Here is a 288,358-nt window from a genome sequence, read left to right as displayed (position 1 = left end):
AACAAAAATATTGGTGAGTTATAGGTTTAACCTATATATTTATCAAATCGTAATAATAGACCACAAGATTTCATATTTCAATATACATCTCATACATAGAGATAAAAATCATTCATATGGTGAACACTTGGTAACCGACATTAACAAGATGCATATAAGAATATCCCCATCATTCCAGGACATCCATCGGACATGATATAAAAACTCGAAGTACTAAAGCATCGGGTACTTTGGATGGGGTTTGTTAGGCCCAATAGATCTATCTTTATGATTCACGTCAATTAGGGGTGCACTAATTCTCAAAATTAGTGATGTTCCCTAATTCTTAGGCTACCAAGCAAAAAGGGGCATATTCGGCTTCGATCATTCAACCATAGTTTCATGTACTTGTGTCTATTTTGTAAAACATTTATAAAGCTGTATGTATTCTCATCCCAAAAATATTAGATTTTAAAAATGGGACTATAACTCACTTTCACAGATTTTTACTTCGTCGGGAAGTAAGACTTGGCCACTGGTCGATTCACGAACCTATAACAAATATGTACATATATATCAAAGTATGTTCAAAATACATTTACAATATTTTTAATACGTTTTACTGTTTTAAGTTTATTTAGTCAGCTGTCCTCGTTAGTAATCTACAACTAGTTGTCCAAAGTTAGATGTACAGATATAAATTGATATATATTATCTTGAATCAATCCACGACCCAGTGTATACACGTCTCAGGCTAGATCACAACTCAAAGTATATATATTTTTGGAATCAACCTCAACCATGTATAGCTAACTCCAACATTACTGCATATAGAGTGTCTATGGTTGTTCCAAATAATATATATACATGGGTCGATATGATATGTCAAAACATTTTCATACGTGTCTATGGTATCCAAAGATTACATAATATATTAGAATACTTGTAATACAATATGAGTTAGCTAGGATATGATTAATATAGATTTGTTACCAATTTTCAAAAAAAAAAAAAAAAAACAACAAGAAAAATTATCCAATCTTGTTTTACCCATAACTTCTTCGTTTTAAATCCGTTTTGAGTGAATCAAGTTGCTATGGTTTCATATTGAACTTAAGTTTATGAATATAAACAGAAAAAGTATAAGTTTATAGTCAGAAATATAGGTTACAACTCATTTTTGTAAAGGTAGTCATTTCAGTCGAAAGAACGACGTCTAGATGACCATTTTGAAAAATATATTTCCCCTTTGAGTTTAACCATGATTTTTGGATATAGTTTCATGTTCATAAGAAAAATCATTTTCCCAGAAAAACAACTTTTAAATCAAAGTTTATCATAATTTTTAATTAACTAACCCAAAACAGCCCGCGGTGTTACTACGACGGCGTATATCCGGTTTTACGGTGTTTTTCGTGTTTTTCAGGTTTTAAATCATTAAGTTAGCATATCATATAGATATATAAAATGTATCTAGTTGATTTTAAAAGTCAAGTTAGAAGTATTAACTTTTGTTTGCGAACAAGTTTAGAATTAACTAAACTATGTTTTAGTGATTACAAGTTAAACCTTTGAATAAGGTAGCTTTATATATATGAATCGAATGATGTTATGAACATTATTAATACCTCAGGTTTTGTGGATAAACCTACTGGAAATGAAAAAAATAGATCTAGCTTCAAAGGATCCTTGGATGGCTTGAAAGTTCTTGAAGCAAAATCATGACATGAAAACAAGTTCAAGTAAAATTTCCACTCGAAATAAGATTGTTAAAGTTATAGAAATTGAATCAAAGTTTGAATATGAGTATTACCTTATATTAGAAAGATATCTTACTGTAAATAAGAAAGATTTCTTGAGATTGGATGATCACTCAAAGTGGATTTGCAAGATTGGAAGTAAGCTAGCAAACTTGGAAGTGTTGTTGGTGTGTTTTTGAGTAGTTGTTTTATAACTTGGTTTATGTATGGATTTATGAACTAGATTGAGCTAGATTTTGATGAAGATGATGAAGAACACTTAGAAAAATGGAAGAACACTTGAGAAAGAGTAGTTTGATACATGTAAGTTGCAAAATGAAAGTGTTTATTGACTTCCTCTTTCACGTGAATATGCATGCATCATATAGGCTCCATTAGTTTGTTATTTTGTGAGATATTTCATACTAGATGTTAAATGATGGTTCCCACATGGTTAGGTAACTCACATGGGCTACTAAGAGCTAATAATTGGAGTGTATATATCAATAGTACATTCATATAGAAGCTGTGTATTGTACGAGTACAAATACGAGTGCATACGAGTAGAATTGTTGATGAAAATGAATGAGAATGTATTTGTAAGCATTTTTGTTAAGTAGAAGTACTTTGATAAGTGTCTTGAAGTCTTTCAAAAGTGTATAAATACATATTAAAACATTACATGTAAATCCATTTTAACTGAGTCATTAAGTCATCGTTAGTCGTTACATGTAAATGTTGTTTTGAAACCTTTAAGTTAACGATCTTGTTAAATGTTGTTAACCCATTGTTTATTATATCAAATGAGATGTTAAATTATTATATTATCATGATAATATGATGTATTAATATATCTTAATATGATGTATATATATACAATTAAACATTGTTACAACGATAATCGTTACATATATGTCTCGTTTCGAAATCCATAAGTTAGTAGTCTTGTTTTTACATATGTAGTTCATTGTTAATATACTTAATGATATATTTACTTATCATAATATCATGTTAACTATATATATATATATATATATATATATATATATATATATATATATGTCATCATATAGTTTTTATAAATATTAACGTTCGTGAATCACCGGTCAACTTGGGTGGTCAATTGTCTATATGAAACATATTTCAATTAATCAAGTCTTAACAAGTTTGATTGCTTAAAATGTTGGAAACACTTAATCATGTAAATAACAATTTCATTTAACATATATAAACGTGGAAAAGTTCGGGTCACTACAGTGCCTACCCGTTAAATAAATTTCGTCCCGAAATTTTAAGCAATTGGAGGTGTTGACGTATCTTCTGGAAATAAGTACGGGTATTTCTTCTTCATCTGATCTTCTCGTTCCCAGGTGAACTCGGGTCCTCTACGAGCATTCCATCGAACCTTAACAATTGGAATCTTGTTTTGCTTAAGTTTTTTAACCTTACGATCCATTATTTCGACGGGTTCTTTGGTGAATTGAAGTTTTTCGTTGATTTGGATTTCATCTAACGGAATAGTGAGATCTTCTTTAGCAAAACATTTCTTCAAATTCGAGACCTGGAAAGTGTTATGTGCAGCCGCGAGTTGTTGAGGTAACTCAAGTCGGTAAGCTACTGGTCTGACACGATCAATAATCTTGAATGGTCCAATATACCTTGGATTTAATTTCCCTCGTTTACCAAATCGAACAATGCCTTTCCAAGGTGCAACTTTAAGCATGACCATCTCTCTAATTTCAATTTCAAATTCTATATCTTTTCTTTTAATGTCAGCGTAGCTCTTTTGTCGACTTTGGTCGGTTTTCAACCGTTGTTGAATTTGGATGATCTTCTCTGTAGTTTCTTGTATTATCTCCGGACCCGTAATCTGTCTATCCCCCACTTCACTCCAACAAATCGGAGACCTGCACTTTCTACCATAAAGTGCTTCAAATGGCACCATCTCAATGCTTGAATGGTAGCTGTTGTTGTAGGAGAATTCTGCTAACGGTAGATGTCGATCCCAACTGTTTCCAAAATCAATAACACATGCTCGTAGCATGTCTTCAAGCGTTTGTATCATCCTTTAGCTCTGTATATCAGTTAGTGGATGATAGGCAGTACTCATGTCTAGATGAGTTCCTAATGCATGATGTAATGTCTACCAGAATCTTGAAATAAATCTGCCATCCCTATCAGAGATAATAGAGATTGGTATTCCATGTCCGGAGACGACTTCCTTCAAATACAGTCGTGCTAACTTCTCCATCTTGCTATCTTTTCTTATTGGCTGGAAGTGTGCTGATTTGGTAAGACGATCAACTATTACCCAAATAGTATCAAAACCACTTGCAGTCCTTGGCAATTTAGTGATGAAATCTATGGTAATGTTTTCCCATTTCCATTCTGGGATTTCGGGTTGTTGAAGTAGATCTGATGGTTTCTGATGCTCTGCTTTGACCTTAGAACACGTCAAACATTCTCCTATGTATTTAGCAACATCGGCTTTCATACCCGGCCACCAAAATTTTTTCTTGAGATCCTTGTACATTTTCCCCGTTCCAGGATGTATTGAGTATCTGGTTTTATGAGCTTCTCTAAGTATCATTTCTCTCATATCTCCAAATTTTGGTACCCAAATTCTTTCAGCCCTATACCGGGTTCCGTCTTCCCGAATATTAAGATGCTTCTCCGATCCTTTGGGTATTTCATCCTTTAAATTGCCTTCTTTTAAAACTCCTTGTTGCGCCTCCTTTATTTGAGTAGTAAGGTTATTGTGAATCATTATATTCATAGATTTCACTCGAATAGGTTCTCTGTCCTTTCTGCTCAAGGCGTCGGTTACCACATTTGCCTTCCCCGGGTGGTAACGAATCTCAAAGTCGTAATCATTCAACAATTTAATCCACCTGCGCTGTCTCATGTTCAGCTGTTTCTGATTAAATATGTGTTGAAGACTTTTGTGGTCGGTATATATAATACTTTTGACCCCATATAAGTAGTGCCTCCAAGTCTTTAATGCAAAAACAACCGCGTCTAATTCCAAATCATGCGTCATATAATTCTGCTCGTGAATCTTCAATTGTCTAGACGCATAAGCAATTACTTTCGTTCGTTGCATTAATACACAACCGAGACCTTGCTTTGAGGCATCACAATATATCACAAAATCATCATTCCCTTCAGGTAATGACAATATAGGTGCCGTAGTTAACTTTTTCTTCAATAATTGAAACGCTTTCTCTTGTTCATCTTTCCATTCAAATTTCTTCCCTTTATGCGTTAATGCAGTCAAGGATTTTGCTATTCTGGAAAAGTCTTAGATGAACCTTCTGTAGTAACGAGCTAGTCCTAAAAATTGGCGTATATGCTTCGGAGTTTTTGGGGTTTCCCATTTTTCAACGGTTTCAATCTTTGCTGGATCCACCTAAATACCTTCTTTGTTCACTATGTGACCGAGGAATTGAACTTCTTCCAACCAAAATGCACACTTTGAAAACTTAGCTTACAGTTTCTCTTTCCTTAACAACTCTAGTACTTTTTTCAAATGTTCTTCGTGCTCTTGGTCATTCTTTGAGTAAATAAGTATGTCATCGATGAAAACAATGACAAACTTGTCAAGGTATGGTCCACACACTCGGTTCATGAGGTCCATGAACACAGCTGGTGCGTTAGTCAACCCAAATAGCATAACCATAAACTCGTAATGACCGTAACGCGTCCAAAAAGTAGTCTTTGGAATATCATCCTCCTTCCCCCGCATTTGATGATATCCAGAACGTAAATCAATCTTCGAATAAATCGATGAGCCTTGTAGTTAATCAAATAAGTCGTCGATTCTTGGTAGTGGGTAGCGGTTCTTGATGGTAAGTTTGTTCAACTCTCGATAGTCGATAAACAACCTAAATGTACCATACTTCTTCATAACAAACAAAATAGGAGCTCCCCACGGTGATGTGCTTGGTCAACAAAACTACGCTTTAAAAGTTCTTGAAACTGACTTTGTAATTCTTTCATTTCGCTGGGTGCGAGTCTGTATAGAGCACGACAGGAACATCATTGATGTTCTTTTCTTCAGAATTGAGTTTCTCGATGTGTGCTAGCACAGCATAGCGACCTTTTCTTATTAGTTTTTGTGCCTTCAGGTTACTAATAAGATTTAACTTCGTGTTGCTCTTTTCTCCGTACACCATTAAGGGTTTTCCTTTTTCTCGTATAATGCGAATTGCATTTTTATAACAAACAATCTCTGCTTTCACATCTTTCAACCAGTCCATACCGATTATCACATCAAAACTCTCTAACTCTACTGGTATCAAATCAATCTTAAATGTTTCGCGATTATCTGCCGAAACATTATCTACTGGTATCAAATCAATCTTAAACCAATTTAATTTCTCGATTCCGACATATATTATCTGCCGAAATTAATTTTCCGTTTGCTAATTCGAGTGAAAAATTATTATCCAAAGGCGTCAATGGACAACTTAATTTAGCACAAAAATCTCTACTCATATAACTTCTATCCGCACCCGAATCAAATAAAACATAAGCAGATTTATTGTCAATAAGAAACGTACCCATAACAAGCTCCGGGTCTTCCTGTGCTTCTACCGTATTAATATTGAAAACTCTTCCACGGCCCTGCCCATTAGTATTCCCCTGATTCAGGCAATTTTTAATAATGTGGCCTAGTTTTCCATATTTATAACAGACTACGTTGGCAGTACTTGCTCCGACACTACTTGTTCCGACATTACTACTTCCGCCATTATTTGTTCCTTTAGTTCTGTAATACATTGGTCCGTAGACCTCACACTTTGTCTCGCTATGACCATTTCTCTTACACCTGTTGCAAAATGTTGTGCAGAACCCCGGGTGATTCTCTTCACACCTTTGGCATGGTTGTTTCTGATTATTGTTGTTGTTGCGGTTGTTATTGTTATTGGGACGATTATTGTAATTGTTGTTGTTGGGACGTTTGTTGTAGTTGTTGTTGTTGTTATTATTGTTGTTGTTGTTGGGATTGCGATTGTTGTTGTTGCGATTTATGTTACGGTTGTTGGAATAGTTGTTGCGATTGTGGTTGTAATTGTTGTTGTTGTTGTACTGGTGACTCTTATCACTGTTTTCCTCCCACTTCCTCTTGAGTTGTTTCATGTTAGCTTCTTCGGCCGCCTGCTCTTTAATTCTTCCCTCAATCTGATTTATGAGTTTATGAGCCATTCGACTTGCCTTTTGTATGGAAGCGGGCTCGTGTGAACTCACATTTTCTTGAATCCTATCTAGTAATCCTTTTACAAATGCGTAGATCTTCTCTTCTTCATCTTCGAACGTTCCCGGACACAATAGGCACAACTCTGTGAATCGTCGTTCATACGTGGTAATGTTGAACCCTTGTGTTTGTAACTCTCTAAGCTCTGCCTTGAGCTTATTAACCTCGTTTCTAGGACGGTACTGCTCATTCATCAAGTGTTTAAATGCTGACCACGGTAGTGCGTAAACAACATTTTGTCCTACCTGTTCAAGATAGGTGTTCCACCACGTTAATGCAGTACCTATGAAGGTATGCGTGGCGTACTTAACCTTGTCCTCTTCAGTACACTTACTTATGGCAAACACCGATTCGACCTTCTCGGTCCACCGTTTTAACCCAATTGGACCCTCGGTTCCATCGAATTCCAGAGGTTTGCAGGCAGTAAATTCTTTGTAGGAGCATCCTACATGATTTCTTGTGGAATTAGTACCACTGCTAGATCCAGAGTTATTGTTATTTTGCATCGCAGCCTGCACTGTGGCTATGTTCGCAGTAAGGAAAATACGGAAGTCTTTCTCACTCATGTTCAAGTTCTGACGAGTCGCCGGTGCCATTTCCTTCAAAAATAGCCAAAAGAATTGAGTTAATCATATAGAATTTAAGAGTAGTCAATAGTATTTCATAGTATAATATGAACTTATTTATAAAAGCTTTTTCTTCATATTAGCATTTTATAGTTTTAATTCGGGTAGTACCTACCCGTTAAGTTCATACTTAGCAGCTACTATACAATTCAACTACTACGATTCTTTATGAAAAAAATTATTACAATAATATTTCGCGTTCAAACTTTATACAATATTTTACAAACTTACAATACTGCTATTATACATATAGGATGAAATATAGCACATAATAACTTTGCTACTTGACAGTTATAAAGGCAATTCTAGTTAATACGCAAGTTGTTCAGCAAAAGAAATAAAGACACGTAATTCATAAGCCCAGAAACAAGTCATGCATTCTGGTTTTACTAAAATGACTTCCCATCCTTGGTCTTGTGGAAAGTAACTGTTATGACCATTGGCTAAGCAGCATGTTCTAATGTCGTCAAAAGGACGAGGGTTTCGTAATGTCCAACAGCCCCGTAATAATCTAAAAACCTTGTTTCTTATCTCAACTACCGAGTCCGTCACTTGTGGGAATGGTTTATTTAAAAGTTGCAACCCAATGTTCTTTTTCTCAACTTGATGAGAAGCGAACATTATTAACCCGTAAGCATAACATGCTTCTTTATGTTGCATGTTAGAAGCTCTTTCTAACTCACGAAATCCTATGTTGGGATATGTTGAGTCAAAATAGGTTCTTAACCCGTAGCGTAAAATTGCATTTGGGTTCCCCACATTTAACGCTTTAAAGAAAACACGGCATAACTTACGGTCTCCCCAATGTGATATACCCCACCTATCAAAGGAAAGCCTTTTATAAACTAAGGCATTTCTGGAAAGTCTTTCAAATGTTTGACAAGTTAATTTCGCTATAACTAAATGTGCTGATGAATTCTAACCGACTCTAGACAAGATTTCCTCAATCATATCCTCTGGTAGGTCTTCTAAAATATTCGGTTGTCTACCCTTAACGTCCATTTTGTTTTTATACTGTAAAATAGACAAGGATTAGATTCGTAAAAAAAATAATTAACAAACAATACAAGCAATTTTTACATAGAACATAAAAGTACAAGCACACTACAATACATATGATACACAACATGATTACAACCCTCTAATCTGAATCACTGGTTTCTTCTTCTTCCGACTTGGTTTGTTTTTCTAATTTTCTAGGGATATATGGTGTTCCTCTAATACGAGCCGTCGTTTTCCACAATGGTTTAGAAAAACCTGGTGGTTTATGTGATGACCCGAAATTTTTTGATCAAATTTAAACTTTAATTTTTATATGTTTCAGACACGATAAGCAAAATCTGTAATGTTGAGTCTTGAAAGTTTTAAAATCTATATTCATGTCATCAATTACTCTTCGACTATACTCAACGATTCACGAACATTTATGTGTATACTGATATGTATATATAATATATACTTATTAATTGAAAACGTTAACAAAGTATTTGATATATAAAAGTATTTATTTCAATATGTTTATCGAGGGAATTAGAAGATAATATCAAATGATTGATTTATCAGATAAATTGAATTATGATTATGAGTCTCTATTATGAGGCCCACATTGATTTGAGAAATCCTTTCCTTTTTAACCATATTCGGAAAATGATAAAGTGATTTTACAAATAAGAACAAAGTGTCAATTAACGGGAACTAGACAAGGGTTAGTGGAGATTCCCGTTTGATTTTCAATTTATGCTTTACAATAATTGTCTCGTGACTTTTGATAAGACAAACTATTAAACTTATATATTAATTAACGTGGAAGTAAGATTATAGAATATAGATAACTTAGAAGATGGATATCGACAAGTTAAGTTAATTAAAGTTTTACATTAAAATGATTTTATACGTTTACCTAACCTTTAGACTTTATATCACGTTGCATCAACAAACGTTAAAAACTTGAAACCTATGAAAAGTATATTTAATCTTACTTCTCAAAAATATTTTACGATATAACAACTTCTACTAATATAATCTTTTTAAAATGATTCTTTAATATACTTAGTTTTGGAAAACAAAGTTTTCATATTTTCTTAATATTGTTTCAAACGTAAAAAAACAATTTTTAAAGAACTTTATTAGTGAAATGTCTTATAAGATAAATTGTTCATAGGTTTTAAGGAACTAATTAAAGCTTTATATCATAAATTACACATATATATATATATATATATATATATATATATATATATTGTTTCAAAAACGTAAAATGTGATACGACATAATATTTTCTATTACTTAAACGTTTTGAACTTTGAAATATAATTAGATAGATATTTCAATTATATATAAGATATACAAAATTATATTCTTAAGTAAGAATATATATATATATATATATATATATATATATATATATATATATATATATATATATATATATATATATATATATATATATATATATATATATATATATATTACAAACGCGTTAATGTATAAATTAAATATAAAATGTTTCAATATTATTAAACATATTTTAGTAAACAACGAGAATTTGATTTAAAGAATCAAATGACCAAAACACTCAAATGAATAAGTTACACATTGAGTTGGATTATTTTTCATTGATTTGAGTCTTGTCATATATAAAGGCACACGTCGCGAAACGTAAAATGCTAGTTTTATTAATGTACGAAATGTCGTTCAAGAAACCGGAATCGGGACATTAGTCGTGTGACAACGTACAAGTTTTTAGAACTAATTTTACAAATTAACTATGCACGTAAATATAATATAATATTTAATTAATTATATAAATTAATAATAATATATATAAATATTATATAAACTGTCGGCAGCCCACGAGAAGAATGAAAGACAGCTGGAAACAGGAGCTCCGTGAGTGCGGAGCTTTGTGTCTATATACCTCCGCAAGTGTGGAGGAAGCTGGGACAGAAATGAATATAAAGCTCTATCGAATTCGCGTTCATTTTTCACAATTCATTTCACATACTCTGTAATCATTATCAATATTATTTATATTTATATTATTATTATTATTATTATTATTATTATTAATTAGTATTAAGATTATAATTATAAATCTTAATTTTAGTATTATTATTATTATTAGTATTATACATAAAATATTACGACGAGGTTCTGCTCGCGTGTTTTCGAAATGGGTTTATGAGCGGGATAGAGCTAAAGAAATTATGAGTTATAGCTATGGAGGTTATGGGTATTGTTCGGGGGTTTTGCTCATGAGTCAAACTTGTTTTTATCATCTCCGTTGCGTCTACGTATCTTTCTTGCAATATTGATTCTCAATATTGATACGTGAGTACTCATAACTTAACTTTTACATACTAATAGTGTATCTCTGACTAGTGCTCTAGTATATAGAATTATGCATGTTTGTACTTTAATATTGCCTTTAGTTTGGTTATGTTGAATCCTGAATTAGTTATATATGCGGTTGAGATAAGGTATAAGATATGCATTTCATTGGAAAGCTAGCAAAAAATTAAGAACTTTTCCTTTAAATATCGAATGGTTTCGATGAACAGATTTGAAGTTATAGTCAATCGAATTTTAGTATTATTATTAAAAATGATTATTATTATCGTCTTTATTATCGTCGTTCTAGTTTTATCTTATTATTATTATTATTATTATTATTATTATTATTATTATTATTATTATTATTATTATTATTATTATTATTATTATTATTATTATTATTATTATTATTATTATTATATTATTATTATTATTATTATTATTATTATTATTATTATTATTATTATTATTATTATTATATTATTATTATTATTATTATTATTATTATTATTATTATTATCTTTATAAATAAAAGGATTTATCATTAAAAATTGTTATTTTTATTATTATTACTATCGTTATTATCGTTAAAGTTATAATTAGTATTATTATTATTATCTAATTATTATTATTATTATTATTACCATTATTATTATTATCATTATTAATATATATATATATATATATATATATATCATTATTTAAAAATGGTTATTGTTATTGTTATTATTATTATTATATTATCATTAAAATAATTATTAGTATTATTGTTAATAATGTCATAGTAATTATCATTATTAGTATTATTGTAATTAAAAATAATATTAGTAACACCTAATTATTTTGATTACTATTATTATCATTATTATGAACACGATATAAAAGATAATTAAAAACTATTAAACGAAATGATTAGGAAATAATGAGTAAGAGTATCTTGATGAAATTAAAATATTATAAGATATTGATTTAGATAAAGTTATCGTTCTTATTATTTTTATCATTACTATTATTATTAAAAGTATCGTTAGTATTAAAATTATCCTTTTTAACAAAAATTATCATTTTAATAGAAATGTCTTTTTTATTATAAAATATCATTATTATTATCATTTTAAATAGAATTATTATTTTAAAGATATTATTAAAAAGTATCGTAAATATTAATGTTATCATAATTAGAAATATCATTTTATCATAATGTCATTTTTAGCAATTATAAATATTGATATTTTATCAATAGAATAATAATAATTATTATTACAAAATAATACAATTTTTACTTACTATTATTATAGATATTATTTTATCAAATAAATATGTGATACAAACATATTTTACTACGTATAATAAACTTACTTTAATAATACCTATCATATTATCTTTATGATATTAAATGAACTCTATAAATTTTATTACTTAATTTATATAAAAGTATATTTTATTATATAAATTTTAATATAAAATTTTTATTTATTAATAAAAGAATTATTTTATTTACTCTAATAAATCTTTTAAAAATATTTAAAAATATAAAACGAGGATATTTAAACTAAATATTAATCATGTATAGATTTTGGAAATCATTTTGAGTCAAATTGACTTTTGTTGACCTTTGCATATTAGTCTCGAGCATTAGGATTGTGGTACACTATGACTTGACCTAATTTGTTAGACAAATATTGAACAACATATAAATATATATATACTTAATTTAGGTTCGTGAATCCGAGGCCAACCTTGCATTTGTTCAATGACGTTATATGTATTTTTACTATGAAATACAGTATGGTGAGTTTCATTTGCCTTTTTACCCTTTATATTTTTGGGCTGAGAATACATGCGCAATTTTTATAAATGTTTTACGAAATAGACACAAGTAATTGAAACTACATTATATGGGTGAATGATCGAAGCCCCTTTTGCTTGGTAACCTAAGAATTAGTAAACCGATCTACTAATTGACACGAATCCTAAAAATAGATCTATTGGGCCTAACGAACCCCATCCATGGTTGCGGATGCTTTAGTACTTCGATGTTGTTTTTATCATGTCCGAAGGATTTCCCGGAATGATAGGGGATATTTTTATATGCATCTTGTTAATGTTGGTTACCAGGTGTTCACCATTTGAATGATTTTTGTCTCTATGCATGGGACGTATATTTATGAGAACTAGAAATGAAATTCTTGTGGTCTATTAAAATGATGGAAATGAATGATTATGATAAACTAATAAACTCACCAACCTTTTGGTTGACACTTTAAAGCATGTTTATTCTCAAGTATTTAAAGAAATCTTCAACTGTGCATTAGCTCATTTTAAAGACATTACTTGGAGTCTTTCATGGCATACATTTCAAAAGACGTTGCATTCGAGTCATTGAGTTCATCAAGATTATTATTAAGTCAATTATAGTTTGGATAGTGGATATTATGAAAGGGTATGCATGTCTGTCAATTTTCGATGTAAAGAAAGTTTATCTTTTAAAAACGAATGCAATTTTTGTAAAATGTATCATATAGAGGTCAAATACCTCGCGATGTAATCATATGTTATTGTATTCGTTCTTATGGATTAGAATGGGTCTTTATAGTTTAGAGGTTCCCGGGTTATTGTTACAATTTAGAAAATACGGACGTTGCCGATACATATAAAGTTCATCGGGGTCGGAATCAGGTTTCTCTATTTTTATACCTTTTCCCTTATTATTTTCTTTTGCTATATTAAATTGGGTCCAGGTAATTTCTATAACATCATCAGAATCCTCATCGGGATCCGATTCATCGAAAAATTAGTAATCTTCCCAATATTTTGCTTCCTCGGTGGAAACACCATTGACCATTTTTAACTTTGGTCCGTTGGTTGATGATTTTCTTTTATTTAATCGATTTACTGTAGGTTTCAACATTTCTTCCTCCGAAACCTCTTTTTCTTCCGGTTCTTCCTCTTCCGGTTCCTCCTCTTCCGGTTCCTCTTCTTCCGGTTCCTCCTCTTCCGGTTCCTCCTCTTCCGGTTCCTCTTCTTTGGGAATTTGTGAATCTTCCCAAAATATATTCGACTCTTCATTATTATTAGGTGAGTCGATGGGATTTGTACTAGTGGTAGACATCTATCACACAATATCAAACACATTAAGAGGTTAATATATCACATAATATTTACATGTTAATAATATATAGTTTCCAACAAAAGTGTTAAGCAATCGTTTTTTAAAGAAACACGGTCGAAGTCCAGACTCACTAATGTATCCTAACAAACTCGATAAGACACACTAATGCAAATTTCTGGTTCTCTAAGACCAACGCTCGGATACCAACTGAAATATCCCGTTCATATTGATTATAAACGTTCCATGTTAATTGATTTCGTTGCGAGGTTTTGACTTCTATATGAGACATTCTTCAAAGACTGCATTCGTTTTTAAAACAAACCATAAACTTTATTTTATCGACAAGGTTAAAAAGTCACCACCTAGATTATCCAGAAATGATAATCTAAAAATATCACACTTATATACTACCAACACATATTGGTTTACAATATTAATATGTTATAACAAAGTAATCTCGAATGCAGTTTTAAACAATATAATACAAGTATGCTGACACCAAAAATGTTGGTGAGTTATAGGTTTAACCTATATAATTATCAAATCGTAATAATAGAGCACAAGATTTCATATTTCAATATACATCCCATACATAGAGATAAAAATCATTCATATGGTGAACACCTGGTAACCAACATTAACAAGATGCATATAAGAATATCCCCATCATTCCGGGACATCCATCGAACATGATATAAAAACTCGAAGTACTAAAGCATCCGGTACTTTGGATGGGGTTTGTTAGGCCCAATAGATCTATCTTTAGGATTCGTGTCAATTAGGGGTGCACTAATTCTCAAAATTAGTGATGTTCCCTAATTCTTAGGCTACCAAGCAAAAAGGGGCATATTCGGCTTCGATCATTCAACCATAGAAAGTAGTTTCATGTACTTGTGTCTATTTTGTAAAACATTTATAAAGCTGCATGTATTCTCATCCCAAAAATATTAGATTTTAAAAGTGGGACTATAACTCACTTTCACAGATTTTTACTTCATCGGGAAGTAAGACTTGGCCACTGGTCGATTCACGAACCTATAACAAATATGTACATATATATCAAAGTATGTTCAAAATACATTTACAATATTTTTAATACGTTTTACTGTTTTAAGTTTATTAAGTCAGCTGTTCTCGTTAGTAATCTACAACTAAAATTGATATATATTATCTTGAATCAATCCACGACCCAGTGTATACACGTCTCAGGCTAGATCATAACTCAAAGTATATATATTTTTGGAATCAACCTCAACCCTGTATAGCTAACTCCAACATTACTGCATAAAGAGTGTCTATGTTTGTTCCAAATAATATATATACATGGGTCGATATGATATGTCAAAACATTTGCATACGTGTCTATGGTATCCCAAGATTACATAATATATTAGAATACATGTAATAAAATATGAGTTAGCTAGGATATGATTAATATAGATTTGTTACCAATTTTCACGTAGCTACAACAAGAAAAATTATCCAATCTTGTTTTACCCATAACTTCTTCGTTTTAAATCCGTTTTGAGTGAATCAAGTTGCTATGGTTTCATATTGAACTTAAGTTTATGAATCTAAACATAAAAAGTATAAGTTTATAGTCAGAAATACAGGTTACAATTCGTTTTTGTAAAGGTAGTCATTTCAGTCGAAAGAACGACGTCTAGATGACCATTTTGAAAAACATACTTTCACTTTGAGTTTAACCATGATTTTTGGATATAGTTTCATGTTCATAAGAAAACTTATTTTCTAGAACAACTTTTAAATCAAAGTTTGTCATAGTTTTTAATTAACTAACCTAAAACAGCCCGCGGTGTTACTACGACGGCGTATATTCGGTTTTATGGTGTTTTTCGTGTTTTTCAGGTTTTAAATCATTAAGTTAGCATATCATATAGATATAGAATATGTGTCTAGTTGATTTAAAAAGTCAAGTTAGAAGGATTAACTTTTGTTTGCGAACAAGTTTAGAATTAACTAAACTATGTTCTAGTGATTACAAGTTTAAACCTTCGAATAAGGTAGCTTTATATATATATGAAACGAATGATGTTATGAACATCATTACTACCTCAGGTTTTGTGGATAAACCTACTGGAAATGAGAAAAATAGATCTTGCTTCAAAGAATCCTTGGATGGCTTGAAAGTTCTTGAAGCAAAATCATGACACGAAAACAAGTTCAAGTAAGATTTCCACTCGAAATAAGATTGTTAAAGTTATAGAAATTGAATCAAAGTTTGAATATGAGTATTACCTTATATTAGAAAGATATCTTACTGTAAATAAGAAAGATTTCTTGAGGTTGGATGATCACTCAAAGTGAATTTGCAAGATTGGAAGTAAGCTAGTAAACTTGGAAGTGTTGTTGGTGTGTTTTTGAGTAGTTGTTTTATAACTTGGTTTATGTATGGATTGAAGGTATTTCATATGCCCGTGTAATGACCCGGATTTTTTCGCTAAAATATAGAATATTAATATTTAGATAATTAATGTTTCCAACATGTTAAGCAATCAAACTCATTAAGATTTGGTTATTTGAAATAAATTTTATACAAATGTTTGGCCACCCAGTTTGTCTGACGATTCACGAACGTCATAACTCGAAATAATTATATAATGATGTATATATGGATATATATATATATACTTATGATTTGATAAAATGATATTTAAGTATCTCGTTACATATAATAACAATTGGTTATATACATAAAATGAGATTACTAACTTAAAGACTTCAAGACTATATACATATATATAACGATTAACGTTGTAGTAACTTCTAAATTAAAATGTATGTATATGTATTGTATTAAAATGTATTAATACACTTTTGAAGGACTTAAACATATATACTAACATACTTATACTCAACAAAGATAGCTATACTCAATTTTCTCATTCAATTTTATCAAGAATTCTACTCGTATTCATTCGGTATTTATACCCGTATCATACCCAGCTTCTATACGTATTCACTATTGGTATATACACAGTAAATCAACATACTAATCAACCTAAAATCTACCCTAGATATGAGATAAACTCAAATTGGAAGTTAGCTTGACTAATTACATAAGATTACAAGCTTGGAATTTGTTTTTATCCCCCCATTTTCACGCCATATATAGCCATCACCATTTCATTTCTAGTTCAAAATTTTTACTTCCAATTATTCTCTAAATCACACACTTGAAAGCCTTAAGGAACCTACTTCAAGTCAGCAAAATAATCATCTATTACAAGCCTTAAAACAACACTTAATCATCATAAGAAAGTTTGATCAAGAACATATCAAGATAACCTTCCAAGTGTACAAGTTTACTTCCAATCTTTCAATCCAACTCCACAACTCTTTAGAATTCATAATCCTACTTTCATATCAGTAGCTTCTCATCTAATAATCAAGGTAAGAATCATATATAAACTTTGGTTCAATTTATATACTCATAACTATATTAAATCAAGATAGATTTCTTACTTGAAACTTTTATTGATTCCATGATTCTACTTCAAGAATTTCAAGCCATCAAAGCTACCTTTGAGCTAAAGATTATTTACTATCTTTTCCAGTAGCTTTACCCTAGTAAGTTGAGGTAATAGCTTTGTTCAAAATCTCGTTCGATTCATATTCATATAGCTATCTTATTTTGAGTTATAACTAATAACAACAAGAACATAGTTTAGATTATTTCTAAACTTGTTTGCAAATAAACTTAATCTTTCTAACTTGACTTTTAAAATACTTCAACACATGTATTATGACTATATGTCAAGCTAACATAAGGATATACTTCCAAGTTTGCTAGCTTACTTCCAATCTTGTTAAGTGATCATCCAACCTCAAGAAATCTTTCTTATTTATAGTAAGATATCTTTCTAATACAAGGTAATACTCATATTCAAAATTTAATTCAATTTCTATAACTATAACAATCTTATTTCGAGTGGAAATCTTACTTGAACTTGTTTTTGTGTCATGATTCTGCTTCAAGAACTTTCAAGCCATCCAAGGATCCTTTGAAGCTAGATCTATTTTTCTCATTTCCAGTAGGTTTATCTACAAAACTTGAGGTAGTAATAATATTTATAACATCATTCGATTCATATATATAAAACTACCTTATTCAAAGGTTTAAACTTGAAATCACTAGAACATAGTTTAGTTAATTCTAAACTTGTTCGCAAACAAAAGTTAATCCTTCTAACTTGACTTTTAAAATAAACTAGACATATGTTCTATATCTATATGATATGCTAACTTAATGATTTAAAACCTGAAAACACGAAAAATACCGTAACACTGGATATACGCCGTCGTAGTAACACCGCGGGCTGTTTTGGGTTAGTTAATTAAAAACTATGATAAACTTTGATTTAAAAGTTGTTCTTCTGGGAAAATGATTTTTCTTATGAACATGAAACTATATCCAAAAATCATGATTAAACTCAAAATGGAAGTATGTTTTCCAAAATGGTCATCCAGACGTCGTTCTTTCGACTAAAATGACTACCTTTACAAAAATGACTTGTAACCAGTATTTCCGACTATAAACTTATACTTTTTCTGTATATATTCATAAACTTAAGTTCAATATGAAACCATAGCAATTGGATTCACTCAAAACGGATTTAAAACGAAGAAGTTATGGGTAAAACAAGATTGAATATTTTTACTTGTTGTAGCTACGTGAAAATTGGTAACAAATCTATATTAATCATATCCTAGCTAACTTATATTGTATAATACATATATTCTAATATATTATGTAATCTTGGAATACCATAGACATGTATGCAAATGTTTTGACATATCATATCGACCCATCTATATATATTATTTGGAACAACCATAGACACTCTATATGCAGTAATGTTGGAGTTAGCTATATAGGGTTGAGGTTGATTCTAAAAAATATATATACTTTGAGTTGTGATCTAGCCTGAGACATGTATACACTGGGTCGTGGATTGGGTCAAGATAATATATATCAATTTATTTCTGTACATCTAACTATGGATAACTAGTTACAGGTTACTAACGAGGACAGCTGACTTAATAAACTTAAAACATTAAAATGTATTAAAAATCTTGTAAATATATTTTGAACATACTTTGATATATATGTACATATTTATTATAGGTTCGTGAATCGACCAGTGGCCAAGTCTTACTTCCCGACGAAGTAAAAAATCTATGAAAGTGAGTTATAGTCCCACTTTTAAAATCTAATATTTTGGGATGAGAATACAGGCAATTTTATAAATGTTTTACGAAATAGACACAAGTAAATGAAACTACATTATATGGGTGAATGATCGAAGCCGAATATGCCCCTTTTTAGCTTGGTAGCCTAAGAATTTGGGAACAGACCCCCAAATTAACGCGAATCCTAAAGATAGATCTATCGGGCCCAACAAGCCCCATTCTGGAATTTGGAATGCTTTAGTACTTCGATTTTATCATGTCCGATGGGTGTCCCGGAATGATGGGGATATTCTATATGCATCTTGTTAATGTCAATTACCAGGTGTTCACCATATGAATGATTTTTATCTCTATGTATGGGATGTATTGAAATATGAAATCTTGTGGTCTATTATTATGATTTGATAATATATAGGTTAAACCTATAACTCACCAACATTTTTGTTGACGTTTTAAGCATGTTTATTCTCAGGTGATTATTAAGAGCTTCCGCTGTTGAATACTAAAATAAGGACAAGATTTGGAGTCCATGCTTGTATGATATTATGTAAAAACTGCATTCAAGAAACTTATTTTAATGTAATATATTCTTATTGTAAACCATTATGTAATGGTCGTGTGTAAACGGTATATTTTAGATTATCATTATTTGATAATCTACGTAATGCTTTTTAAACCTTTATCGATAAAATAAAGGTTATGGTTGTTTTAAAAAATGAATGCAGTCTTTGAAAAACGTCTCATATAGAGGTCAAAACCTCACGACGAAATCAATTAATATGGAACGTTTATAATCAATATGAACGGGACCTTTCATTCCTATTGCAAAAGAATTTCCTGAGGTGCTTCCGGACGAATTACCGAGACTACCTCCACACCGATCCGTTGAATTTCAAATAGATCTTGTACCAGGAGCCGCACCAATAGCTCGTGCTCCATATAGACTTGCGCCCACCGAAATGAAAGAATTACAAAGTCCGCTACAAGAATTATTAGAACGTGGTTTTATTCGACCGAGTACGTCACCTTGGGGAGCTCCAATTTTGTTCGTTAAAAAGAAAGATAGGTCTTTTCGCATGTGTATCGATTACCGTGAGCTGAACAAAGTAACCATCAAAAACCGATACCCTTTACCCCGAATCGACGACCTATTTGATCAACTCCAAGGTTCGAGCGTATACTCTAAAATCGACTTAAGGTTGGGTTATCATCAACTGAGGGTTAAAGAAGCCGATATACCAAAAACAGCCTTCAGAACTCATTATGGCCATTACGAATTCATGGTTATGCCATTCGGTCTAACCAATGCACCCGCAGTTTTCATGGATCTCATGCACCGAGTATGTAGTCCATATTTAGATAAGTTTGTTATTGTCTTTATTGATGACATTCTTATCTATTTGAAGAATAACCAAGAACACGAACAACACTTGAGACTTGTGTTAGAGTTGTTAAGAAAAGAACAACTTTATGCAAAATTTTCTAAGTGCGCTTTTTGGTTAAATGAAGTACAATTTTTTGGCCACGTAGTCAGTAGTAATGGAATCAAAGTTGATCCCGCCAAGATCGAAGCCATCAAAAATTGGGAAACCCCGAAAACTCCAACGCAAATACGTCAATTTTTGGGTTTAGCCAGTTATTATAGGAGATTTATTCAAGATTTCTCCCGAGTAGCCAAACCTTTAACTGCCTTGACACATAAGGGGAAGAAGTATGAATGGACTTCCGAACAAGTGGGTGCCTTCCAATTGTTGAAAAAGAAGTTGACTTCGGCACCTATTTTATCGTTACCTGACAGAATGGAAGATTTTGTTATATACTGCGACGCATCAAGAATGGGTTTTGGGTGTGTTCTTATGCAACGGAAGAAGGTGATTGCATATGCTTCTCGACAACTCAAAATTCATGAACAAAACTACACCACACACGATCTGGAATTGGGTGCCATTGTTTTTGCATTAAAGATGTGGAGACATTATCTATATGGGGTCAAGTTTATCGTATACACCGACCACAAAAGTCTCCAGCATATTTTAAATCAAAAGCAACTAAATATGAGGCAGCGTAGGTGGGTTGAGCTGCTAAATGATTATGATTGTGAAATCTGTTACCACCCGGGGAAATCAAATGTGGTAGTCGATGCCTTGAGTCGAAAGGAAAGAGAACCTATTCGAGTAAAAGCTATGAACATGATTATTCATACTAATCTAACTACTCGAATAAAAGAGGCACAACAGGAGGTTTCGAAGGAAGGAATTTTTGGAAGGGAAATACCCAAAGGATTAGGAAAACAGCTTAATATTTGGGAAGACGGAACCAGGTATTTGGCTGAAATAATTTGGGTACCAAAGAATGGAGATTTGAGGAAAGTGGCACTAGATGAAGCACATAAAACCAGATATTCAATACATCCAGGAGCGGGAAAAATGTACCAAGACCTCAAGAGAAACTTTTGGTGGCCAGGAATGAAGGCCAATATAGCCACATATGTAGGGGCATGTTTGACTTGTTCTAAAGTCAAAGCTGAGCATCAAAAACCATCGGGTCTACTCCAACAACCTGAAATCCCAGAATGGAAATGGGAAAACATTACCATGGATTTCATTGTTAAATTACCAAGAACCGCAGGTGGTTATGATATGATTTGGGTAATAGTCGATCGTCTTACTAAGTCAGCACACTTTTTGCCAATAAAAGAAGAGGATGTTATAGAGAAATTAGCACGATTATACCTGAAAGAAGTTGTTTCTAGACATGGTATACCAATCTCTATTATCTCTGATCGTGATAGCAGATTTACTTCCAGATTCTGGCAGGCATTACACGAAGCGTTGGAAACTCGTCTAGATTTAAGTACTGCCTATCATCCATAAACTGATGGGTAGAGTGAAAGGATGATTCAGACAATCGAAGACATGCTACGAGCATGTGCTATTGATTTTAGAAGCAGTCGGGATCGACATCTACCGTTAGCTGAGTTTTCCTACAACAACAGCTATCATTCTAGTATTGAGGCGGCACCATTCGAGGCACTTTATGGTAGGAAGTGCAGGTCTCCAATTTGTTGGAGTGATGTGGGGGATAAATAGATTGCAGGTTCGGAAATTATCCAAGAAACCACCGATAAAATTATTCAAATTCAGCAACGATTGAAAACAGCCCGGAGTCGACAAAAGAGCTATGCAGATGTTAGGAGAAAACCTTTAGAGTTTGAGGAGGGTGACATGGTTATGCTTAAGGTATCACCTTGGAAAGGTGTTATTCATTTTTGAAAGCGGGGGAAATTGAACCCAAGATACATTGGGCCATTCAAGATTGAAAAACGTATTGGGCCGGTGACCTATCGACTTGAGCTACCTCCACAATTAGAAAAGATTAACAACACCTTTCATGTTTCAAACTTGAAGAAATGCCTAGCTACTGAAGATCTCATTATTCTTTTAGACAAGATTAAAATTGACGAGAAACTAAATTTCGTCGAAGAACCCTTCGAAATTATGGATTGTAAGGTCAAACGACTCAAACAAATTAAGATACCAATCGTTAAGGTTCGATGGAATACTCGTAGAGGACCTGAATTTACTTGGGAATGAGAAGACCAAATGAAGCTGAAGTACCCACATTTGTTTCCCGATGTCGCACGTTAACTAGGTACTATTCTAAATTTCGGGACGAAATTTAATTTAACGGGTGTGTAATGTAACGACCCGAATTTTTCCGCTAAAATATAGAAGATTAATATTTACATAATTAATGTTTCCAACATGTTAAGCAATCAAACTCATTAAGATTTGGTTATTTGAAATGAATTTTATACAAATGTTTGGCCACCCAGTTTGTCTGACGATTCACGAACGTCATAACTCGAAATAATTATATAATGATGTATATATGGATATATATATATACTTATGATTTGATAAAATGATATTTAAGTATCTCATTACATATAATAACAATTGGTTATATACATAAAGTGAGATTACTAACTTAAAGACTTCAAGACTATATACATATATATAACGATTAATGTTGTAGTAACTTCTAAATTAAAATGTATGTATATGTATTGTATTAATATGTATTAATACACTTTTGAAGGACTTAAACATATATACTAACATACTTATACTCAACAAAGATAGCTATACTCAATTTTCTCATTCAATTTTATCAAGAATTCTACTCGTATTCATTCGGTATTTATACCCGTATCATACCCAGCTTCTATACGTATTCACTATTGGTATATACACATCAAATCAACATACTAATCAACCTAAAATCTTCCCTAGATATGAGGTAAACTCAAATTGGAAGTTAGCTTGACTAATTACACAAGATTACAAGCTTGGAATTTGTTTTTGTCCCCCCATTTTCACGCCATATATGGCCATCCCCATTTCATTTCTAGTTCAAAATTTTTACTTCCAATTATTCTCTAACTCACACACTTGAAAGCCTTAAGGAACCTACTTCAACTCAGCAAAATAATCATCAATTACAAGCCTTAAAACAACACTTAATCATCATAAGAAAGTTTGATCAAGAACATATCAAGATAACCTTCCAAGTGTACAAGTTTACTTCCAATCTTTCAATCCAACTCCACAACTCTTTAGAATCCATAATCCTACTTTCATATCAGTAGCTTCTCATCTAATACTCAAGGTAAGAATCATATATAAACTTTGGTTCAATTTATATACTCATAACTATATTAAATCAAGATAGATTTCTTACTTGAAACTTTTGTTGATTCCATGATTCTACTTCAAGAATTTCAAGCCATCAAAGCTACCTTTGAGCTAAAGATTATTTACTATCTTTTCCAGTAGCTTTACCCTAGTAATTTGAGGTAATAGCTTTGTTCAAAATCTCGTTCGATTCATATTCATATAGATATCTTATTTTGAGTTATAACTAATAACAACAAGAACATAGTTTAGATTATTTCTAAACTTGTTTGCAAATAAACTTAATCCTTCTAACTTGACTTTTAAAATACTTCAACACATGTATTATGACAATATGTCAAGCTAACATAAGGATATAAAACTTGTAAACATGAAGAACACCTTAAAATCGAATATACGACGTCTTAGTCGAACGGGGACTGTTTTGGGTTTAATTTTAAAAACCTATCTTAAACTTTGAATTAAAAGATTTCCTTTGGTGAAAAATCTTATTTTATATGGATATGAAATATATCCAAAATCCATGGTTAAACTCTAAGTGGAATTATGTTTTTCAAAAGGGTCATCAAGATGTCGTTCTTACGACGGATATGACTATCTTCTATTATTTGACACCTAAGATGTATTTTCGACTATAAACCTATACTTTTTCTGTTAAGATTAATAATACTGAGTTCGATACGAAACCATGACAATTCGAATCACTCAAAACGGATTTGTAACGAAGAAATTATGGGTAAAACAAAATTGGATATTTTTCTTAATTTTTAGCTACGGGCATGATTCATAAAAATGGATGCTAACCTTATCCTAGCTAACTTACCTTGTATCCTACATGTATTTATACATGTCTTGTTCCCGAACTTATGGAAACACAATTTATAATAGTCGTGATTAAGTTCTACGACAATATATTATAGTCTTAATAAAGATCGTAAGGCACCATATATATATATATATATATATATATATATATATATATATATATATATATATATATATATATATATATATATATATGACTTGATCACCATGGATCCGTATACAGCGTTTTGACATATCATTTTGATTTTTTCTATATATATTATTGGAACGAACTATATGACACCATTGGCAGTAATTTCGAGTTAGCTGTGGGTCGAAGTGGATTCCAAAATATTATATACATTGAGTTGTGATCGAGCCTGAGACATGTATACAATGGGTCGCGGATTGCTTCAGACAATATACATATTATGTGTCTTACTATATTAAGACAATATATTATAGTGTTAGTAAATTCTAACACAATATACACATTTATAATTATATATATATTTATACTGTTGGACTATCGGACTATTGGATTACGAACGTTGGACTACTAACAATGGACAATTAAAATTATCACAAGTATCATAAGTATGGAATATTAATTATACATATATATATCTTGACACAAGAATATTATTACTAGGTTTGTGAATTTGTCAAAAGGCCAAGTCTTATCACCATCTATTCGGAAATCATCACAAGTGAGTTATAGTCCCATTTTTACTATCTAAATTATTTTGGGATGAGAATACATGCACATTTATAAATATTTTACAAAATAAGCACAAGTTCATGAAACTACATTCTATGACTATTTTGTTATACCGAATATCTGTACTTATTATTATTATGCTTGGTAACCTAAGAATTAGTGAAAAACACTAATTGACGTGAATCCTAAAGGTAGATCTACTGGCACCAACCACCCCCATTTTCGAATAGTGGAAATGCTTTAGTACTTCGAAGGGTTCTTGTCATACATTTGAATAGTGGAATGTATGATGCCAGATATCTTAAGCACTCTATGTTAAGGTCGGTTGCCATGCGACTCATCGTATGAATGATTTTTGCAGTTGTAATGATCCTGCGCATTTAATTAAATGAAATCTTGTGGCTTATTAAATATTATGATTATTATATAGAAATTAAACCTATGAATCACCGACATTTTTGTTGATGTTTTAAGTATGTTATTTCTCAGGTGAATATTAAAAATGCTTCCGCTATCGTATGCCATCCCAAGGTCAAGATTTGGAGTCGGCATAATTGTTTATATTGTTTAAACTTGCATTCGGAGTGTTTGTTGTAATATATTTGATCATGTTGTAATGGGTTGTGTAAAAACTTATTTATTTGAGTAGATTGTCTTTGATAGACAATCTAAATTATGTCATTAAGACCCTTATTCAATAATAAATGTTATGGTTGTTTTTAAAAACGAATGCAAGATTTGAAAAACGTCTCATATAGAGGTCAAAACCTCGCAAAAAAACCAATTAATATGAAACGTTTATAATTAATATGAACGGGGCATATATGCCCGAGAGACATATTAAATCAATGTGGCTAACCAATAACAAGCTTACCGACACTTTATATGTATTTATCTTAACAATTGGATCGTTAAATAAATACGCGACACTTGGATTTTAGAAAATGGGTTTTCTAAAATATAATCACTTGAGATAAATTACTTGGATAATTTATATATGATATGGATTTAATTATTTATGGGTTTAAATAATTATGTTGTGTTATATTTTATAAATTGGCTTATAAAATGTAAGTAAGTTAACAAATGCATGTTTTATATAACAAGTTTTATATATAATTACAAGGTATTTTATAACAAGTTTTATAAAATATAAATCTTGTTATGAAACCCCATGGTGGACATTTTTGGGGTCTCCAAGGCAACACACATGCTAGCTTTTGTTACTTTTAAGATTACACAACCCCTTATGAGCATGCATGTCTCTTAAAACCAAGTGATTGACTAAAGCATTCAACTTAGAAGTTCAAAATAGTTCTCTCTTGTTCTTGGGCTGTTTTTGGCAGAAATATTCACACACAAAAGAGGGTTTTTAGTTCTTGCTTTGGTAACATTATAGTGTCCTAAAATCCTAACTAAACAAAGGAAAGTGTTGGTGCACAAAAGGCTTGTGGGTATTACACACTTGAGGCTTCAAGTTAGAGGTTCTTATTCCATCATCATCATCATCATCATCTTGCTCATCCAAAACAGCCCTCAATTAATCTTGAGGAGGTATAATCTTACTTCCTTGTTATTATATGTAAGCATATGTTCATGACTTGATATCTACATGGGATTCAATTTAAATGGTTAAACATATAAACTTTTTTTCTTAATAATTATGCTTCCGCTTGCTATAACTCTCATAAAATTGCTTTGTGATTATATATACCTTAAGAACTTGTTGTTATGTTGAATCTCATCAATGGTATCTAGAGTTGAGGTCTATGCAGTATGTTTCTTATATGGTCTTTAAAACCCACCAACTTTGCATTCTATTAACATGCATGAAAGTAGAATGTAAAAATATTCGGGTTTAGGAGGGTTGGTTAAGTTGGCCAAAATCTAGGACACCCAAAATGGGTTTTGGGTTGCTTCATTTTGGTCATTTTGTTGATATATTAATGTTCACAATCAATGCCTTGACCTTATGTTTGAATGCATGCTTGTTTGGTTGTTTTGTTATTCATTAATTTGGTTTGTAATAATATTTATTCAATTGGTTTGTAATATTATTTGGGTTATGTAATTTATTTTATATTTGGTATGTAAAATAGATTAGGTTGTAATTTCATTTTTTAGAGAAAAATTTATTAGGATATATTTTGTAAAAAAGATGAAGATACAAGATGAAGACTTGAAAAAACACAAGAAGAAGCATTTGGATGCAAGATTAAGTGGGAGATTTAAAATCTCCTACTTTGTGTTATAACCCCTTAACCGGTGGCATTTGTTTTCGGCTAAACAAATTTCTACCAAATTGGCTTGATTGTGAACATATTTGTTTTGCATGCATGGTTGTTTATTGTGTTTGTATGTTTGGTTGCTACAAGTAAATCACAAGTTAACAACAAGCAAAATGACAATTTAATTGGTTAAATTAGACATTATTAACGACACGCAAAATGACAATTTAAAATGGTTAAATTGAAATGGCAAAAGGACATTAATAAATGGTTATTAAGAACACTAAAAGGATTATAATAATTGGTTATTGAAAAACATATAAAATGGTTTATATCAAGTAATTGGCTTAATTACAAGACATGAAAATGGTTTTTCATAAATGTCATACACTAAATGCATGTTGGTGTATGGCATAAAAGTTTTCTTAAACTAGAAATAATGAAAACTTTAAATCCCTTATTAACAAGGCAAACAAGTTAAACGCCATCCTTTTGTGTGACACTTAAACATATTAGGGAACTCATAATGGGATAAAGGTCACCTAACCGTTATGAGCAAACTAATATGATTAAGGTGAATTTCGCACACTTATGGGATAAAGGTCACTTAACCACTCGTATGTTAAATTTACACGTTTACACAAGTAGGACGACTTAATTTGGAAATCATGAACTTAGGGTCACCGAAGCATGAGGAACAAATAGGCGTTGATGGGATAAATATGCCATGCAAAAGGATTGCATGATCCCATAACTTAGAAGTTGCAAAAGGATTGCAATTGTCATATAATGACTACCTAGCTAAATCAAATGACGGGATAAAGGTCACCTAACCGAAATTTGGTTTACCGTTGGATTCTAAAATTTAATAAATATCAATTGGATTCAAAGGGTATTAATTGTTAAATTAAAATTGATACTAAAACAACTTTGTTAAATTTTGTAGATGGCCGCCAATAACAACAACATTCCAAATGCACCAATCAATTTTAACAACCTATCGTTGAGGTCAATCCTCGAAAAGGAAAAACTCAACCATACGAATTTCATGGATTGGTTTTGCAATCTAAGAATTGTCCTCAAACTTGAGGATAGGGCGTATGTGTTGGAAGACCCCATTCCCAATCAACCCGATGAGGATGATACGGAAGGCATGGCTTATTGGGATAAGTATTGCACCGATTCGGTGCAAGTCGCTTGCCTTATGCTTGGGACTATGATACCCGAACTCTAAAAGGACTTCGAGCATCATAGTGCATATGACATGATCACACAATTGAAGGAGATGTTCCTTTAACAAGCTCGTGTCGAGCGCTTCAAAATGGTTCGAGTGCTTCATGCATGTAGTATGGATGACTCCCAATCCGTTTCATCCTATGTCCTTAAGATGAAAAGCCTAATTGATCGAGCGAACTGTCTAAATTGCAACGTGTCTAATGAATTAGCCACGGACCTTATCCTTAATTCTTTGTCAAAAAGGTTTGACACATTCGTAATGAATTACAACATGAATGGTTGGGATAAGAGCATTGGCGAATTACATGCCATGCTTAAGACGGCCGAAGCAAGCATGGGTAAAAGGGCTTCACCCGTGCTTATGATCAATGAAGGCGGGTCCAAAAATAATAACACTTCTAAGCCAAAGGTGGCTAAGAGGAAAGGACCCGCCTACCAAGGCAAGGGCAAGGGAAAGGGGAAGATGGTTACCCCAACCAACAAGAACAAAAAGCAAAAGGTTGCCGGACAAGCAAACCCCAAGGAAGATCCATGCTTTGGTTGCGGTGAAATGGGTCACTGGAATCGCAACTGCCCGATCTACCTAAAGGAGTTAAAAGCAAAGAGGGATGCAGGGCAAACCTCAAGTAATGTATATATGGTATACATTGAGCTAAGTATTACTTCTTCTAATACATGGGTATTAGACACAGGATGTGGAACTCATATTTGCAATTCTTTACAGGGGTTCAAAAGAAGTAAACTCGATGCGGGAACAACAAGTCTCTTCATGGGAAATGGTGCAAAGGTGCACGTAGAAGCTCAAGGAGACTTTGTTTTGAAGCTACAATCTGGTTTGGAGCTTGTTTTGAAAAATGTTTTGTATGCTCCTGATTTGACTCGAAACATTATTTCTATTTCCTGTTTAAGACAATGTGGTTTTGATTTTAATTTTATTAATGATGATATCCATGTTTCTTTAGATAATGTGTTCTATTTTAAGGCTTCACCTTTGAATGGTATTTATGAATTGGTTCATGATGACACATCATACAATAGCTCAATGTTCCATGCAAACACCAAGAAACTCAAAAGGGATTTGAGTGATTCCTACTTATGGCATTGTCACCTTGGTCACATAAACAAGAACCGAATGCATACACTTCAAAAGAATGGATTTTTGAAATCAAATGAACTAGACTCGTTTGATGTATGTGAATCATGTTTACAAGGCAAAATGACTAAAGCCCCTTTTAAAGGGACCTATGAAAGGGCTAAAGACTTATTGGGATTAATTCATTCGGATGTATGTGGACTCTTTAAGCCCATGACTAGGAAAGGTGAAAATACTTCGTTACTTTCATTGATGACTTTAGTCATTTCGGATATGTCTACTTGTTAAGACATAAGGACGAAACTTTTGAGGCATTCAAAGAGTATCAAAACGAAGTACAAGATTAACTCAACAAGACAATCAAGGTACTTCGTACCGACAGAGGAGGTGAATACCTAAGCGATGCTTTCCAAGATCATCTTCAAGGTTGTGGGATTATCTCGCAACTTACTCCTCCTGGAACCCCCCAACTTAATGGAGTTTCCGAAAGGAGGAACCGAACCCTAATGGATATGGTTCAATCTATGATGCCAAGAAGCTCGTTACCTCTATCATCTTGGGGTTATTATCTATGCTCCGCGGCTCGTATTTTAAATATGGCCCCAACCAAGAAAGTGGAACGAACACCTCATGAGATGTGGTTTGGAAAACCTCCATCTCTATCATACTTAAAGGTATGGGGATGTGAAGCTTACCCAAAGCGTTAAGTCCCTAATAAGTTGAATGCTCGATCCACGAAGTGTATCTTCATAGGATATCCCAAGGATGATATGGGATACTATTTCTATGATCCATCAGAGTAAAATGTATTTGTTGCTCGGAAAGCTGAATTCCTTGAAACTAAGTTCCTAATGGAAGGTAATAGTGAAAGTAAGATAGATCTTGAAGAGGTTCAAGATCAAATAGATGATACACAATTGGTTGACACTAGCACTCAACATGAAAATGTTGAGAATGATCAAATGGATGATCAAAGTATACAAGACGTTCGCAGATCTGGTAGGATTAGTAATCCTCCTGAGAGATATAGGTTTCTCATGGATGGTTGCTATGTGGTTGATTTAGATGAACCAACAAACTACCAAGATGCTTTATCAAGGATTGATAAAGATAAATGGCAGGAAGCCATGAACGCTGAGATGCAATCCATGTATTACAACCAAGTTTGGGAACTTGATGCACAACCTACTTGCTCAAGGCTAGTTGATTGTAAATGGATTTTCAAAATGAAAACCGACATACATGGTAACTTGGATACATACAAAGCTAGACTTGTAGCAAAAGGTTTCACTCAAACTCAAGGGGTTGACTATGATGAAACTTTTTCACCTGTGGCAATGCTAAAGTGTATTAGGATATTATTTGCCATTGCTGCTCATTATGATTATGAAATATGGCAAATGGATGTCAAAACTGCTTTCCTAAATGGATATCTTGAGGAAGATGTCTATATGGTTCAGCCTGAAGGTTTTGTTAATCTGAAATATCCTAAAAAGGTATGCAACTTAAAGAAGTCAATCTACGAATTGAAACAAGCATCTAGAATGTGGAATCATCATTTCAATGAGGAGGCCAAGAAATTTGGCTTCATTAAAAATGGTGATGAAGCTTGTGTATACAAGAAAGATAGTGGGAGCACTATCATGTTCCTTATACTATATGTGGATGATATATTGTTATTTGGAAATGATATTCTGGCAATGCAAGGTGTTAAAACTTGGCTAAGTAAATGTTTCTCCATTAAGGATCTTGGAGAAGCACAATACGTTTTGGGGATTGGGATCTATCGAGATTGATCCAAGAAATTGATAGGTTTGAATCAAAGTGCATACATGGAAAAGATCTTGAAAAGGTTCAAGATGGAGAACTCTAAGAAAGGTTTGGTACCTATTCAAAGAGGAACCCTCCTCAGTTCATCTCAGTGCCCCACCACAAAAGATGAACATGAGAGAATGAAGAAAGTCCCATATGCGTCTGCCATTGGGTCAATCATGTATGCAATGATATGCACTAGACCTGATGTATCATGCGCTCTTAGCCTGATAAGTAGATACCAGAATAACTCTGGAAACAGTCATTGGATTGTGGTTAAAAGTATATTGAAATACCTTAGGAGGACTAAGGATATGATTCTAATATATGGGTTTGGTGAGGAGGAACTCGCAGTAAAAGGTTACGTGGACGCGAGTTTCCAAACTGATCGAGATGATTATCGATCACAATCCGGTTATGTCTTCACATTAAATGGAGGTGCCGTCTCCTGGAAGAGTTCAAAACAGGATGTTGTTGCTTTATCCACTACAGAGTCGGAGTACATTGCCGCCTCATAGGCAGCTCAGGAAGCTGCATGGATGAAGAAATTCATCGACGACTTAGGAGTAGTCCCTTCCATTCAGGACCCTCTTGAGATCTTTTGTGACAACGAGGGTGCGATTGCTCAAATCTAGGAACCTCGTGCTCACCAAAAGACCCGTCACATTGAGCGAAGATTCAACAACATAAGGGATGAAGTTGAAAAGGGAAAGATATGTATTCGCAAAGTTCACACAGATCTTAATATAGCGGATCCACTCACGAAGCTCTTACATGGTGCAATACATCAAGGGTATGTTAGTGCATTAGGGCTTCGATATTCTAGTGATTGGTTGTGATCTGTTTTATGTATTGTAACGGAATGAAGTGGTTCAAACTCATTAATATAATTATGGTGTTAATTTATTAATCTTGACTCATGTTCCCATTTTGCATATTTTATCCATGAATAAGTAATTATTCTAAATTCCGTAGTCGATCACATTTACGGAAACAAGTGTGAGGTTAGACTATTATGAACTTGAATTGGTATACATTCACAGGCTAAATGTGGGGCAAGGTTGCTACCAAGGTTCATAGATATTTGTGGGATACAAATATTGGAAGACCCGCCCTCAAGATTTACTAAAAGGAGCCTTAGTGGTTGATCACATGTAATCTTGAGTAAAGGCGAATATCATTGTATCCTCTGACTTGAGATACATATTGGGTTCAGATATTTACCAAGTATTGTGCCTTGATTCTTTCCTTCACTATTCTGAAATATGGTAGCTCATAAAGAAGAGCTCAGGTATAACACAAGGTATATATTTAGGACGTATGTAGTCAAGATGGAATTTGTCCCTCTTATTCGTTGAGAGTCAGATGTCTAAGGCGTGATAAAGTTAAATCCAGAAGAGAGTGATCACTTCGTGTCTCTTGGATTTAACATGACATCTAGGATGAAAGGATAAATGAAAGATTCACCGATTCATATTCGAGATGGGAACTCAAAAGGGATGATGTAATTGAATGGCATAAAGTCATAACATATTGGGGGTGATGGATGGTCGTTAGGTGGTATCCATTACTTGCATTAATTTCTTATGTTTCTCGTGCAAGTGGGAGATTGAAGGTATTTCATATGCCCGAGAGACATATTAAATCAATGTGGCTAATATGTTATGATCCAAGTCGGGTCATACCCAATAACAAGCTTACCGACACTTTATATGTATTTATCTTAACAATTGGATCGTTAAATAAATACGCGACACTTGGATTTTAGAAAATGGGTTTTCTAAAATATAATCAATGGAGATAAATTATTTGGATAATTTATATATGATATGGATTTAATTATTTATAGGTTTAAATAATTATGTTATGTTATATTTTATAAATTGGTTTATAAAATGTAAGTAACTTAATAAATGCATGTTTTATATAACAAGTTTTATATATAATTACAAGGTATTTTATAACAAGTTTTATAAAATATAAATCTTGTTATAAAACCCCATGTTGGACATTTTTGGGGTCTCCAAGGCAACACACATGCTAACTTTTGTTACTTTTAAGATTACACAACCCCTTATGTGTAGTGACCCGAACTTTTCTATGTTTATATATATTAAATGAAATTGGTATATTTACATGATTAAATATTTTCAACATGTTAAGCAATCAAACTTGTTAAGACTTGATTATTTGAAATGTGGTTCATATAGACAATTGACCACCCAAGTTGACCGGCGATTCACGAACGTTAAAAATTTGTAAAAACTACATGATGATATATATATATATATATATATATATATATATATATATATATATATATATATATATATATATATATATATATATATGATTAACATGAGATTATGATAAGTAAGTATCTCACTAAGTATATTAACAATGAGTGATATACATAAAAATGAGTTTATTGAATTAAGAAACTCGAAACGATATATATAACGATTATCGTTATAACAACGTCTTACTAAATACATACGAATCATATTAAGATATTGATACACTATGTTTAACATGATAAAATGATAATTAAATATATCATTAAATGTGTTAACAATGAACTACATATGTAAAAAAAGACTACTAACTTAAGAATTTCGAAACGAGGCATATATGTAACGATTATCATTGTAACGACATTTTAATGTATATATATCATACTAAGATATATTAATATATCATAATATCATGATAATGTAATAATTTAACATCTCTTTATATATAATAAACAATGGGTCTACAACATTTAATAAGATCGTTAACCTAAAGGTTTCAAAACAACATTTACATGTAACGACTAACGATGACTTAACGACTCAGTTAAAATGTATATACATGTAGTATTTTAATATGTATTCATACACTTTTGAAAGACTTCAAGACACTTATCAAAATACTTCTACTTAACAAAAATGCTTACAATTACATCCTCGTTCAGTTTCATCAGCAATTCTACTCGTATGCACCCGTATTCATACTCGTACAATACACAACTTTTAGATGTATGTACTATTGGTATATACACTCCAATGATCAGCTCTTAGCAGCCCATGTGAGTCACCTAACACATGTGGGAACCATCATTTGGCAACTAGCATGAAATATCTCATAAAATTACAAAAATATTAGTAATCATTCATGACTTATTTACATGTAAACAAAATTACACATCCTTTATATCTAATCCATATACCAACGACCAAAAACACCTACAAACACTTTCATTCTTCAATTTTCTTCATCTAAGTGATCTCTCTCAAGTTCTATCTTCAAGTTCTAAGTGTTCTTCATAAATTCTACAAGTTCTAATTTCATAAAATCAAGAATACTTCCAAGTTTACTAGCTCGCTTCCAATTTTGTAAAGTGATCATCCAACCTCAAGAAATCATTGTTGTTTATAGTAAGATATCATTCTAAATAAAGGTAATACTCATATACAAACTTTGATTCAATTCCTATAACTATAACTATCTTAATTCGAGTGATAATCTTACTTGAACTTGTTTTCGTGTCATGATTCTGCTTCAAGAAGTTTCAAGCCATCCAAAATCCTTTGAAGCTAGATCATTTATTGTAACTTCCAGTAGGTTTACCTAATAAAATTTAGGTAGTAATGATGTTCATAACATCATTCGATTCATATATATAAAACTACCTTATTCGAAGGTTTAAACTTGAAATCACTAGAACATAGTTTAGTTAATTCTAAACTTGTTCGCAAACAAAAGTTAATCCTTCTAAATTTACTTTTAAAATCAACTAAACACATGTTCTATATCTATATTATATGCTAACTTAATGATTTAAAACCGGAAAACACGAAAAACACCGTAAAACTGGATATACGCCGTCGTAGTAACACCGCGGGCTGTTTTGGGTTAGTTAATTAAAAACTATGATAAACTTTGAATTAAAAGTTGTTCTTCTGAGAAAATGATTTTTCTTATGAACATGAAACTATATCCAAAAATCATGGTTAAACTCAAAGTGAAAGTATGTTTTCCAAAATGGTCATCTAGACGTCGTTCTTTCGACTGAAATGACTACCTTTACAAAAACAACTTGTAACCTGTATTTCCGATAATAAACTTATACTTTTTCTATTTAGATTCATAAACTTAAGTTTAATATGAAACCATAGCAACTTAAAACACTCAAAACGGATTTAAAACGAAGAAGTTATGGGTAAAACAAGATTGGATAATTTTTCTTGTTGTAGCTACGTGAAAATTGGTAACAAATCTATATTAATCATATCCTAGCTAACTTATATTGTATTACATGTATTCTAATATATTATGTAATCTTGGGATACCATAGACACGTATGCAAATGTTTTGACATATCATATCGACCCATGTATATATATTATTTGGAACAACCATAGACACTCTATATGCAGTAATGTTGGAGTTGGCTATACAGGGTTGAGGTTGATTCCAAAAATATATATACTTTGAGTTGTGATCTAGCCTGAGACGTATATACACTGGGTCGTGGATTGATCCAAGATAATATATATCGATTTATTTCTGTACATCTAACTATGGACAACTAGTTGTAGGTTACTAACGAGGACAGCTGACTTAATAAACTTAAAATATTAAAACGTATTAAAAATGTTGTAAATATATTTTGAACATACTTTGATATATATATGTACATATTTGTTATAGGTTCGTGAATCGACCAGTGGCCAAGTCTTACTTCCCGAGAAGTAAAAATCTGTGAAAGTGAGTTATAGTCCCACTTTTAAAATCTATTATTTTTTTTGGGTTGAGAATACATGCGATTTTATAAATGTTTTACAAAATAGACACAAGTAATCGAAAATACGTTCTATGTTGGATTATCGAACCGAATATGCCCCTTTTTAGCTTGGTAGCCTAAGAATTAGGGAAATGGCCCCTAATTGACGTGAATCCTAAAGATAGATCTATTTGGCCCAACAAGCCTCATCCGAGTTACGAATGCTTTAGTACTTCAATTTATCATATCCGATGAGAGTCCCGGAATGATGGGGATATTCTAAATGCATCTTGTTAAGGTCGGTTACCAGGTGTTCAACATATGAATGATTTTTATCTCTATGCAGTTTGCGAAATGCCTGATATGAGATGTGTTATAAAAATGAAATCTTGTGGTCTATTATTATGATTTGATAGTATGTAGGTTAAACCTATAACTCACCAACAATTTTGTTGATGTTTTAAGCATGTTTATTCTCAGGTGATTATTAAGAGCTTCCGCTGTTGCATACTAAATTAAGGACAAGATTTGGAGTCCATGCTTGTATAATATTGTTTAAAAACTGTATTCGAAGACTTATGTTGATGTGTAATATTATTGTAAACCATTATGTAATGGTCGTGTGAAAAACGCTATATTTTAGATTATCATTATTTGATAATCGTCATAATATTTTAAAGGTTATGGTTTGTTCTAAAATCGAATGCAGTCTTTGAAAAACGTCTCATATAGAGGTCAAAACCACGCAACGAAATCAATTAATATGGAACGTTTATAATCAATACGAATGGGACATTTCAGTTGGTTTCCGATCGTTGGTCTTAGAGAACCAGAAATTTACATTAGTGTGTCTTATCGAGTTTGTTAGGATACATTAGTAAGTCTGGACTTCGACCGTGTTTTTTTTAAAAACGATTGCTTAACACTTTTGTTGGAAACTATATATCATTAACATGTAAATATTATGTGATATATTAACCTCATAATGTGTTTGATATTGTGTGATAGATGTCTACCACTAGTACAAATCCCATCGATTCACCTAATAATAATGAAGAGTCGGATATATTTTGGGAAGATTCACAAATTCCCGAAGAGGAACCGGAAGAAGAGGAACCGGAAGAGGAGGAACCGGAAGAGGAGAAACCGGAAGAAGAAGAGGTTCCGGAGGAAGAAATATTGATACCTATAGTAAATCGATTAAATAAAAGAAAATCCTCAACCAACGGACCAAAGTTAATAATGGTCAATGGTGTTTCCATCGAGGAAGCAAAATATTGGGAAGATTACCAATTTTCCGATGAATCGGATCCCAATGAGGATTTCGATGATGTTATAGAAATTACCTCGACCCAATTTTATAAAGTGAAAGAAAATAATAAGGGAAAAGGTATAAAAATAGAGAAATCCGATTCCAACCCCGATTTATATGTATCGGCAACATCTGTATTTCCTAAAATGTAACAATGACCCGAAAACCTCTAAACCACCAGGTTTTTCTAAACCATTGTGGAAAACGACGGCTCGTATTAGAGGAACACCATATATCCCTAGGAAATTAGCAAAATGAACCAAGTCCGAAGAAGAAGAAACGAGTGAGTCGGATTAAAGAGTTGTAATCATGTTGTGTAATATATGTAATATAGTGTGCTTGTGCTTTTATGATAAATGTAAAAAAATTGCTTGTATTGTTTGTTAATTATCTTTTATGAATCTAACCCTCGTCTATTTTTACAGTATAAAAACACAAAATGGACGTTAAGGGTAGACAATCGAATATTTTAGAAGACCTACCAGAGGATATGATTGATGAAATCTTGTCTAGAGTCGTTCAGAATTCATCAGCACAATTAGTTATGGCAAAATTAACTTGTCAAACATTTGAAAGACTTTCCAGAAATGCCTTAGTTTATAAAAGGCTTTCCTTTGATAGGTGGGGTATATCACATTGGGGAGACCGTAAGTTACGCCGTGTTTTCTTTAAAGCGTTAAATGCGGGGAACCCAAATGTAATTTTACACTACGGGTTAAGAACCTATTTTGACTCAACATATCCCAACATAGGATTTCGTGAATTAGAAAGAGCTTCTAACATGCAACATAAAGAAGCATGTTTTGCTTACGGGTTAGTGATGTTCGCTTCTTACCAAAGTGAGAAAAAGAATATCGGATTGCAACTTTTATTTAAAACTTTCCCACAAGTGACGGATTCAGTAGTTGGGGTGAGAAACAAGGTTTTAAGATTGTTACGGGGCTGCTGGACATTACAAAACCCTCGTCCTTTTGACGACATTACAACATGCTGTCTTGTCAACGGTCACAATGGTTATGTTCCACAAGACCAAGGATGGGAAGTAGTCTTAGTAAAACCAGAATGCATGACTTGTTTCTGTACGTATAAATTACGTGTCTTTATTGCCTTGGTTGAACGACTTGTGTATTAACTAGAATTGTCTTCGCAACTGTTTTGTATCAGAGTTTTTAAGTGCTATATTTCATGCTATATGTAAAATAGCGGTATTGTAAGTTTGCAAAATATTGTATAAAAGTTTGAATGTGAAATATTATTATAATCAGTTTTTCATATAGAATTGTAGTAGTTGAATTATATGTTAGCTACTAAGTATGAACTTAACGGGTAGGTATTACCCGAATTAAAACTTATAAAATGCTAATATGAAGAAGAAGCTTTTATAAATGAGTTCATATTATGCTACGGAATACTATTGACTACTCTTAATATTCTATATGATTAACTTAATTCTTTTGGCTATTTTTGAAGGAAATGGCACAGACTACTCGTCAGAACTTGAACATGAGTGAGGAAGACTTCCGTGCTTTTCTTGCAGTAAATATAGCCGTAGTACATGCTGCAATGCAAAACAACAATAACGTAGGGTCTAGCAGTGTAGTTAACTCCACAGGAAACCGTGTAAGATGCTCCTACAAGGCTTTCACTGCCTGTAAACTTCGGGAATTCGATGGAACTGAAGGACCAGTCGGACTGAAACGATGGACCGAAAAGGTCAAATCTGTGTTTGCTATAAGCAAATGTGCTGAGGAAGATAAGGTAAAGTATGCCACGCATACCTTCACAGGTACTGCGTTAACATGGTGGAATACCTATCTCGAACAAGTAGGACAAGATGCTGCTTACGCACTACCGTGGTCAGCATTCAAACACTTGATAAACGAGCAGTACCGTCCTAGAAACGAAGTCAAAAAGCTCAAGACAGAGCTTAGAGAATTACGAATGAAGGGATTCGATATCACCACATACGAACGACGATTCACCGAGTTGTGTTTATTGTGCCCAAGAGTGTTCGAAGATAAAGAAGAGTAGATCGATGCGTTTGTAAAGGGGTTACCAGAGAGAATTCAGGAGGATGTGAGTTCAAGCGCGCCCACTTCAATGCAAAAGGCAAGCCGAATGGCTCACAAACTTATAAACCAGATCGAGAGAAGGATTAAAGAGCAGGCGGCCGAGGAGGCCAAAATGAAACAAGTCAAGAGAAAGTGGAAAGAACCCAGTGACAAGAGTCACAATTTCAACAATAAACACCACAATCACAACCACAATCGCACCATTTATTGCAACAACAAACGCAACAAAAACCATTCCAACAATAACAACTACAACAATCAACCCAACAATAATACCACCCGCAACAACAAAAATCCCAACAACAATCTCAATAACAACACTGGTAATCAAAATCAGAAAATTCCATGTCTGAGGTGTGAAGGGTACCAGCCAACTACTTTTTGTCCAGCAACATGTACTAAATTTAATAGAAAGGGTCATGATACAACGAAGTGTGAAATTTATGGACCATCGGGTAAAGGAACAAGTTGAAGGTATTTCGTATGCCCGAGAGACATATTTAATTAATGTGGCTAATGTGTTATGATCCAAGTCGGGTCATACCCAATAACAAGCTTACCGACACCTTATAAGTATTTAATCATAACGAATGGATCGTTAAATAAATACGCGACACTTGGATTTCAGAAAATCGGTTTTCTGAAATATTATTACTTGAAATAAATTATTTGGATAATTTATATATATTTTAAGGATTTAATTATTTATAGGTTTAAATAATTAAATTATGTTGTATTTTATAAAAGGATTTATAAAAATGTGAAAGTGACATAAAAATGCATGGGTTTAATTCCTAGTTTTATAAAAAATTAATAAGGTTTTATAAACCTTATGGGAGGCCATTTTTTTGGGGTTTCCAAGGACCTCACCCATGCTTGGTTGTTGCTTTTGAACTTCACAATTCCTTAAGAGCATGTTTGACAATTTTCAAGACACACATGCATTGCAACTTCAAGTAAAATAACAAAAACTCTCTCTCAATATTCTGCACCATTTGCTGGCCGAATTTCACAGTAGAAACAAGAGTGTTCTTGAGCTTGTTTTGAAGCTTATATTCAAGTGTTATCAAATCCTAACCAAGCACTAAGTGTTGGTACATAGTTTGGGGTATTATCTCTTGAGGTCTCATTGTTTTGAGGCTCCATTTAGCATCATCTTTGAAGCTTACTGCTGCTGAATTTTCAGCAACATTCAAGAGACTTTCAAGCTTGTGTTTGAAGTGTTTAAGGGTTCTAAACATTAGCAAACTTAAAGGTATTGTTGGTGCATCAAAGGGTCGAAGTTTAAGACACTTGAAGGTTCAAGTTGGAGCTCATTTCATCATCTTAATCACCAAACTTTCTGCCCATTTATAGCAGCCCTCAAACCTTAGTTTGAGGAGGTATAACATCTTTCCTTCTCTTGTTAATATGTAAGCATAATGTTCACAACTTGATCCATGGGATTTAGCTTTAAATTGGTTTAAAGATGACAAGTTAAATTTGATAATTACACGCTTCCGTTTATAATGATTCTTAAAAGGTTTTAAGACTTATCAAACTTGTTAAATCCCAACAATGGTATCAGAGCCGAAGTTGTTGAAATATGCTTCGAATTGTTGTTTAAAACCCACTATATTTGCAATCTACTAACATGCATGAATGTAGATTGCAAAAACAAATGGGTTTGGGTGGGTATTAGGAAATGGCCGAATTCAAGAGGGCTTCAAAAGTGGGTTTTGGACTCTCTAATTTGGTCATACTTGGTTGCATGTTGAAGTTCACAATCTATGCCTTAACCTTGTGTTTGGTTGAATGTTTGAATGAATTGTATGATTCATATGGTTTGTAATATTATTCATTCATATGGCTTGTAATATTATTCATTTGGCATGTAATAATTCATTCATAAGGCTATGTAATTTATTTTATATTTGGTATGTAAAATAGATTAGGTTGTATTTTCATTTTCTAGATAAAATGTATTAGGATACATATTTTGTAAAAATGAAGATACAAGATGATGAAGACTTGAAGAACACAAGGAGCATATGAATGCAAGGTTAAGTGGGAGATTGTAATCTCCTACTTTGTATTATTACCCCTTAACCCGGTGACATTTGTTTTCGGCTAAACAAATGTCCACCAAAATGGCTAGATTGTGAACATACTTATTTTGCATGTGTGGTTGTTTGTATGTTTATGGATTGTATGTTTAATTGCAACAAATTTATCACACAAGTTAACAACAAACAAAACGACAATTTAATTGGTTAAATTAGACGCATTAAGTGCATGCAAAACGGCAATTTAAATGGTTAAATTGAAAAGGCAACTAAAGAACTTAATAAATGGTTATTAAGAACAAGAAAAGGATAACACATATAAAATGGTTTATATCAAGTAATTGGCTCAATTACAAGGTATGAAATTGGTTTTTCATAAGTACCATACACTAAATGCATGTTGGTGTATGGCATACAAGTTTTCTCAAACTAGAATTAACGAAAACTTAAAATCCCTTTTACAAACAAGGCAACAAGTTTAACGCCATCCTTTTGTGTGACACTTGAACATATTAGGGAACTCATGATGGGATAAAGGTCACCTAACCATCATGAACAAACTAATGTGGTTAAGGTGAATTTGACATGCTTGTGGGATAAAGGTCACCTAACCATTTGTATGTTAAATTCACATGTTTACACAAGTAGGACGACTTGATTTGGGAATCATGAACTTAGGGTCACCGAAGCATGAGGAACAAATAGGCGTTGATGGGATAATATGCCATGCAAAAGGATTGCATGATCCCATACTCTAGAAGCTGCAAATGGATTGCAATTGTCATATAAGACTACCTAGCTAAATCAAATTACAGGATAAAGGTCACCTAACCGGAATTTGGTTTACCGTTGGATTCTAGAATTTAATATATCAATTGGATTTAAAGGGTATTGAATATTGAATTGAAATTGATACTTAAACGAACTTTGTTAAATTTTATAGATGGCCGCCAATAACAACAACAACATCGCAAACGCACCAATGAACCTAAACAACCTATCATTAAGGTCTCTCTTAGAGAAAGACAAACTCAACCATACCAACTTTATGGATTGGTTCCGCAATCTTCGGATTGTCCTCAAACAAGAGGATAAAGCGTATGTACTTGAGGACCCCATTCCAGATCAACCGGATGAGAATGATGTGGAAGCAATGGCCTCTTACGATAAGTATTGCCACGACTCCCTTCAAGTCTCATTCTTAATGCTTGGGACTATGATACCCGAACTCCAAAAGGATTTCGAGCATCATAGTGCATACGACATGATAACGCAATTGAAGGAGATGTTCCTCCAACAAGCGTGTGTCGAGCGTTTCGAGACCGTTCGGGCGCTACATGCTTGTCGTATGGACGATACCCAATCGGTTTCATCTTATGTGCTTAAGATGAAGAGCCTTATTGATCGTGCTAACCGCCTTAACCTAAACATATCAAATGAGTTAGCCACCGATCTTATCCTTAACTCCCTATCAAAAAGGTTTGATCAATTTGTAATTAATTACAATATGAATGGGATGGATAAGAGCATAGGTGAGCTTCACGGTATGCTTAGAACAGCGGAAACTAGCATGGGTAAAAGGGCTTTACCCGTGTTAGCAATCGATCAAGGTGGATCCAAAGGTAACACCTCTAAGCCAAAGGTGGCCAAGAGAAAAGGAAGGGTCCATCAAGGCAAAGGGAAAGGGAAGATGGTTACCCCAACCATCAACAAGGCTAAGAAGCAAAAGGTAACCGAGAAGGCAAACCCCAAAGAAGACCCATGTTTCGGTTGCGGTGAGATGGGTCATTGGAAACGAAACTGTCCGGTCTATCTTAAGGAGTTGAAGGACAAGAGGGATGCAGGGCAAACCTCAGGTAATATATATATGGTATATATAGAGCTTAGTATTACTTCTTCTAATACATGGGTATTAGACACGGGATGTGGAACTCATATTTGCAATTCTTTGCAGGGGTTCAAAAGAAGTGATCATAAGGCGGGAACATCAAGTCTCTATATGGGCAATGGTGCAAAGGTGCATGTTAAAGCTCAAGGAGATTTTATTTTGAAGTTTCCAAGCGGATTGGAACTTATTTTAGAAAATGTTTTGTATACTTCGGATTTGTGTAGAAACATTATTTCTATTTCTCGCTTAAAACAATGTGGTTACGTTGTTAATTTTATTAATGATGATATTCATGTTTCTAAAGACAATGTATTCTATTTCAAGGCTTCGCCTTCAAATGGAATTTATGAATTGGTTCATGATGACGCATCATCGAGCTCTATATACCATACAAGCACCAAGAAACTCAAAAGGGATTTGAGTGATTCCTATTTATGGCATTGTCGCCTTGGCCATATAAACAAGAACTGAATGCATACACTTCAAAAGAATGGACTTTTGAAATCAACTGAAATGGATTCGTTTGATGTATGTGAATCTTGTTTACAAGGAAAGATGACTAAAGCACCTTTCAAAGGGACCTATGAAAGGGCTAAAGACTTATTGGGATTAATACATTCGGATGTGTGTGGACCCTTTAAGTCCATGACTAGGAATGGTGAAAGATACTTTGTTACTTTCATTGATGACTTTAGTCGTTTCGGATATGTCTACTTATTAAGACACAAGGACGAAACGTTTGAAGCATTCAAAGAATATCAAAACGAAGTACAAAATCAACTCAATAAGACAATTAAGGTACTTCGTACCGATAGAGGAGGTGAATACCTAAGCGATGCTTTCCAAGATCATCTTAGGAGTTGTGGGATCATCTCACAACTTACTCCACCCGGAACACCCCAACTTAATGGAGTTTTCGAAAGGAGGAACCGAACCCTAATGGATATGGTTCGATCTATGATGGCAAGAAGCTCGTTACCTCTATCATTTTGGGGTTATTGTCTAAGCTCCGCGGTTCGTATTTTAAATATGGCCCCAACCAAGAAAGTGGAACGAACTCCTCATGAGATGTGGTTTGGAAAACCTCCTTCTCTTTCATACTTGAAAGTATGGGGATGTGAAGCTTATCCTAAGCAATATGTAGCTAATAAGCTACATGCTCGATCCACAAAGTGTATCTTCATAGGATATCCCAAAGATGACATGGGGTATTACTTCTATGAACCATCCGAGCAAACGGTATTTATTGCTCGGAAAGCGGAATTCCTTGAAACCAAGTTCCTTATGGAAGGTGATGGTGAAAGGAAGATAGATCTTGTAGAGGTACAAGATCAAACCGATCATACACAATTGGTTGGCACTAGTACTCAACATGAGGATGTTGAAAATAATCAAGTGGATGATCAAGGTACACAAGACGTTCGAAGATCTAGTAGGATTAGTAATCCTCCCGAGAGATATGGGTTTCTCGTGGATGGTTGCTATACGGTTGATGTGGATGAACCGACAAACTACGAAGATGCTTTATCAAGGATTGATAAAGATAAATGGTAGGAAGCCATGAACGCCGAGATGCAATCCATGTATGAAAATCAAGTTTGGGAACTTGTTTTGCAACCTCCTAGCTCCAAGCTAGTTGATTGCAAATGGCTTTTCAAAATGAAACCGACATACATGGAAACTTGGATACATACAAAGCTAGACTTGTAGCAAAAGGTTTCACTCAAACTCAAAGGGTTGATTATGATGAAACTTTCTCGCCTGTGGCAATGCTAAAGTCTATTAGGATATTATTTGCCATTGCTGCTCACTATGACTATGAAATATGGCAAATGGATGTCAAAACCGCTTTCCTGAATGGATATCTTGAGGAAGATGTCTATATGGTACAGCCCGAAGGTTTTGTTGATCCGGAAAATCCTAAGAAGGTATGCAAGTTAAAGAAGTCAATCTACGGATTGAAAAAAGCATCTAGAATGTGGAATCATCATTTTAATGAAGAGGCAAAGAAATTTGGCTTCATTAAAAATGGTGATGAAGCTTGTGTATATAAGAAGGCTAGTGGGAGCTCCATAATGTTTCTTGTGCTATATGTGGATGATATATTATTATTTGGGAATGATATTACCACAATGCAAGAAGTCAAAACTTGGCTAAAGAGTTGCTTCTCCATTAAGGATCTTGGAGAAGCACAATACATATTGGGGATAGGGATCTATAGGAATAGATCCAAGAGATTGATAGGTTTGAGTCAAAGTACATACATTGATAAAATCTTGAAAAGGTTCAAGATGGAAAACTCTAAGAAAGGTTTGGTACCTATTCAAAGAGGAACCGTTCTCAGTTCATCTCAGTGTCCTACCACGAAAGATGAACAAGAGAGAATGAAGAAAGTCCCATACGCATCTGCTATTGGGTCTATCATGTATGAAATGATATGTACTAGACCGGATGTGTCATGCGCTCTAAGCTTGACAAGTAGATACCAGAACAACCCGGGAAACAGTCATTGGATTGCTGTTAAAAGTATATTGAAATACCTTAGGAGAACTAAGGATATGTTTCTAATATATGGGTCTGGTGAGGAGGAACTCGCTGTAAAAGGTTACGTGGACGCGAGTTTCCAAACTGATCGAGATGACTCTCGATCACAATTCGGTTATGTCTTCATGTTAAATGGTGGTGCAGTCTCTTGGAAGAGCTCAAAACAGGAAGTTGTTGCGTTATCCACTATAGAGTCGGAGTACATTGCCGCCTCATTGGCAGCTCAGGAAGCTGCATGGATGAAGAAATTCATAGACGACTTAGGAGTGGTCCCTTCCATTCAGGACCCTCTTGAGATCTTTTGTGACAACGAGGGTGCGATTGCTCAAATCAAGGAACCTCGTGCTCATCAAAAGACTCGTCACATTGAGCGGAGATTCAACTACATCAGGGATGAGGTTGAAAAGGGAAAGATATGTATTCACAAAGTTCACACAGATCAAAATGTTGCGGATCCACTCACGAAGCTTTTACATGGGCCAAAACATGAGGGACATGTTTGTGCATTAGGGCTTCGATATTCTAGTGATTGGAATTGATCTATTTTATGTATTGTAACGGAATGAATTAGTTCAAACTCATTAATATAATTATGGTATTAATTTAATTATGAGTCATGTTCCAATTTTGCATATTTTATCCATGAATAAACTATTATTCTAAATTCCGTAGTTGATCACATTTGTGGGAACAAGTGTGAGGTCTAGACTATTATGAACTTGGATTGGTTAACATTCAAATGGTGAATGTGAGGCAAGGTTGCAACCAAGGTTCATAGATATTTGTGGGATACAAATATTGGAAGACCCGCGCTCAAGATTTACTGTATGGAGCCTTTGTGGTTGATCACATGTAATCTTGAGTAAAGGCGAATATCATCGTATCCTCTGACCTGAGATACATATTGGGTCCTGATATTCACCGAGTATTATGCCTTGACTCTTTCCTTCGCTATTCTGAAATATGGTAGTACATAAGGAAGAGCTCAGGTATAATACAAAGTGTGTATCTAGGACGTATGTAGTCAAGATGGAATTTGTCCCTCTTATTCGTTGAGAGTAAGATGTCTAAGGCCTGATAAAGTTGAGTCTATAAGAGAGTGGTCACTCTGTATCTCTTGGATTTGACGTGACATCTAGGATGAAAGGATATAATGAAAGATTCACCTAATCATATTCGAGATGGGACTCGAAAGGGATGATGTTATTGAATGGCACAAAGTCATAACATATTGGGGGTGATGGACGGTCGTTAGGTGGTATCCGTCACTTGCATTAATTCTTATGTTTCTCGTGCAAGTGGGAGATTGAAGGTATTTCGTATGCCCGAGAGACATATTTAATTAATGTGGCTAATGTGTTATGATCCAAGTCGGGTCATACCCAATAACAAGCTTACCGACACCTTATAAGTATTTAATCATAACGAATGGATCGTTAAATAAATACGCGACACTTGGATTTCAGAAAATCGGTTTTCTGAAATATTATTACTTGAAATAAATTATTTGGATAATTTATATATATTTTAAGGATTTAATTATTTATAGGTTTAAATAATTAAATTGTGTTGTATTTTATAAAAGGATTTATAAAAATGTGAAAGTGACATAAAAATGCATGGGTTTAATTCCTAGTTTTATAAAAAATTAATAAGGTTTTATAAACCTTATGGGAGGCCGTTTTTTTGGGGTTTCCAAGGACCTCACCCATGCTTGGTTGTTGCTTTTGAACTTCACAATTCCTTAAGAGCATGTTTGACAATTTTCAAGACACACATGCATTGCAACTTCAAGTAAAATAACAAAAACTCTCTCTCAATATTCTGCACCATTTGCTGGCCGAATTTCACAGCAGAAACAAGAGTGTTCTTGAGCTTGTTTTGAAGCTTATATTCAAGTGTTATCAAATCCTAACCAAGAACTAAGTGTTGGTACATAGTTTGGGGTATTATCTCTTGAGGTCTCATTGTTTTGAGGCTCCATTTAGCATCATCTTTGAAGCTTACTGCTGCTGAATTTTCAGCAACATTCAAGAGACTTTCAAGCTTGTGTTTGAAGTGTTTAAGGGTTCTAAACATTTGCAAACTTAAAGGTATTATTGGTGCATCAAAGGGTCGAAGTTTAAGACACTTGAAGGTTCAAGTTGGAGCTCATTTCATCATCTTAATCACCAAAATTTCTGCCCATTTATAGCAGCCCTCAAACCTTAGTTTGAGGAGGTATAACATCTTTCCTTCTCTTGTTAATATGTAAGCATAATGTTCACAACTTGATCCATGGGATTTAGCTTTAAATTGGTTTAAAGATGACAAGTTAAATTTGATAATTACACGCTTCCGTTTATAATTATTCTTAAAAGGTTTTAAGACTTATCAAACTTGTTAAATCCCAACACAAGTAATGCCCACATTATTTGTTTTGGATGCGGGAAGAAGGGCCACTACAAAACTGCGTGTCCAAACCAGGGAAATAATAATGGGAAAAGCCGTGGGAGAGTTTTTAACATTAATGCGGAAGAAGCGCAGGAAGACTCGGAGCTTGTTACGGGTACGTTTCTTATCGATGAAAAACCTGCTTATGTTTTATTTGATTCGGGTGCGGATAGAAGTTATATGAGTAGAGATTTTTGTGCTAAATTAAGTGGTCCATTGACGCCTATGAATAATAAATTTTTACTCGAATTAGCAAACGGTAAATTAATTTCAGCAGATAAAATATGTCGGAATCGAGAAATTAAACTGGTTAACGAAACGTTTAAGATCGCTTTGATACCACTAGAGTTAGGGAGTTTTGATGTGATAATCGGCATGGACTGGTTGAAAAAGGAGAGAGCAGAAATCGTGTGTTACAAAAATACAATTCGCATTGTACGAGAAAAAGGAAAACCTATAATGATGTACGGAGAAAAGAGCAGCGCGAAGCTAAATCTTATTAGTAATTTGAAGGCGCAAAAACTAATAAGAAAAGGTTGCTATACCATTCTAGCACACATCGAAGAAGTCAAACCCGAAGAAAAGAACATTAATGATGTTCCCGCCGCAAAAGAATTTTCCGATGTATTTCTGAAAGAATTACCGGGACTACCTCCACATCGATCTGTTGAATTTCAAATAGATCTCGTACCAGGAGCTGCACCAATATCTCGTGCTCCATACAGACTCGCACCCAGTGAAATGAAAGAACTCCAATGTGACGCCCCGTACTAAATCATCATGTACGGACCATCAACAACAGGATCATTACAAGGTTAAGTACTATATGCGATTTCAAAAAGAGTTTGCATTCATTAATAAAAGGTGACGTCATAACTAACGTCAAATGTTTTACATCTCAAAAGCATGCTTCGCTAAGTAGAAGCAAATCATAAGTGTACGTGACCCCAAAGGTCGTTACATTACATAGTTCAAAAGTATAAATGTTTGAATGCAAAGATAAGTAGTTCATGCGTTGACAACTCTAAGTAGCGGGTGTCTACAGCACAACTAGTATGATAGCGGAAGCGACCTCAAGCACCTAAGAAATACATGCTTAAAAACGTCAACACAAAGGTTGGTGAGCTATAGTTTAAGCATAACAGTAATGTAAGTAGGCCACGAGATTTCAGTGCTATAAAGAGCGTTTCAAAACAGTAATCCAAATCAGTATGTTTAAGTATATGCTCAACCGTGGGCACTCGGTAACTAACTTAACGTTTAAATAATAATACCCCCTGAAAGTACACTTGGCGAGTGCGTATATTTATGAAGTATTAAACACTCGTTAAATGCTAGCGCTACTAGCCCGAGTGGGGATGTCAAACCCTATGTATCCATATCTAAGATTCGCGTTCACGGTTCAAAAACCAATGATTAAACGTTACCGAGCTAAAGGGAATGTTTATGCCGTTGTATAACCCACACATATATAAGTTTAAGTACTCGTGCCTAGTATGTAAAACATAAAATCCGCATGTAATCTCAGTTCCCAAAATAAGTTAAAGTAAAAAGGGAATGCTATAACTCACAATGATATGTAGTAGCGGTTAAGTTGAGTCGGGAAAGGTGTGCAAGTAAACGGTCCGAAATCCTCAACCTAAGTCAAATAGTACTAAGTCAGTAAGTTGTCTAAAAAGGTTCATATGTATGTAATTAAGGTCATAAGGGTCATCATCAATCATCATCAAACAAAAGGTAACAAGTAAGGTTCGTTCATGAACGAAGTTTAAAACAAAGGCTGACTTGGATCAGTCACCACGGCCCCTACACAAACCGAACAGATGTGGGACCAGTGGCCATGGCTCTGTATATGAGTCATTTAATTGTGGTAAAAATTTCAGAAGCTAACTCGTCTTCGTTTGACCGTGGCAACGGTATAAGTGCGAGTATGTCTGAAATTTCTGCACAACGTTAAAAGGACCTAGTGACGATCGGAGGGCCATAAATCCTAAACCGTAACTCGGATGAAGACGAGTCTTATATGAAAAATTATCTACTCAAAAAGTTCTATCTAAAAATCAAGGTTAGAACAGCCCAGGTCTACTGGTATGTTACAGAATCATCAGATCAGTAGCTTTTGGACAGAAACAGTAAGTTTAAAAGGGTTCCGGTGGTATTGGTGCTTGATGTTCATCATGGTTCTCATCCTTGATGCGTATAGCTTCAAGTGTACAACTTATGGATGTGTTTACATCATCTTAACCAAGTCTTGACCATCATAACACTAGTGCAAGTCTAAGACATGAAGCACAACTCACTTAAGAGTTGCATGTAGTTTGATGAACCAAAGTTACATCAAAGTCTTAGGTTTGACACTTACATGAACTATAAAAGTAACATTGAACTATAAACTTGAAAATAAACTAACTAATCAAGATCATAAGTAGTAGAACATAGTTCTTAGTTTGATCTTGAAGATCCAAGACTCAAAAGTCTTGATCTAAAGTTGTTAAGTTAAATCATAAGTACTAACACATGAGTCTTTACTTTAATGAAACCAAAAGTTACAAAACTTAGATTATCATCAAGTATAGTGTATGTAGGCTTTAAAGCTCTTGTTTATGATAAATTAAGTAGACCATAAGCTATAGAACTTAGATCCATTACAAGTATGTGAAGTTATAACTAGTAAGTTAAACTTCTATGTTCTTGAAAACTTATAAAGTTAACTTTAAGTTTCGAGAAGTATAAGATCAAAGTTAACTAGTAACATTTGACCAACAAACCAACAACATGAATATTAAGTGCATAATATGAAGTAGTAACTAAATAAACAAGAAAAATGTTCATGGTTGTTCATACTTTAAAGATTCAAACCAAGGTTTGATCTTTAGAAAGTAAACTTTAAAGTTTACTTCATGAACTTCAAGTATGAGTTACATCAACACATGAACTTGCAATCTTTTAAGAGAGTATATGTAGAACATAACTAGTAAGTTTATGTTCTTGTTGTGTTCTTGAAATTACAAGATAAAAGAAGAAAGAAACTAGTAAGTTTAATTCTTGAAAGCATGTAAGTAAACAACAACAACAAAGTAAGTAAGTAATAATAACAAACAAGTATTCAAGTAACAAAAGATGATGATGATTAATGGGAGTCTATGTTTTGGTTTTGATTAAAGAAAAGAAGGAAGAAAAGTTGTTCAAACACTTACAAGAAGAGAGAAATATGAGAGAAAATGAAATGCAAGTTTGAGAGTGTTTGAAGTTGTGAGAGAATGGGAGAAATCAAGTGATGAAAAATGAAACACAAACACCCCTAAAGGGTCCTCTATACCCATGGTTTTCTGCCCCAAATAGGGGAGTGAAATGTTTGTTGGTCCATGCATGGTAAAGCTCATAAAAGGTGGTTAAAAGAGGTGGTTACATGGGGATAACAAGTTAACTAGATTCTAATTATTTCAACTAACTAGTTAACTCCCTAAATGATACTTACACTTTGAAAGACATGGGTTAAGTAGTTCATTAATAATGTAGGGTGGGCTTGTAAGCCCAAAGTCAAGTGTCCATTAACTTAAAACAAGCCCAAGTTCCAATAATAACAAGTAAACCCAATTAAAGCCCAAGTAATTAACTAATAACCTTAGTTAATTAAAATGATTAATAAATCTTAATAATGAATGCAAATAATATCTAGAAATATTATTCGTGAAGTTTCATGTGTCACAAAGACGTTTCGGGCACTTAAAAGTCAAGTACGGGCAATCAAGGCAACATGTAAACGTAATAACATGCATTCGTTTAATCACACGTATTAATAATAATAATTATTAATAAATACACGTTGGAAAATCCAGGGTCGTTACATTACCCACCTGTTAAAGAAAATTTCGTCCCGAAATTTTAAGGAGTGACCAACAATGGTACCGTATTCGAATAAGAAGGAGCGTATCATAGTTCTGTGAGACCCGTGGGCTCAGAAGTAAGTTATCTACCTTGAAAGGTACTTCGGCGTATGAAAGTGAGAATAGGTATATGCCGTTACTTAAGCCTCTTGTCCTAAGAGGTCAACAAATTGATTTTATTTCTGATTAACAGGAGTATGTCATCTGAATGTATATCCACAAGAAGGAAAGATGGTGTTTTAGCCTTACAGGCATCTTCAGTAAGCTGGATGCGTGAAATGCATCATGAATGTTCCTAAGCTCATCTAAAACATTGAGCGTGTATGTCGTAATATAAGCTGACAGGTAGAATGGAAAACATAGTGATTACAACCATGCTATTTGATGTATGGATAACGTTAGCTACGGATTTTACTAATCCCTTGGTTTCGAAAGGAGGCCATAGGCATAGGAACTCAATTTTTAAGAACGTTTCATTTGAGTAAGTGAATCGAAATTTTAGCTGAAGGTGACCAACCGAACTTGCAGGCCATAATTATTCATAGTGTCTTCAGGACGGTCTGAACGAACAAGGAGGGACACTACCTAGTTTACCATACTACAGGTGAACCTATCCTTGGATGAAATGAAAACACGGTTCTGCAATGTAACTTCATCCTTTCAGTTACATGTTGAAGTTAGGATTAACGTTAACTAGAGTAACAAACAGTTGCAACCAATGAAGGAAGAAATATATAGAGTATCCACATAAGTGTCGTAAATGTTTTAAGCAGTCCCCTCCCATGGGGTAACAAGATTCATAGGCTCTCAAAGTTTCTTATGTTACATTTCCAAAAGAAAGTCGCACGAAAGGCGTGGTCTTGAACGAGAGTGAACTCTTCGAGTGGTTCGTTTTGAATTTATCCGAGTACTTAAGGGGATGCGCGAATGAGGAGATACGTGAACCCTTGGTCCTAACGAATGGCTTACTCCGAGTGAAAAGAATCTCCAAAAATGATTCTTGTGTCTCAACATACTGATTCATAGAGATGAAGTTTACGAGGGTGTTGTGATTCGCCGTGAAGTATTGAGAACAGTAATCCACCTAGTACCTTTCCTACGATAGGGTGACCAATGAGTGTACCTCAGAAAACTGATTTATCGGCTCGCATTTTTTTCATGTCTAACTTTAAAAGAACATTTTTATGGGTGCAAAGATTTTCTAACAAATTTTATAAAACCGCCATCCAAAGTGACTCGAGAATTTTTTTTTTTTAACAAAGGTCTTAATAGTAGGTTTCATTCCTAACGGAGGGCGAGAGAAAGTGTGATCCTTACATGGTGTAGTCTAATACGAAAGCCTTTAATAAAGTCCACCGAGGGAGTTTTGAAAACCAAAACCTTTAAACGTTTGTTGTGACCACATAAACGGACGAAGTTCCTAGTAAATTTAGAAGTAGGTACAACGTGTACCATTTTGCTCAAAACTATTTGACTTAAGTTGAATAGCTCAGTAAAGGAGCGGCTTTTAAATAATTTGAAGATATAACTTAGTATCAAAATAGGTAAGTATAAATTTATACATATATGATTTTATAAATCATTTAAGTGACCGAAAAGTTTTTTTTTTTTTTTAGTACCTTCATTGTCTGTAAATCTTGTGAGGACTGTACAAATAAACAACATGTAAAATTTTTTGATAAGTATAGTTTTTCGTATTTCAAAGGTTACGAATTGAAAAGATTTGAGTGAAAAGCTTGGAATCCTTGGGTGACCAGTTACTAGGTAATGAAAACTAATGATATAAATGCAGTTTTGGTAATTATCAGAATACAAGTCTTTGGGCCAAAAATATTTACGTGCGAAGCCGTTGCTAAAAAGTGAGGTACGAAGGATAGAGCACGAGGATGAGAAGTTAATCGCTTCTTGAATTTGCAAAATGCCAAACAGGTCGTGACTAATAATGAAGTCAGAGTACCGATGGTGTTAATGTTACTAAATGAGAGTTTCTTGGAATGAGTTAGGACTTAGAGTTATGTAAGGAAGAGCATTGTTCTAACTGGTGTGGTGAAATAAATCCATGGGGTGATGCAATAGTTTTGAATGGTTTATGTGGATGTCCGAAGGCCTTGCATGACGTGGTAGTCAGTGACTTTATCACATATACATGAATCTCTCGATTTCGACGGTTATAAAGCCTTTATGATGACTTGTATACGAATAACACGAAAAGTTTTATAAAATAAGCAACGAAAATTTTATAGAAATTGTTTATGGTGACAAGGTAAGAGAAGAAACGAAGTTCTTAGTAAATTAGGGTTATGTACAACACGTACCGTTCAAAGTATGATATCTTTTGAATAAAGGATTTGATTTGTAACAGTGAAAGTGAAGTTTCGTATGTACTTGTCAAAAATAGGTAATCATTTACTTTATTTTTTTTTATATAATGGGTATGATTTCGAAAATTTGTATGAATGACAAACAAAATAAGTTTATTTTTCTTATAAAGCTTTGAGAGGATAGCACAGTAAAATAATGTGTGTAAAATTTGGTAAACAAAATTTTCATATTTCGGGGGATACAAGTTGGAAAAGATTGATGAGAACCGAGTAAAAGACTTTTGAAAATTTGGAGTGATATTTGAGGTAATAAAAACCATTGAATTTATGTATGATTGACGACTATCAGCAGGGCATAAGTCCTTTGACTAAAAATGATTAAGTGTGAAGTTGTTGCTTATAAGTGAGATACAAATGGGAGAGTATGAGGATGAGAGTTAACCACTCATTGATTTTAGGAAAATTTCGAACGGGTATGACGGATATCGAGGTAAGAAGGATGATGTTGTGGTTATCACAGAATAAAGATTTCTCGTAATAAGCTAGGACTTAGAGTTGTGTAAGAATGAGTATCAAAATGAGATTCTTGGGAGGTCTTCAATATAGGCTTTGAATTGCTGAAGTGACGGAATACAATCTTCCTTAAGTATTGTTGTGCAAGTTTGTCCATTGTATCGGTTTCTTTCATGGCTAGAAAGTAAGCAGTTTTGGTGAGACGGTCAATAATAACCCAGATGATGTCCTAACCATCTTACCATCTTTGGTATTTTAGCGATGAATTCCTTCCCATTTCCATTGTGGGATTTCGAGTTGTTGTCATGTAACTAATAAGGTTCAGTTCTCGGGCTACATCTCTTCCCATAATAGTTTCACCATTCTTGCGAGGTATACGGATAAATTTTCCCTCATTATAAACAAATTCCACTTTCATCCTTGAAAGTCAGTTCGTGCTAACTATTTCCTCAAAGCTTCCTAGCTCGATGAGTATTAGGTTAATCTTAAAGTTCATCCCAAATCAGATCTTACTGTACTCCTCGTGAAAAACAAATTCTATCAATCTTCTCAAATAACATATGCCTGTACGTAGGTAACTATTCCTTTTCAACTATTACATTAAAACTCCCAAGTTTGGTTAATATGAGGTCATCTCCAAATGACCCACCTGTTAATCTTAAAGTACTACCTTAAATTATTCCCCTATCTTCCTCAGTTTACCATTTGCTTGCCCTATAGAATACTTAGCTCTCATGGTTGTTAATGGCTTATTAGTCGTAACACTAAGGTTCTTAGATATAAGGTTTCTATCGCTCCAATATTAAACAGCCTTAAGACAATAAATCGTTGTGATGAAACGTACCCTAACCAAAATCAGGATCCATGCGAGTTTCTATAACTGAGATAACGATTGCTCTACCACAAGTTAGTACAAAGTTTTTCCTATTTGGGAACTTTTTCCTTAAATGAGCAGGGTGTCAATCTCTAATACAAATTTTTCGGGTTATCAATTCTGCAATCAAGGCCCCTCTTGTACAGTATCTGAGTTACGTGGTTATTCCTTCCCTACCTTTAACAGGCTACAATGTGTACGCTCAAGTAATTCCTAACAAAATTTTCCCTGGATCACCCCATATTCCTCATGTAGTAACATTGAAACTTCTGCATGATTTACTTCAATATAATCACGCTGGCCTGGCGTCATTATATTATAATAAATCGTACGTTCATTCCAATATCAATCCATATGGTCAATGTAACGTGATCACTTCCAATTATACACAAATTTCATCTAACAGTGCTTTATCTGTGCCAACAAAATAGAATTGACATAACTAATCTCGCAGTTTCTCGATGTCGGTGCTTAGGTTCCGTAGACCATGTATTAATGCTTAAGTGTCCCGAAGTTTCTTCAAAGGTTCGGATTCAGGTAACGTTGTTAGGTTCCTTCTAAATATTCAATCTGGGTTTTGCGTCGGGTTGTACGTGTAGCAAGTAGTAATACGATGTGTTTGAGCATCAGTAGAAGGTACTATGACCTTGTGAAAGGAGATGTCCTCCCGACTTATCCAATGTCTAGGGGTGGTAGGGACTTAAGTGCAGAAGTGTCATTAGATCGTTGAGCAGTCGTGAAGAATGAAAGAGTTAAGTGACGGTCATGAGAGCGTACAGTGTATGTGTCAACTGAACAATCTTCTAGATTGCGTGAAGTAATGTTTCGATCTCTGGAACGGTGGAACAGTAGTAACAGGTGGATTGCACTACTAGTTCTTAGGGTTAGACGAGTGGGAAAGTAGTTCAGGAAAACATCTGAACCAGGAAGGATAAGTTCTCCAAGTCGGTATAACGGATAGTAGATAGGTAGCAAGAGCGTAATCAGGCATAACAACTACAGCGGCCTAGATCGTTTACAGCGGCACGTGGCATGGCAATAGTAACAGTATTATACCGAGGTAACATGCTAAAGGCAGATAGTAGCATGTAGTAATATAACACAGTAGTATGCAATCGAAAGCGAATAATAGCATGCAGTAGTGAAATCACATAGTAGCATACGGTATATAGCAGTAAAAGTAAGCAGCAGCATGCAGTAAGTTCAGCGGAAACAAGAAAACTAGCAAGTTGTAGATTAGTCCCATTAGTGAATCCTACTCGGGTCGGTCTTAGACTCACTAATGCAACCTAATTCCCTACAACCAATGCTCTGATACCAAATGTGACGCCCCGTACTAAATCATCATGTACGGACCATCAACAACAGGATCATTACAAGGTTAAGTACTATATGCGATTTCAAAAAGAGTTTGCATTCATTAATAAAAGGTGACGTCATAACTAACGTCAAATGTTTTACATCTCAAAAGCATGCTTCGCTAAGTAGAAGCAAATCATAAGTGTACGTGACCCCAAAGGTCGTTACATTACATAGTTCAAAAGTATAAATGTTTGAATTCAAAGATAAGTAGTTCATGCATTGACAACTCTAAGTAGCGGGTGTCTACAGCACAACTAGTATGATAGCGGAAGCGACCTCAAGCACCTGAGAAATACATGCTTAAAAATGTCAACACAAAGGTTGGTGAGCTATAGTTTAAGTATAACAGTAATGTAAGTAGGCCACTAGATTTCAGTGCTACAAAGAGCGTTTCAAAACAGTAATCCAAATCAGTATGTTTAAGTATATGCTCAACCGTGGGCACTCGGTAACTAACTTAACGTTTAAATAATAATACCCCCTGAAAGTACACTTAGCGAGTGCGTATGTTTACGAAATATTAAACACTCGTTAAATGCTAGCGCTACTAGCCCGAGTGGGGATGTCAAACCCTATGGATCCATATCTAAGATTCGCGTTCACGGTTCAAAAACCAATGATTAAACGTTACCGAGCTAAAGGGAATGTTTATGCCGTTGTATAACCCACACATATATAAGTTTAAGTACTCGTGCCTAGTATGTAAAACATAAAATCCGCATGTAATCTCAGTTCCCAAAATAAGTTAAAGTAAAAAGGGAATGCTATAACTCACAATGATATGTAGTAGCGGTTAAGTTGAGTCGGGAAAGGTGTGCAAGTAAACGGTCCGAAATTCTCAACCTAAGTCAAATAGTACTAAGTCAGTAAGTTGTCTAAAAAGGTTCATATGTATGTAATTAAGGTCATAAGGGTCATCATAAATCATCATCAAACAAAAGGTAACAAGTAAGGTTCGTTCATGAACGAAGTTTAAAACAAAGGCCGACTTGGATCAGTCACCACGGCCTCTACACAAACCAAACTGTGAGGACCCGTCCTTATCCCCCTGGACGAAGTCATCAACATTTGGTCCCATTGCGATGATCGACTCCAAGTAATGTCCTTAAAATGAGCAAATGCACAGCGGAAGACTTAATTCGTACCTGAGAATAAACATGCTTAAAAGTGTCAACCAAAAGGTTGGTGAGTTCATAGGTTTATCGTAACAATTATTTCAATATGTTAATAGACCACAAGATTTCATAATCATAAACATAATACACTCGCAAGTGTATGTAACGCATTCTAAGTGGTTGAGCACTTGGTAACCATACTTAACTATTAATCAACGTCGCATATTCCCTTTATTATGAAATCTTACTACACCGTACCAAGTGTAGTCACCGAAACGAAGTACTGTGCAACCGTTGAATACTGGTCGTCCAGTCCGGTTGGGGTTGTCAGGCCCGATAGATCTATCAACAGGATTCGCGTTTACAATACCCATGTAAATATTAGTTACCAAGATACAGGGAAGTATGCCAGTGGTACAACTCAACGTAGAATATATTTTTAAGTACTTGTGTGTATTTCGTAAACATTTATAAAAGCAGCGCATGTATTCTCAGCCCAAAAATATATATTGCAAAAGCAATTAAAAAGGGAGCAAATGAAACTCACTTTTGCCTTGAAGGTATTTAATTCGACTTGGTCTCCGATAGATATCACGAACCTAACCATATATATAATATATCAACATATTTTCTTTTTAAGTAATCGTTACATATATATATACTTTTAATACCTTTAATATTTTCTTAGTCTGTAGTTAGCAGTCCGATGTTAGTGGTCCACAATTAGTTGATTAAATAAAATAAATAAAGACCCCATCGTATTCGTATTGATCAGAATTAATCTCGACCCATGGTACCATGTTGTCAAATGACGTGTTGCGTACATAAAGTACCGTGTTGTCAAATGACGTGTTGCGTACAATCATGAGGTCTTATGATTAATCTTCTCGTGTTGTTTACGGGTGGTCCTAAAATATATAAAATCAAATCATGAGTAAATATATGTGAAATATCATATTAATTAGAAAAGATATGATTAATTTACTTTTTCTCCAAATATTTTTGTAGCTAAACTAGCTTCGGATACCCAATCTTGTTTTAGTCGTAGTTTCTTCATTACAACTCCGTTTTTGTTAGTTCAAATTGCCACTTCCTTGGATCGAGTCAAATTTTAAGAATATGAACTGAAAATACCTTAGTTTTTATTTGAAATCACAGGTTATAGATCAAACTTTGGTGAAACTTATGAAAGTGATCATTTTCCATCATAAAAACAACATTTAATGATCATTTTTCTAAAAATACTTACACTTTGAGTTAAACCATGAAATTTTTATGTGTTAACATATTCATAAGAAATATCATTTTTCCAGAACATGAACTTCCAATTCAAAGTTCAAGATGGTTTTTAATTATCCAACCCAAAATAGCCCCCGGTTACACTCCGACGACGTAGATTCAGTTTTAAGGTGTTCTTTGTAAAAACAAGTTGTATCTTGTTAAGTTAGCATATCATTATGATATATTACAGGTCTTGAAGTGTTTTAAATGTTAAGTTAGAAGGATCTATTTAGTTTGCGAACAAGTTTGAAATCATTCAAACTATGTTCTTGTTGTTAAAATTTTACAACACAAAATAAGATAGGTATATAAATATGAATCGAATAAGGTTATGAATAAGGTTACTACCTAAAGTTACTTGGACAAAGTTACTGTAAGAGAAAAGAAAAATCTTAGAATCAAAGAGTGGTGGAGTTAGATCAAAAGGTTAGAAGTAAACTTCTTCAAATGGGTGGTTATTTTGATATGTTTTTGAAAGAGTTTTCTTATGGTGTTTAAGGCTTGTAATTGAAGCTAAATGATGGAGAAAATGCTTGAAGATGATCAAGTATGAAGTTAGGAGTATTTTGAGGGAGAAATAAGGGTGTAGGTATGAGAAAATGGAGTGAAGAAATGGTGTTCATTCATAAAAACGTTTTTAGCTTATAAAGAAAGAAAAGGATTCCTAATTTTGTTTTCTTGCTAATAATTCATGCTACTTGACAAATCCTAGTTACCTCATATCTAGGGCAGTAATAATGTTGATTAGGATGTTGATTTGATGTGTATATACTAATAGTAAATACGTATAGAAGCTGGGTATGATACGGGTACATATACCCTAGATATACGTATAGAAATCTTGAGGAAACGGAACGAGAATTCAAATATAGCTATCTTTTGTGAATTTAATTATATTGTTTTATGTATTTAAGTCCTTAAAAAGTGATTAAATACATTATATATACGATACATATATAAGCATTATAGGTTATAAATATTTATGTCAAAGAACGTTACGTTTAGTTATCGTTTTGAAAATTTAAGTTAGTAGTTTCAAAGTATACTTATAACTCATTGTTATTAGTACATAATGAGATATTAAACCATCCTTAGATCATGTTAAATATATATAAATACATATATATACACAAACGTATAATTATTGTATGTTATATAGTTCGTGATATCATCGGTCAAATTGGACGGTCAAACGTTGTGTAAAACTCTTTTCAAAAACATAAGTCTCAACAATTTAGATTGCTTATCATGTTGGTAAGGTTTAATTTATGTAAATATTAATCTCATAAGTATAGAACGATCGGAAAAATCAGGGTCGTTACAGTACCTACCCGTTAAATAAATTTCGTCCCGAAATTTGATCGAGGTGGTCATGGCTAACAATAAAATGTTTTCATGACAATTATTAGTTGACAAATAGAGTTTTATCATTATCGATTAATGATTTGATTATGTGAAGCGTACGAGTGAAGCTGTCACAAAAGATTGAGATAGAGATTTAACTTTTGATGTAGTCATGGTGAATTTTTGGAAAAAATAAGGTTCGTCTTAACTTTTGACGTTGTCTCGATTGAATTCCAAAATTCAAGGGATTTAAAAGAAAATCTTGGAAATCTATAGGATTTGATTCTTCGGAATTTATGGAAAATTGGGATCCTTTTTAATTTAATGCGATTATCTGTCTTGATTGCTTTGTCTGGTATCTTCTCTATAAATGAACTTCATTCGTTCCATTATTTTCACCACTCCAATTCTTTCTTTCTCGATCCATACTTTCAAACGATTGTGAAAATGCTTAATCCAGTTCTGATTCTTGTCCTCATCCTTACTATCGCAACATTCATTCTCCTTTTCCAACTTCCACCAGAGGAATCTACTTTCTTCTACTTCGTCTTTGGGGTTATAGTATTTTTAATTCTCCCGTGTCTTTATGTTGCGATAAACATTGACATACACGGTTTGTAATTTATGCGTTGTTATCGAGCTTTATATTCTCCCTTATATTTTGAAGCTCTATGCTTTTGTTTTCTCTTCCCGACTTCAAGTCAAGCGAATAATGGTCCAGAATTCGTAGATATATAATTTCAAATGATTATAATGTTCTAAGCAGGAAGGAACGTGATAGCACGATTTGATTTTCAAATTTATCAAAATTACTGAAAATAGAACTATCAAGAATATATTCTTCTTGATATGTTCGGAGGTTATGTAGAATGAAAGAGTTATGTAACATGACACATGATGAAGTTATGATCTATGAATCATCACGTTCCATTAGGAACTCAGCATGACTTGCTGTAATATAATCACGTTGGCCAAGTGTCATTATATTATACTAACTCATGCTTCAATTCCCAACACTTCTCTACAATTCATTCATAATTCATACTCAGATTTTACAGAAGTTTCCAATATAATGAAATTCTGAAAACACGAAGAGGTAGATAATTCGAACAAGAATAAATATCCTCAGAAATATCGAAGATATTTATGATGATATTTTTGGAATTTCTAAGTCCGAAGATTGATGGAGAAAATTTTCCGCAAGATTTTAACGTGGGTACGGAGCAAGATATTATCTAAAGATTTCATCGAATTCAGATTTATCTGGGTTCTATGAATTTAGAGTATGTTACTTGTATTTCTCCTTGGTTTCCTTTATGGTTAGCTCAATCCATTTTTCAGTTCCAAATTTTCTGAGCTTTTCCAACATACCATTCTTATTGTCAAGTTTTTGGCCATTAAGACCATCTATAGCTTTCGCTGCTTCGTCAGCATTTTCAAAGTTAATGGATCTGGATCATCGGTTATCAAATCGAGGTATTTTCCGGAGAGTTGTGTTTTTAGATGATTAAACGCTGATGGTAATATGGTGGAATATAAAAGGTTCCCCAGTAACAATACAGAGTACACATATATATCAAGGTTATAATAAGGTTGTTTCGGATGAAAAGTCGGAGTTGACTTGCTGGATCTGTGACAAAATTTGCTACTTTGAAAGGGATTACCAAATTATTTTGGGTAATAATAACACTAAAGTAATTAGCACAACTACGTATTAATCGTTTACTCAGTTTTCGAGGGTTTTTCAGGTGCATAACTATATGCATCAATCTTTTCTTCTGTAGATGAAGTGCGGCTGGTTCATCCTCTCGATCGAGGTGTTTTCAAGAATCATGAAAGGTTTGAGCTCAGATTGTAATTGTCAAGATACAATTGAGGTTTAAGATGAAATCAAGTGGCAAACTTGAAGAATTGTTTAGTTTCACATGTTATAATCAATATTTTAATTTATTTTAATTGTCCAATGTTATTAGTCCACAGTCGATAGTCCACAGTTAACAGTCCAGTAATTCATATATATTTTATTATATTATATTCAAATTAATTAATACGTGTCGTGACCCGTATACGTCTCAGACTCGATCACAACTCAAAGTATATATATTATTATAGAATCAACCTCAACCCTGTATAGAGAACTCGATCATTACTGCATATAGAGTGTCTATGGTGATTCCAAATAATATATATAGATGCGTCGATATGATATGTCAAAACCTTGTATACGTGTCCCGATATTTAAAGTGCGTAAAATAAATACAGAAATTAAATGACGATAAATAAAATGCGTAAAGTAAATAACAGAAATTAAATGACGATAAATAAAATTGCGAGAATGTAAATTGCGATAATTAAATTGCGATAAATAAAGTGTAATCAGTTAGCTGGGAACAATTAGCTAGGAACAGTTAGCGTAGATTCTTAACAAAATTTCTCATAGTTAATTTGTTTGTTTCTAACAAATTTTATTTTGTCAAATGTTTTCTGTAACGACCCTGGATTTTCCAACATTTATTTATTAATAATTACTGTTATTAATACGCGTGTTTAAACGAATGTACGTTATTACATTTACATGTTGCCTTGATTGCCCGTGCTTGACTTTTAAGGGCCCGAAACGTCTTTGTGACACCCGGAACTTTCACGAATAATATTTTTAGAATATTATTTACATTCATGATTATTTATTATTAATCATTTTAATTAATCAAGGTTAGTGATTAATTACTTGGGCTTTAATTATTTAAATTGCATCTTTATTTAAACTTGGGCCTTTAATTAATGGACTTGGACTAGTAAGCCCACCCTACACTTAAATGGACTTGTAAGCCCATTCTAGTAAGCTAGTTTATGTTAAGTATAATCAAGGTTTATTAAGTTAATCAAGAGACAAAGTTGTCTCAATCATGCATGAGTCTTTTAACTTCTTTACCCTTCCTAGCTTACACATCCACCCAACACTTGAAAGAAGCTTGTTGACCCTCCCTTTTGAGCTAAAAAAAAACCGTCCACTCTCTTGAAGGGATGAGGAGTTCTTTTTTTTCAAACATTGCTATTTGTTACTTGTCATTCACTCTCATATACACATACATTCAACACATACAATTTCTCTCTTTTCTCTCTAGCATTTTTCTCTCAAGACTTAGTAAGCACAACACTTTTCTTTCTTCTTTTTTTTCTTCCAAAAACCGAAACCAAGCATCAATAATCATCATCATCTTTTGTTTATTACTTATACTTGTTTGTTGTATGTTACTTGTTTGTTGCAAGATCAAGTTTCTTTAGCTTGGATCTTCCTAAATCTTAGTTACTTCTTTTGATTTTGAAGAACTAAGAACAAGAACTCAAACTCACTAGTTTTTAGTTCCATATTTATGTAATTTCATGATTTAAGTTCATAAACTTCAAGATCTTTCTTTGTTTTCATGATTTGTAGACTTGAACTCTTAAGATTCAAAACTTAGTTGAATCTTCTCAAGCATGATACAAACATGAACAAATACTTAAAGATCTAGTTACTTACTTTATTTATGTTCACTTTAATTTCATGTTTTCAAGTTCATAAGTTTCAAAACTTTCTTATTGTTATATTGTTGACTTGAACTATTAAGATCTACACTTTGGTTTGATCTTCTCAAGTATGAAACAAATGTAAACATAAAACTTGTAGATCTAGTTATTTGTTTCACTTTTACTTAGTTAAATTTGTGATTTATGTTGTTGATCAAGTATTTACTAGTTAAAACTTGATTATTATACTTGAAACTTTGTAAGTTCAAGACATAGAAGTTTAACTTGCTAGTTACAACTTCACACACTTGTGTTGATTAACTTAAGTACTAGATCTATACATTTGAAACTAAGATCTTCAAGATCTACTAAGAACTAAGTTCTACAACCTAAGATCTTGTGTACTTAAGTTTATTTTCAAGTTTGTAGATTATTACTAGTTTTAAAGTTGATGTATGTGTTAGATCTAAGACCTTGATGAAACTTTGGTTCGTCAAACATCATACAACTCTTAAGTGAGTTGATCTACATGTCTTAGACTCACACTTGTGTTGCTAGTGTCAAAACTTAGTTAGTATTACTTTCATAGTTCATGTGTGTGTAGATCTAGGACTTGATGTAACTTTGGTTCATCAAATTAATGTCTTAGACTTGCACTAGGGTTATGATGGACAAATCTTGGTTAAGATGATGTAGACACATCCATGAGTTGTACACTTGAAGCTATATGCATCAAGGATGAGAGCCATGATGAACATCAAGCACCAAGACCACCGGAACTCTCCAAACTTCCTGCTTTCTGTCCCAAAGTTTCTGACCTACTGTTTCTGGACCATACCAGTAGGTCTGGGCTGATCCCATCTTGATTTTTGGATAGAAATTTTCTAGTAGATAACTTTTCATATAGGACTCGTCTTAATCCGAGTTACGGTTTAGGAATTATGGCCCTCCGATCGTTACTATGTCCTTTAACGTTGTGCAGAAATTTCTAACCTACTCGCACTTACACCGTCGCCACGGTCAAACCAAGACGAGTTTGCTTCTGTAAATTTTACCACACTTAAGGGACTCATAGACGGAGCCATGACCACTGGTCTCACCTTAATTCAGTAAGGGTAGAGGCCGTGGTGACTGACTGAAGTCAGACTTTGTTTTAAGCTACTTTCATAAACGAAACCTACCTTACGCCTTTTGTTTAATGATGAATGATGATGACCCTTAAGACCTTAATTACATACTTTTAAACCTATTAAGAAGATTTACTGACTTAGTACTATTTGACTTAGGTTGAGGACTTCGGACCATTTACTTGCACACCTTTCCCGACTACTACTTTACCACTACATATCATTGTGAGTTATAGCATTTCCTTTTTACTTTAACTTATTTTGGGAACTGAGAATACATGCGGATTTTATGTTTTACATACTAGGCACGAGTACTTAAACTTATATATGTGTGGGTTATACAACGGCATAAACATTCCCTTTAGCTCGGTAACGTTTAATCATTGGTTTTTGAACCATGAACGCGAATCTTAGATATGGATCCATAGGGTTTGACATCCCCACTCGGGCTAGTCGCGCTAGCATTTAATGAGTGTTTAATACTTCGAGGTTATACGCACTTTCCAAGTGCACTTTAAGGGGGTACATTAAACGTTAAGTTAGTTACCGGGTGCCCACGGTTAAGCATATACTTTTACATACTTTTGAACGTTCGTTGTAGCACTGAAATCTCGTGGCCTACTTACATTACTGTTATACTTAAACTATAGCTCACCAACCTTTGTGTTGACCTTTTTAAGCATGTATTTCTCAGGTGCTTGAAGTCGCTTCCGCTATCTTACTAGTCGTGCTGTAGAACCCGCTGCTTAGAGTTGTTATCGCATGACTACTTATCTTGCATTCAAACTTATTTACTTTTGAACTATGTTATGTAACGCGCCATTGGGGTCACGTACACTTATTTAATGCTTCTACTTAGTGAAGCATACTTTTGGATTGTAAAACATTTGACGTTTGTTATGACGTCACTTTTATTAATGAATGCAAACTCTGTTTTGAAAATGCATATAGTACTTAACCTTGTAATGATCCTGTTGATGATTATCCGTACATGATGATTTAGTACGGGGCGTCACATTTGGTATTAGAGCATTGGTTGTAGGGAATTAGGTTGCATTAGTGAGTCTAAGACCGACCCGAGTAGGATTCACTAATAGGACTAATCTACAACTTGCTAGTTTACTTGTTTCCGCTGAATTTACTGCATGCTACTGCTTACTTTTTCCGCTATATGCCGTATGCTACTACATGATTTCACTACTGCATGATGCTACTTTCTTTCGATTGCATGCTACCTTCATACGAATTACTGATATTGCCATGCTACTTATTGTCATACATGATTTAAACTGTTTGCCTATTATTTGCTTGCTTTATGACATACTGACATGGAAAATTTATTTTTCCTTGTTCAGATGTCGGATGTTCCACCTGCTGGCATTTCGGGCAGTACAGACTCGGACCCCGTCGCCCTACCTACTGCTACACCTACTGCTGCTACTGCCGATACACCAGCCCCGACACTCACTAGTGATCGCGGCGCTTCCACTTCCGGAGATGGTACTAGTGCACCTGCCCCAGTTTCTGCTCCTGGACCCTCGAGGTCACAGCCCCGCATTGGTGGTATTGAGATCCCCGCAGAGTTCGGGGAAGGGCCTTTTCGTAACCACATGCGCACGCCTTGCCGACGCACTCCCGACGGACGTTTAGTCGTGATTCCGCCAGGCAGACACCGACAGATGTTGGCCGCCTTCGGACGCTTTGGATTACCAGCTCAGCCACCAGTGTCACCACCACACGATTCGGATGACTCATCATCCGCCGATTCTTCATCATCAGACGACTCCAGCGATGATGAGGATCCTGCTGATAGACCTATTCAGGCACCCTCCACCCCGCCGAAGAAGCGGTACCATTCCGACGGCACCGTCATTCCAGGGGTGAATGGTGGTCGTGCTTTTACTGATTCTTTTGGCCATCGACGTAGAGTTACTGCTCGTAAACGAGTTGTGCCATACCCTGCCGACCCACAGATACGTAAGGTTCCCCGTTGCGTATTGACTATTCCTGGAACCGTACCACCTAGATTCAGATACGCACCACTTACATCTAGGGACGTACCGTCTACATCCGGAGCCGGACCATCTACATCAGCACCACCGGCACCACCCGCACCACCCGCCCTACCTGCACCGCCTGCCTCACTAGCTCCCTCTAACGAGGAACTGATGAGGGAGATTGAGACTCTCCGAGCTCGAGTCACTGAGTTCGAAGAGCAGTTGGCTCGAGGAGCAGTTCACCCACCTTCACCGTAGAACTTTGTATTTAGATTTCATGATGTAATCTAGTTATAGTTTCATGTATTTCATATGTATTGTACGAACTTATTCAGATGTATGAAACTTATTATCATTAACAAATGGAACTTTGCGTTATTTAATTCTTGCAAGATGTTCTATTTACATTGCTGTACGATGATTATGTGATGTTTGTACCTAGATGCATTATTTAATAACATGTGATGTTTTGATTCCATGATTGGTCACTATATAGTGTATTATTACTACTTGCATGCTGGATTTTGACTTGGGTCAAAATTTTTGTTTAGAATACCATGGCTAACGGAAGAACCACACCTACCGCCGCCCAGATTGAGGACATGATCAGCGAACGGGTCGCTGCAGCCCTAGCAGAAAGAAATCTCCAAGCTCCACCGCCACCACCACCAGTTATCCCACCCGTTCGAAATGGGTGTACATACAAGGAATTCCAGAGCTGCAAACCGCATAACTTCAGCGGCACCGAGGGACCAGTTGGTCTCACCAGATGGTTCGAAAAGTTGGAATCGGTATTCAGAGTTAGCAATTGTTCGGAAGCTAACAAAACGAAATTTGCATCTTACACGCTTTCTGATGGCGCGCTTACATGGTGGAATACCATGGCCCAAGCGCAAGGAATTGATGAGGCGTATGCTACGCCTTGGGAAGAATTTAAATGTGCTATGATCGAGGAATACTGTCCGAGAACCGAAATTCAGAAGATGGAAATCGAATTTATGCAGTTAAAGGCCGTAGGGAACGACCTTAACAGTTACAACCGTAGGTTTTTGGAGTTGGCTCTTATGTGTCCGACCATGGTCACCCCCGAATTTAAGCGCTTGGAAAAATACTTCTCGGGACTTCCTAAGTCCATCAAGGGTAATGTTACCTCATCCAAGCCACCAAGCGTTCCCGAAGCAATGCGCATGGCGCATACTCTCTTGAATCAAATCATCCTTGACGAGCCGGAGAAGGCTAAGTTTGAAACTGGTAGTGGCGAGAAGAGGAAATGGGACAACAACCACAACAACAACAGGGGTAAGAACTATGATCAAAACCCGGCGAAGCGACATGAAGGGTTCAGGTAAAACAACAACAACACCAACCCCAACAACAACAGCTCCAATCCGAAATACAAGGGAACTTTACCACAATGCAAGAGGTGTTATAAGCACCACACCGGGTATTGCAATGTTGTCTGTGAGAAATGCCAATGGACTGGGCATGTTGGTAAGGATTGTAAGGTTACTACTTTGAACGTGAAGCCAAACCACAACAACAATGGGCCTAGGAAATGTTATGAGTGTGGAAAGATGGGCCATTTCAGAAACGAGTGCCCAAACAAGCGTAAGGATGGCGGACCACCACGTGCTAGAGCCTTCAATGTTAATGCAAGGGACGCACGCGACAACCCCGACTTGGTGACAGGTATATTCAAAATCAACAATCTTTTAGCTTCTGTCCTATTTGATACTGGTGCCGATAGGAGCTATGTGTGTATACATTTTTGTGATAAGTTAGCTTGGTCGTTAGTTCCTTTAAAGGAAAGTATGCTTGTCGAGGTAGCCAACGGAAAACTTGAAAAAGTGGACCAAATTGGCCGAGGGGCTATTATCAACATAGCCGGTGTAGACTTTGAGATAGACTTGATACCCATTAAGTTGGGGAGTTTTGATGTTATTGTTGGTATGGACTGGTTAACTAAGATAAGAGCCGAGATTATTTGTGGAGACAAAGCTCTTCGTATACCCCAAGGAGACGGTGAGCCATTAACCATTTATGGCGAGAGATGTACCTCGCAACTGAACCTCATTAGTTGCGTGAAAGTGCAAAAGATAATGAAGAAGGGACGCTTTGCTGTCCTAGCACATGTGAAAGCGGTAGAAACTGAGGTGAAGAGCGTGAACGACGTTCGAATTGTGAACGAATTTTCCGATGTCTTTCCAGAGGAATTGCCTGGATTACCGCCACCGAGGGCAGTAGAATTTCTGAATGACTTAGTGCCAGGAGCTGCACCTGTAGCTCGCGCACCCTATAGACTTGCACCTTCCGAGATGCAAGAATTGCAAAGCCAACTACAAGAATTACTTGATCGAGGGTTTATTCAACCAAGTTTCTCGCCTTGGGGTGCACCTGTTTTGTTTGTGAAGAAGAAGGATGGATCCTTTCACATGTGTATCGACTACCGTGAGCTCAACAAATTGACTATCAAGAATCGGTATCCCCTTCCACGAATTGACGATCTTTTTGATCAACTACAAGGATCGAGCGTTTATTCAAAGATCGATTTGCGATCCGGCTATCACCAGTTGAGGGTGAAGGAATGTGACGTGATGAAAACTGCATTCAGAACCAACTATGGTCATTATGAGTTTTCTTGTGATGCCATTCGGTTTGACAAATGCACCTGCCGTGTTCATGGACCTCATGAATCGTGTCTGCAAGCCTTACTTGGACAAGTTTGTTATCGTCTTCATAGATGATATCCTCATCTACTCTAAGAGCGAAGAAGAACATGAGCAACACCTTCGGCTAGTGCTTGAACTCTTAAGACAAGAGCAACTTTACGCCAAATTCTCCAAGTGCGAATTTTGGTTGAAGGAAGTACAGTTTTTGGGTCATGTTGTGAGCGACCAGGGTATCAAAGTTGATCCCGCCAAGATTGAAGCCATCATCAAGTGGGAGACCCCCACTACTCCAACGCATATTCGCCAATTCCTAGGTCTCGCCGATTATTATCGAAGGTTTATCGAAGAATTTTCTCTGATTGCGCGTCCTTTGACCGCACTGACTCACAAGGGCAAGAAGTTCATTTGGGAACCCGCACACGAATCAGCATTCCAAACTTTGAAGAAGAAGTTAACCTCCGCACCTATCCTATCACTTCCTGAAGGCAGTGACGACTTTGTTGTTTATTGCGATGCATCGAAGAGTGGTTTTGGTTGTGTACTGATGCAACGATCAAAGGTTATTGCCTATGCCTCCCGCCAACTGAAGATTCACGAGCGGAACTACACTACACATGATCTTGAACTTGGAGCCGTTGTCTTTGCGCTCAAATTGTGGAGACACTATTTGTATGGAACTAAGAGCACTATCTTCACCGATCACAAGAGTCTCCAGCACATATTTGATCAGAAGCAATTGAATATGAGACAGCGTCGATGGATTGAGACGCTCAACGACTACGATTGTGAACTCCGTTATCACCCTGGCAAGGCTAATGTTGTAGCTGACGCTTTAAGCCGAAAGGAGAGGACGGCACCTCTTCGTGTTAGGGCTCTGAACATCACCATCCATTCGAACCTCAACAACCAGATCAGAGTAGCCCAAGTTGAGGCTCTCAAGGAGGAGAACATATCTCACGAGCATTTGAACATACTTGTCTCTCGATTCGAGGTTAGAGAGTCTGGACTCCGATGTTATGCCGGAAGAATTTGGGTACCTTATTATGGAGATCTACGAAACCTGATACTTGATGAAGCACACAAATCGAGATATTCGATTCACCCCGGTACGGGTAAGATGTACCACGACCTAAAAGAACAGTATTGGTGGCCGAATCTTAAGAAGGACGTTGCGACTTATGTTGGTAAGTGTTTGACTTGCTCGAAGGTTAAAGCCGAGCATCAGAGACCTTCTGGGTTACTTCAACAGCCGGAAATCCCACAATGGAAGTGGGAAAGGATCACAATGGATTTCATTACTAAGCTGCCGAAGACGGTGGGCGGATACGATACTATTTGGGTTATTGTTGACCGCCTTACTGAAATGTCCCGTTCTTATTGATTAAAAACGTTCCATATTAATTGATTTCGTTGCGAGGTTTTGACCTCTATATGAGACGTTTTTCAAAGACTGCATTCATTTTAAACAAACCATAACCTTTATTTCATCAATAAAGGTTTAAAAAGCTTTACGTAGATTATCAAATAATGATAATCTAAAATATCCTGTTTACACACGACCATTACATAATGGTTTACAATACAAATATGTTACAACAAAATAAGTTTCTTGAATGCAGTTTTTACACAATATCATACAAGCATGGACTCCAAATCTTGTCCTTATTTAAGTATGCGACAGCGGAAGCTCTTAATAATCACCTGAGAATAAACATGCTTAAAACGTCAACAAAAATGTTGGTGAGTTATAGGTTTAACCTATATATATCAATTCGTAACAATAGACCACAAGATTTCATATTTCAATACACATCCCATACATAGAGATAAAAATCATTCATATGGTGAACACCTGGTAACCGACAATAACAAGATGCATATATAAGAATATCCCCATCATTCCGGGACACCCTTCGGATATGATATAAATTTCGAAGTACTAAAGCATCCGGTACTTTGGATGGGGTTTGTTAGGCCCAATAGATCTATCTTTAGGATTCGCGTCAATTAGGGTGTCTGTTCCCTAATTCTTAGATTACCAGACTTAATAAAAAGGGGCATATTCGATTTCAATAATTCAACCATAGAATGTAGTTTCACGTACTTGTGTCTATTTTGTAAATCATTTATAAAACCTGCATGTATTCTCATCCCAAAAATATTAGATTTTAAAAGTGGGACTATAACTCACTTTCACAGATATTTACTTCGTCGGGAAGTAAGACTTGGCCACTGGTTGATTCACGAACCTATAACAATATATACATATATATCAAAGTATGTTCAAAATATATTTACAACACTTTTAATATATTTTGATGTTTTAAGTTTATTAAGTCAGCTGTCCTCGTTAGTAACCTACAAGTAGTTGTCCACAGTTAGATGTACAGAAATAAATCGATAAATATTATCTTGAATCAATCCACGACCCAGTGTATACGTATCTCAGTATTGATCACAACTCAAACTATATATATTTTGGAATCAACCTCAACCCTGTATAGCTAACTCCAACATTCACATATAGAGTGTCTATGGTTGTTCCGAAATATATATAGATGTGTCGACATGATAGGTCGAAACATTGTATACGTGTCTATGGTATCTCAAGATTACATAATATATAATACAAGTTGATTAAGTTATGGTTGGAATAGATTTGTTACCAATTTTCACGTAGCTAAAATGAGAAAAATTATCCAATCTTGTTTTACCCATAACTTCTTCATTTTAAATCCGTTTTGAGTGAATCAAATTGCTATGGTTTCATATTGAACTCTATTTTATGAATCTAAACAAAAAAAGTATAGGTTTCTAGTCGGAAAAATAAGTTACAAGTCGTTTTTGTAAAGGTAGTCATTTCAGTCGAAAGAACGACGTCTAGATGACCATTTTAGAAAACATACTTCCACTTTGAGTTTAACCATAATTTTTGGATATAGTTTCATGTTCATAATAAAAATCATTTTCTCAGAATAACAACTTTTAAATCAAAGTTTATCATAGTTTTTAATTAACTAACCCAAAACAGCCCGCGGTGTTACTACGACGGCGTAAATCCGGTTTTACGGTGTTTTTCGTGTTTCCAGGTTTTAAATCATTAAGTTAGCATATCATATAGATATAGAACATGTGTTTAGTTGATTTTAAAAGTCAAGTTAGAAGGATTAACTTTTGTTTGCGAACAAGTTTAGAATTAACTAAACTATGTTCTAGTGATTACAAGTTTAAACCTTCGAATAAGATAGCTTTATATGTATGAATCGAATGATGTTATGAACATCATTACTACCTTAAGTTCCTTGGATGAACCTACTGGAAAAGAGAAAAATGGATCTAGCTTCAATGGATCCTTGGATGGCTCAAAGTTCTTGAAGCAAAATCATGACACGAAAACAAGTTCAAGTAAGATCATCACTTGAAATAAGATTGTTATAGTTATAGAAATTGAACCAAAGTTTGAATATGATTATTACCTTGTATTAGAATGATAACCTACTGTAAGAAACAAAGATTTCTTGAGGTTGGATGATCACCTTACAAGATTGGAAGTGAGCTAGCAAACTTGAAAGTATTCTTGATTTTATGAAACTAGAACTTTTGGAATTTATGAAGAACACTTAGAACTTGAAGATAGAACTTGAGAGAGTTCAATTAGATGAAGAAAATTGAAGAATGAAAGTGTTTGTAGGTGTTTTTGGTCGTTGGTGTATGGATTAGATATAAAGGATATGTAATTTTGTTTTCATGTAAATAAGTCATGAATGATTACTCATATTTTTGTAATCTTATGAGATATTTCATGCTAGTTGCCAAATGATGGTTCCCACATGTGTTAGGTGACTCACATGGGCTGCTAAGAGCTGATCATTGGAGTGTATATACCAATAGTACATACATCTAAAAGCTGTGTATTGTACGAGTACGAATACGGGTGCATACGAGTAGAATTGTTGATGAAACTGAACGAGAATGTAATTGTAAGCATTTTTGTTAAGTAGAAGTATTTTGATAAGTGTATTGAAGTCTTTCAAAAGTGTATAAATACATATTAAAACACTACATGTATATACATTTTAACTGAGTCGTTAAGTCATCGTTAGTCGTTACATGTAAGTGTTGTTTTGAAACCTTTAGGTTAACGATCTTGTTAAATGTTGTTAACCCAATGTTTATAATAACAAAAGAGATTTTAAATTATTATATTATCATGATATTATGATGTACGAATATCTCTTAATATGATATATATACATTAAATGTCGTTACAACGATAAACGTTACATATATGTCTCGTTTCAAAATCATTAAGTTAGTAGTCTTGTTTTTACATATGTAGTTCATTGTTAATATAATTAATGATATGTTTACTTATCATAATATCATGTTAACTATATATATAACCATATATATGTCATCATATAGTTTTTTTTTACAAGTTTTAACGTTCGTGAATCACCGGGCAACTTGGGTGGTCAATTGTCTATATGAAACCTATTTCAATTAATCAAGTCTTAACAAGTTTGATTGCTTAACATGTTGGAAACATTTAATCATGTAAACATCAATCTCAATTAATATATATAAACATGGAAAAGTTCGGGTCACTACAGTACCTACCCGTTAAATAAATTTCGTCCCGAAATTTTAAGCTGTTGAAGGTGTTGACGAATCTTCTGGAAATAGATGCGGGTATTTCTTCTTCATCTGATCTTCACGCTCCCAGGTGAACTCGGGTCCTCTACGAGCATTCCATCGAACCTTAACAATTGGTATCTTGTTTTGCTTAAGTCTTTTAACCTCACGATCCATTATTTCGACGGGTTCTTCGATGAATTGGAGTTTTTCGTTGATTTGGATTTCATCTAACGGAATAGTGAGATCTTCTTTAGCAAAACATTTCTTCAAATTCGAGACGTGGAAAGTGTTATGTACAGCCGCGAGTTGTTGAGGTAACTCAAGTCGGTAAGCTACTGGTCCGACACGATCAATAATCTTGAATGGTCCAATATACCTTGGATTTAATTTCCCTCGTTTACCAAATCGAACAACGCCTTTCCAAGGTGAAACTTTAAGCATGACCATCTCTCCAATTTCAAATTCTATATCTTTTCTTTTAATGTCAGCGTAGCTCTTTTGTCGACTTTGGGCGGTTTTCAACCGTTGTTGAATTTGGATGATCTTCTCGGTAGTTTCTTGTATAATCTCCGGACCTGTAATCTGTCTATCCCCCACCTCACTCCAACAAATCGGAGACCTGCACTTTCTACCATAAAGTGCTTCAAACGGCGCCATCTCAATGCTTGAATGGTAGCTGTTGTTGTAGGAAAATTCTGCTAACGGTAGATGTCGATCCCAACTGTTTCCGAAATCAATAACACATGCTCGTAGCATGTCTTCAAGCGTTTGTATCGTCCTTTCGCTCTGCCCATCAGTTTGTGGATGATAGGCAGTACTCATGTCTAGACGAGTTCCTAATGCTTGCTGTAATGTCTGCCAGAATCTTGAAATAAATCTGCCATCCCTATCAGAGATAATAGAGATTGGTATTCCATGTCTGGAGACGACTTCCTTCAAATACAGTCGTGCTAACTTCTCCATCTTGTCATCTTCTCTTATTGGTAGGAAGTGTGCTGATTTGGTGAGACGATCAACTATTACCCAAATAGTATCAAAACCACTTGCAGTCCTTGGCAATTTAGTGATGAAATCCATGGTAATGTTTTCCCATTTCCATTCCGGGATTTCGGGTTGTTGAAGTAGACCTGATGGTTTCTGATGCTCAGCTTTGACCTTAGAACACGTCAAACATTCTCCTACGTATTTAGCAACATCGGCTTTCATACCCGGCCACCAAAAATGTTTCTTGAGATCCTTGTACATCTTCCCCGTTCCAGGATGTATTGAGTATCTGGTTTTATGAGCTTCTCTAAGTACCATTTCTCTCATATCTCCAAATTTTGGTACCCAAATCCTTTCAGCCCTATACCGGGTTCCGTCTTCCCGAATATTAAGATGCTTCTCCGATCCTTTGGGTATTTCATCCTTTAAATTTCCCTCTTTTAAAACTCCTTGTTGCGCCTCCTTTATTTGAGTAGTAATGTTATTATGAATCATTATATTCATAGATTTTACTCGAATGGGTTCTCTATCCTTCCTGCTCAAGGCATCGACTACCACATTTGCCTTCCCCGGGTGGTAACGAATCTCAAAATCGTAATCATTCAATAATTCAATCCACCTACGCTGCCTCATATTCAGTTGTTTCTGATTAAATATGTGTTGAAGACTTTTGTGGTCGGTATATATAATACTTTTGACCCCATATAAGTAGTGCCTCCAAGTCTTTAATGCAAAAACAACCGCGCCTAATTCCAAATCATGCGTCGTATAATTTTGTTCGTGAATCTTCAATTGTCTAGACGCATAAGCAATCACCTTCGTTCGTTGCATTAATACACAACCGAGACCTTGCTTTGATGCGTCACAATAAATCACAAAATCATCATTCCCTTCAGGTAATGACAATATAGGTGCCGTAGTTAGCTTTTTCTTCAATAACTGAAACGCTTTCTCTTGTTCATCATTCCATTCAAATTTCTTCCCTTTATGCGTTAATGCAGTCAAGGGTTTTGCTATTCTGGAAAAGTCTTGGATGAACCTTCTGTAGTAACCAGCTAGTCCTAAAAACTGGCGTATGTGTTTCGGAGTTTTCGGGGTTTCCCACTTTTCAATAGTTTCTATCTTTGCCGGATCCACCTTAATACCTTCTTTGTTCACTATGTGACCGAGGAATTGAACTTCTTCCAACCAAAATGCACACTTTGAAAACTTAGCGTACAATTCTTCCTTCCTCAATACTTCTAACACCTTTCTCAAATGTTCACCGTGTTCTTGGTCATTCTTTGAGTAAATAAGTATGTCATCAATGAAAACAATGACAAACTTGTCAAGGTATGGTCCACACACTCGGTTCATAAGGTCCATGAACACAGCTGGTGCATTAGTTAAACCAAACGGCATGACCATAAACTCGTAATGACCGTAACGTGTTCTGAAAGCAGTCTTTGGAATATCATCTTCTTTCACCCGCATTTGATGATACCCGGAACGTAAGTCAATCTTTGAATAAACAGACGAGCCTTGTAGTTGATCAAATAAGTCGTCGATTCTCGGTAGTGGGTAGCGGTTCTTGATGGTAAGTTTGTTCAACTCTCGGTAGTCGATACACAACCTGAATGTACCATCTTTCTTCTTGACAAACAAAACAGGAGCTCCCCACGGTGATGTGCTTGGTCGAATGAAACCACGCTCTAAAAGTTCTTGTAATTGGCTTTGCAGTTCTTTCATCTCGCTGGGTGCGAGTCTGTAAGGAGCACGAACTATTGGTGCAGCTCCTGGTACAAGATCTATTTGAAATTCAACGGATCGATGTGGGGGTAATCCCGGTAATTCTTTCGGAAATACATCGGGAAATTCTTTTGCAATGGGAACATCATTGATGCTCTTTTCTTCAGTTTGTACTTTCTCGACGTGTGCTAGAACAGCATAGCAACCTTTTCTTATTAGTTTTTGTGCCTTCAAATTACTAATAAGATGTAGCTTCGTGTTGCCCTTTTCTCCGTACACCATTAAGGGTTTTCCTTTCTCTCGTATAATGCGAATTGCATTTTTGTAACAAACGATCTCCGCTTTCACTTCTTTCAACCAGTCCATACCGATTATCACATCAAAACTCCCTAACTCTACTGGTATCAAATCAATCTTAAATGTTTCGCTAACCAGTTTAATTTCTCGATTCCGACATATATTATCTGCTGAAATTAATTTACCATTTGCTAATTCGAGTAAAAATTTACTATCCAAAGGCGTCAATGGACAACTTAATTTAGCACAAAAATCTCTACTCATATAGCTTCTATCCGCACCCGAATCAAATAAAACGTAAGCAGATTTATTGTCAATAAGAAACGTACCCGTAACAAGCTCCGGGTCTTCCTGTGCCTCTACCGCATTAATATTGAAAACTCTTCCACGGCCTTGTCCATTCGTGTTCTCCTGGTTCGGGCAATTTCTAATAATGTGGCCTGGTTTTCCACATTTATAACAAACTACATTGGCATAACTTGCTCCGACACTACTTGCTCCGCCATTACTCGTTCCGACACCATTTGTTCCTTTCGTTCTATTAACCCCTGGTCCGTAGACCTCACACTTCGCCGCGCTATGACCATTTCTTTTACACTTGTTGCAAAATTTGGTGCAGAACCCCGAGTGATTCTTTTCACACCTTTGGCATAGTTGCTTCTGATTGTTGTTGTTGTTGCGGTTATTATTGTTGTTGGGATGATTGTTGTAGTTGCTGTTGTTGTTGTTGTTGTTGTTGTTGGGCCGTTTGTTGTAGTTGCGATTGATGTTGCGATTGTTGGGATAATTGTTGCGATTATTGTTGTAATTGCTGTTGTTGTTGTTGTTGTATTGGTGATTCTTATCACCGTTTTCCTCCCACTTTCTTTTGACTTGCTTCACATTGGCCTCTTCAGCAGTCTGTTCTTTAATTCTTTCTTCAATCTGGTTCACTAGTTTGTGAGCCATTCTACATGCCTGTTGTATGGAGGCGGGCTCGTGTGAACTTATATCTTCTTGGATTCTTTCCGGTAATCCTTTCACAAACGCGTCGATCTTCTCTTCCTCATCTTCGAATGCTCCCGGACACAATAGGCACAATTCTGTGAATCGTCTTTCGTACGTGGTAATATCAAATCCTTGGGTTCGTAACCCTCTAAGTTCTGTCTTGAGCTTATTGACCTCGGTTCTGGGACGGTACTTCTCGTTCATCAAGTGCTTGAATGCTGACCACGGTAGTGCGTACGCATCATCTTGTCCCACTTGCTCTAGATAGGTATTCCACCATGTTAACGCAGAACCTGTGAAGGTATGCGTAGCGTACTTCACTTTGTCCTCTTCAGTACACTTACTTATGGCAAACACCGATTCAACCTTCTCGGTCCACCGTTTCAATCCGATCGGTCCTTCGGTTCCATCAAATTCCAAAGGTTTGCAGGCAGTGAATTCTTTGTAGGTGCATCCTACACGATTTCCTGTACTGCTAGATCCAAGGTTATTGTTGGTATGTAGCGCAGCCTGTACTGCGGCTATGTTTGAAGCTAGAAAAGTACGGAATTCCTCTTCATTCATATTCACGGTGTGTCGAGTAGTCGGTGCCATTTCCTTCAAAATAGTTAAATGGAACAAGTTAATCATACAGAATATTAAGAGTAGTTAATAGTATTTCGTAGCATAATATGAACTCATTTATAAAAGCTTTTTCTTCATATTAGCGTTTTATAAGTTTAAATTCGGGTAGTACCTACCCGTTAAGTTCATACTTAGTAGCTAATATACAATTCAACTACTACAATTCTATATGAAAAACTGATTATAATAATATTTCGCGTTCAAACTTTTATACAATATTTTACAAACTTACAATACCGCTTATTTTACATAAAGCATGAAATATAGCACACAATAACTTTGATACAAGATAGTTGTGAAGACAATTCTAGCTAGTACACAAGTCGTTCAGCAAAGGCAATAAAGACACGTAATTCATACGTCCAGAAACAAGTCATGCATTCTGGTTTTACTAGGACTACTTCCCATCCTTGGTCTTGTGCAACATAACCGTTATGGCCGTTGATAAGACAGCGTGTCGTAACGTCATCAAAGGGACGAGGGTTACGTAATGTCCAACAGTCCCGTAATAATCTAAAAACCTCATTTCTTACCCCAATTACCGACTCCGTCACTTGTGGAAACGTTTTGTTTAATAGTTGTAGCCCGATGTTCTTGTTCTCACTTTGGTGAGAAGCGAACATTACTAATCCGTAAGCATAACATGCTTCTTTATGTTGCATGTTAGCCGCTTTTTCTAAATCACGAAGTCCAATATTCGGATATATTGAGTCAAAATAATTTCTTAACCCGTTGCGTAAAATTGCATTTGGGTTCCCCGCAATATATGCGTCAAAGTAAACACATCGTAACTTATGGGTTTCCCAATGTGATATCCCCCATCTTTCAAACGAAAGTCTCTTATAAACCAAGACATTCTTGGAACGTTCTTCGAATGTCTTACAAACTGATCTCGCCTTAAATAGTTGTGCCGAAGAATTCTGGCCGACTCTAGACAAGATTTCATCAATCATGTCTCCGGGTAGGTCTCTTAAAATATTGGGTTGTCTATCCATTTTGTGTTTTTAAACTGTAAAATAGACAAGAGTTAGATTCATAAAAAAAAATACTTATTAATACAAGCAATTTTTACATATATCATAAAGCATAAGAACACTATATTCCATATATTACACCACACGAATACAACTATCTTATTCCGACTCGCTCGTTTCTTCTTCTTCGGTTTTGGTTCGTTTTGCCAAGTTTCTAGGGATATATGATGTTCCCCTAATACGAGCCGTCGTTGTCCACATTGGTTTAGAAAAACCTGGTGGTTTAGAGGTTCCCGGGTCATTGTTACAACTTAAGGACTTCGGGGGTTGACGATACATATAAAGTTCATCGGGGTTGGAATTAGATTTCTCTATTTTTATGCCCTTTCCCTTATTATTTTCTTTTGCCTTTTTAAATTCAGTTGGGGTAATTTCTATAACATCATCGGAATTCTCGTCGGAATTCGATTCATCGGAGAATTGGTAATCCTCCCAATATTTTGCTTCCTTGGCGGAAACACCATTGACCATAATTAACTTTGGTCGGTTGGTTGAGGATTTTCTTTTACTTAACCGTTTTATTATTTCCCCCACCGGTTCTATTTCTTCATCCGGTTCCGATTCTTCTTCCGGTTCCGATTCTTCTTCCGGTTCCGACTCTTCTTCCGGTTCCTCTTCGGGAACTTGTGAATCAGTCCACAAATCATTCCAATTTACATTTGACTCTTCATTATTATTAGGTGAGTCAATGGGACTTGTTCTAGAGGTAGACATCTATCACATAATATCAAACACGTTAAGAGATTAATATATCACATAATATTCATATGTTAAAAATATATAGTTTCCAACAAAAATGTTAAGCAATCATTTTTAAAGAAAACACGGTCGAAGTCCAGACTCACTAATGCATCCTAACAAACTCGATAAGACACACTAATGCAAATTTTCTGGTTCTCTAAGACCAACGCTCGGATACCAACTGAAATGTCCCGTTCTTATTGATTAAAAACGTTCCATATTAATTGATTTCGTTGCGAGGTTTTGACCTCTATATGAGACGTTTTTCAAAGACTGCATTCATTTTAAACAAACCATAACCTTTATTTCATCAATAAAGGTTTAAAAAGCTTTACGTAGATTATCAAATAATGATAATCTAAAATATCCTGTTTACACACGACCATTACATAATGGTTTACAATACAAATATGTTACAACAAAATAAGTTTCTTGAATGCAGTTTTTACACAATATCATACAAGCATGGACTCCAAATCTTGTCCTTATTTAAGTATGCGACAGCGGAAGCTCTTAATAATCACCTGAGAATAAACATGCTTAAAACGTCAACAAAAATGTTGGTGAGTTATAGGTTTAACCTATATATATCAATTCGTAACAATAGACCACAAGATTTCATATTTCAATACACATCCCATACATAGAGATAAAAATCATTCATATGGTGAACACCTGGTAACCGACAATAACAAGATGCATATATAAGAATATCCCCATCATTCCGGGACACCCTTCGGATATGATATAAATTTCGAAGTACTAAAGCATCCGGTACTTTGGATGGGGTTTGTTAGGCCCAATAGATCTATCTTTAGGATTCGCGTCAATTAGGGTGTCTGTTCCCTAATTCTTAGATTACCAGACTTAATAAAAAGGGGCATATTCGATTTCAATAATTCAACCATAGAATGTAGTTTCACGTACTTGTGTCTATTTTGTAAATCATTTATAAAACCTGCATGTATTCTCATCCCAAAAATATTAGATTTTAAAAGTGGGACTACAACTCACTTTCACAGATATTTACTTCGTCGGGAAGTAAGACTTGGCCACTGGTTGATTCACGAACCTATAACAATATATACATATATATCAAAGTATGTTCAAAATATATTTACAACACTTTTAATATATTTTGATGTTTTAAGTTTATTAAGTCAGCTGTCCTCGTTAGTAACCTACAAGTAGTTGTCCACAGTTAGATGTACAGAAATAAATCGATAAATATTATCTTGAATCAATCCACGACCCAGTGTATACGTATCTCAGTATTGATCACAACTCAAACTATATATATTTTGGAATCAACCTCAACCCTGTATAGCTAACTCCAACATTCACATATAGAGTGTCTATGGTTGTTCCGAAATATATATAGATGTGTCGACATGATAGGTCGAAACATTGTATACGTGTCTATGGTATCTCAAGATTACATAATATATAATACAAGTTGATTAAGTTATGGTTGGAATAGATTTGTTACCAATTTTCACGTAGCTAAAATGAGAAAAATTATCCAATCTTGTTTTACCCATAACTTCTTCATTTTAAATCCGTTTTGAGTGAATCAAATTGCTATGGTTTCATATTGAACTCTATTTTATGAATCTAAACAAAAAAGTATAGGTTTCTAGTCGGAAAAATAAGTTACAAGTCGTTTTTGTAAAGGTAGTCATTTCAGTCGAAAGAACGACGTCTAGATGACCATTTTAGAAAACATACTTCCACTTTGAGTTTAACCATAATTTTTGGATATAGTTTCATGTTCATAATAAAAATCATTTTCTCAGAATAACAACTTTTAAATCAAAGTTTATCATAGTTTTTAATTAACTAACCCAAAACAGCCCGCGGTGTTACTACGACGGCGTAAATCCGGTTTTACGGTGTTTTTCGTGTTTCCAGGTTTTAAATCATTAAGTTAGCATATCATATAGATATAGAACATGTGTTTAGTTGATTTTAAAAGTCAAGTTAGAAGGATTAACTTTTGTTTGCGAACAAGTTTAGAATTAACTAAACTATGTTCTAGTGATTACAAGTTTAAACCTTCGAATAAGATAGCTTTATATGTATGAATCGAATGATGTTATGAACATCATTACTACCTTAAGTTCCTTGGATGAACCTACTGGAAAAGAGAAAAATGGATCTAGCTTCAATGGATCCTTGGATGGCTCAAAGTTCTTGAAGCAAAATCATGACACGAAAACAAGTTCAAGTAAGATCATCACTTGAAATAAGATTGTTATAGTTATAGAAATTGAACCAAAGTTTGAATATGATTATTACCTTGTATTAGAATGATAACCTACTGTAAGAAACAAAGATTTCTTGAGGTTGGATGATCACCTTACAAGATTGGAAGTGAGCTAGCAAACTTGAAAGTATTCTTGATTTTATGAAACTAGAACTTTTGGAATTTATGAAGAACACTTAGAACTTGAAGATAGAACTTGAGAGAGTTCAATTAGATGAAGAAAATTGAAGAATGAAAGTGTTTGTAGGTGTTTTTGGTCGTTGGTGTATGGATTAGATATAAAGGATATGTAATTTTGTTTTCATGTAAATAAGTCATGAATGATTACTCATATTTTTGTAATCTTATGAGATATTTCATGCTAGTTGCCAAATGATGGTTCCCACATGTGTTAGGTGACTCACATGGGCTGCTAAGAGCTGATCATTGGAGTGTATATACCAATAGTACATACATCTAAAAGCTGTGTATTGTACGAGTACGAATACGGGTGCATACGAGTAGAATTGTTGATGAAACTGAACGAGAATGTAATTGTAAGCATTTTTGTTAAGTAGAAGTATTTTGATAAGTGTATTGAAGTCTTTCAAAAGTGTATAAATACATATTAAAACACTACATGTATATACATTTTAACTGAGTCGTTAAGTCATCGTTAGTCGTTACATGTAAGTGTTGTTTTGAAACCTTTAGGTTAACGATCTTGTTAAATGTTGTTAACCCAATGTTTATAATAACAAAAGAGATTTTAAATTATTATATTATCATGATATTATGATGTACGAATATCTCTTAATATGATATATATACATTAAATGTCGTTACAACGATAAACGTTACATATATGTCTCGTTTCAAAATCATTAAGTTAGTAGTCTTGTTTTTACATATGTAGTTCATTGTTAATATAATTAATGATATGTTTACTTATCATAATATCATGTTAACTATATATATAACCATATATATGTCATCCTATAGTTTTTTTTTACAAGTTTTAACGTTCGTGAATCACCGGTCAACTTGGGTGGTCAATTGTCTATATGAAACCTATTTCAATTAATCAAGTCTTAACAAGTTTGATTGCTTAACATGTTGGAAACATTTAATCATGTAAACATCAATCTCAATTAATATATATAAACATGGAAAAGTTCGGGTCACTACACTTACCAAATCTGCACACTTCCTAGCGATGAAGGAAACTGATACAATGGAAAGACTTGTTCAGTTATACATCAAAGAGGTTGTATCTCTTCATGGTGTACCTTTATCGATCATCTCCGATCGCGATCCCCGTTTTGCTTCTAGATTTTGGCGTTCTTTGCAAGAAGCCATGGGAACTCGTCTCGACATGAGTACTGCTTATCATCCTCAGACTGACGGGCAAAGTGAACGAACGATTCAGACCTTGGAGGACATGCTGCGTGCATGTGTCATTGATTTTGGAAAGGCCTGGGAAAGGCATTTGCCACTCGCCGAATTCTCGTACAACAACAGTTATCACTCAAGCATTAATGCTGCACCTTTTGAAGCATTGTATGGTCGTAAGTGCCGATCTCCTATTTGTTGGGCCGAAGTAGGCGAAAAGCAAATCACCGGACCCGAAGTAGTCCACGAAACCACGGAGAAGATTGCTCAGATCCAAGCTAGACTTAAGACTGCCCGTGATCGCCAAAAGAGTTATGCCGATCTTAAACGGAAAGACTTTGAATTTAATGTTGGTGATCGTGTAATGTTGAAGGTTGCACCTTGGAAAGGTGTGATCCGTTTTGGAAAACGTGGAAAGTTGAACCCACGATACATTGGTCCTTTCGAGATCTTGGAATGTGTTGGACCAGTTGCATACCGTTTGGATCTACCAGCACAATTGAGCTCAATTCATCCTACCTTCCATGTGTCAAACTTGAAGAAGTGTCTTGCTGCACCCGAACTCATCATACCATTGGAAGAACTTACTATTGATGACAAACTCCACTTTGTGGAGGAACCTGTTGAGATTATGGATCGTGAGATCAAAACTTTGAAACGCAACAAGATTCCGATTGTACGAGTACGATGGAATGCCAAACGAGGACCTGAGTTTACTTGGGAACGAGAGGATCAAATGATGCGGAAATATCCTCATCTTTTCCCGACTCCTCCATCTACTTCAGCTTAAATTTCGGGACGAAATTTTCTTTAACAGGTGGGTAATGTAACGACCCTGGATTTTCCAACATTTATTTATTAATAATTACTATTATTAATACGCGTGTTTAAACGAATGTACGTTATTACATTTACATGTTGCCTTGATTGCCCGTGCTTGACTTTTAAGGGCCCGAAACGTCTTTGTGACCCCGGAACTTTCACGAATAATATTTTTAGAATATTATTTACATTCATGATTATTTATTATTAATCATTTTAATTAATCAAGGTTAGTGATTAATTACTTGGGCTTTAATTATTTAAATTGCATCTTTATTTAAACTTGGGCCTTTAATTAATGGACTTGGACTAGTAAGCCCACCCTACACTTAAATGGACTTGTAAGCCCATTCTAGTAAGCTAGTTTATGTTAAGTATAATCAAGGTTTATTAAGTTAATCAAGAGACAAAGTTGTCTCAAGCATGCATGAGTCTTTTAACTTCTTTACCCTTCCTAGCTTACACATCCACCCAACACTTGAAAGAAGCTTGTTGACCCTCCCTTTTGAGCCAAAAAAAAAACCGTCCACTCTCTTGAAGGGATGAGGAGTTCTTTTTTTTCAAACATTGCTATTTGTTACTTGTCATTCACTCTCATTTACACATACATTCAACACATACAATTTCTCTCTTTTCTCTCTAGCATTTTTCTCTCAAGACTTAGTAAGAACAACACTTTTCTTTCTTCTTTTTTTTCTTCCAAAAACCGAAACCAAGCATCAATAATCATCATCATCTTTTGTTTATTACTTATACTTGTTTGTTGTATGTTACTTGTTTGTTGCAAGATCAAGTTTCTTTAGCTTGGATCTTCCTAAATCTTAGTTACTTCTTTTGATTTTGAAGAACTAAGAACAAGAACTCAAACTCACTAGTTTGTAGTTCCATATTTATGTAATTTCATGATTTAAGTTCATAAACTTCAAGATCTTTCTTTGTTTTCATGATTTGTAGACTTGAACTCTTAAGATTCAAAACTTAGTTGAATCTTCTCAAGCATGATACAAACATGAACAAATACTTAAAGATCTAGTTACTTACTTTATTTATGTTCACTTTAATTTCATGTTTTCAAGTTCATAAGTTTCAAAACTTTCTTATTGTTATATTGTTGAATTGAACTATTAAGATCTACACTTTGGTTTGATCTTCTCAAGTATGAAACAAATGTAAACATAAAACTTGTAGATCTAGTTATTTGTTTCACTTTTACTTAGTTAAATTTGTGATTTATGTTGTTGATCAAGTATTTACTAGTTAAAACTTGATTATTATACTTGAAACTTTGTAAGTTCAAGACATAGAAGTTTAACTTGCTAGTTACAACTTCACACACTTGTGTTGATTAACTTAAGTACTAGATCTATACATTTGAAACTAAGATCTTCAAGATCTACTAAGAACTAAGTTCTACAACCTAAGATCTTGTGTACTTAAGTTTATTTTCAAGTTTGTAGATTATTACTAGTTTTAAAGTTGATGTATGTGTTAGATCTAAGACCTTGATGAAACTTTGGTTCGTCAAACATCATACAACTCTTAAGTGAGTTGATCTACATGTCTTAGACTCACACTTGTGTTGCTAGTGTCAAAACTTAGTTAGTATTACTTTCATAGTTCATGTGTGTGTAGATCTAGGACTTGATGTAACTTTGGTTCATCAAATTAATGTCTTAGACTTGCACTAGGGTTATGATGGACAAATCTTGGTTAAGATGATGTAGACACATCCATGAGTTGTACACTTGAAGCTATATGCATCAAGGATGAGAGCCATGATGAACATCAAGCACCAAGACCACCGGAACTCTCCAAACTTCCTGCTTTCTGTCCCAAAGTTTCTGACCTACTGTTTCTGGACCAGACCAGTAGGTCTGGGCTGATCCCATCTTGATTTTTGTATAGAACTTTTCGATTAGATAACTTTTCATATAGGACTCATCTTAATCCGAGTTACGGTTTAGGAATTATGGCCCTCCGATCGTTACTATGTCCTTTAACGTTGTGCAGAAATTTCTGACCTACTCGCACTTAGACCGTCGCCACGGTCAAACCAAGACGAGTTTGCTTCTGTAAATTTTACCACACTTAAGGGACTCATATACGGAGCCATGACCACTGGTCTCACCTTAATTCAGTAAGGGTAGAGGCCGTGGTGACTGACTGAAGTCAGACTTTGTTTTAAGCTACTTTCATAAACGAAACCTACCTTACGCCTTTTGTTTAATGATGAATGATGATGACCCTTAAGACCTTAATTACATACTTTTAAACCTATTAAGACGATTTACTGACTTAGTACTATTTGACTTAGGTTGAGGACTTCGGACCATTTACTTGCACACCTTTCCCGACTACTACTTTACCGCTACATATCATTGTGAGTTATAGCATTCCCTTTTTACTTTAACTTATTTTGGGAACTGAGAATACATGCGGATTTTATGTTTTACATACTAGGCACGAGTACTTAAACTTATATATGTGTGGGTTATACAACGGCATAAACATTCCCTTTAGCTCGGTAACGTTTAATCATTGGTTTTTGAACCATGAACGCGAATCTTAGATATGGATCCATAGGGTTTGACATCCCCACTCGGGCTAGTCGCGCTAGCATTTAACGAGTGTTTAATACTTCGAGGTTATACGCACTTGCCAAGTGCACTTTAAGGGGGTACATTAAACGTTAAGTTAGTTACCGGGTGCCCACGGTTAAGCATATACTTTTACATACTTTTGAACGTTCGTTGTAGCACTGAAATCTCGTGGCCTACTTACATTACTGTTATACTTAAACTATAGCTCACCAACCTTTGTGTTGACCTTTTTAAGCATGTATTTCTCAGGTGCTTGAAGTCGCTTCCGCTATCTTACTAGTCGTGCTGTAGAACCCGCTGCTTAGAGTTGTTATCGCATGACTACTTATCTTGCATTCAAACTTATTTACTTTTGAACTATGTTATGTAACGGCCATTGGGGTTACGTACACTTATTTAATGCTTCTACTTAGTGAAGCATACTTTTGGATTGTAAAACATTTGACGTTTGTTATGACGTCACTTTTATTAATGAATGCAAACTCTGTTTTGAAAACGCATATAGTACTTAACCTTGTAATGATCCTGTTGATGATGATCCGTACATGATGATTTAGTACGGGGCGTCACATTTTCTTCATTATGCCACTTGTTGGATTCTGATAGGTCAAAATCTAAATATGAAATTGAATTTGAATGAAAATAGTTGTTCTTTGGTGAACGGATACGTATATATGTAGATTTAAGCAGTATTGTTAATGACTGCTGAATCTGAGTTGAAGAATGTACAGTGTAACTTATTAATGTGAAATCTAAATATTCCTCGGGTATTACCTACCCGTTAAAATATTTTTACCATTAACAGTTTGTACAAAAGAATCTTTAATTACAATCTTTATGAAAATATATATACATATATATTTTCTTCAGTTGTAATCATGGATTTAAGGAGTTAATATGATATTAATCTCATTTGATTTACCGTTAGAACTAGAATGAATAATCTCCAAAACTTTAGAGATTACTTAATCGCCATGTCGAACGGGGATAAATGATGTAGAACATCATGTAGAACGATGATTATACTCGAGGTACAGAATGAGATGTCGAAGCTGGTGACGCGGATGCGGTTGTTGGTTGTACTAGTGCTGTTGGTGCTGAGGCTGGCGATGTCACTGGTATTGGTGATACTGATGTTGGTGGTACTGTTAGTGCCGGTGATGCTACCGGTGCTTGTAAGTTTTGAACCATATTCTCCAAGGTTAGCACTCGAGCTCGAAGTTCTTTAACTTCTTCTACTAACCCTGGTTGGTTATCAGTGTGAGGTAGAGATCGGATATCTTCTCTAGTTCTGTTAATGGTAGTCTCAAGACGAAAAATTCTCGCAAAAAGGGTATAAACGGTGTTGCGAACAGGTTCGCCGGTGAGCGGGTCGAGTACTCCAATGTTACGTGGTAGATTCGGTTCATGATATGGAGTACCTTCTTCCCTTCTCCATAGGGTGAGTATGTCGCGAACCCACCCCCATCTTCTCCAGTAATCACGGTAGTTGATTGGTTGGTGTGCTCCCGTCACACTGTCTTCGGAGTCAGAGGAACTTGGACGATTCGTAGAGGCCATCTTTCGCGATCACAGAAAAATATTTTTTTTGTATGAAACGTTTAGTGACAGTAACTAATAGTTGGATGGTATTCTCAATGCATAATATGCATAGATATATATAGTACCAGGATTCCTTAAATTACGGAGAAATTTACGGGAGATATCAGGCAAAGTTTATCGTAATGGATACGCTAAGATATGAATTAGCAGATACGCTAAGATATGGATTTGTCGGTACACTATCTATGCAATAAAGGCAGTAGGACGTGTCTAGACTTAGAATGATAAGCAGGTAATTTTCGACACGAAATGATAAGCAAAACTTTTGACATGCAGACACGGTCGAAGTCCAGACCCGCTAATGCATCTAAACAACTATCAGCTAGACACACTAATGCAAGACCTGGTTCGCTAAGACCAACGCTCTGATACCACCTGTGAGGACCCGTCCTTATCCCCCTGGATGAAGTCATCAACATTTGGTCCCATTGCGATGATCGACTCCAAGTAATGTCCTTAAAATGAGCAAATGCACAGCGGAAGACTTAATTCGTACCTGAGAATAAACATGCTTAAAAGTGTCAACCAAAAGGTTGGTGAGTTCATAGGTTTATCGTAACAATTATTTCAATATGTTAATAGACCACAAGATTTCATAATCATAAACATAATACACTCACAAGTGTATGTAACGCATTCTAAGTGGTTGAGCACTTGGTAACCATACTTAACTATTAATCAACGTCGCATATTCCCTTTATTATGAAATCTTACTACACCGTACCAAGTGTAGTCACCGAAACGAAGTACTGTGCAACCGTTGAATACTGGTCGTCCAGTCCGGTTGGGGTTGTCAGGCCCGATAGATCTATCAACAGGATTCGCGTTTACAATACCCATGTAAATATTAGTTACCAAGATACAGGGAAGTATGCCAGTGGTACAACTCAACGTAGAATATATTTTTAAGTACTTGTGTCTATTTCGTAAACATTTATAAAAGCAGCGCATGTATTCTCAGCCCAAAAATATATATTGCAAAAGCAATTAAAAAGGGAGCAAATGAAACTCACTTTTGCCTTGAAGGTATTTAATTCGACTTGGTCTCCGATAGATATCACGAACCTAACCATATATATAATATATCAACATATTTTCTTTTTAAGTAATCGTTACATATATATATACTTTTAATACCTTTAATATTTTCTTAGTCCGTAGTTAGAAGTCCGATGTTAGTGGTCCACAATTAGTTGATTAAATAAAATAAATAAAGACCCCATCGTATTCGTATTGATCAGAATTAATCTCGACCCATGGTACCATGTTGTCAAATGATGTGTTGCGTACATAAAGTACCGTGTTGTCAAATGACGTGTTGCGTACAATCATGAGGTCTTATGATTAATCTTCTCGTGTTGTTTACGGGTGGTCCTAAAATATATAAAATCAAATCATGAGTAAATATATGTGAAATATCATATTAATTAGAAAAGATATGATTAATTTACTTTTTCTCCAAATATTTTTGTAGCTAAACTAGCTTCGGATACCCAATCTTGTTTTAGTCGTAGTTTCTTCATTACAACTCCGTTTTTGTTAGTTCAAATTGCCACTTCCTTGGATCGAGTCAAATTTTAAGAATATGAACTGAAAATACCTTAGTTTGTATTTGAAATCACAGGTTATAGATCAAACTTTGGTGAAACTTATGAAAGTGATCATTTTCCATCATAAAAACAACATTTAATGATCATTTTTCTAAAAATACTTACACTTTGAGTTAAACCATGAAATTTTTATGTGTTAACATATTCATAAGAAATATCATTTTTCCAGAACATGAACTTCCAATTCAAAGTTCAAGATGGTTTTTAATTATCCAACCCAAAACAGCCCCCGGTTGCACTCCGACGACGTAGATTCAGTTTTAAGGTGTTCTTTGTAAAAACAAGTTGTATCTTGTTAAGTTAGCATATCATTATGATATATTACAGGTCTTGAAGTGTTTTAAATGTTAAGTTAGAAGGATCTATTTAGTTTGCGAACAAGTTTGAAATCATTCAAACTATGTTCTTGTTGTTAAAATTTTACAACACAAAATAAGATAGCTATATAAATATGAATCGAATAAGGTTATGAATAAGGTTACTACCTCAAGTTACTTGGACAAAGTTACTGTAAGAGAAAAGAAAAATCTTAGAATCAAAGAGTGGTGGAGTTAGATCAAAAGGTTAGAAGTAAACTTCTTCAAATGGGTGGTTATTTTGATATGTTCTTGAAAGAGTTTTCTTATGGTGTTTAAGGCTTGTAATTGAAGCTAAATGATGGGGAAAATGCTTGAAGATGATCAAGTATGAAGTTAGGAGTATTTTGAGAGAGAAATAAGGGTGTAGGTATGAGAAAATGGAGTGAAGAAATGGTGTTCATTCATAAAAACGTTTTTAGTTTATAAAGAAAGAAAAAGATTCCTAATTTTGTTTTCTTGCTAATAATTCATGCTACTTGACAAATCCTAGTTACCTCATATCTAGGGCAGTAATAATGTTGATTAGGATGTTGATTTGATGTGTATATACTAATAGTAAATACGTATAGAAGCTGGGTATGATACGGGTACATATACCCTAGATATACGTAAAGAAATCTTGAGGAAACGGAACGAGAATTCAAATATAGCTATCTTTTGTGAATTTAATTATATTGTTTTATGTATTTAAGTCCTTAAAAAGTGATTAAATACATTATATATACGATACATATATAAGCATTATAGGTTATAAGTATTTATGTCAAAGAACGTTACGTTTAGTTATCGTTTTGAAAATTTAAGTTAGTAGTTTCAAAGTATATTTATAACTCATTGTTATTAGTACACAATGAGATATTAAACCATCCTTAGATCATGTTAAATATATATAAATACATATATATACACAAACGTATAATTATTGTATGTTATATAGTTCGTGATATCATCGGTCAAATTGGACGGTCAAACGTTGTGTAAAACTCTTTTCAAAAAATAAGTCTCAACAATTTAGATTGCTTATCATGTTGGTAAGGTTTAATTTATGTAAATATTAATCTCATAAGTATAGAACGATCGGAAAAATCAGGGTCGTTACACAAACAGATGTGAGACCAGTGGCCATGGCTCCGTATATGAGTCATTTAATTGTGGTAAAAATTTCAGAAGCTAACTCGTCTTCGTTTGACCATGGCAACGGTATAAGTGTGAGTAGGTCTGAAATTTCTGCACAACGTTAAAAGGACCTAGTGACGATCGGAGGGCCATAAATCCTCAACCGTAACTCGGATGAAGACGAGTCTTATATGAAAAATTATCTACTCGAAAAGTTCTATCTAAAAATCGAGGTTAGAACAGCCCAGGTCTACTGGTCTGTTACAGAAACATCAGATCAGTAGCTTTTGGACAGAAACAGTAAGTTTAAAAGGGTTCCGGTGGTCTTGGTGCTTGATGTTCATCATGGTTCTCATCCTTGATGCGTATAGCTTCAAGTGTACAACTCATGGATGTGTTTACATCATCTTAACCAAGTCTTGACCATCATAACACTAGTGCAAGTCTAAGACATGAAGCACAACTCACTTAAGAGTTGCATGTAGTTTGATGAACCAAAGTTACATCAAAGTCTTAGGTTTGACACTTACATGAACTATAAAAGTAACATTGAACTATAAACTTGAAAATAAACTAACTAATCAAGATCATAAGTAGTAGAACATAGTTCTTAGTTTGATCTTGAAGATCCAAGACTCAAAAGTCTTGATCTAAAGTTGTTAAGTTAAATCATAAGTACTAACACATGAGTCTTTACTTTAATGAAACCAAAAGTTACAAAACTTAGATTATCATCAAGTATAGTGTATGTAGGCTTTAAAGCTCTTGTTTATGATAAATTAAGTAGACCATAAGCTATAGAACTTAGATCCATTACAAGTATGTGAAGTTATAACTAGTAAGTTAAACTTCTATGTTCTTGAAAACTTATAAAGTTAACTTTAAGTTTCGAGAAGTATAAGATCAAAGTTAACTAGTAATATTTGACCAACAAACCAACAACATGAATATTAAGTGCATAATATGAAGTAGTAACTAAATAAACAAGAAAAATGTTCGTGGTTGTTCATACTTTAAAGATTCAAACCAAGGTTTGATCTTTAGAAAGTAAACTTTAAAGTTTACTTCATGAACTTCAAGTATGAGTTACATCAACACATGAACTTGAAATCTTTTAAGAGAGTATATGTAGAACATAACTAGTAAGTTTATGTTCTTGTTGTGTTCTTGAAATTACAAGATAAAAGAAGAAAGAAACTAGTAAGTTTAATTCTTGAAAGCATGTAAGTAAACAACAACAACAACAAAGTAAGTAAGTAATAATAACAAACAAGTATTCAAGTAACAAAAGATGATGATGATTAATGGGAGTCTATGTTTTGGTTTTGATTAAAGAAAAGAAGGAAGAAAAGTTGTTCAAACACTTACAAGAAGAGAGAAATGTGAGAGAAAATGAAATGCAAGTTTGAGAGTGTTTGAAGTTGTGAGAGAATGAGAGAAATCAAGTGATGAAAAATGAAACACAAACACCCCTAAAGGGTCCTCTAAACCCATGGTTTGCAGCCCCAAATAGGGGAGTGAAATGTTTGTTGGTCCATGCATGGTAAAGCTCATAAAAGGTGGTTAAAAGAGGTGGTTACATGGGGATAACAAGTTAACTAGATTCTAATTCTTTCAACTAACTAGTTAACTCCCTAAATGATACTTACACTTTGAAAGACATGGGCTAAGTAGTTCATTAATAATGTAGGGTGGGCTTGTAAGCCCAAAGTCAAGTGTCCATTAACTTAAAACAAGCCCAAGTTCCAATAATAACAAGTAAACCCAATTAAAGCCCAAGTAATTAACTAATAACCTTAGTTAATTAAAATGATTAATAAATCTTAATCATGAATGCAAATAATATCTAGAAATATTATTCGTGAAGTTTCATGTGTCACAAAGACGTTTCGGGCACTTAAAAGTCAAGTACGGGCAATCAAGGCAACATGTAAACGTAATAACATGCATTCATTTAATCACACATATTAATAATAATAATTATTAATAAATACACGTTGGAAAATCCAGGGTCGTTACATCCAAAGCCAACTAAAAGAACTTTTAGAGCGTGGTTTTATACGACCAAGCACATCACCGTGGGGAGCTCCTGTTTTGTTTGTCAAGAAGAAGGATGGTACATTTAGGTTATGTATCGACTACTGTGAGTTGAACAAACTTACCATCAATAACCGCTACCCACTACCGAGAATCGATGACTTATTTGATCAACTACAAGGCTCGTCGGTTTATTCGAAGATTGATTTACGTTCTGGGTATCATCAAATGCGGGTGAAGGAGGATGATATTCCAAAGACTGCTTTTAGGACGCGTTACGGTCATTACGAGTTTATGGTTATACCGTTTAGGTTGACTAACGCACCAGCTGTGTTCATGGACCTCATGAACCGAGTGTATGGACCATACCTTGACAAGTTTGTCATTGTTTTTATCGATGAAATACTTATTTACTCAAAGAATGATCAAGAGCACGAAGAACATTTGAGAAAAGTGCTAGAGTTTTTGAGGAAAGAAAAACTGTACGCTAAGTTTTCAAAGTGTGCATTTTGGTTGGAAGAAGTTCAATTCCTCGGTCACATAGTGAACAAAGAAGGTATTCAAGTGGATCCGACAAAGATTGAAACCGTTGAAAAGTGGGAAACCTCGAAAACTCCGAAGCATATACGCCAATTTTTAGGACTGGCTGGTTACTACAGAAGGTTCATCCAAGATTTTTCCAAAATAGCAAAACCCTTGACTGCATTAACGCATAAACGGAAGAAATTTGAATGGAAGGATGAGCAGGAGAAAGCGTTTCAATTGTTGAAGAAAAAGTTAACTACGACACCTATATTGTCATTGCCTGAAGGGAATGATGATTTTGTGATATATTGTGATGCCTCAAAGTAAGGCCTCGGTTGTGTATTAATACAACGAACGAAGGTAATTGCTTATGCGTCCAGATAATTGATGATTCACGAGCAAAATTATACGACTCACGATTTGGAATTGGGCGCTGTTGTTTTTGCATTAAAGACTTGGAGGCACTACTTATATGGGGTCAAAAGTATCATATATACCGACCACAAAAGTCTCCAACATATATTTAATCAGAAATAACTGAACATGAGACAGCGTAGGTGGATTGAGTTATTGAATGATTACGATTTCGAGATTCGTTACCACCCGGGGAAGGCAAATGTGGTAGCCGACGCTTTGAGTAGAAAGGACAGAGAACCAATGCGGGTAAAAGCTATGAATATAATTATTCGTACTAACCTTACTACTCAAATAAAGGAGGCGCAACAGGGAGTTGTAAAAGAAGGAAAGTTGAAGAATGAAATACCTAAAGGATCGGAGAAACATCTTAATATTCGGGAAGACGAAACTCGGTATAGGGCTGAAAGAATTTGGGTACCAAAGTTTGGAGATGTGAGAGAAAAGGTACTTAAGGAAGCACATAAAACCAGATATTCAATACATCTCGGAGCGGGGAAGATGTACAAAGATCTCAAGAAACACTTTTGGTGGCCGGGTATGAAAGCCGATATTGCTAGATACATAGGAGAATGTTTGACATGTTCTAAGGTCAAAGCTGAACATCAGAAACCATCAGGTCTACTTCAACAACCCAAAATCCCAGAATGGAAATGGGAAAATATTACCATGGATTTCATTACTAAATTGCCAAAGACTGCAAGTGGTTATAATACTATTTGGGTAATAGTCGATCGTCTCACCAAGTCAGCAAACTTTCTGCCAATGAGAGAAGATGATAAAATGGAGAAGTTGGCGAGATTATACTTGAAGGAAGTTGTCTCTAGAAATGGAATACCAATCTCTATTATCTCTGATAGAGATGGCAGATTTGTTTCAAAGTTTTGGCAGATATTACAACAAGCATTGGGAACTCGTCTAGACATGAGTACTGCCTATCATCCACAAACCGATGGGCAGAGCGAAAGGACGATACAGACTCTTGAAGACATGCTACGAGCATGTGTTATTGATTTTGGAAATGATTGGGATCGACATCTACCATTAGCAGAATTTTCCTACAACAATAGTTACCACTCGAGTATCGAAATGGCACCGTTTGAAGCACTTTATGGTAGAAAGTGCAGATCTCCAATTTGTTGGAATGAATTGGGGGATAGACAGATTACGGGTCCGGAGATAATCCAAGAAACTACAGAGAAAATCATCCAAATTCAACAACGGTTGAAAACTGCTCAGAGTCGACAAAAGAGCTACGCGGACCTTAAAAGGAAAGATATAGAATTTGAAATTGGGGAGATGGTCATGCTTAAGGTTTCGCCTTGGAAAGTCGTTGTTCGATTTGGTAAACGGGGGAAACTAAATCCAAGATACATTGGACCATTCAAGATTTTAGATCGTGTCAGACCAGTAGCCTACCGACTTGAATTACCTCAACAACTCGCCAATATACATAATAGCTTTCACGTCTCGAATCTGAAAAAGTGCTTAGCTAAAGAAGATCTCACTATTCCTTTAGACGAAATTAAAATCAATGAAAAACTACAATTCATTGAAGAACCCGTCGAGATAATGGATCATGAGGTTAAAAGGCTCAAGCAAAATAAAATACCGATCGTCAAGGTTTGATGGAATGCTCGTAGGGGACCCGAGTTCACCTAGAAGCATGAAGATCAAATGAAGCTGAAATACCCGTACCTATTTCCAGAAGATTCGTCAACACCTTCAACAGCTTAAAATTTCGGGACGAAATTTATTTAACGGGTAGGTACTGTAGTGACCCGAACTTTTCCATGTTTATATATATTAAATGAAATTGGTATATTTACATGAAATAATATTTTCAACATGTTAAGCAATCAAACTAGTTAAGACTTGATTATTTGAAATGTGCTTCATATAGACAATTGACCACCCAAGTTGACCGGCGATTTACGAACGTTAAAAATTTGTAAAAACTACATGATGATATATATATGGATATATATATATATATGGTTAACATGAGATTATGATAAGTAAGTATCTCACTAAGTATATTAACAATGAGTGATATACATAAAAATGAGTTTATTGAATTAAGAAACTCGAAATGATATATATAATGATTATCGTTATAACAACGTCTTACTAAATACATACGAATCATATTAAGATATTGATACAATATGTTTAACATGATAAAATGATAATTAAGTATATTATTAAATGTGTTAACAATGAACTACATATGTAAAACAAGACTACTAACTTAAGAATTTCGAAACGAGGCATATATGTAACGATTATCATTGTAACGACATTTTAATGTATATATATCATACTAAGATATATTAATATATCATAATATCATGATAATGTAATAATTTAACATCTCTTTAGATATAATAAACAATGGGTCTACAACATTTTAGAAGATCGTTAACCTAAAGGTTTCAAAACAACATTTACATGTAACGACTAACGATGACTTAACGACTCAGTTAAAATGTATATATGAAATGTCCCGTTCTTATTGATTAAAAACGTTCCATATTAATTGATTTCGTTGCGAGGTTTTGACCTCTATATGAGACATTTTTCAAAGACTGCATTCATTTTAAAACAAACCATAACCTTTATTTCATCAATAAAGGTTTAAAAAGCTTTACGTAGATTATCAAATAATGATAATCTAAAATATCCTTTTTACACACGACCATTACATAATGGTTTACAATACAAATATGTTACAACAAAATAAGTTTCTTGAATGCAGTTTTTACACAATATCATACAAGCATGGACTCCAAATCTCGTCCTTATTTAAGTATGCGACAGCGGAAGCTCTTAATAATCACCTGAGAATAAACATGCTTAAAACGTCAACAAAAATGTTGGTGAGTTATAGGTTTAACCTATATATATCAAATCATAATAATAGACCACAAGATTTCATATTTCAATACACATCCCATACATAGAGATAAAAATCATTCATATGGTGAACACCTGGTAACCGACATTAACAAGATGCATATATAAGAATATCCCCATCATTCCGGGACACCCTTCGGATATGATATAAATTTCGAAGTACTAAAGCATCCGGTACTTTGGATGGGGTTTGTTAGGCCTAATAGATCTATCTTTAGGATTCGCGTCAATTAGGGTGTCTATTCCCTAATTCTTAGATTACCAGACTTAATAAAAAGGGGCATATTCGATTTCGATAATTCAACCATAGAATGTAGTTTCACGTACTTGTGTCTATTTTGTAAATCATTTATAAAACCTGCATGTATTCTCATCCCAAAAATATTAGATTTTAAAAGTGGGACTATAACTCACTTTCACAGATTTTTACTTCGTCGGGAAGTAAGACTTGGCCACTGGTTGATTCACGAACCTATAACAATATATACATATATATATCAAAGTATGTTCAAAATATATTTACAACACTTTTAATATATTTTAATGTTTTAAGTTTATTAAGTCAGCTGTCCTCGTTAGTAACCTACAACTAGTTGTCCACAGTTAGATGTACAAAAATAAATCGATAAATATTATCTTGAATCAATCCACGACCCAGTGTATACGTATCTCAGTATTGATCACAACTCAAACTATATATATTTTGGAATCAACCTCAACCCTGTATAGCTAACTCCAACATTCACATATAGAGTGTCTATGGTTGTTCCGAAATATTTATAGATGTGTCGTAATGATAGGTCGAAACATTGTATACGTGTCTATGGTATCTCAAGATTACATAATATACAATACAAGTTGATTAAGTTATGGTTGGAATACATTTGTTACCAATTTTCACGTAGCTAAAATGAGAAAAATTATCCAATCTTGTTTTACCCATAACTTCTTCATTTTAAATCCGTTTTGAGTGAATCAAATTGCTATGGTTTCATATTGAACTCTATTTTATGAATCTAAACATAAAAAGTATAGGTTTATAGTTGGAAAAATAAGTTACAAGTCGTTTTTGTAAAGGTAGTCATTTCAGTCGAAAGAACGACGTCTAGATGACCATTTTAGAAAACATACTTCCACTTTGAGTTTAACCATAATTTTTGGATATAGTTTCATGTTCATAATAAAAATCATTTTCTCAGAATAACAACTTTTAAATCAAAGTTTATCATAGTTTTTAATTAACTAACCCAAAACAGCCCGCGGTGTTACTACGACGGCGTAAATCCGGTTTTACGGTGTTTTTCGTGTTTCCAGGTTTTAAATCATTAAGTTAGCATATCATATAGATATAGAACATGTGTTTATTTGATTTTAAAAGTCAAGTTAGAAGGATTAACTTTTGTTTGCGAACAAGTTTAGAATTAACTAAACTATGTTCTAGTGATTACAAGTTTAAACCTTCGAATAAGATAGCTTTATATGTATGAATCGAATGATGTTATGAACATCATTACTACCTTAAGTTCCTTGGATAAACCTACTGGAAAAGAGAAAAATGGATCTAGCTTCAACGGATCCTTGGATGGCTCGAAGTTCTTGAAGCAGAATCATGACACGAAAACAAGTTCAAGTAAGATCATCACTTGAAATAAGATTGTTATAGTTATAGAAGTTGAACCAAAGTTTGAATATGATTATTACCTTGTATTAGAATGATAACCTACTGTAAGAAACAAAGATTTCTTGAGGTTGGATGATCACCTTACAAGATTGGAAGTGAGCTAGCAAACTTGAAAGTATTCTTGATTTTATGTAACTAGAACTTGTAGAATATATGAAGAACACTTAGAACTTGAAGATAGAACTTGAGAGAGATCAATTAGATGAAGAAAATTTAAGAATGAAAGTGTTTTTAGGTGTTTTTGGTCGTTGGTGTATGGATTAGATATAAAGGATATGTAATTTTGTTTTCATGTAAATAAGTCATGAATGATTACTCATATTTTTGTAATTTTATGAGATATTTCATGCTAGTTGCCAAATGATGGTTCCCACATGTGTTAGGTGACTCACATGAGCTTCTAAGAGCTGATCATTGGAGTGTATATACCAATAGTACATACATCTAAAAGCTGTGTATTGTACGAGTACGAATACGGGTGCATACGAGTAGAATTGTTGATGAAACTAAACGAGGATGTAATTGTAAGCATTTTTGTTAAGTAGAAGTATTTTGATAAGTGTATTGAAGTCTTTCAAAAGTGTATAAATACATATTAAAACATTACATGCATATATACATTTTAACTGAGTCGTTAAGTCATCGTTAGTCGTTACATGTAAGTGTTGTTTTGAAACCTTTAGGTTAACGATCTTGTTAAATGTTGTTAACCCAATGTTTATAATATCAAATGAGATTTTAAATTATTATATTATCATGATATTATCATATATGAATATCTCTTAATATGATATATATACATTAAATGTCTTTACTACGATAATCGTTACATATATGTCTCGTTTAAAAATCGTTAAGTTAGTAGTCTTGTTTTTACATATGTAGTTCATTGTTAATATACTTAATGATATGTTTATTTATCATAGTATCATGTTAACTATATATATATCCATATATATGTCATCATATAGTTTTTACAAGTTTTAACGTTCGTGAATCACCGGTCAACTTGGGTGGTCAATTGTCTATATGAAACATATTTCAATTAATCAAGTCTTAACAAGTTTGATTGCTTAACATGTTGGAAACATTTAATCATGTAAATATCAATCTCAATTAATATATATAAACATGGAAAAGTTCGGGTCACTACAGTACCTACCCGTTAAATAAATTTCATCCCGAAATTTTAAGCTGTTGAAGGTGTTGACGAATCTTCTGGAAATAGATGCGGGTATTTCTTCTTCATCTGATCTTCACGCTCCCAGGTGAACTCGGGTCCTCTACGAGCATTCCATCAAACCTTAACAATTGGTATCTTGTTTTGCTTAAGTCTTTTAACCTCACGATCCATTATTTTGACGGATTCTTCGATGAATTGAAGTTTTTCGTTGATTTGGATTTCATCTAACGGAATAGTGAAATCTTCTTTAGCAAAACATTTCTTCAAATTCAAGACGTGGAAAGTGTTATGTACAGTCGCGAGTTGTTGAGGTAACTCAAGTCGGTAAGCTACGGGTCCGACACGATCAATAATCTTGAATGGTCCAATATACCTTGGATTTAATTTCCCTCGTTTACCAAATCGAACAACGGCTTTCCAAGGTGCAACTTTAAGCATGACCATCTCTCTAATTTCAAATTCTATATCTTTTCTTTTAATGTCAGCGTAGCTCTTTTGTCGACTTTGGGCGGTTTTCAACCGTTGTTGAATTTGGATGATCTTCTCAGTAGTTTCTTGTATAATCTCCGGACCCGTAATCTGTCTATCCCCCACTTCACTCCAACAAATCGGAGACCTGCACTTTCTACCATAAAGTGCTTCAAACGGCGCCATCTCAATGCTTGAATGGTAGCTGTTGTTGTAGGAAAATTCTGCTAACGGTAGATGTTGATCCCAACTGTTTCCAAAATCAATAACACATGCTCGTAGCATGTCTTCAAGCGTTTGTATCGTCCTTTCACTCTGCCTATCAGTTTGTGGATGATAGGCAGTACTCATGTCTAGACGAGTTCCTAATGCTTGCTGTAATGTCTGCCAGAATCTTGAAATAAATCTGCCATCCCTATCAGAGATAATAGAGATTGGTATTCCATGTCTGGAGACGACTTCCTTCAAATACAGTCATGCTAACTTCTCCATCTTGTCATCTTCTCTTATTGGCAGGAAGTGTGCTGATTTGGTGAGACAATCAACTATTACCCAAATAGTATCAAAACCACTTGCAGTCCTTGGCAATTTAGTGATGAAATCCATGGTAATGTTTTCCCATTTCCATTCTGGGATTTCGGGTTGTTGAAGTAGACCTGATGGTTTCTGATGCTCAGCTTTGACCTTAGAACACGTCAAACATTCTCCTACGTATTTAACAACATCGGCTTTCATACCCGGCCACCAAAAATGTTTCTTGAGATCCTTGTACATCTTCCCCGTTCCAGGATGTATTGAGTATCTGGTTTTATGAGCTTCTCTAAGTACCATTTCTCTCATATCTCCAAATTTTGGTACCCAAATCCTTTCAGCCCTATACCGGGTTCCGTCTTCCCAAATATTAAGATGCTTCTCCAATCCTTTGGGTATTCCATCCTTTAAATTTCCCTCTTTTAAAACTCCTTGTTGCGTCTCCTTTATTTGAGTAGTAAGGTTATTATGAATCATTATATTCATAGATTTTACTCGAATGGGTTCTCTGTCCTTCCTGCTCAAGGCATCGGCTACCACATTTGCCTTCCCCGGGTGGTAACGAATCTCAAAGTCGTAATCATTCAATAATTCAATCCACCTACGCTGCCTCATATTCAGTTGTTTCTGATTAAATATGTGTTGAAGACTTTTGTGGTCGGTATATATAATACTTTTGACCCCATATAAGTAGTGCCTCCAAGTCTTTAATGCAAAAACAACCGCGCCTAATTCCAAATCATGAGTCGTATAATTTTGTTCGTGAATCTTCAATTGTCTAGACGCATAAGCAATCACCTTCGTTCGTTGCATTAATACACAACCGAGACCTTGCTTTGATGCGTCACAATAAATCACAAAATCATCATTCCCTTCAGGCAATGACAATATAGGTGCTGTAGTTAGCTTTTTCTTCAATAACTGAAACGCTTTCTTTTGTTCATCATTCCATTCAAATTTCTTCCCTTTATGCGTTAATGCAGTCAAGGGTTTTGCTATTCTGGAAAAGTCTTGGATGAACCTTCTATAGTAACCAGCTAGTCCTAAAAACTGGCGTATGTGTTTCGGAGTTTTCGGGGTTTCCCACTTTTCAACAGTTTCTATCTTTGCCGGATCCACCTTAGTACCTTCTTTGTTCACTATGTGACCGAGGAATTGAACTTCTTCCAACCAAAATGCACACTTTGAAAACTTAGCGTACAATTCTTCCTTCCTAAATACTTCTAACACCTTTCTCAAATGTTCACCGTGTTCTTGGTCATTCTTTGAGTAAATAAGTATGTCATCAATGAAAACAATGACAAACTTGTCAAGGTATGGTCCACACACTCGGTTCATAAGGTCCATGAACACAGCTGGTGCATTAGTTAAACCAAACGGCATGACCATAAACTCGTAATGACCGTAACGTGTTCTGAAAGCAGTCTTTGGAATATCATATTCTTTCATCCGCATTTGATGATACCCGGAACGTAAGTCAATCTTTGAATAAATAGACGAGCCTTGTAGTTGATTAAATAAGTCGTCGATTCTCGGTAGTAGGTAGCGGTTCTTGACGGTAAGTTTGTTCAACTCTCAGTAGTCGATACACAACCTGAATGTACCATCTTTCTTCTTGACAAACAAAACAGAAGCTCCCCACGGTGATGTTCTTGGTCGAATGAAACCACGCTCTAAAAGTTCTTGTAATTGGCTTTACAGTTCTTTCATCTCGCTGGGTGCGAGTCTGTAAGGAGCACGAGCTATTGGTGCAGCTCCTGGTACAAGATCTATTTGAAATTCAATGGATCGATGTGGGGGTAATCCCGGTAATTCTTTCGGAAATACATCAGGAAATTCTTTTGCAATGGGAACATCATTGATGCTCTTTTCTTCAGTTTGTACTTTCTCGACGTGTGCTAAAACAGCATAGCAACCTTTTCTTATTAGTTTTTGTGCCTTCAAATTACTAATAAGATGTAGCTTCTTGTTGCCCTTTTCTCCGTACACCATTAAGGGTTTTCCTTTTTCTCGTATAATGCGAATTGCATTTTTGTAACAAACGATCTCTGCTTTCACTTCTTTCAACCAGTCCATACCGATTATCACATCAAAACTCCCTAACTCTACTGGTATCAAATCAATCTTAAATGTTTCGCTAACCAGTTTAATTTCTCGATTCCGACATATATTATCTGCTGAAATTAATTTACCATTTGCTAATTCGAGTAAAAATTTACTATCCAAAGGCGTCAATGGACAACTTAATTTAGCACAAAAATCTCTACTCATATAGCTTCTATCCACACCCGAATCAAATAAAACGTAAGCAGATTTATTGTCAATAAGAAACGTACCCGTAACAAGTTCTGGGTCTTCCTATGCCTCTGCCGCATTAATATTGAAAACTCTTCCGCGGCCTTGTCCATTCGTGTTTGCCTGGTTCGGGCAATTTCTAATAATGTGGCCCGGTTTTCCACATTTATAACAAACTACATTGGCATAACTTGCTCCGACACTACTTGCTCCGCCATTACTCGTTCCGACACCATTTGTTCCTTTCGTTCTATTAACCCTTGGTCCTTAGACCTCACATTTCGCCGCGCTATGACCATTTCTTTTACACTTGTTGCAAAATTTGGTGCAGAAACCCGAGTGATACTTTTCACACCTTTGGCATAGCTGCTTCTGATTGTTGTTGTTGTTGCGGTTATTATTGTTGTTGGGATGATTGTTGTAGTTGCTGTTGTTGTTGTTGTTGTTGTTGTTGTTGTTGTTGTTGTTGTTGTTATTGTTGGGCCGTTTGTTGTAGTTGCGATTGATGTTGCGATTGTTGGGATAATTGTTGCGATTATTGTTGTAATTGCTGTTGTTGTTGTATTGGTGATTCTTATCACCATTTTCCTCCCACTTTCTTTTGACTTGCTTCACATTGGCCTCTTCAACAGTCTGTTCTTTAATTCTTTCTTCAATCTGGTTCACTAGTTTGTGAGCCATTCTATATGCCTGTTGTATGGAGGTGGGCTCGTGTGAACTTATATCTTCTTGGATTCTTTCCGATAATCCTTTCACAAACGCGTCGATCTTCTCTTCCTCATATTCGAATGCTCCCGGACACAATAGGCACAATTCTGTGAATCGTCTTTCGTACGTGGTAATATCAAATCCTTGGGTTCGTAACCCTCTAAGTTCTGTCTTGAGCTTATTGACCTCAGTTCTGGGACGGTACTTCTCGTTCATCAAGTGCTTGAATGCTAACCACGGTAGTGCGTACGCATCGTCTTGTCCCACTTGCTCTAGATAGGTATTCCACCATGTTAACGCAGAACTTGTGAAGGTATGCGTAGCGTACTTCACTTTGTCCTCTTCAGTACACTTACTTATGGCAAACACCGATTCGACCTTCTCGGTCCACCATTTCAATCTGATCGGTCCTTCGGTTCCATCAAATTCCAAAGGTTTGCAGGCAGTGAATTCTTTGTAGGTGCATCCTACACGATTTTATGTACTGCTAGATCCAAGGTTATTTTTGGTATGTAGCGCAGCCTGTACTGCGGCTATGTTTGAAGCTAGAAAAGTACGGAATTCCTCTTCATTCATATTCACGGTTTGTCGAGTAGTCGGTGCCATTTCCTTCAAAATAGTCAAATGGAACAAGTTAATCATACATAATATTAAGAGTAGTTAATAGTATTTCGTAGCATAATATGAACTCATTTATAAAATCTTTTTCTTCATATTAGCGTTTTATAAGTTTAAATTCGGGTAGTACCTACCCGTTAAGTTCATACTTAGTAGCTAATATACAATTCAAATACTACAATTCTATATGAAAAACTGATTATAATAATATTTCGCGTTCAAACTTTTACACAATATTTTACAAACTTACAATACCGCTTATTTTACATATAGCATGAAATATAGCACACAATAAATTTGATATAAGATGGTTGTGAAGATAATTCTAGCTAGTACACAAGTCGTTCAGCAAAGGCAATAAAGACACGTAATTCATACGTCCAGAAACAAGTCATGCATTCTGGTTTTACTAGGATTACTTCCCATCCTTGGTCTTGTGGAACATAACCGTTATGGCCGTTGATAAGACAGCGTGTTGTAACGTCGTCAAAGGGACGAGGGTTACGTAATGTCCAACAGTCCCGTAACAATCTAAAAACCTCATTTCTTACCCCAATTACCGACTCCGTCACTTGTGGGAACGTTTTGTTTAATAGTTGTAGCCCGATGTTCTTGTTCTCACTTTGGTGAGAAGCGAACATTACTAATCCGTAAGCGTAACTTGCTTTTTTATGTTGCATGTTAGCCGCTTTTTCTAAATCACGAAGTCCAATATTCGGATATATTGAGTCAAAATAATTTCTTAACCCATTGCGTAAAATAGCATTTGGGTTCCCCGCAATATATGCATCAAAGTAAACACATCATAACTTATGGATTTCCCAATGTGATATCCCCCATCTTTCGAACGAAAGCCTTTTATAAACCAAGGCATTCTTGGAACGTTCTTCGAATGTCTTACAAACTGATCTCGCCTTAAATAGTTGTGCCGAAGAATTCTGACCGACTCTAGACAAGATTTCATCAATCATGTCTCCGTGTAGGTCTCTTAAAATATTGGGTTGTCTATCCATTTTGTGTTTTTATACTGTAAAATAGAAAAGAGTTAGATTCATAAAAAAAAATACTTATTAATACAAGCAATTTTTACATATATCATAAAGCATAAGCATACTATATTACATATATTACACCACACGAATACAACTATCTTATTCCGACTCACTTGTTTCTTCTTCTTCGGTTTTGGTTCGTTTTGCCAAGTTTCTAGGGATATATGATGTTCCCCTAATACGAGCCGTCATTTTCCACATTGGTTTAGAAAAACCTGGTGGTTTAGAGGTTCTCGGGTCATTGTTACAACTTAAGGACTTCGGGGGTTGACGATACATATAAAGTTCATCAGGGTTGGAATTAGATTTCTCTATTTTTATGCCCTTTCCTTTATTATTTTCTTTTGCCTTTTTAAATTCAGTTGGGGTAATTTCTATAACATCATCGGAATTCTCGTCGAAATCCGATTCATCGGAGAATTGGTAATCCTCCCAATATTTTTCTTCCTTGGCGGAAACACCATTGACCATAATTAACCTTGGTCGGTTGGTTGAGGATTTTCTTTTACTTAACCGTTTTATTATTTCCCCCACCGGTTCTATTTCTTCATCCGGTTCCGATTCTTCTTCCGGTTCCTACTCTTCTTCCGGTTCCTCTTCGGGAACTTGTGAATCAGTCCACGAATCATTCCAATTTACATTTGAGTCTTCATTATTATTAGTTGAGTCAATGGGACTTGTTCTAGAGGTAGACATCTATCACATAATATCAAACGCGTTAAGAGATTAATATATCACATAATATTCATATGTTAAAAATATATAGTTTCCAACAAAATTTGTTAAGCAATCATTTTTCAAGTAAACACGGTCGAAGTCCAGACTCACTAATGCATCCTAACAAACTCGATAAGACACACTAATGCAAAATTCTGGTTCTCTAAGACCAACGCTCGGATACCAACTGAAATGTCCCGTTCTTATTGATTAAAAACGTTCAATATTAATTGATTATGTTGCGAGGTTTTGACCTCTATATGAGACATTTTTCAAAAACTGCATTCATTTTAAAACAAACCATAACCTTTATTTCATCAATAAAGGTTTAAAAAGCTTTACGTAGATTATCAAATAATGATAATCTAAAATATCTTATTTACACACGACCATTACATAATGGTTTACAATACAAATATGTTACAACAAAATTAGTTTCTTGAATGCAGTTTTTACACAATATCATACAAGCATGGACTCCAAATCTCGTCCTTATTTAAGTATGCGACAGCGGAAGCTCTTAATAATCACCTGAGAATAAACATGCTTAAAACGTCAACAAAAATGTTGGTGAGTTATAGGTTTAACCTATATATATCAAATCATAATAATAGACCACAAGATTTCATATTTCAATACACATCCCATACATAGAGATAAAAATCATTCATATGGTGAACACCTGGTAACCGACATTAACAAGATGAATATATAAGAATATCCCCATCATTCCGGGACACCCTTCGGATATGATATAAATTTCGAAGTACTAAAGCATCCGGTACTTTGGATGGGGTTTGTTAGGCCCAATAGATCTATCTTTAGGATTCGCGTCAATTAGGGTGTCTGTTCCCTAATTCTTAGATTACCAGACTTACTAAAAAGGGGCATATTCGATTTTGATAATTCAACCATAGAATGTAGTTTCACGTACTTGTGTCTATTTTGTAAATCATTTATAAAACCTACATGTATTCTCATCCCAAAAATATTAGATTTTAAAAGTGGGACTATAACTCACTTTCACAGATTTTTACTTCGTCGGGAAGTAAGACTTGGCCACTGGTTGATTCACGAACCTATAACAATACATACATATATATCAAAGTATGTTCAAAATATATTTACAACACTTTTAATATATTTTGTTGTTTTAAGTTTATTAAGTCAGCTGTCCTCGTTAGTAACCTACAACTAGTTGTCCACAGTTAGATGTACAAAAATAAATTGATAAATATTATCTTGAATCAATCCATGACCTAGTGTATACATATCTCAGTATTGATCACAACTCAAACTATATATATTTTGGAATCAACCTCAACCCTGTATAGCTAACTCCAACATTCACATATAGAGTGTCTATGGTTGTTCCGAAATATATATAGATGTGTCGACATGATAGGTCGAAACATTGTATACGTGTCTATGGTATCTCAAGATTACATAATATACAATACAAGTTGATTAAGTTATGGTTGGAATATATTTGTTACCAATTTTCACGTAGCTAAAATGAGAAAAATTATCCAATCTTGTTTTACCCATAACTTCTTCATTTTAAATCCGTTTTGAGTGAATCAAATTGCTATGGTTTCATATTAAACTCTATTTTATGAATCTAAACAGAAAAAGTATAGGTTTATTGTCGGAAAAATAAGTTACAAGTCGTTTTTGTAAAGGTAGTCATTTCAGTCGAAAGAACGACGTCTAGATGACCATTTTAGAAAACATACTTCCACTTTGAGTTTAACCATAATTTTTTGGTTATAGTTTCATGTTCATAATAAAAATCATTTTCTCAGAATAACAACTTTTAAATCAAAGTTTATCATAGTTTTTAATTAACTAACCCAAAACAGCCCGCGGTGTTACTACGACGGCGTAAATCCGGTTTTACGGTGTTTTTCGTGTTTCCAGGTTTTAAATCATTAAGTTAGCATATCATATAGATATAGAACATGTGTTTAGTTGATTTTAAAAGTCAAGTTAGAAGGATTAACTTTTGTTTGCGAACAAGTTTAGAATTAACTAAACTATGTTCTAGTGATTACAAGTTTAAACCTTCGAATAAGATAGCTTTATATGTATGAATCGAATGATGTTATGAACATCATTACTACCTTAAGTTCCTTGGATAAACCTACTGGAAAAGAGAAAAATGGATCTAGCTTCAACGGATCCTTGGATGGCTCGAAGTTCTTGAAGCAGAATCATGACACGAAAACAAGTTCAAGTAAGATCATCACTTGAAATAAGATTGTTATAGTTATAGAAATTGAACCAAAGTTTGAATATGATTATTACCTTGTATTAGAATGATAACCTACTGTAAGAAACAAAGATTTCTTGAGGTTGGATGATCACCTTACAAGATTGGAAGTGAGCTAGCAAACTTGAAAGTATTCTTGATTTTATGTAACTAGAACTTGTAGAATATATGAAGAACACTTAGAACTTGAAGATAGAACTTGAGAGAGATCAATTAGATGAATAAAATTGAAGAATGAAAGTGTTTGTAGGTGTTTTTGGTCGTTGGTATATGGATTAGATATAAAGGATATGTAATTTTGTTTTCATGTAAATAAGTCATGAATGATTACTCATATTTTTGTAATTTTATGAGATATTTCATGCTAGTTACCAAATGATGGTTCTCACATGTGTTAGGTGACTCACATGGGCTGCTAAAAGCTGATCATTGGAGTATATATACCAATAGTACATACATCTAAAAGCTGTGTATTGTACGAGTACGAATACGGGTGCATACGAGTAGAATTGTTGATGAAACTGAACGAGGATGTAATTGTAAGCATTTTTGTTAAGTAGAAGTATTTTGATAAGTGTATTGAAGTCTTTCAAAAGTGTATAAATAGATATTAAAACACTACATGTATATACATTTTAACTGAGTCGTTAAGTCATCGTTAGTCGTTACATGTAAGTGTTGTTTTGAAACCTTTAGGTTAACGATCTTGTTAAATGTTGTTAACCCAATGTTTATAATATCAAATGAGATTTTAAATTATTATATTATAATGATATTATCATGTATGAATATCTCTTAATATGATATATATATACATTAAATGTCTTTACAACGATAATCGTTACATATATGTCTCGTTTAAAAATCATTAAGTTAGTAGTCTTGTTTTTACATATGTAGTTCATTGTTAATATACTTAATGATATGTTTACTTATCATAGTATCATGTTAACTATATATATATATCCATATATATGTCATCATATAGTTTTTACAAGTTTTAACGTTCGTGAATCACCGGTCAACTTGGGTGGTCAATTGTCTATATGAAACATATTTCAATTAATCAAGTCTTAACAAGTTTGATTGCTTAACATGTTGGAAACATTTAATCATGTAAATATCAATCTCAATTAATATATATAAACATGGAAAAGTTCGGGTCACTACAATATACATGTAGTGTTTTAATATGTATTCATACACTTTTGAAAGACTTCAAGACACTTATCAAAATACTTCTACTTAACAAAAATGCTTACAATTACATCCTCGTTCAGTTTCATCAACAATTCTACTCGTATGCACCCGTATTCGTACTCGTACAATACACAACTTTTAGATGTATGTACTATTGGTATATACACTCCAATGATCAGCTCTTAGCAGCCCATGTAAGTCACTAACACATGTGGGAACCATCATTTGTCAACTAGCATGAAATATCTCATAAAATTACGAAAATATTAGTAATCATTCATGACTTATTTACATGTAAACAAAATTACACATCTTTTATATCTAATCCATATACCAACGACCAAAAACACCTACAAACACTTTCATTCTTCAATTTTCTTCATCTAAGTGATCTCTCTCAAGTTCTATCTTCAAGTTCTAAGTGTTCTTCATAAATTCTATAAGTTCTAGTTTCATAAAATCAAGAATACTTCCAAGTTTGCTAGCTTACTTCCAATCTTGTAAAGTGATCATCCAACCTCAAGAAGTCTTTCTTATTTACAGTAAGATATCTTTCTAATACAAGGTAATACTCATATTCAAACTTTGATTCAATTTCTATAACTATAACAATCTTATTTCGAGTGGAAATCTTACTTAAACTTGTTTTCGTGTCATGATTATGCTTCAAGAACTTTCAAGCCATCCAATGATCCTTTGAAGCTAGATCTATTTTTTTCATTTCCAGTAGGTTTATCCACAAAACCTAAGGTAGTAATGATATTCATAACATCATTCGATTCATATATATAAGACTACCTTATTCGAAGGTTTAAACTTGAAATCACTAGAACATAGTTTAGTTAATTCTAAACTTGTTCGCAAACAAAAGTTAATCCTTCCAACTTGACTTTTAAAATCAACTAGACACATTTTCTATATCTATATGATATGCTAACTTAATGATTTAAAACCTGAAAACACGAAAAACACCGTAAAACTGGATATACGCCGTCGTAGTAACACCGCGGGCTGTTTTGGGTTAGTTAATTAAAAACTATGATAAACTTTGATTTAAAAGTTGTTCTTCTGGGAAAATGATTTTTCTTATGAACATGAAACTATATCCAAAAATCATGATTAAACTCAAAGTGGAAGTATGTTTTCTAAAATGGTCATCTAGACGTCGTTCTTTCGACTGAAATGACTACCTTTACAAAAATGACTTGTAACCTATATTTCCGACTATAAACTTATAATTTTTCTATTTAGATTCATAAACTTAAGTTCAATATGAAACTATAGCAACTTGAAACACTCAAAACGGATTTAAAACGAAGAAGTTATGGGTAAAACAAGATTGGATAATTTTTCTTGTTGTAGCTACGTGAAAATTGGTAACAAATCTATATTAATCATATCCTAGCTAACTTATATTGTATTACATGTATTCTAATATATTATGTAATCTTGGGATACCATAGACACGTATGCAAATATTTTGACATATCATATCGACCCATGTATATATATTATTTGGAACAACCATAGACACTCTATATGCAGTAATGTTGGAGTTAGCTATACAGGGTTGAGGTTGATTTCAAAAATATATATACTTTAAGTTGTGATCTAGCCTGAGACATGTATATACTGGGTCGTGGATTGATCCAAGATAATATATATCGATTTATTTATGTACATCTAACTATGGAAAACTAGTTGTAGGTTACTAACGAGGACATCTGACTTAATAAACTTAAAACATTAAAACGTATTAAAAATGTTGAAAATATATTTTGAACATACTTTGATATATATATGTACATATCTGTTATAGGTTCGTGAATCGACCAGTGGTCAAGTTTTACTTCCCAACGAAGTAAAAATCTGTGAAAGTGAGTTATAGTCCCACTTTTAAAATCTATTATTTTTTTTTGGGATGAGAATACATGCGATTTTATAAATGTTTTACAAAATAGACACAAGTAATCGAAAATACTTTCTATGTTGGATTATCGAACCGAATATGCCCATTTTTAGCTTGGTAGCCTAAGAATTAGGGAAATGGCCCCTAATTGACGCGAATCCTAAAGATAGATCTATTTGGCCCAACAAGCCTCATCCGAGTTACGGATGCTTTAGTACTTCGATTTATCATATCCGAGGAGAGTCCCGGAATGATGGGGATATTCTATATGCATCTTGTTAAGGTCAGTTACCAGGTGTTCAACATATGAATGATTTTTATCTCTATGTAGTTTGCGAAATGCCTGATATGAGATGTGTTATAAAAATGAAATCTTGTGGTCTATTATTATGATTTGATAATATGTAGGTTAAACCTATAACTCACCAACAATTTTGTTGACGTTTTAAGCATGTTTATTCTTAGGTGATTATTAAGAGCTTCCGCTGTTACATACTAAATTAAAGACAAGATTTGGAGTCCATGCTTGTATAATATTGTTTAAAAACTGCATTCGAAGACTTATGTTGATGTGTAATATTATTGTAAACCATTATGTAATGGTCGTGTGAAAAATGTTATATTTTAGATTATCATTATTTGATAATCGTCATAATATTTTAAAGGTTATGGTTTGTTCTAAAATTGAATGCAGTCTTTGAAAAACGTCTCATATAGAGGTCAAAACCTCGCAACGAAATCAATTAATATGGAACGTTTATAATCAATATGAACGGGACATTTCAGTTGGTATCCGAGCGATGGTCTTAGAGAACCAGAAATTTGCATTTGTGTGTTTTATCGAGTTTGTTAGGATACATTAGTGAGTCTGGACTTCGACCGTGTTTTCTTTAAAAACGATTGCTTAACACTTTTGTTGGAAACTATATATTATTAACATGTAAATATTATGTGATATATTAACCTCATAATGTGTTTGATATTGTGTGATAGATGTCTACCACTAGTACAAATCCCATCGATTCACCTAATAATAATGAAGAGTCGGATATATTTTGGGAAGATTCACAAATTCCCGAAGAGGAACCGGAAGAAGAGGAACCGGAAGAGGAGGAACCGGAAGAGGAGGAACCTGAAGAAGAAGAGGTTTCGGAGGAAGAAATATTGATACCTATAGTAAATCGATTATATAAAAGAAAATCCTCAACCAACGGACCAAAGTTAATAATGGTCAATGGTGTTTCCGCCGAGGAAGCAAAATATTGGGAAGATTACCAATTTTTCGATGAATCGGATCCCGATGAGGATTCCGATGATGTTATAGAAATTTCCTCGACCCAATTTAATAAAGTGAAAGAAAATAATAAGGGAAAAGGTATAAAAATAGAGAAATCCGATTCCAACCCCGATGAACTTTATATGTATCGGCAACATCCGTATTTCTTAAAATGTAACAATGACCCGGGAATCTCTAAACCACCAGGTTTTTCTAAACCATTGTGGAAAACGACGGCTCGTATTAGAGGAACATCATATATCCCTAGGAAATTAGCAAAACGAACCAAGTTCGAAGAAGAAAAAACGAGTGAGTCGGATTAAAGAGTTGTAATCATGTTGTGTAATATATGTAATATAGTGTGCTTGTGCTTTTATGATAAATGTAAAAAAATTGCTTGTATTGTTTGTTAATTATCTTTTATGAATCTAACCCTCGTCTATTTTTACAGTATAAAAACACAAAATGGACGTTAAGGGTAGACAACTGAATATTTTAGAAGACCTACCATAGGATATGATTGATGAAATCTTGTCTAGAGTCGGTCAGAATTCATCAGCACAATTAGTTATGGCGAAATTAACTTGTCAAACATTTGAAAGACTTTCCAGAAATGCCTTAGTTTATAAAAGGCTTTCCTTTGATAGGTGGGGTATATTACATTGGGGAGACCGTAAGTTACGCCATATTTTCTTTAAAGCGTTAAATGCGGGGAACCCAAATGCAATTTTACGCTACGGGTTAAGAACCTATTTTGACTCAACATATCCCAACATAGGATTTCGTGAATTAGAAAGAGCTTCTAACATGCAACATAAAGAAGCATGTTATGCTTACAGGTTAGTGATGTTCGCTTCTTACCAAAGTGAGAAAAAGAACATCGGATTGCAACTTTTAAATAAAACCTTCCCAAAAGTGACGGATTCAGTAGTTGGGGTGAGAAACAAGGTTTTTAGATTATTACGGGGCTGTTGGACATTACGAAACCCTCGTCCTTTTGACGACATTACAACATGCTGTCTTGTCAACGGTCACAACGGTTATGTTTCACAAGACCAAGGATGGGAAGTAGTTTTAGTAAAACCAGAATGCATGACTTGTTTCTGGACGTATGAATTACGTGTCTTTATTGCCTTTGTTGAACGACTTGCGTATTAACTAGAATTGTCTTCACAACTATTTTGTATCAGAGTTTTTATGTGCTATATTTCATGCTATATGTAAAATAGCGGTATTGTAAGTTTGCAAAATATTGTATAAAAGTTAGAATGTGAAATATTATTATAATCAGTTTTTCATATAGAATTGTAGTAGTTGAATTGTATGTTAGCTACTAAGTATGAACTTAACGGGTAGGTATTACCCGAATTAAAACTTATAAAACGCTAATATGAAGAAAAAGCTTTTATAAATGAGTTCATATTATGCTACGGAATACTATTGACTACTCTTAATATTCTATATGATTAACTTAATTCTTTTGGCTATTTTTGAAGAAAATGGCACCGACTACTCGTCAGAACTTGAACATGAGTGAGAAAGACTTCCGTGCTTTTCTTACAGCAAACATAGCCGCAGTACAGGCTGCAATGCAAAACAACAATAACTCAGGGTCTAGTAGTGGAGTTAACTCCACAGGAAACCGTGTAGGATGCTCCTACAAGGCTTTCACTGCCTGTAAACCTCTGGAATTCGATGGAACTGAAGGACCAGTCGGACTGAAATGATGGACCAAAAAGGTTGAATCTGTGTTTGCTATAAGCAAATGTGCTGAGGAAGATAAGGTAAAGTATGCCATGCATACCTTCACAGGTACTGCGTTAACATGGTGGAATACCTATCTCGAACAAGTAGGACAAGATGCTGCTTACGCACTACCGTGGTCAGCATTCAAACATTTGATGAACGAGCAGTACCGTCCCAGAAACGAATTCAATAAGCTCAAGACAGAGCTTAGAGAATTACGAACGAAGGGATTCGATATCACCACATATGAATGACGATTCACCGAGTTGTGTTTATTGTGCCCAAGAGTGTTCGAAGGTGAAGAAGAGCAGATCGATGCATTTGTAAAGGGGTTACCGGAGAGAATTCAGGAGGATGATTTCAAACGCGCCCACTTCAATGCAAAAGGCAAACCGAATGGCTCACAAACTTATAAACCAGATCGAGGGAAGGATTAAAGAGCAGGTGGTCGAGGAGGCCAAAATGAAACAAGTCAAGAGAAAGTGGGAAGAACCCAGTGACAAGAGTCACAATTTCAACAATCAACACCATAATCACAACCACAATCGCACCATTTTTCGCAACAACAAACGCAACAAAAACCATTCCAACAACAAAAACTACAACAATCAACCCAACAATAATACCAACCGCAACAACAAAAATCCCAACAACAATCTCAATAACAACACTGGTAATCAAAATTAGAAAATTCCATGTCTGAGATGTGAAGGGTACCATCCAACTACTTTTTGTCCAGCAACATGTACTAAATGTAATAGAAAGGGTCATGATACAACAAATTGTGAAATTTATGGACCATCGGGTAAAGGAACAAGTAATGCCCACATTATTTGTTTTGGATGCGAGAAGAAGGGCTACTACAAAACTGCGTGTCCAAACCAGGGAAATAATAATGGGCAAAGCCGTGGGAGAGTTTTTAACATTAATGCGGAAGAAGCGCAGGAAGACCCGGAGTTTGTTACGGGTACGTTTCTTATTGATGAAAAACCTGCTTATGTTTTCTTTGGTTCGGGTGCGAATAGAAGTTATATGAGTAGAGATTTTTGTGCTAAATTAAGTGGTCCATTGACGCCTATGAATAATAAATTTTTACTCGAATTATTAAACGGTAAATTAATTTCAGCAGATAAAATATGTCAGAATCGAGAAATTAAACTGGTTAGTGAAACGTTTAAGATCTATTTGATACCAGTAAATTTAGGGAGTTTTGATGTGATAATCGGCATGGACTGGTTGAAAAAGGAGAGAGCGAAAATCGTATGTTACAAAAATGCAATTCACATTGTACGAGAAAAAGGAAAACCTATAATGGTGTACGGAGAAAAGAGCAACGCGAAGCTAAATCTTATTAGTAATTTGAAGGCGCAAAAACTAATAAGAAAAGGTTGCTATGCCATTCTAGCACACATCGAAGAAGTCAAAATCGAAAAAAAGAACATTAATGATGTTCTCGTCGCAAAAGAATTTTCCGATGTATTTTCGAAAGAATTACCGGGACTACCTCCACATCGATCTTTTGAATTTCAAATAGATCTCGTACCAGGAGCTGCACCAATAGCTCGTGCTCCATACAGACTCGCACCCAGTAAAATGAAAGAACTCCAAAGCCAACTAAAAGAACTTTTAGAGCGGGGTTTTATACGACCAAGCACATTACCGTGGGGAGCTCCTATTTTGTTTGTCAAGAAGAAGGATGGTACATTTAGGTTGCGTATCGACTACCGTGAGTTGAACAAACTTACCATCAAGAACCGCTACCCACTACCGAGAATCGACGACTTATTTGATCAACTACAAGGCTCGTCGGTTTATTCGAAGATTGATTTACATTCTGGGTATCATCAAATAAGGGTGAAGGAGGATGATATTCTAAAGACTGCTTTTAGAACGCGTTACGGTCATTACGAGTTTATGGTTATACCGTTTGGGTTGACTAACGCACCAGCTGTGTTCATGGACCTCATGAACCGAGTGTGTGAACCATACCTTGACAAGTTTGCCATTGTTTTTATCGATGACATACTTATTTACTCAAAGAATGATCAAGAGCACGAAGAACATTTGAATGGAAGGATGAGCAGGAGAAAGCGTTTCAATTGTTGAAGAAAAAGTTAACTACGACACCTATATTGTCATTGCCTGAAGGGAATGATGATTTTGTGATATATTGTGATGCCTCAAAGCAAGGCCTCGGTTGTGTATTAATGCAACGAACGAAGGTAATTGCTTATGCGTCCAGACAATTGAAGATTCACGAGCAAAATTATACGACTCACGATTTGGAATTGGGCGCTGTTGTTTTTGCATTAAAGACTTGGAGGCACTACTTATATGGGGTCAAAAGTATCATATATACCGACCACAAAAGTCTCCAACATATATTTAATCAGAAACAACTGAACATGAGGCAGCGTAGGTGGATTGAGTTATTGAATGATTATGATTTTGAGATTCGTTACCACCCGGGGAAGGAAAATGTGGTAGCCGATGCTTTGAGTAGAAAGGACAGAGAACCAATGCGGGTAAAAGCTATGAATATAATTATTCATACTAACCTTACTACTCAAATAAAGGAGGCGTAACAGGGAGTTGTAAAAGAAGGAAAGTTGAAGAATGAAATACCTGAAGGATCGGAGAAACATCTTAATATTCGGGAAGACGGAACTCTGTATAGGGCTGAAAGAATTTGGGTACCAAAGTTTGGAGATGTGAGAGAAAAGGTACTTAAGGAAGCACATAAAACCAGATATTCAATACATCCCGGAGCGGGGAAGATGTACAAAGATCTCAAGAAACACTTTTGGTGGCCGGGTATTAAAGCCAATATTGCTAGATACGTAATAGAATGTTTGACGTGTTCTAAGGTCAAAGCTGAATATCAGAAACCATCAGGTCTACTTCAACAACCCAAAATCCCGGAATGGAAATGGGAAAACATTACCATGGATTTCATTACTAAATTGCCAAAGACTGCAAGTGGTTATGATACTATTTGGGTAATAGTCGATCGTCTCACCAAGTCAGCACACTTTCTGCCAATGAGAGAAGATGATAAAATGGAGAAGTTGGCGAGATTATACTTGAAGGAAGTTGTCTCTACACATGGAATACCAATCTCTATTATCTCTGATAGAGATGGCAGATTTGTTTCAAGGTTTTGGCAGACATTACAACAAGCATTGGGAACTCGTCTAGACATGAGTACTGCCTATCATCCACAAACCGATGGGCAGAGTGAAAGAATGATACAGACTCCTGAAGACATGCTACGAGCATGTGTTATTGATTTTGGAAACGGTAGGGATCGACATCTACCATTAGCATAATTTTCCTACAACAACAGTTACCACTCGAGTATAGAATTGTTACCGTTCGAAGCACTTTATGGTAGAAAGTGCAGATCTCCAATTTGTTGGAATGAATTGGGGGATAGACAGATTACGGGTCCGGAGATAATCCAAGAAACTACAGAGAAAATCATCCAAATTCAACAACGGTTAAAAACTGCTCAGAGTCGACAAAAGAGCTACGCGGACCTTAAAAGGAAAGATATAGAATTTGAAATTGGGGAGATGGTCATGCTTAAAGTTTCGCCTTGGAAAGGCGTTGTTCGATTTGGTAAATGGGGGAAACTAAATCCAAGATACATTGGACCATTCAAGATTTTAGATCGTGTTGGACCAGTAGCCTACCGACTTGAATTACCTCAACAACTCGCCAATGTACATAATACCTTTCACGTCTCGAATCTGAAATGTGCTTAGCTAAAGAAGATCTCACTATTCCTTTAGACGAAATTAAAATCAATGAAAAACTACAATTCATTGAAGAACCCGTCGAGATAATGGATCGTGAGGTTAAAAGGCTCAAGCAAAATAAGATACCGATCGTCAAGGTTCGATGGAATGCTCGTAGGGGACCCGAGTTCACCTGGGAGCATGAAGATCAAATGAAGCTGAAATACCCGTACCTATTTCCAGAAGATTCGTCAACACCTTCAACAGCTTAAAATTTCGGGACGAAATTTATTTAACGGGTAGGTACTGTAGTGACCCGAACTTTTCCATGTTTATATATATTAAATGAAATTGGTATATTTACATGATTAAATATTTTCAACATGTTAAGCAATCAAACTTGTTAAGACTTGATTGTTTGAAATGTGCTTCATATAGATAATTGACCACCCAAGTTGACCGGCGATTCACGAACGTTAAAAATTTGTAAAAACTACATGATGATATATATATATATATATATATATATATATATATATATATATATATATATATATATAGATATATATGTGGTTAACATGAGATTATGATAACTAGGTATCTCACTAAGTATATTAACAATGAGTGATATACATAAAAATGAGTTTATTGAATTAAGAAACTCGAAACGATATATATAACGATTATCGTTATAACAATGTCTTACTAAATACATAGGAATCATATTAAGATATTGATACACTATGTTTAACATGATAAAATGATAATTAAGTATATCATTAAATGTGTTAACAATGAACTACATATGTAAAACAAGACTACTAACTTAAGAATTTCGAAACGAGGCATATATGTAACGATTATCATTGTAACGACATTTTAATGTATATATATCATACTAAGATATATTAATATATCATAATATCATGATAATGTAATAATTTAACATCTCTTTAGATATAATAAACAATGGGTCTACAACATTTAACAAGATTGTTAACCTAAAGGTTTCAAAACAACATTTACATGTAACGACTAACGATGACTTAACGACTCAGTTAAAATGTATATACATGTAGTGTTTTAATATGTATTCATACACTTTTGAAAGACTTCAAGACACTTATCAAAATACTTCTACTTAACAAAAATTCTTACAATTACATCCTCGTTCAGTTTCATCAACAATTCTACTCGTATGCACCCGTATTCGTACTCGTACAATACTCAGCTTTTAGATGTATGTACTATTTGTATATACACTCCAATGATCAGCTCTTAGCAGCCCATGTGAGTCACCTAACATATGTAGGAACTATCATTTGGCAACAAGCATGAAATATCTCATAAAATTACAAAAATATTAGTAATCATTCATGACTTATTTACATGTAAACAAAATTACACATCCTTTATATCTAATCCATATACCAACGACCAAAAACACCTAAAAACACTTTCATTCTTAAATTTTCTTCATCTAAGTGATCTCTCTCAAGTTCTATCTTCAAGTTCTAAGTGTTCTTCATAAATTCTACAAGTTCTAGTTTCATAAAATTAAGAATACTTCCAAGTTTACTACCTCACTTCCATTCTTGTAAAGTGATCATCCAACCTCAATAAATCCTTGTTGTTTATAGTAAGATATCATTCTAAATCAAGGTAATACTCATATACAAACTTTGATTCAATTCCTATAACTATAACTATCTTAATTCGAGTAATAATCCTACTTGAACTTGTTTTCGTGTCATGATTCTGCTTCAAGAACTTTCAAGCCATCCAAGATCCTTTGAAGCTAGATCATTTCTTGTCACTTCCAGTAGTTTTACCTACTAAACTTGAGGTAGTAATGATGTTCATAACATCATTCAATTCATATATATAAAACTACCTTATTCGAAGGTTTAAACTTGAAATCACTAGAACATAGTTTAGTTAATTCTAAACTTGTTCGCAAACAAAAGTTAGTCCGTCTAACTTCACTTTTAAAAGCAACTAAAAAAATGTTCTATATCTATATGATTTTCTAACTTAATGATTTAAAACCGGAAAACACGCAAAATACCGTAAAACCGGATATACGCCGTCGTAGTAACACTGCGGGCTGTTTTGGGTTAGTTAATTAAAAACTATGATAAAATTTGATTTAAAAGTTGTTCTTCTGGGAAAATGATTTTTTCTTATGAACATGAAACTATATCCAAAAATCATGGTTAAACTCAAAGTAGAAGTATGTTTTCCAAAATGGTCTTCTAGACGTCGTTCTTTCGACTGAAATGACTACCTTTACAAAAATGACTTGTAACCTGTATTTCTGACTATAAACTTATACTTTTTCTGTTTAGATTCATAAACTTAAGTTCAATATGAAACCATAGCAACTTGAAAAACTGAAAACGGATTTAAAACGAAGAAGTTATGGGTAAAACAAGATTGGATAATTTTTCTTATTGTAGCTACGTGAAAATTGGTAACAAATCTATATTAATCATATACTAGCTAACTTACATTGTATTACATGTATTCTAATATATTATGTAACCTTGGGATACAATAGACACGTATGCAAATGTTTTGACATATCATATCGACCCATGTATATATATTATTTGAAACGACCATAGACACTCTATATGCAGTAATGTTGGAGTTAGCTATACAGGGTTGAGGTTGATTCCAAAAATATATATACTTTGAGTTGTGATCTAGCCTGAGACGTGTATACACTGGGTCGTGGATTGATCCAAGATAATATATATCGATTTATTTCTGTACATCTAACTATGGACAACTAGTTGTAGGTTACTAACGAGGACAGCTGACTTAATAAACTTAAAAAATTAAAACATATTAAAAATGTTGTAAATATATTTTGAACATACTTTGATATATATATGTACATATTTGTTATAGGTTCGTGAATCGACCAGTGGCCAAGTCTTACTTCCCGACGAAGTAAAAATTTGTGAAAGTGAGTTATAGTCCCACTTTTAAAATCTATTATTATTTTTGGGATGAGAATACATGCAATTTTATAAATGTTTTACAAAATAGACACAAGTAATCAAAAATAATTTCTATGTTGGATTATCGAACTGAATATGCCCCTTTTTAGCTTGGTAGCCTAAGAATTAGGGAAATGGTCCCTAATTGACGCGAATCCTAAAGATAGATCTATTTGGCCCAACAAGCCTCATCCGAGTTACGGATGCTTTAGTACTTCGATTTATCATATCCTATGAGAGTCCCGGAATGATGGGGATATTCTATATCCATCTTGTTAAGGTCGGTTACCAGGTGTTCAACATATGAATGATTTTTATCTCTATGCAGTTTGCGAAATGCCTAATATGAGATGTGTTATAAAAATGAAATCTTGTGGTCTATTATTATGATTTGATAATATGTAGGTTAAACCTATAACTCACCAACAATTTTGTTGAAGTTTTAAGCATGTTTATTCTCAGGTGATTATTAAGAGCTTCCGCTGTTGCATACTAAATTAAGGACAAGATTTGGAGTCCATACTTGTATAATATTGTTTAAAAATTGCATTCGAAGACTTATGTTGATGTGTAATATTATTGTAAGCCATTATGTAATCGTCGTGTGAAAAACGCTATATTTTAGATTATCATTATTTGATAATCGTTGTTATATTTTAAAGGTTATGGTTTGTTCTAAAATCGAATGCAGTCTTTGAAAAACGTCTCATATAGAGGTCAAAACCTCGCAACAAAATCAATTAATATGGAACGTTTATAATCAATATGAACGGGACATTTCATTATGAGCATGCATGTCTCTTAAAACCAAGTGATTGACTAAAGTATTCAACTTAGAAGTTCAAAATAGTTCTCTCTTGTTGTTGGGCTGTTTTTGGCCGAAATATTCACACACAAAAGAGGGTTTTTAGTTCTTGCTTTGGTAACATTATAGTGTCCTAAAATCCTAAATAAACAAAGGAAAGTGTTGGTGCACAAAAGGCTTGTGGGTATTACACACTTGAGGCTTCAAGTTAGAGGTTCTTATTCCATCATCATCATCTTGCTCATCCAAAACAGCCCTCAATTAATCTTGAGGAGGTATAATCTTACTTCCTTGTTATTATATGTAAGCATATGTTCATGACTTGATATCTACATGGGATTCAATCTAAATGGTTAAACATATAAACTTGTTTTCTTAATAATTATGCTTCTGCTTGCTATAACTCTCATAAAATTGTTTTGTGATTATATATACCTTAAGAACTTGTTGTTATGTTGAATCCCATCATGGATTTTTGAACTAGATTGAGTTAGATTTCGATGAAGATGATGAAGAACACTTAGAGCAATGGAAGAACACTTGAGAGAGAGTAGTTTGATGCATGTAAGTTGCAAAATGAAAGTGTTTATGGACTTCCTCTTTCACGTGAATATGCATGCATTATATAGGCTCCATTAGTTTGTTATTTTGTGAGATATTTCATACTAGATGTTAAATGATGGTTCCCACATGGTTAGGTGACTCACATGGGCTGCTAAGAGCTGATAATTGGAGTGTATATTGTAGTGACCCGGAAATTTCTGACTAAATTTAAACTTAATCTTTATATGACTTCGATACGATAAGCAAAGTATGTAGAATTGAGTCTAGAAAATTTTTGGAACAATGTTCATATATTCAATTGACCTTCGACCCTTCCCGACGATTCACGAACAATTGTTGTAAATATTTGTATTATCAATAATATAAATTCTAATGTGGGATATAAAGATATATAAATAAAATCTAATATGCATAAGTTGTTATATTACTATTATTGATATTATTATTATCATTGATAATATTAATATTATCATAACCAATAGGATTGTTATTATTGTATTTTTATCATTATTATTGAATATTATTAAATGTATTCTTTTTCACTACTTATATTAACATACCTGTATTATTGTTTTTATTTATTATATGATATTATTATTTAGTATAATTATTAATAGTATAGTATTATTATTAGTATTTCGATATTATTATTAATAACTTTAATATTGTTATTATTAGTATTAATAGTTTATTATTAATAACATTATTAATACAAATGTTTATGAATTATATATATATATATATATATATATATATATATATATATATATATATATATATACATAAACAAATATACGATACAAATAAATACAGTTATACATAAATTCAGATACATACACAATTATCTTATTTTTATTATTAGTATTATTATTATAATTAATATTATTATTACTGTTATATTTATTAATGAATAAGATTAATTATATACATAAATACAGATAATTCCTAAAAATAGATAAAATACAAATATTGAGACTGTCTATATTATAAAAGTACAATATATATATATATATATATATATATATATATATATATATATATATATATATATATATATATATATATATATATATATATAGGCAATTCTTTTATCTGATTCTCAATATCTTGTTTTCTGTTTACATGTGATCTTTTTGTCGACCATCAACACTAACCATCAATTAATGTACTGCTCCAAATATTGAATTTAACATCCTTATTATAGGTATATTTTGATTGTATCTGTGATTAGTTGAAAGAAAAAAAACAGAATCTTATTAAAACAAAAACCGCTATCCCCTGTAAGTTCCACTTTTTAGCCATATCACAATTTCGCATCCAATTCAAAAATGTAATAATGTAGTTTTGTTATAAATCTTTTACTCGATCTTTCTGCAAAATTCCATATTTCAATTCCTCAAATTGAGCTCTAATTTTAGAGTCAAAGTTTGTTTTTCAAAAAGTCAAACCGTATATTCATCAGGAAATTCGTAATAGTGTGAATGTTTTTGAATAAATTGAAGGTTGGGAAAGATTTTAGAAGTGTATAGAAATCTATTTCATGTTGTAACCTTGGTCCATAACGTTCTCCAAATCAAGATCAATTTTTTGTTGTTGTTTAAGCCGCGACTGCAGCAGCACTCTTTAGAAGTTATAATTTTTTTTCTTTCTTTTTCTACAAACAACTAATGTTAATTAATTGTGTTTCCATTGAATAATTTGAATTGATGAGATGTTTGGTTGATTTATGTTCTCTGGTCATATCTCTGGGCGACTAGGAGTATGACAAGAAGATGAACACAGTAATATACGGGTTAAATAAACTTGGTTTGAGGAATTAATCAGAAAAATAGAAGTGGCTCGATGGTTAGGAGTGTGTTTGGGTATCCGAGGGGTCTTGGGTTCGAGTCTCTCTTGAAGACTTATATTTTCTTAAGCCTTCTTCAAAGAAGGTAGTCTTTTTATTATTTAAATTTATTATGATTATTATTATTATTATTATTATTATTATTATTATTATTATTATTATTATTATTATTATTATTATTATTATTATTATTATTATTATTATTATTATTATATTTATTAATGTTATCCTTATTAGAATTATAATAATTATTATTATTATCATTTTCATTATTGTTATTTTGATTATTATCATTAATTATTATTGTTAAATACTACTATTATGTTAGTTATTAGCATTAATTATATGATTATTATTATTAATAATGTAACTTATGATATTATCATAGTTATTACTAGTATTATCACTTAAGAATTATTTGTATTATCATTACAAAAATTATTAATATTAGTGCTATTATCATTGTACTATTATTGATATTATTATTATTATTATTATTATAAAGATTGTCATTTATACTTAACATGAGCTTTCAATATTAGTATTGTTATTACTAAAAGTATTATCATTAATATTAATTTTACTAAAGTTATCTCTTTGTAATTCTTAAAAACTATCAATATTATTATTATAATTATCGATATTATTATTATTAAGATAATCTATGAATATAAAAATGAAAGTTTTATTTATATTGTTAAAATTATAAGTACAAACATAAAGATTCTTATATACAAAAATATCTTTAAATTACATAAATTAACTATATTAAAATCTCTATATATATAAAATGAAAATATATAAATAAATAATGAAATTTATAACTTATTAAATATATCATTTAAATCACTAATAAAAATACATATATATTTATTCGATTACGATTATATATATTAATGAACATACAAATGATATAGGTTCGTGAATCCGAGGCCAACCCTGCATTTATTCAATATCGTCATATGTATTTTTACTACAAAATACATTAGGTGAGTTTCATTATTCTCTTTTTATATACATTTTAGGGCTGAGAATACATGCAAAATGCTTTATCAATTGTTTTACAATATTTATATGTGTGAGTTTCATTTGCCTTTTTAACCCTTTATATTTTTGGGCTGAGAATACATGCGCAATTTTTATAAATGATTTACAAAATAGACACAAGTACGTGAAACTACATTTTATGGTTGAATTATCGAAATCGAATATGCCCCTTTTTATTAAGTCTGGTAATCTTAGAATTAGGGAACAGACACCCTAATTGACGCGAAACCTAAAGATAGATTATCGGGCCCAACAAGCCCCATCCAAAGTACCGGATGATTTAGTACTTCGAAATTTATATCATGTTCGAAGGAGGATCCCGGAATGATGGGGATATTCTTATATGTATATTGTGAATGTCGGTTACCAGGTGCTCAATCCATATGAATGATATTTTTGTCTCTATGTATGGGACGTTTATTTATGAGAAATGAAAATCTTGTGGTCTATTAAAATGATGGAAATGATTATTTATGTTAAACTAATGAACTCACCAATCTTTTGATTGACACTTGAACGCATGTTTATTCTCAGGTATGAAAGAAATCTTCCACTGTGCATTTGCTCAATTTAGAGATATTACTTGGAGTCATTCATGACATATTTCAAAAGACGTTGCATTCGAGTCATTGAGTTCATCAAGATTATTATTAAGTCAATTATAGTTAGATATATTATGAAATGGTATGCATGCTGTCAACCTTCAATGTAAAGAAAGTTTGTCTTTTAAAAACGAATGTAATGTTTGTAAAATGTATCATATAGAGGTCAAGTACCTCGCGATGTAATCAATTGTAATGTATTCGTCCAGATGGATTAGAACGGGTCTTCACAGTTGGTATCAGAGCGGTGGTCTTAGCAAACCAGGTCTGCATTAGTGTGTCTAACAGGTAGTTGTTAGGATGCCTTAGTGAAGTCTGGACTTCGACCTAGTAGTTGTTAGGTTATATTAATGAGTCTGGACTTAAACCTTGTCTACATGTCAAAATTTTTTGCTTATCATTTCTTATCGAAAATTAACTGCTTATCATTCTTAGTCTAGACATGTCTTACTGCCTCTATTTCATAGACAGTGTATAGATAAATTCATATCTTAGCGTATCTGCTATTGTTACCTTTGCCTGACAGTTTCCGTAGATTCCTCCGTAACTTATGGAATTTTAGTATTATATATGCATATATAAATTATGTATTGTAGGGTACTAATTTATATCCTATAATCTATTTCTTATTGAAAATTCATCATCTGATCGTACGAGATGAATCCCTCAACCAGTTCGAATCCCTCGGATTCCGACATGGAGTCCCACTCCAGCTCCGAAAGCAGCGTCACCAGAATGAATCAATCAATCATCCATCCCCAATTCATCTGATGAGTTTGTAGTCGACTCAATCAATGGAGACGAGAAGAAGGCGATCTTTTTCACCAACCAAATTCACCTCTTAACGAAAAACCTGAAGCACCTATCGGCGAACCAATTTGAAACACCATTTTCACTCTCATTTCCCAAATATCTCGCCACGAACATATCATATCTCATATTCTAAACTTTATTTAGCTGTTCCAACTGCCAATCATCTCGGAGTAATCAAAGAAGTCAACGGAGCTTCACGCCTGAGTTGTAGCCTTGAAAAAAAAATATGGTGCAAAATGTACCAGCTTCAGCAACATCATCAACATCAACGGTATCACCAACAACAACATCCGCATCCCAAGACTCAATTTCATAATCTGCCCCACAAACACCAACATCATACGCACCATAGATAATAAGGAGTACCAACAGCAATGAACGATGAAGTATTGATCCATAACTTCATTAATATTCTGCGAAGAATATGTGGATCCTAATAGTTTTAGAGATTACTTATTCTAGCTCAAATCGAAAATCAAATGAGTTTAATATTATATTGACTCATTAAATCCATAATTACATCTGAAGAAAATATATATGTATATATACTTTCATAAAGATTGTGATTAAAAATTCTCTTGTACAAACTGTTAATGGTGAAAATATTTTAACGGGTAGGTAATACCCGAGGAATATTTAGATCTCACGTTAATAAGTTACACTTTACATTCTTCAATTCAGATTCAGCAGTCATTAACAACACTGCTCAAATTCACACATATACGTATCCGTTCACCAAAGAACAACTATTTTCATCCAAGTTCAATTTCATATTTGGATTTTGACCTATCAGAATCCAACAAGTGGCATAATGAAGAAAACATTTGACAAAATAAAATTTGTTAGAAACAGACTAATTAACTATGAGAAATTTTGTTAAGAATCCACGCTAACTATTTCCATCTAACTGTTCCTAGCTAACTGATTACATTTTATTTATAGCAGTTTATTTATCGCAATTTAATTATCGCAATTTACATTCACGCAATTTTATTTATCGTCATTTAATTTCTGTTATTTACTTTACGCACTTTATTTATCGTTATTTAATTTCTGTTATTTATTTTACGCACTTTAAATATCGGGACACTTATACAAGGTTTTGACATATCATATCGACGTATCTATATATATTATTTGGAACCACCATAGACACTCTATATGCAGTAATGATCGAGTTCTCTATATAGGGTTGAGGTTGATTCTACAATAATATATATAGTTTGAGTTGTCACCGAGTCTGAGACGTATACGGGTCACGATACGTATTAATTAATTTAAATATTATATATTAAACTATATATGAATTATTGGACCATCAACTGTAGACTATCAACTGTGGACTAATAACATTGGACAATTAAAATGAATTAAAATATTGATTATAACATATGAAACTAAATAATTTTTCAAGTTTGCCACTTGATTTCATTTTAAACCCCATTCGTATCATCACGATTACATATGCGTTCAAACATTTCATGATTCTTGAAAACACCTCAATCGATAGGATGAATCAACAGCACTTCATCTACAAAAGGAAAGATTTATGCATATAGTTATGCACCTGAGAAACTCTCGACAACTGAGTAAAAGTTTAACACGTAGCCGCGTCAGATTCTTTGGCATTTATTAGCAAAAATAACTTTACGATCCCTTTTCAAAGTAGCCAATTTTGTCACAGCTCCAGCAAGTCAACTTCGACTTTTCATTCGAAGTAGCCTTACTATAATCCTGATATATACAATTACCCTTTTGATACCGGAGAATTCTTTTATATTCCACCACATTACCAGCAAATGTACCAGCAACCTTGTCGCTCCTTAGTTTAAATTCCTTCGACAAATCACTATATTTATCTATTGAAGTCTCGTCATGTACTCATCCGCATCTTGTAACGAGAACTGCCATAACAATTACCCGGAATCAGCAATCAGTACTTTAAAAACTCACAGCATATCTACATCAACAGTTATATGTATGACATTTATCTATTAGAATTATGATCTCTCATTCTGAAATTCTGAAAAGCACTCAGTCACAAATCAATACTCTGAATGTTAAAAAAGCTGAATGAAGCAGTAGAAACCATAGACAACCGTAAACGACCTTAATCATCAAAAGTTTGATGATAAACAATAATATGTTGGAAAAGCTCAGAAAAGTTGGAACTGGAAAACGGATTGAGCTAACCACGAAGGAGACCAAGGACAAATACAAGGACCATACCATATATTCAAAGAATCCAGGTAATTCTGGATCCGATGAAACCTTCAACGAATATCTTGCTCCATACTCATGTTAAAATCTTGCAGAAAATCTTCGTCATCAACCATTGAACTTAGAAATTCCAAAATATCATCAATATCTTCGATATTTCTGAGGATATTTTCATAAATATACTCGTCCGAAATTATATACTTCTTCGTGCTTCCTATGTATCATTATATCGGAAACATTCAACAGAAAATTTAGGATCGAAAAGCAGATTATACGAAACTATGAAGAAAACCGTGGACAAATCATAAAGAATAAGTTTAACTTCAAAGAATTCAAATGATTCAACGCCTGCTGAAGTCTTTAGCGAATATCTTGCTCCTTACCCTAAACCCTTGCGGACAATAGTCTCCATCATCCTCTGATCTTAAATATTCAAGGATATTATCGTATCTTTCATTATAAATATCCTCCATATTTCTGAAGATATTTTCATAACTATTCTTATATGAAATCATTAATCTATTAGTGCTATCAGTGTTACATCATATAGAAACTGTTAGTTTCTATATTCTGTAAACTTTCAAGCTTAAAATACGAATGTTATTAAAGTAATGTTGGGAACTGATGCATGAGTTAGTATAATATAATGACACTTGATCAACGTGATTATATTACATTAAGTCATGCTGAGTTTCTAATGGAACGTGATGATTCACAGTACCATCATCATGTGTCATTTACACGACTCTTACATTCTACCCAATCTCTAAACATATTAAGAACATATCATATTGATAGTTCTATCTCTTCGGATATTCTGGTAATTTGACAAATCAAGATCGTGCCATTACGATTTCCTTCTTAGAACATTAACTATGTTCATTCCGAATTTCATATCTACAAACTCTGGAACATTAGTCGCTTGACTTAGAGTCAAAAAGAGAATAAAAAGGCAAAGAGATCCGAGATATCAGGGAAAATATAGAGCCCAATGACAACACCGAAATTACAAACCTTGTATATCAATGCGAATAACAACATAAAGACACGGGAGAATTAAAAACACTATAAACCCAATATAATAGTAGAAGTAAACAGATTCTTCTGATGGAAGATTGAAAAGAAGGATGACAGAAATGATAATTAGAAAAATATCAAGGATCAGAACTGGATTAAGCATTATCACAATCTTTTGGATGTATGAACAAAGAAAGAAAATATAGGAATTGTGAGAATAATGGAACATAAGAGTTAATTTATAATGGAAATATCAGTCAGAGTAATCGAGGTAGATCACCGTAATTAATTATAGAGATCTTAATTTCCTTATTCGCCGAAGAACCAAATCTTTTAGATTTTGAAGATTTTCTTTATATCCCTTGAATTCCGGAATTCAACCAAGAAAACGTCAAAAGTTAAAATGAAACTTCATTTATTCATTTCATTCTTTGGTAATAGCTTCATTCGTACTCTTCGAATAATCGAATTATTTTATCCATATTACTCAATGATGATAAAACTCAATTTATCAACTCGTATTCGTCATGAACACATTTTTATAGTTAGCCATGACCACCCCACACAAATTTCGGGACGAAATTTCTTTAACGGGTAGGTACTGTAGTGACCCGGAAATTTCCGACTAAATTTAAACTTAATCTTTATATGACTTCGATACGATAAGCAAAGTATGTAGAATTGAGTCTAGAAAAATTTTGAAACAATGTTCATATACTCAATTGACCTTCGACCCTTCCCGACGATTCACGAACAATTGTTGTAAATATTTGTATTATCAATAATATAAATTCTAATATGGGATATAAAGATATATAAATAAAATCTAATATGCATAAGTTGTTATATTACTATTATTGATATTATTATTATCATTGATAATATTAATATTATCATAACCAATAGGATTGTTATTATTGTATTTTTATCATTATTATTGAATATTATTAAATGTATTCTTTTTCACTACTTATATTAACATACCTGTATTATTGTTTTTATTTATATTATTGTTTTTATTTATTATATGATATTATTATTTAGTATAATTATTAATAGTATAGTATTATTATTAGTATTTTGATATTATTATTAATAACTTTAATATTGTTATTATTAGTATTAATAGTTTATTATTAATAACATTATTAATACTAATGTTTATGAATTTTATATATATATATACATAAACAGATATACGATACAAATAAATACAGTTATACATAAATTCAGATACATACACAATTATCTTATTTTTATTATTAGTATTATTATTATAATTAATATTATTATTATTGTTATATTTATTAATGAATAAGATTAATTATATACATAAATACAGATAATTCCTAAAAACAGATAAAATACAAATATTGAGACTGTCTATATTATAAAAGTACAAGTATATATATATATATATATATATATATATATATATATATATATATATATATATATATATATATATATATATATATAGGCAATTCTTTTATCTGATTCTCAATATCTTGTTTTCTGTTTACATGTGATCTTTTTGTCGACCATCAACGCTAACCATCAATTAATGTACTGCTCCAAATATTGAATTTAACATCCTTATTATTGGTATATTTTGATTGTATCTGTGATTAGTTGAAAGAAAAAAAAACAGAATCTTATTAAAACAAAAACCGCTATCTCCTGTAAGTTCCACTTTTCAGCCATATCACAATTTCGCATCCAATTCAAAAATGTAATAATGTAGTTTTGTTATAAATCTTTTACTCGATCTTTCTACAAAATTCCATATTTCAATTCCTCAAATTGAGCTCTAATTTTAGAGTCAAAGTTTGTTTTTCAAAAAGTCAAACCGTATATTCATCAGGAAATTCGTAATAGTGTGAATGTTTTTGAATAAATTGAAGGTTGGGAAAGATTTTAGAAGTGTATAGAAATCTATTTCATGTTGTAACCCAGGTCCATAACGTTCTCCAAATCAAGATCAATTTTTTTGTTGTTGTTTAAGCCGCGACTGCAGCAGCACTCTTTAGAAGTTATAATTTTTTTTTCTTTCTTTTTCTACAAACAACTAATGTTAATTAATTGTGTTTCCATTGAATAATTTGAATTGATGAGATGTTTGGTTGATTTATGTTCTCTGGTCATATCTCTGGGCGACTAGGAGTATGACAAGAAGATGAACACAGTAATATACGGGTTAAATAAACTTGGTTTGAGGAATTAATCAGAAAAATAGAAGTGGCTCGATGGTTAGGAGTGTGTTTGGGTATCCGAGGGGTCTTGGGTTCGAGTCTCTCTTGAAGACTTATATTTTCTTAAGCCTTCTTCAAAGAAGGTCGTCTTTTTATTATTTAAATTTATTATGATTATTATTATTATTATTATTATTATTATTATTATTATTATTATTATTATTATTATTATTATTATTATTATTATTATTATTATTATTATTATTATTATTATTATTATTTTTATTATTATTATTATTATTATTATTATTATTATTATTATTATTATTATTATTATTATTATTATTATTATTATTATATTTATTAATGTTATCCTTATTAGAATTATAATAAATATTATTATTATCATTTTCATTATTGTTATTTTGATTATTATCATTAATTATTATTATTAAATACTATTATTATGTTAGTTATTAGCATTAATTATATGATTATTATTATTATTAATGTAACTTATGATATTATCATAGTTATTACTAGTATTATCACTTAAGAATTATTAGTATTATCATTACAAAAATTATTAATATTAGTGCTATTATCATTGTACTATTATTGATATTATTATTATTATTATTATTATAAAGATTGTCATTTATACTTAACATGAGCTTTCAATATTAGTATTGTTATTACTAAAAGTATTATCATTAATATTAATTTTTACTAAAGTTATCTCTTTGTAATTCTTAAAAACTATCAATATTATTATTATAATTATCGATATTATTATTATTAAGATAATCTATGAATATAAAAATGAAAGTTTTATTTATATTGTTAAAATTATAAGTACAAACATAAAGATTTTTATATACAAAAATATCTTTAAATTACATAAATTAACTATATTAAAATCTCTATATATATAAAATGAAAATATATAAATAAATAATAAAATTTATAACTTATTAAATATATCATTTAAATCACTAATAATAATACATATATATTTATTCGATTACGATTATATATATTAATGAATATATAAATGATATAGGTTCGTGAATCTGAGGCCAACCCTGCATTTATTCAATATCGTCATATGTATTTTTACTACAAAATACATTAGGTGAGTTTCATTATTCCCTTTTTATATACATTTTGGGGCTGAGAATACATGCAAAATGATTTATCAATTGTTTTATAATATTTATATATGTGAGCTTCATTTGCCTTTTTAACCCTTTATATTTTTGGGCTGAGAATAATGCGCAATTTTTATAAATGATTTACAAAATAGACACAAGTACGTGAAACTACATTCTATGGTTGAATTATCGAAATCGAATATGCCCCTTTTTATTAAGTCTGGTAATCTAAGAATTAGGAAACAGACACCCTAATTGACGTGAAACCTAAAGATAGATCTATCAGGCCCAACAAGCCCCATCCAAAGTACCGGATGATTTAGTACTTCAAAATTTATATCATGTCCGAAGAAGGATCCCGGAATGATGGGGATATTCTTATATGCATATTGTGAATGTCGGTTACCAGGTGCTCAATCCATATGAATGATATTTTTATCTCTATGTATGGGACGTTTATTTATGAGAAATGAAAATCTTGTGGTCTATTAAAATGATGGAAATGATTATTTATGTTAAACTAATGAACTCACCAACCTTTTGGTTGACACTTGAAAGCATGTTTATTCTCAGGTATGAAAGAAATCTTCCGCTGTGCATTTGCTCAATTTAGAGATATTACTTGGAGTCATTCATAACATATTTCAAAAGACGTTGCATTCAAGTCATTGAGTTCATCAAGATTATTATTAAGTCAATTATATTTGGATATATTATGAAATGGTATGCATGCCGTCAACCTTCAATGTAAAGAAAGTTTGTCTTTTAAAAACGAATGCAATGTTTGTAAAATGTATCATATAGAGGTCAAGTACCTCGCGATGTAATTAATTGTAATGTATTCGTCCAGATGGATTAGGATGGGTCTTCACATATATACCAATAGTACATACATATAGAAGCTATGTATTGTACGAGTACAAGTACGAGTGCATACGAATAGAATTGTTGATGAAAATGAATGAGAATGTAATTGTAAGCATTTTTGTTAAGTAGAAGTACTTTGATAAGTGTCTTGAAGTCTTTAAAAAGTGTATAAATACATATTAAAACACTACATGTAAATACATTTTAACTGAGTCGTTAAGTCATCGTTAGTCGTTAGATGTAAATGTTGTTTTGAAACCTTTAAGTTAATGATCTTGTTAAATGTTGTTAACCCATTGTTTATTATATCAAATGAGATGTTAAATTATTGTATTATCATGATAATATGATGTATTAATATATCTTAATATGATATATATACAATTAAATATTGTTACAACGATAATCGTTACATATATGTCTCGTTTCGAAATCCTTAAGTTAGTAGTCTTCTTTTTACATATGTAGTTCATTGTTAATATACTTAATGATATATTTACTTATCATAATATCATGTTAACTATATATATATATATATATATATATATATATATATATATATATATATATATATATATATATATATATATATGTCATCATATAGTTGTTACAAATATTAACGTTCGTGAATCACTGGTCAACTTGGGTGGTCAATTGTCTATATGAAACATATTTCAATTAATCAAGTCTTAAAAAGTTTGATTGCTTAACATGTTGGAAATACTTAATCATGTAAATAACAATTTCATTTAATATATATAAATATGGAAAAGTTCGGGTCACTACAAATGGCCCCTAATTGACGCGAATCCTAAAGATAGATCTATGGACCTTGACACGTCCCATTCGGGTTACAAATGCTTTAGTACTTCGATTATCATGTCTGATGAGAGTCCCAGAATGATGGGGATATTCTATGCATCCTGTTAGTTCGGTTATCAAGCGTTCACCATATGAATGATTTTTATCTCTATGCAGTTTGTGAAATGCATGATATGAGATGTATATTTATGAGAAATGGAAATGAAAATCTTGTGGTCTATTAAAATTATAGAAATGATTGATTACGATAAACTAATGAACTCACCAACCTTTTGGTTGACACTTGAAAACATGTTTATTCTCAGGTATTAAAGAAATCTTCCGTTGTGCATTTGCTCATTTTAAAGATATTACTTGGAGTCATTCATGGCATATTTCAAAAGACGTTGCATTCGAGTCGTTGAGTTCATCAAGAATATTATTAAGTCATTTATAGTTTGGATATATTATGGAATGGTATGCATGCCTGTCAACTTTCGAGGATATGAAAGTTTGTCTTTTAAAAACGAATGCAATGTTTGTAAAATGTATCATTTAGAGGTCAAATACCTCGCAATGTAATCATATATTACTGTATTCATCCTTATGGATTAGGACGGGTCGTCTCATGTGGTATCAGAGCGGTGGTCTTAGCGAACCAGGTCTTGCATTAGTGTGTCTAACTGATAATCGTTAGGATGCATTAGTGAGTCTGGACTTCGACCGTGTCTGCATGTCAAAAGTTTTGCTTATCATTCTTATCGTAAATTACCTGCTTATCATTCTTAGTCTAGACACATCTTACTGCCTCTATTGCATAGATAGTGTATAGACAAAATTCATATCTTAGCGTGTCTGCTAATTCATATCTTAGCGTATCTGTTATTGTTACTGTAGTGACCCAAACTTTTCCATGATTATTCCATGATTATATATTAAATGAAAACTATATTTGCATGATTAAATGTTTCCAATATGTAAAGCAATCAAAAACTTGTTAAGACTTGATTATTTGAAATGAGTTTCATGTAGACAATTGACCACCCAAGTTGACCAATGATTCACGAACGTTAAAACTTGTAAAAACGACATGATGATATATATATGGACATATATATGGTTAACATGAGATTATGATAAGTAAGTATCTCAATAAGTATATTAACAATGTGTGATATACATAAAAAATGAGAATATTGAATTATGAAGCTCGAAACGATATACATAATGATTATCGTCATAACAACGTCTTACTAAATACATATGTATTGTATTAAGATATTGATATACTATATTTAACATTATAAAATGATAATTAAGTATATCATTGAGTGTATTAACAATGAACTATACAAGTAAAATGAGACTACTAACTTAAGAATTTCGAAAACGAGACATATATATAACGATTAACTTTTGAAAAGACATTTTAAAGTATATATATCATATCAAGATATATTCATTGTTGGTGATTTGTGTCACCAATATGATTTAAGTGTAATGGGATTAATTTGTTAACCAAAATAACCTTGATAAATATCGAACAAGTTTGGGAAAGTGTGGAGTGCACAATTGTTTGAACTTATCTTGTTTATGACGGGGGTTCGGGGGCAGCGCCCCCGATAGCGGGGTCCAAGGGGTGGCAACCCCTGGCACTTATCAAAGTACTTCTACTTAGTAAAAATACTTACAATTTCATTCTCATTCGTTTTCATCAACAATTTTACTCGTACGCACCCGTATTCGTACTCGTACAATGCACAACTTCTAGATGTATTTACTATTGGTATATACCAATAGGAAACCATCATGATCAGCCATAATTGATTGGAATTTGGAGTCTTTCATGTAGGTTTATCTTTTGACTAATTGTAAGAATTATTGCAACTAAATTCCAAGCTTAAAAGTTAATCAAATTTGACTACATATACATGCATATTCACGTCCATAATTCTATCACCATAACCCGTTTGATTTCAATCTTAATCTTAATTTTCTTTCTACCTAAGCACTTTCATTCAAGAACACATCTATATTCAGCAACCTTTCTTCATCTACATCAAATTCTACTTCAAAATCTAATCTATAATCGTCATAAGAAAAATCATTCAAGAATCATTTCAAGTTTACTAGATTACTACCAAGCTTTCTAATCCAATCCAAGTAGTCATCCAAGATCAAGAAACCTTTGTTATTTACAGTAGGTTATCTTTCTTATTCAAGGTAATACTCATATCCAAACTGTGATTCGATTTCTATATCTATAAACTATCTTGATTTGAGTAATAATCTTACTTGAAATTGTTTTCGTGTCATGATTCTGCTTCAAGAACTTCCAAGCCATCAAAGATCCATTCAAGCTCAAGATTATTTTTATCATTTCCAGTAGGTTTACCTACTATACTTGAGGTAGTAATGATGTTCGTAACATCATTCGATTCATATATAAATAACTATCTTATTCGAAGATTTGAAAACGTAATCACTAGAACATAGTTTAGTTAATTCTAAACTTGTTCACAAACAAAGTTAATCCTTCTAACTTGAATTTTAAAATTGAATAAACACATGTTCTATATCTAAATGATATGCTAACTTAATGATTTAAAACCTGAAAACACAAAAAACACCGTAAAACCGGATATACACTGTCGTAGTAACACCGCGGGCTGTTTTGGATTAGTTAATTAAAAACTATGATAAACTTTGATTTAAAAGTTGTTCTTCTGGTAAAATTATTTTTCTTATGAACATGAAACTATATCCAAAAATCATGGTTAAATTCAAAGTGGAAGTATGTTTTCCAAAATGGTCATCTAGACGTCGTTCTTTCGACTGAAATGACTACCTTTATAAAAAACAACTTGTAACTTGTATTTCTGACTATAAACTTATACTTTTTCTGTTTATATTCATAAACTTAAGTTCAATATAAAACCATAGCAACTTGAATCACTCAAAACGGATTTAAAACGAAGAAGTTATTGGTAAAACAAGATTGGATAATTTTGCTTGTTGTAGCTACGTGAAATTTGTAACAAATCTATACAAATCACATCCTAGCTAACTTATATTGTATTATACATGTATTCTAATATATTATGTAATCTTGGGATACCATAGACACGTATGCAAATGTTTTGACATATCATATCGACCCATGTATATATATTATTTGGAACAACCATAGACACTCTATATGCAGTAATGTTTGAGTTAGCTATACAGGGTTGTGGTTGATTCTAAAAATATATATACTTTAAGTTGTGATCTAGCCTGAGACGTGTATACACTGGGTCGTGGATTGATTCAAGATAATATATATCGATTTATTTATGTACATCTAACTGTGGACAACTTGTTGTAGGTTACTAATGAGGACAGCTGACTTAATAAACTTAAAACATTAAAAAGTATTAAAAATGTTGTAAATATATTTTGAACATACTTTGATATATATGTACATATTTGTTATAGGTTCGTGAATCGACCCGTGACCAAGTCTTATTTTCCGACGAAGTGAAAATCTGTGAAAGTGAGTTATAGTCCCATTTTTACTATTTAATATTTTTGGGATGAGAATACATGCAGTTTTGAAAATGATTTACAAAATAGACACAAGTATTGAAACTACATTCTATGTTGAACCGTTATACCGGATATCGCCCTTGTTGAACTTGGTAGCCTAAGAATTGGTGTTTATTATAATTGCCACCAATTGACGCGAATCTTAAAGATAGATCTATGGGCTTTGACACGCCTCAGTCAGAGAATTTGAAATGCTTTAGTACTTCGATATTTATATATGGGGATATTCTAGATGCATTTGTTAATGTCGGTTACCCGGTGTTCAACCATATGAATGATTTTTATGCAGATTGCATGTTATTGAAAGATGAAATCTTGTGCTCTATTATTACAATTTGATATATAGGTTAAACCTATAACTGACGAACATTTTTGTTGACGTTTAAAGTATGTTTATTCTCAGGTGATTATTAAGAGTTTCCGCTGTTGCATGCTAATTTATGGACAAGAGTTGAAGTCAGCATGCTTGTATAATATTGTTTAAAAACTGCATTCAAAGACATATATATATTGTTGTGTAATATTATTGTAAACCATTATGTAATGGTCGTGTGAAAATGCTATATTTTAGATTATCATTATTTGATAATCGTCGTAATATTTTAAAGGTTATGGTTTGTTTTAAAAATCGAATGCAGTCTTTGAAAAACGTCTCATATAGAGGTCAAAACCTCGCAACGAAATCAATTAATATGGAACGTTTATAATCGATATGAATGGGACATTTTTGTTGGTATCAGAGCGTTGGTCTTAGAGAACCAGAAAATTGCATTAGTGTGTCTTACCGAGTTTTTTAGGATACATTAGTGAGTCTGGACTTCGACCGTATTTTCTTTAAAAACGATTGCTTAACACTTTTTATTGGAAACTATATATTATTAACATGTAAATATTATGTGATATATTAATCTCTTCACGTGTTTGATATTGTGTGATAGATGTCTACCTCTAGTACAAATCCCATCGACTCACCTAATAATAATGAAGAGTCGAATATATTTTGGGAAGATTCACAAATTCTCGAGGAAGAACCGGAAGAGGAAGAACCGGAAGAAGAAGAACCGGAAGAGGAGGAACCGGAAGAGGAGGATCGGAAGAAGAGGAATCGGAAGAAGAAGAGGTTTCGGAGAATGAAATATTAATACCTACAGTAAAACGATTAAATAAAAGAAGATCCTCAACCAATGGTCCAAAATTAAAAATGGTCAATGGTGTTTCCGCCGAGGAAGCAAAATATTGGGAAGATTACCAATTTTCCGATGAATCGGATCCCGATGAGGATTCCGATGATGTTATAGAAATTACCTCGACCTAATTTAATAAAGAAAAAGAAAATAATAAGGGAAAAGGTATAAAAATAGAGAAACCTGATTCCAACCCCGATGAACTTTATATGTATCGGCAACATCCGTATTTCCTAAATTGTAACAATAACCCGGGAACCTCTAAACCACCAGATTTTTCTAAACCATTGTGGAAAACGGCGGCTCTTATTAGAGGAACACCATATATCCCTAGAAAATTAGGAAAACAAACCAAGTCCGAAGAAGAAGAAACCAGTGATTCAGATTAGAGGGTTGTAATCATGTTGTGTATTGTATGTATTGTAGTATGCTTGTACTTTTATGTTCTATGTAAAAATTGCTTGAATTGTTTGTTAATTATCTTTTACAAATCTAATCCTTGTCTATTTTACAGTATAAAAACTAAATGGACGTTAAGGGTAGACAACCGAATATTTTAGAAGACCTACCAGAGGATATGATTGAGGAAATCTTGTCTAGAGTCGGTCAGAATTCATCAGTACATTTAGTTATGGCGAAATTAACTTGTCAAACATTTGAAAGACATTCCAAAAATGCCTTAGTTTATAAAAGGCTTTCCTTTGATAGGTGGGGTATATCACATTGGGGAGACCGTACGTTACGCCGTGTTTTCTTTAAAGCGTTAAATGCGGGGAACCCAAATGCAATTTTACGCTACGGGTTAAGAACGTATTTTGACTCAACATATCCCAACATAGGATTTCGTGAGTTAGAAAGAGCTTCTAACATGCAACATAAAGAAGCATGTTATGCTTACGGGTTAGTGATGTTCGCTTCTTACCAAAGTGAGAAAAAGAACCTCGGATTATAACTTTTAAATAAAACATTCCCACAAGTGACAAATTCAGTAGTTGGGGTGAGAAACAAGGTTTTTAGATTATTACGGCGCTGTTGGACATTACGAAACCCTCGTCCTTTTGACGACATTACAACATGCTGCCTAGCCAATGGTCATAATGGTTACTTTCCACAAGACCAAGGATGGGAAGTCGTCTTAGTAAAACCAGAATGTATGACTTGTTTCTGGACTTATGAATTACGTGTCTTTAGTGCCTTTGCTGAACGACTTGCATATTAATTAGAATTACCTTTATAGCTGCCGAGTAGCAAAGTTATTATGTGTTATATTTCATCCTATATGTATAATAAGTGGTATTGTATGTTTGTAAAATATTGTATAAAAGTTTGAACGCGAAATATTATTGTAATAAGTTTTTCATATAGAATCATAGTAGTTGAATTGTATAATAGCTACTAAGTATAAACTTAACGGGTAGGTACTACCCGAATTAAAACTATAAAATGCTAATATGAAGAAAAAGCTTTTATAAATAAGTTCATATTATGCTACGAAATACTATTGACTACTCTTAAATTCTATATGATTAACTCAATTCTTTTTGCTATTTTTGAAGGAAATGGCACCGACGACTCGTCAGAACTTGAACATGAGTGAGGAAGACTTCCGTGTTTTCCTTGCTGCGAACATAGCCGCAGTGCAGGCTGCAATGCAAAATAACAACAATAACTCTGGTTCTAGCAGTGGAACTAATTCCACAAGAAATCGTGTAGGATGCTCCTACAAAGAATTCACTGACTGCAAACCTTTGGAATTCGATGGAACCGAGGGTCCAATCGGATTAACACGGTGGACTAAAAAGGTTGAATCGATGTTTGCCATAAGTAAATGTACTAAAGAAGACAAAGTAAAGTACGCTACGCATACCTTCACAGGTACTGCGTTAACATGGTGGAATACCTACCTCGAGCAGGTGGGACAAGATGTTGCTTACGCACTACCGTGGTCAGCATTCAAGCATTTGATGAACGAGCAGTACCGTCCCAGAAACGAGGTCAATAAGCTCAAGGTAGAGCTTAGAGGGTTACAAACACAAGGATTTGGTATTACCACGTACGAACGACGATTCACAGAGTTGTGCCTATTGTGTCTGGGAGCGTTCGAAGATGAAGAAGAGAAAATTGACGCATTTGTAAAAGGGTTACCAGAAAGGATTCAAGAAGATGTGATTTCACACGAGCCCGCCTCCATACAAAAAGCAAGTCGAATGGCTCATAAACTCATAAATCAGATTGAAGGAAGAATTAAAGAGCAGGCGGCCGAAGAAGCCAACACGAAACAAGTCAAGAGGAAGTGGGAAGAAAACAGTGACAAGAGTCACCAACAAAACAACAGTAACTATCGCTTCAACAACTAACACAGCAATCATAACTACAATCGCCCCATTTTTTGCAACAACAACTATCCTAACAACAACAACAACCACAATAACCGTCCTAACAACAATAACAATCGCAACAACAACCAAATCAATAACAATAATGGCAAAAACAATTAGAACAATAAATGTCTAAGTTGTGGAGGGTATCATCCAGATAAGTTCTGTGTAGCAGTGTGTACCAAGTGTAATAGAACCAGACATAGTGTAACGAAGTGTGATGTCTATGGACCAAAAGCATATAAAAATAACAAAACAAATAATTTCATTATTTGTTACGGATGCGAAAAGCCGGGCCATTTCAACAAAGCATGCCCTAATCAAGGGAATAATAATGGGCAAAGCCATGGACAAGTCTTCAACATTAATTCGGCAGAAGCGTAGGAAGACCCGGAGCTTGTTACGGGTATGTTTCTTATTGACGATAAATCTGCTTATGTTTTATTTAATTTGGGTGCGGATAGAAGCTATATGAGTAGAGATTTTTGTGCCAAATTAAATTGTCCATTAATGCCTTTGGATAATAAATTTTTACTCGAATTAGCAAACGGTAAACTAATTATAGCAGATAAAGTATGTCAGGATAGAGAAATTAAACTAGTTAACGAAACATTTAAAATTGATTTAATACCAGTCGAGTTAAGGAGTTTTGATGTAATAATTGGCATGGACTGGTTGAAAAAGGTGAGAGCAGAAGTCGTTTGTTACAAAAATGCGATTCGCATTGTGCGTGAAAAAAGAAAACCTTTAATGGTGTACGGAGAAAAGAATAACGCGAAATTAAATCTTATTAGTAGTATGAAGGCGCAAAAACTAATAAGAAAAGGTTGTTGCGTCATTCTAGCACACATTGAGGAAGTTAAACCTGAAGAAAAGAACATCAGTGATGTTCCCGTCACAAAAGAATTTCCCGATGTATTTCCGAAAGAATTACCGGGATTACCCCCACATCGATCCGTTGAATTTCAAATAGACCTTGTACTGGGAGCTGCACCAATAGCTCTTGCTCCATACAGACTCGTACCCAGTGAAATGAAGGAACTTCAGAGCCAATTACAAGAACTTTAAGAGCGTGGTTTCATTCGACCAAGCACATCATCATGGGGAGCTCCTATTTTGTTTGTCAAGAAGAAGGATGGTACATTTAGGTTATGTATCGACTACTGAGAGTTGAACAAACTTACCATCAAGAACCGCTGCCCACTACCGAGAATTGACGATTTATTTGATCAACTACAAGGCTCATCGGTTTATTCGAAGATTGATTTACATTCTGGGTATCATCAAATGCGGGTGAATGAGGATGATATTCCAAATACTGCTTTTAGGACGCGTTACGGTCATTACGAGTTTATGGTTATGTCTTTTGGGTTGACTAACGCACCAGCTGTGTTCATGGACCTCATGAACCGAGTGTGTGGACCATACCTTGACAAGTTTGTCATTGTTTTCGTCGATGACATACTTATTTACTCAAAGAGTGACCAAGAGCATGAAGAACATATGAGAAAAGTGATAGAGTTGTTAAGGAAAGAAAAACTGTATGCTAAGTTTTCAAAATGTGCATTTTGGTTGGAAGAAGTTCAATTCCTCGATCATATAGTGAACAAAGAAGGTATTCAGGTGGATCCAGCAAAGATTGAAACCGTTGAAAAGTGGAAAACCCCGAAAACTCTGAAGCATATACGCCAATTTTTAGGACTAGCTGGTTACTACAGAAGGTTCATCCAAGATTTTTCCAGAATAGCAAAACCCTTGACTGCATTAAGGCATAAAGGGAGGAAATTTGAATGGAAAGATGAACAAGAGAAAGCGTTTCAATTGTTGAAGAAAAAGTTAACTACGACACCTATATTGTCATTACCTGAAGGGAATGATGATTTTGTTTAAGCGACTCGTCCTAATCCATCTGGACGAAGTCCATATCGATTACAAACGATTCACAATAGTTGATTACATCGCGAGGTACTTGACCTCTATATGATACATTTTACAAACATTGCATTCATTTTTAAAAGACAAACTTTCATTACATCGAAAGTTGACGGCATGCATATCATTTCATAATATATCTAACTATAATAGACTTAATAATAATCTTGATGAACTCAATGACTCGAATGCAACGTCTTTTGAAATATGTCATGAATGACTCCAAGTAATATCTCTAAATTGAGCAAATGCATAACGGAAGACTTCTTTCATACCTGAGAATAAACATGCTTTAAAGTGTCAACCAAAAGGTTGGTGAGTTCATTAGTTTAACATAAATTATCAAACGTAATAGGCACATATTTTTGAAGTAGACTAGAAATATAAAACGTGTCAATAAGCTCAAGATAGAACTTAGAGGGTTACGAACCCAAGGATTTGATATTACCACGTACGAAAGACGATTCACAGAATTGTGCCTATTGTGTCCGGGAGCATTCGAAGATGAGGAAGAGAAGATCGACGCGTTTGTGAAAGGATTACCGGAAAGAATCCAAGAAGATATAAGTTCACACGAGCCCGCCTCCATACAACAGGCATGTAGAATCGCTCACAAACTAGTGAACCAGATTGAAGAAAGAATTAAAGAACAGATTGCTGAAGAGGCCAATGTGAAGCAAGTCAAAAGAAAGTGGGAGGAAAACGGTGATAAGAATCACCAATACAACAACAACAGCAATTACAACAATAATCGCAACAATTATCCCAACAATCGCAACATCAATCGCAACTACAACAAACGGCCCAACAACAACAACAACAACAACAACAACAACAACAACAACAGCAACTACAACAATCATCCCAATAACAATAATAACCGCAACAACAACAACAATCAGAAGCAGCTATGCCAAAGGTGTGAAAAGTATCACTCGGGGTTCTGCACCAAATTTTGCAACAAGTGTAAAAGAAATGGTCATAGCGCGATGAAGTGTGAGGTCTACGGACCAGGGGTTAATAGAACGAAAGGAACAAATGGTGTCGGAACGAGTAACAAGATTTCATATTTCCATTTCTCATAAACATACGTCCCAAGCATAGAGACAAAAATATCATTCATATGGATTGAACACCTGGTAACCGACATTCACAATATGCATATAAGAATAACCCCATCATTCCGGGATCCTCCTTCGGACATGATATAAATTTCGAAGTACTAAAGCATCCGGTACTTTGGATGGGGCTTGTTGGGCCCGATAGATCTATCTTTAGGATTCGCGTCAATTAGGGTGTATGTTCCCTAATTCTTAGATTACCAGACTTAATAAAAAGGGGCATATTCAATTTCGATAATTCAACCATATAATGTAGTTTCGATTACTTGTGTCCATTTCGTAAAACATTTATAAAAATTGCGCATGTATTCTCAGCCCAAAAATATAAAGGGTAAAAAGGCAAATGAAACTCACGCATATAAGTATTGTAAAACAGTTAATAAAGCATTTGCATGTATTCTCAGCCCAAAAACGTAAAGAATAAAAAGGGCAAATGAAACTTACGCATATAAGTATTGTAAAACAGTTAATAAAGCATTTGCATGTATTTTCAGCCTAAAAATGTAAAGAGTAAAAAGGGCAAATGAAACTCACCTAATGAATTTTGTAGTAAAAATACATATGACTATATTGAAAAATGCAGGGTTGGCCTCGGATTCACGAACCTATATCATTCATATATACATTAAAATATATACTTGTAATCGAATAAATATATATATTTTGTTATTAGTGATGTAATTTATATTCTTAGTAATTCATAAGTTCCATTATTTATTTATATATTTTCATTATATATATATATATATATATATATATATATATATATATATATATATATATATATATATATAGTTAAGTTGTGTACTAAGTATACTTGTATTTAAAATCTTTGTATTTACATTTATGACCTTAATAACGTCATTAGAACTTTTATTTTAGTAGTCATAATTGTTTTAATAATAATGATATAGATAATACTGATAGTAATAATAATGATAGTAAAATAATAATTTTAATAAAAAAAATGATAGAATTAAAAGTAATGATACTTTTATTAATAATAACAATAATACAATTTATTTTTATAACAATGATACTAATAATTATGTTTATAATAACATAACATAATGTATTATTTCATAATGATAATAACATTAATAATCATAATATTTATAACCATAATATTAACGACAATAATAATACTTATAAAAATAATATTAATAACAGTGGTTTTTAATAAAAATGAAAAGTTTACTAAATAATATAATGAAAAGTAATACTTCTGATAATAATAATACCTAATACTTGATAATAACGATCTTATCACTAATGATAATATAAATAACAATATTACTTACTAATGCTACTAATGATAATAATAATCATAATAATGGAAATTATAATTAGGTATGCTAACTAATACTTATATTAACAATAATAATAATAATAACTAGTAGTCCATAGCTAATAATAATAATAACTATAATAATACTAATAATAATCATGATAGTTACAATACTTGTAATAGCCTTTGTTAATAATAATAATAACATCATTAATAATAATAGCAACAATAATAATGATAATAATGATAATAATAATAATAATAATAATAATAATAATAATAATAATAATAATAATAATAATAATAATAATAATAATAATAATAATAATAATAATAATAATAATAATAATAATAATAAGAGTTTTACCCCTAAAAGAGCTTTTCTAAAAAGAATTCGCCATGAAAGAGGCTCTAACCCGCAACCTCTCGCAACCCCGCTAACACCCATGACCATCCCTCTGCTTCATAATTTCTGAAATAATTTAGGACTGAATAATATATAACCCGATTTATGTGATTCTCTTTTCATCTTCTTCCTCATATTACTAACTCGACAAGAGAACCTCAAAATGTCAAGATACGATTTAAGAATTTGGATTTCAGTTATAATTGACCTTGATGAATGTTAGTTCAGTTAAGTAAAAAAAATAAAAAAAAAATAAAAAAAAAGAATTGACCTGTTGTTCGTAGCAGTTCAAGAAAAAAAAAATTATACAGAGATTTAAATCGTTTTGATAAAAATTTACAATACGAATTACATTTCAAATCATCTTTATAAACTACCAGAATCGTCAATTTAACTTTTTCTGTAACAGAAATCTTGAATTTGGTCAAGAACAAAAGTTTAACTTTTTATAAAATTAACTTTGACTCAGAAATTCTTACTTGATATTAAGAATTACGATATGAAACTCTGCAGAAAGTTTAAGTGGGCGATTCCTAATAACTTAGCATTTATAGTTTTTGAAAAACAATACAAAATCGATCCTTTGCCATTTGAGTTCAAGAACGGAGGTGAATAAATGGGTTTCATCCCTTTCTGTAAAAAAATTCGCAGGAAATTTGATAATTGAAATAATATGGAGTAAAAGTCGTTTCTTTTCTGTCCATGATACTCGTTTATTATACAATATCAATATAGGCGACAGCTTATTCGATCCAATAGGTACAGAACAAAAATTTATAAAGCAGATTGAAAATAAATAAATAAATAAAAACTCAGATGTCGACCCCTAACCGAATTTGACTTTGCATGTGATTTAATTTCGATTTTTGCTGTAGGATTAGAGACAGAAAATAAATCCTATAAAGGTTGAAAAATGATTTGGAACAAAATACATAATTTCTGTATTTGCTTCCATCTATATATTAGTATATATTTATTTGGGTTTAGATATATACCTATTAATATTCATATATCTATTTTTATATCTGTACCTATATTTATAGGTTTTTATTGACTTTATTTATAAATATAAATATAAATATGTTACTCTTAATAATAGTAATACATATTTATAACAATATAATAGAAGTGATAATATTATTATTACCAAGGATAGTTATAATAATTACTATAAAATGTATAACAATAATATTATTAATGACCATAATACTAATTATAATAGTACTATTTAGATATACCAACTTTCATATCTATTTATTATCTATTTATAATAATAATACATCTAACACTGATTTTGATAGTAAAAATATTTTTATTATTAATTGTACTAATAATATTATTAGTTATATTATCATTAATTTTACTGATAATAATAATATTAACAAGGATAATAATATAACCATTTATACCTATCTAACTTCATATTTATATATATATATATATATATATATATATATATATATATATATATATATATATATATATATATATATATATATATATATATATATACCTCATATAATAACAGTAATGATACAAAGATTAATATTAATGTTAATATAAAATAAAGTAATGAGAATAATATTAATATAGCATTTACACTTAAAATCATAATTAAATTTAATATGATACAATTTATTAATTAGGTAATATTTATCAGTTATGTAATACACACACACACACACACACACACACACACACACACACACACACACACACACATATATATATATATATATATATATATATATATATATATATATATATATATATATATATATATATATATATATATATATATAATTTCATATGGTAATAACTTAATTATTTTATTCATATTTTACATTTTAATTCAAATGCTTAAAGTGTACATTATTAATTTAAAACATCATATATACACTTATTTTTATATTTATATTTATATATTTCTACATATTTATTTACACACAATTGTTCGTGAATCGTCGGGAATGGTCAAAAGTCAAATGTATATATGAAACATTTCAAAATTCTTGAGACTCAACCTAATAGACTTTTCTTATCGTGTCCAAATCATATAAAGATTAAGTTTAAATTTGATCGGAAATTCCTGGGTCATCACAGTACCTACCCGTTAAAGGAATTTCGTCCCGAAATTTGAGTGAGGTGGTCATGGTTAACAATAAAAATGTTTTAATGACGAATATGAGTTGATAATTAGAGTTTTATTATCATTGATTAATATGGATAAAACAATTCAATTATTCGAAGAGCACGAGTGAAGTTATTACAAAAGAGTGAAATAAAGAAGTAAAGATTTGTCTTAGCTTTTGACGTAGTCAGATTGAATTTAGAAAAATAAGGTGCGTCTTTAGCTTTTGACGTTGTCTTCGTTGAATTCCGGAATTCAAGGGATTTAAAGAAAATCTTGAAGATCTATAAGATCTGATTCTTCGAGATTTATGGAAATTAAGATCTCTTTAATTAAATACGGTGATCTGCCCCGATTACTACGTCTGATATTTCCTTTATAAATTTACCTTTTCCGTTCCATTTGTTTTCACCACTTCTATACTCAATTCCCAAATTCAAAAGTTTTATGAAAATGCTTAACCCTGTTCTGATCCTTGTTCTTATTCTAACTATCGCAATGATCGTTCTTCTTTTCCAACTCCCACCTGAAGAATCTGTTTATTTCTATTATGCTCTAGGGATTATTGTATTTATAATCCTCCCGTGTCTTTATATTGCTATACGTACTGATATCCACTGTTTGTAATTTATGCGTTGTTATCGAGCTTTATATCTCTCCTTATATTTCAATGTCCCTATTTCTGTTTCCTATAATCATTGTCGTCCATAGTTAATACTCCCTCCTATTTACTGCAATTTATACTCCAATTTCTATTTCGGAACTTTGTCCCTTCATTTCTTCTTCTTGCGATTTGGCATCTCTTGTGATGGTCCAGAATTCGCAGATATAAGTTTCAGAATGAACATTATTAATGTTCTAAGGAAGAAACGGTAATAACACAATATGACTTGTCAAATTACCAGAATTCAAGGAAAAAGATGGGACTATCAAGAATATATTTTCTTGATATGTTCGGAAGTTAATCAGAATGAAAGAGTTTATGTAACATGACACATGTTGACATTATAATCTGTGAATCATCATGTTCCATTTGGAAACTCAGCATGACTTACTGTAATATAATCACGTTGATCAAGTGTCATTATATTATACTAACTCATGCATCAGTTCTCAACATTACTTCAATAACATTCATATTTTAATCTCGAAAGTTTATAGAATATAGAAACTAACAGTTTCTATATGATGTAACACTTATAGTATGAAGAGGTTAATGATTTTAGATAAGAATAATTATAAAAATATCTTCAGAAATATGAACGATATTTATAATGATAGCTACGATGATATCTTGAAATATCTAATATCGAAGGATGGTGAAGAAAATTTGTCCGCAAGAGTTTAGAGTCAGAAGCAAAGTATTCGCTAAAGATTTCATCAGAAACAGAATCATCAAGATTCTTAATGTACAAGTTTAGTCCTTGTGTTTTGTTCAGAGACTCCTTCATAGTTTGCTCAATCTGTTTTTTTTTCAGTTTTAAACTTTTTCTGAGCTTTGCCAACATACAATTCTTTATCATCAACTTTTGGCTGTTAAGATCGTTTACAGTTTTTGTTGCTTCATTCAACTTTTCAAAATTCAGAGCATTAATTATAAGACTGGGTGCTTTTCAGAATTTCAGAATGAAAGATCATAGTTCTAAGAGATAAATGTTATATGGATACATATAATTGTTGATGTGGAAACATTGCGAGACTCACAATATAGATTTGTTGATTCCCGTAATTGGTATGGCAATTCTTGTTACAAGATGCGAATGAGTACATGATGAGACTTCAATAGATAAATATAGTGATTTATCGGAGAGATTTAAGCCAAGGAGCAATGAGGTTGCTGGTACGTCTGCTGGTAATATGGTAGAATATGAAAGGTTCCCCGGTAACAATAAAAGAGCATGCATATATATCAAGGTGATAATAAGGTTGTTTCGAATGAAAAGTCAAAGTTGACTTGCTGGAGCTGTGACAAAATTGGCTAATTTGGAAAAGGGATTGAAAAGTTATTTTCGGTAATAACAACGCCAAAGAAGTTAGCACATATACATGTCAAACGTTTGTTCAGGGTCCGAGAGTTTTTCAGATGCATAACTATAGGCATTAATCTTTTCTTCCGTAGATGAAGTACGGTTGGTTCATCCTCTCGATTGAGGTGTTTTCAAGGATCATGAAATGTTGGAACACAGATTATAATCGTCAAGATACAATTGAGGTTTAAAATGAAATCAAGTGGCAAACTTGAAGAAATGTTTAGTTTCATATGTTATCATCAATATTTTAATTCATTTTAATTGTCCAATATTATTAGTCCACAGTCGATAGTCCACAGTTAACAGTTAACAGTCCAATAATTTATATATAATTTAATATATAATATTCGAATTAATTAATACGTATCGTGACCCGTGTACATGTCTCAGACTCGATCGCAACTCAAATTATATATATTATTATAGAATCAACCTCAACCCTGTATAGAGAACTCGATCATTACTGCATATAGAGTGTCTATGGTTATTCCAAATAATATATATAAATGCGTCGATATGATATGTCAAAACCTTGTATATGTGTCCCGATATTTGAAGTGCGTATCATAAATAACATTAATTAAATGACGATAAATAAAATTGCGAGAATTAAAATTGCGGTAATTAAATTGCGATAAATAAATTGTGATAATTAAAATGTAATACGGAATTAACAGTTAGCTAGGAACAGTTAGCTAGGATTTTGTTAGCGTGAATTCTTAACAAAATTCATCATAGTTAATTTGTCTGTTTCTAACAAATTTTATTTTGTCAAATGTTTTCTTCATTATGCCACTTGTTGGATTTTTATAGGTCAAAATCCAAATATAAAATTGAATGAAAATGATTATTCTGCGGTGAACGGATACGTATATCGGTGGTTGTAAGTAGGGTAGTAAATGACTGTCGAATTAGATTCGAAGAATGTACACAGTAACTTATTAATGTGAAATCTAAATATTCCTCGGGTATTACCTTCCCGTTAAAATATTTTCACCATTAATAGTTTGTACGAAAGAATTTTTAATTACAATCTTTATGAAAATATATATATACATATATATTTTCTTCAGATATAATCATGGATTTAATGAGTTAATGTGATATTAATCTCATTTGATTTACCGTTAGAACTAGAATATATAATCTCTAAAACATTGAAGATTACATAATCGTCATGTCGAACGAAGATAAATGATGCAGAACGATTCGCAGATTGATGATTACGCTCGAGGTACATAATTAGATGTTGAGGCATATGATGTGAACTTGAGTTGTTGGTGGTACTGGTATTGATGTTGGTGCTGGTGATGTTGCTGAAGCTGGTAGATTTTGCACCATATTCTCCAAATTGATTACTAGAGCGCGAAGTTCGTTGACTTCTTGTATTACTCCGGGATGATTGTCGGTCGGAACGAGCAAATGAATAAGGTTTAGAATTTGTGGATAGAATACAATCGTGAAGAGCTACCCTGGAAATGAGACTGAAATATGGTGTTTCGAATGGATTCGCCGGTAAATGCTTCAGATTATTCGTGAAGAGAGCAATTTGGTTGGTGGAAAGGATCGCCTTCTTCGCATCTCCATTGTTTAAATTGACTACGAACTCAACAGATGAATTGAGGATGACTGATTGGTTGATTCATTCTGGTGATGCTGCTTTCGGAGCTCGAGTGGAAATCCATATCGAAATAGCTGTCGGAATAACTATCGGAATAGCTATCGGAATCTGAGGGACTCGAACTGGTTGATGGATTCATCTCGTACGATTAAATGAAGTATTTTCGATACGAATTAGATTATAGGATGTAGATTAGTACCCTGCAATACATAATTTACATATGCATATATAATACTAAAATCCCATAAGCTACGGAGGAATCTACGGAAGCTGTCAGGCCAAGGTAACAATAACAGATACATTAAGATATGAATTTATCTATACACTGTCTATGCAATAGAGGCAGTAAGACTTGTCTTAGACTTTAAGGATGATAAGCAAATAATTTTTATTTTTTTTTGACACGAAATGATAAGCAAAACTTTTGACATGCAGACACGGTCGAAGTCCAGACTCACTAATGCTTCCTAACGACTTATCAGTTATACACACTAATGCAGACCTGGTTCGCTAAGACCACCACTCTGATACCAACTGAAGCGACCCGTCCTAATCCATCTGGACGAAGCCCATATTGATTACAAACGATTCACAATAGTTGATTACATCGCGAGGTACTTGACCTCTATATGATACATTTTACAAACATTGCATTCATTTTTAAAAGACAAACTTTCATTACATCGAAAGTTGACAGCATGCATATCATTTCATAATATATCTAACTATAATAGACTTAATAATAATCTTGATGAACTCAATGACTCGAATGCAACGTCTTTTGAAATATGTCATGAATGACTCCAAGTAATATCTCTAAATTGAGCAAATTCACAGCGGAAGACTTCTTTCATACCTGAGAATAAACATGCTTTAAAGTGTCAACTAAAAGGTTGGTGAGTTCATTAGTTTCACATAAATAATCATTTCATAATTTTAATAGACCACAAGATTTCATATTTCCATTTCTCATAAACATACGTCCCATGCATAGAGACAAAAATATCATTCATATGGATTGAACATCTTGTAACCAACATTCACAATATGCATATAAGAATACCCCCATCATTCCGGGATCCTCCTTCGGACATGATATAAATTTCGAAGTACTAAAGCATCCGGTACTTTGGATGGGGCTTGTTGGGCCCGATAGATTTATCTTTAGGATTCACATCAATTAGGGTGTCTATTCCTTAATTCTTAGATTACCAGACTTAATAAAAATGGGCATATTCGATTTCGATAATTCAACCATATAATGTAGTTTCGATTACTTGTGTCCATTTCGTAAAACATTTATAAAAATTGTGCATGTATTCTCAGCCCAAAAATATAAAGGATAAAAAGGCAAATGAAACTCACGCATATAAGTATTGTAAAACAGTTAATAAAGCATTTGCATGTATTCTCAACCCAAAAACGTAAAGAGTAAAAAGGGAAAATGAAACTTACGCATATAAGTATTGTAAAACAGTTAATAAAGCATTTGCATGTATTCTCAGCCCAAAAACGTAAAGAGTAAAAAGGGAAAATGAAACTCACCTAATGTATTTTGTAGTAAAAATATATATGACTATATTGAACAATGCAGGGTTGGCCTCGGATTCACGAACCTATATCATTCATATATACATTAAAATATATACTTGTAATCGGATAAATATATATATTTTGTTATTAGTGATGTAATTTATATTCTTAATAATTCATAAGTTCCATTATTTATTTATATATTTTCATTATATATATATATATATATATATATATATATATATATATATATATATATATATATATATATATATATATATATATATATATATATATGTTAATATAGTTAAGTTGTGTACTAAGTATACTTGTATTTAAAATCTTTGTTTTTACATTTATGAATAACGTCATTAGAACTTTTATTTTAGTAGTCGTAATTGTTTTAATAATAATGATATAGATAATACTGATAGTAATAATAATGATAGTAAAATAATAATTTTAATAAAAAAATGATAGATTTAAAAGTAATGATACTTTTATTAATAATAACAATAATACAATTTATTTTTATAACAATGATACTAATAATTATGTTTATAATAACATAACATAATGTATTATTTCATAATGATAATAACATTAATAATCATAATATTTATAACCATAATATTAACGAAAATAATAATACTTATAATAATAATATTAATAACAGTGGTTTTTAATAAAAATGAAAAGTTTACTAAATAATATAATGAAAAGTAATACTTCTGAGAATAATAATACCTAATACTTGATAATAACAATCTTATCACTAATGATAATATAAATAACAATACTACTTACTAATGCTACTAATGATAATAATAATAACCATAATAATGGAAATTATAATTAGGTATGCTAACTAATACTTATATTAACAATAATAATAATAACTAGTAGTCCATAGCTAATAATAATAATAACTATAATAATACTAATAATAATCATGATAGTTACAATACTTGTAATAACCTTAGTTAATAATAATAATAACATCATTAATAATAATAGTAACAATAATAATGATAATAATAATAATAATAATAATAATAATAATAATAATAATAATAATAATAATAATAATAATAATAATAATAATAATAATAATAATAATAATAATAATAATAATAAGATTTTTACCCCTAAAAGAGCTTTTCCAAAAAGAATTCGCCATGAAACAGGCTCAAACCCGTGACCCGTCCTAATCCATCTGGATGAAGTCCATATTGATTACAAACGATTCACAATAGTTGATTACATCGCGAGGTACTTGACCTCTATATGATACATTTTACAAACATTGTATTCATTTTTAAAAGACAAACTTTCATTACATCGAAAGTTGACGGCATGCATATCATTTTATAATATATCTAACTATAATAGACTTAATAATAATCTTGATGAACTCAATGACTCGAATGCAACGTCTTTTGAAATATGTCATGAATGACTCCAAGTAATATCTCTAAATTGAGCAAATGCACAGCAGAAGACTTCTTTCATACCTGAGAATAAACATGCTTTAAAGTGTCAACCAAAAGGTTGGTAAGTTCATTAGTTTCACATAAATAATCATTTCATAATTTTAATAGACCACAAGATTTCATATTTCCATTTCTCATAAACATACGTCCCATGCATAGAGACAAAAATATCATTCATATGGATTGAACATCTGGTAACCAACATTCACAATATGCATATAAGAATACCCCCATCATTCCGGGATCCTCCTTCGGACATGATATAAATTTCGAAGTACTAAAGCATCCGGTACTTTGGATGGGGCTTGTTGGGCCCGATAGATCTATCTTTAGGATTCACATCAATTAGGGTGTCTATTCCTTAATTCTTAGATTACCAGACTTAATAAAAAAGGGCATATTCGATTTCGATAATTCAACCATATAATGTAGTTTCGATTACTTGTGTCCATTTCGTAAAACATTTATAAAAATTGCGCATGTATTCTCAGCCTAAAAATATAAAGGATAAAAAGGCAAATGAAACTCACGCATATAAGTATTGTAAAATAGTTAATAAAGCATTTGCATGTATTCTCAACCCAAAAACGTAAAGAGTAAAAAGGGCAAATGAAACTCACGCATATAAGTATTGTAAAACAGTTAATAAAGTATTTGCATGTATTCTCAGCCCAAAAACGTAAAGAGTAAAAAGGGAAAATGAAACTCACCTAATGTATTTTGTAGTAAAAATACATATGACTATATTGAACAATGCAGGGTTGGCCTCGAATTCACAAACCTATATCATTCATATATACATTAAAATATATACTTGTAATCGGATAAATATATATATTTTGTTATTAGTGATGTAATTTATATTCTTAATAATTCATAAGTTCCATTATTTATTTATATATTTTCATTATATATATATATATATATATATATATATATATATATATATATATATATATATATATATATATATATATATATATATATATATATATATATATATATATATATATATATATGTTAATATAGTTAAGTTGTGTACTAAGTATACTTGTATTTAAAATCTTTGTTTTTACATTTATGAATAACGTCATTAGAACTTTTATTTTAGTAGTCATAATTGTTTTAATAATAATGATATAGATAATACTGATAGTAATAATAATGATAGTAAAATAATAATTTTAATAAAAAAATGATAGATTTAAAAGTAATGATACTTTTATTAATAATAACAATAATACAATTTATTTTTATAACAATGATACTAATAATTATGTTTATAATAACATAACATAATGTATTATTTCATAATGATAATAACATTAATAATCATAATATTTATAACCATAATATTAACGAAAATAATAATACTTATAATAATAATATTGATAACAGTGGTTTTTAATAAAAATGAAAAGTTTACTAAATAATATAATGAAAAGTAATACTTCTGATAATAATAATACCTAATACTTGATAATAACGATCTTATCACTAATGATAATATAAATAACAATACTACTTACTAATGCTACTAATGATAATAATAATAATCATAATAATGGAAATTATAATTAGGTATGCTAACTAATACTTATATTAACAATAATAATAATAACTAGTAGTCCATAGCTAATAATAATAATAACTATAATAATACTAATAATAATCATGATAGTTACAATACTTGTAATAACCTTAGTTAATAATAATAATAACATCATTAATAATAATAGTAACAATAATAATGATAATAATAATAATAATAATAATAATAATAATAATAATAATAATAATAATAATAATAATAATAATAAGAGTTTTACCCCTAAAAGAGCTTTTCCAAAAAGAATTCGCCATGAAACAGGCTCGGATCCGCGACCTCTCGCAACCCCGCTAACACCCATGACCATCCCTCTACTTCATAATTTCTGAAATAATTTAGGACTGAATAATATATAACCCGATTTATGTGATTCTCTTTTCATATTCATCTTCATATTACTAACTCGACCAGAGAACCTCAAAATGTCAAGATACGATTTAAGAATTTGGATTTCAATTATAATTGACCTTGATGAATGTTAGTTCAGTTAAGTAAAAAAATAAAAAAAAAAAAAAAAAAAAGAACTGACCTGTTGTTCGTAGCAGTTCAAGAAAAAAAATTATACAGAGATTGAAATCATTTTGATCAAAATTTACAATACGAATTACATTTCAAATCATCTTTATAAACTACCAGAATCATCAATTTAACTTTTTCTGTAACAAAAATCTTGAATTTGGATCAAGAACAAAAGTTTGACTTTTTATGAAATTAACTTTGACTCAGAAATTCTTACTTGATATTAAGAATTACGATATGAAACTTTGCAGAAAGTTTAAGTGGGCGATTCCTAATAACTTGGCATTTATAGTTTTTGAAAAACAATACGAAATCGATCCTTTGCCATTTGAGTTCAAGAACGGAGGTGAATAAATGGGTTTCATCCCTTTCTGTAAAAAAAATTCGCAGGAAATTTGATAATTGAAATAATATGGAGTAAAAGTCGTTTCTTTTCTGTCCATGGTATTCGTTTATTATACAATATCAATATAGGCGACAGCTTATTCGATCCAATAGGTACAGAACAAAAATTTATAAAGCAGATTGAAAATAAATAAATAAATAAAAACTCAGATGTCGACCCCTAACCGAATTTGACTTTGCCTGTGATTTAATTTCAATTTTTGCTGTAGGATTAGAGACAAAAAATAAATCCTATAAAGGTTGAAAAATGATTTGGAACAAAATACATAATTTCTGTATTTGCTTCCATCTATATATTAGTATATATTTATTTAGGTTTAGATATATACCTATTAATATTCATATATCTATTTTTATATCTGTACCTATATTTATAGGTTTTTGTTGACTTTATTTATAAATATAAATATAAATATGTTACTCTTAATAATAGTAATACACATTTATAACAATATAATAGAAGTGATAATATTATTATTACCAAGGATAGTTATAATAATTGCTATAAAATGTATAACAATAATATTATTAATGACCATAATACTAATTATAATAGTACTATTTAGATATACCAACTTTCATATCTATTTATTATCTATTTATAATAATAATACATATAACACTGATTTTGATAGTAAAAATATTTTTATTATTAATTGTACTAATAATATTATTAGTTATAATATCATTAATTTTACTGATAATAATAATATTAACAAGGATAATAATATAACCATTTATACCTATATAACTTCGTATATATATATATATATATATATATATATATATATATATATATATATATATATATATATATATATATACACCTCATATAATAACAGTAATGATACAAAGATTAATATTAATGTTAATATAAAATAAAGTAATGAGAATAATATTAATGTAGCATTTACACTTAAAATCATAATTAAATTTAATATGATACAATTTATTAATTAGGTAATATTTATCAGTTATGTAATACATACATACATATATATATATATATATATATATATATATATATATATATATATATATATATATATATATATATATATATATATATATATATATATATATATATATATATATATATATATATATATAATTTCATATGGTTATAACTTAATTATTTTATTTATATTTTACATTTTAATTCAAATGCTTAAAGTGTACATTATTAATTTAAAACATCATATATAACTTATTTTTATATTTATATTTATATATTTCTACATATTTATTTACACACAATTGTTCGTGAATCGTCGGGAATGGTCAAAAGTCAAATGTATATATGAAACATTTCAAAATTCTTGAGACTCAACCTAATAGACTTTTCTTATCGTGTCAAAATCATATAAAGATTAAGTTTAAATTTGGTCGGAAATTTCCGGGTCATCACATTTGTGATATATTGTGACGTCTCAAAGCAAGGTCTCGGTTGTGTATTAATGCGAAGAACGAAAGTAATTGCTTATGCGTCTAGACAATTGAAGATTCACGAGCAGAATTATACGACGCATGATTTGGAATTAGGCGCGGTTGTTTTTGCATTAAAGACTTGGAGGCACTACTTATATGGGGTCAAAAGTATTATATATACCGACCACAAAAGTCTTCAACACATATTTAATCAGAAAGAACTGAACATGAGGCAGCGCAGGTGGATTGAATTATTGAATGATTACGACTTTGAGATTCATTACCACCTGGGGAAGGCAAATGTGGTAGCCGACGCCTTGAGCAGAAATAACAGAGAACCCATTCGAGTAAAAGCTATGAATATAATGATTCACAATAACCTTACTACTCAAATAAAGGAGGCGCAACAAGGAGTTTTAAAAGAGAGAAATTTAAAGGATGAAATAACCAAAGGATTGGAGAAGCATCTTAATATTCGAGAAGACGGGACCCGATATAGGGCTAAAAGGATTTAGGTACCAAAATTTGGAGATATGAGAGAAATGGTACTTAGAGAAGCTCATAAAACCAGATACTCAATACATCCTGGAACGGAGAAGATGTACAAGGATCTCAAGAAACATTTTTGGTGGCCGGGTATGAAAGCCGATGTTGCTAAATACGTAGGAGAGTGTTTGACGTGTTCTAAGGTCAAGCGGAGCATCAGAAACCATCAGGTCTACTTCAACAACCCGAAATCCCGAAATGGAAATGGGAAAACATTACCATGGATTTCATCACTAAATTGCCAAGGACTGCAAGTGGTTTTGATACTATTTAGGTAATAGTTGATCATCTCACCAAATCAGCACACTTCCTGCCAATAAGAGAAGATGACAAGATGGAGAAGTTAGCACGACTGTATTTGAAGGAAGTTGTGACGATCCGAAAATTTTTGACTAAATTTAAACTCAATCTTTATATGATTTCGACACGATAAGCAAAGTTTGTAATATTGAGTCTTCAAATTTTGAAACTGTTTCATGAAATCATTTAATCTTTGACCATTCCCGATGATTCACGAGCCCTTGTGTGTAAGTAACATTAGTATTAGTAGTAACATTATAAATGTAGTTATTATTAGGATTATTATTATTGTTATTACTAAAAAAATTCACATTTTTTTTGTTTAAATTATTTTATCATTTCTTTTATTACTTTTAACAATAATATTGTTATTACTAGTGCTAGTTAGATATTATTATTATTATTATTATTGATTCTCTTATTATTATTTCTAATATCTTTAATATTATTAGTATTATTAATATATTTATATTTATTAATCATTAATATATATGATATATAAAGATCATACAAATATCATCCATATCTATTCTAAATCGTTTTCATATGTTTTGTCCACTCCCAAATATTCTGTCAATCACCACAATCTTACAAAAACTCATCACATCTACTTTCTATATTTTGTTTTGATCAAATTTCGTTACCCAACTATATCTGCTTTAATTATTTTTATTCATGTTTCTGTTTCTGATTGAAGTATCTGTCGAGCAACAGAAGCTAGAATACAAATGTTAGGTTAACTAATTGAGCTGTAATTACATCACTCGATCTCTAAAAAATCCTTCACTAATATCAATTGAATAAAAACAGAAAAACCAAATTTAAAACTCTGAAGGAAATATCACGACACTCCTTTTACATTTTCTGTTTCATACTAACCACCACCTTAACCACCACCCTTGAACTACCACCATAACCGAACTAACACCGGTCACCTTGAAAACACTGATCACCATCACTCTTTAATCACCATCATCATTCAAATGAAACAGCTGCAGTTCATTTCTCATGTTCCTGCACGAGTTAAGAACACCACCGGAATGCCATCACCACTCACCACCTTAAAACCCTTCATGTTTTCTTTATTCTACCGAACCATCAAACACACATCACCGTGTTTCTTCCTCATCCTCTTACGGCTGCCAACATCAAACTCATTCCATCGTGAAACCCACCTCCTTCACCTTTGAAACCACTACAGTTTAACCACCAAACCCGTCACCTTTTAAACGCCACCAAGAGACCCATAACTAGATATTAATTGGTTCTTTTCTTTCTTCTCGTTTCTCTGTTGCTATCACCCTTTGAAAAACCACCTTTCATCACCCTATGACACCCTTTAAACCATCGTGTAACCTACCATTCCTCTACTAAACTATTTCCGTTCACTTCTATAATCGAATAACAACTTTAGCTGCGGTTGCTGTGATAGTTAAAACCTGCTGCACCATATTCGACCACCACATCTTCTGTATACTAATGATGGCTACTACTCGATCCGATTAATGATAATTCTATACAAGACTCATTTTTTTTACGTATTCCTATTTTAAATAGATGAAGAAAAATTACTTTTTATAAACAAGTTTAGTGGAACATGACATTAGGAGAGCCTTTTTAATATAAAATTGGGGGAAACATGTAAATGGGGCACGTATGAGGTTGTATGGCCGACAAAAAGTAGCAAGGAGTGGAAACTTGTTCATTATTAAAACCACTATACTTACAATCTTTGTTTGGACCGTAGTCCTTGGCGGAGAGATGGTTTATATTATTGCTAAAATGGCAAGAATGATGTGGTGATATAGTTGATGTTAATAAAAGACGATACTGAAAAGGAATTACAATAAGATGATGAACATACATAATCAACGATTTTGATGATTTGATACGGGTTTTGTTTATGGAAGAAGAAGGATAACAGACTAATTGGTTTAATATATAAAGGTTTCGAATAATAATAGATAAAAAGAAAAAGGAGTGTTTGATGGAAATGAGAGGTCGCGGGTTCGAGCCGGGCTCATGACATTTTTCTTTGAAAAGCTCTTAAGGTAGTAAATACTCTTATTATTATTATTATTCTTATTATTATTATTATTATTATTATTATTATTATTATTATTATTATTATTATTATTATTATTATTATTATTATTATTATTATAGCCATTATTATTAGTATTCATTAACATTAAAATTATCATTTTTCAATAAAGTTATCATTATTATTATTATTATCATTATTAAAAACTATTATTAATATTATCATTTTTTTATCATTATTATTAAAAGTGACATTTTTATAAAAATTATCACTTTTATTATTACTAATATTACTCTAGTATTACTTTAACTAATATTTTGTAAGCAAAAGATTAAGTAAATAAAAATATGTATATTAACCATAACTTAGATATATAAACACTTTACTTATATACACAAAATGAATATATAATAAAATATATAATTTAAAAATTATCACTAATAATATATAAATTTGTTCGACTACCAATATACGTGTTAATATATATACCTGATATAGGTTCGTGAATCAAATGCCAACCCTACAATTGTTCAATATAGTCATATGTATTTTTACTACAAAATACATTAGGTGAGTTTCATTTGCTCCCTTTTATATATATTTTTGGGCTGAGAATACATGCGCTGATTTATAAATGTTTTACGAAATAGGCACAAGTACTAAAACTAATTCTATGTGGGTTTAAACCAGAAATATACCCTTAGCTTGGTAACATTAAACTACTTGTCTATGTACGGTAGGCGCGAATCCTAAAGATAGATCTATTGGGCCTGACAAACTCCATCCTGACTATGGGATGCTTTAGTACTTCGAGGTTATTTTAAACACACCTGATCTGGTGTACTTCAGAGGGTAAAACATGAACGTTAAGGCTTGTTACCGGGTGCCTACAACTTATAGAATACTTTTATACACTTGCGAGTGTACATATATTTATAAACGGAAATCTTGTGGTCTATTAATATATTGAAATGATTGTTATGATAAACCTATGAACTCACCAACCTTTTGGTTGACACTTTTAAGCATGTTTATTCTCAGGTATGAAAGAAACTTTCCATTGTGCATTTACTCATTTTAGAGATATTACTTAGAGTCGTTCATGGCATATTTAACTCAACGCCTCGCAATGGGACCAAATGTTGAAGACTTCGTCCAGGTGGATAAGGACGGGTCCTTTCAGTTGGTATCAGAGCGGTGGTCGTAGTGAACCAGGTCTTGCATTAGTGTGTCTAACTATTAGTTGTCAAGATGCATTAATGAGTCTGGACTTCGACTTAGTAGTTGTTAGGTTATATTAATGAGTTTAGACTTGAACCTGGTCTGCATGTCAAAAGTTTTTGCTTACCATCTTTTGTCGAAAGATATCTACCTATCAATTTCAGTCTCGACACGTCTTATTGCAATTACTGCATAGATGATGTACAGACAAATTCATATCTTAGCATATCTACTAATCCATATCTTAGCATATCTGTCACTGTCGACTTTATCTGACACGTTTCCTTAAATTCCTCCGTAATATACGGGATCTTTTGTACTATATGTAGGTATTCTATACAATTAGAATATCATCTGATATCCAAAAACCATCTCATATCAAAAAATCCTTTATCTAACCGTACCAGACGGAACTCGCAACTAGTTCAAATTCTTTAGATTTCGACAGCTATTCCAAGATGGATTTCGACTCAAGCTCCGAAGACAGTGTAACCGGAATGGATCAATCAATTAGTCATCACCAATTCTGGATGAATTGGGGATGGGTTCGTAGCCTACTCAATCATTGGAGGCAAGAAGAAGGTGATCCCTTTCACCAACCGAATTCACCTCTGGGTGAAGAATCTGAAGCGCTTACTGGCGAACTTGTTGAAACACCATTTACTCTCTCATTTCCCGAGTATCTCGTCACGATCATATACTATACAAAATTCTAGATCTTGTTTATCCACTCGTCCGAACCGATAGTCACCCCGGTGTAATGGAAGAAGTGAACGAGCTTCGCGCTCGGGTGGTGGCTTTAGAGAATATGGTGCGAAGGTTACAAACACCAGAAACAGCACCAGCAGCATAAACTGTATCAACATCAATAACATCAACAGTACCATCACCACCACCAACATCAACATCCGTATCCCACACCTCAACATCAAAAATCTTTACCACGAACATCAACATCATACGCACCATATAAACCAAGGAATACCAACAACAATGAACGATGAAGTATTGATCCATCACTTCATTAATATTCTGCGAAGAATATGTGGTTTCAAAAATTTTTAGAGATTACTTATTCTAGCTCAAACCGAAAAGCAAATGAGATTAATATCATATTAACTCATTAAATCCATGATTGCATCTGAAGAAAATATATATGTATATATGTTTTCATAAAGATTGTAATTAAAAATTCTTTTGTACAAACTAGTAATGGTGAAAATATTTTAACGGGTAGGTAATACCCGAGGAATATTTAGATTTCACATTAATAAGTTATACTGTACGTTCTTCGAATCTGATTCAATGATCATTTACTATCCTACTTACATCTACAGATATACGAATCCGTTCACCACAGAATATCCATTTTCATTCAATTTCATATTTGGATTTTGACCTATCAGAATCCAACAAGTGGAATAATGAAGAAAACATGAACAAAATAAAATTTGATAGAAACAAACGAATTAACTAATTGAAATATTGTAAAGAATCCACGCTAACTGTTCCTAGCTAACTGGTTACATTTTATTTATCGCAATTTAATTGTCGCAATTTATATTCTCGCAATTTTATTTATCGTTATTTAATTTCTGTTATTTATTTTACGCACTTTAAATATTGGGACACGTATATAAAAGTTTTGACATATTATATCGACGCATGTATATATATTATTTGGAACAACCATAGACACTCTATATGCTGTAATGCTAGAGTCCGCTATACAGGGTTGAGAGTTGATTCCAAAACTATATATACTTTGAGTTGTGATCGAGTCTGAGACATGTACACGGGTCACGATATGTATTAATTCGAATATTATATATTAAACTATATATGAATTATTGAACTGCTAACTGTGGACTATCATTTGAGGATTACCAACATTGGACAATTAAAATGAATTAAAATATTGATTATAACATATGAAACTAAACAATTCTTCAAGTTTGCCACTTGATTTCATCTTAAATCTCATTTGTATCGTGATGATTCCAATCTGTGTTCAGACCTTTCATAATTCTTGAAAACACCTCAATCGATAGGATGAACCACCCCACTTCATATGTGGAAGGAAAGATTTATGCATATAGTTATGCACCTGAAAAACTCTCGGAAATTGAGTAATCGTTTAACACGTAGCTGTGCTAATTCTTTTAATGTTATTATTACCTAAAATTTTGGTAATCCCTTTCAAAGTGGTAAATTTTGTCACAGCTCCAGCAAGTCAACTTCAACCTTTCGTCCGAAGTTATATACCTCTTCGTGCTATCTGTATTACATTATATCGGAAATTTCTATAAAACCTAAGTATGAATTATGAATGTTTCTGGAGTAGTGTTGGGAATTGAAGCATAAGTTAGTATAATATAATGCGCTTGGCCAACGTGATTATATTACAGTAAGTCATGCTAAGTTCTGTTGGAACATGAGGATTCACAGATCATAACGTCATCATGTACTATGTTACATAACTCTTTCATTCTAATTAACCTCTGAACATATCAAGAAAATATACTCTTGATAGTTCTATTCTCAATGATTCTGGTAATTTGACGAATCAAATCGTGCTATTACGTTCTTTCTTGATTATAACATTAAATTCATTTGAAACTCCATACTTACAAATTCTGGACCATTACTCGTTTTATTAGAGATCGAGAGGAGATTAAAAAGATAAACAGCTCCGAAACATTAAGGAAGATATAAAATTCAACAACAACACTGAAATTACAATAATTTAAAAATTAAAACATCACGACAATTAAAAATTAAAAGATTACAATCAAACTACTCGTCGTCGTCATTCGTCATCTGCGAAGTAACATTCACCAATCATTTCACCATCTGTGAGGTACTCTGGAGACATCGGTATTTCTCTTGCTGCTTCAGCTTCTGCTTCAGCTGATTCATCGAGGTAACGATAACCCAACGTCTCTTCATCTTCAAGAACCACATACAGAGAAATGCGTTTACCGCGATCTTCAATAGTATCTTTTATAAAGTACCATTGATCATCGGTACACAGAAAACTTGCCCTACAATCCACATCATAAACGTCTTTGTAAAAGAACACAGACGTGAATTCACACGGAACTTTTTCCTTCAAAAAGGATAGCAAGTCTTGTAAACCAACATCACGAATGTCGATATCTTCAAACGAAATTCTGTCGCCCCACTTATATTCCTTCATTTGATTACGAAAATCACCTCCGTAGCGAACATCGAATGAAACAATCATTGGGGGAAGTGTTAGCATTTTGCAGTTTGGGAGTGTTTGATTTTGAATTTGAGAAAGGTGGAAATATAAAAGAAATATATGTTTGAGTGTATACAATGAAGTATATGGTTGGTGTTTATATAATGTGAAAGTAGCCGTTGGGATAGCCGTTGTGATATTATTTTTTTACTAACGGCTAAAAAAAAAAAAAAAAAAAAATTGGGCGAATTTTTGGGCGGAGGTGGACGATGCCGTTGGGACCTCTCTTATGATAGTTTCATTCAAACTCTTCAAATAATCGAATTGTTTCATCCTTATTACTCAATAATGATAAAACTCTATTTATCAACTCATATTCGTCATGAAAACATTTTTATTGTTAGTCATGACGACCTCACTCAAATTTCGGGACGAAATTTTATTAACGGGTAGGTACTGTGATGACCCGAAAATTTCCGACCAAATTTAAACTCAATCTTTATATGATTTCGACACGATAAGCAAAGTCTGTAATATTGAGTCTTCAAATTTTGAAACTGTTTCATGAAATCATTTAATCTTTGACCATTCCCGATGATTCACGAGCCCTTGTGTGTAAGTAATTACGTAAATAAAATATATATATGTATGTATGTATGTATGTATATATATATATATATATATTAAAAATTATAAGTTAAAATATAGTTATTATAATTAATACTATTATTATTATTTTGAATATTAGTATTAGTAATATTATAATTAGTATTAGTAGTAACATTATAAATGTAGTTATTATTAGGATTATTATTATTGTTATTACTAAAAAATTCACATTTTTTTTGTTTAAATTATTTTATCATTTCTTTTATTACTTTTAACAATAATATTGTTATTACTAGTGCTAGTTAGATATTATTATTATTATTATTGATTCTATTATTATTATTTCTATTATCTTTAATATTATTAGTATTATTAATATATTTATATTTATTAATCATTAATATATATGATATATAAAGATCATACAAATATCATCCATATCTATTCTAAATCGTTTTCATATGTTTTGTCCACTCCTAAATATTCTGTCAATCACCACAATCTTACAAAAACTCATCACATCTACTTTCTATATTTTGTTTTGATCAAATTTCGTTACCCATCTATATCTGCTTTAATTATTTTTATTCATGTTATTTTTATTCATGTTTCTGTTTCTGATTGAAGTATCTGTCGAGCAACAGAAGCTAGAATACAAATGTTAGGTTAACTAATTGAGCTGTAATTACATCACTCGATCTCTACAAAATCCTTCACTAATATCAATTGAATAAAAACAGAAAAACCAAATTTAAAACTCTGAAGGAAATATCACGACACCCCTTTTACATTTTCTGTTTCATACTAACCACCACCTTAACCACCACCCTTGAACTACCACCATAACCGAACTAACACCGGTCACCTTGAAAACACTGATCACCATCACTCTTTAATCACCATCATCATTCAAATGAAACAGCTGCAGTTCATTTCTCATGTTCCTGCACGAGTTAAGAACACCACCGGAATGCCATCACCACTCACCACCTTAAAACCCTTCATGTTTTCTTTATTCTACCGAACCATCAAACACACATCACCGTGTTTCTTCCTCATTCTCTTACGGCTGCCAACATCAAACTCCTTCCATCGTGAAACCCACCACCTTCACCTTTGAAACCACTACAGTTTAACCACCAAACCCGTCACCTTTTAAACGCCACCAAGAGACCCATAACTAGATATTAATTGGTTCTTTTCTTTCTTCTCGTTTCTCTGTTGCTATCACCCTTTGAAAAACCACCTTTCATCACCCTATGACACCCTTTAAACCATCGTGTAACCTACCATTCCTCTACTAAACTATTTCCGTTCACTTCTATAATCGAATAACAACTTTAGCTGCGGTTGCTGTGATAGTTAAAACCTACTGCACCATATTCGACCACCACATCTTCTGTATACTAATGATGGCTACTACTCGATCCGATTAATGATAATTCTATACAAGACTCATTTTTTTTACGTATTCCTATTTTAAATAGATGAAGAAAAATTACTTTTTATAAAAAAGTTTAGTGGAACATGACATTAAGAGAGCCTTTTTAATATAAACTTGCGGGAAACATGTAAATGGGGCACGTATGAGGTTGTATGGCCGACAAAAAGTAGCAAGGAGTGGAAACTTGTTCATTATTAAAACCACTATACTTACAATCTTTGTTTGGACCGTAGTCCTTGGCGGAGAGATGGTTTATATTATTGCTAAAATGGCAAGAATGATGTGGTGATATAGTTGATGTTAATAAAAGACGATACTGAAAAGGAATTACAATAAGATGATGAACGTACATAATCAACGATTTTGATGATTTGATTTGTTTATGGAAGAAGAAGGATAACAGACTAATTGGTTTAATATATAAAGGTTTCGAATAATAATAGATAACAAGAAAAAGGAGTGTTTGATGGAAATGAGAGGTCGCGGGTTCGAGCCGGGCTCATGACATTTTTCTTTGAAAAGCTCTTAAGGTAGTAAATACTCTTATTATTATTATTATTCTTATTCTTATTCTTATTCTTATTCTTATTATTATTATTATTATTATTATTATTATTATTATTATTATTATTATTATTATTATTATTATTATTATTATTATTATTATTATTATTATTATTATTATTATTATTATTATTATTATTATTATTATTATTATTATAGCCATTATTATTAGTATTCATTAACATTAAAATTATCATTTTTCAATAAAGTTATCATTATTATTATTATTATCATTATTAAAAACTATTATTAATATTATCATTTTTTTATCATTATTATTAAAAGTGACATTTTTATAAAAATTATCACTTTTATTATTACTAATATTACTCTAGTATTACTATAACTAATATTTTGTAAGTAAAAGATTAAGTAAATAAAAATATGTATATTAACCATAACTTAAATATATAAACACTTTAGTTATATACACAAAATGAATATATAATAAAATATATAATTTAAAAATTATCACTAATAATATATAAATTTGTTCGACTACCAATATACGTGTTAATATATATACCTGATATAGGTTCGTGAATCAGAGGCCAACCCTACAATTGTTCAATATAGTCATATGCATTTTTACTACAAAATACATTAGGTGAGTCTCATTTGCTCCCTTTTTATATATATTTTTGGGCTGAGAGTACATGCGCTGATTTATAAATGTTTTACAAAATAGGCACAAGTACTAAAACTAATTCTATGTGGGTTTAAACCAGAAATATACCCTTAGCTTGGTAACATTAAACTACTTGTCTATGTACGGTAGGCGCGAATCCTAAAGATAGATCTATTGGGCCTGACAAACCCCATCCTGACTATGGGATGCTTTAGTACTTCAAGCTTATTTTAAACACACCTGATCTGGTGTACTTCCGAGGGTAAAACATGAATGTTAAGGCTTGTTACCGGGTGCCTACAACTTATAGAATACTTTTATACACTTGCGAGTGTACATATATTTATAAACGGAAATCTTGTGGTCTATTAATATATTGAAATGATTGTTATGATAAACCTATGAACTCACCAACCTTTTGGTTGACACTTTTAAGCATGTTTATTCTCAGGTATGAAAGAAACTTTCCGCTGTGCATTTGCTCATTTTAGAGATATTACTTGGAGTCGTTCATGGCATATTTAAGTCAACGCCTCGCAATGGGACCAAATGTTGAAGACTTCGTCCAGGTGGATAAGGACGGGTCCTTTTAGAAGTCGTCTCCAGACATGGAATACCAATCTCTATTATCTCTGATAGAGATGGCAGATTTATTTCAAGATTCTGGCAGACATTACAGCAAGCATTAGGAACTCGTCTAAACATGAGTACTACCTATCATCCACAAACTGATGGACAGAGTGAAAGGACGATACAAACGCTTAAAGACATGCTACGAGCATGTGTTATTGATTTCGGAAACAGTTGGAATCGACACCTTCCGTTAGCAGAATTTTCCTACAACAACAGCTACCATTCAAGCATTGAGATGGCGCCGTTTGAAGCACTTTATGGTAGAAAGTGCAGGTCTCCGATTTGTTGGAGTGAAGTGGGGGATAGACAGATTACGGGTCCAGAGATAATACAAGAAACTACCGAGAAGATCATCCAAATTCAACAACGGTTGAAAACCGCCCAAAGTCGACAAAAGAGCTACGCTGACATTAAAAGAAAAGATATAGAATTTGAAATTGGAGAGATGGTAATGCTTAAAGTTGCACCTTGGAAAGGCGTTGTTCGATTTGGTAAACGATGGAAATTAAATCCAAGGTATATTGGACCATTCAAGATTATTGATTGTGTCGGACCAGTAGCTTGCCGACTTGAGGGCTATACATAACACTTTCCACGTCTCAAATTTGAAGAAATATTTTTCTAAAGAAAATCTCACTATTCCTCTAGACGAAATCCAAATCAATGAAAAACTTCAATTCATCGAAGAACCCGTTGAAATAATGGATCATAAGGTTAAAAGACTTAAGCAAAATAAAATAGCAATTGTTAAGGTTCGATGAAATGCTCGTAGAGGACCCGAGTTCACCTGGGAACGTGAAGATCAGATGGAGAAGAAATACCCGCACCTATTTCCAGAAGATGCGTCAACACTTTCAACAGCTTGAAATTTCGGGACGAAATTTATTTAACGGGTATGTACTATAGTGACCCTGAACTTTTCCATGATTATTCCATGATTATATATTAAATGAAAACTATATTTTCATGATTAAATGTTTCCAACATGTTAAGCAATCAAAAACTTGTTAAGACTTGATTATTTGAAATGAGTTTCATGTAGACAATTGACCACCCAAGTTGACCAATGATTCACGAACGTTAAAACTTGTAAAAACGACATGATGATATATATATGGACATATATATGGTTAACATGAGATTATGATAAGTAAGTATCCCAATAAGTATATTAACAATGTGTGATATACATAAAAAATGAGAATATTGAATTATGAAGCTCGAAACGATATACGTAACGATTATCGTTATAACAACGTCTTACTAAATACATATGTATTGTATTAAGATATTGATATACTATATTTAACATGATAAAATGATAATTAAGTATATCATTGAGTGTATTAACAATGAACTATACAAGTAAAATGAGACTACTAACTTAAGAATTTCGAAAACGAGACATATATGTAACGATTATCGTTGAAACGATATTTTAAAGTATATATATCATATCAAGATATATTCATTGTTGGTGATTTGTGTCACCAATATGATTTATGTGTAATGGGATTAATTTGTTAACCAAAATAACCTTGATAAATATCGAACAAGTTTGGAAAAGTGTGGAGTGCACAATTGTTTAAACTTATCTTGTTTATGACGGGGGTTCGGGGACAGCGCCCCCGATAGCGGGGTCCAAGGGGTTGCAACCCCTGGCGGGTTCTAAGGGGCAGAGCCCCTGGCTGGGGTCGAGTTAAAAATTAAAAATGTGTTAAAAATTAAATTTTAAGATTTCAACAACATTAAATAAGATAGTTAACTAAGACACATATCAAAGTACTTCTACTGAGCAAAAATACATACAATTTCATTCTCATTCGTTTTCATCAACAATTTTACTCGTATGCTCCCGTATTCGTACTCATACAATACACAGCTTCTAGATGTATTTACTATTGGTATATACCAATAGGAAACCATCATGATCAGCCATAATTGATTGGAATTTGGAGTCTTTCATGTAGGGTTTATTTTTTGACTATTTGTAAAAATTATTGCAACTAAATTCCAAGCTTAAAATTAAATCAAATTTGACTACATATACATGCATATTCACGTCCATAATTCTATCACCATAACCCATTTGATTTCAATCTTAATCTTAATTTTCTTTCTACCTAAACACTTTCATTCAAGAACACATCTATATTCAACAACCTTTCTTCATCTACATCAAATTCTTCTTCAAAATCTAATCTATAATTGTCAAAAGAAAAATCATTCAAGAATCATTTCAAGTTTACTAGATTACTACCAAGCTTTCTAATCCAATCCAAGTAGTCATCCAAGATCAAGAAACCTTTGTTATTTACAGTAGGTTATCTTTCTTATTCAAGGTAATACTCATATCCAAACTTTGATTCGATTTCTATAACTATAAACTATCTTGATTTGAGTAATAATCTTACTTGAAATTGTTTTCGTGTCATGATTCTGCTTCAAGAACTTCCAAGCCAAAAAAGATCCATTCAAGCTCAAGATTATTTTTTTCATTTCCAGTAGGTTTACCTACTATACTTGAGGTAGTAATGATGTTCGTATCATCATTCAATTCATATATAAATAACTATCTTATTCGAAGATTTGAAAACTTAATCACCAGAACATAGTTTAGTTAATTCTAAACTTGTTCGTAAACAACGTTAATCATTCTAACTTTACTTTTAAAATTGACTAAACACATGTTCTATATCTATATGATATGCTAACTTAATGATTTAAAACCTGAAAACACGAAAAACACCGTAAAACCGGATATACACCGTTGTAGTAACACCGCGGGCTGTTTTGGGTTAGTTAATTAAAAACTATGATAAAATTTGATTTAAAAGTTGTTCTTCTGAGAAAATGATTTTTCTTATGAACATGAAACTATATCCAAAAATCATGGTTAAATTCAAAGTGGAAGTATGTTTTCCAAAATGGTCATCTAGACGTCGTTCATTCGACTGAAATGACTACCTTTACAAAAACGACTTGTAACCTATATTTCCGACTATAAACTTATAATTTTTATGTTTATATTCATAAACTTAAGTTCAATATGAAACCATAGCAACTTGAATCACTCAAAACGGATTTAAAACGAAGAAGTTATGGGTAAAACAAGATTGGATAATTTTGCTTGTTGTAGCTACGTGAAATTTGTAACAAATCTATACAAATCATATCCTAGCTAACTTATATTGTATTATACATGTATTCTAATATATTATGTAATCTTGGGATACCATAGACACGTATGCAAATGTTTTGACATATCATATCGACCCATGTATATATATTATTTGGAACAACCATAGACACTCTATATGCAGTAATGTTTGAGTTAGCTATACAGGGTTGAGGTTGATTCCAAAAATATATATACTTTGAGTTGTGATCTAGCCTGAGACGTGTATACACTGGGTCGTGGATTGATTCAAGATAATATATATCAATTTATTTATGTACATCTAACTGTGGACAACTAGTTGTAGGTTACTAACGAGGACAGCTGACTTAACAAACTTAAGACATTAAAAAGTATTAAAAATGTTGTAAATATATTTTGAACATACTTTGATATATATGTACATATTTGTTATAGGTTCGTGAATCGACCCGTGGCCAATTCTTATTTTCCGACGAAGTGAAAATCTGTGAAAGTGAGTTATAGTCCCATTTTTACTATCTAATATTTTTGGGATGAGAATACATGCAGTTTTGAAAATGATTTACAAAATAGACACAAGTATTGAAACTACATTCTATGCTGAATCGTTATACCGGATATCGCCCTTGTTGAACTTGGTAGCCTAAGAATTGGTATTTATTATAATTGCCACCAATTGACGCGAATCCTAAAGATAGATCTATGGGCTTTGACATGCCCCAGTCAGAGAATTTGAACTGCTTTAGTGCTTCGATATTTATATATGGGGATATTCTGGATGCATTTGTTAATGTCGGTTACCAGGTGTTCAACCATATGAATGATTTTTATGTAGATTGCATGTTATTGAAAAGATGAAATCTTGTGGTCTATTATTACAATTTGATATATAGGTTAAACCTATAACTCACCTGTAACATCCCGCATTTTTCCGTTAAATTATTTTAACGCCCGTCTTTTTCTTTTTAAATAATACCCTTCATATCTAGATTCGTATCCTTTATTAAGTAACATTTTAAATATTCTCGTTATCGGATTTTTAATATCTCCCGTACTTCCGTGTATTTTAAAATAATTCGTTTGGTCAATTCACGCACCCGCAACCGAACGCGAGGGACTAGTTTCGCCATTGGAGCAAAGATGTGACTAGCTTGACTAGTCAACACCCACCTCCCCATTTTCCTTTTCATTTTCATTTCCATTTTCTTTCTATACTTTCCAATTTTCTCTCAAACACCACTACAAAGAATCATCATCTAAATTCGGATTTGGAAGCTTCAACCAAAACAAAATACATATTTGGAATCCTCTCTTCATCCTCTTCAATTTGATACCAACTTCATCTCATTTGGGTAACTTTCTAAAATCACTAATTTTATGTGTTCTTGAGATTTTTGAGTTATAAAGTTGTTAATTAGTGTCTATGGCTCATTGTGATGTCGTGTATGTAATTTGTATGCTCGATTCGTTGTTTTTGGTGTAACTAGTTCAATATGAAAATTACTTGCTAAATCCTTGATTTTGGATGATCAAATGTTGTTAGATTGTTAAAGTGCATGTTTTAAAAGTGTTACTAGTATCATTAGCTTCGTTTTGATGTATAGGTTGATTAAGGAAACTCCAAGAACATGATTAATGATTTTGTGAACTTGGATTAGGGTTTGATGAGCTTTACATGAACTTTTGATGCGTCAAATGCTATGAGATATTGTTGTTAAGTGTTTTGTTGCAATGTGTGTTTGATTACCTTCGAAACGGCATAACATACATGTAAATTGGTTGCCCGAATCATAAAATGCGTTTTTGGAACTTGAAACTTTGATTATGAACGTTTAATGCGGTTTTTGGTTGTTGTTAGTGATGAATTGCTTGATGAAATGTGCTTAGTTGTTTTCCTTGTCAAATTACCTTTCTAATGATATAGGTTATGCGTTTTAAGTGTTTTCGGTGCATGAAATGTGTTATATTGTATTTTGGTTCGTGACTTGGACCATTTTTCTGCAAACTGCATGATTCCCAGGTATTGCGCGCCGCGCATTTACCCGCGCGCCGTGCAGAATCAGAGATCCCAGATGTTTGCCTTCTTGGTTGAGTTCTGACCAGAAATTGCACTTGGGTGCGCGCCGCGCAACCCAGTGCGCGCCGCGCAAAAGCCCCAGGCCACTCTCTTTTGTTTTTAAATGTCACAAAAATGTTTCCGCTTAACCGTAACTCCGATTAACATGAAACTTGACTATTATGCTCGTATATGACTTCTCATCATGAGAAAATTGTCGGATACCCAACCCGACCTCGTTGACTTTGACTTTGACCAAGTTTGACTTTTTGTCAAACTTAACCAATTAATTATGCAATCTTCCTAACATGCTTTTATACTTGTATCTTGCATGAAACTTAACAATTTGCTTCACATGCTATATTAATCGAGTCGTATTGAGCCATAGGACTAATTGAACATCTTTGACCCTTCGTGACTATCGTTATTGATACAACCTAATTGTTTAGGTCGAGACTAGCATTGTTCTTTGCACGTTTACTTGTTGAAGTACTATTTCACTCTTGCAATCAAAGGTGAGATCATAGTCCCACCTTTTCAACAACTTTTATACTTTTAAATCGTGGGCTGAGAAAACATATACTTTGTTACATCTTGTACTACTTACTTTTATGTTTTGAACACAAGTGTGAAAACAAACATTCCACGTGCGAGTTAGAACAAAAATGCCTCAATTCGATTATCATTAGTTACACTTGCAGGGTGTAAAAGAGAACTTATATTGTGTGGTCATACGGGTTTAACAAACCCTCATTCGGACGGTTCGCTACCGTTATGCGGATGAAATATATTTTTGTGTTTTAGTGTGGGTTCTAGCACTGTGTGATGGGGTAACGTTGGTTAAGTTTTGATAATTGAGTGCTCGCGTATAACAACACTTTTGGAATGCAAATGATTTGGATAATCTACGTTATGGAAATACAAAATCTTGTGGTTCAAAAACAATGTTTAATACTTACTAAACCTATGATTTCACCAACGTTTTCGTTGACAGATTCTTCTATGTTTTCTCAGGTTTTGAATGCTTAGTGATACATGCTTCCGCACTCTTTTGATACTTGCTTGGATGTCGAGTATACATGCATTTTGGAGCATCTTTTGAACTTATTTAAACTGTGTCGCATAGTTTTCATTTGTACTTATAACGTTGTAACTTAACTTGTGGTCAATTATCTTTGTAAACTTTGAAACAATCTTTACACTTGAATGGATGCGACATATTTTGGGTCAAACGTCTGTTTTAAAGACTTATGACCAGGTAATGGGACCTACGTAGTCGACGCCGTCACTTGACGATTTGTCGGGGTCGCTACAAGTGGTATCAGAGCCTTGGTTGTAGGGATTTAGAGTTCATTTGTGTCCACCCCGAGTCATAGGGTACATAGGTGAATCTAGACTACAACCGGCATATAGACTGAAGTAGGAATTACTTGACTATTTGTGCATCTATACTCGAACTCTTCTATCATATCTAACTCGTATTCGATCTTGATCTTACGTTGATAAATTTGGTTGACGCGCCACCTTGACTTTATGAGGTAATGTTAAATGCACATGAGAATCAGGGTAATATAATTTCCGGGACTATATTACGGTGATTCATATGGACATTCCGACATTATGACATAAAGAATTTAAGGCGAGTCAAGGAAAATTTTCTCTACATCATCATTCCCTATCATGATTAGTATTATTGAGAATACTAATCAACGATATTCTTGTGTCTTGAAGGAACAATGCCTCCCCGTCGCGGGCCACGTAATGAAACTTCCGAACAAGCTTTTCAACGCATGATAGCCACCGCCATAGGTGCGGCTATGGCTAGTATCTCCTCCGACATCAATAACAACCACAACCACAACAACCATGGAGCCGGTAATTCAAACGAGGGTTGCTCCTACAAAACTTTCATGGGGTGCAAACCTCACACCTTCGATGGGACCGGAGGACCGGTTGTGCTCACCCGATGGTTTGAGCAAACAGAAGCCGTTTTTAGCATAAGCGGTTGTCGGGACCAAGACAAAGTCAAATATTCCACCCACACTTTCGCCGGTATCGCCCTCACATGGTGGAATACGTATGTGCTGTCGGTGGGTATCGATGAAGCTCACACTCTCTCATGGGCCGACTTAAAGAAAAAGATGATCACCGAATACTTCCCGCGCGAAGAGACCCGTAAGCTCGAACACGAACTAAGAACTTTAAAAGCGGTCGGGAATGACCTAAAGGCATATAACCAACGATTTTCTGAGCTATCCTTGATGTGCCCAAACCTCGTGACCCCCGAACCTCTAAGGGTTGAACTTTACATGGATGGTCTTCCCAAGAGCATCAAACAAGGAGTAATGTCATCCAAACCCAGTAATCACCAAGAGGCCCTGAATATGGCCCGTCAATTGATCGAAACGGTAGACGAGATTGAAGTGCCGGCACCTAAAGCCGAGGATGAGTCGGTTGACAACAAAAGAAAATGGGAAGCCCCCCAATCGAGCAACTACAACAACAACTTTGCCAAGGAACCTCTCACCCCCGTCGGCAAGAAAAGTTATGCCGGGACACGACCTTTTTGCAACAAATGCCACAAGCATCATTTTGGTGAATGTGGCAAGCTAATTTGCCATCGGTGCCAAGGTAGTGGTCATATTGCCAAGTATTGTGGAAGTACCGCCCCCGTCACTCAAAAGGGGCCCGACGCACCAAAGTCGAGTATTTGCTACAAATGTGGCCAATCGGGTCATTTTAGGAATGAATGCCTAAAGAATAAAGCAAAAACCAACGCGCACCGTTGAACTTACAACATCTACACCTAGGATGCCCGAGGCGATGATGGACTAGTCACGGGTACGTTTCTTCACAACAAACCGTATATTTCATACTTATTCGATTCGAGTACCGTTAGACGTTTTATAACCAAGGATTTGACTCGTGCTCTTTATATTCCATCTTTTCCCCTAGATACTATTTAGGCGATTTAAGCGACCAACGGAAAAATATTGTGTGCCTATAAATATTATCGGAGGATATACGTTAAGAAATTGAACTCGACACCAATAGAACTAAGGAACTCAAAACCTATTCATTAAGGAGAAATTGTTGCCCTACATTTATGTATAGATTATTGTGAACTAAGAAATTTTCGGTTGAAACCGATACCCTCTCCCTCTCATCCATGACCTCATGATTATTTGCATTAATCTCGTATGTTCCAAATCAACCTCCGTTCCGGTTATCATCAATTAAGGGTCAAGGGAGACGACGTCTCCTAAGTCTTTCCGAACTCGCAACGTTAGTTGTAAATCTCTCTTAGTACCATTCGATTTATCCAAGGCTCGTCCGTATCCATAAACCTCCCGAACCACGTATGCAAACTTATCTAGACAAATCTGTTATCGTATTTATAGATGACATCTTAACTTATTTAAGTAAAGAAGGAAAACGAACAACATCACCATCTTACGCTCGAACTTTTGAGAAAAGAGCAACTTTATACCAAATTCTCCGAGTGAGAATTTCTGTTGAACGAAGTCCAATTTTCTAGACCATGATGTTAATGGTCAAGGCATTACAATCAATCTCGAAATCAAGCCACATGTAATCAGGAAACTCTCCCAACTCAGACTTGTATTCGTAAAATCTTAGATCTCGCCTGTTATCACCGAAAATTCATTTCTGACTTTTCTCGTGTTACACGACTTTAACCTCGTTAACTCACTAAGGAAAACTTTAAACCTCTCCGTGTTCGAACCTTAAACGTAATTTTGCACGCAAACCTTTCTAGCTAAATTCGTATAGCACATAACGGAACTCAATATAGAAATAATTCTACTTAAACGCCCGAAAGGCATACTCTCTCGACTCGAAATCAACGGAACTGAAATTCGTTATTTTTGCACGAAGGATTCGAATACATAATTGTTGATCCGATCAACTTTTCTCGTCATCACGTACCACACTACGTACCTCTGTTATTCCACCGTTACCGTCTGATATTACTGGAACTTAAGATAACACGCAATCCAAGGATACATCACTCTTATTTGACATAACGTCCTTGTGTTTCTGATAATCGACCAACTACTATCCAACCCCGAACTATACAACTACGTGTACTACCTCGTTTCTCTTTCAGACTTCAACTTTTGACAACTAGAGGCACGTTATGGCAACCTCGAGATGTAAACTCATCCTATTCTAAGTCCTCATTTCACTACTATCTTTACCGTTCGCATTTCCGTTTAAAGAAACTCCTTGTAACATTTCTCCATGGATAGAGAAACTCCTCATATTACATAAGTATTCGCCACGAGGGTGAATAGTCCTAACGAACATTTTTCGAACCCTAACTAACTTGTTCAAACGTATCTTAAGAGATTCTATTCCAACACGGTGTATCTTTGTCAATTATTCCGTATCGAAATACTCGTTTCACTTCTAGTTTTACAAGAAACCTTGGGAACCCGCTTAGACATGAGTACCGCGTACCACCCACAAACAGACGAAACGAGCAAACGAACGATTTACGTCTTGGAAAGACATGTCACAAACTCGTATTGTCACCTTTAGTAGATCACTCTTACAACAGTAGTTACCACTCGTGTGTTCACGCGCACTTTCCGAAACCCTATATGACCGCTAATGTCATACCCCTGTTCATTTAACCAAAGCATCAACCACCGAAATCTGAACTCCATCAAGAAACAACAATTGAAATCATTCAAATCCGAGGAGGGCTCGAGACGATCCGTAGTCGCCAAAAGAGTCATACCAAACTTAGATGAAAACCTCACAAATCCCAGTGTGTAACCGCGTAATATTGAGAAACCGCACCTTGGAAAGGTGTAATCCATTTTGGGAAATCGAGAAAGGCTATATCCGCAATATCGAACCTTTTGAAACCTTGGGGCGTATTGGAACCGCTTCCTACCGTTTAGAACTTCCGACTCAATTAAGTTTCCGTTTACCTTACATTTCGTGTAACAAACATAGAAACGTGTCCTGCGGAACAGGAACGTGCAATTCTTCTAAATGCACCAACTATTGAAGACAAACTTCTCTTCATAGGAAAACCAGTTGAAACCGGGGATCGTAAAAATCCAAATTCATGAGAACACTCAAGGACGTACCTTCACTTATTCATAGCATTGACATCTCCGGTCTCGAGTGAGAGGCATCTATTATTATTTCCAACTAAATTTCGGGACGAAATTTCTTTTGAGGTGTGGATAATGTAACATCCCGCATTTTTCCGTTAAATTATTTTAACGCCCGTCTTTTTCTTTTTAAATAATACCCTTCATATCTAGATTCGTATCCTTTGTTAAGTAACATTTTAAATATTCTCGTTATCGGATTTTTAATATCTCCCGTACTTCCGTGTATTTTAAAATAATTCGTTTGGTCAATTCACGCACCCGCAACCGAACGCGAGGGACTAGTTTCGCCATTGGAGCAAAGATGTGACTAGCTTGACTAGTCAACACCCACCTCCCCATTTTCCTTTTCATTTTCATTTCCATTTTCTTTCTATACTTTCCAATTTTCTCTCAAACACCACTACAAAGAATCATCATCTAAATTCGGATTTGGAAGCTTTAACCAAAACAAAATACATATTTTGAATCCTCTCTTCATCCTCTTCAATTTGATACCAACTTCATCTCATTTGGGTAACTTTCTAAAATCACTAATTTTATGTGTTCTTGAGATTTTTGAGTTATAAAGTTGTTAATTAGTGTCTATGGCTCATTGTGATGTCGTGTATGTAATTTGTATGCTCGATTCGTTGTTTTTGGTGTAACTAGTTCAATATGAAAATTACTTGCTAAATCCTTGATTTTGGATGATCAAATGTTGTTAGATTGTTAAAGTGCATGTTTTAAAAGTGTTACTAGTATCATTAGCTTCGTTTTGATGTATAGGTTGATTAAGGAAACTCCAAGAACATGATTAATGATTTTGTGAACTTGGATTAGGGTTTGATGAGCTTTACATGAACTTTTGATGCGTCAAATGCTATGAGATATTGTTGTTAAGTGTTTTGTTGCAATGTGTGTTTGATTACCTTCGAAACGGCATAACATACATGTAAATTGGTTGCCCGAATCATAAAATGCGTTTTTGGAACTTGAAACTTTGATTATGAACGTTTAATGCGGTTTTTGGTTGTTGTTAGTGATGAATTGCTTGATGAAATGTGCTTAGTTGTTTTCCTTGTCAAATTACCTTTCTAATGATATAGGTTATGCGTTTTAAGTGTTTTCGGTGCATGAAATGTGTTATATTGTATTTTGGTTCGTGACTTGGACCATTTTTCTGCAAACTGCATGATTCCCAGGTATTGCGCGCCGCGCATTTACCCGCGCGCCGCGCAGAATCAGAGATCCCAGATGTTTGCCTTCTTGGTTGAGTTCTGACCAGAAATTGCACTTGGGTACGCGCCGCGCAACCCAGTGCGCGCCGCGCAAAAGCCCAGGCCACTCTCTTTTGTTTTTAAATGTCGCAAAAATGTTTCCGCTTAACCGTAACTCCGATTAACATGAAACTTGACTATTATGCTCGTATATGACTTCTCATCATGAGAAAATTGTCGGATACCCGACCCGACCTCGTTGACTTTGACTTTGACCAAGTTTGACTTTTTGTCAAACTTAACCAATTAATTATGCAATCTTCCTAACATGCTTTTATACTTGTATCTTGCATGAAACTTAACAATTTGCTTCACATGCTATATTAATCGAGTCGTATTGAGCCATAGGACTAATTGAACATCTTTGACCCTTCGTGACTATCGTTATTGATACAACCTAATTGTTTAGGTCGAGACTAGCATTGTTCTTTGCACGTTTACTTGTTGAAGTACTATTTCACTCTTGCAATCAAAGGTGAGATCATAGTCCCACCTTTTCAACAACTTTTATACTTTTAAATCGTGGGCTGAGAAAACATATACTTTGTTACATCTTGTACTACTTACTTTTATGTTTTGAACACAAGTGTGAAAACAAACATTCCACGTGCGAGTTAGAACAAAAATGCCTCAATTCGATTATCATTAGTTACACGTGCAGGGTGTAAGCGAGAACTTATATTGTGTGGCCATACGGGTTTAACAAACCCTCATTCGGACGGTTCGCTACCGTTATGCGGATGAAATATATTTTTGTGTTTTAGTGTGGGTTCTAGCACTGTGTGATGGGGTAACGTTGGTTAAGTTTTGATAATTGAGTGCTCGCGTATAACAACACTTTTGGAATGCAAATGATTTGGATAATCTACGTTATGGAAATACAAAATCTTGTGGTTCAAAAACAACGTTTAATACTTACTAAACCTATGATTTCACCAACGTTTTCGTTGACAGATTCTTCTATGTTTTCTCAGGTTTTGAATGCTTAGTGATACATGCTTCCGCACTCTTTTGATACTTGCTTGGATGTCGAGTATACATGCATTTTGGAGCATCTTTTGAACTTATTTAAACTGTGTCGCATAGTTTTCATTTGTACTTATAACGTTGTAACTTAACTTGTGGTCAATTATCTTTGTAAACTTTGAAACAATCTTTACACTTGAATGGATGCGACATATTTTGGGTCAAACGTCTGTTTTAAAGACTTATGACCAGGTAATGGGACCTACGTAGTCGACGCCGTCACTTGACGATTTGTCGGGGTCGCTACATCACCAACATTTTTGTTGACGTTTAAAGCATGTTTATTCTCAGGTGATTATTAAGAGCTTCCACTGTTGCGTGCTAATTTATGGACAAGAGTTGGAGTCAGCATGCTTGTATAATATTGTTTAAAAACTGCATTCGAAGACATATATATTGTTGTGTAATATTATTGTAAACCATTATGCAATGGTCGTGTGAAAATGCTATATTTTAGATTATCATTATTTGATAATCGTCGTAATATTTTAAAGGTTATGGTTTGTTTTAAAAATCGAATGCAGTCTTTAAAAAACGTCTCATAGAGAGGTCAAAACCTCGCAACGAAATCAATTAATATGGAACGTTTATAATCGATATGAACGGGACATTTCAGTTACTTTGCCTGACAGATTCCGTAGATTCCTCCGAAACTTATGGAATTTTAGTATTATATATACATATGTAAATTATGTATTGCAGGGTACTAATCTACATCCTATAATCTATTTCTTATCGAAAATCCTTCATCTGATTGAAATGTCCCGTTCATATTGATTATAAACGTTTCATATTAATTGATTTCGTCGCGAGGTTTTGACCTCTATATGAGACGTTTTTCAAAGACTTCATTCATTTTTAAAACAACCATAACCTTTATTTTATCGATAAAGGTTTAAAAAACATTACGTAAATTATCAAATAATGATAATCTAAAATATATCGTTTACACACGACCATTACATAATGGTTTACAATAAAAATATATTACATCAAAATGAGTTTCTTGAATGCATTTTTTACACAATATCATACAAGCATGGACTCCAAATCTTGTCCTTATTTTAGTATGCAACAGCGGAAGCTCTTAATAATCACCTGAGAATAAACATGCTTAAAACGTCAACAAAAATGTTGGTGAGTTATATGTTTAACCTATATATTATCAAATCATAATAATAGACCACAATATTTCATTTTTCCATAAATATACATCTCATATCAGGCATTTCGCAAACTGCATAGAGATAAAAATCATTCATATGGATTGAACGCCTGGTAACCGACGTTAACTTAATGCATAGAATATCCCCAAATAGAACCTCTCGTCTGTATATTAATCTCGAAGTACTAAACCATCTATAACCTGAATGGGGGTTGTTAAGCCCAATAGATCTATCTTTAGGATTCGCGTCAATTAGGGGCCATTTCCCTAATTCTTAGGCTACCAGAGTTGAAGGGCGATATTCGGTTTAATAATCTAACCATAGAATGTAGTTTTACGTACTTGTGTCAATTTTGTAAAACATTTATAAAGCTGCATGTATTCTCATCCCAAAATATTAGATTTTAAAAGTGGGACTATAACTCACTTTCACAGATTTTTACGTCGTCGGGAAGTAAGACTTGGCCACTGGTCGATTCACGAACCTATAACAAATATGTACACATATATATATATATATATATATATATATATATATATATATATATATATATATATATATATATATATATATATATATATATATATATATATATCAAAGTATGTTCAAAATATATTTACAACATTTTTAACATGTTTTAATGTTTTAAGTTTATTAAGTCAGCTGTCCTCGTTAATAACCTACAACTAGTTGTCCAGAGTTAGATGTTCAGAAATAAATCGATATATATTATCTTAAATCAATCCACGACCCAGTGTATACACGTCTCAGGCTAGATCGCAACTCAAAGTATATATATTTTTGGAATCAACCTCAACCCTGTATAGCCAACTCCAACATTACTGCATATAGAGTGTCTATGGTTGTTCCAAATAATATATATACATGAGTCGATATGATATGTCTAAACATTTGCATACGTGTCTATGGTATCCCAAGATTACATAATATATTAGAATACATGTATAATACAATATGAGTTAGCTAGGATATGATTAATATAGATTTGTTACCAATTTTCACGTAGCTACAACAAGAAAAATTTTCCAATCTTGTTTTACCCATAACTTCTTCGTTTTAAATCCGTTTTGAGTGAATCAAGTTGATATGGTTTCATATTGAACTTAAATTTATGAATATAAATAGAAAAAGTATATGTTTATAGTCGAAAATACAGGTTACAAGTCATTTTTGTAAAGGTAGTCATTTCAGTCGAAAGAACGACGTCTAGATGACCATTTTGGAAAACATACCTCCACTTTGAGTTTAACCATGATTTTTGGATATAGTTTAATGTTCATAAGAAAAATCATTTTTCCAAAAGAAAAACTTTTAAATCAAAGTTTATCATAGTTTTTAATTAACTAACCCAAAACAGCTCGCGGTGTTACTACGACGGCGTACATTCGATTTTACGGTGTTCTTCGTGTTTCCAGGTTTTAAATCATTAAGTTAGCATATCATATAGATATAGAACATGTGTTTATTTGATTTTAAAAGTCAAGTTAGAAGGATTAACTTTGTTTGCAACAAGTTTAGAATTAACTAAACTATGTTCTAGTGATTACATGTTCAAATCTTCGAATAAGAAAGTTTTATATGTATGAATCGAATGATGTTATGAACATCATTACTACCTCAAGTTTAGTAGGTAAACCTACTGGAAGTGACAAGAAATGATCTAGCTTCAAAGGATCTTGGATGGCTTGAAAGTTCTTGAAGTAGAATCATGACACGAAAACAAGTTCAAGTAAGATTATCACTCGAATTAAGATAGTTATAGTTATAGGAATTGAATCAAAGTTTGTATATGAGTATTACCTTGATTTAGAATGATATCTTACTATAAACAACAAGGATTTTTTGAGGTTGGATGATCACTTTACAAGATTGGAAGTGAGCTAGTAAACTTGGAAGTATTCTTGATTTTATGAAACTAGAACTTGTAGAATTTATGAAGAACACTTAGAACTTGAAGATAGAACTTGAGAGAGATCAATTAGATGAAGAAAATTGAAGAATGAAAGTGTTTATAGGTGTTTTTGGTCGTTGATATATGGATTAGATATAAAGGATATGTAATTTTGTTTTCATGTAAATAATTCATGAATGATTTATAATATTTTTGTAATTTTGTGAGATATTTCATGCTAGTTTCCAAATGATGGTTTCCACATGTTTAATGACTCACATGGGCTACTAAGGAGCTAATGATTGAGTGTATATACCAATAGTATATACATCTTAGAAGCTGTGTATTGTACGAGTACGAATACGGGTGCATACGAGTAGAATTGTTGATGAAAATGAATGAGGATGTAATTGTAAGCATTTTTGTTAAGTAGAAGTACTTTGATATGTGTCTTGAAGTCTTTCAAAAGTGTACTAATACATCTAAATACACTACATGTATATACATTTTAACTGAGTCGTTAAGTCATCGTTAGTCGTTACATGTAAGTGTTGTTTTGAAACCTTTAAGTTAACGATCTTGTTAAATGTAATTAATTCATTGTTATTATACTTAAATGAGATGTTAAATTGTTATGTTAACATGATAACATGGTGTATGAATATATCTTAACATCATATATATATATATATATATATATATATATATATATATATATATATATATATATATATATATATATATATATATATATATATATATATATATATATATATATGTTAAAATACTATTACAACGATAATCGTTATGTATATCGTTTCGAGCTTCATAATTCAATATTCTCATTTTTTATGTATATCACCCATTGTTAATATACTTAGTAAGATACTTACCTATCATAATCTCATGTTAACCATATATATTTCCATATATATCATCATGTCATTTTTACAAGTTTTAACGTTCGTAAATCGCCGGTCAACTTGGGTGGTCAATTGTCTACATGAAACTCATTTCAAATAATCAAGTCTTAACATGTTTGATTACTTAAAATGTTGGAAACATTTAATCATGCAAATATAGTTTTAATTTAATATATAATCATGGAATAATCATGGAAAAGTTTGGGTCACTACAGTACCTACCCGTTAAATAAATTTCGTCCCGAAATTTTAAGCTGTATAAGGTGTTGACGAATCTTCTGGAAATAGGTGCGAGTATTTCTTCTTCATCTAATCTTCACGCTCCCAGGTGAACTCGGGTCCTCTACGAGTATTCTATCGAACCTTAACAATTGGTATCTTGTTTTGCTTAAGTCTTTTATCCTCACGATCCATTATTTCGACGGGTTCTTCGATGAATTGAAGTTTTTCGTTGATATGGATTTCGTCTAATGGAATTGTGAGATCTTCTTTAGCAAAACATTTCTTCAAATTCGAGATGTGGAAAGAGTTATGTACAGCCGCGAGTTGTTGAGGTAACTCAAGTCGGTAAGCTACTGGTCCGACACGATCAATAATCTTGAATGGTCCAATATACCTTGGATTTAATTTCCCTCATTTACCAAATCGAACAACACCTTTCCAAGGTGCAACTTTAAGCATGACCATCTCTCCAATTTTAAATTCTATATCTTTTCTTTTAATGTCTGCGTAGCTCTTTTGTCGACTTTGGGCGGTTTTCAACCGTTGTTGAATTTGGATGATCTTCTCGGTAGTTTCTTATATTATCTCTGGACCCGTAATCTGTCTATCCCCAACTTCACTCCAACAAATCGGAGACCTGCACTTTCTAACATAAAGTGCCTCAAATGGTGCCATCTCAATACTCGAGTGGTAACTGTTGTTGTAGGAAAACTCTGCTAACGGTAGGTGTCGATCCTAACTGTTTCCAAAATCAATAACACATGCTCGTAGCATGTCTTCAAGCGTTTGTATCGTCCTTTCACTTTGTCCATCAGTTTATGGATGATAGGCAGTACTTATATATAGACGAGTCCCTAATGCTTGTTGCAACGTCTGACAGAATCTTGAAACAAATCTGTCATCCCTATCAGAGATAATAGAGACTGGTATTCCATGTCTGGAGACCACTTCTTTCAAGTATAGTCGTGCCAACTTCTCCATTTTATCATCTTCTCTCATTGGCCGAAAGTGTGCTGACTTGGTGAGACAATCGACTATTACCCAAATAGTATCATAACCACTTGCAGTCCTTGGAAATTTAGTAATGAAATCCATGGTAATGTTTTCCCATTTCCATTCCGGGATTTCAGGTTGTTGAAGTAGACCTGATGGTTTCTGATGCTCAGCTTTGACCTTGAAACACGTCAAACATTCTCCTACGTATGTAGAAATGTCGGCTTTCATACCCGGCCACCAAAAGTGTTTCTTGAGATCTTTGTACATCTTTCCCGCTCCAGGATGTATTGAATATCTGGTCTTATGTGCTTCCTTAAGTACCTTTCCTCTCACATCTCCAAACTTTGGTACCCAAATTCTTTCAGCCCTATATTGAGTTTCGTCTTCCCGAATATTAAGATGTTTTTCCAATCCTCTGGGTATTTCATTATTCAAATTCCCTTCTTTTACAACTCCCTGTTGCGCCTCCTTTATTTGAGTAGTAATGTTAGTACGAATAATTATATTCATTGCTTTTACCCGTATAGGTTCTCTGTCCTTTCTACTCAAAGCGTCGGCTACCACATTCGCCTTCCTCGGGTGGTAACGAATCTCGAAATCGAAATCATTCAATAACTCAATCCACCTACGCTGCCTCATGTTCAGTTGTTTCTGATTAAATATGTGTTGGAGACTTTTGTGGTCGGTATATATAATACTTTTGACCCCATATAAATAGTGCCTCCAAGTCTATAATGCAAAAACAATAGCACCTAATTCCAAATAGTGTGTCGAATAATTATTCTCGTGAATCTTCAATTGTCTAGACGCATAAGCAATTACCTTCGTTCGTTGCATTAATACATAACCGAGGCCTTGCTTTGAGGCATCACAATATATCACAAAATCATCATTCCCTTCAGGCAATGACAATATAGGTGCCGTAGTTAACTTTTTCTTTAACAATTGAAACGCTTTTTCTTGTTCATCCTTCCATTCAAATTTCTTCCCTTTATGTGTTAATGCAGTCAAGGGTTTTGCTATTTTGGAAAAATCTTGGATGAATCTTCTGTAGTAACCAGCCAGTCCTAAAAATTGGCGTATATGCTTCGGAGTTTTAGGGGTTTCCCACTTTTCAACGGTCACAATTTTTGCCGGATCCACCTGAATACCTTCTTTGTTCACTATGTGACCGAGGAATTGAACTTCTTCCAACCAAAATGTACACTTTGAAAACTTAGCGTACAGTTTTTCTTTCCTCAACAACTCTAGCACTTTTCTCAAATGTTCTTCGTGCTCTTGATCATTCTTTGAGTAGATAAGTATGTCATCAATGAAAACAATGACAAACTTGTCGAGATATGGCCTACACATGGGGTTCATGAGGTCCATGAACACAGCTGGTGTGTTAGTCAATCTAAACGGCATAACCATAAACTCGTAATGACCGTAACGCGTTCTGAAAGCAGTCTTCGGAATATCGTCCTCCTTCACCCGCATTTGATGATACCCAGAACATAAATTAATCTTCGAATAAACTGACGAGCCTTGTAATTGATTAAATAAGTCGTCGATTCTCGGTAGTGGGTAACGGTTCTTGATGGTAAGTTTGTTCAACTCCCGGTAGTCGATACACAACCTGAATGTACCATCCTTCTTTTTGACAAACAAACAGGAGCTACCCATGGTGATGTACTTGGTCGTATGAAACCACGCTCTAGAAGTTCTTGTAATTGGCTTTGAAGTTCCTTCATTTCGCTGGGTACGAGTCTGTATGGAGCAGACCTATTGGTGCAGCTCCCGGTACCAGATCTATTTAAAATTCAACAGATCGGTGTGGAGGTAATCCCGGTAATTCTTTCGAAAATACATCGGGAAATTCTTTTGCGACGGGAATATCATTGATGCTCTTTTCTTCAGTTTGTACTTTCTCGACGTGTGCTAGAACAGCATAGCAACCCTTTCTTATTAGCTTTTGCGCCTTCAAATTACTAATAAGATTTAGCTTCGCGTTGCTCTTTTCTCCGTACACCATTAAGGGTTTTCCTTCTTCTTGTACAATACGAATTGCATTTTTGTAACATACGATCTCTACGTTCACCTCTTTCAACCAGTCCATGCCGATTATCACATCAAAAGTCCCTAACTCTACTGGTATCAAATCAATCTTAAACGTTTCGCTACCCAGTTTAATTTCTCGATTCCGACATATATTATCTGCTGCAATTAATTTACCGTTTGCTAATTCTAGTATAAACTTATTATCCAAAGGCGTCAATGGAAAACTTAATTTAGCACAGAAATCCTTACTCATATAGCTTCTATCCGCACCCGAATCAAATAAAACATAAGCAGATGTATTGTCAATAAGAAACGTACCCGTAACAAGCTCCGGGTCTTCCTGCGCTTCAACCGCATTAATGTTGAAGACTCTTCCTCGGCCTTGCCCATTATTATCCCCCTGATTTGGACACATATTTTTGTAATGGCCCTTCTTACCGCATCCGAAACAGGTAATGTTGGCATAACTTGTTCCGCCATTATTTGTTCCCTTAGCCATTGATCAGTAGATTTCACACTTTATCGTACCATGGCCCTTTCTATTATACTTAGTACACACTACTGTATAGAGCCCAGTTGGATGGTATCCTTCATATCTCTGGCATAATTTCTACCTCTTGTTGTTATTGTTGGGATTGTTGTTGTTGCGGTTATTATTGTTGTTGAAACGGTTGTTGTAGTTGTTGTTGGGGTGGTTGTTGTTGTTACATTTGTTGTTGCAAAAATTGGTGCGATTGTAGTTGTGATTGTTGGGTTGATTATTGAAATTGTGACCCTTGTCACTGGTTTCTTCCCATTTCCTCTTGACTTGTTTCGTATTGGCTTCTTCGGCCGCCTGTTCTTTAATCCTTTCCTCAATTTGATTTATAAGTTTATGACCCATTCAACTTGCCTTTTGTATGGAGGCGGGCTCGTGTGAACTTATATCCTCTTGGATCCTTTCCGGTAACCCTTTTACAAATGCGTCAATTTTCTCTTCTTCATCTTCGAACGCTCCCGGACACAATAGGCACAACTCTGTGAATCGTCGTTCGTACGTGGTAATATCAAACCCTTGTGTTCGTAACCCTCTAAGCTCTACCTTGAGCTTATTGACCTTGTTTCTGGGACGGTACTGCTCGTTCATTAAGTGTTAGAATGCTAACCACGGTAGTGCATAAGCAGCATCTTGTCCCACCTGTTCTAGATAAGTATTCCACCATGTTAACGCATTACCCATGAAGGTATGCGTAGCGTACTTTACTTTGTCTTCTTCAGTGCACTTACTTATGGCAAACACCGATTCAACCTTCTCAGTCCACCGTTTTAATTCGATTGGACCCTCGGTTCCATCGAATTTCAAAGGTTTACAGGCAGTGAATTCTTTGTAGGAGCATCCTACACGAGTTCTCATGGCGTTAGTTCCATTGCTGGATTCAGAGTTATTGTTATTTTGCATCGCAGCCTGTACTGCAGCTATGTTTGCTGTAAGGAAAGCACGGAAGTCTTTCTCGCTCATGTTCAAATTCTGACGAGTCGTCGGTGCCATTTCCTTCAAAAATAGCCCAAAAGAATTAACTTAATCATATAGAATATTAAGAGTAGTCAATAGTATTTCATAGCATAATATGAACTCATTTATAAAAGCTTTTTCTTCATATTAGCGTTTTATAGTTTTAATTCGGGTAGTACCTGAAATGTCCCGTTCTTATTGATTAAAAACGTTCCATATTAATTGATTTCGTTGCGAGGTTTTGACCTCTATATGAGACGTTTTTCAAAGACTACATTCATTTTAAAACAAACCATAACCTTTATTTCATCAATAAAGGTTTAAAAAGCTTTACGTAGATTATCAAATAATGATAATCTAAAATATCTTGTTTACACACGACCATTACATAATGGTTTACAATACAAATATGTTACAACAAAATAAGTTTCTTGAATGCAGTTTTTACACAATATCATACAAGCATGGACTCCAAATCTCATCCTTATTTAAGTATGCGACAGCGGAAGCTCTTAATAATCACCTGAGAATAAACATGCTTAAAACGTCAACAAAAATGTTGGTGAGTTATAGGTTTAACCTATATATATCAAATCATAATAATAGACCACAAGATTTCATATTTCAATATACATCCCATACATAGAGATAAAAATCATTCATATGGTGAACACCTGGTAACCGACATTAACAAGATGCATATATAAGAATATCCCCATCATTCCGGGACACCCTTCGGATATGATATAAATTTCGAAGTACTAAAGCATCCGGTACTTTGGATGGGGTTTGTTAGGCCCAATAGATCTATCTTTAGGATTCGCGTCAATTAGGGTGTCTGTTCCCTAATTCTTAGATTACCAGACTTAATAAAAAGGGGCATATTCGATTTCAATAATTCAACCACAGAATGTAGTTTCACTTACTTGTGTCTATTTTGTAAATCATTTATAAAACCTGCATGTATTCTCATCCCAAAAATATTAGATTTTAAAAGTGGGACTATAACTCACTTTCACAGATTTTTACTTCGTCGGGAAGTAAGACTTGGCCACTGGTTGATTCATGAACCTATAACAATATATACATATATATCAAAGTATGTTCAAAATATATTTACATCACTTTTAATATATTTTGATGTTTTAAGTTTATTAAGTCAGCTGTCCTCGTTAGTAACCTACAACTAGTTGTCCACAGTTAGATGTACAGAAATAAATCGATAAATATTATCTTGAATCAATCCACGACCCAGTCTATACGTATCTCAGTATTGATCACAACTCAAACTATATATATTTTGGAATCAACCTCAACCCTGTATAGCTAACTCCAACATTCACATATAGAGTGTCTATGGTTGTTCCGAAATATATATAGATGTGTCGACATGATAGGTCGAAACATTGTATACGTGTCTATGGTATCTCAAGATTACATAATATACAATACAAGTTGATTAAGTTATGGTTGGAATAGATTTGTTACCAATTTTCACGTAGCTAAAATGAGAAAAATTATCCAATCTTGTTTTACCCATAACTTCTTCATTTTAAATCCGTTTTGAGTGAATCAAATTGCTATGGTTTCATATTGAACTCTATTTTATGAATTTAAACAGAAAAAGTATAGGTTTATAGTCAGAAAAATAAGTTACAAGTCGTTTTTGTAAAGATAGTCATTTCAGTCGAAAGAACGACGTCTAGATGACCATTTTAGAAAACATACTTCCACTATGAGTTTAACCATAATTTTTTGGTATAGTTTCATGTTCATAATAAAAATCATTTTCTCAGAATAACAACTTTTAAATCAAAGTTTATCATAGTTTTTAATTAACTAACCCAAAACAGCCCGCGGTGTTACTACGACGTCGTAAATCCGATTTTACGGTGTTTTTTGTGTTTCCAAGTTTTAAATCATTAAGTTATTATATCATATAGATATAGAACATGTGTTTAGTTGATTTTAAAAGTCAAGTTAGAAGGATTAACTTTTGTTTGCGAACAAGTTTAGAATTAACTAAACTATGTTCTAGTGATTACAAGTTTAAACCTTCGAATAAGATAGCTTTATATGTATGAATCGAATGATGTTATGAACATCATTACTACCTTAAGTTCCTTGGATAAACCTAATGGAAAAGAGAAAAATGGATCTAGCTTCAACGGATCTTTGGATGGCTCGAAGTTCTTGAAGCAGAATCATGACACGAAAACAAGTTCAAGTAAGATCATCACTTGAAATAAGATTGTTATAGTTATAGAAATTGAACCAAAGTTTGAATATGATTCTTACCTTGTATTAGAATGATAACCTACTGTAAGAAACAAAGATTTCTTGAGGTTGGATGATCACCTTACAAGATTGGAAGTGAGCTAGCAAACTTGAAAGTATTCTTGATTTTATGTAACTAGAACTTGTAGAATATATGAAGAACACTTAGAACTTGAAGATAGAACTTGAGAGAGATCAATTAGATGAATAAAATTGAAGAATGAAAGTGTTTGTAGGTGTTTTTGGTCGTTGGTGTATGGATTAGATATAAAGGATATGTAATTTTGTTTTCATGTAAATAAGTCATGAATGATTACTCATATTTTTGTAATTTTATGAGATATTTCATGCTAGTTGCCAAATGATGGTTCCCACATGTGTTAGGTGACTCACATGGGCTGCTAAGAGCTGATCATTGGAGTGTATATACCAATAGTACATACATCTAAAAGCTGTGTATTGTACGAGTACGAATATGGGTGCATACGAGTAGAATTGTTGATGAAACTGAATGAGGATGTAATTGTAAGCATTTTTATTCAGTAGAAGTATTTTGATAAGTGTATTGAAGTCTTTCAAAAGTGTATAAATACATATTAAAACACTACATGTATATACATTTTAACTGAGTCGTTAAGTCATCGTTAGTCGTTACATGTAAGTGTTGTTTTGAAACCTTTAGGATAACGATCTTGTTAAATGTTGTTAACCCAATGTTTATAATATCAAATGAGATTTTTAAATTATTATATTATCATGATATTATCATGTATGAATATCTCTTAATATGATATATATACATTAAATGTCTTTACAACGATAATCGTTACATATATGTCTCGTTTAAAAATCATTAAGTTAGTAGTCTTGTTTTTACATATGTAGTTCATTGTTAATATACTTAATGATATGTTTACTTATCATAGTATCATGTTAACTATATATATATATCCATATATATGTCATCATATAGTTTTTACAAGTTTTAACGTTCGTGAATCACCGGTCAACTTGGGTGGTCAATTGTCTATTTGAAACATATTTCAATTAATCAAGTCTTAACAAGTTTGATTGCTTAACATGTTGGAAATATTTAATCATGTAAATATCAATCTTAATTAATATATATAAACATGGAAAAGTTCGGGTCACTACAGTACCTACCCGTTAAATAAATTTCGTCCCGAAATTTTAAGCTGTTGAATGTGTTGAAGAATCTTCTAGAAATAGATGCGGGTATTTCTTCTTCATCTGATCTTCACGTTCCCAGGTGAACTCGGGTCCTCTACGAGCATTCCATCTAACCTTAACAATTGGTATCTTGTTTTGCTTAAGTCTTTTAACCTCACGATCCATTATTTCGACGGGTTCTTCGAAGAATTGAAGTTTTTCGTTAATTTGGATTTCATCTAACGGAATAGTGAGATCTTCTTTAGCAAAAAATTTCTTCAAATTCGAGACGTGGAAAGTGTTATGTACAGCCGCGAGTTGTTGAGGTAACTCAAGTCGGTAAGCTACTAGTCCGACACGATCAATAATCTTGAATGGTCCAATATACCTTGGATTTAATTTCCCTCGTTTACCAAATCGAACAACGCCTTTCCAAGGTGCAACTTTAAGCATGACCATCTCTCCAATTTCAAATTCTATATCTTTTCTTTTAATGTCAGCGTAGCTCTTTTGTCGACTTTGGGCGGTTTTCAACCGTTGTTGAATTTGGATGATCTTCTCGGTAGTTTCTTGTATAATCTCCGGATCCGTAATCTGTCTATCCCCCACTTCACTCCAACAAATCGGAGACCTGCACTTTCTACCATAAAGTGCTTCAAACGGCGCCATCTCAATGCTTGAATGGTAGCTGTTGTTGTAGGAAAATTCTGCTAACGGTAGATGTCGATCCCAACTGTTTCCGAAATCAATAACACATGCTCGTAGCATGTCTTCAAGCGTTTGTATTGTCCTTTCACTCTGCCCATCAGTTTGTGGATGATAGGCAGTACTCATGTCTAGACGAGTTCCTAATGCTTGCTGTAATGTCTGCCAGAATCTTGAAATAAATCTGCCATCCCTATCAGAGATAATAGAGATTGGTATTCCATGTCTGGAGACGACTTCCTTCAAATACAGTCGTGCTAACTTCTCCATCTTGTCATCTTCTCTTATTGGCAGGAAGTGTGCTGATTTGGTGAGACGATCAACTATTACCCAAATAGTATCAAAACCACTTGCAGTCCTTGGCAATTTAGTGATGAAATCCATGGTAATGTTTTCCCATTTCCATTCCGGGATTTCGGGTTGTTGAAGTAGACCTGATGGTTTCTGATGCTCAGCTTTGACCTTAGAACACGTCAAACATTCTCCTACGTATTTAGCAACATCGGCTTTCATACCCAGCCACCAAAAATGTTTCTTGAGATCCTTGTACATCTTCCCCATTCCAGGATGTATTGAGTATCTGGTTTTATGAGCTTCTTTAAGTACCATTTCTCTCATATCTCCAAATTTTGGTACCCAAATCCTTTCAGCCCTATACCGGGTTCCGTCTTCCCGAATATTAAGATTCTTCTCCGATCCTTTGGGTATTTCATCCTTTAAATTTCCCTCTTTTAAAACTCCTTGTTGCGCCTCCTTTATTTGAGTAGTAAGGTTATTATGAATCATTATATTCATAGATTTTACTCGAATGGGTTCTCTGTCCTTCCTGCTCAAGGCATCGGCTACCACATTTGCCTTCCCCGGGTGGTAACGAATCTCAAAGTCGTAATCATTCAATAATTCAATCCACCTACGCTGCCTCATATTCAGTTGTTTCTGATTAAATATGTGTTGAAGACTTTTATGGTCGGTATATAAAATACTTTTGACCCCATATAAGTAGTGCCTCCAAGTCTTTAATGCAAAAACAACCGCGCCTAATTCCAAATCATGCGTCGTATAATTTTGTTCGTGAATCTTCAATTGTCTAGACGCATAAGCAATCACCTTCGTTCGTTGCATTAATACACAACCGAGACCTTTCTTTGATGCGTCACAATAAATCACAAAATCATCATTCCCTTCAGGCAATGACAATATAGGTGCTGTAGTTAGCTTTTTCTTCAATAACTGAAACGCTTTCTCTTGTTCGTCATTCCATTCAAATTTCTTCCCTTTATGCGTTAATGCAGTCAAGGGTTTTGCTATTCTGGAAAAGTCTTGGATGAACCTTCTGTAGTAACCAGCTAGTCCTAAAAACTGGCGTATGTGTTTCGGAGTTTTTGGGGTTTCCCACTTTTCAACAGTTCCTATCTTTGCCGGATCCACCTTAATACCTTCTTTGTTCACTATGTGACCGAGGAATTGAACTTCTTCCAACCAAAATGCACACTTTGAAAACTTAGCGTACAATTCTTCCTTCCTCAATACTTCTAACACCTTTCTCAAATGTTCACCGTGTTCTTGGTCATTCTTTGAGTAAATAAGTATGTCATCAATAAAAACAATGACAAACTTGTCAAGGTATGGTCCACACACTCGGTTCATAAGGTCCATGAACACAGCTGGTGCATTATTTAAACCAAACGGCATGACCATAAACTCGTAATGACCGTAACGTGTTCTGAAAGCAGTCTTTGGAATATCATCTTCTTTCACCCGCATTTGATGATACCCGGAACGTAAGTCAATCTTTGAATAAACAGACGAGCCTTGTAGTTGATCAAATAAGTCGTCGATTCTCGGTAGTGGGTAGCGGTTCTTGATAGTAAGTTTGTTCAACTCTTGGTAGTCGATACACAACTTGAATGTACCATCTTTCTTCTTGACAAACAAAACAGGAGCTCCCCACGGTGATGTGCTTGGTTGAATGAAACCACGCTCTAAAAGTTCTTGTAATTGGCTTTGCAGTTCTTTCATCTCGCTGGGTGCGAGTCTGTAAGGAGCACGAGCTATTGGTGCAGCTCCTGGTACAAGATCTATTTGAAATTCAACGGATCGATGTGGGGGTAATCCCGGTAATTCTTTCGGAAATACATCGGGAAATTCTTTTGCAATGGGAACATCATTGATGCTCTTTTCTTCAGTTTGTACTTTCTCGACGTGTGCTAGAACAGCATAGCAACCTTTTCTTATTAGTTTTTGTGCCTTCAAATTACTAATAAGATGTAGCTTCGTGTTGCCCTTTTCCCCGTACACCATTAAGGGTTTTCCTTTTTCTCGTATAATGCGAATTGCATTTTTGTAACAAACGATCTCTGCTTTCACTTCTTTCAACCAGTCCATACCGATTATCACATCAAAACTCCCTAACTCTACTGGTATCAAATCAATCTTAAATGTTTCGCTAACGAGTTTAATTTCTCGATTCCGACATATATTATCTGCTGAAATTAATTTACCATTTGCTAATTCGAGTAAAAATTTACTATCCAAAGGCGTCAATGGACAACTTAATTTAGCACAAAAATCTCTACTCATATAGCTTCTATCCGCACCCGAATCAAATAAAACGTAAGCAGATTTATTGTCAATAAGAAACGTACCCGTAACAAGCTCCGGGTCTTCCTGTGCCTCTGCCGCATTAATATTGAAAACTCTTCCGCGGCCTTGTCCATTCGTGTTCTCCTGGTTCGGGCAATTTCTAATAATGTGGCCCGGTTTTCCACATTTATAACAAACTACATTGGCATAACTTGCTCCGACACTACGTGCTCTGCCATTACTCGTTCCGACACTATTTGTTCCTTTCGTTCTATTAACCCCTAGTCCGTAGACCTCACACTTCGCCGCGCTATGACCATTTCTTTTACACTTGTTGCAAAATTTGGTGCAGAACCCCGAGTGATACTTTTCACACCTTTGGCATAGATGCTTCTGATTGTTGTTGTTGTTGCGGTTATTATTGTTGTTGGGATGATTGTTGTAGTTGCTGTTGTTGTTGTTGTTGTTGTTGTTGTTGTTGTTGTTGCTGTTGGGCCGTTTGTTGTAGTTGCGATTGATGTTGCGATTGTTGGGATAATTGTTGCGATTATTGTTGTAATTGCTGTTGTTGTTGTATTGGTGATTCTTATCACCGTTTTCCTCCCACTTTCTTTTGACTTGCTTCACATTGGCCTCTTCAGCAGTCTGTTCTTTAATTCTTTCTTCAATCTTGTTCACTAGTTTGTGAGCCATTCTACATGCCTGTTGTATGGAGGCGGGCTCGTGTGAACTTATATCTTCTTGGATTCTTTCCGGTAATCCTTTCACAAACGTGTCGATCTTCTCTTCCTCATCTTCGAATGCTCCCGGACACAATAGGCACAATTCTGTGAATCGTCTTTCGTACGTGGTAATATCAAATCCTTGGGTTCGTAACCCTAAAAGTTCTGTCTTGAGCTTATTGACCTCGGTTCTGGGACGGTACTTCTCGTTCATCAAGTGCTTGAATGCTGACCACGGTAGTGCGTACGCATCGTCTTGTCCCACTTGCTCTAGATAGGTATTCCACCATGTTAACGCAGAACCTGTGAAGGTATGCGTAGCATACTTCACTTTGTCCTCTTCAGTACACTTACTTATGGAAAACACCGATTCGACCTTCTCGGTCCACCGTTTCAATCCGATCGGTCCTCCGGTTCCATCAAATTCCAAAGGTTTGTAGGTAGTGAATTCTTTGTAGGTGCATCCTACACGATTTCCTGTACTGCTAGATCCAAGGTTATTGTTGGTATGTAGCGCAGCCTGTACTGCGGCTATGTTTGAAGCTAGAAAAGTACGGAATTCCTCTTCATTCATATTCACGGTGTGTCGAGTAGTCGGTGCCATTTCCTTCAAAATAGTCATATGGAACAAGTTAATCATACAGAATATTAAGAGTAGTTAATAGTATTTTGTAGCATAATATGAACTCATTTATAAAAGCTTTTTCTTCATATTAGCGTTTTATAAGTTTAAATTCGGGTAGTACCTACCCGTTAAGTTCATACTTAGTAGCTAATATACAATTCAACTACTACAATTCTATATGAAAAACTGATTATAATAATATTTCGCGTTCAAACTTTTACACAATATTTTACAAACTTACAATACCGCTTATTTTACATATAGCATGAAATATAGCACACAATAAATTTGATACAAGATGGTTGTGAAGATAATTCTAGCTAGTACACAAGTCGTTCAGCAAAGGCAATAAAGACACGTAATTCATACGTCTAGAAACAAGTCATGCATTCTGGTTTTACTAGGATTACTTCCCATCCTTGGTCTTGTGGAACATAACCGTTATGGCCGTTGATAAGACAGCGTGTTGTAACGTCGTCAAAGGGACGAGGGTAACGTAATGTCCAACAGTCCCGTAACAATCTAAAAACCTCATTTCTTACCCCAATTACCGACTCCGTCACTTGTGGGAACGTTTTGTTTAATAGTTGTAGCCCGATGTTCTTGTTCTCAGTTTGGTGAGAAGCGAACATTACTAATCCGTAAGCATAACATGCTTCTTTATTTTGCATGTTAGCTGCTTTTTCTAAATCACGAAGTCCAATATTCGGATATATTGAGTCAAAATAATTTATTAACCCATTGCGTAAAATAGCATTTGGGTTCCCCGCAATATATGCGTCAAAGTAAACACATCGTAACTTATGGATTTCCCAATGTGATATCCCCCATCTTTCGAACGAAAGCCTTTTATAAACCAAGGCATTCTTGAAACGTTCTTCGAATGTCTTACAAACTGATCTCGCCTTAAATAGTTGTGCCGAAGAATTCTGACCGACTCTAGACAAGATTTCATCAATCATGTCTCCGGGTAGGTCTCTTAAAATATTGGGTTGTCTATCCATTTTGTGTTTTTATACTGTAAAATAGACAAGAGTTAGATTCATAAAAAAATACTTATTAATACAAGCAATTTTTACATATATCATAAAGCATAAGCACATTATATTACATATATTACACCACACGAATACAACTATCTTATTCCGACTCGCTTGTTTCTTCTTCTTCGGTTTTGGTTCGTTTTGCCAAGTTTCTAGGGATATATGATGTTCCCCTAATACGAGCCGTCGTTTTCCACATTGGTTTAGAAAAACCTGGTGGTTTAGAGGTTCCCGGGTCATTGTTACAACTTAAGGAATTCGGGGGTTGACGATACATATAAAGTTCATCGGGGTTGGAATTAGATTTCTCTATTTTTATGCCCTTTCCCTTATTATTTTCTTTTGCCTTTTTAAATTCAGTTGGGGTAATTTCTATAACATCATCGGAATTCTCGTCGAAATCCGATTCATCGGAGAATTGGTAATCCTCCCAATATTTTGCTTCCTTGGCGGAAACACCATTGACCATAATAAATCTTGGTCGGTTGGTTGAGGATTGTCTTTTACTTAACCGTTTTATTATTTCCCCCACCGGTTCTATTTCTTCATCCGGTTCCGATTCTTCTTCCGGTTCTGATTCTTCTTCCGGTTCCGACTCTTCTTCCGGTTCCTCTTCGGGAACTTGTGAATCAGTCCACGAATCATTCCAATTTACATTTGACTCTTCATTATTATTAGGTGAGTTAATGAGACTTGTTCTAGAGGTAGACATCTATCACATAATATCAAACGCGTTAAGAGATTAATATATCACATAATATTCACATGTTAAAAATATATAGTTTCCAACAAAATTTGTTAAGCAATCATTTTTCAAGTAAACACGGTCGAAGTCCAGACTCACTAATGCATCCTAACAAACTCGATAAGACACACTAATGCAAAATTCTGATTCTCTAAGACCAACGCTCTGATACCAACTGAAATGTCCCGTTTTTATTGATTAAAAACGTTCCATATTAATTGATTTCGTTGCGAGGTTTTGACCTCTATATGAGACGTTTTTCAAAGACTGCATTCATTTTAAAAAAAACCATAACCTTTATTTTATCAATAAAGGTTTAAAAAGCTTTACGTAGATTATCAAATAATGATAATCTAAAATATCTTGTTTACACACGACCATTACATAATGGTTTAGAATACAAATATGTTACAACAAAATAAGTTTCTTGAATGCAGTTTTTACACAATATCATACAAGCATGGACTCCAAATCTCGTCCTTATTTAAGTATGCGACAGCGGAAACTCTTAATAATCACCTGAGAATAAACATGCTTAAAACGTCAACAAAAATGTTGGTGAGTTATAGGTTTAACCTATATATATCAAATCATAATAATAGACCACAAGATTTCATATTTCAATACACATCCCATACATAGCGATAAAAATTATTCATATGGTGAACACCTGGCAACCGACATTAACAAGATGCATATATAAGAATATCCCCATCATTCCGGGACACCCTTCGGATATGATATAAATTTCGAAGTACTAAAGCATCCGGTACTTTGGATGGGTTTTGTTAGGCCCAATAGATCTATCTTTAGGATTCGCGTCAATTAGGGTGTCTGTTCCCTAATTCTTAGATTACCAGACTTAATAAAAAGGGGCATATTCGATTTCGATAATTCAACCATAGAATGTAGTTTCACGTACTTGTGTCTATTTTGTAAATCATTTATAAAACCTGCATGTATTCTCATCCCAAAAATATTAGATTTTAAAAGTGGGACTATAACTCACTTTCACAGATTTTTACTTCGTCGGGAAGTAAGACTTGGCCACTGGTTGATTCACGAACCTATAACAATATATACATATATATCAAAGTATGTTCAAAATATATTTACAACACTTTTAATATATTTTGATGTTTTAAGTTTATTAAGTCTGCTGTCCTCGTTAGTAACCTACAACTAGTTGTCCACAGTTAGATGTACAGAAATAAATCGATAAATATTATCTTGAATCAATCCACGACCCAGTGTATACGTATCTCAGTATTGATCACAACTCAAACTATATATATTTTGGAATCAACCTCAACTCTGTATAGCTAACTCCAACATTCACATATAGAGTGTCTATGGTTGTTCCGAAATATATATAGATGTGTCGACATGATAGGTCGAAACATTGTATACGTGTCTATGGTATCTCAAGATTACATAATATACAATACAAGTTGATTAAGTTATGGTTGGAATAGATTTGTTACCAATTTTCACGTAGCTAAAATGAGAAAAATTATCCAATCTTGTTTTACCCATAAATTCTTCATTTTAAATCCGTTTTGAGTGAATCAAATTGCTATGGTTTCATATTGAACTCTATTTTATGAATCTAAACAGAAAAATTATAGGTTTATAGTCGGAAAAATAAGTTACAAGTCGTTTTTGTAAAGGTAGTCATTTCAGTCGAAAGAACGACGTCTAGATGACCATTTTAGAAAACATACTTCCACTTTGAGTTTAACCATAATTTTTGGATATAGTTTCATGTTCATAATAAAAATCATTTTCTCAGAATAACAACTTTTAAATCAAAGTTTATCATAGTTTTTAATTAACTAACCCAAAACAGCCCGCGGTGTTACTACGACGGCGTAAATCCAGTTTTACGGTATTTTTCGTGTTTCCAGGTTTTAAATCATTAAGTTACCATATCATATAGATATAGAACATGTGTTTAGTTGATTTTAAAAGTCAAGTTAGAAGGATTAACTTTTGTTTGCGAACAAGTTTAGAATTAACTAAACTATGTTCTAGTGATTACAAGTTTAAACCTTCGAATAAGATAGCTTTATATGTATGAATCGAATGATGTTATGAACATCATTAATACCTTAAGTTCCTTGGATAAACCTACTGGAAAAGAGAAAAATGGATCTAGCTTCAATGGATCCTTGGATGGCTCGAAGTTCTTGAAGCAGAATCATGACACGAAAACAAGTTCAAGTAAGATCATCACTTGAAATAAGATTGTTATAGTTATAGAAATTAAACCAAAGTTTGAATATGATTATTACCTTGTATTAGAATGATAACCTACTGTAAGAAACAAAGATTTCTTGAGGTTGGATGATCACCTTACAAGATTGGAAGTGAGCTAGCAAACTTGAAAGTATTCTTGATTTTATGTAACTAGAACTTGTAGAATATATTAAGAACACTTAGAACTTGAAGATAGAACTTGAGAGAAATCAATTAGATGAAGAAAATTGAAGAATGAAAGTGTTTGTAGGTGTTTTTGGTTGTTGGTGTATGGATTAGATATAAAGGATATGTAATTTTGTTTTCATGTAAATAAGTCATGAATGATTACTCATATTTTTGTAATTTTATGAGATATTTCATGCTAGTTGCCAAATGATGGTTCCGACATGTGTTAGGTGACTCACATGGGCTGCTAAGAGCTGATCATTGGAGTGTATATACCAATAGTACATACATCTAAAAGCTATGTATTGTACGAGTACGAATACGGGTGCATACGAGTAGAATTGTTGATGAAACTGAATGAGGATGTAATTGTAAGCATTTTTGTTAAGTAGAAGTATTTTGATAAGTGTATTGAAATCTTTCAAAAGTGTATAAATACATATTAAAACACTACATGTATATACATTTTAACTGAGTCGTTAAGTCATCGTTAGTCGTTACATGTAAGTGTTGTTTTGAAACCTTTAGGTTAACGATCTTGTTAAATGTTGTTAACCCAATGTTTATAATATCAAATGAGATTTTAAATTATTATATTATCATGATATTATCATGTATGAATATCTCTTAATATGATATATATACATTAAATGTCTTTACAACGATAATCGTTACATATATGTCTCGTTTAAAAATCATTAAGTTAGTAGTCTTGTTTTTACATATGTAGTTCATTGTTAATATACTTAATGATATGTTTACTTATCATAGTATCATGTTAACTATATATATATCCATATATATGTCATCATATAGTTTTTACAAGTTTTAACGTTCGTGAATCACCGGTCAACTTGGGTGGTCAATTGTCTTTATGAAACATATTTCAATTAATCAAGTCTTAACATGTTTGATTGCTTAACATGTTGGAAACATTTAATTATGTAAATATCAATCTCAATTAATATATATAAACATGGAAAAGTTCGGGTCACTACAGTACCTACCCGTTAAGTTCATACTTAGTAGCTAATATACCATTCAACTACTACAATTCTATATGAAAAACTGATTATAATAATATTTCGCGTTCAAACTTTTATACAATATTTTACAAACTTACAATACTGCTATAATATATATAGAATGAAATATAACACAAAATATCTTTGATACAAAACAGTTGTGACAACAATCCTAGTTAATACATAAGTCGTTCAGCAAAGGCAATAAAAACACATAATTCATAAGTCCAGAAATAAGTCATGCATTCTGGTTTTACTAAGACTACTTCCCATCCTTAGTCTTGTGGAACATAACCGTTGTGGCCATTGACAAGATAGCATGTTGTAACATCGTCAAAGGGACGAGGGTTTCGTAATGTCCAACAGCCCCGCAATAATCTAAAAACCTTGTTTCTCACCCTAACTACTGAATCCGTCACTTGTGGAAAGGTTTTATTTAAAAGTTGTAATCCGATGTTCTTTTTCTCACTTTGGTAAGAAGCGAACATCACTAACCTGTAAGCATAACATGCTTCTTTATGTTGCATGTTAGAAGCTCTTTCTAACTCATGAAATCCTATGTTGTGAAATGCCCCGTTCATATTAATTATAAACATTTCATATTAATTGGTTTCTTTGCGAGGTTTTGACCTCTATATGAGACGTTTTTCAAATCTTGCATTCATTTTTTAAAAAAAACCATAACCTTTATTATTGAATAAAGGTCTTAATGACATAATTTAGATTGTCTATCAAAGACAATCTCCTCAAATAAATAAGTTTTGACATAAACCATTACAATATGATCAAATATATTACAACAAATACTCCGAATGCAAGTTTAAACAATATAAACAATTATGCCGACTCCAAATCTTGACCTTGGGTTGGCATACGACAGCGGAAGCATTTTTAATATTCACCTGAGAATAAACATTCTTAAAACATCAACAAAAATGTTGGTGAGTCATAGGTTTAATTTCTATATAATAATCATAACATTTAATAAGCCACAAGATTTCATTTAATTAAATGTGCAGGATCATTACAACTGCAAAAATCATTCATACGATGAGTCGCCTGGTAACTGACCTTAACATAGAGCGCTTAAGATATCTGGCATCATACATTCCACTATTTAAATGTATGACAAGGACCCTTCGAAGTACTAAAGCATTTCCACTATTCGAAAATGGGGGTGGTTGGTGCCCGTAGATCTACCTTTAGGATTCGCGTCAATTAGTGTTTTTCACTAATTCTTAGGTTACCAAGCATAATAATAATAAATACAGATATCCGGTATAACAAAAAAATTGTAGAATGTAGTTCCATGAACTTGTTCTTATTTTGTAAAACATTTATAAATTTTGCATGTATTCTCATCCCAAAATAATTTAGATAGTAAAAATGGGACTATAACTCACTTGTGATGATTTCCGAATAGATGGTGGTAAGACTTGGCCTTTGACAAATTCACGAACCTAATAATAATATTCTTGTGTCAAGATATATATATAATTAATATTCCATACTTATGATACTTGTGATAATTTTAATTGTCCATTGTTAGTAGTCCAACGTTCGTAGTCCAATAGTCCATCAGTATAAATATATATATAAATATAAATGCGTATATTGTGTTAGAATTTACTAACACTATAATATATTGTCTTAATATAATAAGACACATAATATGTATATTATCTGAAGCAATCCGCGACCCATTGTATACATGTCTCAGGCTCGATCACAACTCAAAGTATATAATATTTTGGAATCCACTTCGACCCACAGCTAACTCGAGATTACTGTCAATGGTGTCTAATAGTTCGTTCAAATAATATATATAGAAGAAGTCAAAATGATATGTCAAAACGCTGTATACAGATCCACGGTGATCAAGTCATATATATATATATATATATATATATATATATATATATATATATATATATATATATATATATATATATATATATATATATGGTGCCTTACGATCTTTATTAAGACTATAATATATTGTCGTAGAACTTAATCACGACTATTATAAATTGTATTTCCATAAGTTCGGGAACAAGACATGTATAAATACATGTAGGATACAAGGTAAGTTAACTAGGATAAGGTTAGCATCCATTTTTATGAATCATGTCCGTAGCTAAAAATTAAGAAAAATATCCAATTTTGTTTTACCCATAATTTCTTCGTTACAAATCCGTTTTGAGTGATTCGAGTTGCCATGGTTTCGTATCGAACTCAAAATTATTAATCTTAACAGAAAAAGTATAGTTTTATAGTCGAAAATACAGCTTAGGTGTCAAATAAGAGAAGATAGTCATATCCGTCGTAAGAACGACATCTTGATGACTCTTTTGAAAAACATACTTCCAATTAGAGTTTAACCATGGATTTTGGATATATTTCATATCCACATAAAATAAGATTTTTCACCAAAGGAAATCTTTTAATTCAAAGTTTAAGATAGGTTTTTAAAATCAAACCCAAAACAGCCCCCGATGATCTATGACGGCGTATGTTCATTTTTAAGGTGTTCTTCATGTTTACAAGTTTTATATCCTTATATTAGCTTGACATACTATCATAATACATGTGTTGAAGTATTTTAAAAGTCAAGTTAGAAGGATTAAGTTTGTTTGTGAACAAGTTTAGAATTAATCTAAACTATGTTCTTGTTGTTGTAAGTTATAAACTCATTATAAGATAGCTATATGGATATGAATCGAAAACGATTATGAATAAGGTGACTACCTCAAATTAAATGAACAAAGTTGCTGATAAAATAAGAAGATAATCTTATGATCAAAGATATCCTTGATGGCTTGTAATCCTTGGAGTAGAATCATAGAATGAACAAAAGTTCGAATAAGATTTCTATCTTGAATTAAGATAGTTATAAGTATATGAATTGAACCAAAGCTTATATATGATTCTTACCTTGATAAAGAGGAGTAGATGAGTTAACAAAGTATTCTTGAAGCTAGTTTATGATCAAAGTGAATGAGGATTTTCTAGTACTTGAAGTATGTGTGTTTAAAGAGTGTTTAAAGAGTAAGAAATGGAGAGAATACTTGGAGTTCTTGTGTGTGAGTATTATGAGAGTGAAGGTAAGTTAAATAGCTGATATGAATAAGTAAAAAGAGTATTAAAAGTCGTGGTTCATGTATATGGTTAAGAGACTTTATCAAAATTTGGAATATAGCATAATAATGCAAACTAGAAGTTAAATGTTGGTTCCCATAAGTCTCCATCATGTTTATCCTTGTCTTGTGACTCATAGGGCTGCTAATGAGGCTATAATTGGTATTTCATATCGGTATATACTCATAGTATTTAAATATGGAAGCTGGATATGATACGGGTGTAAATACCAAATGAATATGAATAGAATTCTTGATGGAATTGAATGAGATTATGAGTATAGCTATCTTTGTTGAGTATAAGCATGTTAATATATATGTTTAAGTCCTTCAAAAGTGTATTAATACATATTAATACAATACATATACATACATTTTAATTTATAAGTTATTACAACGTTAATCGTTATATATATAGTCTTGAAGTCTTTAAGTTAGTAATCTCATCTAATATATATATAACTCATTGTTATTATACTTAATGAGATACTTAAATATCATTTAATCAAATCATAATATATATATATATATATATATATATATATATATATATATATTCCTTTAATTAATTAATACGATATATGACGTTCGTGAATCGTCAGACAGACTGGGTGGCCAAACGTTTGTATAAAATTCCTTTCAAATAACCAATTCTTAATGAGTTTGATTGCTTAACATGTTGGAAACATTAATTATGTAAATATTAATATTCTATATATTAACGGAAAAAAAATCCGGGTCGTTACATTACACACCCGTTAAATTAAATTTCGTCCCGAAATTTAGAATAGTACCTAGTTAACGTGCGATATCGGAAAACAAATGTGGGTACTTCAGCTTCATTTGGTCTTCTCGTTCCCAAGTGAATTCAGGTCCTCTACGAGCATTCCACCGAACCTTAACGATTGGTATCTTACTTTGTTTGAGTCGTTTGACCTCACGATCCATAATTTCGACGGGTTCTTCGACAAAATTTAGTTTCTCGTCAATCTTAATTTAGTCTAAAGGGATAATGAGATCTTTGGTAGCTAGGCATTTCTTCAGGTTCGAAACATGAAAGGTGTTGTGAATCTTTTCTAATTGTGGAGGTAGCGCAAGTCGATAGGCCACCGGCCCAATGCGTTTTTCAATCTTGAATGGCCCAATGTATCTTAGGCTCAATTTCCCCCGCTTCCCAAAACGAATAACACCTTTCCAAGTTGATACCTTAAGCATAACCATATCACCTTCCTCAAACTCTAAAGGTTTTCTTCTAACATCCGCATAGCTCTTTTGTCGACTCCGGGCTGTTTTCAATCGTTGCTGAATCTGAATGATTTTATCGGTGGTTTCTTGGATAATTTCTGGACCTGTAATCTATTTATCCCCCACATCACTCCAACAAATCGAAGACCTGCACTTCCTATCATAAAGTACCTCGAATGGTGCCACCTCAATACTAGAATGATAGTTGTTGTCGTAGGAAAACTCAGCTAACGGTAGATGTCGATCCTAACTGCTTCTGAAATCAATAACACATGCTCGTAGCATGTCTTCGAGTGTCTGAATCGTCCTTTCACTCTGCCCATCAGTTTGTGGATGATAGGCAGTACTTAAATCTAGACGAGTTCCCAACGCTTCGTGTAATGCCTGCCAAAATCTGGAAGTAAATCTGCTATCACGATCATAGATAATAGAGATTGGTATACCATGTCTAGAAAAAACTTCTTTCAGGTATAACCGTGCTAATTTATCTATACCATCCTCTTCTTTTATTGGCAGAAAGTGTGCTGACTTAGTAAGATGAACGACTATTACCCAAATCATATCATAACCACATGCGGTTCTCGGTAACTTAGCAATGAAATCCATGGTAATGTTTTCCCATTTCCATTCTGGGATTTCAGGTTGTCGGAGTAGACCCAATGGTTTCTGATGCTCAGCTTTGACTTTAGAACAAGTCAAACATGCTCCTACATATGTGGCTATATCGGCCTTCATTCCTGGCCACCAAAAGTTTCTCTTGAGGTCTTGGTACATTTTTCCCGCTCCGGGATGTATTGAATATCTGGTTTTATGTGCTTCATCTAGTACCACTTTCCTCAAATCCCCATTCTTTGGTACCCAAATTCTTTCAGCTAAATACCTGGTTCTGTCTTCTCAAATATTAAGCTGTTTTTCTAATCCTTTGGGTATTTCATTTCCAAAAATTCCTTCCTTCAAAACCTCCTGTTGTGCCTCTTTTATTCGAGTAGTAAGATTAGTATGAATAATCATGTTCATAGCTTTCACTCGAATAGGTTCTCTTTCCTTTCGACTCAAGGCATCGGCTACCACATTCGCTTTCCCCGGGTGGTAACGGATTTCACAATCATAATCATTTAGCAGCTCAACCCACCTACGCTGTCTCATATTTTGTTGCTTTTGATTTAAAATATGTTGGAGACTTTTGTGGTCGGTGTATACAATAAACTTGACCCCATCTAGATAATGTCTTCACATCTTTAATGCAAAAACAACGGCGCCCAATTCCAGATCGTGTATGGTGTAGTTTTGTTCATGAATTTTGAGTTGTCGAGAAGCATATGCAATCACCTTCTTCCGTTGCATAAGAATACACCCAAAACCCATTCTTAATGCGTCGCAGTAGATAACAAAATCTTCCATTCTGTCAGGTAACGATAAAATAGTTGTTGTAGTCAACTTCTTTTTCAACAATTGGAAGGCACTCTCTTCTTCGGAAGTCCATTCATACTTCTTCCCCTTATGTGTCAATGCGGTTAAAGGTTTGGCTACTCTGTAGAAATCTTGAATAAACCTCCTATAGTAACCGGCTAAACCCAAAAATTGACGTATTTGCGTTGGAGTTTTCGGGGTCTCCCAATTTTTGATGGCTTCAATCTTGGAGGGATCAACTTTGATTCCATTAATACTGACTACGTGGCCAAGAAATTGTACTTCATTTAACCAAAAAGCACATTTAGAGAACTTAGCATAAAGTTGTTCTTTTCTTAACAACTCTAACACAAGTCTCAAGTGTTGTTCGTGTTCTTGGTTATTCTTCGAATAGATAAGGATGTCATCAATAAAGACAATAACAATCTTATCTAAATATGGACTACATACTCGGTGCATGAGGTCCATGAAAACTGTGGGTGCATTGGTTAAACCGAATGGCATAACCATGAATTCGTAGTGGCCATAACGAGTTCTAAAGGCTGTTTTCGGTATATCAGCTTCTTTAACCCTTAGTTGATGATAACCCGACCTTAGGTCGATTTTGGAGTATACGCTCAAACCTTGGAGTTGATCGAATAGGTCATCGATTCGGGGTAAAGGGTATCAGTTTTTAATGGTGACTTTGTTCAGCTCACGGTAATCGATACACATGCAAAAAGACTCATCTTTCTTTTTAACGAACAAAATTGGAGCTCCCCATGGTGACGTACTCGGTCGGATGAAACCACGTTCTAATAATTCTTGTAGCTGACTTTGTAATTCTTTCATTTCGGTGGGCGTAAGTCTATATGGAGCACGAGCTATTGGTGCGGCTCCCAGTACAAGATCTATTTGGAATTCAACGGATCGGTGTGGAGGTAGTCCCGGTAATTCGTTCGGAAACACCTCAGGAAATTCTCTTGCAAAAGGAACGTCCTCGATTTCTTTTCTTCTTTTTCAACCTTCTCGACGTGTGCTAGTATGGCATAGCAACCTTTTCTTATTAGTTTGCGCGCCTTCAAACTACTAATAAGATTTAATTTGGCACTACCCTTTTCTCCGTACACCATTAAGGGTAACCCGTTTTCTCTCGGAATGCGAATCGCCTTCTCATGACAAACAACTTCGGCTTTCACCTTGGACATCCAGTCCATTCTAATAATTACATCGAAGCTTCCCAATTCCACCGGTATTAAATCAATTGCAAACGTTTCACTAACTAAACTAATTTTTTGATTTCGGTAAATTTTATCAACCTTAATTAGTTTATCGTTTGCTACTTCAACTATACACTTTGTATCCAAGGGCGTTAACGGGAAATTTAATTTGGCACAAAATTCTCTACTCATATAACTTCTATCGTCACCCGAATCAAATAAAATATAAGCAGGTGTATTGTTGATAAGAAACGTACCCGTAACAAGCTTCGGGTCTTTCTGTGCTTTCTCCCCATTAATGTTGAAGGCTCTCCCACGGCCTTGCCTATTTCTATTCCGGCACTGGTTTATGGTATGGCCCGGTTTTCCACATCCATAGCAAACAACGCCGTTACTATTTGTTCCGACATTATTTGCTCCTTTGTTTCTATTTGGTCCGTAGACTTCACACTTTGCCGCAATATGGCCATTCTTGTTGCACCTGGTACATAACTCTCTACAAACCACTCCGGATGAAACGTATCACACCTTGGGCATATAGTTCTTTGCTTTTTGTTGTCGTTGTTGTTGTTGTTGTTGTTAGGGTTATTGTTGTTGAGACGTTTGTTGTTGTTATTGTTGTGATTGGGATTGTTGTTGTTGTTGTTATTATTATTGGGATGGTTGTTGTGGTTATTGTTGCGGTTGTTGTTACGATTATTGTTGTTGTTGGGGTGGTTGCGATTGTTGTTGTAATTGTTGTTTTGATTGTTGTTGTTGTACTGGTGACCCTGATCACCGCTTTCCTCCCACTTTCTTTTCTCCTGTTTCATTATGGCCTCCTCGACCGCTTCTTTCTTTATCCTTCCTGTAATTTGGCCTATCAATTTGTGGGCTATACGTCTCGCTTTCTGCATTGTTGCAGGGTCGTTATCACCTACATGCTCTTGGATTCGTTCCGGCAACCCTTTTATGAATGCTTCAATTTTTGCTTCTTCATCCTCAAATGCTCCAGGACACATTAAAGCCAGTTCATTGAAACGTCGCTCGTAGGTAGTGACATCTAACCCTTGGGTTGTCAGTGCTTTAAGCTCTGCCTTGAGCTTGTTGATTTCAGTTCTGGGACGGTACTCTTCCGTCATCATGTGCTTGAAAGCAGACCATGGAAGTGCGTAGGCGGTATTCTGTCCTACGTAATCCATGTAGGTATTCCACCATGTCAAAGCAGCACCCCTGAAAGTATGTGTGGCATACTTAACTTTATCCTCTTCGTTGCTGATTGCGAACACGGCTTCAACCTTCTCTGTCCACCGCTTTAGTCCAACGGGTCCTTCAGTTCCTTCAAACTCATTCGGTTTGCAGGCCATAAAAGCTTTGTAGGAACATCCTACCTGGTTGCCATTGTTTCCTCCACTGCTGGAACCCGATTGGTTATTGTTGTTCATTGCATTCACCACTGCAGCCATATTTGTAGCGAAAGCTTGAAATTCTTCTGTGTTCAATTGTTTTTGTCTAGTAGCTGGAGGAGCCATTTCCTTCAAAAATAGCCTACTGAGTTAATCATATAGAATTTTAGAAGTAGCCAAAAAGTATTTTGTAGCTTAATATGAACTTATTATTATAAAAGCCTTTTCTTCATATTAGCGTTTTATAACTATAATAATGTTCATACTTAGCAGCTAACACACAAATTAACTACTAAAATTCTAATATGAAAAACTATGGTAAGTTATTACGTTACTACGTAATAATAAGTTGTAATAATAATAATAAACCTTCCATGCTTATTCTTATTATTATACAATCATAAGGAAAATTACATTGCGGATTTTCTTACAAACTTAAACACACAATATAATACATATTATACAATGCATGGAATATAGGGTAGTCATCGATAGTTTAAGAATGACGAGGTTTCTTAGATGTTGACGTTGTTTCTTTCTCAGTCAAACATTTGGATCTTCGTTTGGATAGTTCTTTTTCCAATTCCTCCCAATTGGTTCTTTCGGCTAATTGCTTAGGAACAAAACCACCAGTCGTTATACGAGCGGTCATTTTGTAAACTACTTTCTTAGATGGTTCATGTGTATGGTCACAAACATTTTGGGTCATAATAGGTTCATCGGGTTTGGGATCGGGGATAACAGCCAAAGATTTTCCCAAATCACGTTGTCGTTTGGTAATTTCCATAACTTCTTCAGGATCCACTTCTTCGGGTTCCTCTTCGAGATCTTCTTCTAGATCCTCTTCTGGGACCTCTACTGGAAATTGTGAATCTTCCCAATTTTCCCAACAATTTTCCACTTTAATGGTAGCACCAAAAGTTAACTTTTCCGTTGGTTCATAAGTCGTATGCTTTGACTCAGTCTCCAAATCACTTGATAAGTAAATGAAATCTGAATCACTAGAGATGCTTATATGATCGGATGAAGTCACCTATCACATAATAGCAGGCACGTTAAGAGAATGATATATCTTATAATATTTATATGTTAATAATCTTATGTTTCCAACAATTATATTAAGCAATCATTTTTAAAATAATTACGGTCGAAGTCCAGACTCACTAATGCATCAAAAATCAGTTAGACACACTAATGAAAAATTTTCTGATTCTCTAAGACCAACGCTCGGATACCAACTGAAATGCCCCGTTCATATTAATTATAAATATTTCATATTAATTGGTTTCTTTGCGAGGTTTTGACCTCTATATGAGACGTTTTTCAAATCTTGCATTCGTTTTTTAAAAACAACCATAACATTTATTATTGAATAAAGGTCTTAATGACATAATTTAGATTGTCTATCAAAGACAATCTCCTCGAATAAATAAGTTTTTACACAACCCATTACAATATGATTAAATATATTACAACAAATACTCCGAATGCAAGTTTAAATAATATAAACAATTATGCCGACTCCAAATCTTGACGTTGGGTTGGCATACGACAGCGGAAGCATTTTTAATATTCACCTGAGAATAAACATGCTTAAAATGTCAACAAAATTGTTGGTGAGTCATAGGTTTAATTTCTATATAATAATCATAACATTTAATAAGCCACAAGATTTCATTTAATTAAATGCGCAGGATCATTACAACTGCAAAAATCATTCATACGATGAGTCGCCTCGTAACCGACCTTAACATAGAGCGCTTAAGATATCTGGCATCATACATTCCACTATTCAATTGTATGACAAGGACTCTTCGAAGTACTAAAGCATTTCCACTATTCGAAAATGGGGGTGGTTGGTGCCCGTAGATCTACCTTTAGGATTCGCGTCAATTAGTGTTTTTCACTAATTCTTAGGTTACCAAGCATAATAATAATAAATACAGATATCCGGTATAACAAAACAATCGTAGAATGTAGTTCCATGAACTTGTGCTTATTTTGTAAAACATTTATAAATTTTGCATGTATTCTCATCCCAAAATAATTTAGATAGTAAAAATGGGACTATAACTCACTTGTGATGATTTTCGAATAGATGGTGGTAAGACTTGGCCTTTGACAAATTCACGAACCTAATAATAATATTCTTGTGTCAAGATATATATATATATATATATATATATATATATATATATATATATATATATATATATATATATATATATATATATATAATTAATATTCCATATTTATGATACTTGTGATAATTTTAATTGTCCATTGTTAGTAGTCCAACGTTCGTAGTCCAATAGTCCAATAGTCCAACAGTATAAATATATATATAAATATAAATGCGTATATTGTGTTAGAATTCACTAACACTATAATATATTTTCTTAATATAATAAGACACATAATATGTATATTGTCTGAAGCAATCCGCGACCCATTGTATACATGTCTCAGGCTCGATCACAACTCAAAGTATATAATATTTTGGAATCTACTTCGACCCACAGCTAACTTGAGATTACTGCCAATGGTGTCTAATAGTTCGTTCCAATAATATATATAGAAGAAGTCAAAATGATATGTCAAAACGCTGTATACGGATCCACGGTGATCAGGTTATATATATATATATATATATATATATATATATATATATATATATATATATATATATATATATATATATATATATATATATATATGGTGCCTTACGATCTTTATTAAGACTATAATACATTGTCGTAGAACTTAATCAAGACTATTATAAATTGAATTTCCATAAGTTCGGGAACAAGACATGTATAAATACATGTAGGATACAAGGTAAGTTAGCTAGGATAAGGTTAGCATCGATTTTTATGAATCATGTCCGTAGCTAAAAATTAAGAAAAATATCCAATTTTGTTTTACCCATAATTTCTTCGTTACAAATCCGTTTTGAGTGATTCGAGTTGCCATGGTTTTGTATCGAACTCAACATTATTAATCTTAACAGAAAAGTATAGGTTTATAGTCAAAAATACAGCTTAGGTGTCAAATAAGAGAAGATAGTCATATCCGTCGTAAGAACGACATCTTGATGACTCTTTTGAAAAACATACTTCCAATTAGAGTTTAACCATGGATTTTGGATATATTTCATATCCATATAAAATTAGATTTTGCACTAAAGGAAATCTTTTAATTCAAAGTTTAAGATAGGTTTTTAAAATCAAACCCAAAACAACCCCCGATGATCTATGACGCCGTATGTTCAGTTTTAAGGTGTTCTTCATGTTTACAAGTTTTATATCCTTATGTTAGCTTGACATACTGTCATAATACATGTGTTGAAGTATTTTAAAAGTCAAGTTAGAAGGATTAAGTTTGTTTGTGAACAAGTTTAGAATTAATCTAAACTATGTTCTTGTTGTTGTAAGTTATAAACTCATAATAAGATAGCTCTATGGATATGAATCGAAAAAGATTATGAATAAGGTGACTACCTGAAATTAAATGAACAAAGTTGCTGATAAAATAGTATGATAATCTTGTGATCAAATATATCCTTGATGGCTTGTAATCCTTGGAGTAGAATCATAGAATGAACAAAAGTTCGAATAAGATTTCTATCTTGAATTAAGATAGTTGTAAGTATATGAATTGAACCAAAGCTTATATATGATTCTTACCTTGATAAAGAGGAGTAGATGAGTTAACAAAGTGTTCTTGAAGCTAGTTTATGATCAAAGTGAATGAAGATTTTCTAGTACTTGAAGTATGTGTGTTTAAAGAGTGTTTAAAGAGTAAGAAATGGAGAGAATACTTGGAGTTCTTGTGTGTGAGTATTATGAGAGTGAAGGTAAGTTAAATAGTTGATATGAATGAGTAAAAAGAGTGTTAAAAGTCGTGATTCATGTATATGGTTAAGAGACTTTATCAAAATTTGGAATATAGCATAATAATGCAAACTAGAAGTTAAATGTTGGTTCCCACAAGTCTCCATCATGTTTATCCTTGTCTTGTGACTCATAGGGCTTCTAATGAGGCTATAATTGGTATTTCATATTGGTATATACTCATAGTATTTAAGTATGGAAGCTGGGTATGATACGGGTGTAAATACCGAATGAATACGAATAGAATTCTTGATGGAATTGAATGAGATTATGAGTATAGCTATCTTTGTTGAGTATAAGTATGTTAGTATATATGTTTAAGTCCTTCAAAAGTGTATTAATACATATTAATACAATACATATATATACATTTTAATTTAGAAGTTATTACAACGTTAATTGTTATATATATGTATATAGTCTTGAAGTCTTTAAGTTAGTAATCTCATCTAATATATATAACTCATTGTTATTATACTTAACGAGATACTTAAAAATCATTTAATCAAATCATAATATATATATATATATATATATATATATATATATATATATATATATATATATATATATATATATATATATATATATATATATATATATATATATATATATATATATCCAAATATATATTCCTTTAATTAATTATTACGATATATGACGTTCGTGAATCTTCAGACAGACTGGGTGGCCAAACGTTTGTATAAAATTCATTCCAAATAACCAAGTCTTAATGAGTTTGATTGCTTAACATGTTGGAAACATTAATTATGTAAATATTAATCTTCTATATATTAACGGAAAAAAATCCGGGTCATTACATGTTGGGATATGTTGAGTCAAAATAGGTTCTTAACCCGTAGCATAAAATTGCATTTGGGTTCCCCGCATTTAACCCTTTAAAGAAAACACGGTGTAACATACGGTCTCCCCAATGTGATATACCCCACCTATCAAAGGAAAGCCTTTTATAAACTAAGGCATTTCTGGAAAGTCTTTCAAATGTTTGACAAGTTAATTTCGCCATAACTAATTGTGCTGTTGAATTCTAACCGACTCTAGATAAGATTTCATCAATCATATCCTCTGGTAGGTCTTCTAAAATATTCGGTTGTCTACCCTTAACCTCCATTTTGTGTTTTTATACTGTAAAAATAGACGAGGGTTAGATTCATAAAAGATAATTAACAAACAATACAAGCAATTTTTACATTTATCATAAAAGCACAAGCACACTATATTACATATATTACACAACATGATTACAACTCTTTAATCCGACTCACTCGTTTCTTCTTCTTCGGACTTGTTTCGTTTTGCTAATTTCCTAGGGATATGGTACTCCCCTAATACAAGCTGTTGTTTTCCACAATGGTTTAGAAAAACTTGGTGGTTTAGAGGTTCCCGGGTTATTGTTACAATTTAGGAAATACGGATGTTGCCGATACATATAAAGTTCATCGGGGTTGGAATCAGGTTTCTCTATTTTTATACCTTTTCCCTTATTATTTTCTTTTGCTTTATTAAATTGGGTCGAGGTAATTTCTTGTAAGACCCAAATATTTATTGTACATAATGTATTTATGGTGTACGATGCGTGTATGAAGTGTACGAAGCGTGTACGTGTTGCTTGCTCGAACGCCGAAGGAAACTAGACGTTATCTGAAGTCACAAGGTGTGTACGTATCTTTTCAACCCCAAATAAAGTTTCAGTTGATGTTTCAAAGATTCACCATTGGAAAGAAAATCTTATTACGTTTCCAACGATATTTGATTCATCAAAAACGGAGCTACAGTCAAAAAGTTATGGCCAAAACAAATTTCTGAAAACTGACCTGTAGGTTGGAGCGGCGCTCCACCATTTGGAGCGGCGCTACGATCGCGTCTGATGCAATTTTTCAGCATTTTAAAGGGTTTAAATGAGGGGTACTTTGGTCTTTTCATTTGGGGTCGGTTTGGGGTCATCAAAACTGATCTAGAACTCCATTGGAGCTCATTTCTCACCCACACAAACACCCTCATTCATATCTAGAGAGAGAGGAAGAGTTCTAGAGTGAGAGAGCTTGATTTGGAGAAGAAGGAGTCGGATTCTCGCCAAAGCTCGGGTTTTAAAGTTGTTCATCTCACTCCTAGCTACGTTTTGGTAGTATTGGTAAGGTCTAACTTCGAATTTCATTTGTTAGATTTGATATTCAAGTTAGGGTTTGAGATTGTTAGTTGTAAAACCCATTTAGTTGATGAAGAGGGTTTATGGAAACTTGCTATTTTGATATTTGGCGGGTTTTGGGTTGGTTAATGATTTAACCATGTTTAAGGCTTGAAAGTAGTGTGTAATCACTAGTATTAGTGATTATTGATGTTTTGGAGACCATTAGGGTTCTTGTGGTTGACTAATTTTGACTAGAGTCAAAATTAGGGTTTGTTGATGATTATGACCCAATTGTTGATTTAATAAGGTTTATAAACTTAAAATGTATTAAGTTGAAGTATAGAACCGAGTTAAATATGTTTTGGTGTCAAAACTTGCTAATGGCGCGATATTGACTTCTTATGGGTCAAAATTAGGGTTTAAGTGTAATTTTGGGCAAGATAGGTGTTTAACGCCTATGATTGAGTCTAATCGGCATATTAGGACCATTCTCACTTGTGTTAGTGATTATTGGCTAGTTTGGACGCGGTTTGTGCTTGGAAGTGCATTTGGGTCGAAATTGCACTAGTTGTCAATTTGGGTTGATTTGTAAATCCACCCTAATTGTGTTGTTGTGTTTGTGATAATGGAATAGGTACATTCCATCAGTGTGTTGCGGATTATTCGGTGGCATTCTTCAAGGCGACAAGGTGAGTGGAATATTTATACATGTATGTATGTGGTTTATTTACTCGTACGCGATGTGGGCGTTAGGCGCCACATCGTGAGTATTGGGCGTTATGTCACAAGTTGGTGACTTATTGAGGCTATGGGTTGTAGTGACCCGAACTTTTCCATGTTTATATATATTAATTGAGATTGATATTTACATAATTAAATGTTTCCAACATGTTAAGCAATCAAACTTGTTAAGACTTGATTAATTGAAATATGTTTCATATAGACAATTGACCACCCAAGTTAACCGGTGATTCACGAACGTTAAAACTTGTAAAAACTATACGATGACATATATATGGTTATATATATAGTTAACATATTTTTATTATAAGTATGTATCTCATTAGGTATTTTAACAATGAGTTATATACATAAAAATGAGACTATTAATTTAAGAAACTCGAAAACGATATATATAACGATTATCGTTATAACAACGTCTTACTAGGTACATATGAATCATATTAAGATATTGATACACTTGGTTAATTATGTTAAATGATAAGTAAATATATTATTAAGTGTATTAACAATGAAATACATATGTAAAAATAAGACTACTAACTTAATGATTTCGAAACGAGACATATATGTAACGATTATCGTTGTAACGACATTTAACTGTATATACATCATACTGAGATATATTATATATCATAATATCATGATAATATAACAATTTAACATCTCATTTGTTATAATAAACAATGGATTAACAACATTCAACAAGATCATTAACCTAAAGGTTTCAAAACAACATTTACATGTAACGACTAACGATGACTTAACGACTCAGTTAAAATGTATATACATGTAGTGTTTTAATATGTATTCATACACTTTTGAAAGACTTCAAGACACTTATCAAAATACTTCTACTTAACAAAAATGCTTACAATTACATCCTCGTTCAGTTTCATCAACAATTCTACTCGTATGCACCCGTATTCGTACTCGTACAATACACAGCTTTTAGATGTATGTACTATTGGTATATACACTCCAATGATCAGCTCTTAGCAGCCCATGTGAGTCACCTAACACATGTGGGAACCATCATTTGGCAACTAGCATGAAATATCTCATAAAATTACAAAAATATGAGTAATCATTCATGACTTATTTACATGAAAACAAAATTACATATCCTTTATATCTAATCCATACACCAACGACCAAAAACAACTACAAACACTTTCATTCTTCAATTTTCTTCATCTAATTGATCTCTCTCAAGTTCTATCTTCAAGTTCTAAGTGTTCTTCATATATTTTACAAGTTCTAGTTACATAAAATCAAGAATACTTTCAAGTTTGCTAGCTCACTTCCAATCTTGTAAGGTGATAATCCAACCTCAAGAAATCTTTGTTTCTTACAGTAGGTTATCATTCTAATACAAGGTAATAATCATATTCAAACTTTGGTTCAATTTCTATAACTATAACAATCTTATTTCAAGTGATGATCTTACTTGAACTTGTTTTCGTGTCATGATTCTGCTTCAAGAACTTCGAGCCATCCAAGGATCCGTTGAAGCTAGATCCATTTTTCTATTTTCCAGTAGGTTTATCCAAGGAACTTAAGGTAGTAATGATGTTCATAACATCATTCGATTCATACATATAAAGCTATCTTATTCGAAGGTTTAAACTCGTAATCACTAGAACATAGTTTAGTTAATTCTAAACTTGTTCGCAAACAAAAGTTAATCCTTCTAACTTGACTTTTAAAATTAACTACACACATGTTCTATATCTATATGATATGCTAACTTAATGATTTAAAACCCGGAAACACGAAAAACACCGTAAAACCGGATTTACGCCGTCGTAGTAACACCGCGGGCTGTTTTGGGTTAGTTAATTAAAAACTATGATAAACTTTGATTTTAAAGTTGTTATTCTGAGAAAATGATTTTTATTATGAACATGAAACTATATCCAAAAATTATGATTAAACTCAAAGTGGAAGTATGTTTTCTAAAATGGTCATCTAGACGTCGTTCTTTCGACTGAAATGACTACCTTTACAAAAACGACTTGTAACTTATTTTTCCGACTATAAACCTATAATTTTATGTTTAGATTCATAAAATAGAGTTCAATATGAAACCATAGCAATTTGATTCACTCAAAACGGATTTAAAATGAAGAAGTTATGGGTAAAACAAGATTGGATAATTTTTCTCATTTTAGCTACGTGAAAATTGGTAACAAATCTATTCCAACCATAACTTAATCAACTTGTATTGTATATTATGTAATCTTGAGATACCATAGACACGTATACAATGTTTCGACCTATCATGTCGACACATCTATATATATTTCGGAACAACCATAGACACTCTATATGTGAATGTTGGAGTTAGCTATACAGGGTTGAGGTTGATCCCAAAATATATATAGTTTGAGTTGTGATCAATACTGAGATACGTATACACTGGGTCGTGGATTGATTCAAGATAATATTTATCGATTTATTTCTGTACATCTAACTGTGGACAACTAGTTGTAGGTTACTAACGAGGACAGCTGACTTAATAAACTTAAAACATCAAAATATATTAAAAGTGTTGTAAATATATTTTGAACATACTTTGATATATATGTATATATTGTTATAGGTTCGTGAATCAACCAGTGGCCAAGTCTTACTTCCCGACGAAGTAAAAATCTGTGAAAGTGAGTTATAGTCTCAATTTTAAAATCTAATATTTTTGGGATGAGAATACATGCAGGTTTTATAAATGATTTACAAAATAGACACAAGTACGTGAAACTACATTCTATGGTTGAATTATCGAAATCGAATATGCCCCTTTTTATTAAGTCTGGTAATCTAAGAATTAGGGAACAGACACCCTAATTGACGCGAATCCTAAAGATAGATCTATTGGGCCTAACAAACCCCATCCAAAGTACCGGATGCTTTAGTACTTCGAAATTTATATCATATCCGAAGGGTGTCCCGGAATGATGGGGATATTCTTATATATGCATCTTGTTAATGTCGATTACCAGGTGTTCACCATATGAATGATTTTTATCTCTATGTATGGGATGTGTATTGAAATATGAAATCTTGTGGTCTATTATTATGATTTGATATATATAGGTTAAACCTATAACTCACCAACATTTTTGTTGACGTTTTAAGCATGTTTATTCTCAGGTGATTATTAAGAGCTTCCGCTGTCGCATACTTAAATAAGGACAAGATTTGGAGTCCATACTTGTATGATATTGTGTAAAAACTGCATTCAAGAAACTTATTTTGTTGTAACATATTTGTATTGTAAACCATTATGTAATGATCGTGTGTAAACAGGATATTTTATATTATCATTATTTGATAATCTACGTAAAGCTTTTTAAAACCTTTATCTATGAAATAAAGGTTATGGTTTGTTTTAAAAATGAATGCAGTCTTTGAAAAACGTCTCATATAGAGGTCAAAACCTCGCAACGAAATCAATTAATATGGAACGTTTTTAATCAATAAGAACGGGACATTTCAGTTGGTATCCGAGCGTTGGTCTTAGAGAACCAGAATTTTTCATTAGTGTGTCTTATCGAGTTTGTTAGGATGCATTAGTGAGTCTGGACTTCGACCGTGTTTACTTGAAAAATGATTGCTTAACAAATTTTGTTGGAAACTATATATTTTTAACATGTGAATATTATGTGATATATTAATCTCTTAACGCGTTTGATATTATGTGATAGATGTCTACCTCTAGAACAAGTCCCATTGACTCACCTAATAATAATGAAGAGTCAAATGTAAATTGGAATGATTCGTGGACTGATTCACAAGTTCCCGAAGAGGAACCGGAAGAAGAGTCGGAACCGGAAGAAGAATCGGAACCGGAAGAAGAATCGGAACCGGATGAAGAAATAGAACCGGTGGGGGAAATAATAAAACGGTTAAGTAAAAGAAAATCCTCAACCAACCGACCAAGGTTAATTATGGTCAATGGTGTTTCCGCCAAGGAAGCAAAATATTGGGAGGATTACCAATTCTCCGATGAATCGGATTCCGACGAGAATTCCGATGATGTTATAGAAATTACCCCAACTGAATTTAAAAAGGCAAAAGAAAATAATAAGGGAAAGGGCATAAAAATAGAGAAATCTAATTCCAACCCCGATGAACTTTATATGTATCGTCAACGCCCGAAGTCCTTAAGTTGTAACAATGACCCGGGAACCTCTAAACCACCAGGTTTTTCTAAACCAATGTGGACAACGACGGCTCGTATTAGGGGAACGTCATATATCCCTAGAAACTTGGCAAAACGAACCAAAACCGAAGAAGAAGAAACGAGCGAGTCGGAATAAGATAGTTGTATTCGTGTGGTGTAATATATGTAATATAGTGTTCTTATGCTTTATGATATATGTAAAAATTGCTTGTATTAATAAGTATTTTTTTATGAATCTAACTCTTGTCTATTTTACAGTTTAAAAACACAAAATGGATAGACAACCCAATATTTTAAGAGACCTACCCGGAGACATGATTGATGAAATCTTGTCTAGAGTCGGCCAGAATTCCTCGGCACAACTATTTAAGGCGAGATCAGTTTGTAAGACATTCGAAGAACGTTCCAAGAATGTCTTGGTTTATAAGAGACTTTCGTTTGAAAGATGGGGGATATCACATTGGGAAACCCATAAGTTACGATGTGTTTACTTTGACGCATATATTGCGGGGAACCCAAATGCTATTTTACGCAACGGGTTAAGAAATTATTTTGACTCAATATATCCGAATATTGGACTTCATGATTTAGAAAAAGCGGCTAACATGCAACATAAAGAAGCATGTTATGCTTACGGATTAGTAATGTTCGCTTCTCACCAAAGTGAGAACAAGAACATCGGGCTACAACTATTAAACAAAACGTTTCCACAAGTGACGGAGTCGGTAATTGGGGTAAGAAATGAGGTTTTTAGATTATTACGGGACTGTTGGACATTACGTAACCCTCGTCCCTTTGACGACGTTACAACACGCTGTCTTATCAACAGCCATAACGGTTATGTTGCACAAGACCAAGGATGGGAAGTAGTCCTAGTAAAACCAGAATGCATGACTTGTTTCTGGACGTATGAATTACGTGTCTTTATTGCCTTTGCTGAACGACTTGTGTACTAGCTAGAATTATCTTCACAACTATCTTGTATCAAAGTTATTGTGTGCTATATTTCATGCTTTATGTAAAATAAGCGGTATTGTAAGTTTGTAAAATATTGTATAAAAGTTTGAACGCGAAATATTATTATAATCAGTTTTTCATATAGAATTGTAGTAGTTGAATTGTATATTAGCTACTAAGTATGAACTTAACGGGTAGGTACTACCCGAATTTAAACTTATAAAACGCTAATATGAAGAAAAAGCTTTTATAAATGAGTTCATATTATGCTACGAAATACTATTAACTACTCTTAATATTCTGTATGATTAACTTGTTCCATTTAACTATTTTGAAGGAAATGGCACCGACTACTCGACACACCGTGAATATGAATGAAGAGGAATTCCGTACTTTTCTAGCTTCAAACATAGCCGCAGTACAGGCTGCGCTACATACCAACAATAACCTTGGATCTAGCAGTACAGGAAATCGTGTAGGATGCACCTACAAAGAATTCACTGCCTGCAAACCTTTGGAATTTGATGGAACCGAAGGACCGATAGGATTGAAACGGTGGACCGAGAAGGTCGAATCGGTGTTTGCCATAAGTAAGTGTACTGAAGAGGACAAAGTAAAGTACACTACGCATACCTTCACAGGTTCTGCGTTAACATGGTGGAATACCTATCTAGAGCAAGTGGGACAAGACGATGCGTACGCACTACCGTGGTCAGCATTCAAGCACTTGATGAACGAGAAGTACCGTCCCAGAACCGAGGTCAATAAGCTCAAGACAGAACTTAGAGGGTTACGAACCCAAGGATTTGATATTACCACGTACGAAAGACGATTCACAGAATTGTGCCTATTGTGTTCGGGAGCATTCGAAGATGAGGAAGAGAAGATCGACGCGTTTGTGAAAGGATTACCGGAAAGAATCCAAGAAGATATAAGTTCACACGAGCCCGCCTCCATACAACAGGCATGTAGAATGGCTCACAAACTAGTGAACCAGATTGAAGAAAGAATTAAAGAACAGACTGCTGAAGAGGCCAATGTGAAGCAAGTCAAAAGAAAGTGGGAGGAAAATGGTGATAAGAATCACCAATACAACAACAACAGCAATTACAACAATAATCGCAACAATTATCCCAACAATCGCAACATCAATCGCAACTACAACAAACGGCCCAACAATAACAATAACAACAACAACAGCAACAGCAACTACAACAATCATCCCAACAACAATAATAACCGCAACAACAACAACAATCAGAAGCAGCTATGCCAAAGGTGTGAAAAGTATCACTCGGGGTTCTGCACCAAATTTTGCAACAAGTGTAAAAGAAATGGTCATAGCGCGGTGAAGTGTGAGGTCTACGGACCAGGGGTTAATAGAACGAAAGGAACAAATGGTGCCGGAACGAGTAATGGCGGAGCAAGTAGTGTCGGGGCAAGTTATGCCAATGTAGTTTGTTATAAATGTGGAAAACCGGGCCACATTATTAGAAATTGCCCGAACCAGGAGAACACGAATGGACAAGGCCGCGGAAGAGTTTTTAATATTAATGCGGCAGAGGCACAAGAAGACCCGGAGCTTGTTATGGGTACGTTTCTTATTGACAATAAATCTGCTTACGTTTTATTTGATTCGGGTGCGGATAGAAGCTATATGAGTAGAGATTTTTGTGCTAAATTAAGTTGTCCATTGACGCCTTTGGATAGTAAATTTTTACTCGAATTAGCAAATGGTAAATTAATTTCAGCAGATAATATTTGTCGGAATCGAGAAATTAAACTGGTTAGCGAAACATTTAAGATTGATTTGATACCAGTAGAGTTAGGGAGTTTTGATGTGATAATTGGTATGGACTGGTTGAAAGAAGTGAAAGCAGAGATCGTTTGTTACAAAAATGCAATTCGCATTATACGAGAAAAAGGAAAACCCTTAATGGTGTACGGAGAAAAGGGCAACACGAAGCTACATCTTATTAGTAATTTGAAGGCACAAAAACTAATAAGAAAAGGTTGCTATGCTGTTCTAGCACACGTCGAGAAAGTACAAACTGAAGAAAAGAGCATCAATGATGTTCCCATTGCAAAAGAATTTCCCGATGTATTTCCGAAAGAATTACCGGGATTACCCCCACATCGATCCGTTGAATTTCAAATAGATCTTGTACCAGGAGCTGCACCAATAGCTCGTGCTCCTTACAGACTCGCACCCAGCGAGATGAAAGAACTACAAAGCCAATTACAAGAACTTTTAGAGCGTGGTTTCATTCGACCAAGCACATCACCGTGGGGAGCTCCTGTTTTGTTTGTCAAGAAGAAAGATGGTACATTCAGGTTGTGTATCGACTACCGAGAGTTGAACAAACTTACCATCAAGAACCGCTACCCACTACCGAGAATCGATGACTTATTTGATCAACTACAAGGCTCGTCTGTTTATTCAAAGATTGACTTACGTTCCGGGTATCATCAAATGCGGGTGAAAGAAGATGATATTCCAAAGACTGCTTTCAGAACACGTTACGGTCATTACGAGTTTATGGTCATGCCGTTTGGTTTAACTAATGCACCAGCTGTGTTCATGGACCTTATGAACCGAGTGTGTGGACCATACCTTGACAAGTTTGTCATTGTTTTCATTGATGACATACTTATTTACTCAAAGAATGACCAAGAACACGGTGAACATTTGAGAAAGGTGTTAGAAGTATTGAGGAAAGAAGAATTGTACGCTAAGTTTTCAAAGTGTGCATTTTGGTTGGAAGAAGTTCAATTCCTCGGTCACATAGTGAACAAAGAAGGTATTAAGGTGGATCCGGCAAAGATAGAAACTGTTGAAAAGTGGGAAACCCCGAAAACTCCGAAACACATACGCCAGTTTTTAGGACTAGCTGGTTACTACAGAAGGTTCATCCAAGACTTTTCCAGAATAGCAAAACCCTTGACTGCATTAACGCATAAAGGGAAGAAATTTGAATGGAATGATGAACAAGAGAAAGCGTTTCAGTTATTGAAGAAAAAGCTAACTACGGCACCTATATTGTCATTGCCTAAAGGGAATGATGATTTTGTGATTTATTGTGACGCATCAAAGCAAGGTCTCGGTTGTGTATTAATGCAACGAACGAAGGTGATTGCTTATGCGTCTAGACAATTGAAGATTCACGAACAAAATTATACGACGCATGATTTGGAATTAGGCGCGGTTGTTTTTGCATTAAAGACTTGGAGGCACTACTTATATGGGGTCAAAAGTATTATATATACCGACCACAAAAGTCTTCAACACATATTTAATCAGAAACAACTGAATATGAGGCAGCGTAGGTGGATTGAATTGTTGAATGATTACGACTTTGAGATTCGTTACCACCCGGGGAAGGCAAATGTGGTAGCCGATGCCTTGAGCAGGAAGGACAGAGAACCCATTCGAGTAAAATCTATGAATATAATGATTTATAATAACCTTACTACTCAAATAAAGGAGGCGCAACAAGGAGTTTTAAAAGAGGGAAATTTAAAGGATGAAATACCTAAAGGATCGGAGAAACATCTTAATATTCGGGAAGACGGAACCCGGTATAGGGCTGAAAGGATTTGGGTACCAAAATTTGGAGATATGAGAGAAATAGTACTTAGAGAAGCTCATAAAACCAGATACTCAATACATCCTGGAACGGGGAAGATGTACAAGGATCTCAGGAAATATTTTTGGTGGCCGGGTATGAAAGTCGATGTTGCTAAATACGTAGGAGAATGTTTGACGTGTTCTAAGGTCAAAGCTGAGCATCAGAAACCATCAGGTCTACTTCAACCACCCGAAATCCCAGAATGTAAATGGGAAACATTACCATGGATTTCATCACTAAATTGCCAAGGACTGCAAGTGGTTTTGATACTATTTGGGTAATAGTTGATCGTCTCACCAAATCAGCACACTTCCTGCCAATAAGAGAAGATGACAAGATGGAGAAGTTAGCACGACTGTATTTGAAGGAAGTTGTATCCAGACATGGAATACCAATCTCTATTATCTCTGATAGGGATGGCAGATTTATTTCAAGATTCTGGCAGACATTACAGCAAGCATTAGGAACTCGTCTAGACATGAGTACTGCCTATCATCCACAAACTGATGGGCAGAGTGAAAGGACGATACAAACGCTTGAAGACATGCTACGAGCATGTGTTATTGATTTCGGAAACAGTTGGGATCGACATCTACCGTTAGCAGAATTTTCCTACAACAACAGCTACCATTCAAGCATTGAGATGGCGCCGTTTGAAGCACTTTATGGTAGAAAGTGCAGGTCTCTGATTTGTTGGAGTGAAGTGGGGGATAGACAGATTACGGGTTCGGAGATTATACAAGAAACTACCGAGAAGATCATCCAAATTCAACAACGGTTGAAAACCGCCCAAAGTCGACAAAAGAGCTACGCTGACATTAAAAGAAAAGATATAGAATTTGAAATTGGAGAGATGGTCATGCTTAAAGTTGCACCTTGGAAAGGCGTTGTTCGATTTGGTAAACGAGGGAAATTAAATCCAAGGTATATTGGACCATTCAAGATTATTGATCGTGTCGGACCAGTAGCATACCGACTTGAGTTACCTCAACAACTCGCGGCTGTACATAACACTTTCCACGTCTCGAATTTGAAGAAATGTTTTGCTAAAGAAGATCTCACTATTCCGTTAGATGAAATCCAAATCAACGAAAAACTCCAATTCATCGAAGAACCCGTCGAAATAATGGATCGTGAGGTTAAAAGACTTAAGCAAAACAAGATACCAATTGTTAAGGTTCGATGGAATGCTCGTAGAGGACCCGAGTTCACCTGGGAGCGTGAAGATCAGATGAAGAAGAAATACCCGCATCTATTTCCAGAAGATTCGTCAACACCTTCAACAGCTTAAAATTTCGGGACGAAATTTATTTAACGGGTAGGTACTGTAGTGACCCGAACTTTTCCATGTTTATATATATTAATTGAGATTGATATTTACATAATTAAATGTTTCCAACATGTTAAGCAATCAAACTTGTTAAGACTTGATTAATTGAAATATGTTTCATATAGACAATTGACCACCCAAGTTGACCGGTGATTCACGAACGTTAAAACTTGTAAAAACTATACGATGACATATATATGGTTATATATATAGTTAACATGTTTTTATTATAAGTATGTATCTCATTAGGTATTTTAACAATGAGTTATATACATAAAAATGAGACTATTAATTTAAGAAACTCGAAAACGATATATATAACGATTATCGTTATAACAACGTCTTACTAGGTACATATGAATCATATTAAGATATTGATACACTTGGTTAATTATGTTAAATGATAAGTAAATATATTATTAAGTGTATTAACAATGAAATACATATGTAAAAATAAGACTACTAACTTAATGATTTCGAAACGAGACATATATGTAACGATTATCGTTGTAACGACAATTAACTGTATATACATCATACTGAGATATATTATATATCATAATATCATGATAATATAACAATTTAACATCTCATTTGTTATAATAAACAATGGATTAACAACATTCAACAAGATCATTAACCTAAAGGTTTCAAAACAACATTTACATGTAACGACTAACGATGACTTAACGACTCAGTTAAAATGTATATACATGTAGTGTTTTAATATGTATTCATACACTTTTGAAAGACTTCAAGACACTTATCAAAATACTTCTACTTAACAAAAATGCTTACAATTATATCCTCGTTCAGTTTCATCAACAATTCTACTCGTATGCACCCGTATTCGTACTCGTACAATACACAGCTTTTAGATATATGTACTATTGGTATATACACTCCAGTGATCAGCTCTTAGCAGCCCATGTGAGTCACCTAACACATGTGGGAACCATCATTTGGCAACTAGCATGAAATATCTCATAAAATTACAAAAATATGAGTAATCATTCATGACTTATTTACATGAAAACAAAATTACATATCCTTTATATCTAATCCATACACCAACGACCAAAAACACCTACAAACACTTTCATTCTTCAATTTTCTTCATCTAATTGATCTCTCTCAAGTTCTATCTTCAAGTTCTAAGTGTTCTTCATATATTTTACAAGTTCTAGTTACATAAAATCAAGAATACTTTCAAGTTTGCTAGCTCACTTCCAATCTTGTAAGGTGATCATCCAACCTCAAGAAATCTTTGTTTCTTACAGTAGGTTATCATTCTAATACAAGGTAATAATCATATTCAAACTTTGGTTCTATTTCTATAACTATAACAATCTTATTTCAAGTGATGATCTTACTTGAACTTGTTTTCGTGTCATGATTCTGCTTCAAGAACTTCGAGCCATCCAAGGATCCATTGAAGCTAGATCCATTTTTATCTTTTCCAGTAGGTTTATCCAAGGAACTTAAGGTAGTAATGATGTTCATAACATCATTCGATTCATACATATAAAGCTATCTTATTCGAAGGTTTAAACTCGTAATCACTAGAACATAGTTTAGTTAATTCTAAACTTGTTCGCAAACAAAAGTTAATCCTTCTAACTTGACTTTTAAAATTAACTACACACATGTTATATATCTATATGATATGCTAACTTAATGATTTAAAACCTGGAAACACGAAAAACACCGTAAAACCGGATTTACGCCGTCGTAGTAACACCGCGGGCTGTTTTGGGTTAGTTAATTAAAAACTATGATAAACTTTGATTTTAAAGTTGTTATTCTGAGAAAATGATTTTTATTATGAACATGAAACTATAACCAAAAATTATGATTAAACTCAAAGTGGAAGTATGTTTTCTAAAATGGTCATCTAGACGTCGTTCTTTCGACTGAAATGACTACCTTTACAAAAATGACTTGTAACTTATTTTTCCGACTATAAACCTATAATTTTCTGTTTAGATTCATAAAATAGAGTTCAATATGAAACCATAGCAATTTGATTCACTCAAAACGGATTTAAAATGAAGAAGTTATGGGTAAAACAAGATTGGATAATTTTTCTCATTTTAGCTACGTGAAAATTGGTAACAAATCTATTCCAACCATAACTTAATCAACTTGTATTGTATATTATGTAATCTTGAGATACCATAGACACGTATACAATGTTTCGACCTATCATGTCGACACATCTATATATATTTCGGAACAACCATAGACACTCTATATGTGAATGTTGGAGTTAGCTATACAGGGTTGAGGTTGATCCCAAAATATATATAGTTTGAGTTGTGATCAATACTGAGATACGTATACACTGGGTCGTGGATTGATTCAAGATAATATTTATCGATTTATTTCTGTACATCTAACTGTGGACAACTAGTTGTAGGTTACTAACGAGGACAGCTGACTTAATAAACTTAAAACATCAAAATATATTAAAAGTGTTGTAAATATATTTTGAACATACTTTGATATATATGTATATATTGTTATAGGTTCGTGAATCAACCAGTGGCCAAGTCTTACTTCCCGACGAAGTAAAAATCTGTGAAAGTGAGTTATAGTCTCAATTTTAAAATCTAATATTTTTGGGATGAGAATACATGCAGGTTTTATAAATGATTTACAAAATAGACACAAGTACCCCATCCAAAGTACCGGATGCTTTAGTACTTCGAAATTTATATCATATCCGAAGGGTGTCCCGGAATGATGGGGATATTCTTATATATGCATCTTGTTAATGTCGATTACCAGGTGTTCACCATATGAATGATTTTTATCTCTATGTATGGGATGTGTATTGAAATATGAAATCTTGTGGTCTATTATTATGATTTGATATATATAGGTTAAACCTATAACTCACCAACATTTTTGTTGACGTTTTAAGCATGTTTATTCTCAGGTGATTATTAAGAGCTTCCGCTGTCGCATACTTAAATAAGGACAAGATTTGGAGTCCATACTTGTATGATATTGTGTAAAAACTGCATTCAAGAAACTTATTTTGTTGTAACATATTTGTATTGTAAACCATTATGTAATGGTCGTGTGTAAACAGGATATTTTAGATTATCATTATTTGATAATCTACGTAAAGCTTTTTAAAACCTTTATCTATGAAATAAAGGTTATGGTTTGTTTTAAAAATGAATGCAGTCTTTGAAAAACGTCTCATATAGAGGTCAAAACCTCGCAACGAAATCAATTAATATGGAACGTTTTTAATCAATAAGAACGGGACATTTCATGGGTGAAGAGAACTACGAGTCGGTAGTGTCTCGTTAGGAGATTCACAAGTCGGTGAACCTCTTGGAGGTTCACAAGTCGGTGACCTCGTATGTATTGGTGGGTGATTCACAAGTCGGTGACAACCTATAGTGCTTCACAAGTCGGTGACACTTATTGGTGGCGCTTCACAAGTCGGTGATGTCACATGGCGTTCACAAGTCGGTGACCCATAGATATTGGTGGGTAGTTCACAAGTCGGTGACACCCTTTGGTGATTCACAAGTCGGTGACACCTTATGATGAGTCACAAGTCGGTGGCATCTTATGAGTGAGACTCGATGTTATTGGTCGACTACAAGTCGGTAGTGCCATAGCGGGGAATAGTTTGTTATATTTATGCATTGTTGTGATTGTAGTATATTATTGTGACGGTTTATATACTAACGTTGTTGCTAGTCGTATGTTTGGTGTTGCTAGCTCGTTTATGCATTTTGTTTGCATGGTATTGTAAGTGGATGCGTCTAGGTAAATTACATATGTATACGTATAAGTATTGCATTCACTAAGCATTAGCTTACCCTCTCATCGTTTACATTTTTAGGTACGGAAGCGGATTTGGCAAGGGTATGCTCGGGATTAGACGATTTTCCCTTTTGATGCTTGCATGGATCACTTTTGGATTCGACCTAGGATTGGGTAGCTTATCCCCAACATCATGCTCGTAGTTTTGTTGGAACTTAAACTCATTTGGGTCGAACTTGTGTTTTGTAATCAAGGGGTAATTTGGGCATATATGGGCCCGGTGTCGTAAAACTCAATTTTATTATTGAAACATGATGGTTTTACTTATATTAATGTATTATGAAAAGCGTTTTGTTTAAATATGTCAGGAAGTGGTCAAACATTTTCGCATTTGGGAATTTTTTGGACAGCGGGCTGCCAGACCCATTCTGCGCGCCGCGCAGGGGAATGGCGCGCCGCGCCACCTGCTGAACAAAGAAATTTTTTTTTATTTAATATTTCCGTGTGATCGTTTGTATATCGGGTTGGGTTGTTACAAGTGGTATCAGAGCATGGTCTAAGGGATTTAGGTGACTTGAGATAGGCGCCTAGACTTAGACTTTTGTGTGTGCTATTATGCGGGACTTGTAGGATTACGGGTCGGATCGGGTTTTAGTTAGTGCCTTAGAGAATGGGTGAACTAGCTATGTATTGATTATGTTGTTATTAATCATGTTGTTTGCGTTGAATATCTAGCGATATGGTTGTTGTATTCATGAGCTCGGCATGGCGTGTGAGCGTAATAATGCTTCACGACCATTATTACGGTTGCAAGCCAAGTCATGCAAGTGATGTACAACAAGTATTGGACTAGATGGGATGTACGAACGTTGGCATATTATATGATTGTGAATATAGATTGTGGCGGTCTATGTAAATTATTCGTATTGCGTTCCTAACCGAGTTCATTTCTTAGAATGATGACAAGGAACAAAAAAGTTAGCGAAGATCAAGGCGAAGACTCCGAATTCACGGTTAAGGTTGAGGCCATCTTTAAACGTCAAAAAGCGGAGTTTCTCGAGGATGTTAGAAAGGTTTTTCGGGAATCGGTTGATGGGCAAGTAACCGAGTTAATCAACGAACCAGTAAATGCCGCGATCGAAGAGGCATTCGAAGCTAGAAACATTTATCCTCGTGGTGAAGGGGGTGATGGTAATGGGGGACATGGAAGGCGGGACTTCGATTACAAAAATTTCAAGGATGCTCAACCTCCGATGTTTAATGGGGTGAGGGATCCATTGAAAAGCACTTGTTGGATTTCTGATATCGAGGGGGCTTTCCGTACTAGTGAATGTCCTCCCGAGAAGAAAACGAGGTACGGTTCTAGTATGTTGCGCCAAGAAGCCAAGTTGTGGTGGGATGACAAGATTCAATTGTATGGCGAAGAACAATGTATGAGCTTGTCATGGGATGAGTTCAAAAAGGAGTTCTTTAATGAGTACCGAACTTCTTCCGATCTTGATAGAATCCGGGACGAGTTACATAATTTGCGACAAGGTTCGATGGACTTGGTTACTCTCAAGTCTACCTTCTTGGCAAAGACTCGTTTTTGTCCGGAGTATGTTGGTGACGATCACAAGTTGATGAAAGATTTCTACCGTACAATGAATGACGAGTTGAAGGGTAAGATTAGTCGGGGAATGGCTAAGTCTTTTGAAGAGTTATTTGAGTTGGCTCGGGGTTTCAAACCGGAGGTGTCGAAGCCAAGTGTGTCCGATGTTAGTAAACGGAAGTTCGAAGCGACGATGTTTTCGAACAAGAAGAGTAAAAGCGCTACCGAAGGTGTCGGAAGCGTAAAGATGAGTGACACGGGTGGTTCTAAATTCGCATGTTATAATTGTGGGCAAACGGGGCATAAGTCTCGTGATTGTCCATCGGGTAAGGTCACATGTTTTAAGTGCCGGAAGGAGGGACACCGGAAGTCGAAATGTCCCGAGTGGAATAGTGACGGAGCGCGAAAATCTAGCGACGCTTGATTCAGGTACTATTCGATTTTAGTACTATCTTTATGCGGGTGATTTTGGGTAATGATTGAGTTTATCCGCGTGTTGTAGTGACTACCTAGGTCGAGTTAGTCCATTGCGGTTTGATTAGCCATGTCGGGTTAATCAATTAGATGTTGGGTGTTGACCGAGGCGGGTTAACTAAGTGAGTTTGACTAACCGGGTCGGGTTAATCAATTAGATGATAGGTGTTGACTGAGTTGGGTTGACCTAGTGTGTTTGACTTAACCAAGTCGGGTTAGTCATTAGATGTTAGATGTTGACCGAGTCGGGTTAACCGGGTGGATTTGACTTAACCGAGTCGGGTTAATCAATTGTTTTTAGGGTTCGACCAAGTCAGGTTGACCGCGTGTGTTTGACTTAACCAAATAGGGTTAATCGATTGTTGTTAGGTGTTGACCGAGGCGGGTCGACGTAGTGTATTTGACTTGACCGAGTCGGGTTAATCAATTGTTGTAGGTGTTGACCGGGTCTGGATTGATCAAGGGTGATTGACTAACCAAGCCAGGTTAATCAATTCTTGTTAAGGGTTAGCCGAGGTAGATTGACCGGGCGTGCTTGACTAACCAAGTCGGGTTAATCGTTTCGGTGTTGGAGGCTTAAACAAGTCGGGTGTAACCGCGATTTGATTAGAGGGTTACTTGTATTGCTCTCCATAAGGGTTAGTGTAGTAATGGTATACCGTTCGAGAGGCGTTTACGTTGACCATGTATGTGTGCGAGTATAGTCATGGTTGTTGACTACCTTTGATTGTGCGTAAGTAACCGTTTTAACGGTTGAGACGGTGCGAGTTAGGGTGTAAGTCTTGGTGTTCCAAGCATCTCCTTGAGTTAAGAAGTAAATAGGCTAGTTGTGTGGCCTAGGTGAATAGTGACGAGCGGGTGTCACCAGAAAGTTGTGGGCGTTGAGCCGTATTGTTCGTTGGAATTGTGTAACCTCGAGTAGTCAAGTGACATATGACACTGAGAATAGACCCCGTATGGGTCGAGCTTTTGAGACTCGATGGTAGTAATGGGAGTTGCATAACACTGCGTCAGGTGCCTCCGTATACCTGCTAGTGGAATGCTTCACTCCGGTGGTGTGATTACTTTGTACTTGGGTACCAATGAGAAAACACGAAAGTACGATAATGGTTTATTGTGACGATTAGCAGGCATTGACGTTTAACCGATTCGAAAGGACTAGGTTCGAGTATCTTGTAGTAAGTCTGCTGAAGATTTTGAGTATGACCAACGTTGATACCGGTCATGTGTGTTGTTGAAATGTTGAAATTTCACAAGGTATTATCATCTTGACGGTGATAGCGTGGGGTTAAAACCCTAAGTGGGGGAGTATGTACTCGGAGGGTACGATGGTCCCTCGGTTTGGTAGGCATGTTTGAGCAATTGACGGAAGTCGTCCCGTTTTGTGAGTAACCTAGGGACGTAGAGTGTTGATTTTCGACTATCTCGTGTAGAGACATATTAGTATAGAGTGCGTTCGGGGGTGAGTCCCTTAAAGTATTGGGGACTTGTACGTGCAAAAGGTGTTAAGATCATCTTTAAAGGACGATCGAAACGAGGTTCACTGGGTAATCGTGGATGGGTTATGGAAATTGTGGAGTTGTGCTTTGGTTGGAATACCGAAGGGCTTGCAAGAAATTCCATCACCGTGTGCATGGTGCGGATGATTCAATTGGGTTGTCGATTGACGGTGGAGCTCTAAGTCGTGAGTTAGAGTGCACCAAGGAGTCATGAAGGATGGTTATGTGTTTAGAACGTTGGGTGGCGAGAAAGAGTGATCGATAGGATGCAAGGATGGCATCGAGGGGGTGTAGAGTTGTGTGAGAACACGAAAACTTGAGAAAAGTGTGTTGTCCTTGTTCGGGATGAGGTTTAGATCGCTAGGACGCGATCCAATTTAAGTGGGGGAGAGTTGTAAGACCTAAATATTTATTGTACATAATGTATTTATGGTGTACGATGTGTGTATGAAGTGTACGAAGCGTGTACGTGTTGCTTGCTCGAACGTCGAAGGAAACTGGACGTTGTCTGAAGTGACAAGGTGTGTACGTATCTTTTCAACCCCAAATAAAGTTTGAGTTGATGTTTCAAAGCCTCGCCATTGGAAAGAAAATCTTATTACGTTTCCAACGATATTTGATTCATCGAAAACGGAGCTACGGTCAAAAAGTTATGGCCAAAACAAGTTTCTAAAAACTGACCTGTAGGTTGGAGCGGCGCTCCACCATTTAGAGCGGCGCTCCGATCGCGTCTGATGCAATTTTTCAGCATTTTAAAGGGTTTAAATGAGGGGTACTTTGGTCTTTTCATTTGGGGTCGGTTTGGGGTCATCAAAACTGATCTAGAACTCCATTGGAGCTCATTTCTCACCCACACAAACAATCTCATTCATATCTAGAGAGAGGAAGAGTTCTAGAGTGAGAGAGCTTGATTTGGAGAAGAAGGAGTCGGATTCTCGCCAAAGCTATGGTTTTAAAGTTGTTCATCTCACTCCTAGCTACGTTTTGGTAGTATTGGTAAGGTCTAACTCCGAATTTCATTTGTTAGATTTGATATTCAAGTTAGGGTTTGAGATTGTTAGTTGTAAAACCCATTTAGTTGATGAAGAGGGTTTATGGAAACTTGCTATTTTGATATTTGGCGGGTTTTGGGTTGGTTAATGATTTAACCATATTTAAGGCTTGAAAGTAGTGTGTAATCACTAGTATTAGTGATTATTGATGTTTTAGAGACCATTAGGGTTCTTGTGGTTGACTAATTTTGACTAGAGTCAAAATTAGGGTTTGTTGATGATTATGACCCAATTGTTGATTTAATAAGGTTTATAAACTTAAAACGGATTAAGTTGAAGTATAGAACCGAGTTAAATATGTTTTGGTGTCAAAACTTGCTAATGGCGCGATATTGTCTTCTTATGGGTCAAAATTAGGGTTTAAGTGTAATTTTGGGCAAGATAGGTGTTTAACGCCTATGATTGAGTCTAATCGGCATATTAGGACCATTCTCACTTGTGTTAGTGATTATTGGCTAGTTTGGGCGCGGTTTGTGCTTGGAAGTGCATTTGGGTCGAAATTGCACTAGTTGTCAATTTGGGTTGATTTGTAAATCCACCCTAATTGTGTTGTTGTGTTTTTGATAATGGAATAGGTACATTCCATCGGTGTGTTGCGGATTATTCGGTGGCATTCTTCAAGGCGACAAGTTGAGTGGAATATTTATACATGTATGTATGTGGTTTATTTACTCGTACGCGATGTGGGCCTTAGGCGCCACATCGTGAGTATTGGGCATTATGTCACAAGTTGGTGACTTATTAAGGCTATGGGTGAAGAGAACTACGAGTCGGTAGTGTCTCGTTAGGAGATTCACAAGTCGGTGAACCTCTTGGAGGTTCACAAGTCGGTGACCTCGTATGTATTGGCGGGTGATTCACAAGTCGGTGACACCCTATAGTGCTTCACAAGTCGGTGACACTTATTGGTGGAGCTTCACAAGTCGATGATGTCACATGGCGTTCACAAGTCGGTGATCCATAGATATTGGTGGGTAGTTCACAAGTCGGTGACACCCTTTGGTGATTCACAAGTCGGTGACACCTTATGATGAGTCACAAGTCGGTGGCATCTTACGAGTGAGACTCGATGTTATTGGTCGTCTACAAGTCGGTAGTGCCATAGCGGGGAACGGTTTGTTATATTTATGCATTGTTGTGATTGTAGTATATTATTGTGACGGTTTATATACTAACATTGTTGCTAGTCGTATGTTTGGTGTTGCTAGCTCGTTTATGCATTTTCTTTGCATGGTATTGTAAGTGGATGCGTGTAGGTAAATTACATATGTATATGTATAAGTATTGCATTACTAAGCATTAGCTTACCCTCTCGTTGTTTACATTTTTAGGTACGGAAGCGGATTTGGCAAGGGTATGCTCGGGATTAGACGATTTTCGCTTTTGATGCTTGCATGGATCACTTTTGGATTCGACCTAGGATTGGGTAGTTTATCCCCAACATCATGCTCGTAGTTTTGTTGGAACTTAAACTCATTTGGGTTGAACTTGTATTTTGTAATCAAGGGGTAATTTGGGCATATGTGGGCCCGGTGTCGTAAAACTCAATTTTATTATTGAAACATGATGGTTTTACTTATATTAATGTATTGTGAAAAGCATTTTGTTTAACTACGTCGGGAAGTGGTCAAACATTTTCGCATTTGGGACTTTTTTGGACAGCGGGCTGCCAGACCCATTCTGCGGGCCGCGCACGGGAATGGCGCGCCGCGCCACCTGCTGAACAAAGAAATTTTTTTTTTATTTAATATTTCCGTGTGATCGTTTGTATATCGGGTTGGGTTGTTACATTTCTATAACATCATCGGAATCCTCATCGGGATCCGATTCATCGGAAAATTGGTAATCTTCCCAATATTTTGCTTCCTCGGTGGAAACACCATTGACCATTATTAACTTTGGTCCGTTGATTGAGGATTTTCTTTTATTTAATCGATTTACTGTAGGTATCAATATTTCTTCCTCCGGAACCTCTTCTTCTTCCGGTTCCTCTTCTTCTGGTTCCTCCTCTTCCGGTTTCTCTTCTTCCGGTTCCTCTTCGGGAATTTGTGAATCTTCCCAAAATATATTCGACTCTTCATTATTATTAGGTGAGTCGATGGGATTTATACTAGAGGTAGATATCTATCACACAATATCAAACACGTTAAGAGATTAATATATCACATAATATTTACATGTTACAATTTGTAGTTTCTAAAAAAAAAAATATTAAGCAATCATTTTTAAAGAAAACACGGTCGAAGTCCAGATTCACTAATGCATCCTGACAAACTCGATAAGACACACTAATGTAAATTTTCTGGTTCTCTAAGACCAATGCTCGGATACCAACTGAAATGTCCCGTTCATATTGATTATAAACGTTCCATATTAATTGATTTCGTTGCGAGGTTTTGACCTCTATATGAGACGTTTTTCAAAGACTGCATTCATTTTTAAAACAACCATAACCTTTATTTTATCGATAAAGGTTTAAAAAGCATTACCTAGATTTTCAAATAATGATAATCTAAAATATACCGTTTACACACGACCATTACATAATGGTTTACAATAAAAATATATTACATCAAAATGAGTTTCTTGAATGAAGTTTTTACACAATATCATACAAGCATGGACTCCAAATCTTGTCCTTATTTTAGTATGCAACAGCGGAAGCTCTTAATAATCACCTAAGAATAAACATGCTTAAAACATCAACAAAAATGTTGGTGAGTTATAGGTTTAACCTATATATTATCAAATCATAATAATAGACCACAAGATTTCATTTTTCCATAAATATACATCTCATATTAGGCATTTCGCAAACTGCATAGAGATAAAAATCATTCATATGGATTGAACACCTGGTAACCGACGTTAACTTAATGCATAGAATATCCCCAAACAGAACCTATCGTCTGTATAATAATCTCGAAGTACTAAACCATCCATAACCTGAATGGGGGTTATTAAGCCCAATAGATCTATCTTTAGGATTCGCGTCAATTAGGGGTCATTTCCCTAAATCTTAGGCTACCAGACTTGAAGGGCGATATTCGGTTTAATAATCCAACCATAGAATGTAGTTTTGCGTACTTGTGTCTATTTTGTAAAACATTTATAAAGCTGCATGTATTCTCATCCCAAAATATTAGATTTTAAAAGTGGGACTATAACTCACTTTCACATATTTTTACTTCGTCGGGAAGTAAGACTTGGCCACTGGTCGATTCACGAACCTATAACAAATATGTACATATATATATATATCAAAGTATGTTCAAAATGTATTTACAACATTTTTAACATGTTTTAATGTTTTAAGTTTATTAAGTCAGTTGTCCTCGTTAGTAACCTACAACTAGTTGTCCAGAGTTAGATGTTCAAAAATAAATCGATATATATTATCTTGAATCAATCCACGACCCAGTGTATACACGTCTCAGGCTAGATCACAACTCAAAGTATATATATTTTTGGAATCAACCTCAACCCTGTATAGCTAACTCCAACATTACTGCATATAGAGTGTCTATGGTTGTTCCAAATAATATATATAAATGGTGCGATATGATATGTCAAAACATTTGCATACGTGTCTATGGTATCCCAAGATTACATAATATATTAGAATACATGTATAATACAATATGAGTTAGCTAGGATATGATTAATATAGATTTGTTACCAATTTTCACGTAGCTACAACAAGAAAAATTTTCCAATCTTGTTTTACCCATAACTTCTTCGTTTTAATTCCGTTTTGAGTGATTCAAGTTGCTATGGTTTCATATTGAACTTAAGTTTATGAATCTAAAAAGAAAAAGTATAATTTTATAGTTGGAAATACAGGTTACAAGTCTTTTTTGTAAAGGTAGTCATTTCAGTCGAAAGAACGACGTCTAGATGACCATTTTGGAAAACATACTTCCACTTTGAGTTTAACCATGATTTTTGGATATAGTTTCATGTTCATAAGAAAAATAATTTTCCCAAAAGAATAACTTTTAAATCAAAGTTTATCATAGTTTTTAATTAACTAACCCAAAACAGCTCGCGGTGTTACTACGACGGCGTACATCCGGTTTTACGGTGTTCTTCGTGTTTCCAGGTTTTAAATCATTAAGTTAGCATATCATATAGATATAGAACATGTGTTTAGTTGATTTTAAAAGTCAAGTTAGAAGGATTAACTTTGTTTGCGAACAAGTTTAGAATTAACTAAACTATGTTCTAGTGATTACATGTTCAAATCTTCGAATAAGAAAGTTTTATATGTATGAATCGAATGATGTTATGAACATCATTACTATCTCAATTTTAGTAGGTAAACCTACTATAAGTGACAAGAAATGATCTAGCTTCAAAGAATCTTGGATGGCTTGAAAGTTCTTGAAGTAGAATCATGACACGAAAACAAGTTCAAGTAAGATTATCACTCGAATTAAGATAGTTATAGTTATAGGAATTGAATCAAAGTTTGTATATGAGTATTACCTTGATTTAGAATGATATCTTACTATAAACAACAAGGATTTCTTTAGGTTGGATGATCACTTTACAAGATTGGAAGTGAGCTAGTAAACTTGGAAGTATTCTTAATTTTATGAAACTAGAACTTGTAGAATTTATGAAGAACACTTAGAACTTAAAGATGGAACTTGAGAGAGATTAATTAGATGAAGAAAATTGAAGAATGAAAGTGTTTGTAGGTGTTTTTGGTCTTGGTATATGGATTAGATATAAAGGATATGTAATTTTATTTTCATATAAATAATTCATGAATGATTTATAATATTTATGTAATTTTGTGCGATATTTTATGCTAGTAGCTAAATGATGGTTCCCACATGTTTAATGACTCACATAGGCTGCTAAGGAGCTGATGATTGAGTGTATATACCAATAGTATATACATCTTAGAAGCTGTGTATTGTACGAGTACGAATACGGGTGCATACGAGTAGAGTTGTTGATGAAAATGAATGAGGATGTAATCGTAAGCATTTTTGTTAAGTAGAAGTACTTTGATATGTGTATTGAAGTCTTTCAAAAGTGTACTAATACATCTAAATACACTACATGTATATACATTTTAACTGAGTCGTTAAGTCATCGTTAGTCGTTACATGTAAGTGTTGTTTTGAAACCTTTAAGTTAACTTTTAAGTTAACGATCTTGTTAAATGTAATTAATTCATTGTTATTATACTTAAATGAGATGTTAAATTGTTATGTTAACATGATAACATGGTGTATGAATATATCTTAACATCATATATATATGTTAAAATACTATTACAACGATAATTGTTATGTATATCGTTTCGAGCTTCATAATTCAATATTCTCATTTTTTATGTATATCACCCATTGTTAATATACTTAGTGAGATACTTACCTATCATAATCTCATGTTAACCATATATATGTCCATATATATATATCATCATGTCGTTTTTACAAGTTTTAACGTTCGTGAATCGCCGGTCAACTTGGGTGGTCAATTGTCTACATGAAACTCATTTCAAATAATCAAGTCTTAACAAGTTTGATTACTTAACATGTTGGAAACATTTAATCATGCAAATATAGTTTTCATTTAATATATAATCATGGAATAATCATGGAAAAGTTCAGGTCACTACACTGATCGTACGAGATGAATCCCTCAACTAGTTCGAGTCCCTCAGATTCCGATAGCTATTCCGATAGTTATTCTGACAGCTATTCCGACATGGATATTCACCTAAGCTCCGAAAGTAGTGTAAATGAAATGGATCAACCAAACTAGTCATCTTCAATTCTGGATGAATTGGGGATGGGTTCGTAGACGACTTAACCGATGGAGACGCGAAGAAGGCGATCCTTTCCATCCACCACATTCCCCTCTTGGGGAAGACGCTGAAGCACTTACCGGCAAACCTGTTTGTAATACCATTTTCTCTCATATTTCCAGAGTATCTCATCATAATTATATACTATCTCGAATCTTAGATCTTATTCTTCCGCCTGACCGAACCGACAATCATCCCGGAGTAATAGCAGAAGTCAACGAGCTTCGCGCCCGAATTATAGCCTTGGAAAATATGGTGCAAAACGTACCAGCTTCAGCAACATCACCGGTACCAACAGTACTACCAACATCAACACCAGTACCACCAACAACCCAAGTTTCAACAACACACGCCTCAACATCGCAATCTATACCTCGAGCATAATCTTGTTCTACATCGATTATCTTCGATCTACATGATGTTCTACATCATTGATCTTCGTTCGACATGATGATTATGTAAACTCTAATATTTTAGAGATTATGTACTCTAGTTCTAACCGTAAACCAGATGAGTTTAATGTCATATTAACTCATTAAATCCATGATTACATCAGAAGAAAATATATATGTACATATGTTTTCATAAAGATTGTAATTAAAAATTCTTTTGTACAATGCATGGGAGAGATTCAAACATTTGCTTCGAAGATGCCCGAACCACCATCTTGAGAGCTCTGTTCAAATTTTAACGTTCTACAAAGGACTAAACCAGAACAACCAGTCTACTCTTGATGTTGTTTCATAAAGTAACTTCATGAAATTCACTGCAGACGAGGCGAGGAGATTGATCAAGGAGATGACTACGCACCATCACGATTGGAACACGGAAGAGCACCTTTCATCAGCAACACCGCTTTCCACCTCCGATCCTATCAAAACCATAAAATATCTCTCGGAACAAATAGAAACCCTCACCAAAGAAGTCGGAGAGCTGAAGAAACTCCCGCAACATGTGTCTCAAGTACAATTATGCCAGAATTGTACTAACCCACATCCAGCCAAGGTTTACGAAGCTGAATTTGACTACTCTATTGTATATTCTGACCATATCCCAGCTCATCCACAAAACCAACCTACCAAACCCATTACCCCGCCAGAGATAAGTCCAGACGATGTCCTACTGCGAATCATCAACATGATTACAGCAAGACAAGATGCGGATGACTTAGTCATGATTAATCATTTGAGGAGTCTTGAAAATCAAATAAGCCACCTTAAATCAACGTCTCGATTCTCTAGGTTGTCCTAAAAATGACTCAAAGGTGACACATAGCCAACCTTCAGTTTCTTATAAGGAGAAGAAACTAACTAATACCCGTTCGGTAGTAGTCATTGAGTCATCACCTAAACCCGATGGGAAAACACTCATTCCATTCCCGGGCTGTCTCAAGCAAAGACATAACAAGATGAAATCTTTCAAGTTTGACGGTAAATTTTTGGACACTGTGTCTGAAAATCCTCATAGTAAGAAGTATTTCAGTAAGCTCCTATCAACCAAGGATAAAGTACCCGAAGTACCTAATGTCCCGCTGAACGCGGATTTTTCAGCCATTCTCTTAAATACTCTTCCTGAAAAACTAGGGGCCGGATACCGGACGATTTACCCTTTCTTGTTCTATCTAACAAACTGGTACTATCTATTTTCTCGCTGACCTTGGTGCCAGCATCAATCTCATGCCCAACTCACTGTTTCAGAGACTCAAAATTGGAAACCTTAACCCTACCAAAATGAGCATCCAGCTAGCTGACCAATCCACTAGATATCCTAAGGGAATGGCTGAGAACGTCATGGTTAAGGTCGAAAAATTCCTTTTTTTGACCGACTTTGTGGTTATGGACTATAAAGAAGGCATGGAAAGCCCTATCATCTTAGGAAGGACTTTCATGAATACAGCCAAAGCGATCGTTGACGTTTATCCACGGACTATCACCTTGAGAGCCCGTGGAGAAGAGGTCACTTTCACGATCGACGAGTCTGTATGTCCTTCTGATGAGAACGTGGAAATAAATACCATCTCCACTACGAAAGTCACCTTTTATTTCGAGAATGAAGAGAAGAAGATAGAAGTAGAAGACAAGAAGAATAATCACTCCACACTAACCTAATCTTCATTTCCACCTTATTTTGATCTTTTAATGACTGGAGAGGATTTCATTTTAGAAGAACTCTCTGAACCAATTATACTTGAAGCTCCCGACCAGAGTGACGAGGAGGTAGATGAAGAAATAGAAATGGAGAGTCCGGATAAGAAGAAAGAGATGGAGAATTCTAGCATTGAAGTAGTTTCTAATGTTGTTACTGTATTGGTGACGTCAATGGACATTTTCCCACCTCCATGCCCAGAGAACAACATTACAACCAATCTGAAATCACAGAGAAGAAAGACGGGTTTGCGTCAGGGCTACCATATAAACCATCACTCAAATACATAGTGACATATACATCATGGAGTGATGAGGACCCCTTTGACCAACCCGCATAAATAAAGGAGGTAGAATAAATTGATAGCTTTGTTATACCTCAAGTTAAACAAAGTATTCACTTCAAATCACCTTCTCCTCTCATTGGACATAATTTATTCTATGTCCGCTTCAATATCATCGGTATGTTCCAATATTACCTCTTGTGTCTACTGATGGATGCAAGGGAGCCACCTAGATTTCCTGATAAATAAGGCTAGAGTCAGGCTCGTGACTCGAACAAAAACAAGTGCTTCTCGGGAGGCAACCCGTGTGTTTATTATTTTTATAGCTTTAGTAGTAGTTACATTAGGATAATTAAGTTAATTGAATAAGTGAAAAGTGAAACTTAAAATAAAATTTTCAACATCTCTTAGGAAGAATTCACTCTCCTACTTGACTTGGGCTTAAGTGAAATAATTACTACATTATTTCAAAAGTCTTAAAATTAAAGGCAGTTAACACTTTAAGTGTGGGATTAATCTTTTTAGTCATACACTGATTTGCGTTTTGATTAAAAAGTTATTTAAAAACTTGAATAAAGCTTAATCACATGTCTAGGTTTGATCATTTCCATTTTTACAAGTAATAGACAGTTATTGATATTTGTGGTGGAGACTCTTTGAATAATGATGAAACGACAAGGAAACCCGTTGATTATTTCATTGCAAGTTATTGGTGGATGGTGTATGGAGGGTGAGAACGCCCTAATGAGCTCGAGTACACTTCAAGAAGACCGATTCGAATCCAGCAAAAGATGGTTCCGATCAGTTTGCCTTCAGATCCTCAGCTCACAGCTGCACCCAAGGGGAGTAAATCGTTTCTTTCTCTTCGTTTATTTATTTTGCTTCGTTATATCCTTAAACTATACCCTATCCTAAGCTTATCACTAAGATACATTTTTCGACATGTTCAAACTCTAAGCGTGGGATTTTAGCTCCCTAAAATCTAAGAATGAACATTATGGACAATGTTCCTCTAAGTGTGGGATAGCGGTGTAGTACACCGTAATTAGCTATGGGATGCTCGAAAAATGTTCTTAACTTAAAATTTTACTAAGATTTTCGAGTATACCTACTATCTAGATTCTTTTTCCTCAACGTAAAATTTTCAAATATTTTGACTTAATGATACTTTCTGAAAAAGTACTTTCGAAAATCAAGCGTGTTTGTTCTAAAATTAAGACAAATGAGGACATAAATCTTCTTAAGGATGAACCGATTCTCTAAAAGAGCATTGCATGACTAAGCATTATCGACCCAATATAATTGTTGTGAGGCACCCCAAAAATGGCCTAATAAGCATTCATTTTTAATGCTTCACTATCTTTTCCGTTGAGAGTGTCGATGTTAGCATTTAGAGTTAGAACTTAACCTTGACATACAGTTCAAGGCCAATGGTTAGTAAGTACCATACATGGTGTAGGTGCGATACTCCTTCCGAAATCATTCTGAATAGAGAAGACAAAAACCATCCATTTTCGTTTCCACTCCACGCATTTAAAACCGACCAACTCCCGCCAAAGAGCTGATGAATCAAAGAATACTCACCCCCAAAATCACTATCAAATACGTTACCTTTTCCACCCTCTTTCCTTTCTCAATTTCAAAATCTAGAAATTCAAAGAGATATATCGACCAAGTTTACTTCAAACATTGTCGAAAAATTCCAAAATTCCAGACTGTTTTTGATGGGTCAAAAAGACCTATTTCTGGTGAAATACCTTTCTCTCTGGGCACAAGAAGAAATAGAAAAAGTTATGAAGATGGGATATGAAAAAAAAAATTGTTGAGCAAAGTCTCAAAAATAAAGAAGAGAAAAGTCTTTGGATAAAAGCATTGATCCCTCAAGAAAATGATGATTGTGACCCAGGAGGATTGCAGAAAAAAGCAAAGTCTTCGCTGAAATTTAGCACCCTATAAAGGAACTCTTCAACAAAAAAAAAAGAGTATCATCTTTCCTAAAAAAAAATATATCCTCATAAAACCGAAATCTATCGAATCTCTTAACATTTCAAAGATTCGAAAAATCACCCTTTTTGCCATATCAAAACATTCACTTTTCTCCGCAAACCAACCTTTAAACCCGCTCTTCCTCTTGAACGAATGATTAGGGAGAAGATCAGTGTCGTCCTTATCTAACCGGTGGAGATTTGATTCATGGTCAAGCCTATGACAATACTTGCAACATGACTGGCTATGAGCGAATTCATAGATTGATAGGAAACCCCAAGCACTTGAGTGATTTGAGTGATCCGTGTAAGGAAGCCAAAGTCATGTAACCTCCCATCATGCTTGCAGAGATAGTTTCTACCCTTTTAGAAGACTGTTTGTCTGATTTTGCTCCTATAATAAATAACAATCCACTTGAATAATAGAACATAAACCTCAGAATCACCCTTGAACTCAAAATAAAAGACACGTTTGCTTGAGGACAAGCAAAGTCAAAGTGTGAGATATTTGATATCGGCCAAAAAGTCACGTTTTTACCCCTGATATTGAGCTCTAAAACCATAAAGTTCCAAACTTTATCGCCAAAATAATAACTTTGTTAGTTAATTTGGTAGATTTATTAATTACAAAGGCTATGTTTCAAGAATCACTAAAAACGGGTGAAAATGGGGAAAAACGAGCAAAACCGGCTAAGACGATTAACTCGCGTTTAAAATAACTTATTTAATAATTTTTGGAAAATTTTATTTACTTAATCTCATGTGGTAGGATATTTAATTACAAACGCGTGAGCGCAAGAATCGTCAGAAATGGAGTTAAAAAGAAGATTCTAGAGCGAAAATAGTGAATGACAAGTTACGATCCAGCAAACGGCTTGCCAAACGGCCTGCCATAAGGGAAAATGGCCTGCCAGCAAATGGGCATAAAAAACGGCTTGCCCTGGCAAACGGCCTTGAAAAACGGCTTGTCAAACGGCCTGCCAAACGGCTTGCCAAACGGATTGCCAGCCATTTGCAGGCAAAACTCAAGTCTATTTAAAGAGTCTTTGTCATCCATTTTTACACATACCTTCTTCACTTCTCTCTCTAAAACATCTTTCTATAGTCGCTGATGTGTGCGAGGTGTGCTAGGAAATAGTATTATTTTTACAACGAAATACTATTAAATACAATACAATTTTACACAAGATATTTATTTATTTATAGAATGGATATACCTAAACCTTGCTACAACACTTATAGGCAGTGTACCTAATCGTACATTAGTGTAGTTTTTAGTAAGTCCGGTTCGTTCCACAGGGATCTTTTAAACAAGCTTAACGCTATATTAGTAAAAATACAAAAATATATATAAGTAGTATTATTATTATTATTATTATAAAGGAGGTTTTTACCGTTTAATGACCGATTTGTCAATTTTAAAACTTTAGTCGCAGTTAAAACCTAATGTAAAATATAAATATAACTTAATTTAAAGTGTAAAGTAAATAACGATAATGAAATTGCGATAAATAAAAGTGCGATAAAATAAAATTGCAATTAAATATGATATAAAAGAATTATGCTTATTTAAACTTCCATAATCATGATGTTTGACATGTTGATTTTTAGTTTATTCCCATGGGTTAATTGTCCTTTGTCCTGGATTATTCAATATGTCCATACGGATTTATCCATAATAGTCCATCAGTCATAATCATAAAGTGCGAAAGTCTTCGTCAAATTATTCTTATTCTCGAAGTTAAATATTCCAACTAATTGGGGATTCGAATTGTAACAAGATCTTAATACTTTGTTTAATGAATACACCAGGTTATGGAGTGCGTGTAGTCCAAGGTTTTACTACTTTGTTAACAATTACACCAATTACCCTTGAATATAATCCACCCCTGTTTCAACAAGTCTATTAACTATTAATCCAGTTCCGTGTCCGGTAAAATGAACAATTATTGGTATTTATAGATATCCCGCCCACCGTACCCAGTCAAGCGTATGTGGTTATATATAAATACGTCAAATTATAAGTCTATATATTAAATCAACGAGGTATCATTTAGTTAATATAAAACCCATTAATAGCCCATAGTCTAATTTCCACAAGTGTCGTTCTTTTATCCAAACCCCAATTATGGTACAAAGCCCAATTACCCAATTTTAATATTTAGCCCAACATCACGATTACTTCGGCATTAAATAAGCATAATAATAACTTAGCTATGAGACATTAAATTAAAAATAACATTAACCATAACTTACAGTGATTAAAAATAGCGTAGCGTTACACGAACAGAATTTCGACTTATACCCTTACGACATTCGCTAACATACCCATATTATTATAATTTAAAATTAAAATTAAAATTATAATATAAATATAAATATATATACATTGATAGATGAAAGGAAAAAGATGTGTTAAAGTTCGAGCAAAACCGCGAAATTTATAGGCATGTGGCCACAAAAAGTGGCCCATGCGATCGCATGGAAAACAAGCCTACAGGCCATGCGATCGCATGGAGGTAGGTACCGGCTCACATAAGTTTGTTTTCTTGTTTGCCGACGTTTATATTAATTTTAAGAATTAATTATATATTATATTATATTCATGTGCATAGTTGACTTGTAATTTTTAGTCCGTTGCGTCGAGCGTTGAGAGATGACTCTGGTCCCAGTTCCGGTTTTTCGAACGTCCTTGCGTACAATTTAATATCTTGTATTTTGCGTTTCGCATCTTGTACTCTTGTAATTTTGAGACGTTTCTCATCAATAATTGGAACCACTTTGATTGTACTTTGTACTTTTGAGCTTTTTGGTCGTTTGCATCTTCAATTCGTCGAATCTGTATTTTGTGTGCACCTTTAATTATTTAAATGAATATCACTTGTAAATAGAACAATTGCAACTAAAAGCTTGTATTCCTTGAGGGATAATGCTATTAAATATATGTTCGTTTTTAGCATTATCAAATACTCCCACACTTGAGCGTTGCTTGTCTTCAAGCAATATAGTCTTGAAATAAAAATACTAGAATCACTTCTTTATTCTTCACACTTTGTACATCAGTGATTTCTATACGGCGGTATAAACAATGGTAGTAACGATGTGGTTTACAGTCCCACGTGACTATAAAAATTTAGATCCTTAAGGAAATTGGATCTTTATGGAAACATTTGATCTTTTGAAAATACGATCTAGCTTTTACCCTAGATAAGTTTTCCGGAATAACCCTTCACCAGTGTTTGCAAAATGTTTTTGTGGGTTTGGTGGGTTTCAGATTTAAAAATTTTAGGTCAAAACTTGCGGTTTTGTGTCACCCACTTGCTAACCTTGTATTGGGAAAGCAACACGTCTAGTATACTTCCTTCGTATATTACCTTTCGGTAAACTACCGTCCGGTTGTAAAGGAAAGCGTTGAACAAGCAACTGTTAAGGCAATGTCCCCTGACATGCTTTTAATTATGGTCTATAACGTGTCGGATGCAATTACTATCCTTGGTAGGAGCAATAGTAAAGCTCACCCTATAGTTTTTCGGTCTGGCACAAGGTCCTGTCTTCGACCTTGCTATGCAACCACCGTTCTGACGGTTGACACCCGATTTGGTTCAGGTGACCTAATGAATTCCAGGTGAATTCCTAGAATTTTACATACATTAGTAATGAATGCATTAAAAATGGGTTTTCAGAAAACAAATCGGTTTATAATTTGATCAAAACATTTTCTCGTTCAAGCTCGAGTTTAGATATCATCGAATTCCATGAGTTTGTAATTCTCAATCTTTAAAAGTCAATCTCAAGGATTGAGTAATATCAGGCTTAAAAGCTGATTTTTGATCTTTAAGGAGATTATCCTTTCTGGATATCTGATTCATTAGTCTTATCAAGCTAATTTGCACGGCGTCCTCCACATTTTACGAGACAGATCCTCTCATAGTTAGGATAAGTCTGACCACTTGGCGACCCTGTTTGATGCTGAGGTCCGTGAATTTCCAGCTGATTTTCGAGAAAACTTTTCAAGGTTTTTCGTAGACTCTACAACTGGTCTGGACGACAACTTCCTGACCTAAATCAAGAAGCGCGTTTCTTTTTCGAAAGACTTTACTTCCTTTTAATGATGGAATTGATTCATCGTGTAGATCCATCTTTCTTTCAAATATATTACAGTAAATTGGGTAAAACTGTTTATATTAGTCCAAAGCAAAAGTATCTTCAGTTATTTGTACAAAAATATGTGATATATGTTTTAAATAACTTGGTAAATTTTCCCACACCAGGCTTTTATTTTCTTTTATTTGCCTTTTTATTGTCCTCTATTCCATTTTAAATGAATTCTAACATTTTAGGCTGTTTCTCAATTTATGTCCTTTCCGAGATAACAATAATTTCGGTGTTAACACCTAGTTTTATCGTTCATAAATATGTATAAACATGATTTTGAATTCATTTAATTGAAAATTATGAAAATTTTACTAGAATTGGGTAGTCAGTATATAAGACTAGGGCTGTTCTTTATTATTAGAGAGCACTAGATTCTAATACAACTACTGCATTACTAGTATTTTTAATGGTAACCAAGTGTATAAGGTAAAAATTTTAAAAATCCGAAAGAATTTAACCCCTTCCCACACTTAAGATCTTGCAATGCCCTCATTTGCAAGAAATCAGTAACAATTTAAATTATTGAGGGTAATTAGCGTAGAAAAATGATTAAATTTTACCAAAGTTTCCAAATATATTGGCGTTTGTTTGTTGAATGATAAATGGTGCACATCATTTGTTCATTCCATCTTGTTGTTACATCACATTTGTTTTTCGTTTTGTCGTCAAAAGTACTAGCTTTTGCTGAACTTAATGCCAGTCTTTGAAAATGCGCTGTTTTACCCTGTTGTATACATGAAATAAAATACATACAATACAAATATAAACATGCATGGTAATTTAAAATGGACTTAAAATCCCACTTTCAAATCAAATATGAAACATTAGTACAACAAATAAAAATATTAAACATTACAATAAAAGTATCATAATATAATGTGTTTAAACATAAATAAACAGAAATAATAAAATTAAAAATCATATAAATTACCAACCAGAACTAAATCAATCTGGATAGGGGTTCCAGTTCATGTCGTCGTCCGGGTTCCATGGTTGGTGATAGGTGTACTGGTATGCCTGGTTAGGGTCGTAGAGAGTAAATGGCAGTCTCATCTCGGGCTGGTGTGGAGGATAGTAAGCTGGTCGGGTCGGGATGTAGTGCTCCTGAGGTGACAGCCGACTCATAATCTGACACTGATGATAGTCCCATCTATCATGATGTCATTGTCTGGAATGCTCGTAATAATTCCGGGCTTGCCACTGCTCCATCTGACGAAATCTCTCCGCGTTTGTCATGTCTACCTCATCTACACACTGGTAGACATCAGTCATAGCCTCCCGAATGACATCCCTAATGTCATCCGTTTCCTCCATTTCCTCGTCTGAACCTCTCTACCTGAGGATGACTACCTTCATAGGGTACTGCCTGATTGCGTCTACTCTTTAATCCTAAAGGCTCAACCTGTTCTCTACATACCAAAAGTGGGCCCCCTTGGTCCCTATCTACACCTAAATACTCTCCAATGAGAGTAACAAAAATACCTCCTCCAATTATCCCCCCTTCCTGTATTCCTTCCACCATTTTAGATAAATAAAAACCAATACAGTAAGGGATATTAACAAAGCCTCTTGGGTCTCGAATACACTTTAGGTAAAATAAATCATGTAAGGTCAATTTTTCCTTGTTGTGACCTCTCTGTGTAATCGAGTTAGCTAAAAATCTATGAATTATACGAAGCTCGGCTCTGTTAATATGTAAGTAGGTATGTGTTCCTGCCCGCCCAAAAACATTATAATCTGACATACGCCTCCAGACGGCGTTCGCATCAAAATTCCTATCTACCCTTTCACCACGATAAATCAAATTAATACAATCGGGTAGTAGTAATTCAGCGGGCGTATATATCTGCAAAGCCCTGGCCATGTCCAGCATGGACATCCTGTACATCCTACGGCCAAGTATAAATCTAAGAAAACTTCTATCATCTAGCTTATCTACATCTGCATTTAATGCTATAGTACTCATAAGCTCGACACACCATTCCTTATATACAGGTCTACGAATGGTGAATAGATGTTTCCAATTGGTAAAAGAAGAACTGCCATACCTTTGAATCAGTAGCAGTCTAACACGGTCAGCTAGATGTACCGTTTCCAAAGGATTCCAATCAATTACCCTAGGCACCTCTACATCTTTCGTTACTAATTTGAATTTATTACTTTGATATGCCGGGTAATCTCTCCAGCTTCTATCGAATCTTAGATTAGGATGCAACGTATGTTCAGGAATCGTCGTGTATTCTACTGGCGGATGTATTGGAAATACTGTGAAGGCATCAACAAATTGTAGCGGATCATAATAAGGTACATGTTGATCAGGTTGATGTTGTTGTTCCTGTTGTGGTTCTTGTTCAGGTTCTGGCTCGTATTGCGGCTCATATTCTGGATCAGGTTCTTGTTGTGGTTGTCTAGATGATGATGAAGCACCAGCAGTATCGGTTTTCTGCAAAACACATTAAACACAAAATTTGTGCATCTAAATATGCATTAGTGTTAGCAAAATAACAACTTGAAACAATTACAATAACATGTTAAATCAAAATTAAACTTATACACATTTTCACTATTTTATTAATTCTACACTTTTTCAAATAAGCCTATATGAAAATGTATACAAAGTTCATAAGCATTTAACTCAAATAACATGTCAAAATAGTCATTACAAACAATTAAACAAGTCTCAAATGACAATTATATCAAATTAATCAAGTTCATGAATTTTAGACTTAAAAAGTCTACTTTAATCTCCAAAAATCATGTTTAGGATCAATGTTTGGATCATTTAGCTACCTAAACATGTTACACTACTTAATTTAGCAATAAATCATGACAAAAATTGGCCATAACCTGTTTATATCAAAAAGCCCCAAATTGCTCAAGAACACAAACCGTAGATTTCTAAAAATTTTGAAGTTTTTGGCTTCCAATAATGTTAAATAGCATCGATCTAGGTTATACATGCATAAAATACTAACAATTTAACTCTAATTACACTAGAAATTAACAAAATTAAATTAGGTATAATATTGGTAATTATCACAAAAACTAGAAATTTTAAGAGTTTAGGAGTGTAATTTTTACCTTTTTGTTGAAGAATTCGAACCTAGGCCTGATTAGAGCAAGACATTTGACGAATTACGGTGAAATTTGGTGATTTTTGGTGAGGATTTGAGTGTGTGTTCGTGTGTATATGTGTGTGTAAGTGTGGAGACAGAACACAGCTCGCTGGTTTTTATATTTCTGGCCTGGATTCCAGCTCTATGCGATCGCATGGAGTTGCAGTACAAACCCCATGCGATCGCATGGGGTCCGGGTACAATACTTTTTCCTTTTTTTTTTTTAAACCTTATACTTATTAAAACATATAATTAAATAAAAATTAAAATTTTATTTCTTTTTAGGATGAGGGCGTTTCGGATCGTTGTCCTAGTCCGTCCCTCGACAAAATTTTAAAATTTGTCAATTCAAAGCGTGATTTTAAAAGTAAAGATTTTTGGGTTTTTTAAATGTTTTTGGCATACTTTAATTCAATAAGATTAAAAATAATGATAATAAAATTCTCGTCCCTCCCTTGGGTAGAGCAATTTCGATTCAACGACCCAGTCTTCAACTCACGACGAATTTTTAGAAATCAATTTTTAACTTAGCGAAATTAAGTAAATTTTTGTTTTTAAATTCACACCAAACTTAAATTTAAAATGCATAAAATTAAAAATTCATATTATTAAAATTAAAAATTCACACCAAATTTATATTATATTTTTGTTTTTATACATACAAACTTATATTAAAAATATTAATTTTTTAAATATTTATAAATTTAAATATATTGATTTTAAAAGGTTTACAATATTAATTTTAAAAACAAAGTAAAAATAAAATTAAAAATCTTTTTGATCTTTTATCCCACTTTAATCAATCAAATATTATCAAAAATATACGCCCCTCTTTTCGGTAAAGTAATTTCGGTTCCATAACCTAGTTTAACTCATGACGAATTTTTGAAATATTTTGGGTTGAATGATTAAAGATATTTATACCTTAAGAATAAACGGTAAATTTCGCAGTGATGTAATAAATTTTGCATGATTTCAATAATTTTGGTCGCAAAACCTAATTTTATTGAATACCAATTTAATACTTTATAGCGAACGATTTAGCGTTTATTATCAAAAGGTTAAAAGCAATAAAAATAAACATAAAAACGGTACATACTTACCTGTGAAATAGAATTCTTAGTGACCTGCTTTAGCGCACTCATAAGATAGTCGGACTAATTGGTTTTCCATAGCTACATAGGCATAACCTCGAGCATTCAACATTTTTTCTTCGAAACATATGAACGGTCCATCTCTGCATAAAGTAATGAATTCGGTATTGGAATATGTCTGATTCGTCGAGCATTTTCCTTCGTGTGACCATTTTCCGCATTTGTGACATCTTTCAAGGTGTTGTGCTCTTCTTTTCACTGCGGATTTTGATTTTCCTTTACCAAAATGTAACATATTATTTTCGTTCCTGGATTCTTTTCTTACTCCGTCCAATTTGCCTCTAATTAAGGATACCAATTCACTTGGAAGGGTGTCATTATTACGTTTAGTGATCAAAGCGTGTAGCATTAGACCGTGGTTTAGTTCACAGGAAGTCTTCATCTCGTAAAACCTAAAAAAATAAAAATTCAGAATGGGGGGAGAAGACTAGTTCTTTAGGGTCTGCTAGGGAAAGACCATTCGGGTTCCATTCTCGAGAACTACACGAAAACAGAATATCTAACTCTAACAGAAATACATATATAAAACTGAATTATAAAAAAATTGAATATCGTACAAATTTGGTTACCTGTATCTATCCTTCTGTATCTGAATTTGTCTTATGCCTTTGGTCTAATTACAAACTGAATATAAATTCAACTACACAACAAATTTAATAAGACTTTGTAAACTAACTTTATTTATTTTCTTCCTTACTATTCTGTGCGAACGACTCTGTCTCCTTTCAATACCCATCGATTTCAATTAATCACTAAACAACAACAATCAGATATAGTGTTTCAATGATTCTATTAATATCCTTATTAGCGATTGAGTAGGAACTAAAAAAAAAAAAGAAAAAAAAACACCCCTAGTTTCCTCTGCTCGTCATACCTCAAATGCAAGATCTCCAATTCGATTAGTTATTCAAAAAGTAAAAGTGCAGTTTTGTTAGAAATTCTATAACCAAACTACCTGCAAAGTTTCAATATCCAATTCTTCAAATCAAGTTCTAATTTTCAAGTCAAAGTATTAGTTTTAAAAAGTCAACTGTATGTTCTTCAAACAAATTTGAACTTCCTGTTGTAATTCAAGTTAAATTAAAGATTCGGAATGTTTCCACAAATGTTTTATAACCTATTTCGTGTTATAACTTTTACCTATAACGTAACGATTTGTAAAATTGAATTTTTTTTTTTAAAGAAAAAGTAAACAGCGACGGCATGTATTCTTAATTATTTTTTATTTTTATTTTCTTTTTAGTCAAAGAACACTTGTTTTGGTTTATGATTGTTTGCAATTAAAAATGTTAATTCCAATCTTAAATTCGATATGTTGAGTAAATTTTGGGTTCACTGGTCGTAAGCTTTGAAGAAGATAATGATATTAAAATACAGTTTATAATTAATAAGAAGGGTGCAATTCCAGAAATAAAAATATGGGTGAGTGGTTTATGGGGTTGGTGTGTATGCGAGAGACCAGGGTTCGATTCTTGCCTGCTGCTCATATTTTCTTTTTAATTAAACAACAAGTGATGGGGCTTGGGTTAATTCTGTTGGGCCAGGAGTGTGTATTTGTTGGGCCGAATTAATTGAATATGAAATAGAAAAGGGTAACGGGTTATATATGTATAAGTTTCATATTAAACAAAGAAAGAGATGGAGGAATGGTTTAGAGTGTTATTGTTTAGCGAGAGGTCGCGGGTTTGAGCTCGGGCATTATCTTAAACCATTTTATTTTGAGGTAGTAATTTCATTTTTATTTTTATTATTATTATTCTTGTTATTATTATTATTAGTATTGATATTATTATTGTTGTTGTTATAATTATGATATAAAAGATATGTAAATGATGAAATGTTAAGATAAAAGTAATTATTGTTATATTTAATGATTATGAATAATATAAGTATGAATACGATTAGGTTAAGATTATAAATACATATAATATTATAATTAGTAGTAAGATCATTATTATTATTAAGTATTAAGTATTAATATCAAAACTATTATTTTCATCATCATTATTATTAAACCTAGAGTTTTTACTAAAAACTATTATTATTATTATTATTATTATTATTATTATTATTATTATTATTATTATTATTATTATTATTATTATTATTATTATTATTGAAATTATCATTTTTATTAAAATTATCATTTTATTAGTATTATCATTACAAACATTAGTATTATTAGCACTATCTTTATTATTAATATTAAAATTATCATTATTACTATTATTAGAATTTCTATCATAATTAGTATTATTTTTATCATTATTATTATTAGTACTATTAATATATCAAATGAAGATTTTCTATATAAAAATATATTTATGACATAAAATCTTAACCATATTTAGAATAGATAACCTAACTCTATTATTATATTTTTAATAAGTATAAATTAATTATTCATGATATATATAAAATAAATATATTTAGGATATTTATTAAACATGACATATGAAACATTAAGTATAACAAGTATATTAATATTATTAATATATGAACTTGTTATATGTTTTAATACCTATATGAATGATATAGGTTCGTGAATTCGAGACCAACCCTATGCTTGTTCAATATCGTCATATGTATTTTTACTACAAAATACATTAGGTGAGTTTCATTTGCTCCCTTTTTAATTGCTTTTGCAATATATATTTTTGGGCTGAGAATACATGCGCTGCTTTTATAAATGTTTATGAAATAGACACAAGTACTTAAAAATATATTCTACGTTGAGTTGTACCACTGGCATACTTCCCTGTAGCTTGGTAACTACTATTTACATGGGTATTGTAAACGCGAATCCTGTTGATAGATCTATCGGGCCTGACAACCCCAACCGGACTGGACGACCAGTATTCAACAGTTGCACAGTACTTCGTTTTGGTGACTACACTTGGTACGGTGTAGTGAGATTTCATAATAAAGGGAATATGCGACGTTGATTAAATGTTAAGTATGGTTACCAAGTGCTCAACCACTTAGAATATTTTTATTAAAACGTTTATGAATATGAAATTTTGTGGTCTATTAAGATATTAAAATGATTGTTATGATAAACCTATGAACTCACCAACCTTTTGGTTGACACTTTAAAGCATGTTTATTCTCAGGTACGAATTAAGTCTTCCGCTGTGCATTTGCTCAATTTAAGGACATTACTTGGAGTCGATCATCGCAATGGGACCAAATGTTGATGACTTCGTCCAGGAGGATAAGGACGGGTTTTTACAATCGGTCACCTACGTTTATCGACATAAGACTTTTTTCTATCTTACGCCACCTTTAAACGAGTCCGAATCATATCGATTTTGCTATTTGTCTCCAATACCAAGTCGGTGCTCCCAACTTCCCTTTGACCCACATCACCCCAACAAATCGGGGTTTGACACCTCCTACCGTATAACATCTCATATGGTGGCATTCCAATACTAGAGTGAAAACTATTATTGTACGAGAATTCCACCAATGGAAAATGTTCGTCCCAACTACCGCCAAAATCAATAATACACGCACATAACATATCCTCCAATGTTTGATTCGTACGTTTGGTTTGACCATCCGTTTGAGGATGATACGCCGTACTCATATTCACCCTCGTACCCATGTCTTCATGAAACTTCTTCCAAAATCGAGAAGTAAAACGCGTGTCCCGATCCGAAACAATAGACGCGGGAACGCCATGTCTCGATATCACTTCCTTAATGAACATCTTCGAGAGCGCCTCCGACGAAATTGCTTCTTTAATAGGAAGAAACAACGCACTCTTCGTCAATCTATCGACAATCACCCAAATAGTTTCAAATTGGGTTCTTGCCGTTTTCGGCAACTTGGTAATAAAATCCATGGTAATATGCTCCCACTTCCACATCAGAATTTCTAGCAGTTGCAACTTACCATACGGCTTTTGGTGTTTGGCTTTAACTTGAAAACACGTGACGCATTGCTCAACATACTTAACAACGTCGCGTTTCATGCCCGGCCACCAATAATCTTTCTTCAAATCATGGTACATCTTTGTCGCCCCCGGATGTATGGAATACTTAGACTTGTGCGCCTCATCAAGAAGCACCTTTCGGAAATCACCCATCTTAGGCACCCACACTCTTTCTTGAAAAGACAATAAACCATGCGAACCCATCGTAATGAATTCCGATTGCCCCACAATTCGTTCCGCATGCTTGTTGTGAACGTAAGCCTCTATTTGAATCACACCAAGTTTTTCAAGAAAATCGTTAGTAATAATCATACGTAACAATCCCAATCGTAACGCCGGGTGGTGACTCTTTCGGCTTAACGCATCCGCGACCACATTCGCTTTGCCCGGATGATAATGTATCTCACAATCATAATCCTTCACCAAATCCATCCATCTACGTTGACGATAATTCAAATCCCGTTGATCAAAAAGATGTTTCAAACTCTTGTGATCCGAATAAATCGTACACTTGACACCATACAAGTAATGGCGCCAAATTTTCAAAGCATGGACCACCGCCGCTAATTCGAGATCATGAGTCGGGTATCTCTTTTCATGTTCCTTTAATTGGCGAGAGGCGTAAGGGATGACTTTACCTCGTTGCATTAGAACACACCCGAGCCCATTCAAAGAAGCATCACAATAGACCGTCATATCATCTACACCTTCCGGCAATACTAAGACCGGAGCTTTACACAATTTCTCTTTCAACAATTGAAAAGCGATTTCTTGTTCGTTCTCCCAATTGAATCTCGTATTCTTCCTTGTCAACTTAGTTAATGGAGAAGCAATCTTTGAAAAGTCTTGGATAAACCGACGATAATAACCGGCCAATCCGAGAAAACTTCGGATTTCCGTAGGTGTAGTCGGTCGTCCCCAATCCTTCACCGTCTCTATCTTCCCCGGATCCACTTGAATACCATCCTTGTTCACAATATGGCCAAGGAATTGAACCTCCCTTAGCCAAAATTCACATTTTGAGAATTTAGCATACAACTTCTCTTTTCTCAACGTCTTCAATACTTCGCACAAGTGGTGTTCATGTTCCGTCATGCTCTTAGAATAGACAAGAATATCGTCAATGAAAACAATTACCGACTTGTCCAACATAGGTTGGCACACTCGATTCATAAGATCCATGAATGCCGCCGGTGCATTCGTAAGACCAAAAGGCATAACCACAAATTCAAAATGCCCATAACGAGTACGAAAGGCCGTTTTCTCGATATCTTCCTCATGGACCCGCATTTGATGATAGCCGGACCGTAGGTCAATTTTAGAGAAGTACGTCGCGCCTTGAAGTTGGTCGAATAAATCGTCAATCCTAGGCAACGGATAACGATTTTTGATCGTCACTTTATTTAACTCCCGATAGTCGATACACATCCGCATACTTCCATCCTTCTTTTTCACGAATAAAACCGGAGCACCCCATGGTGAAGCACTCGGTCGAATAAAACCCTTCTCAAGTAACTCTTGAATTTGATTCAACAATTCTTGCATTTCAGTTGGTGCTAAACGATAAGGATTTTTAGCAATGGGAGTAGCTCCCGGAACCAACTCAATGCGAAATTCAACTTGTCTTTCCGCCGGAACACCCGGTAAATCATCCGGAAAAACATCTTCTAATTCACTTACCACCGGAATTTCACGAATGGGTGGTGGCTCATCACGAGTATCAACAACATGGGCAAGGAAAGGCAAGGAAAGCCATGCTACCACTAACAAGGAAACGACGTGCCCGTGCAAAAGTGCATACCGGTACAAGTCTTCTACGTTTATCACCATGAATGATTAACTCTCCCCCACTTGGGGTCTTCACACGAATAGACTTTTCATGGCATGCAATATCGGCTCTATTATGATCGAGCCAATCCATACCAACAACAATGTCGAAATCACCCAAAGTCATCGGGATGAGGTCAATTTTAAAGTTTTCGGCACCAAACACAACATTACAATTTTTACACACATCAACCAATAGCACCGTCTTGCCATCCGCTATTTCGAATTCTACCGGACGACTTAACTTAGCTAACGGTTTATTAAGTTTAGGCACAAATTTTGGAGACACAAACGACAAATTTGCACCGCTATCAAATAGAATCCTCACCGGATTAGAGTTAACCATGAAAGTACCTGAGACGACTTCGTTGGATTGTTTAGCTTCATCATTGGTCATCAAATAATTACGTCTCCTTGCCGACCCCGCCGCCTTCTCTATTCTCTTAACTTGATCATTTCAGAGTTCGGGACACTCCAACTTTCGGTGCCCTTCTTGTTGACAATTAAAACACGTGATCACATTAGTACGCGGTTTTGGGCAATCACGAGAGTAGTGACCTTTTTGCCCACAATTGTAACATGTGGTCACGTGAACACAAGAAGCACCTTTCTTCACACTACCAACACTTTCGGACACACCCTTGCTTTTCTTGTTGGAGTAATTAGATACCCCAAATTTTCTCTTACTCGACCCATAACTAACCACCAAAACCGGAACCGGAGCTTGCGCTTCAAACCCTTTCGCCACCGCCAAAAGCTTAGCAAAAGTCTCAACGTGACCAATACTAATCTTACCCTTCAAATCATCTCTAAGGGTCGCATGAAAGTCTTCCATTAACAATTGATCATTCCCCACATACTCGGGGCAAAAACGCGCCTTGGCGATAAAATTGGTTTTGAGAGTGTTTAGGTCCAAAGACCCTTGACGCATGTTCCTTAACTCGTTGCGCAATTTGGAAAGATCCGCTTGCGTACGATACTCAAGGAAAAACTCCTTCTTGAAATCCGCCCAAGATAACCCTACAAAAGCCGCATCACCCACCATATCAATCTTGCCATCGAGCCAATCTTTAGCATGACCCCTTAACAACTAGTAGCAAGCCTTGTTTTCTTTTCGGGAGGGCACTCGGTCGTGTGAAAACAACCTTCAATATCGGAAATCCAAGCCGCACTCTTCATGGGGTCGGGATCCCCGTGAAAGTGAGGAGGCTTAGTTGCCAAGAAGTTCTTATAGCTAAACTCCAACTCGCCCACATTTTGAGGTCTAGGGAACCTCCTTTCAACTTCTTCTTTAACGGCATTAGTCATCCGTTCTTGAATCATATCGACAATTTGTTCTGAAACCGACTCTTCGAATATTTGTTTAACCTTCCGAGAGAATACCGAAACATAGTTTTCTAGAGCGGCCTCTATCTTAGTGGTCATTTCGTCCGCTTCCTCCGTATGAGAAGGACCACCATCGCCATTTGTATCCGTTCCATTTCTTGTCTTCATTCTAAAGATTAAAAACGGATTAGGTATCACCAACGAATTTATACACATATATACCTATGCATATGACCGCACACATACCACATCTAGCTCAATACTTGTCGCACATCCTTGCTTGACTTGACTTGCAACTGTAATAGTGGTCGCGACTCACTATTACGCTCACATGTCGTGCCATGCTCAAACGTATCACAATCATCTTGCTCGATGTTCAAAACAATAACACACGATTAGTAACATCGTAATATAGCATAGTTAGTCCGCCTATGCATTAAAGAACTAATCAGACCCCGCACCGACCCGTAGTCCTACAAGTCTCGCATATAATTCAACAACACAAAAGTCTAAGTCTAGGCGCCTATCTCAAGTCACCTAAATCCCTTAGACCATGCTCTGATACCACTTGTAATGACCCAACCCTCATTATAACAAAAACACGACACAAAAAAAAAATATTTATGTGACTGCCCATCTGGACGGCGTCCAGAAATCGGGACGGCGTCCAGCACTTAAAACTGGGACGGCGTCCAAGGATTTGGGACAGCGTCCCAATGAACTAAAACCTACTGATTAGTTTGCCTTTACTCGTGTGCGAAAAACCCGACTCCCGAAACTTTTCAGCGAAACCAATTATCACATCACATCAATATATGTAAAACTAAGAGATTCCCACAATAAAAGCCAAGTTTACATCACCGGGCCCACAACGACCCATTTTACAATTTTGTTCAAAAATATAAGTTTCGACCACAAAAGTTTAAATACCAAACGACACCTAGAGCATGGTGTTTGGGTTAAACTACCCAAATCTTGGCCGAACTTTCCATAAAGCTAAAACCCTCGAGGTGTCACTAGTCCAAGCGAATACCTTTTCCTTTATCTAAGCTGGATTCTAAAAAGGTAAACAACGAGAGGGTAAGTTTACGCTTAGTGAATGCAACAATTATACATATACATATATAATACACCTACTTGCAAGCACTTACACAAATACCTCATACACGCTAGCAATTTACAAAGCATACCATCGCAAGTATAACTCTAAACTCTTCAAGATCACAAGCTAGCACATCAATAGCATATATATATACTACAACACAACGTGTAATTATAGTTAACCAATAACACAAGGGAATGGTACTTCGAATTTCCCATCGGTGTTCGTAACAACCGTTAGTGTACAACGACATATATCACTAACCCATAGGCGACACGGACAATGAAATATCCGTTCAAGCAATCGTTACTGTACAACGAAATATATCACTAACTCTTGGGCAATTTGGACAATGAAATTTCCATCGTTAGTGTACAACGAAATATATCACTAACTCTCGGTGGTATAGAAACGTATACCCGGCCGTAACCCCCGCCCTACAAATAGATACATTATATACACACATGTATAATCATTCCACTCACCTTGTCGTCTAGGCGAGATTTCCAATAACAACTTGAATTCTTCAAAGCGAGTCACCTAACACAATTAACTCTCAATTAATACACATAACAAATTGGACTTTCCACCAACTAGTCTAACTAGTGCATTTATGGCCCAAATGGGTATTTATGACCTATTTGCCCTAAAATCACCAACTCAAGGTCCAATTCCCCAACTAATCACTAAAAGCTAGTGATTAAGGTTCTAAGACTTCCTATAACGTATAACTAGGGTGTTTTCATACCCAATTTAACCCGCTAGGTCAAACTCACCCATTTGACCCATGTCAAGTCAACTATGAACCCTAACAACACTTTTCACTAACAACACAAGTAAGCTAGTGATTTATTAAACCTTTAAGACTCATTAACACCAATTATGACTTTGAAACCCTAGGTTAGTAACTCATTAGTCTTACATGAACCATCTTTACCCAAAATCCCCAAAATCACCACATATGGGTTTTATGTTCAACCCTAACCCAAACCCTAACCATTTAACACTAATTAAGTAGGGAAATGGAGATTAGGACTTACCACCACTATCACCGTGTAGCTAGCGACTAGATGAACAACTTTACAACGCGAGCTAAGACCCGAAAATAACTTCTTCCTCCTTTGCTTGAGCTCTCTCACTCTAGGAATCACTCTCTCTCTCTCTCTATAATGAAGTGAAGAAGATGAGGTTGGTGTAAGTGGAGTAATGACTCCACCAAAACTGATCTAAAGGCCTTAAACTCGTTCCATTGTGAAAGTGCCAAAATACCCTTCTTAAAATATCAAAAACCAACAGCTGGCCCGTCAGTTGTTCTTGACGGCGTCTCAATAATCTGGACGGCGTCCAGCCTTTTGAACTTGGACGGCATCCCAAGCCTTTGGACGGCGTCCCACGTGCTGAACCAAAACAGGATGTTACATTTTAGCACAGAAATTAGTTGAGATTTTTCATTTTTGGTAAGAGAAGACGATATTATTACAGGTAATTCAGATTCACCATGTAAATAAGGATATTCCAAATGGTTTGGAAGTGGCTTTAACCCTAATGTCGGTGGTTCTTTTATCGATGATTTATATCGATATCTGTCTTCTTCTTTTAGCATTTAAATTTCTTCTGTTGTTGGTTCATATCCATTAGCCATAAGTGTAGCTAACATTTTAGTTTCATCAATTGGTTCAGTTCCTTCTCCTAAAGAACATTCTCCTCTTCCTTGTAATTTTGGAAATTCTTCTAACAATTCTGCATGTGAATCTATAGTTTGAATATAATAACATGTATCATCTGCAGATTGCGGTTATTGCATTGCTCGATCAACTAAAAAGGTAACACTCTCGTCATCTATACTTAAGGTCAGTTTCTTACCGAACACGTCTATTATTGCTTTGGCCGTATTTAAGAATGGTCTTCCTAATATGAGAGGAACTCGATAATCTTCTTCCATATCCAGAATAACAAAATCTACTGAAAATACTAAAGTACCAACTTTAACTAGCATGTTCTCCATTATCCCTCTAGGATATTTTACTGATCGATCGGCTAGTTGTATGTTTATTCGTGTTGGTTTCAATTCTCCAAGGTCTAGTTTAGCGTATAGTGAATACGGCATTAAATTTATACTAGCACCTAAGTCTGACAATGCTTCTATTGAACTAAGACTACCCAGAAAATATGGAATTGTGAAACTTCCTGGATCTGATAATTTTTCTGGTATCTTATTCAACAGTACTGCAGAACAATTTGCATTCATAGTAACAGCCGAGAGTTCTTTCATTTTCTTTCTATTTGTGATTAGATCTTTCAAAAATTTAGCATATCTAGGCATTCCTAAAATCACATCGATGAAAGGAAGATTGACATTTATTTAATTAAACATATCCAAGAGTTTGTATTGCTCAGCTTCAAGTCTTTCTTTTCTCATCTTACTCGGGTAAGGAAGTGGTGGTTAGTATGGTTTAACATAAGGTTTAGCCTTAACTGTGTTATCTTCATTATCCTTTTCAACTACCGGTTATGTTTCCTTATTTTGCTCAGGTTGTGGTTCTTGTGGAGTAGGAATAGCTTCATCAGAAATTAAGGTATTTCAGGTGGTTTAAGTGTAACACCACTTCTTGTGGTAATGGCTTTAGCTGTTTCATTCTGGAGGTTAGCATTTGTATCACTAGGTAGACTTCCTGGTTTTCTTTCACCTATCAACCTTGCTAGGTTACTTACTTCTTGTTCCAGATTTTGGATAGAAGCTTGTTGATTTCTAAATGCTTGAGCATTTTGTTCATTCGTTTGTTTCTGAGATGTGAAAAACTGATTTGAGATTCAACTAGCTTTGACATCATATCTTCTAAATTTGGCTTTTTATCATCGGTTTGTGGTGGTTTATTTTGAAAAATAGGTCTTTGCTGGTTGTAAGTATTGTTGGATACTTGTTGATTGCTAGGACCTTATTGGTTGTTGTATGGAACATTTCGGTTATAGTTCTGGTTTTGATTGTAGATGGGTCTTGGCAGTTGATAATTATTCTTATAATTATTTCCAGGCCTTTGGTTTATGTATGAAACATTCTCTCTTTGTTCTATTGTTAGTTCAATACTGAGACAATCTTTTGTTAAATGTGGTCCTCCACACTGCTCACAACTTTGTATTGAGTGAATATCCTTAGTCATATTTTCCATTCATCTCTCGACAGCATCTATCTTTGCAAAAATGGAATCTAAGTCATGGCTACAATCGGCTCTAGCTGCTTTAGATGATCTAACGATATCTTTTTCTTGGTGCCACTCATGTGAGTGGGAAGCAGTGTTATCAATAATTTTGTAAGCATCAGTTGCGGTTTTCTTTATAATGGAACCACCAGCTGCTATATCGATGTCTTTTCTTGTAGTGATGTCGCATCCTTGGTAGAATATTTGTACTATTTGACAAGTGTCTAAACCATGTTGCGAACATCCTCTCAACAACTTTCCAAATCTTGTCCATGCCTCATACAGAGTTTCATTTGGTTTTTGTGTGAACGTAACAATTTCTCCTTGAAGTCTCACGACTTTAGATGCCGGAAAGAATTGTTTAAGAAATTTTTCAACTAAAACGTCCCATGTATCAATCGCCCTTCAGGTAACGATTCCAACCAATCTTTGGCTTCTCCCTTAAAAGTCCAGGGAAATAACATGAGATATCTCTGTTCATCCTCCACTTCTCTTATTTTAAATAAAGTACAGATCCTATTAAATGTACGAAGATGTTTGTTTGGATCTTCCTTCGGCGCACCACTAAATTGGCATTGATTTATTACCATGTGTAGGATATGTCCTTTGATTTTATAATCTAGCGCATTAATGTCTGGTTGAGTAATTGCGTGACCTTGGCCAGTGCGTTTAGATCGCATTCGGTCTTTCATACTTAGAGGTTCCACATTTTCCATGATTGAATTTGTTGAATCTGAATCACTATAGGATTCTGATTTAATGGTTGGTTCCTCGACAATCTCTGTTTGAATGATTGGTGGTTCCGGAGGAAAGATTAATGGTTCAGGATCTCTGAATTGTCCCTGAATATTCTTCGGATTCTCAATTGTGAGGTCGGGTTCAAAAAATAGATTATCGGAAATTTGAATTGGAGTACTTGGTCGACTAGATGACGATTCTAAAGAAAAATCAACGGTGACAATATTTGCTAGATGTCTTGATCGAGTTACAGGTGGTGAACGTACAAAAGGTGGTGAACGTTTTGCTCGGTGCATTCACTGAATATCCTATTAGTTATAAAAATAAAAATTATATAAGTTATCAAATTAATTGACTTTTCTGCTTTTGCCCACGTTTCGAATAGCCAATAGATGCAGCAGGGCGCCAGAACCCTTTAAATCGAAAGCTCACAACTCAGCCACTAACAAATCCAACTATTACTACGAAACAGAAAATTTGGATGTCTATCAATTTAACCGCTTAAAATAATTTTTCGTTGAAATTTAAAGAAATTTTAGAGAAGAAATAGAAAATTCTAAGTCCTAAAAACTAGAGCGGCGAAAAATAAGAAAGAAAAATAGCGCGTCGAAAAACGTCGAAAAATAAAAGGTCGAAAAATAATAGGCGTCGAAAAATAAAAATAAGAAAGTAGCGCGTCGATACTTAAAAAGGAACTAAAAACTAAGAATTAAAAGTTGCGTCTAAAAATATTAAAGCTTAAAAGAAATACTATATCTCAAATGGCAATAACTTAGAAAGGTACTAAAATATAAAAACGGCGTCGCAAAATTCTAAAGCACCTAAATCTTAGTCTAAAGAAAAAGCACTTAAGGGATTTTACGGCAAAGCCTAAAAATCTAGAAATAAAAATAACTATGACAAAAACTATAACTTAAAACTAAATACGAGCAAAAAATACAAATATTACGCTAAAACAAACAAAAAAATACAAAATATAAAAATAAACTTAAAGTTGTAAAAAGTACAATTTTTATAAAAATATTATTTTTATATTATTTATTTTATAAAACTATTAATTTTTATATAATTTATAAAACTAAATAAACTAAATAATACAAATTAAATAATAAAACTAAAACTTAAATAATAAATAAATAAAACCTAATTAGGGTTTTAATTAATTATAATTAATAATAATACTCCGTAATGATTGCTGTTGGATGGTCAAACCTGGCGTGTCAGGTACCCTCATGCGAACACATGAAATTTTGCCTTCGGGCATGTGCGATCGCATGGCCTGATATTGAGCTCTAAAACTATAAAGTTCCAAACTTTATCACCAAAATAATAACTTTGTTAGTTAATTTGGTAGATTTATTAATTACAAAGGCTATGTTTTGAAGAATCACTAAAAACAGGTGAAAATGGGGAAAAACGAGCAAAACCGGCTAAGACGATTAACTCGCGTTTAAAATAACTTATTTAATAATTTTTGGAAAATTTTATTTACTTAATCTCATGTGGTAGGATATTTAATTACAAACGCGTGGGCGCAAGAGTCGTCAGAAATGGAGTTAAAAAGAAGATTCTAGAGCGAAAATGGTGAAAGACAAGTTACGATCCAGCAAACGGCTTGCCAAACGGCCTGCCATAAGGGAAAATGGCCTGCCAGCAAATGGGCATAAAAAACGGCTTGCCCTGGCAAACGGCCTTGAAAAACGGCTTGCCAAATGGCCTGCCAAACGGCTTGCCAAACGGATTGCCAGCCATTTGCAGGCAAAACTCAAGTCTATTTAAAGAGTCTTTGTCATCAATTTTTACACATACCTTCTTCACTTCTCTCTCTAAAACATCTTTCTATAGTCGCTGATGTGTGCGGGGTGTGCTAGGAAATAGTATTATTTTTACAATGAAATACTATTAAATACGATACAATTTTACACAAGATATTTATTTATTTATAGAATGGATATACCTAAACCTTGCTACAACACTTATAGGCAGTGTACCTAAACGTACAGGGATCTTTTAAACAAGCTTAACGCTATATTAGTAAAAATACAAAAATATATATAAGTAGTATTATTATTATAAAGGGGGTTTTTACCGTTTAATGACCGGTTTGTCGATTTTAAAACTTTAGTCGCAGTTAAAACCTAATGTAAAATATAAATATAACTTAATTTAAAGCGTAAAGTAAATAACGATAATGAAATTGCGATAAATAAAAGTGCGATAAAATAAAATTGCAATTAAATATGAAATAAAAGAATTATGCTTATTTAAACTTCCATAATCATGATGTTTGACGTGTTGATTTTTAGTTTATTCCCATGGGTTAATTGTCCTTTGTCCTGGATTATTCGATATGTCCATACGGATTTGTCCATAATAGTCCATCAGTCATAATCATAAAGTGCGAAAGTCTTCGTCAAATTATTCTTATTCCCGAAGTTAAATATTCCAACTAATTGGGGATTCGAATTGTAACAAGGTCTTAATACTTTGTTTAATGAATACACTAGGTTATCGACTGCGTGTAGTCCAAGGTTTTACTACTTTGTTAACAATTACACCAATTACCCTTGAATGTAATCCACCCCTGTTTCAACAAGTCTATTAACTATTAATCCAGTTCCGTGTCTGGTAAAATGAACAATTATTGGTATTTATAGATATCCCGCCCACCGTACCTAGTCAAGCGTATGTGGTTATATATAAATACGTCAAATTATAAGTCTATATATTAAATCAACGAGGTATCATTTACTTAATATAAAACCCATTAATAGCCCATAGTCTAATTTTCACAAGTGAAGTTCTTTTATTCAAACCCCAATTATGGTACAAAGCTCAATTACCCAATTTTAATATTTAGCAAAACATCATGATTACTTCGGCATTAAATAAGCATAATAATAACTTAGCTACGAGACATTAAATTAAAAATAACATTAACCATAACTTACAGTGATTAAAAATAGCGTAGCGTTACACGGACAGAATTTTGACTTATACCCTTACAACATTCGCTAACATACCCTTATTATTAGAATTTAAAATTAAAATTAAAATTATAATATAAATATAAATATATATACGTTGATAGATGAAAGGAAAAAGATGTGTTAAAGTTCGAGCAAAACCGCGAAATTTATAGGCATGTGGCCACAAAAAGTGGCCCATGCGATCGCATGGAAAACAAGCCTACAGTCCATGCGATCGCATGGAGGTAGGTACCAGCTCACATAAGTTTGTTTTCTTGTTTGCCGACGTTTATAATATATAATATAATATATATATTAATTTTAAGAATTAATTATATATTATATTATATTCATGTGCATAGTTGACTTGTAATTTTTAGTCCGTTGCGTCGAGCGTTGAGAGATGACTCTGGTCCCGGTTCTGATTTTTCGAACGTCCTTGCGTACAATTTAATATCTTGTATTTTGCGTTTTGCGTCTTGTACTCTTGTAATTTTGAGACGTTTCTCATCAATAATTGGAACCACTTTGATTGTACTTTGTACTTTTGAGCTTTTTGGTCGTTTGCGTCTTCAATTCGTCGAATCTGTCTTTTGTGTTCACCTTTTATTATTTAAACGAATATCACTTGTAAATAGAACAATTGCAACTAAAAGCTTGTCTTCCTTGAGGGATGATGCTATTAAATATATGTTCGTTTTTAGCATTATCAGTCGCTCTCTAGTGATCTATAGGATATTAGTTCTCTCTCTACTTTTTCTCTCTAGATTCTAGAGAGATAAAAGTACAGGGATTAGGAATAATGTCGATATCTCTCTACTGTCTCTCTCTAGTGATTAGTGGTAGATTAGTATGTAGTTAGTAGTACAAGCTATCAAGCATTGTAACGCTTCGGATATTATGAAGAAATACAAATGTTATTCTGCCCGCATTATCCGGTACTATCTATCTTTTCTGTTATTAATTCGTCATAATGTTCTTGTTTGATGTTTGTAATTTATTAATGATAAAATTGTTTATTGCCATGATTTGAGAGTAGTTATTTGATTGTTTGCCATGATCTAACAATGTTACTGAGGGATGATTATCATTTCGTATTTGCTTTCTGTCTATGATATTAAACCTCATTATTATCGTCCTTCCACCAATAGACTTGATTAAAACCTTTTATAAAGTCGATAATTATAAGGGTAATTAATTATCTGTGTTTATACATTGGTCAAGGTATGAACCCATTGATGTCGTGACCCGTCCAAATCCACCTGGACGAATATATCTACATTTGGTCCCATTATGAGGTACTGACCTCTATATGCCATGAATGACTCCAAGTAATATCTTTAAATTGAGCAAATGCACAGCAAAAGATTTCTTTCGTACATGAGAATTAACATGCTTAAAAGTGTCAACCAAAAGGTTGGTGAGTTCATAGGTTTATCATAATCATTCATTTCCATAATTTTAATAGATCACAAGATTTCATTTTTCATTTCAAAGTGCAGGTCTGCTCACTGTTATAAAATCCATTCATAAGGTGAACACCTGGTAACCGACCTTAACAAGATGCATATAGAATATCCCCATCATTTCAGGACTCTCATCGGACATGATAAATTCGAAGTACTAAAGCATCTGTAACCCATATGGGGCTCATTGGGCCCGATATATCTATTTTTAGGATTCACGTCAATTAGGGTGTCTGTTCCCTAATTTTTAGATTACCAGACTAAAAAAGGGCATATTTGGTTTGATAATCCAGCCATAGAATGTAGTTTCAATTACTTGTGTCTATTTCGTAAAACAGTTATAAAAGCAGTGCATGTATTCTCAGTCCCACAAATATATTGCAAAAGCATTTAAAAAGGGAGTAAATGAAACTCACGATACAATATTTTGTAGTAAAAATATGCATACGACAATACTGAATAATGCATGTTGACCTCGGATTCACGAACCTATATCAATTATATATATTAACACATCATAAACGAACGAATTTACCTATATTATTATTAGTGTTTTAATTGTTATTTTAATAATTTCTGTGTTTCATTATTATCTTAAATATATTTATTTTATATAAAAATTTATAAAGTATTAATATAGTTTTATTAAGTATATTTTTATATAATTAACTTTTATTGTAATAATAATAATATTAATAGTAATATTGATAATAATAATAATATGATTTTTATAAAAATAATAATGATACTAGTAATAATAAAAATGATAATAATAATAATAATAATAATAATAATAATAATAATAATAATAATAATAATAATAATAATAATAATAATGAAACTAATAGTGATAATTATATTAATAATAATAATGATATTATTAATAATAATACTTTTATAAATAATAATAATAATAATAATATTAATAATAATAATAATAATAATAATAATAGTAATAATAATAATAATAATAATAATAATAATAATAATAATAATAATAATAATAATAATAATAATAATAATAATAATAATAATAATAATAGTGATAATGATAATAATAATAAGATAATAATAATAAATAAATGAATAGATAAATAACTACCTCAAAGAAGTAGTCCCTTAAAAAAAAAGAATGCCCAAGCCCAGGTTTGAACCCGCGACCTCCTGCTAACCCAATAACACTATATACCACTGCTCTGCTTATTAATTTCTATTTTAATTCCCGAAATAAACTTATTTAACTACCAATGGACCATTTTCTTCTTTAACCTCATAATCCTAATAACCTATTCATTCTTTTGTCCTCGTTTGATCAGCCAGACCGAAAAATATGGATCATGACCCAATCTAATAGTCCATATATGATATTTAAATCGATTCATAAGCCCAGTTATCAATCTGATCATGTTTAAATCCCAGCCCACTAACTAGAAGTCCATCATCAATCTGATTTACACAGTCCGTTGGTAAAGAAATAAAATATATATCGGACATAGCAACCCTTTAATCCGTCCAAATTTATTTAATGATCAGTATGTGTCTTGCCAATAAAGTAGGAAATAATAGGTAAGGTCTTTGGTCCATTATCTATTATCATAATCATTTAATTAAATCAACATGATTGTGTCTGTTTGAGAACAGAAGGAAAAAGAACGCAGCAACAGGAACAATATAAGTGATATATGATGGTGTTTGGGTTTGTGGTTACTCGAACGTGAGTAGCAGCAGAATTCGTATGAAACATAAACAATAAACGTTTGTTGCCGGTGATTGTTTGATGTTTCAAACTGTAACAGACAGAAGAAAATAGCAGCAGCGATTGTGGCAGAAACAATTAGAACTTGGTGGGTTTGTATGTTGCTCTTTTACAAGAGAAACAGTAGTAACAGATTGTAGTAGCAGCGGGCTTTAGAAGTAGTTATCATAACATTGTGTTGAGTGATTTTAGGGTGTTTAATTAGTTTGAAACAGAAAATAGGTGCATCAGTCGTGGTGGTTTTCCAGTGATGACTCATGGTGGTGACGGGTTTCGTGGTGATTGTAGGTGGAGGAAGGGTGTTGGTGGTTTCGTCATACAAGAAAGAAACAATCACGTAGGGGGGGTCCTTGACGGATAACAAATGGGTTTTAAAGAAAAGGAAACATAAGAGAGAGAGAGAGAGAGAGAGAGATAGAATGAGAGAGACCGTGGTTGTTCATGGTGATTGTTCTCGATGGTGTTGACCAATTGTTCTTGGATTGTGGACCGGCGGTTGAGGTGATCGGTGGAGGATGGTTTACTATGGTGGTGGCGACCGAATAAGATGAAGTGGGTTTGAGGTGGTAGTGTTGATTATTTGCATAATAAAGGTGGCGGTTTGGGTTTGTTTTTTTTCCAGCTGCAATAGCAGCTAAAAAGTGTTGGGTCTCAATGACCGAAATAGGAAAGAAAACAGAAGGTAGCAGCGATTTGTTTATGGATCTCCAATGGTGTTTACTGTTTGTAGGGTGTTCATGTTGGTTGGTGTTTGATGATAATTGAAGATGGGTGTCGTGAACTAGTGATGGTGTATGTGTTTGTGTTAATAATCAAATACATAAAGAGGGAGATGAGATAGATAGAATGTGGTGGGATGGAATATGATGCATGTATGTATCGATTAATAAATTAAAGCAAACAAACTCCGTGAATTACACAATCATTTAAGAGACAAGAAATTAAAGATGATGGGATATGTAAAGTTAAGATGTGAAAACAAAAACAGTTACATAAATTATTTAATCCATAAACGATTTAAAAAGAATGAAGTTGACACCCATGTTCATGCTAGGCTCCCGTGAATTTTTAGTTGCCATGTACTGCCAAAAATTTTTACTTGTTTAGTGAATCTCTCACATAATAATTAGTATTCACAGAGCCAATTTGATTTAAAAGTCCAATAAGATAATAACATCAGAGTTCATACGTTCAAAAATGCATTTACCTCATAGTATTATTATTATTATTATAATTAGTTATATATATATTTTCAGGTTAACACCTAGTAAAACTAATAAGTTTGAATTTTGAAATATAAAATTTTACGTGTAATTATATTCGAAATACTTTATATATATAATTACATTTTAATAACAATTTTTTTATCGTATTTTATTTTACGTAACAACTAAATCATATAATAGTTTATTAACATATTTCAAGATATAATATACATATATTTATATATACATATCTATTTACATAATTGTTCGTGAATCGTCGGAATTGGTTGAGGTTAATTGAACATATGAAAACAGTTCAAATTTTTTTGAGACTCAACTTTACAGACTAGGCTTATCGTGTCAAAATATTAAATCGTATCGAGAGTTTGATTTAAAATTAGTCGAAATTTTCCGGGTCGTCACAGTACCTACCCGTTAAAGAAATTTCGTCTCGAAATTTGATCGAGGTCGTCATGGATAACAATAAGAATGTTTTCATGGCGAATACGAGTTGGAAAACTAGAGTTTTATCACCATTGAGTAAATTGAATGAAACAATTCAATTACTCGAAGCGTACGAGTAAAGCTATCACAAAAGAGTGAAATGAGGAAATAGAGATTCGTCTTAACTTTTGACGTAGTCGTGGTTGATTTCCAGAATTCAAGGAAAAGAAAATCTTTGTAATCTTTATAAGATTTGATTTTTTGGTAAACAAGGAAATTATGATCCTCTTAAATGTGGTAATCTTCCTCGATTGCTATGTCTGATATTTCCATTATAAATTAACCTCTTCCATTCCATTATTTTCACCACTCTTATACTTTATTGGTCAACTCTTATTTTAAAAAGATTGTGAGAATGCTAAATTCAGTTCTGATTCTCGATATTTTCCTGGCTATCGTATCTTTCATTCTTCTTTTTCATCTGCCACCGGAGGAATTTATTTTCTTCTATTATTACCTTAGGGTTATAATGTTTTTAATTCTCCCGGGTCTTTACGTTGCAATACGTATTGATATACATTGTTTGTAATTTCTACGTTGTCTTCGTGTTTATATTTTCCCTTATATTTCAGGGCTTCATGCTTTTTTCATCTTCCCGACTTTAAGTAAAGCTATTTAGACGTCTCGGAATTTGTAGGTTCAATCTGTGAGTTTCGAATGAACACGACTAATGGTCTATGAAAGAAATTGAATTAGCACGATCTGATTTGTTAAATTACCAGAAGTTATAGAAAAGATAGAACTATCAAGAATATATTTTCTTGATATTTTTAGAGGTTAAGTAGAATGAAAGAGTTATGTAACATGGCACATGATGAGCGTCAAGTCTGTGAATCATTACCATCATCACGTTCCATTAGAAATTCAGCATGACTTACTGTAATATAAACACGTTGGCCAAGCATCATTGTATTATACTAACTCATGCTTCAATTCCCAACACTTCTACTAAAACCATTCATAAATTAAACTCAAATTTTACAGAAGGATAAAAACTAAAACATTTTCTTTTATGATGTAACACATATAGCACGAGGAGATAGATAATTTCGGACAAGAATATTTATGAAGGTATCTTCAGAAATATCGAATATATTTATAACAAAAGATACGATGATATCTTAGAATTTAAAATATTTATGATCAGAAGATGATGAAGAAATTTATCCGCAAGGATTCGAAATAAGTAGGAAGCAAGATAATTGCTAAAGATTTCATCAGATATTGAAACATCTGGATTCTTTGAATACAGGTTTTGCTCCTTGTATTTGTCCGTGTTCTCCTTCATGGTTTGCTCAATCCGTTTTTCCGTACTAAATTTTCTATCAAGCGTTTCCAACACTCAATCCGTTATTATCAAACTTTTGGCCATTAAGACCATCTACAACTTTTGCTGCTTCATCAGCATTTTTAAGATTAACAGATTTGAATCATCGGTTATCAATCCGAGGGGTTTTCAAGAATTTCGAAGGATTTGAATGAAGATTGTAATTGTCAAGATACAAATGATGTTTAAGATGGAATCAAGTGGCAACTTGAGGAAATATTTAACTGTAGTACATGTAACTTATTAACGATATTTTAAATCAAAATGTGTTATAATTAATATTTCCTACTCTTTTAATACTTTTTAATTGTCCAAGGTTAGTAGTCCAATGTTAGTAGTCCAATAGTCCAATAGTCCATAATGAAAATTATATTGTATTGTCTCGGGATTAGCCAAGACTAGTATATTATGACAGTATTTAAATGATGATATTTAAACTGCGTAAAATAAATAACAGTATTTAAATGATGATAAATAAAATTGCGAGTATTAAAATTACGATAAATAAATTGCGATAATTAAAAATGTGATAATTAAAATTGCGATAAATAAATTGTGATAATTAAAATTGCGATAAATAAATTGCGATAATTAAAATGACAATAAATAAAATGTAATAAGGAAATAGTCATAACGGGTATAGGAACAGTTAGTTAGGATTTGGTTAGTATGGATTTTAATTTTTACATAGTTAATTAATTGGTTACTAATCAATTTTATTTTTTCCATTATTTTCTTCATTACGCCACTTGTCAAATCTTGACTTGGATTATGATCGGTCGAAATTCGAATATGAAATTGAATGAAAATGGTTGTTCTTCGGTGAACGGATACGTATATCTGTGGATGTAAGTACAATAATAAATGACTGTTGAATCAAAATTGAAAAATGTACAGTGTAACATATTAATGTGAAATCTAAATATTACGCGGATATTACCTACCCGTTAAAATATTTCCACAATTAACAGTTTGTACGAAAGAATTTTTAATTACAATCTTTATGAAAATATACTTTCATATATATTTTCTTCAGATGTAATCATGGATTTAAATGAGTCAATATGATATTAATCTTATTTGATTTACCGTTAGAACTATAATACATAATCTCTAAAACTTTAGAGATTACATAATCGCCATGTCGAACGAAGATAATCGATGTAAAACGATATGTAGAACGAAGATTAATGATATAGAACGATATGTAGAACAATGGTTATGCTCGAGATATAGATTGTGATGTCGAGGCTGGTGATGCGGATGTTGCTGTCGGTGGTACTAGTGATGTTGGTGCTGAGGCTGGTGATGTTACTAGTGTTGGTGATACTGTCGGTGCTTGTAAATTGTGTACCGTGTTCTCTAAAGTTAACACTCGAGCTCAGAGTTCTTTAACTTCTTCTACTAACCCTGGTTGGTTATCAGTGTGAGGTAGAGGTCGGATATCTTCTCTAGTTCCGTTAATGGTAGCTTCAAGATGAGAAATTCTCGTAAAAAGGGTATTAATGGTGTTGCGAACAGGTTCGCCGGTGAGCGGATCGAGTACTCCAACGTTAGGTGGTAGATTCGGTTCATGATATGGAGTACCTTATTCCCTTCTCCATAGGGTGAGTATGTCGCTAACCCACCCCCATTTTCTCCAGTAATCACGGTAGTTGATTGGTTGGTGTGCTCCCGTCACGCTGTCTTCGGAGTCAGAGGAACTTGGTCTATTCGTAGAGGCCATCTTACACGATTACAGAAAAGATTTTCGGTATGAAAAGATTAGTGATAGAAAGTGATAGTTGGATAGTATTCTCAATGCATAACATGCATAGATATATATAATACCGGATCCCTTAAATTACGGAGAAATTTTTGAAAGATGTCAGGCAAAGTCTACTGTAATGGATATGCTAAGATATGAATTTGTCTATACACTATCTACGCACTAAATGCAGTAAGACGTGTCTAGACTTAGGAATGATAAGCAGGTAATTTTTCACTAGGAATGATAAACAAAACTTATAATATGCAGCTAAGGTCGAAGTCCAGAATCGCTAATGTATCCTAACGACTATCAGTTAGACACACTAATGCAAGACCTAGTTTGCTAAGACCACTGCTCTAATACCACATGTCGTGACCTGTCCAAATTCACCTGGACGAATACATCTACATTTGGTCCCATTACGAGGTACTGACCTCTATATGCTCTGAATGACTCCAGGTAATTTCTTTAAATTGAGCAAATGCACAGCGGAAGATTTCTTTCGTACCTGAGAATAAACATGCTTAAAAGTGTCAACCAAAAGGTTGGTGAGTTCGTAGGTTTATCATAATCATTCATTTCTATAATTTTAATAGATCACAAGATTTCATTTTTCGTTTCAAAGTATAGGTCTGCTCACTGCTATAAAATCCATTCATATGGTGAACACCTAGTAACCGACCTTAACAAGATGCATATAGAATATCCCCATCATTTCGGGACTCTCATCGGACATGATAAATTCGAAGTACTAAAGCATCTGTAACCCGGATGGGGCTCGTTGGGCTCGATAGATCTATCTTTAGGATTCGCGTTAATTAGGGTGTCTGTTCCCTAATTCTTAGATTACCAGACTAAAAAGGGGCATATTCGGTTTGATAATCCAGCCATAGAATGTAGTTTTAATTACTTGTGTCTATTTCGTAAAACAGTTATAAAAGCAGCGCATGTATTCTCAGTCCCAAAAATATATATTGCAAAAGCATTTAAAAAGGGAGCAAATGAAACTCACGATACGATATTTTGTAGTAAAAATATGCATACGACGATACTGAACAATGCAGGTTGACCTCGGATTCACGAACCTATATCAATTATATATATTAACACATTGTATACGAAATAATTTATATATATTATTATTAGTGTTATAATTGTTATTTTAATAATTTATGTGTTTCATTATTACCTTAAATATATTTATTTTATATAAAAATTTATAAAGTATTAATATAGTTTTATTAAGTATTTTTTATATAATCAACTTTTATTGTAATAATAATAATATTAATAGTAATATTGATAATAATAATAATAATAATAATATGATTTTTATAAAAATAATAATGATACTAGTAATAATAAAAATGATAATAATAATAATAATAATGATACTAATAATGATAATTATATTAATAATAATAATGATAATATTAATAATAATACTTATATTATTAATAATGATAATAATATTAATAATAATAATAATAATAATAATAATAATAATAATAATAATAATAATAATAATAATAATAATAATAATAATAATAATAATAATAATAATTATAATAATAATAATGATAATGATTATAATAATAAGATAATAATAATAGATAAATGAATAGATAAATAACTACCTTAAAGAAGTAGTCCCTTAAAAAAAAGAATGCTCAAGCCAGGTTTGAACCCGCGACCTCCTGCTAACCCAATAACACTATATACCACTGCTCTGCTTATTAATTTATGTTTTAATTCCAGAAATAAACTTATTTAACAACCAATGGACCGTTTTCTTCTTTAACCTCATAATCCTAATAACCTACTCATTCTTTTGTCTTGTTTAATCAGCCAGACCAAAAAATATGGATCACGGCCCAATTTAATAGTCCATATGTGATATTAAACCGATTCATAAGCCCACTTATCAATCTGATCATGTTTAAATCCCATCCCACTAACTAGAAGTCCATCATCAATCTGATTTACACAGTCCATTGGTAAAGAAATAAAATATATATCGGACATAGCAACCCTTTAATCCCGTCCAAATTGATTTAATGATCAGTATGTGTCTCGCCAATAAAGTAGGAAATAATAGGTAGGGTCTTTGGTCCATTATCTATTATCATTATCATTTAATTAAATCATCATGATTGTGTCTGTTTGAAAAAAGAAGGAAAAAGAACGCAGCAACAGGAACAATATAAGTGATATATGACGGTGTTTGGGTTTGTGTTTACTCGAACGTGAGTAGCAGCAGAATTTGTATGAAACATAAACAATAAACGTTTGTTGCCGGTGATTGTTTGGTGTTTCGAACCGTAACAGACAGAAGAAAATAGCAGCAATGATTGTGGTAGAAACAATGAGAACTTGGTGGGTTCGTATGTTGCTCTTTTACAAGAGAAACAGTAGTAAAAGATTGTTGTAGCAGCGGGCTGTAGAAGTAGTTATCATAACGTTGTGTTGAGTGATTTTAGGGTGTTTAATTAGTTTGAAACAGAAAATAGGTTCAGCAGTCCTGGTGGTTTTCCTGTGATGACTCATGGTGGTGATGGGTTTCGTGGTGATTTTAGGTGGAGGAAGGGTGTTAGTGGTTTCGTCATACAAGAAAGAAACAACAACGTAGGGGTGGTCCTTGACGGATAACAAATGGGTTTCGAAGGAAAGGAAAAATAAGAGAGAGAGAGAGAGAGAGAGAGAGAGAATGAGAGAGACCGTGGTTGTTCATGGTGATTATTCTCGGTGGTGTTGACCGATTGTTCTTGGATTGTGGACCGGCGGTTGAGGTGGCGGCCGAATAAGATGAAGTGGGTTTGAGGTGGTAGTGTTGATTGTTTGCATGATAAAGGTGGCGGTTTGGGTTTGTTTTTTTTCCAGCTGCAATAGCAGCTAAAAAGTGTTGGGTCTCGATGACCGAAATAGGAAAGAAAACAGAAGGTAGCAGCGATTTGTTTATGGATCTCCAATGGTGTTTACTATTTGTAGGGTGTTCACGTTGGTTGGTGTTTGATGATAATTGAAGATGGGTGTCGTGAACTAGTGATGGTGTATGTGTTTGTGTTGATAATCAAATACAGAAAGAGGGAGATGAGATAGATAGAATGTGGTGGGATGGAATATGATGCATGTATGTATCGATTAATAAATTAAAGCAAACAAACTCCGTGAATTACACAATCATTTAAGAGAAAAGAAATTAAAGATGATGGGATATGTAAAGTTAAGATGTGAAAACAAAAACAGTTACATAAATTATTTAATCCATAAACGATTTGAAAAGAATGAAGTTGACACCCATGTTCATGCTAGGCGCCCGTGAATTTTTAGTTGCCATGTACTGCTAAAAATTTTAACTTGTTTAGTGAATCTCTCACATAATAATTAGTATTCACAGAGCCAATTTGATTTAAAAGTCCAATAAGATAATAACATCAGAGTTCATACGTTCAAAAATGCATTTACCTCATAGTATTACTATTATAATTAGTTATATATTTATTTTCAGGTTAGCACCTAGTAAAACTAATAAGTTTGAAATATAAAATTTTACGTGTAATTATATTCGAAATACTTTATATATATAATTACATTTTAATAACAATTTTTTTATCGTATTTTATTTTACGTAACAACTAAATCATATAATAGTTTATTAACATATTTCAAGTTATAATATACATATATTTCTATATACATATCTATTTACATAATTGTTCGTGAATCGTCGGAATTGGTCGAGGTTAATTGAATATATGAAAACAGTTCAAATTTTTTTGAGACTCAACTTTCCAGACTTGGCTTATCGTGTCAAAATATTAAATCATATCGAGAATTTGATTTAAAATTAGTCGAAATTTTACGGGTCGTCACAGTTGAAAATACTATAAAGTACATGGAGAATTACCGTAGGACCAGATCAAGACATTGGCGAAGAGTATAAGACTCGAGGAGATACTGTCTAGCAGTAGAGTACAGTGTTGATGTACTATAGGACAACTTGAGCATGGTCAAGGTTAGAAGCTATGGAAACACCAAGAGTGTAGTACATGGAGGATAACTAAGGGATTTATTGGGTAGATCGTAAGGGCTGGTTTAAATCATAAATGGTGATTTAACGCACTACAATACAAACTATGCTTATAAATCTTTAAGGATGACTGAGAACCATCAGAGGTTCTAGTTTGTCTACAAACCCTTAGATTTTACCAAACCATTGACAGAAAGGAATTCGAAATACAATCATAACCACTCACTTGGGTGATACACTATGGTGTTAAGAAAGGTTAGAAATTATATATATATATATATATATATATATATATATATATATATATATATATATATATATATATATATATATATATATATATATATATATATATATATATATATATATATATATATATATATATATATGGTT

This window comes from Rutidosis leptorrhynchoides, chromosome 4 (assembly GCF_046630445.1).
Source record: "Rutidosis leptorrhynchoides isolate AG116_Rl617_1_P2 chromosome 4, CSIRO_AGI_Rlap_v1, whole genome shotgun sequence".
NCBI classification, from domain to species: Eukaryota; Viridiplantae; Streptophyta; class Magnoliopsida; order Asterales; family Asteraceae; genus Rutidosis; species Rutidosis leptorrhynchoides.
This window is presented reverse-complemented; position numbering follows the sequence as displayed.